Source organism: Schistocerca gregaria, chromosome 1 (genome assembly GCF_023897955.1).
Source record: "Schistocerca gregaria isolate iqSchGreg1 chromosome 1, iqSchGreg1.2, whole genome shotgun sequence".
Classification (NCBI taxonomy): domain Eukaryota; kingdom Metazoa; phylum Arthropoda; class Insecta; order Orthoptera; family Acrididae; genus Schistocerca; species Schistocerca gregaria.
In genome coordinates this window covers 968146778-968435135 of record NC_064920.1, presented here as the reverse complement: position 1 = coordinate 968435135, position 288358 = coordinate 968146778, and the positions used below count along the sequence as shown (strand labels likewise).

At 40.2% G+C, this 288358-nt stretch overlaps 1 protein-coding gene and 1 pseudogene across 1 annotated transcript; one reads left to right on the top strand and one right to left on the bottom strand.

The window, feature by feature from the left end:
- Nucleotides 1–7174: 7174 nt before the first annotated feature.
- On the bottom strand, nucleotides 7175–7293 carry LOC126289343 (5S ribosomal RNA; annotated as a pseudogene).
- Nucleotides 7294–52952: 45659 nt separating this feature from the next.
- On the top strand, nucleotides 52953–285004 carry LOC126276571 (uncharacterized). Its single transcript, XM_049977286.1, is given in 11 exon segments — nucleotides 52953–53311; nucleotides 103941–105523; nucleotides 140899–140979; nucleotides 147493–147511; nucleotides 147514–147607; nucleotides 156472–156559; nucleotides 171717–171895; nucleotides 221663–221773; nucleotides 238657–238806; nucleotides 282389–282615; nucleotides 282697–285004. Coding segments are annotated over 10 exon segments (3795 nt in total). The 5' UTR covers nucleotides 52953–53311; nucleotides 103941–103951; the 3' UTR covers nucleotides 283971–285004.
- The last annotated feature ends 3354 nt before the right edge of the window (nucleotides 285005–288358 follow it).

Genomic DNA, 288358 nt, shown 5'->3' with positions numbered 1-288358 from the left:
TGAATGTAGTCTAAGCAAATCAGGTGCAGCTAAAGAAATTAGATTAGTAAATTAAATAGTAAAAAATCATAGATGAAATTTATGTTTGACAGTAAAATAATTGACGATAGATGAAACAGGGAATATATAAAATCTAAACTGGAAATAACAAGAAGCACACTTCTGAAAACTATTAATTAGTTAACACAGAATATCAATTCAAGTGTTAGGATGAGTTTTCGAAGGTATTTGTATGGAACATAACATTGTACGAAAGCAAATGTGGACATTAAACAGATTAAACAAGAAGATAAAAAAAGCCTTTGAAATGTCGTGCTACGGAGGATGCTGAAGGTAAATTGGTAGGTTGGATAACTAGTGAAGAGTTTTTGAATAAAACTTGACCTAAAAGAAAGGATTGCTTGATAGAACACATCCTGAGACATCAAAGAACAATCAGTTTGGTAGTGGAGGTAAGAGTGACAGGTAAAAATTGTAGAGGGAGACTGAAGCTTGACTACAGCAAACAGGTTCAAATGGACGTAGGTTGCAGTCGATTAGTAAATTACACAGTACAAGTGATAGATAACTTTTATGTTTGACGACAAATAACTGAAGATAGATGAAATAGAGAGGATATAAAATGAAAACTGGCAACAACAACAAGAACATTTCTCACAAATATTAAAGAGGAAGACGCTTGCACAAGATAGACTAGCCGTGAGAGCTGCAAGCTGCCATTCCCTGAACCACTCTGAAATCCGAATATTTGCCCACCTTTTTAAGGCAGTATTTCATTATAATAACTGTACACCTGCAAAATATGTGAGGTTACTGTTGATATTATCTGTCAAGTATCTAATGTACAACACAAACAGCAGGGGCCCCACCATACTTCCCCGGGCACATCCGAACCGACATCTACATCAATCATTTATTCTCCAATCGAGAATAAATGCTGCGTCCTCTCTATCAGTAAATCCTCAGTCCAGTCACAGATTTCGTTTTGTATCATATATGAACGTACTTCCGTTAATAAGCATCGTTGTGGTACTGAGTCAAATGAATTTCGTAAATCAAGATGTACTGAATCTACCAACTGCCTCGGCCCTTGATTTTCAGGATAGCACGTGAGAAAAGCGTTATTGAGTTTCGATGACCGATGTTTCCCGAATCCATACATGTTACCATGTCGGATGTCGTTCTGTTCGAGATACCTCGTTATGTTTGAGTTTTCAGAATATGTTCAGGGACTCTACAATAGCTGGACAGCTATGACACTGGACAACAGTTTAGTTGATTATTTCTAATACGCTTCTTGTAGACGGGTGTGACATGTACTTTCTTTCAACCACTACGCAAAAATATCTAAGGTGTATCGAGGTTAAAAGAGGGACTAAGTTGTACATTCTGTGTAGAGCCTCACAGGAACTGCATCGGGCTCTGGAGTTTTGTTCAATTTCAGTCATTTCAACTGTTTCTCAGCTCCACTGACATTACTATATTTGTGAGTCACCTTCGCAGTGGTGCGATAATTAAACAGCTGAAGTACTCCTGACTTTTCCTTTGTAATGGAACAATTGAGAATGGAGTTCATTTCTGAATTAGTGTTGTACCATCGATTTCACTCCCTGTGTCATCCGTTAGTGTCTGGACGCTATCTTTGTGCCACTGATACTTTTGCATATGACCAGATGTTCTTCGGGATATGTGAGAAATCTTCCGATACAGTTCTGCTACAGTTATCAGTGAAACTTCGCAAATTGCTCTTTTCATGTCCAGGCGAGTTTCTTTTAGTATCTCTGTATCTATAGGCCTACCTAAACTTGAGCTTCGTTCTTCTACACTCTTCTGCACAGAGCTAAATCTATTAAGGGCCTCCCGCAGATATGACACTACTGATTCTTTCTCTAGTTAACAGAATATGCAGGTCTCTACTTGTTTTAGCTGCTTTTTGTAGTGAAGGGGGCCACACCCTGCCCATCTAACCCATGTTAATTTAGGCAAGTATTGGACCCATTTCTGAAAAAAAACTATTTGATGCACGATCTTAATATTTTTACTGTATGTTACATGACGCTAACAGAGTCAACTGTACTAAAATCTACTTTATCCATTTTATAGTTTTTAAGAAATACTTTTTTGAATTTATGAATAAAAAATATTAAGTTTTTTTTGCAGAAAATATTTTTTGTGAACTTCCTAATGGGGGAATAATAATGAATGTAGTACCAGAGGTGCCTTTTTATCTTATGCAGAGTCTCTGAAAATTTTATTTATTTATCTATGATAGTTTCTGATATAATGGGGCATATGTACTGAAAATTTTAGTTTGTGGGAAATTGACTTTAAAGAAAAAACTTTTGAAATTTGTCACTTACAGTTAATTTAAATTGTCCTGCCTCATATCATGGCCCTTCTTTGGCCTCTAGCAGGTTTTCCAGCTTCTTTTTCACCATCCTGGATGTTTGTCTTGCTTTCTCGGCCATATTAGATACAGGCCTGTCTGCATCGGCTTTCCTCATTTTATCGCAGTGTTGCAGCCCAGTGATCATATTTTCAACAGGATTAATTTCCAGCTTTTTCAGTACCAAACACTTTTCAATATTACCACAACTGAATGTAATAATAGCATCATGAACTCCTAGTTTCATTGTATGCTTGCCTATAAATACAGTTTTAGGAAGGCGGTTCCAAATTATGCTGTTGAAACATTCATTTGGGCTTTGCGTCTGCCCATACAGACATTTCCTTAGAAGGTCAGGATGAGCCAAGTCTCTGAAAATAGGTTTAATTGCTGTAATAAAAGCAGCAGGAAGAGAATGCTGGTGAGAATAAGATTCTCCAGTTCTCTGAGCCCTATGGTATTTGCACCACGAATTTTCTCCTGATGGACACAATCCATGACATGGCTTATCAACAGTAGAGGACTTATGGAAGAATGTGGCCCAAACATCTCTCTTCCATGCCTCGAGATTTTATTTATTTTTCCTAATCGCCTGCCCATAGTATACCTGCAAGTTTTCTGTTTCAGTTTTAGTTAACCGACCCTGTCCGGTCAACAATTTTCCATCTTCTAATTTTTTTCCTCTCATATCAACAGTTAATTTTCTCAGCCTTGTTCCTAAACGTTTTTGAACATTGCCTACACATTCTATTTTGCTGGTAATGGCATCTCCATATGGCTTGGAGTTGACAATGGGTGAGTTGTCAATGGGTGACAGAGAAGTGGTTGCGGCACATAAACACACGTGGTAGTAAAATGCTTTTTAATTGCTTGAAATAAATTTTTTCAGCAAAATCCTTTTCAGAGCATTTAAATAAAACTTTAATCTATCCAAATATGATGAAAACCGGAAATCGACTTTTTGGATCTGAACCGCGCTGTGGTCCCCTTAAGTAACCTTTATTGCTGCGATGATTACACGGAATAGCAGGATGAGTCAAGCAATTATGATTTCTGTTTGTGTTTGAAGTTCATTTCACTATCGATAACACTGAGCAAGAGGTCGATTATCTTTACTAAAGACCTCACTGCTTTCTGTGCCCCACTGAGAATGAGTGATGAATAGTTTAGGCCATTTCTCCTTCTAGTATGACTTACGAAAGTTACTTTTGTCTGCGACCTTTGGTTAACCATTGACAACGGACGTCATAAAGAAGTAAATGTACAGTGAGACTGTTGTCAGTGTGACCTATAAAATTCAAAAAAATTAATGAAGCTTGTCCATTATGGATACTATAGAATCCAGTGGCTCTATACTGAATGATATGTAAATACAGAGAACTGCGATCAGTCATTAATGAAATATTTCTTTATTTCCATTTTTCAGGCACATCTTCATATCAGGTATACAAAACTATAAACTTCTGCAAGCCTCAACTGATGATATCAATGCATAATCCCCGAGAAGCTAATGAGAATAGTGCAAGTTTGTATGGAAGGGTCAAAGGCAGCAGTACGTTTCCGAGGAGCCACATCAGAAACATTCGAGATTGAGACAGGTCTCAGACAAGGGGATGCTCTCTCATATGTTCTGTTCAATGTCATCTTAGAGAAAGTAATAAAAGAATCTAGGCAACAGGAGGGGGCTGGAGTAGAGATGGACGGTAACTTCAATTGTCTCGCATATATAGATGACATAGTACTATTAAGTGAATCAAAGCACGAGTTGAAAGAAATGTACCAGAAAATGGACAATAATGCACAGAAGGTAGGGCTCAAAGTGAATCGAGACAAAACAGAGTTCATGCAATTATAAAGAAGACAAGAGCAGGTAGAATTTCTTGAGATGGATGGCAGGAGATTCAAGAGAGTAGACCAGTTCAAATACTTGGGATCTTGGTTTACCACGGACGACAATATAAAAATGGACACCAAGGAAAAAATAGCAGTGGGAACGAAATGCATGCATTACCTCAAAGAGACGCTTGGTTCTAAATCGATCTCAGTGTACACTAAAATGAAAATCTACAACACAATGATATGCCCAGCAGTAATGTACGGTTCAGAAGAATGGAGCATGACTAAGCGAGAAATGGAAAAACTATTAATATTTGAAAGAAGAGTAATGAGGAAGATATGGGGACCAATTTTAGATAACGGATTTTGGAGGAGGAGGAAAAACGAGGAAATCTACCTTCTGATGCGACAGCCAACAATCTTACAGAAGATAGAGAGCAAAAGAATACAATGGTTGGACCATGTAGCCCGTATGCCAGATGGAAGACAGGCAGGGCAACCAAACACCAAACGCCTCATTGGACGACGAAGACAGCGCTGGACCTAGCAGGCCTGGAAACTGAAGACACCTGGAGGAACCGGGCATAAAACAGGAAGGATTGGAGGCAGTTTGTGGAAGCAGCGCGTGGTCTGCAGGGCCTGTGATCGCTGAATATCTATCTATCTATCATCTGATGATGTTGCCGAAAAGGCTCTGCAACTAGCCCATTGAAATAAAGAAATATTTCATAAGTGACTTGTCGCAGCTATCTGTGTTTACACTTCATGTGAAAATCTATGAGAACAGCTAGGAAACAAATACGTTGGAGTGTGCTCGAGCTATTTTCGGGTTGTACTAACCAGCGGGGACACCAGCCGTGACACCAGCCGTAAGCTGTACAGTGTTCGTTTTATGAGAGTGTGTTACTGTGCTACTGCGCTAGCGAACAATATTATCGCGAGGGGAAAGCTGCGGCGGAAGTCGTATATGAAGGTCACCGTCTCACATGCCACAGGCAGTGGATGAGTTCTCCGTCTGTAGCCTCGGCAACCGGTTCACACCTCCTGGCTCCCAGTACACATCTCGCGTATACTTGTCTGCTATGGGCTCCCAGAGGCGTTTGAACTGATAATGACGTCATGAGAATGCGTTATTTAATTGTCAGTTTCTACAAAAATCGGTACAACATGTTTTAATATGAGATTGTGGGTCCCCTTTGATGCAAAAGACTCTTTATTTTCTTCTCCAAACTAGTTTCAGCAAAATGCCGCCATCATCAGTGGGCTTTTTCATTCTACAACAAACAAAAAGTAGCACCGTTAACGAACATTACGAAAAAAAGTTAGTATATGTCTACAGTTTGATTCCATATACTGTGTTGTGTGATAGAGATACTGTATCGCTTTCAAAATCTTCTCGCGATGTCCATACATCTGAATTACTGCCTAGGTGACAAGTAAAGTTTTTCTGTGTTTTTAGAGGAACAAAAAGCAGACATACTAACGCGAGCACATGACTTGATTACTTTACAACCGAGCGTCGACAAAACTGTATTCACAACTCTACCGCAAATTCCAACAGTAATAACACTGGCATTTGTAAGTTCACATTTCGATATTCGTTATTAAGACCCGCTCCTGCCTTTCAGAAGTAAGCCGAAAAAAATGGCAACAAGCAGAGAAATTATGAAAAGGATCTAAAGTAAAAAATGTATTATAAAACTTTTTACACAATAGAAATCTGAAACTAAACAGTAAACATGTAATAACGTTTTTCGTAATGTTTTGTAACGATGCTAAATTTTGCGTGTCCTGGAATAAGTAACCCACTGATGATTGAGGTATCTCACTGAAACTAGTTTTGAGAAGAAAAAATAGTGTTTTGCATGAAGGTGGGTATACATTCCATCTTGTTTTACGCAAACAGGGACCGTCAGAAGAATTTCTCAAGTTAAAATGACGTTTCTTTTATTTATTTTTAAAGCATAATCGTCAGGGACAGTAATAATTTTTACCTACACTTTGACAGAAACACAAAGCAGTTCATCCGAGTAGTTTTAATATTTGGTGTCCTTACTGTTAACGATTTCTGATACACCACCTAGCATTAACGTCTTTTCATCTACATCTACATGATTACTCTGTAATTCACATTTAAGTGCCTGGCAGAGGGTTCATCGAATTACTTTCATGCTATTTCTTTCGCGTTCCACTCTTGAATGGCGCGCGGGAAAAACGGGCATTTAAATCTTTCCGTGTGAGCTCTGATTTCTGTTATTTTATTATAATGACCATTTCTCCCTATGCAGATGGGCATCCACCAAAAAATTATTATCGCAGTCTGAGGAGAAAGTTAGTGATTGAAATTTCATGAGAAGATCCTGCAGGAACGAAAAACGCCATTGTTTTTTAGTGGTTGCCCCCGCACTCCCTCAATTCGCTTATCGTATCCGCGGCCCTCTCGCCCCTATTTCGCGACAATACAAAACGAGCTGCCCTTCTTTGGACTTTTTCGAGTCCTTCATCCGTCCCATCTAATGCGGCTCCCACACCGCACAACAGTTCTGCAGAGGATAGACAAGCGTGGTGTAGAAGTCTCTTTCGTAGACCTGTTGCTAGTATATGACAAGTTTACAGGAAAACAAGCATATTCACAACAAGGCTTGTAGGCAACAGCAATAAAGCAAACAAGTTTCCAGTGATAAAGAAAGCAGAGCCCACATGCATTCACATTGCAAAGATAATTGAACTATAAGTTAATATTCTCTCTCTCTCGTTATCTCTCTCCGTCTGAAATGGTCTCGGAAGGCCCAACGGCACCGACCGACCGCCGTGTCAGCCTCAGCGACAAGCGTCACTGGATATGGTCACCATATCGCTCTCCCGGTCGTTGTCAGTTCTCGTGATCGGAACCGCTACCTACCAGTGAAGTTACTCCTCAGTTGGCTTCGCAAGGGCTGAGTGCACCCCGCTTGCCAACAGCGCTCGGCAGACCCCGACGGTCACCCATCAAAGTGCTAGCCAAGCCCGACAGTGCTTAACTTCGGTGGTCTGATGGGAACCGTTGTTACCACTGCGGCAAGACGGTTGGTATTAACATAAGTTTAGGACCCTTTCATTCCTGGTCAAAAGGGTGGTCAAGTACTTACGGCTTTATGTCGGTCATAAGCTTATGAAGTCACAACACATTAAGTATGTAAGTCAAAAATTCGAAGATGCCACAGATATCCTTTGGATACCGTTTGTTGGGGAGCAGACCTCAGGATCTACATTAACATATATCGCGCTTTAATAAGATTTTATATAGATTACGGTTGCGTCTTCTACGGTTCAGCCAAATAAATTAGCCTAGAGAAGACAGGTAAATGCCAATATAAAGCCTTCAGAGTCTGCACTGGTGCACTCAAAGAAACCCACTGATGATGGTGGTATTTCGCTGAAACTAGTTTGGGGAGGAAAATAAACAATAATGGTTTTGAATAAAGGAGGGCACACAGTTCCAAATTTTTTGCACAGGCAGGAACCAACAGAAGAGTTTCTCAAGTTACAGTTAACTGTTGGGGGTAGCAAATTAAATGGCATTAGAACTCCTCAGGACACACATTATCGCCCAAATTCGTTTCGACACGTTTGCATGAAAGTTGAAACGTCCCCTTTGACAAATTTAGAAATGACTGAGCTGGTAAACCCATTACGTTATTTGATTTTCAAACAGCTGAGCAAAACTGAACATACTCAGACATTTCTCTCTTTACTTATTCTGATCATCACTAAACTGACACACAATATTTTTAGCGCAACGCAATCTGACTTTCAACAATCCCTACAAAAGAATGGTCCTGACTAACAATAACCTATACCTTTCATGAATCACTTACCTCACAAAAATCTTCGTTACTCGAGCTACTGCAATACAGAGAGCGCCAGTATTGCCAGCTAAATAAAAGATTCTAACTACTGAAGGCGCTAACTACTGACACACCACATGGCATCCATCTTTACAAATTTCCTTTTTCTGGCGGACACACCACGTCAACAGCTGCTGGCGGCTCACCTCCAACTGCGCAACGCTACGCGCTGTTCACATCCAACTGCCCAACACTACAATAGCGAATATTCCAACAATGCCAACCAGCCACAGACTGCACACAGCACAGTCAGTGATTTTCATACAGAGCGCTACGTGGCGGTACCAACATAAACGTACATAGCTGTCTTTTAGCTGTCCAACATATGCGATTAGCAAATAAAATGTCTACAACTACATCTACATCCATACTCTGCAAACCACTGAAGATCACAGCAGAGTGTACTTCCTACTGCAACAGTTATTACGACTTCTTCCTGTTTCTTTCACTTACGAAGCGCGAAAAGAATGACTGTTTAAATGCCAGTGTGAGCGGCATAATTAATCTTATCTTGTCCTCACGTAACCGACTAGATCGATACGTAGCAGGTTGTAGCACACTCCTAGTTTCGCTATATAAATCTCATTGTCGAACTTTGCAAATAGGCTTTTTCAGGATAGTATGGCTCCATCTTCAAGTGTCTGCCGGTTGAGCTGCTTCAGCATCTCCGTGACCCTCTCACACGTGTCAAATATACCTGCGACCATTCGCGCTATCCTTCTCTGGATGTGTTCAACGTGCCCTGTATACGAAATTCGTAATGGTGTACCGATAGCTGAGGTAACCAGGTTTTGTATGAAATCGAGGTAAGGAATGCCACTCACATTGTTCCACAGAGAAATAGGTCCGCCCACGATCCTCCAATGTAATAGCAAGGGGGATATGGTACCCTGTATATTCTCCGGCACATACAATACACTGAATTTCGGAATACGTATGGCCGGCCACTGTGGCCGTAGGGTTCTAGGCGCTACAGTCAGGAACTGCAGGACCGATACGTTCGCAGGTTCGAATCCTGCCTCGGGGATGGATGTGTGTGATGTCCTTAGGCTAGTTAGGTTTAAGTAGTTCTAAGTTCTATGGAACTGATGACCTCAGAAGTTAAGTCCCATAGTGCTCAGAGCCATTTGAACCATATGAAAAAATGGTTCAAATGGCTCTGAGCACAATGAGACTTAACATCTATGGTCGTAAGTCCCCTAGAACTTAGAACTACTTAAACATAACTAACCTAAGGACATCACACAACACCCAGTCATCACGAGGCAGAGAAAACCAGTTTTTGAATACGTATGTTGCTGTAGATATGTGTGCTCCATATTGAGGGTTATGTATTTTGATGTCAATGTCGAAGGTGTTTATTATTTATTTGAATGATTTACGTTTCTAGATGGCATTACTCACTAGCGATGCGTCATTAAGATCACTCCGTAAATTCAGACATATTTCAACGGAACTGTATGATCTTTGCTACTGTCGCATTAAATTCAAATTATCAAACACATTATCGGTTTCAGTCACTGTTGTCATCAGAAATAGTTTGCCTCGAAGCATTTCGGCAGTACACTGTCATCTACAGAAATATTGTGGTACGTCATTCTCTGTGATACACACTACTCTGAACGTTGCCAACGGCTGTGTCGCGGTGGATGTAATACTTCCCATCGGATCACAGAAGTTAAGCTCTGTTGAGCGCGATCAATACTTGGATGAGTGGCCAGCCGGGTACGCCTTTATGACAGGAGGGACCGGAGGGGGGTTGACGTCAAGTACCTGATTACCAGTGTTGTCGCTAATGGTCAGGATTAAATTCCAACGCGTTCCGTAGTATCCCACGAAGTGAGGGCATGCGGCAACTTTGACTGCGACCCGTCAGTCGGATAGGGACGTAGAGAGGTGAAGGCTAGTTTAAAACGCAGACTAAAAAGTCCATGGTTCGAATGGGATTCGATCCTGGAAACTCTGTTTCCAGGAACGCGCTTTACGGCTTTTTACATGTCATCTTTCTTTCGCGCTACTTCTTCGTAGTTTCCTCCGTCAGTGGATCTGCCCAGGTATCGCATGACATACACTACTGGCCATTAAAATTGCTACACCACGAAGATGACGTGCTACAGACGCGAAATTTAACCTACAGGAAGAAGATGCTGCGATATGCAAATGATTAGCTTTTCAGAGCATTCACACAAGGTTGGCGCCGGTGGCGACACCTACAACGTGCTGACATGAGGAAAGTTTCCAACCGATTTCTCATACACAAACAGCAGTTGACCGGGGTTGCCTGGTGAAACGTTGTTGTGATGCCTCGTGTAAGGAGGAGAAATGCGTACTATCACGTTTCCGACTTCGATAGAGGTCTAATTGTAGCCTATCGCGATTGCAGTTTATCGTATCGCGACATTGCTGCTCGCGTTGGTCGAGGTCCAATGACAGTTAGCAGAATATGGAATCGGTGGACTCAGAAGGGTAATACGGAACGCCGTGCTGGATCCCAACGGCCTCGCATCACTAGCAGTCGAGATGAAAGGCATCTTATCCGCATGGCTGTAACGAATCGTGCAGCCACGTCACGATCCCTGAGTCATAAAAAGGGGACGTTTGCAAGACAAGAACCATCTAAACGAACAGTTCGACGACGTTTGCAGCAGCATGGACTATCAGCTCGGAGACCATGGCTGCGGTTACCCCTGACGCTGCATCACAGACTGGAGCGCCTGCGATGATGTACTCAACGATGCACCTGGCTGCACGAAAGGCAAAACCTCATTTTTTATGATGAATCCAGGTTCTGTTTGCAGCATCATGATGGAAGCATCCGTGTTTGGCGACGTCGCGGTGAACGCACATTGGAAGCGTGTATTCGTCATCGCCATACTGACGTATCATCTGGCGCGATGGTATGGGGTACCATTGGTTACACGTCTCGGTCACCTCTTGTTCGCATTGACGGCACTTTGAACAGTGGACGTTACATTTCAGATGTGTTACGACCCGTGGCTCTACCCTTCATTCGAACCCTGCGAAACCCTACATTTCAGCAGGATAATGCACGACCGCATGATGCAGGTCCTGTACGGGTGTTTCTGGATACAGAAAATATTCGACTGTTGCCCTGGCCAGCTCATTCTCCGGATCTCTCGCCAACTGAAAACGTCTGGTCAATGGTGGCCGAGCAACTGGCTCGTCACAATGCGCCAGTTACTACCCCTGATGAATTGCGGTATCGTGTTGAAGCTACATGGGCAGCTGTACCTATACACGCCATACAAGCTCTGTTTGACTCAATGCCCAGGCGTATCAAGGCCGTTATTACGGCCAGAGGTGGTTGTTCTGGGTACTGATTTCTCAGGATCCATGCACCCAAATTGCGTGAAAATGTAATCACATATCAGTTCTAGTATAATATATTCGTCCAATGAATACCCGTTCATCATCTGCATTTCTTCTTGGTGTAGCACTTTTAATGTCCGTAGTGTATTTCAGGTTCCGTCTTTGAGAACTTCTCTCAGTTATTAAAAGTGGCCAGTCCCCTGACTGAACACACTGAGCTGCCATGACGGCGCCTCTACACTACCAGACCGGCAAGCAATCACGATAATCACCACACATGGCTCTCATTCTGAAGAGTGAGATTCATACACACGTGGTGTTGGAGAGGAGCAGGCTACATGGCGGCAGCGGATTTCACGCTATCCCTTCTCTCATCATTATCCAATTCATACAGAACACCACACTAAACATACAGCCATTACATTAACCTAAACTTACTAGTTACACTCAAACAAAACACAACGCTCACACTTCGCGATGGAAAGATACCTACGTGTGCGAAGGATAGAAACACCTACCTTATTCCAGGCGGCTGTACATCTACATCTACATCTACATCTACATCTACATCTACATGTACATCTGTACTCCACAAGCCACCTGACGGTGTGTGGCGGAGGGTACCCTGAGTACCTCTAATGGTTCTCCCTTCTATTCCAGTCTCATATTGTTCGTGGAAAGAAGGATTGTCGGTATGCTTCTGTGTGGGCTCTAATCTCTCTGATTTTATCCCCATTGTCTCTTCGCGAGATATACGTAGGAGGGAGCAATACACTGCTTGACTCTTCGGTGAAGGTATGTTCTCGAGACTTTAACAAAAGCCCGTACCGAGCTACTGAGCGTCTCTCCTGCAAAGTCTTCCACTGGAGTTTATCTGTCATCTCCGTAACGCTTTAGCGATTACTAAATGATCCTGTAACGAAGCGCGCTGCTCTTCGTTGGATCTTCTCTATCTCTTCTACCAACCCTATCTGGTACGGATCCCACACTGGTGAGCAGTATTCAAGCAGTGGGCGAACAAGCGTACTATAACCTACTTCCTTTGATTTCGGATTGCATTTCCTTAGGATTCTTCCAATGAATCTCAGTCTGGCATCTGCTTTACCGACGACCAACTTTATATGATCATTCCATTTTAAATCACTCCTAATGCCTACTCCCAGATAATTTCTGGAATTAACTGGTTCCAGTTGCTGACCTGCTATTTTGTAGCCCTGCGGCACACCTGAAATCACTCTTACTTCGGAAGACTTCTCTCCATTGAGAATGACATGCTGCGTTCTGTTATCTAGGAACTCCTCAATACAATCACACAACTGATCTGATAGTCCGTATGCTCTTACTTTGTTCATTAAACGACTGTGGGGAACTGTATCGAACGCCTTGCGGAAGTTAAGAAACACGGCATCTACCTGTGAACCCATGTCTATGGCCCTCTGAGTCTCGTGGACGAATAGAGCCCTTTGGGGTTTTCCAGTCGACTTTAATTTATGACTCTGAATCGTTATATTCTAATCAGTGTGATAAATTATATTTCGAAAGATTGTAGTGAGGCAACTGTTTCGCCGTACAATCTACCGACGAAAATGCTAAAAAAAAATCGTCACTGAAAGAAGTTCGAGCTGCACAGCTTGATGTAGCAACACCACAATATGGCAGCGTGATACTGAAACGCGTCTTCCCGAACTCTTTTTTGCGATCAAATTGTCAAATGTGTGTAATTTTATAAATACTATCTACTGTTTTCTTGTTTTTATTTCTGTTTTCCTCGAACACTGAGCAGCGGCCGATAAGAGCATGGTGCTGAATATTAGAGGCCAACAAATAGGACGATTAGCCGAAGTTATTTCTGAGGACTGCGTGCCTAAGATTCCGCAACTGTAAGGCGGCATCCTGCGTCTCCAGAGCCGCACCAGGCTGCGTCATGGTTCTTGATAGCTGGAAGGCTTTATAGACTTACCATGACACTTATGTAGAATATCATACCCGAAGAGACAACTGAAACGTACTAAAAGGCAAATACACAAGCCACGAGAGAAGAAAAACATTGCTACCAGCGACACAGATAAGAAACGTGGTAGTAGCAAACATTTTGAAACATCATCAGGTCATGACCGTTTCCGCGATGCGTCAATACAAACCAGTCTTCAGGGGTTTCTTGCCATACAAGATCGCACTGTGAGTGCGACGTTTCTGGAAGGTGTAACTATGCAGATGTCGATACAGTTACTATGTATCACATCTATTCCTTACTCATCTCTGTCGGACCATCGCAGCACAGGTGACGCAGGGGTGCCCAAAACTGTCTGATGAAAACTATCTGCACATCTCTATGCAGCGTGAAATAGATGCCTAGATATCACAAGAGGCGGACCTACCAGTATGAAAGGCGGCGAGGTGTGGACTCTTATGAAACGGAATATCAGAATGGAGTGGTCGGGAGAGCTCAGTGACCTTGAAGTGGATTAGCCGTCGGACGTCACCTGAGCAACAAATCCACCAGGGACATTTCAGCTCTTTTAAAACTGCACTAGCCGACTGCTGGTGATGTGACTGTGAAATAGAAATGCCAAAGAACAACAATAGTTAAACCAAGACCAGACAGACCTCGTGTACAGACGGACAGGTGTTGTTTTGTGGAAACCTGATTGCTATTCGTCTGGAAGATGTTTTGTCGTTCAGCAGTTCGTTGGCTGGTCGTGGACTACATATTCTAAGGCCTTGAATGGTGCCATAATTTACTCCGAAATGGTTTAATATTCAATGGTATAAGTAGATTTTATTTGTTGTTGAAAGTGACTGATCACGATAATAATAATAACAGTTTCGTATGGCTCAATGGCCTTGTGGAACTCTTTCAACTGGACGCTACCTCAGTGACTTGTGGGTCCCTCACCTTCGCTGTTTTACCAGTGGGGTCAGGGGCTTAACAGTTTAACATGCAATCCAAACCACGGTTCGTTTCTGGTGACTCCTCATATCGTTGAGAGGTGAAGGCTAAGTTAAAACACAGACTGAAATATCCGTGGTTCGAATAGGATTCGATCCTCTATACCCTCAGTTTCTAGACACGCCTATACCGCTTATTTTATTTGTCATCTTTCTTTCGATCAATTTCTTCGTCGATTTCTTCGTCATTGGATCTGTGCGGATATTGCATGGCATCTTACAAGTTCCATTTTCGAGAACTTCGCTCAGTTTTTTTTCTTAGACAGGTGGCCAGTCCCCTGCCCCCACACACTAAGCTACCATGACGGCGCTTCTACGCCACCAGACTCGACACTCATCACGTTTATGATTACACATCGCTCGCATTCGGAAGAGTGGCGTTTCATATCGTGAGTTGTGTTTTCTATTGTTTCTTTGATGGAGCTCTCCATGATATTCTACCCTGTGCAAGCTTCTCCATCTCCAAGTAATTACTGCAACCTACATCCTTCTGAATCTGCTTAGTGTATTCATCTCTTGGTCTCCCTCTACGATTTTTACCCTCAACTCTGTCCTTCAATACTATATTGGTGATCCCTTGATGCCTCAGAACATGTCCTACCAATCGATCCCTTCTTCTAGTAAAGTTGTGCCACAAATTCCTCGTCTCCTCAATTCTGTTCAGTACCTCCACATTAGTTACCTGATCTACCCATCTAATCTTCAGCATTCTTCTGTAGCACCACATTTCGAAAGCTTCTCTTCTATTCTTGTCTAAACTATTTATCGTCCATGATTCACATACATGGCTACACTCCATACAAATGCTTTCAGTAAAGACTTCCTGACACTTAAATCTATACTCGATGTTAACAAACTTCACTTCTTCAGAAACTCTTTCCTTGGCATTCCCAGTCTACATTTTATGTCCCCCCTACTTCGGCCATCATCGGTTATTTTGCTCCCTATATAGAAACACGCATCTACTACTTTAAGTATTTCATTTCCTTACCTAATTCCCTCAGCATTACCTGGTTTAATTCTACTACATTCCATTATCCTCGCTTTGCTTTTGTTGATGTTCATCTTACATGCTCCTTTCAAGACACTGTCCATTCCGTTTAACTGCTCTTCCCGGTCCTTTTCTGTCACAGACAGAATTACAGTGTCATCGGCAAACCTCAAAGTTTTTATTTATTCTCCATGGATTTTAATTCCTACTCCAAGTTTTTCTTTGGTTTTATTTACTGCTTGCTCAATATACAGATTGAATGACATCGGGGATAGGCTACAACCCTGTCTCACTCACTTCCCAACCACTGCTTCCCTTTCATGCCACTCAACTCTTATAACTGCCATCTGGTTTCTGTACAAATCGTAAATAACCTTTCGCTCCTTGTATTTGACCCCGGCCACCTTCAGAATTTGACAGATGAGTATTCCAGTCAACAGTGTCAAAAGCTTTCTCTAAGTATACAAATGCTAGATGTTGTGGTTGGCAGGAGAGCCAAACGTGTTAGTAAAGGAGGCCGAAATGCACGCGTTTTAGCTCACGCAGGCTGGCGTGAGGTCTGGAACATGGCAAGGGAATTAGACTTGAGAAAAACGGACGTAGCTGGTGGAATACTTAACTTTAATCCATTAATGACGAACGTCGCTCTTGACATTACATGATTTCACAATATCAATAGTACTAATAATGGCGCCTTGCTAGGTCGTAGCAAATAACGTAGCTGAAGGCTATGCTGACTATCGTCTCGGCAAATGAGAGCGTAATTTGTCAGTGAACCATCGCTAGCAAAGTCGGCTGTACAAGTGGGGCGAGTGCTAGGAAGTCTCTCTAGACCTGCCGTGTGGCGGCGCTCGGTCTGCAATCATTGATAGTGCCGACACGCGGGTCCGACGTATACTACCGGACCGCGGCCGATTTAAAGGCTACCACCTAGCAAGTGTGGTGTCTGGCGGTGACACCACATTCCTCCCCCGCAAATCGGCGTACGGCGACTCCTTCAACTTCAACATCTGTGACTTGAAAGTCCGGACCAATAGTTCAGCGGCAGCGTTTGACTGTAGCGAAAACGGCGCCGACGTCAGATGTTTAATACCACTGGCCTTGCAGAATGACAAATTCTGCGGACATAAATTGTGGGCCATTGTCGGAAACAATAGTCTGTGGAAGACCTTCAATGCAAAAGATAGCGCATAACGCTTGGATGGTGGAGATGAAGTCGTGGAAGACATCCGGACAACAAAAGGAAAATTACTGAATGAATCTACCACAACCAACCATCGAGCATTCCAGAATGGACCAGCAAAATCGATGTGTAAGCGTTGGCAAGGGGAAGTGGCTTTTGGCCATGCAGAGAATGTCCGCGGTGGTGTTGATTGTTGTTCGGCACACACTATGCAAGAAGAGCACATATTCGTAATCGCGGCATCGATTCCGAACCAAGTACAGTGCTGACGAGCAAGTTGTTTCGTTCTCACTCTACCCCAATGTCCTTGGTGGAGAAGCTGTAAGACATAGGACTGTAATGAACGTGGTACCACGACCCTGGACTGATCATTATCAGATCGCAACAGCAAACCACCACGTCGTTCAAAAAGTCTCTCCTTGTGAACAAAAAATCGGCGAACCAACGGGTCCCCGATCCGAGACTGACAAGGACCATTGCGCAGCAACAAAACGCAGAACGGGAGCAAGGATAGGGTCGGCAGCTGTGGCTGTAGCAACACGATGAAAATCAATCGGAAACGATTCGTCCACATCATCGGTTTCCGCATCAATGAACATACAAGCAAGTTCGGAGGAATCGAATGCCCTATCCTCAGCAACAGGCAAGCGGAACAACGCATCGGCGTTTCCGTGCTTAGCAGTGGACCGATACAAGATATCGTAGCGGTACTGCAAAAGGAAAATAGACCAGCGAATGATTTTCTGTGCTGTACGTGGAGGTACAGGTTTGGTCGCATGAAAAAGCGATGTCAAAGGTTTGTGGTATGTGATTATGGTAAAGTGACGACCATACAAGAAATCATGAAACTTTGCAAAACCAAATACGAGAGCCAATGCTTCTTTCTCGATCTGTGAATAATTTCTTTGCGCAGACGAGAGCAATTTGGACGCAAAGGCAATAGGGCGATCGAGCGATCCATCTTTGTGCACAAGCACAGCTCCGATCCCGAAATCCGATGCGTCCACCATCAACAAAAGGGGCTTCTGGGGATCGAATGGCGTAAGGCAAGAATTGGAAAGCAACACCGATTTCAACTGGCGAAAGGCGCGTTCGCATTCCGTCGTCCAGACGAACGGAACACCTTTACGGCGTAAGCGATGAAGCGGAGCTGAAATGGAAGAGGCGTGTGAAACATATTTATGATAATAGTTGATTTTTCCCAGCACACTGTGTAGTTGCTTCAAATTCTGCGGCAAAGGCAAGTCGTGTATGGCACGAAGGTCGTGGGACTGGGATGTATGCCTTGGACGTTGAGTACATGTCCCAAGTATGGTAAGTCCCGAGCAAAAAACACACATTTGTCCTTCCGCAAGCGAAGACCATTTTGTCGCAAGACCTGAAATAATGTTCTGCGATTGGCCAAATGTTCTTCTTCCGTCTTTCCGGAGATCACAATATCGTCCAGATAATTTGCTGCAGTAAGGACCGACGCACAAACAGTTTGTAGATATTGCTGAAACAATGCAGGGGCGGATGCACACCCGAATGGCAGTCGTTTGAATCGATACAAACCAAGATGCGTGTTAACCACCAAAACGCGCTGGGATTCTTCGTCCACCGGTATTTGCAAGTACGCATGTGCTAGGTCCAACTTCGAAAAATATTTACCCGGGCACAGTTTGTCAAAAAGATCTTCCGGGCGGGGTAAAGGAAAAGTTGCACTCACTAGTCGTGGATTCACTGTTGCCTTGAAGTCCACACTAAGTCTCAACTTTCCGGAAGGTTTTGACAGAATTACTAAGTGTGATGCCCAGAGAGAAGCCTGCACACCTTCAATTACACCTTGCGCTTCCAAATCGTGTAATGTTTTTGCGACCTCAGCACGCAATGCGCGGGGAACATTCCGCGCTCTGAAAAATTTCGTTTGCCCGTTTACTTTCAGTTCCAAATGTGCTTTGTAGTTCTTAGCGCAACCGAGACCCGGTGCAAAAATGTCTGCAAATTCTTCACATAGACGAGAAACACTGTCTGAAGGCACAGTCTGGTTCACTGATAGGACCTTATTTACTATAGACCAGTTAAACAACTGAAATAAATCGAAACCAAACAAGTTCACTGCAAAAGAAGAACGAAGGACGTAAAATGACACAAGTTTTGTTTATCCTTTCTATCTTGCAAGAAGGCTGCACTGTCCTAACACAGGGATACATTGCCCTGAATAGCTTGTTAACTGAACATTTGCGGCACGCAACGGAGGTGTGCCCAGCAGTTTGTAAGTGTCTTGATTGATCAGTGAAACTGCAGCTCCGGTATCGAGCTGGAATGGTATCACTTTGTCCAAGTCTACAAAAAGTTTATTGTCCTGCTGACGACAAGACCGACTGTCTCGTGCAACGTGAACTGACACTGGTACATAATCACTTGCGGGCGGCCGCGGTGGCCGTGCGGTTCTGGCGCTGCAGTCCGGAACCGCGGGGCTGCCACGGCCGCAGGTTCGAATCCTGCCTCGGGCATGGGTGTGTGTGATGTCCTTAGATTAGTTAGGTTTAAGTAGTTCTAAGTTCTAGGGGACTTATGACCTAAGATGTTGAGTCCCATAGTGCTCAGAGCCATTTGAACCATAATCACATGCGACTTGACGGGAGGTCGGCGATGACGACGCACACTATTTTTGGGACGAACACAGTCACTGTTAGAGAGAGTGGCATGCGCGAGCCTGGTTCGATTCCTAATCCGGCGCGAAGCAAAGGGCCTGGAACGGTTTTGAGCTTCCGATCTGAACTTTTTCTGGCAAAAACTCTGAACATGTCCTTTTTTATTACAATAAAAGCAAATAGCTTGGCGTGACGGGCAATTCTCACTTGAATGTTTAGTAGCACACCGCGGGCATGATTTGACCACTGCATTTGCTTGCCGGCGCGGTACACGTGGCTGAGAGCCTGGCGGCAGCGGCGCGGCCGGGCGCGAGGGCTGTTTACTGCACCATGCAGCTCGCCCTGCGGGCCGGTTAACCTGACACACTGCTTGCGAAGTTCCAAATGATTCCTGAGCAAAGTCAAGTGTGTCCTGCCGATCCAATATGTCCATCACTTGTTGAAGGGAGAGATTGGCTAGTTTCAAAATCTGTCCCCTTATACGAACATCAGAAACGTTCTGTGCAATTGCATCACGTACTATACTATCTGAATAAGGGAGCCCACATTGACACTCAAAAGCACAATCCCTAGTAAGGCCTTGCAAGGTTGAACCCACTCCCGATTAGTCTGACCTGCCGTACGTTTTGTACGAAAGAAGGTATACCGTTTGGCAACTACATTGACTGATTCTTTGAAATATGCATCTAATACAGACAAAATTTCTTCGTAGGACAGAGTTGCTACGTCGCGGCGAGGAAATAATTTGACTATCACACGGTACGTACACACGCCGACGGATGAAAGGAGGAAAGGCTGCCGCTCGTTACCTTGAATTCTGTAGGCGGCGAGATTGAATCCAAATTGGCGTGACCACTCCGTCCAGCTTTCCAGTGCAGCATCAAAAGGGCGAAAAGTGGGTGCTACAGCGTGTTGTGGCTGCGTCAGCGGTGAAGCGGCTCCTGCCGCATCGTTTTGCATAGCACGTTGACCCTGGACGAGCTGTCCAATGGCATCCAGTAAGGCCTGCGTCTGCTGATTCTGTAAGCGATAAAATTCGGACAGTACATCTGGAGATTGTGGAGAAGCCATTACACAGGTAAATCAGGGAAATATCGATAAGAACACTTTCACTCTTGTCGCCAATGTTGTGGTTGGCAGGAGAGCCAACCGTGTTAGTAAAGGAGGCCGAAATGCACGCGTTTTAGCTCACGCACGCTGGCGTGAGGTCTGGAACATGGCAAGGGAATTAGACTTGAGAAAAACGGACGTAGCTGGTGGAATACTTAACTTTAATCTATTAATGACGAACGTCGCTCTTGACATTACATGATTTCACAATATCAATAGTACTAATAATGGCGCCTTGCTAGGATTTTAGCAAATAACGTAGCTGAAGGCTACGCTAACTATCGTCTCGGCAAATGAGAGCGTAATTTGTCAGTGAACCATCGCTAGCAAAGTCGGTTGTACAAGTGGGGCGAGTGCTAGGAAGTCTCTCTAGACCTGCCGTGTGGCGGCGCTCGGTCTGCAATCATTGATAGTGCCGACACGCGGGTCCGACGTATACTACCGGACCGCGGCCGATTTAAAGGCTACCACCTAGCAAGTGTGGTGTCTGGCAGTGACACCACACTAGAACTGTACGTATGCCTTTCCTTTATCTTCTAACATAAGTCGTTGGGTCAGTATTGCCTCACGTGTTTCAAAATTTCTACGGAATCCAAACTGATCTTTCCCGAGGTCAGCTTCTACCAGTTTTTCCATTCGTCTGTAAAATATTCGTGTTAGTATTTTGCAGCCGTGACTTATTATATTGATAGTTCGGTAATTTTCACACCTGTCAACACCTGCTTTCTTTGGGATTGGAATTATTATATCCTTCGTGAAGTCCGAGGGTATTTCGCCTGTTTCATACATCTTGTTCACCACATGGTAGAGTTTTGTCAGGACTGGCTCTCCCAAGGCCGTCGGTAGTTCCAATGGAATGTTGTCTACTCCGGGGGCCTTGTTTCGACTCAGGTCTTTCAGTGCTCTGTCAAATTCTTCACGCAGTATCGTATCTCCCATCTCATCTTCATCCACATTCTCTTCCATTTCCGCCCCCAGGGGCTCAGCATTCATTTGCTGGGTACGGGCTTGGCGACCCCGGGGGTCCTGAGCTGGGGACTGGTAAGCGCCGCCAGTCCCCTGTCACCGTAAGCTCTGGGCATGCTTCAACGACCACCGTTCGGCGCGGCGAAGGAATGTTGTGTGTCTCAGGGAGTGGGGATCTTGGCTTCGCCGCCCAGATCGCGAGGATGGTATAAACCTCTATAAACAACCCCTCAATCTCAATGTGTGCTGCGCGCCGATGAGATGCATGGCTGTTGAGGTGGAACAGTCATTATCGGGCAACTTCTGGGGAACCTGCCGCACCTCAGTTGTATAAGGCTTACCTAGGCACGCGGGGCTCTGTCTAGGTGGACTTCTAGTTCCCTAGCTGCTCGTGGGACCGAGATGGATCCTTCGAAATTCTCTTTTCCTCCTCCCAGCGGAAAGGGTGGGCCGCTGGAGGATTCTAACACCCAGTCTCTGAAGAGGGCTCGTGCAGTCAGTCCCCCTGACTGTAGCACATCTTTGACAAGTGAAGTCTTTAGTAACAGGATGCATTCTGGTGCTCAGAATGTGTTTATCATTGTGAAACGGAAGGAGGGTAGTTTCGAGAAGGTTTCGCCCTTCTATATACAAAAGGGATTGGAGGGCATCTGTGGCTCCTTGAAATCGGTGAAGTTCTTACGTAATGGGACCTTGCTAGTGGAAACTTCCATTTCCCAGCAAGCAACTAACCTCCAATCTGCTAAATGTCTTGGAGAGTATGCCATACACACTGAATTGCACAGCACCTTGAACTACAGCAAAGGTGTTGTGACATGCCGGGATCTAGTTGACATTCCCAAGGACGAACTGCAACGTGAGTGGGCTCCGGAAGGTATCGTTGATGTCCTACACATCATGAAGAGGGTTGATGGCAATCTTGTCAAATCCGACTCCTTTATTCTGAACTTCAGTAATAGAAAACTTCCTGAACATATTAAAGCTGGCTTCCTTCGCCTTAGTGTGAGGCCTTATTTCCCGACCCCAATGCGCTGTTTTAAATGCCAGCGTTTTGGGCATACCACCTTAGGATGTAAAGGCGAAGCGACTTGTGACAACTGTGGTAAGGCTGCTCATGAAGGAGTTGGTTGCTCGTCTCCGGCTAAATGTATTAATTGCTCTGGGAACCACCCTGTTTGGAGTAGGGACTGCCGAATATTTTTAGAGAAACGCAAAGTCCAGGAAATCAAATCAACCAAGCGAATCCCCTATAGCGAGGCCAAGAAGATCTTTAAGTCGATGCAACCTCCCACATTTGCTACATCTTTCGCATCCCTGGTTCAGAAGCCTACTCCAAAAGTCGATGCCTCAACGCAGACCGAGGTGGTGAGTGTTGGCACTAACACCTGCAGCTGTCAGTGCACTTGCAACACAGCCAGTGTTTCATAGCCGGTAGCCCCTACTCGAACGGCAGACAAGGGTATAGTGGCGAACTTGGGCCAGCCCCTGTCGCCTCCAACAGCTGAGGCTGTTCCCAAGCCCAGTGCGCCAATTACCACTCCCACATCAGCTCCCCCAAAGCCCACCAAACCACAGAAAGCTCCTGTACAGCAGCAACACCGGGTCAAATCCCGTGGTAAACCGTCTGACCATGCGGCTGTTGTTTTACGTGAGGCTTCATCTGACTCTTCCCCAAAGTTGTTGGAATCCGACGTATGTGTGCGGCAATCAGCTCACCCCACACCTGCCCCTCCACCTGCTGCGGTCTCACCGCCCCGTCGGGGAGACAGGATGAAGGTGCTACCCCCAACATAGATGGCTCCCATACTTCAGTGGAACTTGCAAGGGTTCAGGACGCATGTGGAGGTACTTCGTCTACTCTCTCAGGGTAGACCACTGTGTCTCTGTCTCCAGGAGACTTATTTCCATCCTTCATACTCCCCTGAGCTGCGAGGCTATACACTCCACAAAAAGGACGACCTGCTTGGAGAGAGCTAGAGGAGGTGTAGGTATTTTCGTCAGGACGGACTACCACTCCTCGCCTCTCTCGCTTATGACGACTTTACAGGCTGTCGCTGTGTCTGTGCAAGTACGTCATCCATTGACTGTCTGTTCACTTTACTTGCCCCCACATGAGGCACTTGATGAAGTGGCCCTCACCGACCTTCTTACACAGCTCCCCCAACCATTCATTATTTGTGGTGATTTTAATGCTCACAATGTACTTTGGGGCTCTGCAATTACCTGCCCCAGGGATACAGCAATTGAGAGGCTTCTCCTGTCATCCTGTGCCTACTTGCTCAATGGAGGACAGGGTACTCATTTCTGCACAGCGACTGGGTCGTTCTCTGCCATTGATCTCTCGCTTTGCTCTCCAGCTCTTGCCGCCAGTGCTCACTGGAAAGTGGTCGCTGACTTGAATGGCAGTGATCATTTCCCCATCTGGATTCACCTGCCAGATGGCGTGGGCCCCGAAAGGAGACCACCACGATGGGTGCTCAGTGGAGCTGACTGGACACTTTATAGCCACTTGGCCCAATTCGAACACAGTGCGACTGTTGAGGTGTGGGTGGATCATATTACCGAAACGGTCCAGCACGCCGCTGCAGCATCCATTCCACAGTCCATGGGCCCCCGGAAGAGGCCACCTGTGCCTTGGTGGAGTGCCGACTGCCGCTCTGCCATCAGGACCAATCGTGCGGCTCTGCGTCGGTTCAAGTCTCGGCCGACTGCTGAGAATCTTGCAGTATTTCGGGTGGCGAGGGCAAAGTGTCGCCGCATTATTTGTCAGAGCAAGAAGAGGTCATGGCAACAGTTCCTGAACACCATTAATCGTTCCACCAAAAGTTCCATTGTGTGGGAGACCATCGGGAGAATTTCTGGCAGAGGAGGGAGGTGTCCCATAGCTGCTGTAATGAATAACGGCACTCTCCACACGGATCCGCGAAACATTGCCCAGACTATGGCAGCGTATTTTGCCACAGTTACTGCAACAACCAGTCAGGATCCAGGTTTCCAGCGCCATAGGGCCGTTGCTGAGAGATGTAGTCTGAACTTCCAGTCCACATCTCATGAAGTTTACAACTGCCCATTTTCTATGTGGGAGCTGGATTCTGCATTGTCTGGAGCTAGTGACACCTCCCCTGGTCACGACAGGGTCCATTACAGTATGCTATGGCACCTCACAATGCGCAACAAAGAAATCCTCCTCGCACTTTTTAATGGAATTTGGGCGTCGGGTCACTTTCCTGACGCGTGGCGTGAGGCAGTTTTAATCCCTTTTTTAAAACCTGGGAAAGACCGCACGAGTAGCTACCGTAGTGTTGCTCTCACTAGTTGCATAGGGAAGACCTTGGAGCGGATGGTCAACCGCCGCCTTGTCTGGATGTTAGAATCCCGGCAACTCCTTAGTCGCTTTCAGTGTGGGTTCAGGAGGTTTCGTTCCACCTTCGATAACCTGGCCCTACTGGAGGCGGCTATACAACAAGCTTTCCTACGCCGTCATCACCTTCTAGGTGTATTTTTTGACATTGAGAAGGCCTACGATACCACTTGGAGACGTATCATCCTAGAGCAACTTCACGAATGGGGTTTTCGGGGTTGTCTTCCTCTTTTTATTCAGTCTTTCCTCTCGCCACGATATTTTAGATACCGAATTGGTGACGTCCTGTCTGATCACTTTGAGCAGGAGAACGGTGTCCCTCAGGGTAGCGTTGTAAGTGTGACTCTCTTTGCCATCGCTATTAATAGCATTACGTCCATAGTGAAAAGTCCTGTCCAGTGTTCTTTGTTTGTGGATGATTTCTCTTTGTTTTGCTCTTCTTCAAGCCGTGCAACGACAACTCGTCAGTTGCAACTTACGATCAGACGTTTGGATGACTGGGCGCGGAAGAGTGGTTTTAAGTTTTCCACCGAGAAGTCTGTATGCGTTCTTTTTAACCGTTCTCGTTCGATTTTAATCTTTCGTGAGTTGCGGATGAGGGACACTATTCTCACTTTTAAAGACACGGTGAGGTTTCTGGGGCTCATTTTTGACTCGAAGCTCAAGTGGTTACCTCATCTTAAAGACCTGAAACGGCGGTCACTTAAGGCTTTAAGTATTTTAAAATGTCTTAGCCACAGTACATGGGGAGCTGACAGGACTTGTCTGCTCCAGTTTTACAGGGCGTTTGTGCGATCTCGGCTCGATTATGGGTGCACGGTGTATGGGTCTGCGAGACCTTCTTAGTTAAAGATCCTGGACGTTGTGCACCGTGAAGGGCCTCGGTTGGCCACTGGGGCATTCCGAACTAGCCCCATACCAAGCCTCTGTGCAGAGTCTGGTGAACCGCCACTTCCTATGCGGCGACGGCTACTTACAGTGCGCCAGGCGTATAAAACTTTGCTCAGCCTCCTCTGGCACAGTTATTTCATAACCGGCAACGTGCGACGCAGCCCTATGGGATTCGCGCACAGGATTGCCTCGCTGCGATGTCTATGGCTGGTCTTCGTGTTTTACGTCGCGGTTGGAGCAGATCCCCACCTTGGCTCCTCCGGAGACCCAAACTTATTTTAGATTTGACTAATTTTAAGAAAGATCGCACACCAGATTTTACATTCCAATGTCTGTTTTTTAACATTTTAGATGTGCATCACAAATGTAAGGATGTAGAGGGTTATCTCACTAGAGATAAGACAGATACTGCCTACAGGAAAATTAAAGAGACCTTTGGAGATAAGAGAACCACTTGTATGAACATCAAGAGCTCAGATGGAAACCCAGTTCTAACCAAAGAAGGGAAACCAGAAAGGTGGAAGGAGTATATAGAGGGTCTGTACAAGGGCGATGTACTTGAGGACAATATTATGGAAATGGAAGAGGATGTGGATGAAGATGAAATGGGAGATACGATACTGCGTGAAGAGTTTGACAGAGCACTGAAAGACCTGAGTCGAAACAAGGCTCCCGGAGTAGACAACATTCCATTGGAACTACCGACGGCCTTGGGAGAGCCAGTCCTGACAAAACTCTACCATGTGGTGAACAAGATGTATGAAACAAGCGAAATACCCGCAGACTTCAAGAAGAATATAATAATTCAAATCCCAAAGAAAGCAGGTGTTGACAGATGTGAAAATTAGCGAACAATCAGTTTAATAAGCCACAGCTGCAAAATACTAACACTAATTCTTTACAGACGAATGGAAAAACTAGTAGAAGCCGACCTCGGGGAAGATCAGTTTGGATTCCGTAGAAATGTTGGAACACGTGAGGCAATACTGACCTTACGACTTATCTTATAACAAAAATTAAGGAAAGGCAAACCTACGTTTCTAGCATTCGTAGACTTAGAGAAAGCTTTTGACAATGTTGACTGGAATACCCTCTTTCAAATTCTAAAGGTGCCAGGGGTAAAATACAGGAAGCGAAAGGCTATTTACAATTTGTACAGAAACCAGATGGCCGTTATGAGAGTCGAGGGACATGAAAGGGAAGCAGTTGTTGGGAAGGGAGTAAGACAGGGTTGTAGCCTCTCCCCGATGTTATTCAATCTGTATATTGACAAAGCAGTAAAGGAAACAAAAGAAACATTCGGAGTAGGAATTAAAATCCATGGAGAAGAAATAAAAACTGTCAGAGACAGCAAAGGACTTGGAAGAGCAGTTGAATGGAATCGATAGTGTCTTGAAAGGATCAACAAAAGCAAAACGAGGATAATGGAATGTAGTCGAATTAAGTTGGGTGCTGCTGAGGGAATTAGATTAGGAAATGAGACACTTAAAGTAGTAAAGGAGTTTTGCTATTTGGGAAACAAAATAACTGATGATGGTCGAAGTAGAGAGGATATAAAATGTAGACTGGCAATGGCAAGGAAAGCGTTTCTGAAGAAGAGAAATTTGTTAACATCGAGTATAGATTTAAGTGTCAAGAAGTCATTTCTGAAAGTATTTGTATGGAGTGTAGCCATGTATGGAAGTGAAACATGGACGATAAATAGTTTGGACAAGAAGAGAATAGAAGCTTTCGAAATGTGGTGCTACAGAAGAATGCTGAAGATTAGATGGGTAGATCACATAACTAATGAGGAAGTATTGAATAGGATTGGGGAGAAGAGAAGTTTGTGGCACAACTTGACCAGAAGAAGGGATCGGTTGGTAGGACATGTTCTGAAGCATCAAGGGATCACCAATTTAGTATTGGAGGGCAGTGTGGAGGGTAAAAATCGTAGAGGGAGACCAAGAGATGAATACACTAAGCATTCTCAAAAATAATAGAAGCAATTATGAAAGACAGATTAATGAATTATCTGAATAAATACAATCTTTTAAGCAAATCACAGTTTGGTTTTCGAAGTGGCAAAAAATACGGAGTCAGCCATAGTAGAATTCACAAAAGTTGTACTTAATGCTCTTGATAAAGATGAGTGTGTCACAGGCATATTTTTAGATCTTTCTAAGGCTTTTGATACAGTTGACCACAAGATTCTATTAAATAAATTAGAAGCATTAGGAATAAGAGGGGTAGCTAATGACTGGTTTCGATCACACCTAACAGATAGGGTACAAAGAGTAGAGATAACACATACTTCAAATAGATCTAAACATTTAGTAAAATACTTATCAGAACCAAAACATATTAATATAGGGGTTCCACAAGGTAGCATATTAGGACCAATACTATTCCTGATATACATCAATGACTTTCCCATTAGTGTTACTCATGGTGAGAAAATTCTCTTCGCTGATGACAGCAATATTATAGTCACTGAGAGAACAAGAGAACTCCTTACCGAGAAAGCAAATGAAACTCTCAAGGAAGTTTACGATTGGTCAATAAGCAACAAATTGACATTAAACATAAAGAAAACTAATGCAATGAACTTCAGTTTGAAGAGGAAAAATGACAATGTTAAATTAAATGTAGATGGCACCTCTATAGACTGTGTAACAAATGCAAAATTTCTAGGAATGAATATTGACTCTCAGCTGAAGTGGTGCGAACACACAAAGGTACTTGCAAACAGAATGTCATCAGCATGTTATGCCCTTAGAATTCTATCATCTGTGTGTAACATTCAGTGTCTTTTAGTTACATATTATTCATATGTACACTCAATTCTTAGCTATGGCATTCTTTTTTGGGGAACAAATCCACAAAATATGAACACAATTTTCAAACTCCAGAAAAGAGCCATAAGAATAATAACCAGAAATAGTAGTCGAGCTCATTGTAAAGATCTGTTCAAAACACAGGGAATTTTAACTGCTCCATGTGAACACATTTACCAGTCAGTTGTACACATCAAAAGTAACATTGGCAATTACTACACAAACAGCTCTGTCCATGACCATGCAACAAGAGATAGACTCAACTTACATTTACCAAGAAAAAATAAACATAAAACTCAAAACAGCATTTTCTACCAAGGAATAAAACTGTACAATAAATTACCAAAAGAGATTAAAGAAATTTCAAAAATACACTTATTTAAGAAGGCAGCTAAAAAGTACCTGTTATGCAATACATTTTATACATTGAAGGATTACTTAGATAAAGCAGAGTAGGGGTTTGATAAAAACATGTTATACAAACAAATAATAATAATAATGATGATTATAAAACATCCAATATTCCACATAACACCTTCACTTTATTATTTTTCTTCTTTTTTCCTTTCTAGAGACACTCTCCCCTCAAGCTATGCATAGCACAATACTAACACCTCTTCCTCTTTCTGAGCTCAACATCTCACTCATTATGAAGGGATGCTGACTCAGTTTTTCAGGATAGCAAATGGGAACTTGCAGTACAGAAAATGGCCCAAGGATCACCTGTGTGTGTGTGTGTGTGTGTGTGTGTGTGTGTGTGTGTGTGTGTGTGTGTGTATGTAGTGAGTGAAGTGTTATGAAACAATGTGCGTATAGTGTGTGCAGTGACTGATAGTGAAATATGAGTGAATAGTGTGGCATTACATTATTTAATGAGTTATTTGTAAATAAATTATTGTATACCAGGAGTAAAATCTAATGATTGTCTCTAACTAGAAGTCTGTAAATATATGTGTATACGAATTAGCTTATTGTAAATTGATCTAAGCTTGTAAATACTTTGACATGTCCTATATCCTTGTAAAAAGAGATCTACGGATGAATAAAACTACTACTACTACTAGATTCAGAAGGATGTAGGCTGCAGTAGGTACTGGGAGATGAAGAAGCTTGCACAGGATAGAGTAGCATGGAGAGCTGCATCAAACCAGTCTCAGGACTGAAGACCACAACAACAACAACAAGTGCCTGATGTTTTACCAATTTAGTCTTACTGACTGTAGCAGTTTGCACCTTGCAATTTCCTACAGGAAATATTGGAAATTTGGCTCTCTTCTTCAGTTCACAGAAAAATGCATTTGACATTAGATTTGTAGTTGAACCTGTATCTAAAATTACCTGTGTGTCAATGTTAAATATTTTCACCTTAATGATTGCTTGTACTTCTTCTTCCTGGATATTACTTGTTGTGGCCAAGATAGATACGAAGCCCACACCTACTACAGTAGTACAAGTTTATATGCCAACTAGCTCTGCAGATGATGAAGAAATTGAAGAAATGTACGATGAAATAAAAGAAATTATTCAGATAGTGAAGGGAGACGAAAATTTAATAGTAATGGGTGACTGGAATTCGAGTGTAGGAAAAGGGAGAGAAGGAAACATAGTAGGTGAATATGGATTCGGGCTAAGAAATGAAAGAGGAAGCCGCCTAGTAGAATTTTGCAAAGAGCACAACTTAATCATAGCTAACACTTGGTTTAAGAATCATGAAAGAAGGTTGTATACGTGGAAGAACCCTGGACATACTAAAAGGTATCAGATAGATTATATAATGGTAAGACAGAGATTTAGGAACCAGGTTTTAAGTTGTAAGACATTTCCAGGGGCAGATGTGGACTCTGACCACAATCTATTGGTTATGACCTGTAGATTAAAACTGAAGAAACTGCAAAAATGTGGGAAATTAAGGAGATGGGACCTGGATAAACTGAAAGAACCAGAGGTTGTACAGAGTTTCAGAGAGAGCATAAGGGAACAATTGACAGGAAGAGGGGAAAGAAATACAGTAGAAGAAGAATGGGTAGCTCTGAGGGATGTAGTAGTGAAGGCAGCAGAGGATAAAGTAGGTAAAAAGACGAGGGCTGCTAGAAGTCCTTGGGTAACAGAAGAAATATTGAATTTAATTGATGAAAGGAGAAAATATAAAAATGCAGTAAATGAAGCAGGCAAAAAGGAATACAAACGTCTCAAAAATGAGATCGACAGGAAGTGCAAAATGGCTAAACAGGGATGGCTAGAGGACAAATGTAAGGATGTAGAAGCTTATCTCAGTAGGGGTAAGATAGATACTGCCTACAGGAAAATTAAAGAGACCTTTGGAGAGAAGAGAACCACGTGTATGAATATCAAGAGCTCAGATGGCAGCCCAGTTCTAAGCAAAGAAGGGAAGGCAGAAAGGTGGAAGGAGTATATAGAAGGTTTATACAAGGGCGATATACTTGAGGACAATATTATGGAAATGGAAGAGGATGTAGAGGAAGACGAAATGGGAGATACGATACTGCGTGAAGAGTTTGACAGAGCACTGAAAGACCTGAGTCGAAACAAGGCCCCCGGAGTAGACAACATTCCATTAGAACTACTGACAGCCTTGGGAGAGCCAGTCATGACAAAACTCTACCAGCTGGTGAGCAAGATGTATGAGACAGGCGAAATACCCTCAGACTTCAAAAAGAATATAATAATGCCAATCCCAAAGAAAGCAGGTGCTGACAGATGTGAAAATTACCGAACTATCACTTTAACAAGTCACAGCTGCAAAATACTAACGCGAATTCTTTACAGACGAATGGAAGAACTGGTAGATGCGGACCTCGGGGAGGATCAGTTTGGATTCCATCGAAATGTTGGAACATGTGAGGCAATACTGACCTTACGACTTATCTTAGAAGAAAGATTAAGAAAAGGCAAACCTACGTTTCTAGCATTTGTAGACTTAGAGAAAGCTTTTGACAATGTTGATTGGAATACTCTTTTTCAAATTCTAAAGGTGGCAGGGGTAAAATACAGGGAGCGAAAGGCTATTTATAATTTGTACAGAAACCAGATGGCAGTCATAAGAGTCGAGGGGCATGAAAGGGAAGCAGTGGTTGGGAAAGGAGTGAGACAGGGTTGTAGCCTCTCCCCGATGTTATTCAATCTGTATATTGAGCAAGCAGTAAAGGAAACAAAACAAAAATTTGGAGTAGGTATTAAAATTCATGGAGACGAAGTAAAAACTTTGAGGTTCGCCGATGACATTGTAATTCTGTCAGAGACAGCAAAGGACTTGGAAGAGCAGCTGAACGGAATGGACAGTGTCTTGAAAGGAGGATATAAGATGAACATTAACAAAAGCAAAACGTGGATAATGGAATGTAGTCAAATTAAATCGGGTGATGCTGAGGGAATTAGATTAGGAAATGAGACACTGAAAGTAGTAAAGGAGTTTTGCTATTTAGGAAGTAAAATAACTGATGATGGTCGAAGTAGAGAGGATATAAAATGTAGACTGGCAATGGCAAGGAAAGCGTTTCTGAAGAAGAGAAAATTTGTTAACATCGAATATAGATTTATGTATCAGGAAGTCGTTTCTGAAAGTATTTGTTTGGAGTGTAGCCATGTATGGAAGTGAAACATGGACGATAAATAGTTTGGACAAGAAGAGAATAGAAGCTTTCGAAATGTGGTGCTACAGAAGAATGCTGAAGACTAAATGGGTAGATCACATAACTAATGAGGAAGTATTGAATAGGATTGGGGAGAAGAGAAGTTTGTGGCAAAACTTGACTATAAGAAGGGATCGGTTGGTAGGACATGTTTTGAGGCATCAAGGGATCACAAATTTAGCATTGGAGGGCAGCGTGGAGGGTAAAAATCGTAGAGGGAGACCGAGAGATGAGTACACTAAGCAGATTCAGAAGGATGTAGGTTGCAGTAGGTATTGGGAGATGAAGCAGCTTGCACAGGATAGAGTAGCATGGAGAGCTGCATCAAACCAGTCTCAGGACTGAAGACAACAACAACAAACATCTAACTAATGCTGATAGAGATCATCCTTGATGTCACCTTGTTTGTCAAATCTTATGAAACACGTTTGTATGTTTGCTATGCCTCCACTCCTTGAGAAATCAATAGCCTGGGGATTAACTATGACCGTTTGGGGTTTTCCGACGGCGTAGTATGACTTAATTCATTACTTGGAGTAATTTCAGTTAGCTGCACGGTGTGAGTGCTTCGCCAATTTGTGTCGTTGGCTGCTCGCGACATTCCTTCGCGAGTGATCGTGTTGTTATCAATAAAAGCTGCCTTGCCGTTACTTTGCTGCCCAAAGGTTGGCGGCGGTACAGTGTAAGGCATGGCATTGTTACCGCTCGTCGGCTGTGGCTGACTGTTTCTGTTTATGTTCGGCATATGGCCTTGTGATGGTGGATTGTAATAGGCTCGTTCATTGAAATTTCTTCTGTGGTTTTGAAAATTTATTTTAAATCGTTTGCTTTTTTCGTTCCCGGTACCGTAACCTCTGGGTATGTAATTTTGTTGTTGTGTTTACCATACTTGCTATGTGTTTAAATCACATTTTACTGACTGATTTACATAACTATGCTGTTTTTGTGCCTGATTTTCTGTTGTTCTCTTCGGCACAGGTCTTTCCTCATAGATTAAATCGGTAGAATCAAGCACTGAGAGAAAGTATTCGGTGTCGTGCTCTGACGTTGTGACTAATTTTTCTCTTATGTGCGATGGTAAACGACTTTTCAACATTCTTAATACGTCTACCTGTGATATTGGGTTCGTCTAGTAGCGTGTCTTGTTCAGGTATTTCTCAAAGTATCTCTGTACACTACCATATTTGCCATTGAATGGTGCAGAGTTGAAAACCTCTCGTCTGGGTCTTTCTTGTACTACTCAGACCAGTATTTGTTCAAGAAAGCTCTTTAAGATTGTATATAAGTGCTGCAACGTTCGGCCACTTCACTTGCCCATAAAAGAACGTCACCTTGCGTATATCCCACGACAAATCTGATTTTCTGTGCTTCCGTCCAGTTGCGTGGAAATACATGACGAAAATCGTCGATAAATATTACTGGGTTTATTCTTTTATCTTCGGTAGTGAATGTAGGATACTGTCGATGTCACAGCAAACATTCGTCTACAAAAATAGTTGACAGACATGTGTCGTATTTATGTTGTTATTGTCGTTACCCGTAACTCTGGTTGGTAATTGCTACGGTGTTGGAGTCGTGGGTATGTTTACATTTTGCACTCTACAACTGTCACTGGTACCTGCTGTGGGACTCGTGACGATTTGTGTATAAATACCGACAGGTTGTGGTTTGTTCACTGCAGCGTGCGTATTGCTTACGTGCATATTTCGAGATCTGGTAATATTTTCTTCTAAAAGATTGCGGAACCTATATTCCGCGACTTGTGTGTTTATGTTTACCTTGTTCACTGCTTAATTTTTTTCTGAATAATTTTTTGTACTACATCTGTGTATAACTTACAATCGATTACTAACTTCTCTGCAATTGTATGACCCTTGTCTAACGTACCTGCTTCAGCTTGACTTATGATATCACTTAGATTTTCATTGATCTTCACTCTCTCCTTCTTAGCACATGCTGAGTCAACTTCTAGTGTTGCTACCCTTAAGGTAAACACTTCTACAGCTAGTACACCTTCATAGTCTTTGTTTAGTTTGTTAACGACTATGGTTACCTTTTTTACCGTCGAACACAATTGGTTCTGTATGGCTTCAATGTTTGTTTTCGCATCTGTGATTTTCGTTATCTGTTGCTCTACTAGATCAAGACGGTCGTTAAAAGAAACATTTAATCCTTTACTTTTTTTCATATCTTTCAATTTGTCATCGATTAAAAGTGCGAAATTTTTTGGCTGTCATTGAACCTCTGTGAGACCGTGTCTTGCAAATCCCTGAATACTTGTTTTTGTTCTTGTTTCATTGTATTTAGATCCTGTCTAACGGTGTTCAGATTCTGTGTCAAATTATCAATTTTGGTATTCATATCATGTTTCATATCACTGAAATTGGTGTTCATATTGTGTTTCATATCACTGCGACTGGTGTTCATATTATCAAATTTCGTCTTTAAGTTAGGTAATAACTGCCACAGCAGTCCTTTGGTTGTACTACCGTGGTTTCTGTCAGCATTAGTTTCCAAGTTAATGTTTGTGTTGTGAACAAGTGGTGTTTGTGCTTTGTTGTCTAGATTTATATTTGTATCGCTCTCCAATGGTCATTCATTTAGTGATGTATCTCTCTGGGAGATGCGTGACATTGTCTTGTCAATTGTAAACATTGAATCATCAAAGTTATTCTGCTGTGGAGTGTCGCTATAATTTGTCACACCTGCAACACTCATCTCTGACCTACTTAAACTTTCTGCGGGAGGCATGCATGGTGCCTGATTTCAATTGTTAGATTGCGCAGTTCTACACCATCTTGGCTGATTGTGCTTTCCCTGTTACTATCGACAATGGACATATATTTCTGTGCCATGCTGTATGCATATGTAAAAATAATAATTTCACAAAAAATGGAAAAATTTCGTATGTTACTTATTAAACTTTATAATTGTAATTTACGCGATGTCAAAGTCTTTTTTATGTCTATTATGATCCGCAAACTATTCTGTTGCAAGACTTAATGTTTTACTGACAATGTGTATCTCACAGAAAAATTCCTGAAATATTTTTACAAAGTTCATGGAAGGTATGATAAGGAAAAGGTTTCTATCTACATCAAAAGATGTGTTACCAAGAGTAGCCATGCAAGCAACTCACGTAGCCATCCTACCTTTGCTGCGCTGAACAAAGCAGTTTACTATGGAAAATTTTACGTAAGTTGGGACCAACTCTGATTTCTTTCCAAAATTTTTGCCTTTTTGCTTTACTTACTCCTCATTGTGATTCATGCGAACAGAAAATGCAGACAGTTAGTTTTTATGACTAGTAATGATGTCATAGAAATTTCTTACTATCACAATAGTTAACAAACCGTACTTACAACTGGTGTCCTGAAGTCCTGTCACGGTCACCAGTTGTATTATAATGATAAAGAAGTATAATTATTAAAATGGAAAAATGAAAGGATGGTACAATTGCATTATTATTAAAAGTTCTGTATGTACGAAATTGTGCTACTGTTCATTCTCTTTACCATGCATCGTTTCTCCTTTTTCTGTTTATATATATAAATTATAATTGCCGTCTTCTAAAAGCTTATAGTTCTTCTTAATCTTGCGAAAATAAGACTGTGGACTTTCTTTCCTACGTTTCAATTCTAGATGCAGGCAGCTGACTCCAGGGAACACCAGTGCCTCTCAAGATGATGTAGAACAAGAAGGAAATTCCTCCCAACTTGGCTCCACTTCACTTCAATAAAAATACTTAATACTGTTTTAAGTCTTCTCTTATCTAGAATCACATATAATACAACACACTTGTAGCATGTCATACTCCAAGCAATACATCTTATCCATCCTTCTACTTACGTGAAAGTGAAACAAAATCATGTAGAAAAAAGTGAATGATGTTTTTTGTTCATTTACCTGAGTCTGTGCCTTACTGCACATTCATAATTAATGTCTTTGCTGACGCTCATGGTCGGTCTAAGAGTCTGTCATTTTTTAAATTAATTTTAACTTTACCATATTCGGGGGGGGGGGGGGGGGTTATCTTTCACCATGTACCTACACAGTGGCTGACGGTGACGTTAGCAGTAGGAGCTACAAGGATCTGGAATTTTGCTACTGGAATTTCGGAGCAGGCACTGGGTGAAATCATACCTAACAAACGTGAAGCTACTTACACTGTCCTGGAGGACGATTTTGTGTAGACAAGTAAAGTACTGTACCTCAATCCTGACAAGCTACAGATAATATTTTTACAGTTTTAGCTGTGTCTGAGACACCGTATGTTCTTACAAGTTAAATACTTGACCAATGAGCTTAGTTCAATTTCTGACTAAGTCGAAATTTTCAATTCCATGCCTGAAGTTTACCAGCAACTTTTACACGAGCTTATAAAATTCCATTCTTAACTCTTGGCAGGGATTCATAGCATAGGGTGGGGCAAATAAAAGTGGCCCAGAGAACAGGTCCCGATGGAATATGCATCTGCATGATCGATGTGATATACTGGTCTCTTGCAACAGACGTCTTATTGATATGGTAGAACTCTGAAGCAATTCTGATGAACTACAGACACATTTTATGGTGTGTGGGCACTCTTTGGAATGTTGGAATATTTCTTGCCTCCTTCAAAACAGCTCCTGTCTCACGCCATTTTTGGAGTAAGTGTTGCATGGCACTCTTTGCTGGCACACTGACAACATTAAATTGCTCAGCAAACAACTGACCCTGCCGTTTTCACGACTCTGTTGTCACGTAACTTCCTCAACAAACATGTGCTGCTCCATTGTGAATACTATTGTCCTCTTGGCATTGCTCAACTCACACTCACACAGCCCTCACAACACTCTGCATCAGTGTAGATCACATGGCAGGTGTACATGTGGTGTGCACATCATGGGGTGTGGTTATTGTTGTGGTGAACTTAGGATATATTTTTATAGCAAGAACACAACACTTTTAGGAACAGTGATCTTGAAACTTTCTGGCAGATTAAAACTGTATGCCGGACCGAGACTCGAACTCGGGACCTTCGCCTTTCGCGGGCAAGCGCTCTACCGACTGAGCTACCGAAGCACGACTCACGCCCCATCCTCATAGCTTTAATTCCGCCAGTACCTCGTCTCCCACCTTCCCCAAACTTCACAGAAGCTCTCCTGCGAACCATGCAGAACTATCACTCCTAGAAGAAGGGATATTGCGGAGATATGGCTTAGTTACAGCCTGGGGGATGTTTCCAGAATGAAATTTTCACTCTGCAGTGGAGTGTGCACTGATATGAAACTCCTTTCTCCCAGTGCTAGTTCAGAGCTTCTGTGAAGTTTGGAAGGTGGGAGACGAGGTACTATCGGAATTAAAGCAGTGAGGACGGGGAGTGAGTCGTGCTTGGTTAGTCAGTCGGTAGAGCGCTTGCCCGAGAAAGGCAAAGGTCCCGAGTTCGAGTCTCGGTCCGGCACACAGTTTTAATTTGCCAGAAAGTTTCATATCAGCGCACACTCCGCTGTAGAGTGAAAATTTCATTCTAGAAACAGTGATCTTCTCACTTTAATATCTAGAAAGATGATATGTAGCAACAAAACTTCATAGCGTAAAAGCATGAAAACGAAACTCTTAGAAGAAAATAATTTCACGCGACATAAAACCAATCACCACCATAGGAGGGGACTGGAAACACACAGTTCTTATAGATTTATTTTAACACTTCTCCCTAATTCAAACTGTGGTGAGCAGAACAACTTTTAAATTAAAAATAAGGGATCAAAACACATTAGCTATGATGTCCTATCTTGGCACATCTGTTTGGTTTTAAAAGCTCTGTAAACATATAACCAATCTGATTCGGAGAACGTACATATTCTAAATTGATGTCCTCATTTTGATAGAGGTCCCGCACAAAATAATATCATAATTAAATGTGCTTAGAGCGTTTGTGGAACTCTGCATTTTTGACTAATTAAATGGCACTCGCTCGGTTGATGAGTATAGGCGTGTTTCTTTTTCCATTCATCACCAATAGCAGTCTGCTAAGCCATACTAATTCCTTGGCTCCTTCACTTGAAGCGACGAACTCCACTTTAGTGGTTTACAGTGCAACTAATTTCTGCAGCTGAGATGTCCACGATACAGCAATGTCGCAGATCATTGAAACAAAATCATTTGTTGATTGTTCTGTTTTAGTGTTGCCAGTTAAGTCAGCATCAGCTTAGGCACAAAGTTAACCGCCAGATTAAGTACAGAAAAGATACAACTCTGAAGTAGCACGAAAATACCTGAAAATGCGTTTTACAGAGTTCCAATCAGAACAAGTGGGTTTAGCATAGATAGAGCAACTTTTGAAACAGCATAAGCGAGATATGACGAGCAGAATATGCCAGTTACATTAATGATCCCACAGTCGAAAAATAAGGAATGTTGCTGTCCAGATTATTGCTATACTCATTATCATAGGGAGTTTTCAGTGTTTCGAATCAGTCATGTTAAAATTATGTAGAATCTTCTCTGTATATGATTTCTGTGAAATAAACAAGGCAGACACTAGTTGCTCTATTTGCATGCCTAAAGATGAGTTTAAAGATCCTACTGTTACTTTGAATTCTGCCTTTAACGTGTCTAGAAATGAATTGCCTAAAGATGAGTTTAAAGATCCTACTGTTACTTTTAATTCTGCCTTTAACGTGTCTAGAAATGAATTTAGAGCGCTTTGAGTTGTTCCTGCGATAAGCCCATCATCGACATAAAACGCATTCAACTATTTTTGTGCTTCGTTTCGTCGAATGTAGGCGCAAGGATCTGCTGTAGAACTAATAAAGCCATTATGTCATGAATGAGTGAAACTTGTTATTCCAGCAACGAGGTGATAGCTTAAGTTCATAGAATGATTTCTTGGGGCGACAAACATAACCTGACCCGTTTTTGAAACCCTCTGGTTGAGTTATGTGTGTTTCTGTATCCAAGTCACCGTACAAAATTGCAAATCTAACGTAGAGTTTCCAGTTGTACATAGCTTTTCTGGTTGAAAATCGACATTGCGTGATTTCATCAAGCGATGTTTTCATGTAATCCACACTTTCTAACCATCTTTGTCATTGACGTACCCAATAAATGGCCAGATATGTCTTTATCATCGAACTTAGAATGGAATTCGTTAGCAAATAAACACAGATTTTGATTAAAAAGTGCATAGATACCCGAAACTGTCAGAATACCCTGCCAGTCCACAATACGAAAGATTTTATACCTTCAACACTTGACTTCCAGTACGATTGTGTACAAAAACGGCTGTGTCACATGCATGAGTTCAAAATAATTTAGGTAACTAACTACATATTAATACTGAGAGAGTTAATTCAACTATATCTCGAGTTGCTTATTAAGCAACATCATTTTGCTCAGAAATGTCTGGACATGTAAGTCGAAACTCAGCACCACAGTTTCATAACAGCTACCATGTAACAATTAAACTCTAATCCACTGTCAGGCCGAAACACTTTCAACCTATGATCAACAGCATCACGCTCCTTCAATTTTTTTTTCAAGTTGTCAGCCACTTCAGATTTATTGCGCATGAAATATGTCCAAACGAAACAAGAATAATCAGCTTCGAAAATCGCATAGTAATGAAAATCATTTATAGAGTCCACAGACACTGGTCCATTAACATCTGTATTGATCAACATACTGACAGTTTGTGGACGATCTCTGCGACACCTAAATGGTTTACAGTGGTATCTGTCAATACCACATCCATCACAAATAGATGTGGTATAAGGCACTTACCTGATATACCAAAGTGAGGGAGCACATCTCATGCAGGACATTTATTTTGATGACTGAGTCTCTCATGCCAAGACTGTAGTTGCTCTTCTAAAGTTGCTAACTTCAGCATTGCTTGTGAATCTGGAGGACAATCTCACATGTTCATAACACACTGAACCAATTAGTCTTCCTGTTGTGACTATTTCACTATGTCGCCAAATGATAACACCTTTGTTATCATAAGTCACAACATTTCAACATTGTGTAGCTTGATGGAGAGAGAAAAGTTGACGTCGGGCATCAGGTACATACCAGCCATTTTCAAGCAAAATTTGTGTCCACCTTTCGTTTATGAATATTTCAGTATGAATACTGACAGTCCAAGGTATCAAAATAACTTCGTTGCCAGCTACATGAAACTTTTCAAAAGTAGCGATATGCCGGTTTTTTTTTTTTTGGTGAAATATGATGTGTTGTGCCACAACCCAAAATCCAAGAATCTGCACTATCAAAATTAACATGAAACAACAAGCTAATGGCTAGATATGTATTTGGCTGCCTGCTCACTTTTATACTGGAACTCGCTTTATTGTTTTTGTTGGCTGTTGTTTTTACTTCTTCTCCTGCCATGTGCTTCGACAGTTTGTGATATGTCCAGCTTTCTTGCAATTCAAATGTTTATGACTTTCTTTTTTTATTCGACTTGTATTCCGCTCTGTTATAAATTTCTTCTGTTTTTGATGTTGCTCATCCGATTTTAATTTTGTGTGGAAAGCTCCAACTGTCTGTGTAGTCAGTGAATTCTCAATTGGACACAAATTCTCAATAAGAGGCTTTGTTGTCTGCTGATATTCAGGAATATGATACCAGGTACACATGTAAAACTGTGGTTCAGGTCATAATGTTTTGAAAGTATGATAGAGAATCAGTGAAAGGGGGAAAGTTGCATTTGGATTTATTTTATTCAGCTCAGTGCATAATTCATCGAAAATATCCGCAAGTAGCGATGTGTTTTTTGTCATAGATTTGATGTCATCTTTTTATGTTGAAAAAAAAATCTAACAATGTATAAAGTCGCTTGAATGAAGACTGTTCATATACTGACGTAGGGTATCTCAAATTTTTCATCAGCCTTCTTTCCTACATGAAAAGCAAGTTCCTCTTCAAGTGCCATTGCAGTGACACGTGCTGCCCATTGGCGAACAAATATTATAATCCTCACGATCTTTAGCGTTGAAACCTGGACACATAATCTGTTGTGGTGAACTTAGGATATATATTTATAGCAAGAACGCAACGCTTTTGGGAATAGTTCGCTTTTCCCTTTATTACCTAAACAGACGATACACAGCGACCAAACTTTATAGAGTTGAAGCATGAAAATGAAACTCCTAGGAGAAAAGAATTTCACAAGACACAACAAGCACCACCGTGGGAGAGGTCAGGAAACACACACTTCTGATTTATTCACTTTAACCGTTATATGCATACGAGTACATTCACGTCCAATTATGTCCACTTGTCTGTGGTACTTTTTTTGCCCCACCCTGTATAACAGGTAAGTTTTACTTCTTGTATTGTGGTAGTGAATCCCACAGTTCACCTCTAAATCACTCTTGTCATGAAACACCTAATACGTTAGGAAGTAAATGAATTGTAATAATAACTATGTCCCTGAATGTACTGATCAAAGATCTTCCACTATCAGCTTAGCACTCTTCTTTAGAACGAATAGGACCTACTTTTCACTTTTCTACGCAGTCCCATAAGATTATAGCATAGGACAGCACTGAATGTAAGTATGCTAGCAACCCCCTGGCACCAGGTCGAACAGGTATCGTTACTTTGCTTAGCTCTTTGCGGTAAACATTCCACAACGAATTATTTTTATTACATACCATTTCCCTGTTTGCCAGAGGATCTCTGTATAAGAATTATAAGCAGCTGCCTTCTGTCCCTATAGCTGTATTCCAAGCTTTCAATTTTCCATGAAAATGTATAACTCCTACACATTTCGATAAATTCGCCAATGAATTCTCTGTAACACTGCTAGGTATCTGCCATTTTAAAATTTACTATGTACACACAGACGAAAACCCCCTGAGCTGACTCAAACATGTCTTAGCGCCAAATTTGTAGCAATCTCCTGGCCACATACTCCTACTTATCTGCACAGGTATGATTTTAATTCACAGATTTGAGCTATTTTGCTCAAGCCTCTAACTCTAGCTTCAAGGTTTGTACATATCTCATACCTGTGCAAATCTTCTGTTCATATGCAACGATCTGTCTATGCTGGTTTCATGTACACAGACATTTGCACAGATAGCTCATTGCGTGTAGATGGTCCTCTTCACTGTGTATAAATGAGAACATAAACTGATGAAACAATTTTTATTAGAAACCTTCTATTAAGCGAAAAAGTCAGCTTTATTGAAGGTGACAAATGAAGTTGTTTATGACGTTATTCGCTATGTTTGGAAAAAGCAGGTAAGTGTAACACAGTTTAATGTGTTTGTTAGTGCACATTTATGCTGGAAAATAAATGTCGATATTTTGAAATGTAGTTTCACTTCTTTGCAATTTTTCATACAAAACTGATCAGTACCATTCCTTACGTAACGCTTTAATATATTTTTCTTCTTTAATGTCTGGAGTGTTTGCAGTTTTTCAGTCTGCTGCTTAGTGCCATATTCATGATTTTCTGTATTATGACATGTATATTTCCTAGCTTCTACAGCTAGTACTGTTGTTTCAAACATTCATGTAGAATAGATAGTATCTTTCCTGCCTAATATTCTCAAAGCTCTTTTCTGCAGTTTAAATGCTTGATTACTTGAGTTTTGGAAGCCACACCCCATAGTACAGGACCAAATGCAAGAAAGGTATGCAGTATACCGAATTACATCTTCCTCACTGCTTGGGTGTTGATATATGGATCTATTCTTCCTGAAACATGTAAGTTAGATGTAACAATTTGTTGTACCCATGTTAGTTTGCTACTTATGCATATACCTAAGAATTTACACTCACTGCAGATTTTTCGCCGGCTGGGGTGGCCGAGCGGTTCTAGGTGCTACATTCTGGAGCCGCGCCACTGGTACGGTTGCAGGTTCGAATCCTGCCTCGGGCATGTATGTGTGTGACGTCATTAGGTTACTTAGGTTTAAGTAGATCTAAGTTCTAGGGGACTGATGACCTCAGAAGTTAAGTCCCATAGTGCTCAAAGCCATTTTTTGCAGATTTTTCCTAATGTGTTACTATCTTGAGAATCAATACAATGTTGCAAGTCATCAACATTGACAGAAATTATGTTTGATTTTTGTAAGTTGACCTTTAGACTGTCATTTTCAAATTTTGACTTTGTTATATTTACAATTTTTTACCTCTGTGCCTAGATTAAACATGTAATTTCCTCAACAAATGCCTGAAGTATCTTCTGAATACATTGTAATGAATGTATCATTTTTAAATTCATTTGGGAAGTCACTGGCATAGCATATAAACGGGAAGGGACCAATTATCGATACTTGAGGCACACTGAATTTAATATTCCTGACAATTGATGTCTAACTCTTTAAGGTTTCTCTATTATTGTGTGTGATTGTGTTACACTGTCTTTTTTAAAGAGGACGTTGTGTAAAAGTTTTCCACTGATGCTATCTCTGACCAGTTTTAACAGGGGTATCTCATGATCAACCCTAAAAAAGCCTGTGATAGATCTAGAAAAACTCTAGCTACGTGCATGCCTTCATCAATCTTGTCAAGAACTTCCAGCATAAATTGTAGTGTTGCTGTCATGGTGCTGCACCCACTCCTAAAACCATGCTAAACAATCTTCCAAGAGTCACTGCATATTATAATGTTCTAACACATATTTCAGAATTATTTTTTTCAACTAACTTACTAAAAACGGAAGTTAAAGCGATTGGTCTGTAATTTTCTGCTAGTTATTTATCACCTTTTTTTTTTTTAGAGAGGTTTAACAATGGGTAATTTTAGTATATCAGGGACCACTTCTTCTCTTAAGACACTATTTATCAGACGCATCAAATGATATGCTAGATTACGTTGCCATTGTTTAACTAGAAATCGAGAAATTTCATCCCAGTTAGGAGAGTTTTGTTTATACATTCTCTGGTGAGCTGCAAAATATCATTGAGTTCAACTTCTAAAAGTTGATCAGGATCAGAGTTGACCTCAGCATGATTTAAATGTACTTTATCTGTAGCACAAAAGTCAGACTCTAAAAATCTATGACAGAGTCATTAAAAAAGTTGCATATCTCCTGATGATTGGTGACACTATTGTTATTAGATTTCTGTATGTTGATATTATTTTTTAGTTTTGCTTTATTGTCTCTTACTATGGACCAGCGTGTCTTTGAGATACAGTCTGAGTATTGTACTTTCAAGTTATCTTTTCAGGCCTGTTGCAGAACGGATTCTTACATTGTTAGTATTTATCCTGTCCTCTTCATTTTCGTCTCTCTTTATATCATATGCATTTCTTCCATTTTCTCATTCAATTGTCTTGTAAAATTATCAAATTCTACAGGTCTTAACTGTAGTGCCTTATTTTTATTCATATTTCTCTTCCTGATGGGAATAGTCTGATTTAGATTGAAAGATAATGAATCTAGGAATGCATCCTTTTATTATTTATTCCTTGGGCTTGTAATACTAAATATTTCGATTCCTGACTAAGGCTATCTCCCAGCTTAGCAGTGTTAATAACAAAGAGAGTTCTTTTGCATTCAAATATTTTCTTTGGTTTTATACAAGTATCTCCCTTCAGTCTTTAAAGTTGGCCTAGGAGGTACAGATGTGATCATTTACAATAGTAGTTGAAATATATCAATGGCACACTAATTTACACAGAGAAACACTGTTGTTGAAACACCAGATTGTCAAATCGTAATTTCTTTCGATTGACACACTTCCCGGTATGTGTCGATGTATAAGTCAAGCTGTCAAAGTTTTTGTAAGCCCTTGACAGCAACCTGGGTCTACGGACAGAAGATCTTGGTGACATCAGGTGAGCCAGTCGGTAGCATCGGCTGACTGCAGGTCTGCAGCTTGTAGCGCTTTATGTTAGCAGACTGCGAAAGCTTACAGACATTAGTCTTCTGTGTTCTGTTGGCGTGATTTGATTATTGTGCGTTTTTCGGTGTTAAGATAGCTTGCATGTGGGAAAATACAGTTTCAGTCTGTGCCCCACAACATGTGGCATTAATAAAAGCTTATATCAACAAACTTCCCAAGGTAAAGGGATAATCAGAATTTTCATAATGAATTTTAATCTTGCTAACAGAAATGGAAATGAGTGTTTGGTGTCATTGGGCGGGAGGCCCCTTGCGGGGCAGGTCCGGCCGCCTTGGTGCAGGTCTTACTACATCGACGCCACATTGGGCGACCAGCGTGACGGATGGGGATGAAATGATGATGAAGATAGCATAACACCCAGTCCCTGAGCGGAGAAAATCCCCGACCCAGCTGGGAATCGAACGTGGGCCCATAGATGGCAATCCGTCACACTGACCACTCAGCTATTGGGGCGAACATCTTGCTAACAATAAAATTATGGAAAGTACGATATTGCGACGACGCCCTTCTACTGTCTTCCCAAATATTACGCTTCTCGCATGTGTAATTTATACCAAATTTCATCAAAATCGAAAAATGAAATACAAATAGTGTGCATTTATTTCAGAAATCTGATATAGAAGTCTCATTTGCCACATGTGCAGTTTAAATCTAATTTCTGAGACATTTGTAAGTTTACAAATTGTATCAAAGAAACATGTCGTCATGTACTTTGTCCTGGTTCTCACCTTAAAAGATTTGCTTTTACTGTTTGCTTTACCTTTTTGTCTCATTGTCATTAGCAGAGACAATTTTATTTGCTTTTTATCACCAGAAACACTAATCGCAATCAGACACAACAGGTAGTTTTTATTCAAAACTCACACTATTGTGCAGTACTAAAGTAGTCTTTATAATCAATAATCATGAACATCTGTAGCACAATTTGCACCTACTAGCAACGTCTTCATCCAAAACTTCTTTAGCGAGAAAATTTCCAAGATCAGTACCACTGTGGGAAACGCCATTGCTAGGTGTTTTGCCATCTCAAGCAAAAACTCAAAAATGAGACCCCTTCTTTTTTGATAACATTAGTTTTCTCAATTTCCCACATCTCTCCTCCATACCAGCAACATCCAGTGGCACAAAAATGCAAATATCCTATTATATTTCTAATCATTAAATTAAGGTGGCAAGACATCCTCGTTTTCTGGGGACAGCCCTCGATTCTCATGCTTTGTCCTTAATTCCCTTAAAACTGAAGTCCACATTTTTTTTTATTTCTTGTCCTCAATTTTTGATATTGCTCAAAATAGGAATAATGTACTGAACATTTTAAACTAGCATTCCACTAAATATACCAGTGCAACCAAATTGGCATCAATTACTAATTTTATTTTGTTTGATGAAAATGGAAAGATAACTATTTTCTGATGAAAATGACTTTTCCTTGGATTTAGGAATTATGCTATACTGATGGGAGACATGCTGAAGCATCAGACTAGGTCATCTGGATAATAGTGATGTTATTTCGTTTCTGTTTTACTTGAAATATTTGTAGAATGAGGTATAAATCTCAACTTTTTCAGCATCTACTTTCTTACGATTAAATAAAAACATGACAACTTGTTTGTATTTACTACTAAGTGTTCTACAACTATAAGAGGCGTTCAAAAAGAAACGAGCCAGATTCTGGAATGCGCAAACCGGTGACAGGAGGGTAATATCGTGGCATGTGGAACGAGGTGTGATTCCAACTAGGTCCTGGAAGTTCACAGCCCATCGCTAGAGGACACGCATGCATGTCATGTGACTACAGGGTGTTACAAAAAGGTACGGCGAAACTTTCAGGAAACATTCCTCACACACAAATAAAGAAAAGATATTATGTGGACATGTGTCCGGAAAAGCTTAATTTCCATGTTAGAGCTCATTTTAGTTTCGTCAGTATGTACTGTACTTCCTCGATTCACCGCCAGTTGGCCCAATTGAAGGAAGGTAATGTTGACTTCGGTGCTTGTGTTGACATGCGACTCATTGCTCTACAGTACTAGCATCAAGCACATCAGTATGTAGCATCAACAGGTTAGTGTTCTTCACGGACGTGGTTTTGCAGTCAATGCAATGTTTACAAATGCGGAGATGGCAGATGCATATTTGATGTATGGATTAGCACGGGGCAATAGCCGTGGCGCGATACATTTGTATCGAGGCAAATTTCCAGAACGAAGGTGTCCCGACAGGAAGACGTTCGAAGCAATTGATCGGCGTCTTAGGGAGCACGGAACATTCCAGCCTATGACTCGCGACTGGGGAACACCTAGAACGACGAGGACACCTGCAATGGACGAGACAATTCTCCGTGCAGTTGACGATAACCCTAGTGTCAGCGTCAGAGAAGTTGCTGCTGTACAAGGTAACGTTGACCACTCACTGTATGGAGAGTGCTACGGGAGAACCAGTTGTTTCCGTACCATGTACAGCGTGTGCAGGCACTATCAGCAGCTGATTGGCCTCCACGGGTACGTTTCTGCGAATGGTTCATCCAACAATGTGTCAATCCTCATTTCAGTGCAAATGTTCTCTTTACGGATGACGCTTCATTCCAACGTAATCAAATTGTAAATTTCCACAATCAACATGTGTGGGCTGACGAGAATCCGCAGGCAATTGTGCAAACACGTCATCAACACAGATTTTCTGGGAACGTTTGGGCAGGCATTGTTGGTGATGTCTTGATTGGGCCCCATGTTCTTCCACCTACGCTCAATGGAGCACGTTATCATGATTTCATACGGGATACTCTACCTGTGCTGCTAGAACATGTGCCTTTACAAGTACGACACAACATGTGATTCATGCACAATGGAGCTCCTGCACATTTCAGTTGAAGTGTTCGTACGCTTCTCAACAACAGATTCGGTGTCCGATGGATTGGTAGAGGCGGACCAATTCCATGGCCTCCACGCTCTCTTGACTTCAACCCTCTTGACTTTCATTTATGGGGGCATTTGAAAGCTCTTGTCTACGCAACCCCGGTACCAAATGTAGAGACTCTTCGTGCTCGTATTGTGGACGGCTGTGATACAATACGCCATTCTCCAGGGCTGCATCAGCGCATCAGGGATTCCATGCGACGAAGGGTGGATGCATGTATCCTCGCTAACGGAGGACATTTTGAACATTTCCGGTAACAAAGTGTGTGAAGTCATCCTGGTACGTTCTGTTGCCGTGTTTCCATTCCATGATTAATGTGATTTGAAGAGAAGTAATAAAATGAGCTCTAACATGGAAAGTAAGCGTTTCCGGACACAAGCCTACATAACATATTTTCTTTCTTTGTGTGTGAGGAATGTTTCCTGAAAGTTTGGCCGTACCTTTTTGTAACACCCTGTATACAGAGCGTTCGCAGCTCGTGGTCGTGCGGTAGCGTTCTCGCTTCCCGCGCCCGGGTTCGTTTCCCGGCGGGGTCAGGGATTTTCTCTGCCTCGTGATGACTGGGTGTTGTGTGGTGTCCTTAGGTTAGTTAGGTTTAAGCAGTTCTAAGTTTTAGGGGACTGATGACCATAGATGTTAAGTCCCATAGTGCTCAGAGCCATTAGAACCATTTTTTTTTTTTTTTTTTTTTCGTATACAGAGCTAGCAGCAGCGTGCATCAATCGTCAACGCTGCCAGTCAAATGGCCCACTCTCTTGCTCATCTGCAGCACTATGCTCAGTTTGGGAATGCGTTCCTGGCGCAAGTGGTGGTTGGAGATGAGTCATTGTGTCATCACTTCGAACCCGAATCAAAACGACAAAGTCTCCAGTGGAAGCCTCCAGTGTCCCCACCGTCAAAAATAGCCAAGGCCATCCACGCGAGTGCAGGAAAGTTTATGCTGTCGTTCTTCTTTGACCAAGATGGTACCCTTCTGATTCACTTCCTGCAGCACGGGACAACAGTGAATGCCCAGCGCTACTCACAAACCTTAACGACCCTTTGCCAAGCGATCAAATCAAAACGACCAGGCAGTCTTACTCATGGGGTCATTCTGCATAAGGCCAACACAGTCACGGCATTCCTGCAGAAATTCAAATGGGATGTTCTTGGCCACCCTCCATACAGTCCGGACCTCTCTCCCTGTGATTACGCCATTTTTGGTCACATTAAAGAGTCTCTGAGGGCAAACGATTCACCTCGGGCAACGACGTCCAGCTGTACGTGCGGAACATTGCAGCCCCGGTAATTTTATGAGACAGCCATTCACCACCTTGTGTCACAGTGGGACAAGTGTCACGAAAGCCAGGGTCAATACTTCTAACATACTATATTGGTCTCTGTAATTAAGCGTCCAATTCGTTTCTTTTTTAACACCCTTTATATTATTAGCCGCACTGGTGGCGCAGTTGTCTAAGCAATTTCTGTTTCATACTCAGTAGTGGCTGCTTTAGTTTAGAATTAGGTAGAAGCAACGTATTTAATTTCATCCAAGTAAGTAAAGACTTAAGTAACTGAAATCAATCGTTGCAGTTCCTTCGTAAGTTGCATTTTATTTCCTGATGTTGACTAGTTTCGGACACCTGTGTCCATTTTCAAACCACTCACATCGCAAGTGTGACAATGCAGGCGAAAGCCTATGTACAAAAATTGCCCCTGCACTGACGATCAAAGCGGAACTACGGCACCGGCCGCGGTGACCGAGCGGTTCTAGGCGCTTGAGTCCAGAACCGCGAGATTGCTACGGTCGCAGGTTCGAATCCTGCCTCGGGCATGGATCGGTGTGATGTCCTTGGGTTAGTTAGGTTTAAGTAGTTCTAAGTTCTAGGGGACTAATGACCTCAGATGCTAAGTCCCATAGTGCTCAGAGCTATTTTGGCAGTACGGCCGACTCAACAACAATAGACAGACCATACAGGACCGAAAGGCGAGATTTTTCATTTGCAGCATGCTGCAAGTTCATACTTAAGTAAATAATTTCGACAGTGTTTTAATTTTTCCTCGTTTCCTGTTTTCTCCTCATTTGCTCAGGTTCTTTCGCTGCCTGATTTAAAATTATTTCTTTCTGTCCTTTGCCGCCCCTAAAATTTTGCCGTCCTAGGCGGCTGCCTGGTCTTGCCTAACGTTAAAACGGCCCTGACTGAAGACACTACGGAGACAGTTCGACCAATTTTCAAAATGTTTTACACTCTGACAAATACTACATAAAACACTGGTATCGCATAGATCATCCTCTAGTAAAGCCTGTCAGCTGTTTGATTCTCCAGTCCAGTGCAATATAGCAATAAATACCTTTGCACCTCCATATTTGTGAAATATAATTACACGTCTTTGTGTTATTGGTAAATTCAATTCGCTGAAAGTAATGTTACATAAAAATACAAAGCTGCTCATAAACTGCTGTAGCTGGATACAAACTTTTCGCAAAAAGTTAATTAAAGGTCAAATTCAGCAAAAGGTTAACTAAATAAACACTTGTCCATGACCTTCGTGTAACCATCGGCTATAAACAGAGGGATTCGAACCAACCTATCTGTGCTGACATCTGTAGCCTGGAAGTATAGTGGTACTCAGTTAAGATAATAGGAACTGAAAACTTCTCCCGTGAAAAATTACTCATAGTATATTTTTATTTGTGGGGTATATTTTCGAGATTTTTTTTTATGAAGTCCTTCATTACCGTAAACTATAGGTCCTAAACACTGCGTAAATATTCTTGTGGGTATTTTTGTTCTGTCATTACATCTACAGAAATGCATGATTTTTTTTCACCAGACGCCTTTCGCTTTATTAAGGTAAAGCATCATCAGTGGTCTGTAACTGAGTTATTTACATTTTGATTTGCTTTAAGATCGAAAAACAGTTCGTTAAAAATATGTTGATTTGTACTTACGATGATTTTCACTTGATTTCTGTATTACATCGGAAAATGCCGTCTGCTAGCACTTTGTTGACGTTTTTCTGCGTTAGACACTGATAATTTTGGTCTAATTTTTAGCTATTCTGCAGCTCTATGCATCTCTTACGGTTTTCACAGCACACTGTTACACACTTTACTGTTTTCCGTTTCTTTAAGTACATCAACGATGTGCTAGCATACGGCATTTCCTGATGTAAGCGACAAATCAAGCGAAATCAGTGTCTAACGCAGGAAAACATCAACGATGTGCTAACATACGGCATTTCCCGATGTAAGCGAGAAATCAAGTGAAAATCACTGTAAGTACATATCAACATATTCTTAACGAACTGTTTTTCGATCTTACAGCAAATGAAAATGTGAATAACTTAATTACAGACCGCTGATGATGCTACCCCAATCAAGCGAAACGTGTGTGGTGAAAAAAATCACGCATTTTTGTAGTTTCAACGACAGAACAAATATACCCTCAAGAATTGTAAAGCAATCACTGAAAATATGGCCATACGAATGAAGAATTTAACTGCGTGAGTAACCTAGGCACCTCGACACATTGTGGTGTGAAGACTGTGATAACGTACATGAGATTAAAAACTTCAGTAACCAACATACAATTTCGAATTTCGCCCCTTGTCCTAAAGGCTATTCGTTTGAACAGTTGCCAGCAGGCTCGTGCGCATGCGCACAGCTGAATTCGCGTATGAGCAGTGCCTTCCACTGGGTTCTGGCTACCTGAAGCGTCGCTGTATGCCGTATGAACAGCAGCAGCAAATAGCCAGATGCTGTAGTCTGTCGGTAAACTGAAGAGCAATCGAGCGAGTCCCCACTCTGCCAACCCATCTACGTCACAAGGCACTTCTACAGGCTGTTTCACAACATAGTACCGGCCATGCCGCAGCGCGCGCTTCAAATCTGTGGCGAAGCAGTGTGCAGATACCTCTCGGCTTCGTTTATTTTTAGACAAATGCATTAAGACCATAAGGAATCACAAAAAACGATAGCTTCTTCCGAAACACAACATTATAGTGTAAATAATATTAACGTAAGAACGGAAGTCAGGATTCTACTACAAACCTACAACCAAATGCCTGTTCATGTGAATGTATGTTCCTCTATTGCTATTCGTAAAACGAACCCCATATAATGCAATCAGTCTGTAGAATTTAAGGCTTGTTCTTATTTTGTGTTTCTACTAAAAGGTAAACTGCATTGAACCTTAACAGTTTTTGCAACACAAAGAGTGTTCAAAAACTAAGCAGACATTTATAGTTTTTTGTGTTCTATTAGTCCGATTTGCACTACTTTTTTGTCAGTGTCTTCGTAAACATGCCTCAAAAGTATGTGTTCAATGTTATGCATATTGGATACTTACTGTGTTGTCAGCTGTCAGAAAGGTTACATGTATTTTGGTAGCATCTATCATTGTTTTGTATAAAAATAAATTAGAGGATCTGTATTAAATTTTGTTACAAGAATAGAATAAAGTGTATGAAATTTTTAGAAATGGTAAATATTACTTTTGGTGAGCCTGTTATGAGTAAACCAAGGACAGACAAGTGGTATAAACATTTGAAAGCAGGCCTTAAAGGATAGCGGTTTTACAAGCATGGATGAGATTAAAAATGCACAGTTAAAGAAACCTATAAACTATCCCGAAGAAACAGTTCCTAGAGTGTTTCGGGTATTGGAAAAAGCACTGGCACAAGTGTATAGTATGTAATGGGGAATATTTTGAAGAGGATAACATTGCTGTGTATTAAGAAATAAAGTTCTCGCCAAAAATTAAATATTTATATGTGAACGCACCTCATATCAAGGTTTTTGCTTAGAAGTCCAGAATCGCTGTAAATGTTGTTGTTGTGGTCTTCAGTCCTGAGACTGGTTTGATGCAGCTCTCCATGCTACTCTATCCTGTGCAAGCTTCTTCATCTCTCAGTACCTACTGCAACCTACATCCTTCTGAATCTGCTTGGTGTATTCATCTCTTGGTCCCCCTCTACGATTTAAAAAATCTGTCAAAGCAAACAAAATCTTAAGGTACTTTGACCTTTGAAGTCTAATTTTGAAATGATATTATGCCAAGAACTGCTTCCTTATTTGCATCCTTCATCTGGGTGGGATATGGTAAAACAAGTGCTCTAAGTACAACTCTGTATGTCCTCTCAACAACATGCCGCAGGTCTGCACATGGTCACGTGATGCCCCACCACGCAAGTCTCCCACCATGAAGTGCTACGAACTGAGCCGAAAGTCTCCCACCATGTAGCGCTACGAACTGACCCGAAAGTCTCCCACCATGAAACACTGCGAACTGACCCGAAGTCAGCCGAGTGCAACCGATCGGCACCAAGATTTGCTGTCTCGAGAGATAAGTAAGACAACATGCATCTTTGGTTTGATTTGAAAGTCGGGGGAAGGTTTGGAAGCACCAATCATTTTCCTTGTGGTGGTGTTTGAATGCGTGTGAACAATGTTGTGCTGTGAGTTTCTACTACTGGCTTATGAGGACAAAATCTGATGTAGAGGCGTTAAATATCTGGACCTCAGCGTGTTTCGCTTGTTATATTGTCAACAGGCATCCGGATAATCTGCAAAGGTAATCATGTAAGGAAATTCGTAAATTTTGTGGAATGTTTATTTTGAATAGTAAGTACAGCATTCGTGTAATTGCGTGTTTTTTTTCATTGTCTTTATACATAGTAGTCATGTTTAATATAAAGTAACTCAGCAGTTGTCGCTGTGTGTAGCTGTACACTATAAATACACTTTTAGCAGGCTATGTGTCTTGTGATTTCTGACGATGGAAATGCAAGGAGACAAACGATGGCTTATTTACTGACCATTAATTCCCGTGGTACATATTGTACTGAAGGCTGAATTGATAGCGTAAGCCGCAGGATTGTTCACGACGAAGGAAACGGAACATCTTGGCAGATCTAATTGTGAACAAATTGCGAAAACTTTATATATTGTAAAAGCAAGTGTGTCCCGTGTACGAGCCAGAATCCGGCGTTCAGTCTTATAGCTTCAGTCATCTGTTTGGTACTGCTGTTCATGCTGTGACGTAAATTTGCGGTAACTGCATCCGCGTGGAAACCGTAAAGCTGAAGATGATTGCCGCACACTTACCATTTTGTAGCTGTTGACGGATTTTGGAAGTCATTTCAGCTTAAGTAATCACCTTATTTTTCTATTTATCCTACAAGTCAATTCAGCAGTCGTAAAAATGTATATGTGGGTCAATTTATACTTTGCTTCATTCAATTGTGGTTGACAGTTGAGAACTGCAATGAGCTCCGTAGTGGTCAAGTTAGCTTCTGTTGAGAGTTGGAACACTTCTGTCCATTTCAGTTTGGAACCCCATTTTGTGTAATTTACTTGTTTGTTTTTCAATATGATGGGATAGCTTATTTTGTTTCAGGTAGAAAATATTTATATCATTAATCTGCATGCAAAATGACTTGTTTATAGTTGATAAAACAGTGTGTGCGTCATTAGCTAGCCTGTACTTATCACAGAAAGTGCATAAAGAATAATAAGGAAGGGGATAACAAACATTAAAAGGTGATATAATAGTGCCTCTTGTTGGTGTGTGCTGTGCTCAGAGTTTTTACCTATGTATAAATGATACTTTTATACCTAGAAGTGTGTCCTTAGACATAGTGACTATGTAACCTAGTACACCTACCCACAGAAGACTATACGACATGAAGTATTTCAAATTGTGACAAACGTTTGAGCAAAAAATCATTCTCTGTGATAAGCTGTTAGGGTATGCTATATATCGGCAACTTATTACCATTTTGTACATGGTACCTGAAAAGATATTCATTTAATTTCTTTTAATTGTATTGTTTGAAATGAATTTTGAAGGGCATAGTTGTCACACTGTTTCTTCTCAGAGTTCAAAATTGGGATCAGCTTGAACTGATTGGTGCAATTCATATGGGTTGAAACATTTGAACTTCCTCCACTGGAACACCAAACAATAAAACTTTCATAATATTCTGTATAGTAATACATTTACAGCTTTCCTCCATGAGCCACCGTATGATGTGTGGCAAATGGTATTTCATGTATTACTACCACTTCCCTCTTTTCAAATTACGTTCAGCAACAGTGTAGGAGGCTGCCTACTGGAATTGGATGAGCAGTTCAGTGACTCTCTTGTGCTCACTAATAATTGTCATTCATTTTTGGTGACCATGGTGACTGAATGTTAACATTCCAAACAAAAGTGTACATAATCATTTATTTACATATGGAATCAGAATATTTTGTAACCACAGCCGAATATTATAATCTAAAAATGTTACCTCATTTACTCCAATCATTTTATTAAACTGACCACCTCATTAGGCTTTTATAATGATTGAAGGCCTGCCCCTTTAATGAACAATTTAGGCCCATATGCCTTCCTCCACTTGACTGTTTCTGGAGGGCGTTCAGCATCTTTCAACCACTTACTTCCCCCTTGTAATGGCACTTACCATCACTTTAAAGCTGGTTTCATCCTTCCCTTCTACCTTTTTCATTCCAGACAAACATACTAATGGTGCCTTGGCTCTCTATTTCACTCTATTTAGATTTGTTATTGATTTGATGCTCCCAAGATGGAGAAGTTGATGACCTAATAGTTTTGTCCCTTCGAATCATTAGTCCAATCCAATGAGTGCCAATGAAGAAACTCATATTGTTTCATACTGGTGATAATGGCAGCCTCATCTGAAAGAACTGAATGACATATTGGATGTCCCCATCCCCTCCTTATGTTACAGGAGAAAAAGTGATTCACCAGAAAAGGGAGTCGGATAATCAGCATAGTTCTTGCATGTGTACCAGGACAGGCAGTGCACCTTTCATGCTTAATAAATCTTTATTCTTTGTAGAATAGATGGAGGTGAATTTAGAGCAGTTGCTTTGATAGATAAAACACGATGTAGATCTCTATTGACCAAAGCAGCATACTCCACTCAGTCATAGCTGCTATGCTCCTGCATTACACTGGATGACATTCCTCTTTTAATCACCACACCTCATTGGGGCCTTAATATTGCTGAAGAACTTTATTTCCTGCAGTTACATACTTCAGACATGCAGCTGTAGAAAGACGAGTTGTCCATTTTGTCAGCTGTATCCCGTATCTACCAAAAGTTATCCGGATCATTTATTTTGACCTTTAAAGGTGACTTGTTGTAAGAAAAAGTGAAAAATAATGCTATATGAATGTGAAGTGAACGCTTAAATACCGCTCTCATGAGATGATTCAGATGCATATGTTTTGGCTGTATGTCATGGATCCACAAATGATCCAATTTGTGGAGACTGCAGGTGGCCATTACATGAAAATACCCCTAACAAGCAGTCACCAATTTGCATAAATTGCAAGGATCATTTCTCCCATTGTCTTTTCCCTCTCAACACTAAGCCCTGTCAACCATTCAAGTGCCAGGAGACCTGTTCATGGGTTGCAGAATGATGGTAGCAGATTCCTACTCTGATATTTCTTAACTTGAGTTCAAACTGCACAAGGAGAAAAGCAAAACACAGGGCAAGAAAATACAATAGGTGAAGGTAGAGCCACTTGCTGTGATCACTGCCAGAGATATTATGCACACGAGGGCAAAAGAAATTGCAACCAGTATTTCCTTATGAATTTTGATTTTTGTTTGACACACTTGTAACAGATTTTGGCACACGACATCCACTTTCAGATACTGTAGACGTTTGGTGAGCAAGCGTTTACGTGTTTTTTTGACAAATCCAAGTTGGTTCTGCAATAGCATTGGACAGGGTTTGTCTTTTGGTTCTTGAGACCAATGTTTAGGGAACAGATGCTGTGTACTACAGTGCTGGAAGTAGTGCCCTTATGTGTGGGCACAGAAGTCACTCTTTGAAATTTCTGTTTTACTTATGAGGGGTAGCTGACATTGCTCTACATCTACATATAATCTCTACTAGCCACCAAGCGGTGTGTGGCGGAGGGCACAATTCACGCCAAAGTCATATCTCTCCCCCCCCCCCCCCCCCCCCCCCATTTTCCACTCACGGATCGTATGAGGGAAAAAAAGACTGTCTGAACACCTCAGTACGAGCTCTTATTTCCCTTTTCTTTGAATGGTGATCATCACGCGATTTGAAAGTTATTGGTAATAATATATGCTCTACATCCTTGGTGAAGACTGGATTTCGGAATTTAGTGAGCAGCCCATACTGTTTAGCGCGTCGTATCTCTGCAAGTGTGTCCCACTTCAAACTTTCTATGAGATTTGTAACGCTCTTGCGATGGCTAAATGTACCAGTCACGAATCTTGCCGCTCTTCTTTGGACCTTCTCAATCTCTTGAATCAGACCCAACTGGTAAGGGCCCCATACAGAGGAACAATACTCTAAGACTGGATGAACTAACGTATTGTAAGTTATTTCCTTTGTTGAAGAACTGCATTGCTTCAGGATTCTACCAATAAACTGCAATTTAGAGTTCGCCTTACCCATTACTTGTGTAATCTGATCATTCCATTTGAGATCATTTCGAATAGTCGCAGCCAGATAGTTGACTGATGTTACCACTTCCAAAGACTGAACATTTATTTTGTACTCTTACAATAATGGGGATTTTCACCTTGTTATGCACAGTAGGTTACACTTAATAATATTGAGAGATAACTGCCAGTCATTACACCATGCATTTATTTTCTGCAAATCCACGTTGATTTGTTCACAACTTTCGTGTGATACTACTTTTCTGTAGACTACAGCATCATCGCAAACAGTCTAAGGCCGCTGTCAGTACAATCAAACAGATCGTTTATGAAAATCATAAAAAGCAGAGGACCTATTATGCTGATGTGGGGCACACCTGATGTCACTCTTGTTTCTGTAACTACCCCATTCAGCATGACATACTACTCCCTTTCTGTTAGAAAACTTTCTATCCAACCACATATGTCATTGGATAGACTGTAAGCATGCACTTTCTGTAGCAAGCGACAGTGCGGAACTGAGTCAAACGTTTTTTGAAAGTCGAGAAATATGGCATCAACCTGGGAGCCGGTATCTAGAGCCTGTTGTGTATCGTGCACAAAGAGGGCCAGCTGTGTCTCGCATGACCACTGTTTCCTAAAACCATGCTGGTTTCTGCAGATGAGCAACTGAGGCTACTGACATGATTTCCCACCAACCTAACATTTCTGTCTTGAAAGAATTCATGAGACACTTCCTAGGCTACTAACAGTCAGTTCTCTCCAGTCGTCATCGTCCTGGACTGGAACGCATGTGACATCTTACATGTTAGTATTAATTTTCCAGTTGTGTTGTCCTTACTATACCGATATATGACTGGACATTTTCCAACTGGATTTTCAAGAATGCTGATTGACACACCTTTTGCACTTCTGCAGTGTTTGACATTCCTCTTCATGCAACAATTTACAGTGCTCTCTAGGACACAGCATTTCAGCATTAGATGTGGCAGAATCAGCAGCTCTTCTTTCCATGGGACTATTTCATTGAAACTGGTCCTTTGGTTGGACCAAGAAATCACAAAACACACAGTCATTTCAGTCACATAAGATTCACCTGTCCAAAACACACACACACACGTCCCAAAGGTGTGTTAGCTTGGGTCCGTTACTTCATTAAATTGTGCAAGAAGGGAAGGGTACAGAACTATCATAGAGGGCTCATGCCTCTTCTTCAAATGTATAGGCCTTTGTGGCCTCCAGTTGGTGACTGATGTCCTCTTTATCTGTCTGGATGGTGTAGTCCAACAAGACATGTAAGCCAGTCTGACACCACCATTATTGCTGAACAACTAATACTAGACATGCTCCAGGTCCCACAATAAAGAAACTAATACTGTATGTTGCCCAAGATTTGGCATGTGTCAGAAACCCTCCCACCTTCTAGCTACGCTAAGTGTGTCAATTTACCCTATGATATACAGTGTCTGCCCGTACCTCCTTCAGTATGTGGGAGTTTTCCTACGTACTATTTCTGTGGCAAGGCAGCACCAGGTCATGATATTAATGCATACAAAAGCGAAGGCATTACACAAGTGTCTGATTCCGCCCATGTGCTTCGTCCCATGACATCATCAGTACGGCAGAAACAGCTAGTTCCAGCATATACAATATGGCGACAGTCTCCTCACTACATACATACGCCAACAACCCCTAACATAAAAGTGACACAATAACGTCTCACTCCAAAAAGAAAATGAGGGTAATGGAACAGCTGCAGAAAATTAGAGATTTAATGTGGGGGAAGGGTAAATATGCAATAATAAAGAAACACCGCACCATCCTAAAACAATATCCAAAAAAGAAATGTAAATTACAACTTTCCGTGACAAAAAAAAAAAGCCACCACAGGAATCGGACAATTCCCTTGACCTATATAGCTCAGCTGCAACTATTGATACCAAAAACGCAACACCAAGAAGTGGTGGAATTGCATATTTCCCTTGACCTATATGGCTCAACCACAGCTATCGATACCAAAAAGCAACACCTACATCCCTGAAAGGTGGAATTTGACAATTCCCTTGACGTATGTCACTCAATCGCACTTGTCAATACAAAAAAAAAAAAAAAAAAAAAAAAAAAAAAAAAAAAAAAAAAAAAAAAAAACCCACACACACAGCACTTACAACTCCGAAAAGTGGAACCAAAACCTCATCAACTCAAAAACACAAATGCCCCATATTCACTACATGAATTGAAACACAGCCGACCTACCATAAATATACAACACACAAAGCATCACAGTTACAATAGAACAAAACCAAAACCAAAATTACTTACTAACAAAAGTCTCCGGCAATACCACCTAGGCTGGCCATCATGAGAGTGAGCGCACCCACCCACCTATACACACACGCGCGTATGCACCAAAAACAAAAAAAATCTCCTAGAACACCCACTCGTGAGCTTCAACTAAAGAGCAATAGAAAAAAATTAGTTGTCTTTCCACACAACAAACACCAAACATTAAACTCAGCATGTCCACATCAATCACAATTGGGCACCATCAAATACAGCACAACATCTACAAACACAACTAACTCAAAAACACTGTGCTGTAGTTATGTCACACACTACATCATCATTACATCACGAGATAAAGCAGATGAGTGGAATCAGACGCTTCCGTTGACTGAAAGCGAGTACGAAGAAGAGAGTCTTGCTGTGTGCTAGTAGCGATGGCAGGAATGTAGGTCAGATGGTACAGGAAAAACTAGCGACAGCGTACTAGGTCACAAATATTGTGAAGCCAAATGACACAAGGGAAAGGGAATTTGTTTAAAGATTTTTTACAGAGTATCAGTTTACCATAGTAGGTGGACCAGGGAACATCCTGGATAGAGGAAAAATTAGTGTGTTAGGGATGATGTGGTTGAAATAGGACTAATGGATACATACAAAAGTGTCAATTTTGTGGAGGTCCTGCAGAGCCGTGACTGGCCCTGCTGTGAGCCATGTAAACAATGATTTAAGCAGGCTGCTGCTGGCTAAACAGAAACCTTGTACGAGTGCAGTACCTGTCGGTACAATTGGGAGATGAGGATATATGAGATATGCTGTACACCTAAATAGGGGATAGAAAGAGAGGTTGGCCGAGCATTCTTGCAGAGAATGTATAGGGTATCACTGTCACACAAAGCAAGATATCTGTGATCGCTGCTGTCAGTGGGATATGTGTTTTATATTCAGGCATCCTGTTTTCAAAGAAGTTACAGTATCAGAAGAACATCATAAAATGTTTAAAAATTTGCAGGAAAGTAAGATTTGCGTATTTCATCAAATAGTTAGTGGACTGTGTAGTTACACAGAAAAGCTTCTTGTCCGGAAATTTTAGAGAGCTCTGGAAAGATAGACACCATGTGCCTATCTGAGTACCACATAATCACCGGGTTAGAGAAGTTCATATAAAAGATCACACTCCAGCAACATACTCGCATACAGCTAATGTGGGGAAAAAGAGGAGTTGTGACTTACATTAAGACAGAACAAGTTCAAAAACACTGAGGCAAATTAATTTTATAGTGGTCAGCACATAGAAGTGTGTGCTGGTGAATTGATGTTGAAGAATAGTTTAGTTTCAATTGTGTCTATAGTTCCCCACTGGGAAATTTTAAACTGTTTATGAGAAATATGTAGTCCTTACTATGGTGGCAAAACAGCAGCAAGCAGTCAGGACTTTTGATATTACCTAACCCTGTGGTCATTTCATTGTAGGTTTTAAGAAGGATTCTCATAGGAAAAATCATCTGGAAACTTTGGTTTGAGCTCGGTAATTAATTTTCCAGCCTAGGTTGATAAAGATGGTTGGACCTAATTGATATTTTCTTTGAAGTTCAAAGTAAGAAAGTAACTGCATACCCATTAACAAATGCTGTCTCTGATCATGATACAAAGTTAGTTAGGATAAATAAGATAGTGCCTTACAGTATAGACACTCTGCAGTGGAAATCAGTTAGAATAATTAATGGCTTCAAAACAAATTGTTTTAAGAATAGTTTACAAGAGATTACCTGGAGTGAAATTTATAATGAGCCAAATGCTAATATAAAATTTAATCTATTCCATGAAAGAAAAAGGGAAACATCTCTGTAGGCAAGAACAAGTAAAGATCCTGCAGTAGTTGCAATTCTCTAAATTATTAAGAATTTTTTTTTAGAAACATTGAGGAACATCCGCATTGTCAGTAATTCGGACAAGACCTACAGCTACAGGGAATGTAGTGAAACGAGACACAGGACAGCAGGCCACAGAAAAGGATAACATAACCATTGAATTAAATGGAAGGTCTATAAATGGTCAGTCATGTAATGGGTTCTACAACATTATCTCATCAGAGCCACAATAATATCTTTAGTAAATTGTAGTCTGAATTTAGGGAAAGTTTCTAAACTGAGAATGACATTTACACATTCATTCAAATTTTACAATCATTAAATAACAAAATAGCACTGGTCGGTATTTTCTGTGACGTGTCTTACGGCATTTGGCTGCTTGAAACACAATATTCTCCTAGGTAAATTGAGGTTTTATGCAATTGATGGTGTAAGCAGCCAATGGATAATGTGTTCTGAATCGCTCTCACTTCCTAATTATCAGGTCTTTTGATATTACCTACTCCAGAGATAGCATAATAAAATATGTAAGATTTAATTTGAGGACCAGCAGAAAATGGGCATATTTTAAATGCCACTCCATCTTGGTCATTGGTCTTTAGGGCCTTATATGCTCGCATTGCAAAGCCATGTAGTTTTTAGGTGGTTAAGAACATAGTATTTCCAATGAAAATGGTTTCAAAGGATTTTTAGAAGATTAATTTTCTGCAAAGTGTATTAATAATAACCATTTTTGGCATTTTTACAAAAATCCTCAACATTGTACTAAGTTTGTACACTATTGGATAGCAGTAGGACAATGAAATTTTATATTCTAAAACTTTATATTGATAAGTTACGACGTGCAAAGTTTCAGGTCTATCCTGCAGTTATGTCCAGAGGTACAAAAAGCTAAACTTCACAGTTCTCTCAAGTATTTATTGTTTTGGCTGATTTGCTTCAGATTATCCATATGAAGATTGACGAAGAGATCTTTATTATTTCACTTAATAGAGCATGAAAAGATGTAGTAGTTTTTCTTTTTTGAAGAAAATATTGGCGAGATATCATGACACAATTTTCCCGAAAACTCAGGTGCATTTTCGATAGTTGTACTATGGGGTCACACAAATGACTATTTCTGTGGAAGTATCGTATTGACGAAAGTAAAACATTTACCAGTGTTCATTGGGAACATGTACTAATGTGTACACTAAAATCCAGCACACTTCATGATGATCATGCGGGAACTTTTCCCAAAATTAGACAACTTGGCATGGAATGCCCTGCCATTGTCACATCTGTTCCATATTAGATGAGTCTTTCTTAATAGTTGTAGGCTAAACCCACTGCTGCCCTCAGTACCAATTGGTGCTGACTAGCCCTATCGCTCTTATCTCTTAGAAAGTCAATCATACTCGTCCTGAACTTAGGTCTCATTGGTATTCAGGTGAAACTACCAAGGACACTTTGAAAATATGAGACTCTACATGTGGATGATTCTGTATTATTGATTCCAGGGAACTAGGGGCTTAATTTTGGTGCTGTTTGGTAACCATGAAACTAGCTAGCAACAGCCAAGTGTTGAGAAAGATCCTGGGATTTAGTCAGTATGATTTGTAAACTTTTGAGTTATTTCCAGTGTGGTCATCTTAGCTATTGGATAGGGCAGTTGGGTGACTCCTGCCACATTATCGTACCAAGTGGGTTACAGACTGATGAACCAGTGTGACTGCTGACCTGTGCAGTCTTGTTAAGCCTTTGAATTTCTCATTATTTCAATATGTGGGTGTTTTTACTTCTTTCTTTACTTCATGTAATTGATTTGACTGTCTTATCCATGTTTCCCGTGATTGAGATGTAGGGGTACATGTTGGAGACGTGAAAGGTCTGCCTATCATCTTACAGCCTTGGGGTTCTCCACCTGCTTTCAGATATGTAACCTCATCCACTCCATGGTGTCTACAACATCTCTTTACAGTGTCAAAAATCTATTACAAAGGCAAATGACAAAATATCTTAGTAAGATTAGCGTTGTGGTCTGGGTGGTTATCAAAATTTAAAATGTCATTGCATTTGAGTGCTATATGTATCCTGTTGATGCACAGAATATTGTGAGGTTAACCCAATAGAAAGTGGCTTCTCCTCGAGAGAAATAGCAGTATCATGGTATATTGAAACAAAATTGGATGTGCAGACTTAGTGAAATTTCAGAAATAAGTAGGGAAGAGGTTCATCACCACGCCCATCAATTCTTCCATAGCACAAGAAATTTATGGAGATGGGGACAGTGTTCAGTAAAGCAACGAGTGGATGACTAAGAACTTCCGAGGAAAACATTGATTCAAGAAAAGCCTTTGATCTTTCTCCCAGAAAGTCTATCTGTACTGCTTACAGGCATTTACAATTACCACATTCAATAGTGCACAATGTCGTACACCACAAATCACAATTGTTACAGGCATAGGTTCAAATGTTAAGCAAAGCAGCTCACATTTTGTATTGAATATATCAGATGAAACATTCCTCACCCTAGTTTGTTTCAATAATGAAGCAACTTCTCATTTTTCAAGGAAACTGAACTCTCAAATGTGGGATAAGGGAATCCTGTGGGACTTGAGAACATCAATTAAATGGACCAAAGCTGGAAGTGTGGTGTTGTATCACATGTAGTAACGTTATTGGTCCTTTTCTGCTAAGTGAGACATCAGTAAGTACAAATGTGTGCCTTATAAAGGGGCATCTTCCTCTAGCATTACTTTTCCCCAACAGTAGTTGTCGATACAAGTATTATTTTCCAAATTTTGGACAGGTCAGTCTCATCTCGGCTGCTTTTTTGAAAACTTTCATATAATTTTATACACAGTATGTTATATTTCAAGCTAAAATTTATGATTAGAAACATTTGAAATTACGAGTTATGTGGCATACTTAAAATTTCTATTATTAATTACCCAATCTAGTACTGTTTACTGTGTTTATTACTGTATTCATTACGAAATAATAATTGAAGTTAATAGAAATTCATTTGTCAAGAAGAATTGTAAACCCTTTGGAATATGGTTATTACCACAGAGTGAAGTAGTAGTAAGCATGTCTCTGATGTGATCGGACATATTTTTGTATTTTGGGCCAACAATGTAATTTCGACTTTGTTAATGTGAAAATTCAAAAGATTGTATGATATACTAAAATGTGACAAAAATATATTAATGCAACAACCATATTCAAACTTGTTTACATCACTTCAAACATGAGAACCTAAAATGTGAGAATTTCAGTTTCAAGAATCGGGGCCCCTAGACAAGAACAACTGGAGCCAACTCTACATGAAAAACTAAGTAAACTAGGATGTTTATTGTAAGCTTGGTTCTTCTGAAATTTCTCGTGAAAGACTTTGCTTATTGTGGACTATAACTGGAATTAGGAAGGAAGGGGGAGATTAAAACATGGACCTTTTGATGGAATTAGTGGCACCTTTAACCAACCATCATTTTTCAGTTCAATGGTGCACCACCACATTTGGGACCAAATGTGTGTAAGTTTCTAAATGAAATGTTTCCAGACTATAGGATTGAAAAGGGGGATCAAATTTCCTGATAATCTTCTTCACCAGATGCCACTGCAACTTATTTCTATAGGGTTTTGTTAAAGATGTTATGTATCAGACAATTGTATGAGGCATCACTGATCTCAGGCAGAGGATTGTTGATGACACTACCATCATTGATAAGATTTTGCTGCATGTGAAACATATATTTGAATGTCGGGGGGGGGGGGGGGGTTGTTTTTCCCCTCACAAAGTCATCTATCAAGATGGTTATTTTATTGGTACAAACGACTGCGTGTCTCTTACATTTGGATTGTTCGTTGTGAGGTGCCTGGTTTGATCCACTTAATCCATAGTAGATTGTAATTTCAGAGCAGCTTCCCCCAGTTAACCCTTGCAATACCGGTGTGGGGGGAGGAGAGAGTAGTTTACGCCCACCTTTTGAAAATATTTGATCCATCATATAGATGTGGATGCATGACTGCAACTGGTCAGTAACTCAGAAAAAGGATATCAGCAGCCATAATTCTTCCTGTTTTTATTATTATTATTATTATTATTATTATTATTTAAGCAACCATTTATGGTATGTCAGTAGCATCAAGACTGGTTGCTTAAATAATATAATTTTTAGTAAGAATTATGGCTGTTTGTAACCTTTTCTACTGGTTTTGAAAATACTGTGTTTTAAATTTTTCAGTTAAACTTAACCCAAAAATTTAAGGCTTGGCACTAGCTGTCACTTTCCACAGTGAATATCATATTCTGGGTTTTAAAGTTCAGGGCTTCACTTACACATCAGTACCATTTTAAACACTTACACATCAGTACCATTTTAAAAATTTTGTTGTTAGATTTACGAAATTTGCATTTTTAAATTTTTTTGTGGTAGCCATAAAGTCACCCCAGCTTGGTAATACGTTCTTGAAAAAGCATTGATATTGCAAAAAGTGTGCTAAAAGATATTTTCAGGTTCAGGACCTTACATACAAATCAGTACACCTTTAAAAAGTTAATATGTTGACAACAGTTAATGATTTTTTTAGGGTGGGCGTAAGGCACTTCCTCCTGTAGCCTGTAATGCATGTTATGGAAAATGCATTGATATTGCTATGGTTAATGAAGTACTTACCCAAAAGTTTCTTCTCTGGGATGTGTGTTTAACTGATGATTTGGGGTATTCAGTTAGATATTCTAAGCACAAATGGAGTGTAAATGGTTAGAATTATTGTGATTCATAAAATAGCTTTTAGAAACAGTGTATTAGTTGCTTCTATTTATTAAAGCGTGCCTTGACTTGTTTGATGTTTTCGAAGATTCCCCATATTGATGAAGATTTGTAACATAATGTATGTGTGAGTTAATGAATGAGACACTGAGCCATAGCATTTCTGAGAACAACCTGCACGTGGATTCATGTTACATAGTTTACAACAATTGCTTCTAGAGAAGAATGATTACCAGAGAGAACCAGAAAGAGACAGTGTTAATAGGAACATCAGACTGGAACGAAAGCTAGACAGCTCAAGGTATAACAACCACTTCATATCAGAAACATATGAACTTATAAACAATGTAACACCACTATCAAACAACAAAAAGTGCTTCACAAAACACACACACACACACACACACACACACACACACCTGCAAACAACCAGTTACCATATTCAACACTGAAAGGAAATGTAAAGAGAAGTATTAAAAATGCAGTGTGGAGGGAAATTTTGTGCAGTGAGATTAACTGTAGCTGGCAGATTTTATCTAAGCTAATAAAACTTAAAATTGATAAACAGCATCTTTGGACCTTTGTGATCCAAAAAGTACCCTCTATGAATATTTTAATGATATTCCACTGTCAGGTGGAAAGTGTTTTTATTTCCTTGCATATCACTACTGGCTACTGTGCGTTGTTAGTTGATAAGAAAAAAAGGTAGAGTTGCACCATGGTTCAGAATCCACCTTAACTGGAGGTCCTCAGAAAACTGATTGGTTAAGTCAATTTATAGGAAGGCAACAGCATACAACCTCCAACAGGACCATGCCTGTTACAGCACTGTGGTGTTCAGAACACTTTTTTAAATTGATGTTTACTCTCCTTTTTGATATTGTCTAAGGTTGATACCATTGACTAGAAATTAAAAATCCTTGGATTTTTTATTAAAGAAACATTACCTAACAAGCCCAGAGACATGCGGAAGAGAGTGGAGAGCCGGATAGAAATTCAGGGCACTCTCTCCCTCTTGAGATGGGAAAGTATTACCAGAGGTTGGAAGAATCGGCAGTGATCAGTGGCATGAGGATGCAGAAGGCAGTGGAAATCACTGCAGTAAAGCCTAACGTATATCCACAGGAAATGTAGCCTGTAATTGGAAAAGTGTCATCCCCCCCCCCCAATCTCTCCCCTCTCCTTCCCCCTCTACCTCTCTCTGTAAAAGATTTTGGACTGATCCCATACATAGATTGCAGGGAGAAGCTAACCAAAGGGAGGTGGTGATGGAAAAAAGGTAATTAAAATCAGTGAAAGGGTAGCAGTGTATGAGTCAGGAGTGGCAGAAGTTTGAATGTAGTAGGGGAGCTAGAAAATCTGAAAAGGGAAATGCAAATGATTAATCTAGATATACTAGGAGTCACTGAAGTGAAATGGAAAGATTAGGATTTGTGGTCAGACAAATATAGGATAATATCAACAGCACCAGAAAATGAAATAGTGGAAGTAGGATTGGTTGTGTGTAGGAAGGTTTAGCAAAGAGGGGGTTGCTGCGAACAGTAATTAGCAAGAATCAAAAGAGGTGGTATCCTTGGAACATGCTTAAACACATGGAAAGTACCAGCTGTATTACATCATGGTGAGGCTGAAATTACGAAAGCAGGTATTGGATTGTTAGATGTAATTGAGAGTTGATGTCGACTCTGATCACAATTTAATATTTGTGAGGATTAGACTGAAGTTTTAAGAGAATTGTCAGGAAAAATCAGTGTGTAGAGGAATAGGATACTGAAGTAGTGAGCCATGATTATGTGCATTCGAAGTTTTCGTAAGCTGTAAGTATTCTGATAATGAATACCACTGTAGGCAGTCCAGTTTAAGAGGAATGGACATCCCTAAAAGGACAATCACTGATATTGGACGGCAATAACTGATGTGGGACAGAAAAATAAACAATACAGTATTGCAGTGCTTGTGTATTGATTCAAACTATGATGCAGTGTTCCTTTCTATGTGTACGCAAGTCCAAAGGAACACTGCATCTTCATTCGGAATAACACATGCATTGCAATATCGTATATGTCCGCCGACACTGGGCGAGCAACTTTCAAGTAAAATGTCTCCCCTGTATGGGAATATACATAATGGATGTAAGAGTACAAGTTACAGACAAATGATTGATGATGTATGGAAGTGTTTGAGTCATGCTTGGATGCCAAATTTTAAGGCGACTGTGCGTTGGGAAATCTGTGTTCGATTCCTAGTCGGGCACAAATTTTCATTGTTGTAATTCCATTATACAGCTTAAGGTCATCCATATTTGCAACTACAAATACATTTCATGTATAGAAAAATATTAGTTCCAGGAACAGAACTGAGAGAAACCTCAGGTAAAGAAGAAATACCCAAATTGCTTGACAAAAGAAGGAAAATACAGAGTGTTCATGAAGAGGAAATAATAGAGCAACTTGCATAATTTAAGGATAAAATCAGGTGGCAGTGCATTGGAGCCGATGTGAAATGGATACAGGAAGAAGGAGAAAAAATAAACAAGGAAATGTTCACCACAAAAACAGTTGTAGCATGTAGAGAATTTAAATAACATTGATGAAACTAAAAGCAAAGGAATCAATGTTAAGAGTACAAAATGGATACTATCTTTGCCTGTGCCAGTCTGCTTCTTCTTCGTTTTATCCATCAAGGATAGCAGAATTGTTCACTTTGTCTCTGATGTGGTCTTCAATTTATTGGTAGTCTTGTTTTTGCTGCTGCTTATTTCGTTCATCTTCCTTTGGTTTACTCTCAGTCCACATCCCATTCAACAGGCCCCACAATTATTCCTTAATTTCTATGAGTATAGCAGTGTCATGAGCAAATCTTACAGTTGATAACCTTTCACCGTGAATATTAATCCCACTCCTTAACCATTCTTTTTTATTGTTAAGTTCCATCATTGCTTTTCTGTTGTATAGGTTGAACAGTTGAGGAAAAAGATTGCTTCCATGCCTTATGCCCATTTTAATCCAAGCACCTTCAATTTTTTATTGTTCCCTTTTGGATCTTGAAAACATTCTGTATTGCACATCTTTCTCAGTTGCTTAGTCATGTTTTTCTGAGAGTTCTGAGCAATTTGCACCATTTTAGAGTGCTGAACATTTTCCTGGGCTGACAAATCGTATAAAGATGCCTTAACTTCCCTTCACTCTTGCCTCCATTGTGAAGTACAATGTCAGAACTGCCTCTCTGGTGCCTTTCCCATTCCTAAAAGCCAGACTGATAAACATCCAGTAGATTCTCAGTTCTCTTTTCCATTCTTTTGTTTGTCATTCTTGACAGCAGTTTGAATTCACGATCTGCTAACCTGATTGTGTGATAATTATCACAGTTATCTACCTTTGTATATTCAGGACTGTGTGACTAACATTTATCAGAAAGGCTGCTGATGGTATGTCTCCAGTCTTATGGAATCCACACACTAACGGAAGGCCATAACATACATAAATACTTGTTCCAAAGATCATGAATATGACATTTTGTAGTGATCTGGAACATGTCACTTTAACATAAGTTTTCTTTATACAAAATAATTAATTAAAATCTTTTTTACAGCTACTACTTCATATCTGAAAATGCATCTAATGAGTAGAATTAGTTGTCATTCAGAAATTCTTTTAATTTGCTTTTAAATGTTGCTTGGCTATCTTCAGACTTTTAATGCCATTTGGCAAAAGACCAAAGATCTTTGTGGCTGCATGATTCACTCCTTTCTGTGGCAAAGTCATATTTAATCCAGAATAGTGAAGATCATCCTTTCATCTAGTGTTGTAGCTATGCACTTCACTGTTATTTTTGAATTGGGATGGGTTTTTAATAACAAATTTCATAAGTGGATATATGTATTGCGAAGGTACTGTGAATATCCCAAGTTCCTTAAATAAATGGCATATAGGCAGTCATTTTCCCCTCGTTCCATTTGGGAGTGGAACGGACAGAAATGCTAGTTGTGATACGAGGTACCCTCCGCCACACACCGTATGGTGGATTGCGGAGTATATATGTAGATGTAGAAATGTCTGCAATGTGGTCTTGGGTGGGCTCCAGCTGTTATTGTACACTTTTGTGCAATGAATACTTTCTCTCTTAATGACTAATTGCCCCAAAATATGATGCCATGTGAAAGCAGTGAATGAAAATAGGCATAGTAGGCTAATTTACTGACATGTTTATCAACAAAATTTGCAATAGCCCTAATAGCATAAGTAGCTGAACCTAATCATTTCAGCAGATTATGGATGTGTTTCTTCCAATTAAATTTCTCATCAATACACACACCCAGAAATTTTGAATATTCTGCCTTAGCGACAGACTTGTGTTCATTGTCTATATTTATCTATAATGTTATGCCATTTACGGTACAGAATTGTATAAACTGTGTTTTCTCAAAATTTAGTGAAAGTCCACTTGCAGCGAACCACTTAATAATTTTCTGAAAGGCATTATTTAAAACTTCCTTTGCTGATTCTTGTTTGTTAGGGTGTGATTACTATACTTGTATCATCAGCAAAAAGAACTAGCTTTGCATCTTCATGAATATAGTGTGGCAAGTTATTAATATACATTAAGAACAATAAGGGATCCAAGATTGAACCCTGTAGGATAACATTCTTTGATGCCTTCCCAGTTAGAGGAATCTGCTGATTTTTGCAGGCTACCTGTACTGTTAATTTCAACCTTCTGCATTCTTCCAGTTAAATATGAATTAAACCGTTTGTGCAATGTCCCAGTCACCACAATACTTATCTAGAAGAATTTCATGATTCACACAATCGATAGCCTTTGAGAGATCACAAACTATACCAATGGGTGATGTACGGCTATTCATTGCTTTTAATATTTGATCAGTGAAAGCATATATAGCATTTTCTGTTGAAAAGCCTTTCTGAAAACCAAATTGACATTTTCTTAGTACTTCATTTTTACAAATATGTGACACTACTCTTGAATGCATTACTTTTTCAAGAATTTTGGGTAAAGCTGTCAGAAGTGAGATTGGGTGGTGTAGTTAGCATCAGACCTACCCCCTTTTTTATGCAACGGTTTAACAATATTGTACTTCAGTCTATCTGGAAAAATACCCTGCTTCAATGAGCTACTACATATGTGGCTGAGAATCCTACTTATTTGTTGGAAACAAGCTTTTAGTACTCTGTTGGAAATGCCATCAATTCTGTGTGAGCTTTTACGTTTGAGTGAATTTATTATTCATCTAATTTCTGTTGAAGATGTGGGTTGAATTTCAGTTTTATCAAATTGCATAGTTACCTCCCCTTCCATACACTGGCTCTCATTTTCTAATGAATAGTTGGATCCTATTTTCTCTACAACACTTGAAAAATGATTATTAAAAATGTTTTCTACTTCTGACTGTCTTAAGACATCAGGTAATAAGTCATTTTTGAGAACATTTCTTGTGGAGAACAGCAGTTTTTCTTACAAGGGAACCTCCCCATCGCACCCCCCCCCCCCCCCCCCCCTCAGATTTAGTTATAAGTTGGCACAGTAGATAGGCCTTGAAAAACTGAACACAGATCAATCGAGAAAACGGGAGGAAGTTGAGTGGAACTACGAAAAAAATAAGCAAAATATACAAACTGAGCAGTCCATGTGCAAGATAGGCAACATCAAAGATAGTGTGAGCTCAGGAGCACTATGGTCCTGTGGTTAGCGTGAGCAGCTGCGGAATGAGAGGTCCTTGGTTCAAGTCTTCCCTCGAGTGAAAAATTTACTTTATTTTCGCAAAGTTATGATCTGTCCGTTCATTCATTGACGTCTCTGTTCACTGTAAAGTTTACTGTCTGTGTTTTGTGACCGCACCGCAAAACCGTGTGATTAGTAGATGAAAGGACGTGCCTCTGCAATGGAAACCGAAAACAGTTGATCGCAAGGTCATAGGACAACCGATTTCTTCACAGGAAAACACGTCTGATATTTTCTATACGACACTGGTGACGGCCTGTGCGTCATATGATAGGAATATGTTGTCAACCCACCTAACTTGTACACTTGGCGAATGGGTAAAAAGATTCTTCTACTTTGCCCGATTTAGGTTTTCTTGTGGATGTGATAATCATTCCCAAAAAGGGATGAAAACATAAGAGCTTGTCACATAAACTCAACAAATGAGTGCAACAGTTTCACAGTTGCACAGTTTTCCCTGTGCTCTGTCAAAATGTATGATTTTAACGTTTTCAAATTTTTCCATGTGTAGACCGTCAATCCTGCATATGTCCAAGCAAATCTGAAAATGTCCTGGAATTTTGGAGAGTGAAGTTGATTATGTATGAGTGTCTGAACTTTGATAATGGTTCTGAAAATAAAAAATTAAACTTATGACTCAAGGGAAGATTTGAACCAAGGACCTCTCGTTCCATTGCTCCTCACGCTAACCATGGGACCACCAAAAAGATAAAAAGTAAAGTAGGGTTCATGATACCTAAAGAATAAAAAAATAGCAGTTGTATCAAAAGAACTACGGCACAAAATCTCATTGATCCATTGAGTTAGTCAAAGACGTAAAACAGCAAACATAAGAAAATCGAAGTTTAAAAGAACTGTGAACATAGTTGTTTACAGTTATTCCATGAAATAGATGTATACAATATGTGATGTCTAGGTATAATACACCAAGGATCCATCTAAGCAATAATAAGTGTAAAACAATGCATAAGTATTCAAAAGTTAAGACTGTAGTTGTCTGTAATCACAAAAAGTCTGTAAAATTGCAGTGAGCATGATATTACAATTACTATTTAGAGAAATAAAAGGAGTAAATGCTAACAGAAGTAAAATAGCATTCTTTAGTTAGCATAGATCAAATTCTTCATAATGCATGAAAGGAGGTGCTGCAAGCAAACTGATCCTATGCAGACAGTCACAAATAAAAAATAAGAAGATAAGCAGTTAAAAGTTTAAAATAAAGTGTGCAAAATTTTTTTTACAAACATTAGCCCACACCATAAAAATAAAAAAAGAATAAAGGAGAAATGGAACAGCAGGAACATTCTATGGGAAGTCTTCAAAAAGATCATAGAAATATTTGTGTCTGAAGTCTAATTGCTCATGGAGTATGCATAAGATTTTATTTTTGTAGTGAGGTAGACAATTCACTACTTGTTTTAAGGAGCACACCTTATAAATCTCGTAATAAATCAGTATTTGGTCAACACCAACACATCACAATCGCTCAGAGGAATGTATGAGGAGTAACTTATTAAGTTCTTTACAATGCACCTAAGGGATTGTTACTTAACACATTCGAAGAGAGAGAAAATTTATGCTCACTGCAAAAATGAGTTCAGAGGAATATATTCCTGAGATCTTTTGAAGACTTACTATAAAATATTCCCAGTCTTCCATTCCTCTGTTTATTCTCTCTTTTATATTTTATGGTATGGTTTCATGTTTGTAAAAAAACGGGGGGGGGGGGGGGGGGTGGGGGGGTGGGGCAACAACAACTTGTGCACTTTAGCTCTTGGATGCTGACATACTTATTTTTTTAAATTCATGACTGTCTTATTAGAACCAGTTTGTGTGCAGTGCCTCTCTTCATGCAGTGTGATTATTTTGCCTTAGGCTAGCTAAGTAATGCTATTTTACTTCTGTTTGCATTTATTCCTCTTTTATTTCTGCCACACAATGTATAAGTTTCCAATAAATCCCCACAAATGTTGATTGATGTTCTCACAACTGACCATTGGTTCTATCTGTTTTTGTATGCATATTTATCACAGGTTGACGAAATGTTGTTAATAGCAATTACTTTTACATAATATAAGGCAGCTATTTCTTCATTTGTTATTAGCTTTTGTGTAATCATTCAGTAGGTACATTATTGTAGCAACTGCCATGTATACCTGATTGCCTATCACTCTTGTAATGTGGTGTGTGGTGGGCAGAATTTTGTGTATTTAAGCAAAAGCTGCATTGCTCTCCTTAGCTGCTGACTTCATGCCGTTCTTAATGCCTGCTCTGCTCACTGTCTACCAACATGGGTATAATTTCTGCTTTTGTGATCTGTTATATAAGATGTATTTTGTATGTTATTATTATTTGTACACATCCCTCTTAATCCATTCTGTGTTCATATTTCAGTATGAGCTCTGCTAATGATCAGCAACTACGCAAATAATGGTTTCTTGTGGTCAAGACAGTTTATGTTCTGAGGGCAAAAATGCAAGGATATACATTGTGCGCGCACACGTGTGTGTGTGTGTGTGTGTGTGTGTGTGTGTGTGTGTGTGTGTGTGTGTGTGTGTGTGTGTGTGTGTGTCCTTTTCATAATATTGTTAAACAATTAATTAAGTTAGGTTTAAGTGCAACTGTGAGATGAAGAAGTGGGTACAAAATGTATAATTGTGGCAAGTTGCATCAAATCTGTCAGAATACTAATGGTGGTGGATGAGGGTCATTGTTGTTCGCTTTTAACTACCATTTTTTCCAAAAATAAATTAATATTGTAAAAGAGAATTCAAAAACCAACATTTACATTTAAAAGTGACCATGTAAATTAACACAGCACCATAGTAAAGACGCCTGCTAAAACATATAGTGTTTTTAGTATGGCATTGATGCTTTCATTGTAATCTGCAGTGAATGTTACTGCTTCATTTGATTTTGAACATGGTCTTCACGTTTTTCTGAAGATTGCAACATCAACTGAAGAAGGAAGCTGGGCACGAAATATGAACATGTTACCTGATACTCTTTTTATTTTTTATCTATCTTGCTCCCTTGTATTTTTAACCCTATTACAGTTTGTGGCACATATGTCCATTCGCAAATGGGAAAGGGCAGCTGACTGCTCTGTATGTGCTCATTTCTTTATGAGCACAGCATTATGTAACTTTAACAACAAAATTGAGATAAATACAAACCAAAATAATAAAATGTAGAATCGGATAATAATGTCACTTAATTGAACATTGAAACAAGCTCACATGCAGTAGTTAAAGATCCAGCAAATATTGGACAAATGCAACCAAGAAAAGACAGTGAAATATCTGTTAATTATAGTTATTATTTTTTAAATGCATTTTATCAAAAGTTTTGTGTGTGTGTGTGTGTGTGTGTGTTTGTTTTGATCTAAGTTGCAGTAGGCCTAATTCACATAGTGAACTTCATATAATTTCATTTTACTTTGTGCACTGTAGTGTAGTGGTTGTAGTCACAGCAATTTATCATTCAACATTGGTGATTCTTCAATTTCTCGTGGTGTGCTAGTTGACTGAACAGTTCGTGGTTATACTGCTGGATCATTATTCCAGTGGGCACATGGTTTTGGGGATCAGACACGTCTCCCTGGTGAAGTGTGCCCTTGACAATAGCATTCTGTCTGGTTGCTGACATATTGTGCCTGCTGAACAGTATGAACTGGTAGTACCACTATGTGCTGTTTGATTGTTCAGTAATGGTGATTTCTGAAAGTTGTTGTTGCTGTTGTTGTTTTATCATCATCATCATCATCATCATTCACAAGCTCCATTAAATAGAGTAAGTATTATTACATGATTTGGCTTACTAATTATGACAAAGATATTTTAAATACAGGGTGTCCCACATAAAATGAGTACACCTCGCTTCCGAGCTTCAGATAACAAAGAACTATCTTAAAAACACAGATAGTGGTTAAAAACATGTAGTTATCAATTTGAGATGCTGGAAGTGCTGACCATGGGCATCCACTTCCAGCATCTCTTATAAACAAGTGACTACATGTCTCTCTCTCTCTCTCTCTCTCTCTCTCTCTCTCTCTCTCTCTCTCTAAACATTATATGTTTTTTTTTTAGGTAGTTCATTGTTACTTGAAGCTTGGGTGTGAGGTGTACTGTTTGTGAGATGCCATTACCAGCAACACACTGTAATTTAGCAGGTGTCATGTTATTAATTTCTCTAGTAATGCTCCATTTAAGATCGCCAATTGTGTGAGAAATATCATCATGCAACCTCCTTACTGACTTGCAGGAATTTCTTACATTGTCCATGTGAATTCTGTCTATAGTTTCAGGGGTGCTCACTGTCAGTCATCTGGTCCTCTTCACATTCTGAACAGATCTTGAAAAATGCTGGTCATGGGAAGTTTCCTACCAGGATACTTTGCACGAAACATTTCTGTACATTCCTTGATTCAGCCTGTTCCTATGCGACACTGCACTACATCAATTCTTTGTTCTTATACAAACTGCTGTGTTTCTGTAACAACTCGCTATCATGAGCTCACAACAGCTGACACAAGAGCACACTGGTGCACTCAACTTTCCAATAAAAAGCAGGGTAGCCAACTCTCAGGACAGTGTTGCCACTTCACGAGCAATTCAACTAGAGATGATTAATTGGTACATGAGACAACCTGTATTACATAATTTCTCTTACAGTGGTTACTGCTTTAAAATTAACATAGATTTTGTTTTGCAGTTGGTGACTGAAATTCATACATTTGGAAATTTGACTGAAGTGCAAAATTTTGTACAAGTCCCTTTTAAGAATTGTATTTGTTCATTCTTGCTAGTTGACCAATTTCTGCTGTTCATTATTACAGTTTTCAGTAGGTTTTCCTTTTTTTTGTGTGTGTGTGTGTGTGTGTGTGTGTGTGTGTGTGTGTGTGTGTGTGTGTGTGTGTGTCTCTGTCCAAGTTGCTACATTCCAGTAGCATGCGGCCCTTGGTGTAGTTACCTCAAATGCTTGGACACAGGGCATCATTGCTTATTTTGAATTGAGGATAGTAAGCATTCATCAGTTTCCAGAGGCCCTTTAAAATCTCTGTGAAGTTAGGAGAGACTGGTAACCTTATTGCCAGTCTTTGGTGCACCACTGTCGATTTCTTTTGTTGTCTGTTGCCATTCTTTTTTCCAGTCTTCTAGAGTAGCCTTTCACAATGGTTGTTTCACACTAGTTTCAGGACATTTGGCACAAGTAACTTCCTCTTTTGGTCACAATACTTCTTTTGACATCTGGTCTGTAAGTTCATTCTTATCTTTCTTGTTTCTTCAATTTGGCTGTTGTGGTAGTTGGAATTCCTCAAAGATTGTAATGTTGTTTTACTATCTGTATTACTGTCTTGGTTATAAGCCATCTCGTGTCTTTAGTTTTTGAAGAGTATTTTAAAATGGCAAAGTGCTTTACTTGATGCATTCATTTTCCACTGTATATTCCCCCAGGTATGTTGGCTTTTTTGTTGATGAAAATTGCTGGGCATGATCCTACTCTTCCTCCAGTTTTATCCGTGTTAGTGAATAATTGTATCAAGTTCTGCATCTCATTATTTTTTTCATCAAGAAGCACAGTATGAGCTTCTTTCATCAAGAAGCACAGACAGATGAGGAACAACAACAGTGCTTTAATTTTTGTTTTTTAGTATCTCCAATTTTAATAATACTGGTGCTAGGCTTGACAGAATATGCAGTGCTGTGTTAGCTACTGTCCATATTCTTGGTCAGTTTTGAGGTTATTTAATATTTGTACTCATTTGCACTTATTGTAGTTCTACTGCCTTTTCAGAGCTTTAACCCACACTGAAGATGCATATGATAACAAAGGTATTATTGTTCCTCTATAGGTGATACTTAGAACTGAGTCGGCTGCCAGTGACATGCTGTATATAGTCACTAAATCTGAACATTTCATCAATAATTATTCAAAGTTATTTTAATTGGTCAACTTCCTGCAGCTGTTTATTGTTCAAGAAGATTGATTCTTGTTCTGTCGTCGTCCCCCTCCCCCCCCCCCCCTTTTCAAATTGAAACTTCTTTTTATTTTGAGCCCATTCTTAAATTTTTTGTATTTTGATATTAAAAACACTCTTAGCTGCATAGGTGTTGCTCTCTTTCATCAGTATTGTGAAATAGCAAATGCAAGTATTGTATTGTGTAATTTAAGTTGAGCAATGAGTTGTGTTGTATGTTCCAGAAATTTGGGCAACAATAAAAACCTTACGGCATCCTTTGCTTATTTGCCTCTCAGTCTTGATATTGTTGTCAGAAAAATGCCATTCCTAACTATATATACAAGTTTTTAGTACACTGAGGTTATTGTTGAGTAATGAGAATACCAAATACCATCTAAGGCTACTCGCTCAACCAAGGTGTGTAACATGTATTGGCCATACACCAAACTGTCTTCAACAAGTTTCTTAAGCATCTGAAGTGCTTTTCTGCATAGTAAAACCATATTGATTGTTGTTTAATAAGCCCTTTGAGGAAGTAAAGGGCATGATACTGTTCATTAGCAGCTTTTCCAGCACTTTGGCCTCTGTATAAAGAAACCCGACTGGGCAATATTAATAACTTCTGTACTCTTCTCCTTGCAGGTTCTACTATTGGTATTATTTTGACTTTATTCAATTTATTCAGACAACAATAATTTCTGAAGCAAATGATGTACATTGCTATCGCTTCATGTTGAAAAAGATTGTACATTAAAGGAATATTTTGCCATTGATTCCATTTTCACCAGGTCACCTATGTGTCTTTTTACTAATTTAAGAATTTCTTGTCCTGTACATTTTCAGTCATCATTCATTTAGATTCTGTGAATTGAGGGGGGATTATAATTTGCTACATCATACCATGGATGTATAAATTGGAGCTCTCTGTGTTGATGCAGGCAGTCATCTCCTGTTATACTTTCATTGTGTTCAGTAAATGTATTGTCAGTGTGAACTGATACTATCACAGACATCGACATCACCATGCACCCAGCAAGGCTACACAAAAGCCATCACTTTCATTCACAGGAACCCAAATACACGCATTACTTTCCTGATACAGATATATGTACATCAGTGAGTCAGATTTATATCATGCATCCAGCAGTGTTTTCAGAGACACTGGTCAGGGTCCAATGAAATGGCTATAAGTACGAGGCATGTTTTTTAAGTAAGTACCGTTTTGAAATTTAAAAAAAGATGTGCTAAGAAATGAAATCCTGTACCTTAATCTACTTTTCTACATAATTTCCATCAATATTGAGGCATTTGTCATAACATTGTACCAGTTTCTGAATATCCTCCTCATAGAAGTCTGCCGCCTGACTTGTTAACCGCTGCATCACCACTGTTTTGACTTTGTCACCGTCTTGAAGACACTGACGGCCCAGGTGTTTTTCAAGTGCGGGAACAGATGGTAGTCACTCGGTGCGAGATCGGGGCTGTACGGGGGATGATCTCATCGAAAAAATGTGATGAGATCTTTGGTCTGATTTGCCACATGCGGACGGGCATCGTCTTGCAGCAAAATGATGCCCTTGCTCAACTTCCATCGACTGTTGCTTTGATTCTGGTGTGATGTAGGCCACCCATATTTCATCGCCCATAACAATTTGGCTTAAGAAATCATCACCATTGTTGTTGTACTGCTCAAGGAAAGTCTGTCTAAATGTTTGGTTTTGTGCACATCCATCAACATTTTCGGTACCCAACATGCGCACAATTTTTGGTAATTAAAGTACCCGGCACAATGTCATACAAAACACAATGGGAAACATTAGGAAAGTCCTCCCGCAAGGAGGAAATCGTAAAGTGTTTTCTCTCACCATATTGCCACTTCCTGCACCAAACTTTCATTAACGACCGAAGGACGCCCACTCTGTTGTTCGTCTTGCACATTTGTGTGGCCATCTTTAAATGCCCTCACCCATGTTCTTACCATTCCATCACTCATAATGTTTTCTCTTTAAACTGCACAGATCTCATGATGAATATTAATCCCTTTTAGGCCTTTAGCACTAAGAAAGCTTATAACAGCCCTTACTTCACAGTCAGTGGGACTCACAATTATCAGAGGCATCTTAAGCACTGAGTACACAACGTAAACAAGGAAGAACCAGACTGTAATAGTGTCAGTGCGTAGATTAAGGTACAGGCTTTCATGTGAAAATAAAATTATTGAGTTATCTTAGCACGTCTTTTTTTTTTTTTAACAGTATTTACTTTAAAAAAACGTGCCTCGTATTCACTAAATGCAACAGATGAGATGATACAGTGCGTCTTGCCAAAGTCTTCTCTTACTTTGACCATACAACACAGCAAAGGTTTGAGAACTATGACAAAAATCCAAAGAGCTGAATAAATTTCAACTGGAAATGTAGAAAGTATTTACTAGGCAACAATCAGTAGTAGGTTCACTTAGCCATTGAACTACTGGAGAACAAACTGAACACAATACCAGTGGGAGATGACGTAGTAGTATATAAACAATGTTTTGCAACTCTTATCACGCAGTGAACCTGAATATGACAGAAGCTAAGTTTCCAACTTTTTGCATGACAGAGAATGCCTATGAAGCACTTCTTTTAAAGTATATCAGCACAGCTGAGGACTCAATCAAGTACTACGTTTGAATGGAGGTAAAGCTCTAGAAAAGAAATTAGACAGACCTGTGAAAGCTGTATTCATCATACACATAGAAGACCATCAGAACATTTTGTTGCTTATATGATAAGCAGTAAGAGAAGAAGTATGAGAGTTTATAACATCTTTTTAATGTCAGACACAGCCAGGAGGAGATATAATTGTTGATTCAGGAAGAGATTAATTGATCATTCACACCAGAAAACATCGGGAATGGAGTCAGGAACCTTAGATGTAGTTCACAACCATTGGACAATATCAAAGGTTATAGACAACACAGATACAACCAGATCCTTCACCCATTCAACATTCATGCAGAAAAATGTATATTTGTAGAATGAGGGACATGTTTCCAATGTGGATGCTTTAGGTGTGTGTAGTACTGTCATTTATAGTAAGAAGTGTGTTCAACAACTGTTGTGCTGTAAGATGGCAAACAATAGGGCAGTTCTGTGCAGGCCAGGCAACTACAAATAACTACAGGCAACCTGCAGGATGGAGCCCATTGGCTTACCCCCACTGACAATGCCCTTGGATGTTTCACAGCAATTTCCTAATGACATACAGAATTTTAAAATAAGGAAAACATTGCAATTCCAACACTTGCTACTTTATGTTGATGATGGTACCAAGTAATGTTTCAGATGTGTTGCCACCAGGGTAATAGATATCAGTGCAAGCTCACATTTGATGAGCGAAACTAGTCAAAACAAATTACATGGCATCTGTAGCTGTTTTCTCAGTACGTAAAATCAGGAAAAATTGAACGAGTCAACCATCTGTTGAGGTGAGGCCACCACAGTGTGTCATAAATTGGTGACGGTTGCCAAGAATCACAAAAACATCAGTGATCAGCCTGTCCATGCATTGGATTATCCTGGTGTTTCAAAGGTCAAGCCATCCTCATCAGAATTGTTATACAAGAAGCCTAAAAGTGGTAAAGATCAAATGTAAAGAAATACAGTAAAGTTATTTGATCACTTTCCTGGAAACTGTGTCCTTTTAAGATGTGCGTCTACATCACTGTCAACTGATAAAATAGACTAAAATGAAATTCTCATATAACAATTCTGATTATGAATGCTTGACATTTGTTACACATGAATTTTATTATTCTTTACACTGTAAATTGGTGGTTGAGGCAACATTTTGCCATTGACTGTAACATTACAGATGAAATAATTTTTTTTCTGTGTTATTTCTATCGTTACCAGCTGAAAATCAGGTTATGAGATTCAAGTGTCATTGTGCTAAAGGTTGCTAATGGAAAACATGTCCAGCTGACAGGAACCTGTATTGTGGTGATGTAGTATCTCTTCTTTCTTTCTTGCTTGTTTGCCAGATGAACAAGTATTAGACACCAATAAGCCCAGCGTTTCAGGATGCGCCTGTTTGCTAATATCATCAGTCTTCAGAGAGGGTCCTTCATCGTATCACCTCATGTGCAGTGCTAGCTATCTGTAATAAAGCTTCAGCAAGACACATACCTGCACTTTCCACTACCATGATAGCTGAGCATGACAAGAATTCAGTGCAGTATGATGTAACTGATTGTTGTGAACATAAGTTCTAACAGTTTTATCTGCCGCAGAGTATGCTGTTCTAAGGACAGGATCTGTTAGTTTGGAGAAGGCAGACCCAAGAGTGAATGAACGCAGATTGCAGTAGGGTACTTACACCAGTTCAGAAACTCTACCCACTCATTGGCATTTCACTCCCTTGTGTCTGCTGGGGCGTAAAATCAGATTTGGGACAACAACGATGTAATCACTCCCACCATCCAGTGCATGGATTTGCAGTCTGCTGAGACACTTGCAGTTCTAGGAAAGGTCTCGTACAAATAACACAGGTCCTCGTGGGTGCCATTCGGGAACTCTGAGTGGTAAGATGGAGAATAGAACCCAGACATCGAACCAAGATGAGCTAAGCTCTGGCAGTAGGATCCCACACACAGGGTGGTGAACTTGAGCAGGATGAAGATGGGATTGCTGCACTGCAAAGACCAATGCGCAGAGGGCGTGGCCTGCTTCTAGATGTAGCAGATGTTCTATGCATGAAGGCAAAGTACAAGATTTGAGCCATCTGATGCAGTGCTGCCAGCTTGATGCATCTTGTACACTAAAAGATCTTTTTAAAGTTAATTACAAAGCCACTGAATTACAAGTAAAAAAGGGGTTCTTTTGGAAAATATTCAGCTCAAAAGTTAACTTACATTTCAGAACACTTGCCTTAGATACTTGTAGCCACTGCATTAAAGTGTCTCTTAGATTGGCTACAGTATCTAAAATGAAAATAACAAATTATGTTAACTTGGGTACTCATAGATTAATGGCAAGAACTTTTCATCAGCTTTCGAGGGAGAAGCCCTAAAATTTAACAACACTGTGGTTTGATATGCAGTAGATATAGATCCTTCCAAAACTATCAATCAGTGAGGCATATTATCACATCAAATAAACTATCACACTCTATGTGTATAACAGATGTGGATTTAAAAAATCCACACCTGTATGCCTGGATAGGAAATGAATCTGGCAGAGGTTTTGTTGATGTTACTTCAGGTGTCTGCGATTTTCTGGAAATGTTTGAGTTCCTTATTGAGAATGATAGTGTGGGGCTTTTTGTGGATGGCTGTGGAGGGCAAAGTAAGAATGCTCATGTGGTACAAACTTTGACTTTCTTTCTACTTAAAAAAGCATCTTGGCGGGAACATAACACTGTTTTCTTCCAGTAAGAGGCAACTCTTTTCTTCCTTCTGACAAAATGTTTGGAGTTTCAGAAAAACATCTTCAAGAGAAATCTGAGATACTGGCACTCAAGGATTACCATATGATGTCTAAGTCTGTAGGTTCAGTTCATGTCTTAGGTAAGGATTGGAGTGTGAGCGACTGCAAATCTCTCAGTGAACATTTTAAAAAGATGGAAGATATCAGTGACATGAAATTAATTGCGTTATGGAGGTCAGTCAAAGATGAAAATGTCATTGTTAGAATACAAATGGAGCCAACTTATGGTTGTAATGATCCATCCAAGATGATCAGCTCGGTTCTAAAAAAAAGTGTGTGTGTGTGTGGGGGGGGGGGGGGGGGGAGGAAATATTATGCCGTGTTGCAGAACCATCATTAATTTCACCATACAGTAGAGTGAGTGAAGTTAAGAGTCTGATGTGAATAATTTACTATGTAAATGGTTTGGGAATGATTTGAGGAGCGTAGGAGATTTAGCTTTCTACACTAATATCATCAATGCAGTTGCTATGGGAACCAGCAGTGAGGAAGAAGTTAGCATGTTAGCTTGGGGTTGCTTGGAAGGAGGAGAGTGGGATTGTACCATATTATAATTATTAGTATTCTATTATTCTATAATAATAACCAAAATAAATGCTTAAATTTGTATTTACCTATTTTCACCCTTTTATGGATGAAGGCTGTGGCTGAAAGATGTATGTAAGTGTATTTTTAATTGTACCTGTCTGCAACTTGACATGTCTTCTTTACAGTAGGTAGCAATCTTTCTTTTGTTACATTGTTGATATTCCTACCTGGAGTTTCTGTAGTTTGATATTTACCTCATTAATCGTTTTTTTTGTTTGTATGTTTTACAAATTATTGGATCAAAGCATATTAAGTCAACACATTTTTCTTACATGTGAAGAATATATTTGCAAATTGATTGTAAAATCTATTTTTTGGCTGTAATACAATTCAAAGTGATGCGCCTCAAATATAGTCTAAAGTAAATTAAACTCCACCTGCACAGGCCCAACAGTACCAACCAGCCACTGTGTTGTCCTTAGTCCACAGGCGTCACTGGATGTGTAGATATGGAGGGGCATGTGGTCAGTGCATCACTCTCCTGGCCATATGTCAGTTTATGAGACTGGAACTGCTACTTCTCAGTCAAGTAGCTCCTCAGTTTGCCTCACATGGGCTGAGCGCAATCCACTTGCCAACAGCGCTCGGCAGGCCGGATGATTATCCATCTTAGTGCTAGCCCAACCCCTTAGTTCTTAATTTCGCTTATCTGACAGGAAGCGGTGTTACTACTGTGGCAAGGCTGTTGGCTCAGATATAGTCCGTGTCACAAAATAAATCTATTGGGGTGACAATCGTATCCATTTTAAGCAGGCAGGGGCATTCTGGGCCACCAGTTGCCATTAACAGCCATTACTCGTCCCAAAACGTAGCACATAATGACAGCGAAAATAGCTTAGCGCCATTGGTGGAGACTCATGCGAAGGTAGCTTTACTGACCAACCACCCGAGAATTGTACTATCCAGCTGCCAATAGGACCCATCTTGACCAAGGAACAATGTTGGTGAATGTTGCCCATTCCATGTTTCTCTTTTCTCTCTCTCTCTCTCTCTCTCTCTTTTAAAAAAAACTCTGTAGTGGAGATAAAGTTGACAGGTGACCACCCAATGTGGTGCAGCATATAAACATTGGGGATCAGTATCCCTTAAGTCATTAACAATAACCTATATGCTGTGACAAGAGAAGCACAGCATTAGACAGTATTACTATAGATACAGAGTAGTATGCTGTACTTGAATTTATGGAGAAAAAGCTACTGCCTCCATTCATTAGTCATAGAATAAACATAGCCATATGGCGTACTCATGTATGTCTCGTTCTTGTTCTTCTTCTTCTTCTTCTTCTTCTTCTTCTTCTTCTTCTTCCATCATGATCTAGGCCTTAAGCCTGTTCTGTCCTCTAGGTATCCAGCTCTCTCTTTCTTGGTCTTCTTACAGATTTTGTACCAAAAGCTGTAAAATGTGAGACTTATTTTGGCAGTCTCAAATCTGGCATTCTTTTTAGATGTTCTAGCAAGCTCTGTTGATTATACTTGATCTTCTCATTTATAATGTATACCCCACGCTCTGCCCTTATGTATTCTTTTCTTAATCTGTATAATCTTGTAGAACCCTTAACCCCTCTTAGAAATTTCATTACGGCTGCTTGTGTCGTACTTTCTTGCTTTTTAGTAGCAGTTCAGATTTTGCTTCCAAATAATAATGTTGGGGTGGACATTATGTTATAAAACTTGATTTTTGTGTTTTTTTCTCATTTTATTTCATGACACTCTATTAATTGTTCCGTGTATCATTTTATATCTCTGCAGTTTGTTGTCAGCGTCAAGTTCACTCTCCTAGCTTATAATATTTCCAAGGTAATTAAAGTGGCTAACTTGTCCACTGGTTTTGTTTCCTATTTCAATCTTAGTTCTCAGTGGTTTTGTTCCTTTTTGGAATTGATATTTTGATATTACATTCTTTATAAATTTGGTTCAGTCTATAGATGAATCTTTTTAGTGAAGTTTTGCTATACTGTACAATTGCAAGGTTGACTCTGAAAAGCATCTTATTCAAAAATATGTTGTGTGGTAATCTCAAACACAGATAAATTTGTTGTTTCCTATTTCAGTCATATCATCGATGTATATACTAAAAAGTGTAGGTGATAGCTACACCCTTGTCGGACCTCTTGGTTTATTGATGCATCTTCTGATATAGCATGGTCACTACTCATTCTTATCTTATATAGGCTTCCTATCACCTTTATTATTTGCTGAGGATATATATTCCTGTGTAATATGCTCCATAAGATTTTCCTATCTACACGGTCAAAGGCTTTGTCTATGTGATGTGTATTTCCCCTTTGAACTCTTTGTTTTTCTATAATTTTTTCAGTGAGAAAACAGATAAGATTTTTTTTCATTAATTTGTAGGCATTGATTAATTATCTTGGCGTAAAACTTATATGTTGTGTCTGCTAATGTTATGTTGTGAAATTTATTGCATTCCTTTCATTTACCTTTTTTAAAGATTGAAATGGTTTTTTCTGTTTGGGGTCTTTGCCTACACAAATTGTATAAATGAAGAAGTCATAAGTTTTAAAATCAATCCTGCATATTTAAATAACTCGGTGCTTATGCCACCGGAGCCTGTTGCTTTCCGATTTTTTGTTTTACTTGAGGCCTTGTTTTGTTCTTGGACCATTATGAGATCTGTGTTATGTGATTCATCCATTTCAGGGGGTCCTCCTCTAAGGCTTAATTTGCATTACACTAGAGATGTTTATAATGTGCAATCCATTTATATTCTGGTATTGTATTTTAAGTTTGTAAGTTTGTTGTCTCTTTTTCAGTTTCATTTCAATGCTTTATCATGTTCAATTGTGCTCACAAAATTATTCCATGACTCTTCCTTTGTGTCTGATATGCTGGTTTCAGTTCCTTGAATTTTTTTGCAATATCTTCATTCCATACTATTAGTCCCTTCTTACTTCTTTTCTCATTCTTTTTTCCTACTGACTCATTTACGGCCTGTTCAGTACAGTGCTTTTAATTTGCCCATTTGGTTTCTAAACTATCACTTGTGTCTGTCTGGCTTAGGCAAAGATTCAACCTGTTTTGGTATAGATGTTTTATGCTATCACACTGTGATAGTAAGACCTTAAAATCTTCTTCCCTTCTTGTCACAACTCTTTTTGTCTTCTTTCATGTAGTGAGCATAGCTAGTTTTGCTACTACTAGGTAGTGATCGGAGTAAATGTCAGTAGCTCTAAATACACACACATCCTGAACTTATTTGCTTATTTTACTGTTGGCGATCACATAATCTATTATTGACCTCTGTCCTTTCACACTACAAGTGTATTTATGTATATATTTATATCTTTCTCCATAAAAAATAGTATTTTTCAGTTGATTACTTGAGGCAAAATGTATAAGGCAGTATCCATTATCATTTGTGTGTTGTCACCAAAAGTTCCCACTGTTAGAGGCACTGGATTATTTCCTATTTTGGCATTTAAATCTCTGCAGATTAATAGGTGGTCCATTTTGTTGTATTTATCTACTTCTATTTATAGGGTTTCATAAAAATCCCCAGTCTTTTCTTTTGTTTTCCATCTTCGGGAGCGTACACCCCAGTCACTGTTGGATGCCCGCGGTCTGTTTCCAAGAACCCACCACTTGGACTAAACGTTGAGAAATGTCTCAATTTAACCAGTGAGTCCATAGATGGTGGTATAAGGGGCATACTGTATAACTGGCCACACTTTTCCACCCAAGTCTAGCAATAATTAAGCCAGTCCGTCCTTGAACTGACTTAGTGAGCTGCCAAGTAGGAATTCTTGCTACCCATTATGTGGAGATGCTCTGTAGTTTTATGTCCCCTTGCAGAGCCATAGCAGCACTGTTGGATTCTGAAAGTGCAATACTACTGTCTCTGTTTTACATCTCCATCTGTACTCTCCAAACCACTGTGAGGAGCATGTCAGAGGATACATCTCATTGTACCAGTTACTAGGGTTTCTTCCTGTTTCATTCACATATGAAGCATGGGAAAAATGGTTGTTTGAATGCCTCTGCACCTCCAGTAATTATTCTAATGCTATCCTCACAATCTCGGTGTAAGCGATACTCAGGGGGTTATAGTATATCCCTAGAGTAATCTTTCAAAGCTGGTTCTTGAAATTTTGTTATTAGACTTTCTCAGGATAGCTTACGTTTGTCTTCGAGTCTGCCAGTTCAGCTCCTTCAGTATCTCTGTTACACTGTCACATGAATTAAACAAAACTTGTGATCATTCGTGCTGCCCTTTTCTATATATGTTCAGAATCTCCCATCAGTCCTATATGGTATGGGTCCCACACACTTGAGCATTCTAGAACTGCTCGCGTGAGTGCTTTGTAAGCAATCTCTTTTGTAGACCAATTGCACAGCTCCAGTATTCTACCAATAAACCAAAGTCTACCACCTGCTTTATCCTTGACTGAACCTATATGATCATCCCATTTCATACCTGTACAGTGTTACACCCAGGTATTTGTATGAGTTGGCAGATTCCAACAGTGGCTGATTAATGTTATAGGATACTAAGTTTTTGTTTTGTTTTGTGAAGCGCAAAATTTTACATTTCTGAATGTTTAGAGCAAGTTGCTAATCTCTGCACTGCGTTGAAATCTTATCAATATCTGACAATATTTTTGCAGCTTCTCACAGATAGTACTTCATTGTAGATAACTGCATCATCTGCAAAGAGCCTGATTTTACTTTGAATGTTGTCTGCAATGTCTTTAATATACAATTTGAACAGCAAGGGTGCCAACACATTTCGCTCGGATACACCTGATGTTACTTCTAATCTGACAGTGACTCTCCAGCTAAGATAAAACGCTGTGTCCTCCTTTCCAAAAAGCCCTCAAGCCAGTCAAAAATTTCACTTGATACCCCATATGATCATATTTTTGACAATAAGTGTGGGTGTGGTACTGAGTCAAATGCTTTTCTGAAATCTAGAAAACTGCATCTAACTGACTGCGTTGATCCAAAGCTTTCAGTATGTTGTGTGAGAAAAGTGCAAGTTGGGTTTCACATGAGCAATGTTTTCGGAATCCATGCTAGTTGTCATTGAGGAGGTCATTCTGTTCAACATACCACATTATGTTTGAGCTCAAAATGTGTTCTAAGATTCTACAACAAATTAATGTCAATGATACTGACACTAATAGTTATTTCATTCATCTTAGTGGTACGACGATTAAATTGTGGCAATTCTCCTAGATTTTTCTTTGTAAAGGAACATTTCAACTTTTGCTTTGCTACTCTCAATTTCAGTTCCAATCTCATTCACTTGGGACTGGACATGAACTTTGCTGCCACTAACAGCCTTTACATACAACAAGAATCTATTGGGATTTTGTGAAATATCATTTGAGTATGTTCTGCTGCAGTAGTCATTGATGGCTTCAAACATTACTCTCTTGACAGCGAAACACGCTTCATTCAGCATCTCTTTATCTATAGTCCTGCACTTTGTTTTACACCTATTATCCTGTAGTCTCTGTTTCTTTAGAAGTTTCTTTACAGTGACTTTATACCATGGAGTTTCCCTCCCATTATGAACTGTTCCACTGGGTACATGTCTATTCTTGTAAACTTAAGCCGTAGTTTCTCTACATGCTCCTGACTTGTGCTGAAAGTTTAAAGTTCCTTATTGAGATATGACACTATTGTTTTTTATATAGCTTACTTTAGTTGCCAGTTGTACTTTGGTAATCATTGTTACCACAGTTGCATCATGGTCACTGATACTGGTTTCGATGTGGACACTGTCAAAGATGTCAGGTCTGTTTGTTGTCATTAGATCCAACATGTTTCCATCGTGAGTGGGTTTCTATCTATCTCTTCTAGGTAGTTTTCACAGGAGACATTTAGCAAAGTTCCACAGCATTTCTTGTCATGCCCACCATTAACAAAACTGTAATTTTCCCATTTAATGATTGGATGATTAAAGTATCCACCGAAGTTCTCGGTTGCCTCAGGAGATGAGTCTGATGGGCAATAGAAGGATCTAATTATCATATTATGCCCACCCCTCATACTGAGTCCTGCTCAAACAATCTCACATGCAGCATCAATTTCTATCTCGGTCGATTTGAGTTTCTTGTCTGCTGCGACAAATACACCACCTACATTTCCCATTAGCCTATACTTTTGACATACACTTAAATTTTCCCCAAAAATTTCACTGCTATCAATATTGGGTATCAACCACCTTTCTGTACCTAGTGTTACATGAACTTCACTGCTTTTCATGTGCACTTCAGACTCTGGCACTTTGTTGCAAATGCTTTGGCAGTTTACCATTAAGATTTTAATACTCCCATCTGTGAGAGGCACTTCTTTCAATTGTACACTGATACCCCTGGGTTTTCTACAGTTGTCATTATCTGGATTGATGGTAGAGTCGCCTAATCTAAAAAACCCTTGTATACACTTCACACACAGTCAGCTGCCTGAGTAGCAGCCTCTGACGTGTGGTGCACACCGGATCTATTTAGGGGGACCCTACAGTTCTCAACCCTGTGGCACAAATCCAGGAAGTTGCAGCCTAGCTTGTCACAGAACCTTTGAAGTCTCTGGTTCAGTCCTTCCACTCAACTCAGAACCAAAGGGCCTTGATCAGTTCTGGGAACAATGCTGCATATTGAGAGCTTCGCTGAAACTCCAAGAGCAAGGCTGGTCTTCTCAAACTTCTCTGCCAGTCACTGGGATGACCCAAGAATGACCTCGGAGCCCAGATGACAGGCATCATTTGTTCCAACATGTGCCACAATCCGCAGTTGGTTACACCCTGCTCCTTCAATTGCTGCCAGAATAGTTGCTTCAACATGTTGAATGAAGCCCCCAGGCATACACACTGAATGCACTTGGCGTCATTTGCTGTCCCCTGCTGCCTAAGGGGTGTCATCATTCACCATATGTCTGAACTGGTGACGGTTAATAGACCCTTTTGTGTTTGCCTCGACCTGACACCAGACGAAAGAGGTTTCCTAAAAACAGGTGAAGTAAGTTGCACTGGCTCAGTTTGTTTTAGTGAGAGTCAGCACCTCAAACTTGTTGATGGGGGGGGGGGGGGGGGGGGATCAGTACAACACCCTGAGTCCTCCCTGGTCCCTGCCCACTCTGTATAGAAAACCTACATCTACCAGTGACAATCCATTCAGTCAGCTCGATGCATCGTGACAGATCCTGTACATTCTGCAGAGGAGAAAGGATCCGCAAGAGAGGAATAGTACTTGAGGAGGTACCTTTGGTACAGGTGTCACAGGTACACTGCTCTCGGCAGCTCTTCGACACACTGATTTCCAGCAGTTGCCAATCATTTGACTGTAGTCAAGATGACTTCCAGCTGCTTACGAACATGAACCAGCTCAACCCGTGTTTGAGAACAGCATTCATAGTGGGGCTGCAGTTTGGCTGGTGCAATGCATTACAAGATAGTGAACAAATGACTTTAAATTAAACTCATTGATTATCTTTTAATATGTTGAGCTAAAAAGTTGCTAATTACCTATAAGGATTCAAGCAGATACACAAAACAAGTTTTCTATTAAGGCAACACAAAAACCTGCAGTAAAAATTAAAAGTTTGCTAAAAACATTTTGATGTTAACTATAGTTGTTAGCAAACTCAAAAACAGAGCTAATTTACAATAAATGCTGGCAATATATAGGGCTACTCCCCTTTAAAGAAAGACTAGATGTAACATAATAAGTGTATTGAAGTGGGAAGCAGCTTTCTGTGCAAATAATTTTTATGAGGAATGCCATTATGGTGCATTTATTTAAGGAACGCCGTAAAATGAATTTGTTCACACTGATTATAATTTACAGTATGAGAACATGGTCTTCCGCATGGCTAGATCAAGAGGCATCCTGTCGATGACTGCCGACTGTGGTGCACAGTCTGTAAGTTGAGAGTACAGTCGATATGTTTCGTATAAGATCGTACATCTTTGATTATGCCAAAGTTATTAATTTATTTATTAATATCAACTTTTCCTGGCATTGTAAAATTACTGAAAGACAGTATTTATGACACGTAGACTCCTCCTAATGTCTGCTTGCCAAAAGGCAACTTCTGTTAGCAAATATTCATTATAACAATTACTTGATTCATGCCAGAATAAATGTAATTTCCTTATGTATCCCTTCGCTGAAGTCACAAGCGATTTCTGCATCGGCACCTGGCTCCGAAAGCACCAAATTGCCAACTGCCTCTGCTAGCCAGTTTGGGAACCTACTGCTCTATCCTTACTTCGTGCATGCTGCAGTGCTGATACATTCAGTTCATGTATTTGAAGTAGCAAAACTGGAAATAAAGTAAAATGTGCTGTTATCGTCAAGTAAGGAGTACCTTACATGTTCTGAATCTTGATGTTATGATTCTATCATGGATCTAAGTATGATCTTCTATTAGAGATTCCTCTTTAGTATCACGAACATAACTACTTCACTACTTGGTCTTTTGTCACTTTCTACACTGCTGTAGACCATCAGGTGTCCATCTAAATTTTCTTTCCTTCTGTAATTGTGCCATTGGTAAAGTTTCTTTGTTTCAGTTCTTTACATAGCTCTGTTTCTTTTAAGTGTAGGTTTCTCACATTCTAAGTTGCAATGTTGAGCTTTTCCATTATTCCAATTTGTTTTTCCCTTTTTTGCTTGGGTCGTCTTCTATTTAATTCATTTGGCTGATTTCTTTTAAGGTTATGAGTAAATTTAAAGTCCCCAGTTACGGGATTCCACTCCATAACCAGTCTAGACATGTGGTGGGGCTGTCACATTTTGGCCACAGGACTTGCCAGTCCTTTTTGAATGAGGTTTACTTCATTTAAATGCAACGCAGCAGCTGTTTAATTTTGTTTTTCCTCTGGGCTTATTTTCCCTAGGAAGGTTGACTTCACCACATCTGAGAGCTCTTCATACCACTTGTCTGAGCCCTCCCAGAGGCCATGTAACATGAGGCCTTCTGAAGCTTCATTATGAACTGCTCTTCGTCTGATTCCAACGCCTGTCTAGCTTGGGTGACCCTCCCAGGAGCTTAAGCTCACACCATCATAGCTTGTAGGGTGTAACAGGACATTTAAACCACCTCACTGCAATAAGGTGGCAGTCTTTGAGGAGGCATGTATCTAGTCTCTAAATTATACACTAGCTTGTGGTTTAATCTTTTTGCCCACTGCAGAACACTTTCATACAATAATACTAGATCACAAGTCAAATCTCAAGTTGATAACATTAATGGTTGCCAGAAGATAGACATTTACTGAAACTAAAAAGTTTTCATTCTTGGGTAAAGAATAGTTTTCATGTACAGTAATATGGCATAGTGTACTTACAGAAGATATTTAGCTAAACACCTTATTTTTAAATAATGATAAAAGAATTTTGAACAACAAAAGTAAGATGTATGCTATCACAGATATTTCAGAACATTCATTTCCATTACAAATAATTGTTGGTTAAGAATAATGGTTTTCTGTACCAGTGTATTGTGGAGTAAATGAAGCTGATATGTGAAGAAACATTCTTAAAATTGCAAGTAAAAAAAGTATGTGTGCGCATGTGCATAATGTTGTGTAATAGTGTAGTGGAAGAGGTATTAGTAGACCACAAAATTATTCCACCTGGGAGTGAGAGCACTTTGGTTGGCTAATGCTGAGTTATCGTCATAATATATTACGAGGATACAATGAAACACCTGATGGTATATGCACAACTGTCTTGAAATTGTTCATAGTGGAGTGTGTTTACCTTAGTTACAACTGTACTTGTTTACTGTAACATCACCGAATGTTTCCGATAACGGTGGTGGGAGACTAAGTGCAATAACATCATCGTTCGATATTACACTATATCAGAGATATTTTATAAAACATTCTGTATTTATATTGAGAAAGCAAGAGCTGGTTGTTTAATGTTAGTCTGGCATTCTCTAAACTCTTAATTTGGCAATTATAAAAATTTAATTAAAGACATAATATTGGTTGAGTACGGGTCTCACGTCACTATTCTGGCACACATTGAGAGAACAGAGTGCAAAAACTGCAGATGGTGGTCCACATTGGAGCAAATGCTGCCAGTCATCTCAGATTCGAGGTCATACTTGAATCATTCCTGTGACTGGAAGAGAAGTTTGAGAAGACCAGACTTGTGCATGGAGCTGCAACAAAGCTCACAATTTGCAGCATTGCCCTCAGAACTGATGATGTCACCTTGGTTCTGAGTTGAGTGGAAGGACTGAACCAGAGATTTTGAAGGTTCTGTGACAAGCAACATTGCCACTTCCTGGACTTGCACCATAGGGTTGAGAACTGCAGGGCCACCCTACATGGGTCAGGTGTGCATTATCCATCAGAGGCTGTATGTAGGGTGCACACAAGAGTTTTTTAGATTGGCCATCTCTTCATCCACTCCAGAAATTGATAGCTGTAGAAAACCCAGAACTATTAGTATAAGGTCGAAAGAAATGCCTCCCATGGGTGAGAGTATTTAAATCATAGTGGTTAACAGCTGAAACATTATCAACAAAGTGCTAGAGTTTGAAATGCTCCTGAAAAACAGTGAAGCTCACGTAATACTCTGTACAGAAATTTGGTTGACCCCTCAAATTGATAGCAGTGAACACTTTTGGGGAAAATTTAAGTGTATATTGAACGGATAGGCTACTGGGAAATGGAGGTGGTGTATTTTTTGCAGTAGACAAGAAACTCAAATTCGCTGAGATATAAATTGAAGCTGCATGAGAGATTGTTTGGGCAAGACTCGGTATCAGAGGTAGGCATAAAATTGATAATTGGATCCTTATTCAAAAAGATTTCAGCTTGCAGCGGGTCGTCGTTAGCTTCCATCCATGATATTTCGACTGGACAACTGCCAGCCATCCTCAGGTGAGCCATCGAAGACTGACAAAGATGCCCTCCATTCTGCAATATATAGTGTTCAGCTAGTATTATGCGTATGCGTCAAAATCATATTGACAGACGAAGCACACCGACCACCAGCAGCGCCCTCACTGGTGGAACTACAGAACTCGGCTGTCTTCGGCATTGTCAATTGCCGCGGCCACCAGAGTACTCGGACGTCTTCATCTGGAGCAGATCTTAGAGATGACAGGGTTCCACGCATTATCTAGCTGGTAGCCATTGTCACGTTAATTAAGATTGTCTGTCATGCGAATTTCCACTGATTCTTTTATGACGGAGTCCCAAAAGGATGTTGCTGTGGCCAAAATTGTTGTCTTGTCATACTCCATTGAGTGTCCAGTGGAAATGCAATGCTCAGAAATTGAAGACTTGCTAGGTTGCAGAAGGCGAGTACTGCGTTGGTGTTCAGTGCAGTGTTCTTCTACCGTTCGCAGTGTTTGTCCTATATATGACATGCCACACAGACAAGGTATTTTATAAATTCCCACCTTCCGCAATACCAGATCGTCTTTCACTGATCCCAGCAGGTCGGAAATCTTAGATGGTGGATGGAAAATCACTTTCACTTCGAAGCCGTGGAGGATTCTTGCAATTTTGAAGAAAATGTTGCCAACAAAGGGAAGAAAAGCTAAAGATTTAGTAGGTGTGCTCTCTTCTTTCCCTGTTTCTTTGGCTTAATTGCAAGTGCCATGCTAATTTGCTGGGTAGAATATCCACTCTCTTTGAAAACCCTCTTCAGGTGAGGAAGCTCTTCAGGCAAACTATCTGCATCTGACACTATATGAACTCTGTGTACAAGTGTTTTGTACACTAATTGTTTGCGATGGGTGATGGCAGCTGGACGAATTTAAATACAAATCAGTACGTGTGGGCTTTCGATAAACTGAATGCCCCAGAGAGCTATCACTTTTCTGTCTAACTAGCACATACAAGAAAGGGAGGCAACCATTTTTTCTCTAATTCCATGGTAAACCGAATGTTCTCATGAATGGAGTTGAGGTGATCTAAAAACTCCATTAATTTATCTTCTCCATGAGGCCACACTACAAAAGTATCATCCATGTACCTCCAAGAAACAGTTGGTTTGAGGGCTGCTGATTCAAGTGCTCTCTCCTCAAAATCCTCCATAAAAAGTTTGGCCACCAAGGGAGACAAGGGGCTACCCATGGTGACACCGTCAATCTGTTCACAATATTCTTGGTTGAACATAAAATATGTTGAGGAGAGAGCGTGGCGAAACAAAGCAGTGATTCCCACCTGAAACTTATTGCCAGTCAGTGAGAAGGAGTCTGTGAGGGGTACCTTTTGTAAAAGACACCACGTCAAAACTAACTAAAAGATCAGAGCCCCCAGTCTGTTGATAAAACCGGCAGAGTTTCGTATGTGATGTGGACATTTGCCCACAAATGGCCTAAGCAAGGATGCAAGATGTTTAGCTAAATCGTAAGTGGGGGCCCCAGTATTGCCCACTATTGGCTGTAAGGGTAGTTCGTCTTTATGTACCTTCAGAAGGCCATACAGTCTTGGAGGTACGCTGCCGTGAGGTCTTAAGTGCTTGATTGTCTCTGGAGGCAATGAGGAAGAATTCGGGAGTCTAGATGTCTTCCGTTGCACACGTCCTGTGGGATCGTTATCAATCTTCCTGTTGGCTGAATCACTTAGTAGAGCATACATCTTCTCCACATACAAACTGCAAGGTAACAGCACAGTTAAATTGCCTTTATCGACCTTCAGTACCACGTCTGGATCTTCTTGGAGATTTCACAGTGCAGCCCTTTCTGCGGAGGTTATGTTACTGTGTAGAGGAGGAGCTTTCAGAAGAACATGCAAGTTTCCCTCCTTAATTCTTCTGCAGTTTCCATAGGAAGGTGTCGTACGGCTTCTTCAAAACCGCTCACAAAACTTATCAAAGGTGGTGCTCTAGGTGTAGGTGCAAAATTCAAACCCTTACTTAATACTGACAGCGTCACATTGTCCAAATTATTGTCTGATGGTTTAGACGCATGTATGGAATACTTGCTGAACTCTATATATTGCGGAACGGAGGGAGTCTTCGTCAGTCATCGATGGCTCACCTGAGGATGGCTGGCAGTTGTCCAGTCGAAATATTGTGGATGTAAGCTAACGACGACCAGCTGCAAGCCCGAAATCTTTTTGAATATTTAGTTCGCTGGGAAAATTTTAAATTTCACAATTGGATCCTTCTTTTATCCACCAGACTCATTTCCTGATGTAACTGAAAACTTTGGAGAGAACCTCAGTTCATTAATAGGTTTGTTTTCAAATCATACTGTAATCGTCAGTGGAGGCTGTAATCATCCAGCAATTAATTGGGAAAATTACAGTTTGTTAGTGGTGGCCATGATAAGACAACCTGTGAAACAATACTAAATGCCTTCTCTGAGAGCTACCTACAGCAGATAGTTTGGAACCCCACTAATGATCAGCTGTATTGGATCTAATGGCAACAAACGGACCTGATCTCTTTGAGGATGTTGATATTGAAACTGGTGTCACTAACCAAGGCACAGTTGGGACAGCAATGATTACCAAATTACAAAGGACAAGTAAACCAAGCAGAAAGATATATGTATTCAGTAAACTAGATAAAGAATCAGTAGTATCATATCTCAGTGAGGAACTTGGGAAACTTTCAGCACAGGGCAGGGGTGTGTAGAGGAACTATGTTTCATATTTAAAAGAATAGTTGACCATGCACTGGATAGATGTATACGCAGTAGAACAGTTCATAATGGGAAGGACCTTCCTTCGTATTCAGTCACTGTAAAGAAACTTCTAAAGAAACATAGATAACTGGATAATAGGTTTTAAAAAAATCCTAGGGCTGTAGATAGAGAAATGCCAAATGAAACATGTCTGACTGTCAAGAGAGCAACATGTGTAGCCTTCAGTAATTACCATAGCTGAATATTGTCAAATGGTGTTTTACAAAACTCAAAGAAATTCTGGGTGTGTGTAAAGGCTGTTAGTGTCACCAAAATTAGTGTCCAGTCCCTAGCGACTGAGATAGGAACTGACAGTGAGGGTAGCAAAGCAAAAGCTGAAATGTTTAACTCCATTTGCAAATGTTGCTTTACAAAGGAAGACCCAGGAGAATTGCCGCAGTTTAATCCTTGTAATACTGAAAATATGAGTGAAACCAGTTTTTGTGTCAGCATTTTGAGAAACAGCTGAAATTGTTAAATCAAATGAAGCTCCAGGTCCTGATGGAATCCCTGTCATAGTCTATACTGAAATTGCGGCTGAGTTAGCCCCTTTTATGGCTAAAGTCTATTGTAGATCCTTCGGACAAAACAAAAACTTTGCCTAGTTTTTGGAAGAAATCAGAGGTCACACCTGTCTACAAGAAGGGTAGTAGAAGTGAAGCACAAACCACTGTCTAATAACCTTGCCATCAGTTTATTGTAGAAACTTGAAACATATTCTGAACTCAAACATAATGAGATATCTTGAACAGAATGATCCCATCCAAGCCAACCAGCATGGCTTTTGAAAACATCCATCATGCAAAACCCAACTTAGACTTTTCTCACATGACGTACTGAAAACTTTTAGTCAAGCCCATCAGGTAGATGCAGTAATTCTTGGCTTACAAAAAGTACCACACCTATGCTCATCGCGAAAAGTATGATCATATGGGGTATCAAATGAGATTTGTGACTGGGTTGAGGACTTCAGTTAGGAAGGATGCAGCATATGATCTTGGATGGATCATTGTCAGATGTAGAAGTAACTTTGGGTGTGCCCCAGGAAAGTGTGTTGGGACCCTTTTAAATATTCAGTCAGATCTCTATAAGATTTCAACCTTTTTCAGAGATTGGCAACTTGCTCTAAATGTTCAGAAAGGTAAAATTGTCCACTTAACAATACGAAGAAAGGTAGTATCCTATGACTATAATATCAATGGTGTCACTGTTGGTATCAGCCAACTTATACAAATCCCCAGGTGAAACACTTCGTTGGGATATGAAATGGAATGTTCACCTAGGTTCAGTTGTGGGTAAAGCAGATGGTAGACTTCGGTTTGTTGGTAGAATACTGGGGAAGTGCAATCAGTCTACAATGGAGATTGCGTGTGAATCACCCTTGCGACCTGTTCTAGAATATTGTTAAAGTGTGTGGGACCTGTACCACATAGGTCTAATGAACTTGTACAGAGATGGGCAATACCAATGGTTGAACTGTAGTGGATTTTTTCACCACCTTGTTGACCTGCAACTTCCTTTACGGTTCTCCCCTGCTTTCTGCATTGCCCTTGAGGAAACGGTTTCCAGCAATGTAGACCCCTGTCCTTTGTGGCTGCTGGGGATATTTTAAGAATCATGCTGATTATGATGGGGTATGAGGTGGAGTTTACACATATGTTCTAAACTCTATATATAGTGAACTTGGGCCACTTGATGAAACTTTGGAGGCTGTGACGTTGGGGCAGGAGTATTTCAGGATCTTACCATTTGTAATGTTTATCTCCCTCCCGATGTCAGTGGTAAAGACATCGAAAACTTCCTGCCAGGTCTCTACTCTGTCTCTTGAATACTGGTGCCTCCATATACTTCAGTGTGGGATGTGGAACTTACTCGGCCATTGATCTTTCTATTTGCAGCTCTGGCCTTCTCTCATACAACCACTGGAGAGTCCTCTACAACCTGTGTGGTAGTGAGCACTTACCAACCTTCCTGTCCCTCCCTCACCACTGTTCCTTGACTCCCATCTATATAGGCTCTCCATAGTGCTGACTGGGATGCTTTGCCCTTCACTGTTGTACTGACACCCCCCCCACACACACACACACTAAATGGAGCCTTGGACAAGGCTCTCCAGAACTGAATGCAACAGCAGCCATTCTATTGGCAGCCGACTTAGCGACCCCATCTTATTTGGAATCCTCCGGTCAGTAAATAGTACCTTGGTGGATCTTGAAAAAGAGATCATGGCATAAGTGGCATTCATCGATTGAATACCTCATTGCCTTTAAACATGTCAGTGCCCAAGGCTGCCACTTAATAAAACAATGGAAACAAGAATGCTGGGAATGGTATGTTCCAACCATTGGGTCATGTATGCCTCCTTCACCAGGTTGGATGAAGATCAGACGCCTCTGTGGATGGATACCGGTCTTCTGCAGGTGTATTTGGTATTTTGTGACTTGTGCTGTTTTCAGATGTTGTAGCCAAAACATTTTTCTCTCCTTTATGCTCAAGCCTCCACACTGAGAACTATCAACCTGCCTTTTGTGTCCTTTTCAGTACACGCCACCTGGAGCCCTATAATGCTCCACCCAGTGAGTGGGAATTCTTCAGTGCCTTAGCCCTTCAAGCTGGTACAGCCTCAGGACCAGACCACATCCTCAACCAAATGCTCAAACACCAATCAATGGATTGTCAGCATCATCTCCTTACCATCTACAGCTGTATTTGGAGCAAGGGTGAGCTCCCATCTTAATGGTGCGAGAGCATCATTGTCCCAGTACTGAAATGGATAAGCACTCCCTAGAGATGGACAGCTATCACCCAATTAGTCTCACAAGTGTTTTCTGTAAATTGCTTGAACGCATGGTGAGCTGGTGGCTGTGGTGGCTTCTTGAGTCTTGGGGCCTTTTGGCTCCGTCCCAGGGTGGTTCTTACCAAGGCTGTTCCACTTCCAATAATCTCATTTGCCTGGAGTCTGTAATCGAGACAGGTTTTGACCAATGTCAAACACCTTATTACTGTCTTCTTCAACCTACAAATGACTTAAGACATCACTACCTTACATGAGTATCATCTCCAGGAGTCGCTTCTGATTTGTCTCCAGAACTTCTTGTTGCACCATACTTCGTACATTTGGGTTAGTGCTTTCCACAGGATCTCTAGTATCCAAGAGAATGGGGTCTTGCAGGGCTCTGTATTAAGTGCCCCTGTCTTCCTAGTGGGCATCGATACTCTAGCAGCAACTGTGGGTCTTCAGTATCACCTCCTTCTATGCCCACAATTTTTGCTTTCACTATTGCGCCATCAGTGTGGGTGTTGCTGAACAGTGACTGCAGGGCACCATGGAAATGTGCAGTCATGGGCTCTCACTCATGGTGTTCAGTTTTCCACTGCCAAAACACATGACTGCGCTTTTGTTGCCGTCATACTGTTTATCCACAACCACAACCTTACCTCGAAGGCCAATTACTCAATGTGGTAGAGATTTTTCAATGTTTGGAGTGGTCTTTAACACCTGGCTGACCTGACTTCAATATCTTTCTCAACTTAAGCAGAGGTACGGCTATACCGTAATACTCTTTGCTGCCTCAGTAACACCATCTGGGGTGCAGATCGCACTACTCTTCTGCAGCTTTATAAAGCTTTGATACTATCCCATCTTGATTATCAGAGTCTGGCGTATGGTTTGGCACCACCCTTAGCATTGTGGTCTCTGGACCGGATACATTACTGTGGAGTCCAACTTTAAAGAGGAGCCTTTTGATCTAACCCTGTGAACAGCTTACTCATGGATGCTGAGGTCCCTTCACTACAGATCAGGTGCCAACAACAGCTATTCAGTTATGCTATACATGTTTGCCGCTCACCTCAACATGCAAACAACTGTGACCTTTTTCATAGTAGGTAGGTCCACCTCCTACAGCAGAGACTTGGAACTGGAGTCACCATTGCAGTTTGACTACAGTATCTCTGCTGCGAACTCCAATGTCCTCCACGGCCTGTTGTCAGGGAGCAGTCGTGTACATCTCCATGGCGTGTACCCTGATCTTGATCTGTCTTGATTTATGCTTGGGACCGAAAGAGTCAGTTGACCCCATTGTGTTTCACAATCTGTTCCTGGCTGTCCTCAATGCATTCTAGGCTCAGAAGTGCTGTACACTGACGGCGCAATGATTAATTAATGAACATACACCAATCCAAGGGGCAGTGAACTGCATTCCTTTCTGAATGGATGCAGTGTCTCTGCTGAATTGGTGGCCGCCAAACGAGCCCTTAGCCATGCTCATTTTTGCACTTGCAGGGCGCTTGTAATCTGCAGCGACTCTCTGAGCAGCCTTCAGGCCATAGACCAGTGCTATCCTCATCACTCATTAGTCATGACTATCCAGTATCTACTTTGTAACCTCCATTGAGCTGGACGGCCAGTCTTTGTTGCTTGGATCCCTGGATATGTTGGGATCTCAGGGAATGAATATGCTGACCACTTGGCGCAAAGGTGGCTACCAGGATGCCGATTTTGGAAGTGGGGGCTCCCAGTACTGGACCTTTGGTCCACTAGACACCATCAGTTGTTGAATTTCTAGAACTCGGAATGGTTCGCCTTGGACTTCCCAAACAATCTGAGGGCAATGAAGGAGACCACAACCATGTGGCAGTCTTCCCTTTGTACGTCTCACAGTTTCTAATTGGAAGCTAGTTGATTTGATATGGCTGCTAGCTGTTAGAGAGATGTTTAACTAAAGATTAAGAGAGATTAACAATTGCATAGAGAACTGTAGGTTATAAAAGTATGTGTCTGTATTTCAGTATGAAAATATAATACAATTAATTTTCAAATTGCTTCTTCATGTAACTGGCGAATCTGGATGTGAAGGTAGAAACAAGCTTATAGTAGATTAACATTCTATAGAGGCCAGGTTAGGGACATGTGCAGTACATTGTTTTTATGGATTTTTGTGAATGAGTTATGTTGTATGTTTCCCTAGACCAGGTAATGAATTTTCATGCTTTTTGAGATACCTGAGCTACGAGAGAAACTAAACCACACTGCTGCAGTAGGATATGCAATTTCATAAGTTTTCAAACAGGTATAATCTTGATAGTGTTGAGCACCATAGCTGATACTAATTTTAAAGATTGATGAAGCTGTATTATGACACTTTTATTGTCCTACAACCAGTTTCATTCTTAGTGCATATTCAGGCTGCTGAGTTGTGTTACAGTAGTAATGTAGGTGGAGTTGTTGTTGTATGTAATATTACAGACCAAATCCAGCAACAATAATCACAAATATTTTGCCAGCCTCCTGGTGGAAGTACAGTGAACAGGAATGGCATGCAATGTATAGTTAAACTGCATACAGTTTACTATATGCATTGTGCCATACCTACTCACCACACTTCCTTAAGACAATTGGTGCATGTTTGTGATTTTTTACCCTCCACGCTGCCCGCCAATACTAAATTGCTGATCCCTTGATGCCTCAGAATATGTCTTACCAACCGATCCCTTCTTCTAGTCAAGTTGTGCCACAAATTTCTCTTCTCTCCAATTCTATTCAGTACCTCCTCATTAGTTATGTGATCTACCCATTTAATCTTCAGCATTCTTCTGTAGTACCACATTTTGAAAGCTTCTATTCTCTTCCTGTGTAAACTATTTATCATCCACGTTTCACTTCCATACATGGCTACACTCCATACAAATACTTTCAGAAAAGGCTCCCTAACACTTAAATCTATACTCGCTGTTAACAAATTTCTCTTCTTCAGAAACACTATTCTTGCCATTGCCAGTATACATTTTATATCCTCTCTACTTCGACCATAATCAGTTATTTTGCTCCCCAAATAGCAATACTCATTTACTACTTGAAATGTCTCATTTCCTAATCTAATTCCCGCAGCATCACCTGCTTTAATTCGACTACATTCCATTATTCTCGTTTTGCTTTTGTTGATGTTCATCTTATATCCTCCTTTCAAGATACTGTCCATTCCATTCAACTGCTCTTCCAGGTCCTTTGCTGTCTCTGACAGAATTACAATGTCATCGGCGAACCTCAACGTTTTTATTTCTTCTCCATGGATTTTAATTCCTGCTCCAAATTTTTCTTTTGTTTTCTTTACTGCATGCTCAATATACAGATTGAATAACATCGGGGAGAGGCTACAACCCTGTCTCAATGACAACAAAACCATTTACATCAAAAACAACACGGCAACCTGAAGGTGTTGTAAGAATTAAACCAGTTTTAGTACAATAAGTGTGTCATAATACAGCTGAGGTAGTTTTCATTAATCATTAACATTTTTGAAAAGCATTTGTTTTGTGTCAAGGAGTTCATTAGCTACGACAGACGAACTTCATAAGATATGAGGATAAACAGGCGGTGAGATGATTATTTACACAGTAAAAATACGTTTTGTGCAGATAAAATTTGTTTTGTTTTTTTTGTTGCAGAAATCAACAAAATGGCAGAAGCATTTTTACTTCAGCAAGGACACACAAGGGAAAAATTGATGGAAGAAGCCATGCATATTCAAAGAATCATTCCAGAGAGAAATATTGATGAAATATATTCATCACTTGAAACTTTCTTTGATGACCCAAAGAGGGTACAGAGAGTTGTGCTCAAATTTTTAGACCATGTAAGGGAAGACAAAGACACTGCTGGTGAGGCCACTGAAGAGTTACCTAAGAGAGCTAGGAAAAGAATCTATGATGCTGATCATAATCAACCATCTACATCAGGAATTCCACCAAAAAAGCCTTCTAAAATTAATGTTAAGAGTGATGCAAGTGAAGACAACAAGACTGAGAATGTTGGTGTGTCAACACACAGTGATTCTCGTCCAGCAGAGAGTGACAAAGTTACCATAGCAGATGGGCTGGATGTAGTTTTAGATCAGTGTAATTTGGTGAATAGAAGTGATTCAGTTAGTGATGTTAGTTCAGAAAGTGACAAGTTTAATGAAATTAAGGAATATTTGTGGGAAAATGAAGGATTTGCATTCTCATCTGAAGATGAACCTGAACTTTCTGATCCAGATGTGATGGATCCTAGTTCTGAACCAGTTAAGAATGTCGATTCAAGACAGAGGGATGAAGTAAGTAATGAACCATCAACCTCTTTTTGGGATCCTACAGTTCCAAGACATACTGGAAATGGAAATCATAAGAACACACTTGACAGGAACCTTCCAGTTGATTTGACACTGCCTGGGCCATCTACTGCAAACTATGATGATTTACTTGCTCCTCCTCAACTTGATGACAGCGATGTTGTATGTATTGACATTAATGGGGTGGATGATGAAAAGAAACAGGCATATTACAATTCTCTCATTGAAATTTTCCCTGATGCTCAGAAGGATTTTCTGAGAGCCATATGTGATAAATGTTCACAAGATGCCGACTGGTTAAGTAATGCTATATCAGGTTTATTGGAAAATGGTTACCCCAAAGCTGCAGATAGCAGTGAACGAGAAGGGGAGCAAGCAGCAAACCAGAAACTTTCTGGAAGAACAGAAGAAGAAAAGAAAATGATAATAGATGAAAATTATACTAATCTGCTTGCTATATTTCCAAATGCTGATCCAACTTATATAAGAGAGACCTGTGAACAGATTGCAGATGATGAAGACGCAATGAAAAAATTTGTTAGTGACACTTTAGAAAGTGGCAAGTATCCAACATTAGCAGAGTATGAGGAACGAATGAAAGTAATGGAAATTAGAGAGAAGTATCTCAAGAATTTCAAAATTGAAGAGTTTCTGGAAATTTTTCCTGATCCTTTTAAGTACTTCTTTGAAGAAAAAAAAAATGATGAAAAAGAGTCGGAGTTAAGTTTAAATTACCTAAAATCCCGTTACAGAAAAATACGTATAGTAGTTTTGCAAGAATATTTGATGAAAAATAAATACAGTCTCACTAAAGCATGTGCAGAGTTAGACAAATGCCGAAATTTTATGAAATCAAAGCGTGGTGAACATGAAATACAGTACAATGAAAAAGATATGAAGAATATTCCATTTATGCAGGAGGTAAGTGTTCTATATTATTATTAAAATATTATTAATTTTGATATTTCTGTGGATATAATTTTATGTAACAGTATTCTGGTGTATGTATTATTTTGTATGATAGAATTATTCCCTTATTGGCGCAGCTCGTAATTAAAGGCACTGAGGTGGAGCCGCCCCAAAATTTATGGTTAAGCAAATTTTACAAGAACGTATTACATAATTTAAATTATCAGGACGAATTTTGCATATTTCCCATTCAGATTCAAATAACGACATTTTTGGAACTGTTTGTATCGATAGATGTTTTCCAAACGGTTAGTAGTGTTTAGGCTGCACCTTGGAATGTCCGTAAGCTGCATGTAGTAGTGGTTTGGGGGCATGGCTTCTACATAGTACTGCTCTTTATGGGCAACCCAAAGGCTCAGATCTTGCAGCCTAAGGGTGTCATACCAACCACCACACTTTTCACATTCCACTATCTATGTAATAAAGGAATGTAGAATGGCCGAAACTTCGCTATCCAATTTCTCTCTCTGCACATCTCTACTATGCTTCAATGCATCATTAATTGACGTTTAGTATTATTGTTTTGATAATGTTTTACATAGTTGTTTTGTTTCTGCCATTGGCTATTTTATCCATATTTAGAAGAAGTTTGCAAATAACCCGCCGGAATGCACTAGACTACAGTAACACAACAGTACTACCATCTAGCAAGAGTTTCATAAGTGATTAGAGGACAAAGCACGCGAAATTTGACCCATTACTTTACTTTCCTTGCTTGCTGATGCTGACTACTTTTGTTGATACCGTGTGATATTAGCAAGTTTCTTTTTCGAAATGTATTTTGCAAGATTTTACTTGCTTGTGAATATTTGCGACATACTGCGAGTGTGAAACCAGCACAATATGAATTCAGTGTGCAATTTAATAGGTAAAAACTTGGGACACGGCCATAGGATGAAAGTGAAAGAACTTGGTGCACCCAGACCCGATCTAATGATCAATGAAGAACAGAAACAGTGCAAATCTAGGCAAGGATACAAACACAGTTTTAATAGAGCAATGTACGATGCAGCTGAGTGGTTGTGTGGTTGTGCATTTTTCTGTTTCACCTGTCTTCTTACAAATAGTACTGATAGTGCCTGGACTGAAACTGGTGTCACTGACTTAAAGAATTTTCACGCAAAGGTGAAAAAATATAATTCCAGCGAAAAATGTTTAAATGGTTTCATTGAGTTTTCAATGCTAGCGAAAGTGGACATTATGTGCCAATTAGACAGTGCTTACCGCCGTAATATAAAGATTATAATGAAAATGTGTCAAAAAATCGGTATATTCTGGGTAAACTGATAGACTGTATTAAATTTTGCAGCAATTTGGAGCTTGTCTTAAGGGGCCACGACAAAACAGAAGATTCCAAACACCCAGGAATTTTTTGAGGATTAGTCAGTCTTACGGCAGAACTGGACTGCGTCTTGAAGCAGCACATTGAGAAATCAGAAAACCGTGTTTTCTTAGGCTTATCGAAGACAATTCAAAATGAACTCCTGAGATCAACTTATGAGGTATGCCTCAATCTCATCAGGAGTGAACTGTCAAAGGCAAACTTTCTCGCAATAGAAGTTGATGAAACTACTGACTGTGCAAATTTGTCACATTTGGTCCTAATAATTTGCTATGAGCTACTGGGACAAATAAATGAAAGATTTATTTCCTTTGTACACCCAAAAAGTCACAGTACAAACGACAGCTGTTCTCTGCGAGCTAGAGAAAATGAATGTTCAAGAAATACTTGAAAAACTGATAGCTCAGTGTTACGACGGTGCTCCTGTTATGAGTGGCCATAAAAGTGGAGTTCAAACTAGAACTAGAGAAATGTACAGGAATGCTCACTTTGTTCGCTGTTACGCCCATCAGTTAAATTTAATTGTTGAACGTTGTGTGACGGGCAATAAACAAGTGCGGATCTTCCTTAGCAACTTGGAAGGAATTTCCACCTTTTTTTACCCGGTCTTCTAGCCGTACAGCCATTCTTGACAAAGTAGTGAAAAAGTGTATTCCTACCTGTCCTCAGTCCATCAGATGGAATTTTAAATCATGGAGCGTAACCACTGTGTACAAATACCAAAAGGAAATTGTGAAGTGCCTAGAAAAAATTAGTGATGATGATGCCAGTAATTACAAGACAATAAACAAGGCCACGGGACTGAAGGGTTTCCTGAAAGATGATTTCCTCTTCTGGATAAATTTTTTTAATGCAGTCATGTCTCATTGTGACACTCTTTAATCAACTGCAGCAGAGGAATATTGATGCAATGAAAACTGTTGAATATGTATCACACTTTGCAGATTATGTCCAGCAAATTAGAGCCTCACTTGAAACTGACGATCACTGGGAACAGGTAGTACCAACTGCAAAATGGGAACGTTCACAGAATCAAGATTAGTGTGTGCACGAAACGTTTGCGACCTCATCACAACTCAGATCAGAGAACTATTCAGTTTCAATGATCACTTATCGATTGCACAGCTGTTTGATCCATCGTTGTTTGCAAAACATGAAACAATTTTTTTAAAAAAAGAGCTTAAAATAGTTGTTAATTTGTTCAATTTACAGTCTTCAGATCTATGTCATGCACTGAACGTGTTGTACAGCTGAACAGATTTTATGAAGGTGTCAGGTGCTTTGACCTTGTTGAACTTTCTTTACGACAACAATCTGGCTAAAGCTTTTCCTCGAAGTGTAAAACTTCTGCAAATAATAGTAACCTTCCCTATGACAACCGGAGAGGCAGAAAGCTGCTTCTCTACGTTAAAGCGAGTGAAAACATTCATGCACAACACTATGAATTAGGACAGACTTAGTATGCTTGCAATGTGTTCCCTAGAAAAAGAATTACTGAATCAGCCAAATTTCAATGAAATGGTCATAGACTATTTTGCTGCGTAGAAGGGGAGACGAGCTGACTTCATCTATAAACAAATGAATTGAGGTAAGCAAAAGTGCATTCATAATTGATAAGAGTTAATTTCTTTATATTAAGTCCTACTTAGCCTATTAAGTGAAATGAGTAAAAAAGGGTAGTGTCATGTTTAGCCAGTCATAAACATGATGACATTTTCCGAAATGAATCACTTTTGGTACCGGTACAGTGTGTTGCACTACAGTGTCACATTTTGTGTACTTTAGCACAACAAACCGTACAAAAAATGACGTATTTTGGAGAGATCTTTAGTGCGCTATTTCACATAAATGCATATTTTCATAATACACAATAAATACGAACTGTTCGCTTCAAAACATTTGAATTAATATGGCAGTTGCACGGATTGCTCATGCCACCCAATCACAGCACAAGACCTGTAACATCACCAAAACATCACAATATTTTCATGCGAATTCGTAAACTTTGAGCTTTGGAGGTAAACCACAATAAACGCCTCAAGTTTGGAACTGATAACACCAAAAATATTAAGCAGCCTCAAAGTTAACATTCATTGCATTAAAGATCTCTCCAAAACGTGTCTTTTCTTATGATTGGCTGCAAAGTGTCAGAAAATGTAATGATGATGTATAAAAACACTAACCAAAGATTTTAACTTGAAGTTAGCTTCTAATGATATTTAATGCCTGATTATAGAAGATACAGTATGTAAAATTATGGGTAGAGAGTGATCTGCCCACCCCCCCTCCCCCTGAATTCTTAGTTGTTTATGTCGGACTAATCTGTAGCGTAACCTGAGGTCTATGTAGGCTCTGATCGATAAATACCGCAGTATATAAACCACGAGAGACACCTTTTCCCTTATGTAGTGCAATATAATGATCATGGATATTCCAGCATGGCAATAATACACAAAAATGAGGAAAGGCAACCGCTCACCCATTACTAATTGATGTGCAACATATAGATACATGTAACAGTGCAGGTTTTGCATCTTATGAGTTACTACTCTTTTTCTGGTTTAAATACACACATGAGTACACAGATACAAAACAATCCACTCACTTATGGTCATAACAACACTACTTATGAGTGAGAGGAAAGGGAACTAGTGTTTCTGGCAACTGGGGGGGGGGGGGGGGGGGGTTGATTTTCCTGGCAAGGGGATTGAGTAAATAGACAGGAGAAGAGAAGATAGCTGGCTCACGGTGGCAGTTTTAAAACGACTGCAATATGTGATGGTTGCCACTACAAAGGGGCTGCGGTGAGGAAATTGGAACACAGAGAAGACGATTTGGACATGAAGGGAATAGTGTGGGAAAGGTAAGGATAAAGAATGGAAAGTCGACTAGGGATAGTTTTGGCTAGAGGGATTTCAAGAATAAATGATATGTTAGTGAGTGAGATACAAATGGTTCAGTTACTGAAAAAAACTGCTGAAATCTTTGATGTTGTCGTTTTCCAAAGCCAAACCAATACAGTCCTAACACTCACTGCTGTGAAAATTGTTACTGTCTGACCATTGGAGCAACACTAGTGTACTTAGTGGTAAGAAAACAGTCTTAGGATTAACGTTCATTTCTTATTACTTTTCTACTTATTTAATGAAATAGTTATGGTAGTTTTGCCTTCTGAGCATTAGTAAATTATTGAAAGACATGAATGGTTGTGAAATAAATGTGAAACAGCCGAATCTCACTGAATCTGGATCATATTCTAAAACTTATTCATGAGGAAATTCTTTCATATATGTTTATAACTGCAGCTTGTACTACTGAAATTGAGAGATTATAAACACTTAGAACATAAGCAAACCTTTCTATTGTCTGTTCTTACAAGGCACATTCAGTAAGTAATGTTTTCTTCTGAAAGCAGATTCTTTTTATTCAAGATTCCAATACACCAATATTGTCTACAAAACCCCGTTTTTCAGCAAAGTCTGTTTTCAAAACAACATCCTTATGCTACCTTACTGAAGGGCCCATATGCGTGCATCGTACCACTCTACTGATCAACATTGAAGATGGAAGGTGAGAGATCTGGGTTGTAGGGCAGATGAAAAAGAACAATCCCGTGAATATTTGTGAGCTCCTCTGGGGTGCGCAAACTTGTGTGAGGCCTTGTGTTGTCATGAAGAAGGAGAAGTTTGTTTGTGTTTTTGTGGCAGCGAACACTCTGAAGTAATTTCTTCAATTTCCTGAGAGTGGCACAGTAAACTTCACAGTTCGTTGTTGCACCATGAGGGAGGATATCAAACAGAGTAACCCCTTCTGAGTTCCAGAAGACCGTTACCATGACTTTACTGCTGAGGATGCGACTGTAAACATTTTCTTTGGAGGCGAGGTGGTGTGGCACCACATCCTGGATTGCCATTTTGCTTCCTATTCAAGGTGGTGAACCCATGCTTCATTGCCTGTGACAATGTTCAACAAAAGATTGTCACAGTCAGCCTAGTAACTTGCAAGCAATTTCACACAGATAGCCCTTCATTGCTCTTCATGGTCTTCTGTTAGCCAGTGAGGAACCCCCTTTGAGTACCCCGTTCGGTGGACGAGTGTATCGGTACTACCAACATTGATGTCCAGTTGTGCAATAAGGTGTCTGAGTGTGATCTGCTGATCACCTCAAATGTGAGTGTCCGGACATTACAACATTGCAGGGGTCACTACTCTGTGCAACTGGCCAGCACACAGGAGATCGAACAAGTTTGCTCGACTTCGTTGCGATGATGACAGACACCTCACACAATGGGTCACCATGCTTTTTTTGTCATTGCCAGGCTTCTGCAGACATTCTACAATTGCTTATGAACATCAGTGATGCACTGGTTTTCCACCAAAACAAACTAAGTGATGGCTCTCTGCTTTAAATGCCTCTCCATAACAGACACCATTTTGAAGGCCACGTGTAGTGCCATCACCTGTTGGAACTTCATGAAACTGTAAGAGATAAAGCTGGAATATTCCACAATGTCTCACAACAAATTGTGCATTTTTAACCGAAATTGGACAAGGGAAAACAATGTTGCATTACTTATTGAACGTCCTTTGTATTATGGTAGGTACTTTCCTTGGCAGTTAATACTTCTGTCTTCTTCTTTAGTGTTCAACCCTGAGGTTGGTTTGCAGCAGAGCGCCATTCCTCTCTTCTGTCTGCTTTCCTCTTCATTTCCACATATGTGTTACATCCAACGTCATTCATGATCTGTTGCATGTATGATATCCTTGGTCGCCCCCGCCGATTCCTTCCCTCAATAACTCCTTCTGCTATTGTTCCAATGATATTGTTGTGTCGTAGGATGTGCCCTACAAGTTTGTCTCTTGTTTGGATGTGCCTCCACAGAGATCTGGTTTCCTGTACTCTTCTAAGCACCTCTTCATTTGTTACTTTGTCTGTCCAGCTGATCTTCATCATCCTTCTATAGCACCACATCTCCAGGGCCTCTAGCCGTCTTCTCTCTGCTCTTCCAACTGTCCAAGTTTCACATCCATATAGGGCCACACTCCAAACGAAACCTTTCATGATGTGTTTCCTTATTTTCAGACTGATGTTGTCTTCCGCTTACATCCAATACTTCTGTATGGAGTCAAATGATTTGCATGTCCTTACACTTGACTTTCCAGTACACAAGTGTTTATGTGAATGTAACTACATTTGATTGAAAAAAAAAAAAAAAAAAGTGTTGAAAAGTCTTGCCGTTTGTGGCTCAGATGTAGCAACAATAGTGGAATTGGTTTCTTTCATATTGGGAAACAGTTTTCTTATTTTGGACATTTTATCATCACATTTATGTGTGGTTGTCCCTTCGGGGTACAGTTGTGTCGGCGTATTTGATATGTTAAATAATGTAGATATTGTATTCCTTAAAAGTTTCCTTTGTCCACATTCACTGGTTTGACTGGAAAGTGTATTCAACAGAATGTCAGTTGTTGAGTAGGAGTAGGAAACATCTTTCTGCAAAAGGACAGGTCTTCTGCTATTTATCAGCCTTATTTTTATTCTGAACAGAAAAGTAATTCTTCAATAAATACATGTAGGTTACATGACAGTTGCATACAAGCAGGTCTGTAATGTACCATTTCATACCTCTTAGGGTCTTAAAGAAACTGAGGAAAGATAAATGGATGTCACTTTTTAGTTACTTCCCATTTTTATAGCACTATGTATTATTCCCATTGTGAACAGTATGTTAAAATAAATATAATTGATACTATTTGCACTCATCTGATATCATTTTCAAAAGTGTAACTTACTGGCCACTTGGAATGCCACTGGTACAGAGTATAATAAAAATGAGCAGGAGTGTCATGATCATAGGTGTTAGACTGTGTGTTTATGGTTTGCCATTGCATGGTGGTGGGCATTCATGCATGTTGATAGCTGGTTAGGTTTCATCCCCTCTTTGAATGCTGTGTAGTAATAGTAGCACAGCGGGTATATAATGTGGCTGTCTGCACACGACACTACCTAATAGAAAATGCCTGTGACTTCGACAGCACTATGTCCTTCGGTTGGACAGAATTGTTCACATGGAAATGACAGAGTTGTAAATTGAGACCATAATTGGTGTAAAGACGGCCTACAATATTTTGTAGGTTTGAGTGGATGATGGAATTCTGCTTTGGTTGATAGGACATGATTTTGGGAAAGATATATATCATCTCAAAGCATAGCAAAAAGTGGTGGAAGCCACAGTTGTAGATTGTATTGAGTTTCTTTAAGGTACAGTTGATAAGAAAGACACTGGTCACTGACTAGTTCACAATAGTAATGGAGTTGGTAGTATAAGTGGCACAAGAAATGTGTTACTGTACTAATTTAGAGAATTTTGTCAGCCTGTAAAGGCTTTGGTGAAGTTACTATCAGGTTTGGATTACTCCAGCTTGGCACTCAGGGTGGCAACAGTTCTATCAGGAGATAGTGGTAATACAGAATGACAGAAAGCTTCAAAATATAGGTACTGTTGGAGGTTGCTAGTTTTACTGCACAGAGTCAGCTGAGAGGTGGAAATCAATAAGTTGCTCCTTGAGTTGAGAAGATCCAGATAAACTGGATTCAAGTGCTGATGTTGAGATTCATTGAGATAGAGTGGAGGCGGTTGTTGCCATGAATCCAGATAATTAGACACATTTTATTGTAATTTTCCCTCTATTTAATGGAGAGATGGCTGTGAAAAAGGCGGCTTGCATTTTGCAGTGGTTAATTTTGCATATTGCTTTGTCATCAGTTCTGTGATTTTGTTCTGTCAGATATCATCATAAGAAAACAAAAATAAAGAACATAAAGACATTTCTACTTGATAAACAAATCAAAACCTTACAAAAGATTCAACTGCAAACACTACTGTTCCTTCCCACTGTCATCATGCATAACACACTGTTTTGTCAATTGCCAAACAATATCAAAAGTCTGACAGACAACCAATCGGCATTCAAAAGTAAGTTAAGGGAATTCCTGAATGACAACTCCTTCTACACCATAGATGAATTTTTAGACATAGGCCAAAGAAATACAGTAAGCATTAACAATTGTACCGTATATAAGACTAACAATGATTATTTGGGATAAATGAATCTTGTGTACTTTGACACGTTCCACATCATTACGAAAGAATCGTGTTCATGATTAACTAAATAACTAACTAACTATGAAATAATTTGCACTTCTCATAACTGGAGACACTTTTGAATGTGATTAAGCATACTCCTTACCAAACTGTCCAGATAAGCCTGTGGGATATTGTCAGATTCCTCCACAGTAGCCACAAAGATGCCCAGTAAGGTCTCTAGTGGGACAGGACGATTGCAGACTGCACGTTTTAATATGGCCCCTGCGTTCTCAATGCAAGTGGGAGCTGGAGAATGTGGAGGCCATTCAGTCTGACTGATTCTGTGCTCCACTAAAAGGTGTTCACAAGATTGTGGCACTGGATGCATCTGTTGTCATCCATCAGCATGAATCCTGCTCCAGTATGTTTGTCAAATGGAGAATCAATGCATGCTAGGTTGTCATCCTAGTACTTCACACTAGTCATTCTCCCATGTATTCACACAAGGGGTGTCCTGCAGTCACACACAATTCCAACTGAAAATGTGACTGAATCTCCTTGATAAGTAAGGGTGGGGTGTATGATACAGTCAGGATGTAAATGCCACCCTCGTTGCTGCCATGTGACAGGAGCCCCTCTGTGAGCCCAATTTAGAAGATAGACCTTGAGAGGTCTTCTGGCATGTAATTGCTGCTCTTGGAGACTAATTTGCACCAATTGTGTTGATACTTGCGCTCCTATAGCTGTTGGAACAGCTGCTGTAGGTGTGTACTGTTGCATTGAGGGTTTCTACTTGCTGCTATCCCCCAATATCAGTCATGCAGACCTGTTGTTTCTTCTTCCACACGCACTGCCGTGATCACCCTCAGCTAATCCTGTCACTAGAAACCTGTTCTAGATTCTAGAGACACCACTTTGGCTCACAGCGACATTCGCTGCAACATCCACCTACCTCTCCCTGCCCCGTTAGTAACTATAAGGAGCCTTTGATTGTATATGTTGTTGTTTGAACAATACTGAAGCAACGTAACTCTCATCATGACACACATCACAAGTTCTCCAATGTTTACAGGTGACGTGGTTGACGTAGACTCAACATAGTGCCCCCTCACAATACAAGTATGGACTGTTTGCCCTAGAATTTTGACTGATTCCATAGTCACGGGTTTGACACTGAACTTTGTAGATTAACTATAAAATAATTTTAAAATATCCTATATTAAAGATTTCTCTTTCAGTATATATAATTTAAAAGGAAATTGATTAGATTATGAAGTCTGAATATGATGATACAGATACTTAAGCTGTAGATACAACTATGTTGTAGGGTTTCATTCCAGATTACTGTTTATCATTCTTTAGAGGGGCAGCAGCTTTTTACTAGTTGTAGGGCAAAAATCTGGATGGTTGACTGATCCTTGTAACAACATTCAATACGACATTTCTGCGTTGCTAATGCGGTACAGATGAAATTGAGGGGAAACTACAGCTGTTGCTTACTTTGAGGACCTGCAGTTCAGTGTGTGGTGTATTGACTCGGGACATGCCAGGGGAAACCCATCTGAAGAAAAATCAGAGCTAGCAATCTAAGGATTGGAGCACAGAATGTTATAGTATGATTAAAATAGCTTGCAATTTCTGACAATTCTGTGTGGAGCGAATGAGGGGTACATTGTTTCCAGCACAAGCCAGTCATGCTTTGTGCTTTCAGCAGGTAATGGTTAATCAGTCATGAATAAGAACTTTGTTGAATAACAGACAACTGGCACAATATCATTGAATATTGTATAAATACTCAGAAATAAAGTGTAAGTGGTGTGACTCCAAAGGAAGAATTATACCTATCCTCTTCCTCGGAACTGTATGTAGTGCTGGAGCTGACAATTTACCAATCTCCGATTTGTGCATCCTGAAATCCTTCACTAATCTAATTTTCCTCAACTACCTCCTCAGTGTACTCACAACTTGCGACCAGTCCTGTGGTGTAAGTTTTGCAATAGTTTCTTCTGTTAGCATTTCCACCTCAGTGAGAATAAACTTTTTATTAATTTCTTGACACTTTTGAAGTGTCAGTTGGATTTAAATGAGCATGATATGGAGGTAGCCTGATAAAACTAGGCCCATTTGCCACAGACAATTCATCAACGATTAGCTTTGAGTATTTGATTTCCTGCAGCTTGAAAAATTCATTTAAATCCGTCTTATTCTTATCAGGTTCGGTTTTCTCTAATGGAATCTCTCTTTACTCGGAGAAAAATATCCACTTCCCTACACTGCACTGTCAGAGTGTTGTCTAACACAGTGGAGTGATATGGCTGATGTCAATGATTATCATTGAGTTCAGGGGGAATATTTTATAGCAGAATATTAGAAAACCATTCTGTGAAACTGTGATGTTTGTTTCCTCAGATAGTCATGTTGCTTCTTGGAATGCACAGTTACTCTATTACCCTTTATGATTGGTACTTCCTTATTCATTCTACTGTGGGGTCAGTCTTGCTATTTGTCAGTATGTCACAGTAACCCACCTCTTCTAAAGTTACACAGCTCTCCTGCGAACCTTGCAGAACTAGCACTCCTGAAAGAAAGCATATTGCGGAAGCATTGCTTAGCCACAGTCTGGGGGATGTTTCCAGAATGAGATTTTCACTCTGCAGTGGTGCTGGTTCTGCAAGGTTTGCAGGAGAGCTTCTGTAAAGTTTGGAAGGTAGGAGAAGAGGTGCTGGCAGAAGTAAAGCTGTGAGGACGGGGTGTGCATCGGGCTTGGGTACTCAGATGGTAGAGCACTTGCCCGTGAAAGGCAAAGGTCCCAAGTTCACTGCCAGGAAGTTTCATATCAGCACACTCTCTGCTGCAGAGTGAAAATCTCTTTCTACACATTGTTGTCAATTGTAATGCTCCTGGCAACATGCTGTTACTGCCATTTACAGGCAACTGTATCAATCCTGTGGGTGATAAACTTGCGAGAGAAAAACTTTTTGTGCAGGAAAGCAAGCTCCTGAGGGCAATTTTGAAGAAACTCCTCTTCTTTGAATCTGAAAAGAAACTAGTTTAATGTAGAGTTCTCCGAATGTTAATGATAACTGTACACATGTCTGCGTATTGCATGTTACTGGAATGCATCCATCCTGATTACCCTTCTGTTGTAATTTCTTTTCTTGACCAATGTTTCCTAAGTGACTGACTTCGAGGTGCCTCACCATTCTCATCTTCCTTTATTTCCTCCTGCCTTCCAATTCTCAGCTCTATAGATTTATGGTTGTTCTACTCACTACTCTTCAAATGTTTAAAATCAGATCCTCACTGTTGTACTCCCATTTACAGTATAGAGCACACAAATTTGCAGCATTATCCAGGGATTGAAATTCCTCGTCAGTACTTTGATACCATTGAAGTCAGTGAGTGTGCTCTTAGGTAACCTCTTTCATGACTAACCTCAGAGATTGGTAAAAATAATCAATTTTTGAAAACATAGTGTAATTGGATTGATACAAAATCTACTCAGGAAGCGGCAGCAGCAGCAACAGCAGCAGGAGATGATGTATACAAAGATTAAAGAAATTTGCAAGTTTTTGGAGCCAGTGGCTCTTTCTTCTGGCAGAAGGGTTGGAGAGGATGGGAGAGAGGTGAGGAAAAGGAACTAGTGTGGCTTAGAAAATGGGTAGTGTTTGGAAAAGTCACCCAGAACCATGGGTCAGGTTTTATTTCTCATCCCATCCAGTAAGTCTTCCCTGACACAGGGTTCTGAGTGACTTTGAACCTTTCCATTTTCTTCACCTGTATTCCTTCCCCTTCAACCCACTCCTGGAAGAAGGAGCAATTGACTTAAAGAGAATGCACTTTTCTTAAACTTTCCTGCAGTGCTTGGTGAGTAGATTTTTTATCTATCCAAGTACATTATAACCTCATTTTGAGGCACATCACTGTGCCATGAAAACAATGATAATACAATAACACTAGTTCACTGCAGCAGCTGATAAGTACATCACACAACACTCAGAAACACTAAACTTCACAATGAGAGCTGATGGACGTACAAAATAATGATGCTCATTATCACAAACTACTTTTTACCAGTCTTATGTCAACAACTTGTTGGTGGCACTTGAAGTCAAGCTGTGTGAAAGTATCAAGTCACTGCCACTGGGCTGACTTTCTGTTTCTTTCACACTTCGTGCTGTTTCTATTCTTGTGTTTTGTGTATTTCTTTGTGTGTGATTTTGTCCTTGTGTTGGTGACAGTTAGGTGTTTGTTCTTTTTTGGTTCTTGATTTTACTGTTGAGCTTTGTTACAAAGTTCTCTTTGTATCCATTGTTTGTAACTATTTGTATTATAGTATTCGTTTCTTTTTTGTAATAGTTTTTATCTAATGGTGCTGTGTTTAGTCTGTGGAGCACATATCTAAGTGTTGCCTGCTTTTGAGAATTGGGGTGTTGTGATCTCTCGTGTATAATTGTGTCTGTTGTTGTCAGTTTTCAGTTTACGGCAGATGTGTGTTGGTTGTTTTGAATCTTTATGGTGATGTCCCAGAAATTTAACTGTCTTATTTGGCTCTTTCTCTATTGTAAAATGTATCTTATCATGAACAAAATTTATGTCTCTGTGAAACTGGTCAATTTTATTCTTTGGTTCATCTATCGGGCACAAGATACGTCCATATATCTAATCCAGTATGGGATGTTGTACATATTTGGCACTATTTTGTTAAATATAATCTGTTCTACATAGTTCATAAGTATGTTTGCTATGGTTCCGAACACTGGAGATCCCATTGGTAATCCTTCACTTTGTAAATAGAATTCATTATTGAACTGAAAATAATTCTGTTCTGTTATTAGCTCTAGAAGCTTGACTGTTTCATTGATGTATTCATGTGGAAGTGTACTGTGTGTCTTTAAGATTTTGTTGTATAATGTTTACTGTTTCAGTTATTGGTATATTGGAATACATATTCTCTATGTCAAATGACAGGACGGTGGCTGTGTCTGGAACTTGTATGTCTTTTATGTATTGAATCAATGGTGTGTTGTTTCTAACAGTCCTGCCTTCTTGTAATTTGTAGTTTTCTGATAAGATTTTCAACATATATCTTGCAAGTTGGTAAGTGGGGGCATTTCTATAATTCATGATAGCTCTGACAGGGAGATCCTTATTTTGTAGCTTCAGTTGGCATCGGAGGGAAGGTGCACTGGGATGTTGGTATCAGTTTTCCTTTTTCATTGTTTTCTATTGTATGTTCAGTGTCTTTTAGAGTCTTTCCCAGCTTTGTTTGGAATATGTTGCATCTGATTTTAATTTTATAATTTTATTTTTTGTGATGAACTCTTGCGTCTGATGTATTGCTCTTTATCCAGGAGAACCACTGTTTCCTTTATTTGCCTTCATGATGGTGGTGTTGTGTTCCTGTAGTTTCTTTCAAAGTTTTTTTGGTGCTATAGAATCTGTATTGTTTAGTTTTCTTCTGTTTTCTTTCATCTGTGTTGTTATGTTTTTGATTTCATTACTGACTACCTCTCTCAGCAGACCAATGTTTTTACCTCACTTGTTTTGTTTCTGTTTTCCTGTGTGAGAATGCTTTATGATTCAACTATGAGATTTTCTATGTATTTTTCATCTCTCTCTGTGCTGACATTGTGTTTCAGACCTTTTTCGAGTAGTTTTATTTCTTCTGTATGGAAAATAGGGCCAGTGAGGTTGTCCAGTCTTGGATAGAACTGGTATTTTTCGTTAGTCTGGGTGTCATTTGTGGGATGTTTGTTTAGCTTTTAAATTTGCAATCTTTCTTTTGTGAGTTTTTTCATTTTTTTCTGTCACTGCATATGTACGATCATCAATCTTACTAACAAGATGGGAGAAAATGGCAGTATTATTCAGAACACTCATAAGATTAAGATGTACTTTATATAGTTCCCAATTTAGGGTTTGTTTTTTGGCATAAAGAGACTTGATTTCGTTGTTTAGCCAATTTTTTTGAGCCATTTGTTTCGTTTTTTGTGCACTGGCAGAACTGTTTTTAACCTGTACATTAAGATACGTAAGTATAATATTATTTGATGTGCAAGTATAGTTAAATTTTATATGTTGGATAGTTTTATGCATATTGAGATGTATCCTTCTGGACTTCATGTAGAGGGCGCTTGGAAATGCCTGACAAGGCATCCATAATACGTTTGTTTGCATGGCTATCTCCACAGCAGCTTGTTATTAGCAAGAGGGGAAGCTGCAGACTACGTAAAGAAACACCATAAGTAGCTTACAGAATAACTTCATAAAGAAAATGCGGTTTTTAACATAAAAGAATCAAAAAATAAATGTACAAACATATGTATCCAATTTACAGAATGCCACAGAAGATGCTTTATAAATAAAAGGGAAATGCATCTGGTGTAATTCTTTTTAATTACATTGCAGTCAGCTCAAGACAGATAACCTATAACAGCAGATATTAAGAGCTGTTGCGAAAGATGGCCATACAAACAAACGTATTACAATTTATTTTAATTGCACACTACATTTCATGGGTTAGTGAATAACCTGAAAAGAGAAAAACAATGCTTGAAGTGAGATATAAAGCAGTGTCAGGAACAAAAGGATTTCTGGTCAGATGAATGCAGAGCTATCAAATACTGTGCAGAAGCAGTTGTGTTAATGAATAAGAAAATAGGACTGTGGGTGAACTACTATGAACAGTGTACTGAATAGGATACAGATACAGATACAAATACACAACCCACCACAATAGTATATGTGCACATGCCTGCTAGGTCAGAAGATGATGACAAATTGAAATAGTGATAATGAGACGAAAGATATTACTTGGTATGTTAAGAGGGGGCCTGGAATTTATTAGTAAGAAGAGAGAGAGAAGGGAAAGAACATTGGCTGGGGGAGAGGAATGAAAGGGGACTGTCTGGTAAAATTTTGTACAGAACACCATTTAATCATTGCATACAACTCTGGAAGAGACCTGAAAACATAGAAAGGTTTAAGATAGATTATATAATATCAAGAAAGATATTTATAAATATTTTACTTAGGGTGTAAACGAACCGGGAAAAACCCAGGACTTTTTTATAATTCCAGGAATTTTTCATTGTGTTAGTTTTCAGTTACATTTTTGTGACATTGACTGGTAAGAACCAATACTCTAACAAAGGATATTACTGTATCTCGATACTGCAGAATAATACTGCAGCAATAAAACATGAAAGAGAGAAAAAACACGAAAAGAAAACTAAGTTACCAAGGAAATGCACCATATACAGCAACAAAACAGTGCTGACACAAGCGTATGGCAGCAGCAAAATGTGTCAATGGCTTTAGGAAGTCTATGTAAAGCTTCATAACAGCAAGTTGCCTGCGATGAGCATGGCATTGCGCAGTTGAGTCGCGTATGAGTAGCACCTTCTCCCGCTTCTGGCTACAGAAGTGTGGCAGTTAGCTGTATCAGCAATAGCAGCAAGCAGCCAGATGCTACCCGGGAAAAATTTTACTGGCGCGCGTAAGCTGTCAGATTCGTGAATGCAGAACAGGCCTGGATATAGGGGGCTGGGAGCAAACCTGGGTATCTGCACCTGCCGGCAATTTCTGGGGTGGGGAACCTTGTTTCAAAAGGCGCCTAGCATCCAGCGCATGTCGGCCTATCGATTATTTATATGATTTTGAAACGCATCCTTGTTGAATAACAGGTAAGAAAGATTATGTATTATCTTCTCGGTGTATTCAAGAAAATGAAATTTTCGCTGAAAATTTTTTGCTAGAATGCTACACTGGTAAGGGCCAGTTGCACATTCCCCGGCTAGCAGCCGCTAAAGTTCTATTCTGGGAGCAGCGCGGAAAACCCGTTGTATCAACACATAATAACATGTACCGTAACCGGAGAATAAATGTGGGATAACTAAAACGATGATTGTGGCAGGTGTAGTCAAGTTAACCGGGGAATAAATTTTAACACTGGCAGGATTAGTTACAGAATTAGTGATGACAAGCTTGTTAGAACCAGGAAGGAGAAGAAACGGGGACATTACACAAATTATGGAAGGATATGACAATTCCAAATTTGTATAAAAATTTTGTACTACTATTCGATATTGTGCATAAAAATGACCATTAGTGCCAAAACAATGTCGTTTATTCGCGCGTGTGTTAAAATTCCAGGTCTGACGAGGCTGAGCCATTTATGTTAGCGTAGTTTCCAGGCAGTGGCTAGTGTAGCAGAAAAATTACATGCCCCTATGCAGAAACTTCTTTATTTTCAATTTTTACATTACTTAGGCCGCACATAAACCATAATAAAGCTTAGTATGTTGTATTTCTTAATATGTTCATAAAGGTAAATGAAAATTTGGGATAGCATATAGTGGTTCATGGTGTGGGTTCCTGTAGTCATGTTTTAGTTCATGAACCACGGGCAACGTATGAGTGGTCAAGTAAGTGGTCCCGAAAGTCGGGATACCAGTTACTTTGGAATAAGGCAGGACATCTCGGACATATCCTGAGTAGTGGTCACCTTTGTGCTCATACGGCAAAGACTACCAAATCCATCGGTTAGTCCCTCAACCGTTAGGGGTAATACCCAATGGGACTCAGGGCAAGTAAGGCTAGCAACCTGCTTCCCTGGTACATTAAATATGATGCTGGCAACAATCAGAGCAAAATGCCTCAGACTTTTGGAGGTGACGGAGTCCCACCTCTAACTGACAAACCAGGGACTCCTGAGATAAGACTTGGCAAACAAATGGTAATGAGATGGGGAGCTATTAATATCAATGGGGGCTACTCTGGGAAGAAGGTAGAGCTGGCAGAGGCTGCAAGTAAGATGGAGCTGGGCGTTTTAGCTGTTAGTAACATTCGGGTAAGGGGTGAGAAAGAAGAGGAAGTGGGAAAATACAAGGTCTACCTGTCAGGAGTCAAAGCAGGAATAGCACAATGGGGTGTAGGGCTTTACATCAGGAAATAAATGGAACTCAGCACTAGTTGCAATAAGGTATGTAAACGAACGACTGATGTGGATAGATTTGACAGTGTCTAGCAAGAAAATTAGGACTGTGTCAGTATATTCGCATTGTGAAGGGACAGATCAAGATAAGATGGATAGTTTTTATGATGCACCCAGTGATGTAGTTGTTAGAGTAAAGGACAAGGACAGTGTTCTGCTCATGGGGGATTTTAATGCCAGGATTGGAAATCGAACAGAAGGGTGTGAAAAGGTTATGGGTAAATTTGGAGAGGATATGGAGGCCAACAGGAATGGGAAACAACTCTTGGTTTTCTGTGCCAGTATGGGCTTAGTAATCACAAACTCCTTTTTTAAACTTAAGAACATTCACTTGTATAATTGTGAAGGCAGGGGAACCAGATCTGTCATTGACTATATAATAACAGATCAGGAATTCAGGAATGCTGTGAGGGACACACGTGTATTCAGGGGATTCTTTGATGACACTGATCATTATTTAATCTGCAGTGAAATTGGGATTGTGAGGCCGAAAGAGCAGGAGGTCAGGTCCATACGTAGGAGGATGAGAGTGGAGAAACTTCAGGATAAGGAAATCGGGCACAAGTACATAACAGCGATCTCAGAAAGGTACCAGTTAGTTGAGTGTAGTCAATTACAATCATTGGAAAAGGAATGGACAAGGTACAGGGACACAGTACTAGAAGTGGCTAAAGAATGTCTTGGAACATTAGTGTGTAAAAGTAGGACGAAGCAAACAGCTTGGTGGAATGACACAGTCAAGGCAGCCTGTAAAAGGAAAAAGAAGGCGTATCAAAAATGGCTACATACTAGAAGTCAGGTAGACAGAGAAAGTTATGTTGAAGAAAGAAACAAAGCCAAACAGATAATTGCAGCATCCAAGAAGAAATTTTGGGAAGACTTTGGAAACAGGTTGGACACTATGGGTCAAGCTGCTGGAAAACCATTCTGGAGTGTAATTAGCAGTCTTCGAAAGGGAGGTAAGAAGGAAATGACAAGTATTTTGGACAGGTCAGGAAAACTGCTGGTGAATCCTGTGGATGCCTTGGGCAGATGGAGGGAATGTTTTGAAGAGTTGCTCAATGTAGGTAGAATGGGATAGGAATGATGATGGAAATAGGATCACATTTGAGGAAGTGGAGAAAATGGTCAATAGATTGCAGTGCAATAAAGCAGCTGGGGCGGATGAAATTAGGTCGGAACTCATCAAATACAGTGGAATGTCAGGTCTTAAATGGCTACACAGGATAATTGAAATGGCCTGGGAGTCGGGACAGGTTCCATCAGACTGGACAAAAGCAATAATCACACCAATCTTTAAACATGGAAACAGGAAAGATTGTAACAACTACAGAGGTATCTCTTTAATCAGCGTTGTGGGTAAAATCTTCTTAGGAATTGTTGAAAGGAAAGTGTGAGTATTAGTTGAGGACCAATTGGATGAAAATCAGTGTGGGTTTAGGTCCCTTAGAGGTTGTCAGGACCAGATCTTTGGCTTACTGCAAATAATGAAGTGTTAAGAGTGAAACAGGGAATTGTATCTATGCTTTATAGATATAGAAAAGGCATATGACCGGGTTCCTAGGAGGAAGTTATTGTCTGTTCTACGAGATATATGGAATAGGAGGCATGTAAAGGTCTTTACATGGATAGTCAGGCAGCAGTTAGAGTTGACAGTAAATTGAGTTCATGGTTCAGAGTAGTTTTAGGGGTAAGACAAGGCTGCAACCTGTCCCCACTGTTGTTTATATTATTTATGGACCATATGTTGAAAACAATACACTGGCTGGGTGAGATTAAGATATGTGAACACAAAATAAGCAGTCTCACATATGCGGATGACTTAGAAGTGATGGTAGATTCGATTGAAAGTTGGCAAAGTAATATTACAGAGATAGATCATAAATGTGAGGACTATGGTATGAAGATTAGCATCTCCAAAACGAAAGTAATGTCAGTGGGAAAGAAATGTAAACGGATTGAGTGCCAAATAGGAGGAACAAAGTTAGAACAGGTGGACGGTTTCAAGTACTTAGGATGCATATTCTCACAGGATGGCAACATAGTGAAAGAGCTGGAAGCGAGGTGTAGCAAAGCTAATGCAGTGAGCGCTCATCTACGATCTACTCTCTTCTGCAAGAAGGAAGTCAGTACCATGACTAAGTTATCTGTGCACCATTCAATCTTTCGACCAACTCAGTTGTATGGGAGCGAAAGCTGGGTGGATTCAGGTTACCTTATCAACAAGGTTGAGGTTACGGATATGAAAGTAGCTAGGATGATTGCAGGTGCAAGTAGATGGGAACAATGGCAGGAGGGTGTCCACAATGAGGAAATCAAAGAAAAACTGGGAATGGACTCTATAGATGTAACAGTCAGGGTGAACAGGCTTAGATGGTAGGATCATGTTACACGCATGGGAGAAGCAAGGTTACCGAAGAGACTCATGGGTTCAGCAGTAGAGGGTAGGAGTAGTCGGGGCAGACCAAGGAGAAGGTACCTGGATTCGGGTAAGAATGATTTTGAAGTTATAGGTTTAACATCAGAATAGGCACCAATGTTAGCACTGAATAGGAGATCGTGGAGGAATTCTATATGGGGGCTTTGCTCCAGACTGAATGCTGAAAGGCATAATCAGTCTTAAATGACGATGACGATGATGATGATGATGATGATGATAGCATATAAATTTCTGAGAAATGATTGTACTTACAGTATCCACGAGGACTCTGCAAATTCCTTTCCAAGAAAGGATAGTAATTGAAGCATACAGAACTTCATATTCCATTAGTTTGTTTGACCATCAAGTAGCATTAAACATGATTTGCTAACAAGCTGTGTCAATGAGAGAGAACGGTTTATGAATGTAAATGAAGTTTGTTTCTATGTAGAAACAGAAAAGTATAATTATAAAAAATGTGGCACTTAGAGTGTGTACAGGATGCTGAGAAAATTACTGCTTCTGCTATTTTTATGATGAATACATCCCTAGGAAGTGTAAATCATCAACTGAAAAACAATAAAAGGATCTAATTTAATATAAAAAACATTCTTGTGTATGCCTTACAATATTTTCCTGGAAATTTATTTGCAGAGTTCTTGTGAATGTCATATACGTACAATCCTTTCTTGGAAATTTATTTGCTATCTCAAAATTTCCTTTACCTTTCATTTTTCATTATTTTCATGAAATCATGATTATATTGAGAAGAAAACAAGTTTCTTCATAAGGCCATGACCCCACGACCCACATATAACCATTCTCTAATCTTTTTTGCTGTGCTAACCACTGCCCGTCCATCGTTTGACCTTCGTTCGACTTGCTGCTTTTTCTAAACGCATGGCCATTTGGAACTCTTGCTTCTGTCACTTTCATTTCAGGCTAAGCCCGGCATACGTGATAAATTTGGACGCAATCGGCACAGCCCCCTTTTTAAGGTAATCTCAGTACCTTAGAAGGAAGATGCAGACAGATTAAAGTATTACTGAACTGTCATATTTGAAATTAGTTTCAATAATTATCTACAGAAAAATGGAATAACTGATAGAAGCTGACCCAAGGAAGATTAGTTTGGATTTTAAAGAAATGTAGGAACAAACCAGGTAAAACTTATCTTAGAAGGTAGTCCAAGGAAAGACAATCCAACATTTAATGCATTCGTATATTTCATAAAATGTTTTGTTACTGTTGACAGGAAGTCATCTGGGATAAAATACGTTTTGGGGCGGGGGGGTGTTTAGAAGCTATCTATAACTTGCACAGAAACCAGACTGCATTTATAAGATTTATAGGATATGAAAAGAAGACTAGATCAGAGAGGAGCAAGATGTGGCAGCCTGTTCTCCGTTGTACTCAACTTGTCGACAGTGTGAGCAGAAAAAGAAACTAAAGAGAAATTTGGCTAAAAAGTTCAAGGAGAACATATAGCAACTTTGTTTCCTATTGACCTTGTAATTTCGCCAGATACGGCAAATTACTTGGATGAGCAGTAGAACATAATGGTTCATATTTTGGAAAGAGGTTAGTAGGTGAACGTCAGTAAAATTGAAAGAAGGGTAATGGAGTGTTCAGAGTTACACATGAGAAGCTGAAAGTAATCTTTTTCTGGTCAGAAAATGAAGAAAATATAAAATGTAGACTAGCAGTAGCAAGAAAAGCTTTTCTGGAAAAAAGAAAAATGTTAACATAAAATATATATCTAGTAGTTAATCTCTTCTGAAAATGTTTGACTGGATTGTCACCTTAAATGGATGTGAAGTGCGGGTGCTTAATGGAACAGACAAGAAGAGAATTGAGAATTTTGAAATATGGTGTATAGGTGAATCTGATCAGATTGGAAGATAAGGATAATTACTGAAGAGGTGCTGAATCAAACTGAGGCTAAAATAAACTTGAGACACAAGGATAAGTCGATAGGGCACATGCGGAGGCCTCAAGGAACAGTGAATTTGGTAATGAATGGAACTGAGGGTGAAAATTGTGATTGGACCAGGGCTTGACTACAGTGAGCAGGTTCAAATGGATGTAAGTTACAGTAGCTGTGCAGATAGCATGGAGAGCTCCATGAAACCAATAATGTGACTGAATCCATCAACAACAGGGTTGAGCCAATAATTTTTGCTGTTGCCATCTATCTTCTCCACAGTTTGCCTTGTGTGTTAATTCTACTGTAAATTGCTATGGGTCAGATACTGTTAGATACCTGATGGATGTGACTGATTCCTGTAAATTATCACTAACATTGCAGTCAAAATAATTTTGGTTCTTGTTTCTTCTTGCAAGCCTTACATTACATTTACTTATGGTAAGGGCAAGTTCCAAGTTTTTTTTTTTTTTTTTTTTTTTCTGAGTACTGGTGCTCTGTGTGGCTTCCTGCATTTTGTAACAATTTTCTTATTGGGTGTGAGAGGGAGGAGGGTTCCCAAAGCATCTCCGTACTACTTGCGTGTTCCATGAACCTGCCAGTAACAAGTCTAGCAGCTCGCCTCTGAACTGTTTTGATGTCTTAACCCTTTAGCTGCTCTGGACGTGTTAACGCGTGCGCCTTTGTACCTGTCCCTGTGGTGCTCTGAATGTGTTTATGTGCACCACCAGTCCTTCTACCTGGTACTCTGAACGTGTCTACATGCGCATAAACACATTCAGAGCACAAAGGAACAGGTACAAAGGTGTGCACATTAACATGTCCAGAGCAGTTAAAGGGTTAAGACATCAAAGCAGTTAAGAGGCGAGCTGATAGACTTGTTACTGGCAGGTTAAAAGAACATGCAAATAGAATTGGTTCCGTTCATGTACCCTTCTTGTATACAGGAGTCACATGCGCTGTTTTCCAGTGCCTTGGTACTTTGTGCTGAGCAAGAGATTTGTAATAAATTCAAGCTAATCTTTGTAAAACTGAAATGGGATTCCATCTGGATCAACAGACTTTTTTTTTTTTTTTTTTTTCTCAACTCTTTCAGTTGTTTCTTTGTGTCAGGGACTGTCTGTCTGATTGTCAAACAATGTGTATGTTTTTATGATTCTCCTGCGTGAACAATCTCTTAAACATGAAATTTAATACTTTGGCTTTTGTTTTGCTATCTTCACCTGCCATACCAAACTGGTCAAGGAGGGACTGGATGGAAACCTTAGATGTGCTTAGCAATTTTATGTAGGACCAGAATTCTCTCAGGTTCTCGACCGGATCTTTTGCTAAGGCATGACTGTGGTTATTGTCGTATGCTTCATGTGTAGATCTTTCACAGATGCCCAAATCTCTGCTATCCTTTAACTGTAGTGATTTGGGCATTCTGTTTTGAACCGAGATTGCTTCCTCAGTATTTTCTGAATTTTGCCGTCAAATCACAGTGGGTCTTTTCAGTCCTTAATGCACTTTCTACACACTTACTACACACATGCTTCTCCAGACCACAATGTACAATCTTTTTAAACTTTGTTCATAGTTCTTCTACATCCATCATAATGTAACTAGGCTATGTCAGTTCATCTTCTAAGTGAAATGTTAACAACTGCTTATCTGTGCTCTTTCTAACAGAAACACACTCCTAGCCTTCTTAACTGATTTATTAACAGTAACCATAGTTACTGTAGTTTATGACTTGGGAATCGAAGATGATATGGGCAGGAATAATTGTGGTACTCCATGGGCTGCTTGGTTACTCTGCAAGGTCGCATTACTGCCGAGGGTTGTGTGAGCATTTTGGCTTATAATGTCCATTGCAAGGTACAATGTGGTTTTCCTCAATGGTGATGCTGTGTTCCAAGACGAAAGGTCTCCTGCTCGGACAGCTTGCATCATCCAGGACTGGTTTTGTGAGCATGAGGATGAATTGTTGCGTCTCCCTTGGCCACCACAGTCTCCAGATCTCATTATTATTCAGTCTTTCTGGTCTACTTTGCAGAGAAGAGTGCATGATTGCTATCTGTGTCCATCATCGTTACCTAAATTGGCCACTATTTTGTGTGAAGAATAGTATTAGATTCCCTTGAAAACCACACAGGGCCTTCATTTATCCATTCCAAGAGGACTGGAAGGTGTTTTCAATGCCAACAGGTTTCCTACACCGTGTTAAGCAAGGTAATGTGCAGAACGGAAAACCCAAGAATACCTGAGCTTCACCCAGGATGAAGTTCCAGACGACTGAGAAAAAGTGCAGGTGATCCATATGTATAAAAAGGGTAAAAGTATGGACCTACAAAATTAAAGGTCAATATCGTTAACATAGATTGTTGCAGAATTCTTGAACATATTCTCTTTTTGAATATAATAAATTTCCTTGTCACAGAAAAGCTTTTGTTTGCATATCAGCAAGGATTTAGAAAGTATCGCTCCCGTGAAACTCAGCTTGCCCTTTTCTCATGTGATATCCGCAGACCATGACTGAAGGGCAACAGGCAAATTCCATATTCTTAGATTTCCGGAAATCATTTGACACAGTGCCCCACAGTCCAGTGTTAATGAAGGTACAAGGATATGGAATAGGTTCTCAGGTATGGGAATGACTTGGAGACTTCTTGGAACACAGTACTTTGTTCTCAATGCCTAGTGTTTATCATAGACAATGATACCATCAGGAAAGACCCAGAAAAGTGTGATAGGACTATTCTTATTCTCTAGATACATAGATGATGTGACAGACAGAGTGAGCAGCAATCTGGAGAGCTGTGTGCTGATGATGTCGTGGTGCACTGAAAGGTGTCATCCTTTAGTGATAGTAGTTGGATACAAGATGACTTTGACAAAATATCTAGTTGGTTTGTGAATAGCAGCTTGCTCTAAATGTAGAAAAATGTAAGTTAATACAGATGAGTCAGAAAAGCAATCCTGTAATGTTCTAATATAGCATTAGTTGAGTCCTGCTTGACACAGTCATATCGATTAAATGTGTAGGTGTAATGTTGCAAAGCGATATGAATGGAATGAGTGTGTAAGGATGGTGAGTGGTTTATGGGGAGAATTTTAGGAAAGTATGATTCATCTGTAAAGGAGACCACATATAGAACACTAGTACGACCCGTTCTTAAGTACTGCTCCAATATCTGGGATCCACACAAGGTTGGATTAAAGGAAGACATCAGAGCAATTTAGAGGCGAGTCACTAGATTTGTTGCCAGCTAGATTCGATCATCATGCGAATTTTGTGGGAATGCTTCATGAACTCAAGTGGAAATCCATGGGGGGAAGACCACGTCTTTTTTGCGGAACACTGTTGAGAAAATTTAGAGAATTGGCATTTGAAGTTAAGTGCAGAAAGCTTCTGCTGTGGCTAACATAAATTTCGTTTAAGAAAAATGAAGGTAGGATGAGAGAAATTGGGGCTTTTACAGAGCATACAGGCAGTCCTTTTTCCCTTTATCTATTTGCAAGTGGAACATGAAAGGATATGCCATGCACCATACAGTGGCTATGTGAGTACGTATTTAGATATATAATTATTTCAAAGTGTTTACTGCCGAGGTTATATCTTTGGTATGTACTTTCTTTGGTCATCCATCTTTAACACCTGTGTTGATTGTAGCTGAAGTATTAACATCCAGCTTTTCCCCTGGCAATGAATTGGCCTCGTTTTTCATTTGCAGAAATTTTGTTTTGTGGAGTTATAAGTCTGATTGTTCTCTTATGTGGAATCATACAAGACATTTGAAGCCTGTGTTATTGTTGTTTTTCTTTTTTTTTTTTAAGTAACACAAAATGAATAGTTGGTTAATGTGGTCTTGCTGTTTGTTGTTCCTGCATTGTGTTTTCTTTTTTTTTATGTTGATACAGTTATGTGGATCATAGTTGAAATCTGGAACTGGTTGTAATAAATGAGAAATACAGTTCAGAAATGTGTTACGCATTTCTCGAACTACAATATTTCTGATTTTCTGCCATTGATCTTTTCTTCTTCTCCGCAGAACTGGGTGTTGACGTTGCAACTTTGGGGATGTCTTGCCCAGGTTAGGCAGAATATGTTACTATCCTTCTCCCCCCCCCCTCCCCCCCGTCCCCCCTCCCCCCCTCCCCCCCTCCCCCCCCCCCCCCCCCCCATGGCTAGTGACCAGTGGTGCTGTAATATCCTAGCATCCTAGAGACTGTCAGTCGATACACAGCACAGCAAGTCAGACACTTTGACTGTTAAAATTTTATCACTAAATTGTCGAAGTATTCGTAACAAAGTTCCTGAATTTAATGCCCTCCAGGAAACTTCTCAAGCTCGAATTATTCTTTGAACCAAGAGCTGGCTGAAATTTGAAGTGGAGAGCTCTGAGATATTTGGCGAGTCATGGAGTGTATATCAGAAAGACATATTAGAGGCTGTGGCATGGGGTGTGTTCGTTGCAGTTGACAAAAATATTCTATCTATTGAGGTCAAAGTTGAGTGTATCAGTGAAGTTGTCTGGTTGCGTATAACAGATTTAGGTGAAACCAAGTTAATTGTTGGATGTTTTTACTGGCCATTGATTCCACTGTGACAGCTCTAGAGTCATTCAAAGTTAAGTCTACTGTCAGTAATGGGTAAATGCCTATCTCATCCAACAGTTGTTGGAGGGGACTTTAACCTACCAAGTACAGACTGGAATGTCATTTGATTCATTGCTGGGGATACATACAGACAATTGTGTGAAGCACTTTTGGAACTGAAAACTGTCTTGAGCAGCTAGCTCAGCAGCCCACACACAGTGGAAGTATTTTAGACCTTGTAGTTACAAATAAGCTGGACCTTATCAACAATGTCAGTATAGAAATGGGAATTAGTGATCATATCATCATCATAGCAACTATGGTTACGAAAGTTTATAAATCAATCAAGAAGGCTAGTAGAGTGTTTGTGCTAGAAATAGCAGATAATATGTTGTTAGCATCTCATTTAGTGAAATGGCATCACTTAATTTCAGTAAGATGGACATATATAGGAATTATGTGCAAATTTAAGCAGACTGTAAATTGTGGTCTGGGGAGTTATATGCATATTATGTGGATTAAGGATGGAAAAGACCTGCCATGATTTAATAATGAAATTTGAAAAATTCTGAGGAGCCAGAGGCTTGTTGCAGTCTCAATTCAAAAGAGAATGCACACAAATGACAACAAGCAAAGGCTGGTAGAGATTCGTGTGTATGTGACAAGATACATGCGCGAAGCATGCAGCTACTACCACTGTCATATCTTAGCAAAACATCTTTCAGAGGAACCCCCCCCCCCCCCCCCTGTGGGTTCGGGGGTAAGAATAGGCCCACGGTCTTCCTGCCTGTCGTAGGAGGCGACTAAAAGGAGTCTCAAACGTTTTGGCCTTGTGAGATGGTCCCCTAACGGGTTTGACCTCCATCCTTCTAAATTTTCCAAAGAGCGAGCCGATTGGGGAAGGGCGCCTTACAAGGAGCGATGTGTCCATCATGCATTACCATCTCTAGCCAGGTTTGTCGTCATCACTTAGCAGTCCCGCTCACCTACCATCTCTTGGGCGTGGATTTGTTCTTGGGTGCAGTTTATTGCAGTCTGCTATGCTGTGTCGCTTTATGCGCCAATGACGATATTGGACTACATCACCTGAAATCCAGCACGGTAGCCAGTCCGTTGTGGTGGGGCCGCCATGTACCCTGTTGGTTGTAGCCCTCTGACTACACAGGGATCGCTCTGCTGATGCCAGCGCCATTAACTCCCCACGTATGCCGAGGAGTAGATGCCTATCTCCTTGGGGCATTGGGACTCCCGGCAATGGCCATCCTGCCAGGTGGTTGTTGCTGAGGCTGGGTGGCGCCCGTGGAGAGGGCCCTTGGTCGGAGTAGGTGGCATCAGGGCGGATGACCCGCAATGAAGCGTGGTACATCATCTCTTGCTGGCGGCCAGCCGCCAGCAGTCTCTAAGCGTTCCAGGGCTCAATACTACGCAACTACTTATGACCCCAAATCGTTCCCCTCCCTGGCTACACCATGGGAGGAACGAAAGACTATGGATGCCAGCGAACCATACTCGCCCCACTACCTGGTGTGTACGAGAGCTGATGGTGAATCCTTTACATCCATGAAGCCTCAGTTCTTCGTCGAGCACTTAGAGGACAAGTTCGGGGAGGTGGAGGGCTTTTCCAAAATGCGCTCGGGCTCGGTTTTGATCAAATCGGTGTCCTCCGCCCAGTCCCGCCAGTTACTCGATTGTAACAAGCTGGCGTATGTTCCGGTTACAATCGCGCCCCATAAGAGTCTTAATATGGTCCAGGGCATAATATTCCATCGGGACCTTCTCTTGCAGTCCGATGACGAGCTTCGCGCCAATTTAGAGCGGCGAGGTGTTCACTTCGTCCGGCGCGTACATCGTGGTCTAAGGGATAAGCAGGTTGCCACCGGTGCCTTCATCTTGGCCTTCGAGGGTGATACCTTACCTGAGAAGGTCAAGGTGATGGTCTATCGTTGTGACGTCAAGCCATATATCCCTCCCCCGATGCGGTGCTTTAAGTGCTGGAAGTTCGGGCATATGTCTTCCCGCTGTACTTCCAGCCTCACATGTCGAGATTGTGGACGCCCATCACATCCCAATACTCCATGTGCTCCGCCTCCCATCTGTGTAAACTGCGGAGAGCACCACTCGCCTTGCTCGCAGGGCTGCTGGATCTTCCAGAAAGAGCGCAAAATCATGGAGTATAAGACCCTGGACCGCATGACATACACTGAGGCCAGGCAGAAGTTCGAACGCCTCCATCCTGTTCGAATGACTGCCTCTTACGCCGCGGCTACTACTGTTATGGCCCCATTAGCTCTCCCTCAGACTGCCACCTCTCAGAGCCAGAATGCTACACCTGCCCCCTTGATGGTGGGGGCACTTCACTCCCTGCTGCTCCTGCACTACCTGCCTCAGGAGCAGCAACCCCCCAACCCTCGGGGACATCAGTCCACACTTCTAAGCTGGGGAAGCCTCAAACTTCCCCGGCTCGAATAGCACGGAAAGGGTCCCTTGGGTCCCTTCCTTCCCAGGTTTCCGCCTCTGGGAAGGGCGACGTCAGCCAATGGAAGAAAAGCAGACCAGCGGCTGGTCGCAGGGCTTCCCGCTCCTCCTCCGTCCCGGAGACTGACTCGCTGGAGCCCTCCCAGCCAATGAAACCCAAGGACCAGAGAGACAAGACGAAGAAGAAGACCTCTAAGGCCAAGGACCACGCGGTGGCATCCACCCCACTGCTCCCTACAGGCGCTGCGTCCGAGGATAAGGTGGAGATCCGGGCGTCCGCTGAGGACCTGGATCTCGCCGGACCCTCAGACACCATGGAAGCAGATTGTACTGGTCCTCCATCGGTGGGAGCAGGTGACCCAGTGGCGTGATCTGCTTCCTCGATCCCATCACGCCTTTTTCGGACATGGACAAAGCGATACTCCAGTGGAACTGCAGCGCTTTTTTCCACCACCTTGCTGAGCTTCGCCAACTCATCAGCAGTCACCCTTTCCTCTGCATTGCCCTACAGGAAACTTGGTTTCCGGCAATGCGGACCCCTGCCCTACGTGGGTATCGGGGTTATTACAAGAATCGGACAGCTTATGAGAGGGTATCTGGTGGAGTCTGCGTCTACATCCTTAACTCTGTCTACAGCGAATGTGTACCTCTTCACACACCTTTAGAGGCTGTCGCTGTAAGGATGTGGACGCCTCAGCCTATTACTGTCTGCAGTTTGTATCTTCCGCCAGATGGTGATGTCTCACGTCATGTGTTGGCTGCATTGATAGCACAACTGCCTCCTCCTTTTGTGTTATGTCATGTGTTGGCTGCATTGATAGCACAACTGCCTCCTCCTTTTGTGTTACTGGGCGACTTTAACGCCCATAACCCCCTGTGGGGTAGCACCGCGATTACTGGCCGGGGTAGAGATGTCGAGACTCTTCTCTCGCAGCTTGACCTCTGCCTCTTAAACACGGGAGAGCCGACACATTTCAGCGTAGTCCATGGCACATTTTCGGCCATCGACCTTTCTATCTGCAGCCCCGGACTTTCACCATCCATCCACTGGAGTGTCCATGACGACTTATGTGGTAGTGACCATTTCCCCATCTTTCTGTCACTACAACAGCGTCACTCTTCTGAACGCCCCTCCAGATGGGCTCTGAATAAGGCTGATTGGGGCTTGTTCTCCTCTCTCGCCACTATCGCACCTCCTTCCCCTGACACCATTGATGCGGTGGTTCAGTCGGTCACCACCGGCATCGTTTCTGCGGCGGCATCTGCAATTCCCTGTTCATCCGGGTCCCCTCGGCGGAGGACTGTGCCTTGGTGGGCGCCCGAGATCGCAGAGGCGATTAGAGATCGCCGGCGGGCTCTTCAACGTCATAAGCGGCACCCGTCCTTGGAGAACCTCATCGTTTTTAAACAGCTCCGTGCCCGTGCCCGACGCCTTATTCGCCAAGTGAAGCAGGAGTGCTGGGAACGGTATGTTTCCACCATTGGCATCCGTACCTCTGCATCGCAGGTTTGGGCTAAGATTAGGCGACTCCATGGCTATCGGCCGCCTGTCTCTGTCCCTGGGCTTTCGCTGAATGGAGTGGTGTGTACTGACTCCGACACGATTGCGGACCAGTTAGCAGCGCATTTTGCTCAGTGTTCCGCATCTACAAATTACCCACTGGCCATCCGCTCCCGGAAAGAGCGGTTGGAAAGTTGGAGGCTTTCCTATCACACGCGCCACGCGGAGTCGTACAATGCTCCTTTCAGCGACTGGGAATTCCAGAGTGCACTATCTGCTTGCCCTGATACGGCTCCTGGGCCAGACCGCATCCACAGCCAGATGCTGAAACACCTCTCTGTGAATTGCCAGCGACGCCTCCTAGATGTTTTCAACCGCATCTGGGTAGAGGGTGTGTTCCCGTCTTAATGGCGAGAAAGCATCGTCCTCCCCGTGTTGAAACCTGGCAAGAACCCGCTGGAGGTGGACAGCTACCGCCCCATAAGCCTCACCAACGTTCTTTGCAAGTTGCTAGAACGTATGGTGAGCCGGAGGTTGAGTTGGCTCCTTGAGTCTCGAGGCCTTCTGGCTCCGTCTCAGGGTGGGTTCCGTAAAGGCCGCTCTGCCGTTGATAATCTGGTCTCCCTAGAGTCTGCCGTCCGTACAGTCTTTGCACGCCGCCAACATCGTGTTGCTGTCTTCTTCGACATGCGGAAGGCGTACGATACGACTTGGCGATATCACATCCTGGCCACACTTCATGGGTGGGGTCTTAGGGGCCCGCTCCCGATTTTTATTCAGAATTTTCTGTCGTCTCGTTCCTTCCGCGTGCAAGTTGCTGCGTCCCATAGTTCCTCCCGGGTCCAGGAGAACGGGGTCCCACAGGGGTCTGTCCTCAGTGTCTCCCCGTTTTTAATTGCGATCAATGGGCTCGCTGAGGCGGTGGGATCGTCCGTCGCAGCTTCGTTGTATGCAGACGACTTCTGCCTCTACTACAGCTCCGCTGGCATTGCAGTTGCTGAGCGCCAGCTGCAGGGCGCTATCCGCAAGGCGCAGTCGTGGGCTGTAGCGCACGGCTTCCAGTTTTCGGCCGCTAAGACCTGCGTTATGCATTTCTGCCGGCGTCGCACGGTTCACCCTGAGCCACGCCTTTACCTTGACGGTGAACCTCTTGCTGTGGTAGAGACGCATCGGTTCTTGGGACTGGTATTTGATGCCCTGTTGACTTGGCTGCCTCATATTAGGCAGCTTAAACAAACATGCTGGTGGCATTTAAACGCTCTCCGTTGCCTTAGCCACACCGGATGGGGTGCCGATCGGTCCACCCTTCTCCGGCTGTATCAAGCGCTGATCCAGTCCCGCCTTGATTATGGGTGTGTGGCTTATGGTTCGGCATCGCCATCAGCGTTGCAATTGCTGGATCCCATCCTTCACTGCGGGATCCGACTTGCCACAGGAGCATTTCGGACAAGCCCTGTTGACAGCTTACTTGTGGAGGCTGGTGTTCCTCCATTGCGGATCCGGCGCGACCGACTTCTGGCCGCTTATGCTGCCCACGTTTGTAGCTTGCCAGGGCATCCCAGCTACCGTCTCCTGTTCCCGCACTCGATCGTCCATCTTCCAGACAGGCGGCCCCGGTCAGGGTGTACGATCGCGGTTCGCATCCGGGCTCTACTGTGTGGGATTGAGTTTTTTCCTCTCCCGCCTGTTTTCCGGGCCAATCTCCGTCTGCCCCCTTGGTGTGTGCGCCGACCATGCATTCGGCTGGATTTGGCACAGGGTCCGAAAGACTCGGTCCCTCCTCCGGCCCTCCGCCGCCACTTTGTTTCTCTCCTTGCCGAGTATCCCGGATCTGCCGTGGCCTATACCGACGGTTCGATGGTCTCTGGTCGCACTGGTTACGCTCTTACTCTAGAGGATCATTGTGAGCAGCGGTCGCTGGCACCCGGGAACAGTGTATACACTGCCTAGTTGGTTGCCATCTATCGCGCCCTAGAGTTTATCCGCTCCCGCTCAGGTGAGTCCTTTGTCATCTGTAGTGCCTCCCTGAGTGGTTTACGAGCTCTTGACCAGTGCTTTCCTCGTTCCCGTCTGGTGATGGCCATCCACGAGTCGCTTCATGCTCTTGCCCGTTGCGGCCGCTCCGTGGTCTTTGTTTGGACCCCAGGTCATGTCGGCATCCCGGGCAATGAGCAGGTTGACACGCTGGCTAAACAGGCAGTGAGTTCACCGGCTCTGGAACTCGGCCTTATGGAGTGTGATCTCCTGTCGCTTTTGCGCCAGAAAGTGCTTGGTGCCTGGGGTGACGAGTGGCGCACCCTGCCCACGCCCAACAAACTTCGGGCGGTGAAGGAGACGACCGGTGTGTGGCGCTCCTCCATGCGGGCCTCTCGGAAGGACTCTGTCGTCCTCTGCCGGCTGCGCGTTGGCCACACGTGGCTGACGCACGGCCATTTGTTGCGCCGGGAGGACCCACCGCTATGTCGCTGCGGGGCAGCTCTGACGGAGGTCCACATTTTGGTGGACTGCCCGCTTTTAACAGGACTCAGGCAGACGTTTGCACTGCCTGATACCCTCCCTGCCCTTTAATGTGATGACGTTGCTATGGCGGACATCGTGTTGAGTTTTATTCGGGCAGGGGGTTTTTATCGTATGATTTGAGTGCTTGTCCTTTTATTTCCTGTATTGACTTGGGCCTTTGGCCTGTGGTTTTAAACTGTGGGTTTTAATGTCATTTGGTGGTTGGCTTTTCCTTATTTTCATGGTCGGCCAACCACCTTCACACTCGGTGTGATTTTAGTTCCGTTTGTCTGGTCTTTGTCTGTCTTTCTTGTATTGTGTCGTCCCTTGTCTCAGTTCTCCATTTTTAACGACTGACAGTTTTTATTTCGTGTGATTTTATTGTGGAACAAGGGACCGATGACCTTAGCAGTCTGGTCCCTTCAATCCCACACCCAACCTAACCCTCAGAGGAACCGAGAAAATTCCGGTCCTATGTAAAATCACTAAGCAGGCTTCCATCCAGTTCCTTGTTTACCAGTCTGGTGTGACAGTTGAAGACAGAAAAACAAAAGCCGAAGCTTTAAATTTCATATTCAAGAAATTGTTCATTGGACAGACTCCCGTATGGATGACACAGTAATAAGCATCCCTGGCATAGAGAAAAAAAACTGAAAGATTTGGCAGTAGATATGTCACCGGATTCAGATGAGTTCCCAGTTCACTTTTTCAAAGAGTACTCTACAGCGTTGGACTTTTACCTAACTTGGATTTATCGTGAATCTCTTGCCCAGCACAAGTGACTCCTGTATATAAGAAGAGTAAAAAAAAGGACCCGTAGGATTACAGACATAACTTTGGTTTGGTGCAGAATCCTTGAGCATATTCTCAGATCGAAAAAAATAAATTTTCTTGAGACCAAGAATGAATTTTAGAAAAGTGTGGCTAATGCAAAATTCAACTTGCCTTTTTCTCACATGATTTATTGTGAGCTATGGATGGAGTGCAATAGGCAGATCCCATATTTCTAGATTTCTATGAAGCATTTGACATGGTGCTCCATTGCAGGCTGTTAATGAAGGTAGGAGCATGTGGAATAGGCTCACAGATATGTGAGTATCTCGAAGACTTTCTAAGTCATAGAAGCCCGTGTGTTGCCTTCAAGGGGGAGTGTTCATTAGAGACAAGGGTATGATCAGGAATGCCCCAGGGAAGTATGATAGGACTGCTGTTTTTCTCTATATACATAAATTATTTTATGGCCAGGATGGGTAGCAGTCTAGTTATTTGCTGAGGATGCTGTGGTGTAGGGGATAAGGTGTCAAAGTTGAGTGACTGCAGGAGAGTACAGGATGACTTGGACAAAATTTCTAGTTGGTGAGATGAGTGGTGGTTAGCTCTAAATCTAGAAAAGTGGTAGGTAACACAGATGAGTAGGAAAAACAGACGTGCTATGTTTGGATACCGTATTAGTTGTGTCCTGCTTGATACAGCCATGTCATTTAAATATCTGGTCATAACAGTGCAAAGCGGTATGAAATAGAATGATCATATGAGGACTGTGATAGGGAGTGGAATGGTCAGCTTTGATTTATTCGGAAAATTTTTGGAAAGTGTTGTTCATCTGTAAAGAAGACTCCATATAGGATGCTGGTGTGACCTATTCTTGAGTATACTGGAGTGTTTGGAATCCATGCCATGTCGGGTTAAAAGAAAACATCTAAGTGATTCAGAGGCGGGCTGCTAGACTTGTAACTGGTAGGTTCGAACAACTCGTAAGTGTCACAGAGGTGCTTTGGGAACTCAAATTAAAACCCCTAAAGGGAAGACAATATTCTTTTTGAGGAGCACTAGTGAGAAAATTTAGAGAACCAGCATTTGAAACTGACTGTCGAACGATTCTACTGCCACCAACATACGTTGCCCGTAAGGACCATGAAGATAAGATACGAGAAATTAGGGCTCATACAGAAGCATCTAGACCATTTTTCCCTCGTTCTGTCTGTGAGTGGAAGAGGAAAGGAAGTGACTAGTAGTAGTAGTAGTAGTAGTAGTAGTAGTAGTAGTAGTAGCAGTAGCAGTAGCAGTACAGGGTACCCTGTGCCACGCACCATTTGGTGGGTTTTGGAGTACCCATGTAGATGTATACTTTCCTCTACCTTCTCACCTGCAGATCATGTTTGTAACATGTACTCTCTCATAAGAATCTTTGCTTCTGGCATTTGTTCTAAATGCATGTGCCTCCTTGTCTATTTCTCACAAACTGCAACTAACCATATGACTATAATATGAACAGGGTGTATCTGTGGATCTGATATTTTCTCAGCATTCTATGAAGTAGTAGCTTTATGCCCATGAAACTTAGGTTTTGGAAAATCAAAGATGATGCAAGTCAGTGTTGTCACCCCTTGCCTGTTTTCTCCAATTCAAGCAAAACAACTGAATTTAGTATTCTAATTGTTAGCATTCAGTATCAGATCTCTTACAAATGCAAAATAATAGAACTTACTTTTTGTTACAGGTAGCCTTTATTGAAAACAAAGAAAAGATAAGAAAATATCTAAATGAAAAGGAATTGAAGAGAGTTAAATCATTCAAAAAGGTAGGTAAAGTTTTCATAATGTACTGCATTAATAGGGCTATTGTTGCATTTACTTGATTTGAATCATTTTGTACAGTGGAAAGGGACATATCATTTTCTAAAGTGGTATGGGAGGTACTGCCCACATCTCACCTCTCCACCGTCCCACTCATTCCAATATCCCCCCCCCTCCCTCCATGTCTCCCTCCCTCCCTCCTTCTCCCTTCCACACTCGGCCCCTTCCCACCTTCTCTCTCCCTCCCCCCTCCCTCCCTCCCTCCCTCCCACGCACCCTCACCCTCCTATTCCTTCTCAACATTTGAGTCTCACAGAATTCTGTGCTCACATTGTAAGGAAGTACTCTGATTCATTCTTTTCTGCCTACTGATTTATGGCTGCTGCTTTAAATATGTTGTCAGTAAATTACACTTTCGAGGGGCATGAGTAGGGAGATGGGATGCACCACAAAGGAATGATTCAAATAAAGCTGCTCCTTTGTAGTTGGTGGGACATTGTAAGTAAATGAGCTTCCTAGATCTCTTAGAATAACTGGACGACAGAGAAAAAAATTACTTATTTGAAATGAACATGAAAAAATTTCACTAGGTTCATATACACTAAACTCTCATTAATCCGACCCACGTCAGCTTCTAGTTGCTCAAGAATAAGTGACACAAACAACAATGAATTACCATGTGCGACAGTGTTAAACTGTGCTCTACATATTTGTAGTTGTGGCTTTCTTTGCCGCTTAGGGTCATGGTTTTTAAAAGGAAACACATTGCGGTAACCTGAAGCAGAAACTTGAAATTATATTTATGTTGAACCTACATTCTCGGCAGAAAGCTTTTGCTGCTCAGTATACTGTTGGACGAGCAACTATCTATGAGATCAAAAAGAAAGGTGGTGATGCTTGACAGTTTGCAACCCAAATGGAGAGCAAGATAAAAATGCAAGGTTATGTGAAAGAGTGAGAATGAAGAAATGAGATAGCTGTTTGTAGATGGTTCATACACCAATGAGGTAAAGGAATTTGTGTCAGTAGCATGGTAATAAAGGAAAAAGAAGTTGCATTTAGGAACAACTTTGCTGCAGTATCTTGTTTGCAGCAAGCGAGAGTTGGCTATCAAACTAGAAAAATGACATGGAATGCTGACAGTCGTCGAGGAAAGTCGCTTGGCTAAAGCAAAAGATATACAAGTATTTGTTAACAACATATGGCAGGTAATAGAAAAAGATGATTTAACTACTGATGCCTTGTACAGTGCTGGTGAAACTGACCTCTTCCTTAAGGAAAACAAGAAATTAGCTGTTAAGTACGGAAAGGAAGCTCATAGGTACAAACAACAGAAGCAGCCCATAAAATTAGTGGCATATTGTAATGCAAATGGGTATCATAAACAACCCACTCAGTGACTGGGAATTCCCAACATCCCACCCCGCAGTGTCAGGGGCTAGAATGGATTCATGACCACTGCTTATCTGTCTGAAGAGGCAACTCATGGAAGTTTTTTTTTTTTTTTTCTCTCCAATTTTATGACTGTCGTGTCTCAGTCCACACCTCACATGATGACACGGTATCGCATGACACCACCTGACCCTGTTCATATTCCAGCCACAGTCTTAGCAGGATAAGGATAAGCAGAAAGATAATATTCTTTCTGAGGCTTCAGATGTTATGCTCCCCAGCTGTGCAGTGGTCCAACCTATGAACATGGACAATGGATCACACAGTCGTGTGGACCATGACATGGTTGCGAAGTAATCATACCCTTCTTTTCCATTCATCACTTTCTCAGACCTGACTCAAACACTCCTTCAATGGTTCAATGGAACTGTAATGGCTACTTACTCGGTAACTGGCGTAGCACTTCAGGAACCCCATACACTCTGATATTTTCAGTGAGCAGTTGCCCTTACGACTGCACTAGAGGCCATGGCCGTTAATGTCTAACTCTCAGTTCGAATGACAATAATCATGTTTATCTACCCCCCAGACAGACCTTTACCTTATCACAAGCTGTTAGAGTTAGTGGCACAGCTCCCTGGCCACTTCCTTTTATTTTGGGACTTCAATGACCATAATCCACTGTTAGATGGTGACACTATGTCTCACAGAGGCTGAGTACTAAAACTCTTCCTTTCAGAATTGGACTTATGTATACTCAATAAGGGAGCTGTAACCCATTTCATTGTGGCCCACAGAACATTTTCAGCTTTTGATCTCACTGTTTGCAGCTCGAGTATCTTACTCCTGATTCAGTGGCGAGCCCTAGGCGATTTTTGTGACATTTTTCCTAATGCTCTCTCCCTTTCCACTCACAGACATCTAGAATATGCCCCATGTTGGTCGCTTTGGAAAGCTGATTGGTAGGCTTTCTCCTCTGCGGCCACTTTTGCAGCCAGTTGTGTGTCAGATATTGACAAACTGGTGCAGAATACTATTGATACTATTACTCATGCTGCAGCAGCAATGATACCCTACTCCTCCGGCTCATCTTGATGACGGCCAATACCAGGGTGGTCTGAAGATATAGCCACAGCTATCAGGGAATGCCACAGTGTGCTTCAAAGGCACAAGTGATATAGTGGATAATTTAATAGCATTAAAAATATTTTGGACAAAAGTGCGGTTTTTATAAAGAAAAGGAATCAGGAGTGTTGGTAGCAATATGTTGCAACCATGCGATCCTACACCCCATAGTCCCAAGTATGGGCAAAACTGCCACATTTGCAGCCATCCACCACCCACAGCAGTTTCTAGCGTTCTTGTCAGTGGTCACATCTACACTGATCCCGCGGTACTTGCGGCTTTTTTTGTGGCACACCTCGCTGAAGTGTCCGCTTACAGTGATCACCATCCTCATTTCTTGACCCAGAAACACGTCATTCAGTGATGCCCAATATCTTTCCATGCATACGACTCTCTATCATATAATGTGCCTTTTAGTGATTGGGAGCCTCGCAGCACTTGGACAGAGAGCCAAGAATGGTCCCTGGACCTGACAAAATCCATAACCAAATGCTCAAACATTTTCGTGCCGACAGTTGGAATGTATCCTCAGGCTTCTTAATTGCGATTGGTGAGAGTGGCAGGAAGGTATTATTATTCCTGTCCTGAAACCAGGAATAGACCCACCTGTGCAGACCTTGGCCTACGTAAATTGGGTGTTTACAAAATTGCCGCAAATCATATATAGGGCAAACATGAACTGTGCAGGAACGCATTGTGGAACTCCAACGGCATACTTGCCTTCTCCAACTCACCAAGTCCGCAATCGCCGAACATTGTATTTCCACAGACCATTCCATGAATTACGACGACACAAAAATTTTGGCCCATACAGTAAACTTTTGAAGCTCGATTATCAATGAATTGTCTGACACTGAGACTCTCATCAAGCGAGACAGCAGTTATCAGCTAAACCCTGCTTGATATCCTGTTATAGAGAATCTTCGTAGTCGACGTAGTTATCTGCATAAAGATGAAAATCAACCTGATATTGATACTCCAAGCTTTCACCGTGGAGGGCGCGAGGCACAGCGCACGAAGTTGTTATGAACGCACATGCTGAGCAGCGAATGTGCAATGTCATCCGAGTATGGCTTTAAATAGCAGAGCTGAGCACGTACTCGCCAGTACTACTACAGTGGTAATCACCTGAAGATGGCCAGAAGACTCCGCGCCGAAATATCATGGCAAGACGTTTCTGATATCCGGCAGTTCTCCTGTTTTTTTATGGAACTTAGACCCACTTATTTAACTACCAGCCAATCTTTCTGACAAATGGGCTGTTAAGCTATTCGAACGAATGGTCAACCACCGTCTTTGTTGGTGCCTTGAAGCTGGAGGGCGTACATCAAGAATCCAAAGTGGCTTTTGGGCTTTCAGGGCCCACCATAGAATTTCCGGTTCATTTGGAATCCGCAGTGCACAATGCTTTCGCGCATTGCCAACATCTGATTGCTGTGTACTTTAACCTACAGAAGGTGTATGATACCAGCAGGTGACGTCACATCCTGCATGAGTGGGGTTTCTGGGGAAATTTACCCATTTTTTTGCAGAATTTCCTATCTCTCAGGTTTTTTCGGGTTTGGACAGGTTCGACTTTCAACTGCCAATATATACAGGAAACTGGAGTCCCTGAGAGATTGGTTCTGAACGTAGCACTGTTTGCTATTGCCATCAATGGTATCGTAAATGCAGTGGTCCCCACAGTCTCTCCGTCACTGTACGTGGAAGATCTTTGCCTGTACTTTGTCTCTGCATCACTACTCATTGCTGAGTATCAACTTCAGTGGCTGTCTGGTGAGTCCATGACTGGGCCTTGAATCACAGCTATCAGTTTTCTCCTGCAAAATCACGAGTTGCGCATTTTTATCGACTCCAGATTGTGCACCTGCAGCCAGAAATTTATCTTGGTGACCAGTTACTTGAAGTCGTTGAAACTTTCCAATTCTTAGGTATTTTATTTGACCAAAAGCTAACTTGGCTCCCCCATATCTGCTGGCTCAAGGAAACTTGCAAAAAGAAGCTGGATGCTCTCTGTTTTCTTAGCCTCTCTTCCTAGGGCGTGGACCTTACAGTTGTTCTGAGATTTTACAAAGTGCTGATTTTTCCCCGTTTGGACTATTGATCCACTGCCTATGGGTCGGCAGCACTAAAGACACAGGATCAACTTGACTTTGGGATACCAGGCACGGACTTACAATTACAACTTCAATGCAATATTTTGAGGTTCTGGGTATTGGAATATCAGGCTACAATGACCCAAAACATGTTGAAAGTGATTACAGGGCCCACTAAGTTGTGGTATACATCTTTCCAGGCATCTTGGAAAGATTCCATTGTGTTGTGCCAACTGCACATTGGCCATACAACTCACCTACAAGTTCCTTCTATGTCAGGAGGATCCTTCTCACTGCAGCTGCGGTAGTCTATCGATGATAATGCATGCTGTTTGTTGTTGGGTGCACCCTGCTGGCCAATCTGCAGTACACTCTCAGCTTGCCTACCTCACTATCTCAGATGCTTGCAGATGATGTGACAGCCAGTACCAAAGTGTTGCATGTCCTGAGATAGAGTGGATTTTACTTTAACCTATAATACTCTTCTGGTTGTGTGGGCAAGAGCTTTCCAGTGTGGCAGGTATCTCCAAGCAACCTGACGTTACTATCTTCCCCTGTCACCTTGTTATGCCTATTTGAGCAGCCAACAGCCAAGTTGCTTCCCCCCCAACCTCCCCAGGATAAGAAGGGACTGATGACCCAGTAGTTTAGTCCCTTTAAACACATAGTAATTGTCATCATCGAAAAATTTGTACCAGCTTCAACATAATAGCTGAAGAAGAAAAAGCTTCCACTGAAAGATATCCGTTAAACTGACAATGGTCCTAGTCATCCTTCCAGTGTGACTCTTTAGAGTTCAGTGGTATACAAGCACTCTTTCTTCCACCCATGTGACAGCCCCAATGTAGCCTGTGTACCAGGGAATTTTGGAATCAATTAAATGTCATTATTGACATGCACTTCTTGTCTCGTTGTTGAATGAATGTGAAAATGACTCTACTGAGGCTATGTTGAAGGTGTGGAAAGCAACCAATGTATGTGACATTTTCCCAAACAGCAGAAGCATGAGATAAAATGGAGAAACTACCATAATGAAGTGATGGAGAAAAGTTCACACTTTTCCATCCATTCACACACATTGGAGAGAATGCGCTAATCAATTAGGAATCATCAGTTGCTGCCAGATTGCACATTGATGTGTTCCAGAAGCTTCCAGGATGAGGAGTAATTGTGAAGGCGATGTTGCAAAGTGGCTGAATGAGTAAAACAGTGAGATAGACCAAATTTTAGCATATGAAGAAATAACTAAGAGGTGCAGGAAAGTAAGAATGAAATGATGAAGAGGACATAGGAGGAGAGTGCGCGAAGATTTCTCACGCTGCTAGTACATTACATAACCACCATGTATGTGCAGTACTGATGTTAATGCTTTTAAAACAGTTGTGTGATAAAGAATGCCACCATCACATACTGTCATTGCAACTACTAAAAATTCGGGACATGTTTCATTGTGAGTTATACTACTGTATATATACATTCTCAAGGACTAAGTGTCCTATGAAAATGAATGTTTCTGTGAATTTAATACAGAATAGTCCCTGTGGGTTTAAACTAAATTTTAAACACACTCAATAATTTAGAACTTTTGCTAATCTGGCACCCATTTGTGCAGGGAATGGCCAGATTAGCGAGTGTCTAGTGTATTCTTCTTCTTGTGGCCAGATAAAATATTGTTTTTGTACTGCAAAAGTACCCAAACAGGTACGGAGTGATCATGTAAGGTATTTAACCGCAGGCAAAGGTAGCAAAAGAATTTAAAGTATGAGACAGAGTGCAAGTTGCAATGTCTAAATCATAAAATTAAAGCTTGTAGCATTGGCATTTGGTACTACTTTTTACAATAAAGATGCTGTGAAGCTCTGTATTTATTCAATTTATTTCTTAATAGCTTTTTCTCCCCCATAGGCTAAGGAAAATAATGAGTTGCTGAGTGTGGTTGTTGCTACGATGATGAAGTTCTAGCAGAGGACACTGTCACATGTATTGAAGGTCATATATTCTGCAAAACCTGCTTGCAAAAGTAAGTACAGACTTGGTTAAGTTAGTTATAAAATGTATGTCTTTGTTTAAACCCTCTCCCACTATCACTACACATCCCTCCTCCATCCTTCTTCTTTTGCCTGAAACCCCCCCCCCCCCCCCAAAATCACTCAGTCATTCATTACCTCCCTTTCTTTCCTCTCTACACCAAGATCGCTCACATCCACTTCCCTTCCTAAGCCTTCCCCTCGCTGTCTTTTACCATCACTCCCCCCCCCTCTCTCTCTCTCTCTCTCTCTCTCTATGCCCCACCCCTCTCTCTATGCCCCACCCCTCTCTCTATGCCCCACCCCTCCCCCTCTCTCTCTCCTCTCTCTCTCTCTCTCTCTCTCTCTCTCTCTCTCTCCTCTCTCTCTCTCCCCCCCCCTCTCTCTCCTCCCCCCCTCTCCCCCCTCACACACACACACACAACACACACACACACACACACACACACACCATTTTGTCATCACTGTTTCCTTTGTTCTTTAAGCATCCATACTTCCATTCCACTGAAACATCATTTCCTTTGTTGTCATTCTGCAATTTTCCCTTACTTGCCTAACATAGTCCCTGTTAACCTGAGGGTCATGACCCCCCCCCCCCCCCCCCCCCCCCCCCAGGGGTTTGCAGAGTCTTGTTTGTGAGATTGCAGTCACAGGAGGAATCTGATAATGTATGTTTCATGACGATCTGGCGAGAGGTGACAGAGTGTCTATATAATTCTTCCAACATCTGCAGAACACAACTCTGGCAGCGAGTGTCAGTAATGAGGAGAACACTGAAAGTGCCGTAATCTAATTGCCCCAGCAGCTTGGTTCAGTGGAAGAGAAGTCAAAATAAATGAAAACTTGTCTTGGCTTATCAGAGAGACTAGACGACTAGACTTTTTCTGGGGAGGGGGGGACTATATATATAATCACACACACACTGGTCAAAGTTTCGAGATCTTTTCGAGGTACTTTATGTGCTTTTACCGTGCGTTAGCCATAGATGAAGTGGTTTTTCAGTGGTTGGTGTCCCAGTATCTTAATTTTGCGCAACGTGTTAAAAACCTGATTGTTGTTGTTGTTTTTTATTTATATATTCATCTCTGTAGAGGATTACAAAACAGGTGTTTTCCAGTGTATAGTAATATAAAGTTGTCATTCATCTACTAACTGTATTTCAGATGAGTGAATTGAGAGAGAGAGAGAGAGAGAGAGGAGAGAGAGAGAGAGAGAGAGAGAGAGAGAGAGAGAGTTATTTGAAATTGTTTTCGGTGAAATTCCCACAGTGCACCTTTGATTCATAATCAACCACAAGCAACAGTTTTCGAAAAAGCGATCCATTACGCATGTTTGCAGGGAAATTATTGCCAATGTGCAAAATCTACACCAACGTTAACACAGTTTCTTCCCAAGTGAGTTTAATGTGAAGAAAAGTCACTGTAGCAAATCTGTCTTTGCGTGGTGCTCATAGTGTTTGGAATACCTGTGTTTCGAATGGTTCTACAATCGACATCTTCTAATGCGAATGCACCAAATCTTCCTGAAGAATTAACATATGAATAAAATATGAGAATAAAATATCAGAATATGAGAATTTAAAATTTGTGTAACCCCCCAACATAAGAGACACACACACACACACACACACACACACACACACACACACACACACTCACACACACATTTTACATAATAAATTTGTGACACTTGTATTGAAACCCAGTTGTAATTTTACAACATCCTTGTGCCTCATAATTCGATATGAAACATTCATGTATTAACTTTCTGTGCAAATGTGTAGATTAATGAAAACATTAAAAATAATAATTGGATTTCAAACAGGGGGCACAGAATAAAGAAGTTGTGATGCTGATCACTGAACTCCCATTTAATCTGAGGGTATAGTGCAGTAAAAGGCACGTAAAGTATCTCAAAAAATCTGAAAAGTTTTGACTGCCAGTTTTTCAGAAATGGCTGAGTGTCTGTAGGTAAGCCAAGACACGTGTTTGACTTCTCTTCCAGTGAGCGAAGTTCCTGCGAAATTGAGCAATGATACGTGCTGTGTTCTCTTTGTAAGTACTGTACATATTGTATTCATGAGTTCACATTTAGGGGGTTTGCGGGGAGAGGACCAGGACCACATTTTTAACTTCCGCTGGGAACAGTGATGTGACAGTGTTTTGTGCAGTACTGACAACTTAGTTTTTGTGCCAATGATCTGCTGTTGTAAAATTATCACATGGAACTAAAACAACTGGTGAAAGTGCTTTTAAAAGATGATTACGTTGACATGTGATACAAAATGGCTTTAACACAACTCGTGTGCAAGTCTTTGCACCCTAGTTACTAGAATGCATTTCAGTTTAGTTATGTCATGTTCTGTAGACGATTTTCACAGTTATTTTACTGATAGGATGTGGAACAAGTCAGATACACACATGAGTAGTGCTAATATTAATGTTACTGAAATTTTACGTTCTACGCATGCAACTGGATATAGTGAGGTTTTTTTTCCATTCAAGATTAAAGGAGAGTCCATTTTCTGAGAACCAATTAATAATGTCTTTACATCCTAAACAATATCTTCAGCTGCTCTTTCTGGAATGGGATTTATTATAACACTCATGTCATCTGAAAAAAATACTAGTTCTTCTTGCTGAAAGTTAAGTGAGAGGTCACTCACATGAATGAGGAACAGCAAGGACCCAACATTGAACCCTGTGGGTCTCCGTGTGTGATAACTCCCCATTCACTAGAATTTACCACCCTTACAACATTATTTGTGTTATTCAGCACAACTTTTTGCTTTCTGTTTGTTAATTATGATTCAAACCAACTGTGTATATAGCCTTCAGTTCCATAAAACCTGAGTTTTTCTAAGAGTGTGACATGATCCACACAGTCAAATGCCTTGGGAAGATCACAGGAAATACCAACTGGTGATAATTTTTTATTTAGGGCTTGTACTATTTGATGGGTAAATGTGTAGATAACATTCTCAGTCAAATAATCCTTCCAAAATCTGAACTGTGGCATGCTGAGTAAATTACTTGTACTTAAATGGGAGACTACTCTTGAATACACAACTTATTCAAATATTTTAGAAAATGAAGTCAGCAGTGAGATTGGTCTACAATTATTTCAGTCACTCTTGTCCGCTTTCTTATAAAGAGGTTTGAGAATTGCGTATTTCAGTGTGTCTGGAAAAATTCCCTGTGCCAGTGAAGCATTACATATATCCCTAAGGTCTCCACTAATTAAATTAGAACACTTCAGAATTCTGTTAGAGACTCATCAACACCACATGAGCTCTTGTTTTTCAGTATATTTATAATTGGATGTTAGTGCTATTTCTAAAGGCCTAAAGTCCTGGCAATGACTCTTTTAATTTTTTTCCCCCCCAACTGAACCCTTTATCCCTGTTCTTGCTGCTACATTTAGAAAGTGATTGTTGAAAAGACTTGCAATTTTTGAATTATCACTCACTAAAACATCATCATTGAGCTTTATTCCTATGGTATGCAGTGCACTGTCAGGCTGCACCGTCTCCCTTTTGACAATATTCCATATAGTTTTAATCTTATTATCCACATTATTAATTTCTGTGAGAACACATAAGCTTTTCGACTTCTTAATGACTTTCCTTAAAATACTACAGTATCTTTTGTAGTAAGCAAGTAATGTCAGGTCCTGACTTATCTAGCCTGTCCATATATTTCCCTCTTCCTCTTAAACAAATCTTAATTCCGTTAGTAATCCAAGGCTTACTTGCCTTAATGGCTTTTTTGGATAATGTTTCACGAAAGCAACTCTCAAACATTGAGACAAATTTATAGTGGAATAAATTGAATTTGGCATCATCATCATTTTCTGTGTATACTTCATTCCATTCTACCTCTTCTAGGGTGCTCTCAAAACTGTGTACCCTGTTCGCACCAATAAACCTTCCTGCCTCGTATGAACCTGCCTGAAAGCTGTAAGGTGCTATATGTGTCATTTCCATTAACTGTGCATCATGATCAGATAGCCCATTAACAACTGGGTACACATTAACTGTTTCTGGACATTACAATCATCACCCAAGGAACCACCAGTCTTACACCATACATACACAGATTCTGAACTTTCAAGTTTACGACAAACACAACTTCTTATAACCAGTGGTTCATCACTAGACAGATAACTTTCTCCATAGGCTGAATTAGATTGGTGTACAATATTAAATGTCTTCCACGCAATTACATCACGAGTTGGAAAGGAATCCAAAGAACTCTTCTTAGCATCACTAGATCGAACAAAGGCAATAGTAATCCATCCATTACCCGTTCCTTGCACAGACATAGCCAAACTAAATCTTGCAACAAAACCTATCCACCTGTGGGCACCAGAAAGTATAGAAGCCTCGTCGGTGGATTTTGGAGAAAGATTGATACTGTGTATGAAAATGTTATCGATAAATGACCTACTCTCCTGCTGCACACGAGTTGGAAAATTTACAATAGATACTAGATTGAAACAACCAAACAAAGATTCTAGCTCATTTTTCCTGTCTGTATCTTTTAAGAAATCTACATTAACATCACTACAAACCACTAAGTCCTCCTTATTGTCTGACAGGTAGCTCAGTAATGCCTCTAGATTTTTCATGAATAGCTGAAGGTTACGTTGAGGGGATCTGTAGATTGTTACAATTTTTATAGAAGTATATTGCAGTAGCAACTCACAAGCACATACTTCAAGGATATGATCTACACAAAATCTATTTGTTTCAATATTTTTGACTTTGTGTCCAGTTTTTATATAAGTAGCAACTCCTCCTTTTTCCATGTTGACTCTACATGAATAAGATGCTGATCTGTAATCCCTTAAATTTAACTTCTCCATCCCTGCGGTTACGTGGTGTTCAGAGAGACACAAAACATCTATACCTTCAGAATTTACCCCATTTTCTAGGCACACAAGAAGCTCATCTGTCTTATTTTCTGATCCTCTAATGTTCTGATGAAACGCACAAATTTTATTTCTTTGGATACTGTCAAACAGGGTGATTTTGGACGGTTTTGTCGTTATTTTGATTGTAACTTTAATATACATTGTTAGATTAAATTGATTGTTATGGAAGTGGTATGGTATATGTGTAACATTCAAAATATCCTAGAACCAGAAAGTGTATGTGTAGGTATATTGCCGGCCAGAGTGGCCGAGCGGTTCCTGGTGCTTCAGTCTAAAACAGCGCGAACGCTACGGTCGCAGTTTCAAATCCTGCCTCAGGCATGGATGTGTGTGATGTCCTTAGGTTTAAGTAGTTCTAAGTTCTAGGGGACTGATGACCTAAGATGTTAAGTCTCATAGTGCTCAGAGCCATTTGAACCATTTTTGTAGGTATATTTATCTGAGGCAGTTAAGTATCCGAAGTCCCACATAGATTGGGGTGATTTTGGACACATGTGTTTTTTATATCTCTGTCTGAAGTTGCAGTTTATAGAGGACGAATTTGGACAGTTACTGTTTTTTTAATTCTGCGTGCTTTTTATTTGATTTTGGTTACATTTTACAAATTTTAAGGTAGCCCTTTGTTACAAATAAGTGATATGGAATGATATAATGAATTTTGTATATTACAGATAAGTTCTGCATGAGCTCATTTAATATTTTCGCTTAAGCGAACAGAAAGATCTTCTGACTGTCTTTCAGGGAATAAATGCACCTGTTCTTCTCCTGGCAAGTTATTACGAAATTGCTTATCTTTTCAAAGATTTATCAAGTTAGCCTTTAACTAAATATCTAATATCCAATTTAGTGACAGGAAATCCCCAATGTGCAGCCCTCAAGATACCTTACTTCAGCATTTCTTCTTCTTCTTCTTCTTCTTCTTCTTCTTCTTTATTTAGCACTGGCTGTCCTACCATTTTTTCTCCCCCCGCCCTCCCTCCCTTTCTCCCAGATGTGCTTTCTCCACTTTATTTTGTAGGGTTGATTTAGGTATACCATACAAATCTCACGCTTTACTGTCTGATAATTTACTACTTTGAATATCGCGAACAGCTTTACCTCCTGCTGTTATTCATTCTTGGCATTGTCCGAAATCACCCCACACAGTACACAGTTTTACAAAAAGCGTCATTATTTTATAACCTTGCACAAGAAACTCGAGAAACTTGTACAGAAATTGTCTCAATCCTGATAGCTACTGAGCGCATCAACAATTACAATAACTTCCCACTTGGCACAACAATAGGAAGTTTCCACTTTACGATAATGCATGGACTTTTAACACTGAGATTGTTTGTCAATTATTCCTCTCCCAGGCTGTGGCTAAGCCATGTCACTGCAATATCCTTTCTTTCAAGAGTGCTAGTCCTGCAAGGTTCGCAGGAGAGCTTTTGTAAAGTTTGGAAGGTAGAAGACGAGGTACTGGCGGAAGTGAAGCTATGAGGACGGGGCGTGAGTCGTGCTGGGGTAGCTCAGTTGGTGGAGGACTTGCCTACGAAAGGCAAAGGTCCCAAGTTCGAGTCTCGGTCCGGCACACAGTTTTCATCTGCCAGGAAGTTTCATATCAGCGCACACTCCGCAGCAGAGTGAAAATCTCATGCTGAAGTAACTCTTTGTTTCTATGCAGTGGCAAAGAGCAAATAAACCACACTGTTGGAATTCGACCTGGTGTCCAAAATCACCCCGTTTGACGGTACTGCTATAGACATCGTGGCACTATTCTGTTTTAATCTCTTTGAATACTCTGTCTGTAACCTGACTCTAACCTAAAAAATGTGTCCCTCTGACTCCAGTAATCACAGGTATTTTGTCTTGTGTACAAGTGGCCCCTTTTACATTTTAACATACGGTAACAGTGTTTTGAAGCAAACAATAGATGACTAGAATTGGCAGCAGTGAGAGAAGGCGTAAAGTAGAGCAGTCTTTCCCAAGTGGATCTAGGATGCTTGACTTGATCAGGATTCCGTCAAAATCATCATTGCTTGTCACCTGGTTTGAATCACTGTTATTTTGATAGTGCTTTATAAAAGAGTTGAAAATATCTTCTAAAAAAACCTAGTACAATAATTTGTAACAAAGAATACCAAATATTTGTGATTAAAGAGAAATGTTCTCTTCTTCTGAAACTGGATAAAAGTAAATGAAACAGCCAGCTCAGTGCCTGTCTGAATACTAGGGGCGTATACAGAACCCTTGGAGTATGAGTCTTAGTCTCACTTTTCTAGGTTTTTTGTACTTTTATTTCACTGTGACGATCAGTGCCCTTTTCTTTACTTGTGTAGTATGGTAAATTTTCTTGGAGTGTACCATTGAAGGCAATGGACATAGTAAATACAACTAATTGTGTAACAGAAAAATCTCTGTATTTTTAAAGCTGAAAGAGCCTGTGATGGTTCACCTTCTTTATCTCTTCGTTGATTGTCCTTGGTTTTGATGTGCTTCATTGGCTGAAAAATGGAGTGTGGAAGTATAACACTGATTACTTTAAATGATGTAGCTGACAGGTGCACAGTTGCGTTTCACAATTCTATACTTTCACTGTTCACAACCCCCAATAATACACAGTTATATGGTCAGTGCACTATTGTTTAACTTTCGATAATCCTCATTAATAGGTTGCAGGCAAACCTCCACATACTGCTACAATAGTTTACCATTAAACATCTACAAGCAGTAAAACCTAACCACAAAGTTCACAGGTCTTGAAGAATAGAAAGATACGTATGGAGCAGACACTGTCATTTTTTTAACACATGGCCTAATTGTGTAACACTTATTTCACAGTTAAGTTGAAGCATTGTTGTTGTTCTAACCAACACAGGTTTCTTTTCTGAAACTTGGCCATGGACTGTCTCGTGACCAAAAACCGGGCCCTTATATATCCTCACAATAATAGGTGCTGAAACCACACATTGTTCGAAGTTAAATTTACAAAAATTACAATTAAAACTTAACTCATTCGATTAACTGAATACATCAAAAAATTGGTTCTTTTTTACAGCTTCTCCTACTACAAGAGTTAAGGCGAATTATTTGTTTAAATCATGAAATTAACATATATAGTTATGCAAACAATACTTCTGACAAAAGTGTTAATTCCTTTGGAATTAATCGAGGGCTGGCTTTGCTAACATGTTTTCGAATAGAGCCAAATATATACTTTAAGATTACAATTAGTACAGAATTTATATCTGTTTATAAGTCAACAATAGAATTTAAGTTATGAATCAATCACTGAGTTCACCCTAAAATGAAATTATTAACTATGAATAGTCAAAATAAATTAGGAAATCAATTACATACATAAAAGTAAGCACAAAATTAGATCTTGTTTTATATTCTTTCAAACTGAGGGCCAATCTTTCTCTTTTATGGAAATGCAGATTATAGTCACGTATGTCAAAAGTAATTAGGGAAGAGTGAACAAACTAATTTTAGGAGGCAGATGGCAAAACAACAGGGGAAGTAAAAATATCCCAGCTTGCATTGTCACAAGCCACATGAGATTTATAGAGTGTTCAGAATACCGTTATGCAGGAGCTATTTTATTTAACCTTACTAACTCTTGAATACCACTAAAATAAACTGAAACTGTTCTTCCAAAAAGTTATATAGGCCTACAGTTTGTTGTAATAAGTGACTGTGTTACAAATAAATGAAACTTTATAGTCAGTCTATCACTGTCTCCTCAAATGAAATGTCATTTTTTTTCAAAGTATATACACTCTGGTGCTCGGTCTCAACAGATACTTTTATAATCAATTGCCTGTAACTGTTAAGTTGTATTATTCTGTTATTAAAACTGTAGTAAAATCATCAGTAAGGTACTAATACAGCTAATAAATACTGTTGCAAAACTCTCATGATTTAAATTTGTTTACAGATACGCTGAAACCCAAATTGGAGATGGAAAAACTATCTTTACATGTTTAAGCAATTGTGATGCAGAGTTCAGTCTCAAGATGTTGCAGGTGATTGATCATTAATGCATGATTGAATAATATTACAGTGATTCAGACCTGTTCCTTAGTTAAAAGTCTAATAATTTTGCTTGTAGTTAATGCCACACAACCATTTCTTTGTTGAAATTATTTGAGATATGGCGAGATTGAGTAGTGTGTTTCCAATATGAGAGATCCTGTCTTTTGTTGTGTGAAACAGCTACCAACTTTGTCTATGATGTGAGTTCAAAAAGTAAGCTGACCTTAAATTTTTATAAAAAAAATTTATTTATTCGTCAATATTCATGTTGTAAGTAAGTAATCCCCCTCAGATAAAATTCACTTGTGCCAATGCTTTCCAATCATTGAAGCACTTCTGAAAAGCACTTTTTGGCACAGCCTTGAATACTTCCAGCAATGCAGGTTTTTATTTCCTCAGTCATTGAAACTTTCATCCTTTTATAGGTCTCTTCAGTTTTGGGATCAGGAAAAAGTCACAAGGGGCCAAATCTGGTGAGTCATGATTGTCAGGTTGGTTTTGGCCAAAAAAATCTCTCAGAAATAACGATGAATGGGAAGTTGCATTGTCGTGTTGCAAAAGCTATGAATTGCTTTTCCACAAATCCGCATGTTTTTTGCGTATTGCTTCTCACAAATGTTGCATAATGTCAAGGTAATACTCCTTACTGACCATACAACCTTGAGGCAGAAATTCATGATGCACAATGTCATGGTCATTTGAAGGGGGAGGGGGGGGGGGGGGGGGAAGTGAGCAAAACTCTGATATTTGAGCGAACTTGGCATGCTTTCTTGGTCTTGGCTGTCCGGGATGGTTCCATTGGTACAATTGGGATCTGGTTTCAGTGTCATAACTGTAAATCCATGTTTCGTCACCAGTTATGACCCTTTTGAGCAAATCAGGATCTCCATTGATGTCATTCAAGAGCTCCTGAGCGATACTTATGCAATGTTTCTTCTGATCAAAATTGAAACGTTTTGGAACAAAACATCACGAGCCCAAGGCATCCGAAAAAATTGCATGACACCAGCCGACCGATATGTCAACATCCTCAGCAACTTCCCTTAAGGTAATTCGACAATTTCCAAAACAATTTTTTTACAGCTTTGATGTTATGATTTGTTGTTGATGTGCTGGGGCTTCCAGAGTGAGATTGTACCACTTGTAAACTTTTTTTTTTTTTAGAGCTGACTCAATGTATGCCACTGTCAACATTTCAAGTTTTTTAGAGCGCTTGATTCCATTTGCCACACAAAGTTTGATGCAAATTCTTTGCTCTTTTTTTTATAATAATCGAAAATTGCGAAGCACACTAAAAGATGTCTATCCTGTCTGTCAAAAACAAATGAAGTATGCTGTACACTTGAAACTGTGAACATACGTTCATAGGTGTAAACACGCGCGCACACACACACACACACACACACACACACACACACACACACACACACACACAAAAGCAGACATATTTAAAGGCAAAGAGTCTTTGCCTTTAAATATGTCTGCTTGTGTCTGTGTATGTGCGGATGGATATATCTGTGTGTGTGTGTGTGTGTGTGTGTGTGTGTGTGTGTGTGTGCGCGAGTGTACACCTGTCCTTCTTTTCCCCCTAAGGGAAGTCTTTCCACTCCCGGGATTGGAATGACTCCTTACCCTCTCCCTTAAAACCCACATCCTTTCGTCTTTCCCTCTCCTTCCTGAAGAAGCAACCATCGGTTGCGTAAGCTAGTAATTCTGTGTGTGTGTTTGTGTGTTTTGTTCATTGTGCCTGTCTGCCGGCACTTTCCCGCTTGGTAAGTTTTGGAATCTTAAGCGCCAGTAGACAGGCACAATAAATAAAACACACACACACACACACACACACACACACACACACACACACACACACACACACACACAGAATTTCTAGCTTTCGCAACCGACGGTTGCGGTTGCTTCTTCAGGAAAGAGGGAAGGAGAGGGAAAGACGAAAGGATGGGTTTTAAGGGAGAGGGTAAGGAGTCATTCCAATCCCGGGAGCAGAAAGACTTACCTTAGGGGGAAAAAAGGACAGGTGTACACACACACACACACACACATATATCCATCCGCACATACACAGACACAAGCAGACATTTGTAAAGGCAAAGAGTTCGGGCAGAGATGTCAGTCAAGGCGGAAGTACAGAGGCAAAGAAGTTGTTGAAAGACAGGTGAGGTATGAGCGGCGGCAACTTGAAATTAGCAGAGGTTGAGGCTTGGCGGATTTCGAGAAGAGAGGATATACTGAAGGGCAAGTTCCCATCTCCGGAGTTCGGATAGGTTGGTGTTGGTTGGAAGTATCCAGATAACCCGGACGGTGTAACACTGCCAAGATGTGCTGGCCGTGCACCAAGGCATGTTTAGCCACAGGGTGATCCTCATTACCAACAAACACTGTCTGCCTGTCTACCGGCACTTTCCCGCTTGGTAAGTCTTGGAATCTTTGTTTTTTAATATATTTTTCCCATGTGGAAGTTTATATATTAAAAACAAAGATTCCAAGACTTACCAAGCGGGAAAGCGCCGGCAGACAGGCACAATGAACAAAACACACACACAGAATTACTAGCTTTCGCAACCGATGGTTGCTTCTTCAGGAATGAGGGAAGGAGAGGGAAAGACGAAAGGATGTGGGTTTTAAGGGAGAGGGTAAGGAGTCATTCCAATCCCGGGAGCGGAAAGACTTCCCTTAGGGGGAAAAAAAGGACAGGTGTACACACACACACACACACACACACACACACACACACACACACACACACACACACACACACACCCATTCGCACATACACAGACACAAGCAGACATATTTAAAGGCAAAGAGTAAGGGCAGAGATCTCGATTTGAAGTGGAATGATCAGTGGGAGAGTCCTTAGAAAATGTAGTCCATCAACAAAGGAGGTGGCTTACAAAACACTCGTTTGACCTATACTTGAGTATTGCTCATCAGTGTGGGATTCGTATCAGGTCGGGTTGACAGAGGAGATAGAGAAGATCCAAAGAAGACCGGCACGTTTTGTCACAGGGTCATTTGGTAAGCGTGATAGCGTTACGGAGATGTTGGCAAACTCAGGTGGCAGACTCTGCAAGAGAGGCACTGTGCATCACGGTGTAGCTTGATCGCCAGGTTTTGAGAGGGTGCGTTTCTGGATGAGGTATTGAATATATTGCTTCCCCCTACTTATACCTCCTGAGGAGATCACGAATGTAAAATTAGAGATATTTGAGCACCCATGGAGGCTTTCTGGCAATCTTTCTTCCTGCAAACCATACGAGACTGGAACAGGAAAGGGAGGTAATGGCAGTGGCACGTAGATAAATGTAGATGTAGATGTAGAAGTTGACCCAACGTCATCTGTAGTTAAGGCTGCAGTGGGCACAGGAGCAAGACTGAAGCCGTGGATCAGTGGAATTATGTTGACTGTAGAATGAGTCATGTTTTTTGGTTAACCATGTTGATGATACTTGTTCAGATAAACCATCATTCAAAACAGCAGCTGTTCAAAACTTGCATCTCACCATGGATCCAGGCCATTGAGGGCAGTATTATGCTGTGAGGGCGTTTGCCTGGGATTACATGGAACCTGTGCTAGTATAATCAAATGCACCATGACAACTGTAGGGCCCCTGGGGGCTCAGCATTGATTTGCTGGGTATGGGCTTGGCGACCTTGGGGTTCCTGAGCTGGGGACTGGTAAGCACCGCCAGTCCCGTCACCGTAAGCTCCGGGCATGCTTTGGCGACCACTGTGCGGCGCGGCGGTGGACCTTTGTGTCTCTGGGAATAGGGGTCTTGGCTTGACAGCCCAAATCATGAGGAAGGAATAAACATCTTTAAAAAAAACCTCAATCTCAAGGTGTGCTGCATGCTGATGAGATGCATGGCTGTGTTGAGATGGAACAGTCGTTAGCAGGCAACCTCTGGGGAACCTGCCTCACCTCGGTTGTATAAGGCTTACCTAGGCACACAGGGCTCTGTCTAGGTGGACTTTTAATTACCTAGCTGCTCGTGGGACCACGCTAGAGCCTTCAAAGTCTTCTTTGCTTCCTCCCAGCAGAAGGGTGGGCTGCAGGTGAGTTCCAACACTCAATCCAACAAGAGGGCACATATAGTCAATCCTCCTGACTCAGGAGCGAAATATGTATTGTGCCAAGTAACAGAACACAAACTGACAGTCAGAATGTGTTTTTAATCGTTAAAAGAAAAGAGGGCAACTTCGAGAGAGTTTACCCTTTCTGTATTCAAAAAGGGCTCAAAGACATTGCTGGCGGTTTGAAATTAGTGAAGCGATTGCGTAATGGGATGCTGTTGGTAGAAACCCCTAGTTCCCAGTACGCTAAGAATCTCCAGAATGCACACTCCCTTGGGGAATATACCATTGAAAATGAGCTGCACACCACCTTGAATTACAGCAAAGTTGTTGTGACATGCAGAGATCTGGTGGACATTCCCCAAGAGTAACTGAAAGATGAGTGGGCTCCAGCAGGAGTAGTTGACGTTGCAAAATATCGTGAAGAGGGTGGATGGGGTTCTTGTGAAGTCCGACTCCTTTATACTGACATTTAATAGCACAAAACTCCCTGAACATTTTAAGGCAGGTTTCCTTTGCTTAAGTGTGCGACCTTATGTACCCAACCCAATGCAGTGTTTCAAATGCCAAAACTTTGGGCATACTACTTTTGGATGTCGTGGAGAAGCTACTTGTGGCAAGTGTGGTCAGGCCACCCATGAAGGTGTCCATTGTTTGCCTCCAATGAAGTGTGTGAATTGCTCTGGGCCTCACCCCATCTGGAGGTGGGACTGCAGCGTGTATCTTGAAGAACGGATGATACAGGAGCTTAAACTATTAAGCGCATCCCCTATACTGAGGCAAAAAACCTCTATAAAGCAATGCTGCCCCCGTGTTTTGCTATCTCCTTCACTTCAGTTGTTAAACAGCCCGCGCGGAAAGCTGACACTGCTACACAAATGGAGACTGCTAATGTTGGCATTAATACCTGCGTGTGTCCATGCACTTTTGCTGCTACAGTCATTTCTAGGCCTGTCCCTCCCCCCAAGAACTTCAGAAAAAGCTGTGGTTGCTGACATTGTAGAGCTCCCTGCCCCTCCAAAGGTTCTATCTGGTACAGTGTCCAATTTTGTCACACCTGCAACCACCGTTGTGGCTGCAAAGTCTACCCAGGGGGAAAAATCCAAGGCAATACGTTGCTGGAATGAAGGTCATCAATGACCTCCCAGTGAACAATCAGTGAGGGCTGGAGAGCAAAAAGATAGGTCAGTGGCTGAGAAATATCCGGTAGCAGTGCAGAAATGAGTCAGAGCACCAGTGTTTAGGATGCACAGCTCTCGAGATGTCGGGAGGCTCTCAAATACTCAGTGCTCAACACTGGTGGAATCGGGCAGAAAACAGCCTGACAATGTCGACATCGACCTCTCTGATATCTATTGATTTTTCTTTAGAGGCTATGGAACTTAATGTCAAATTGGGGCAAAACTGAGCCTTCACCCATTGTGTGCTCCCCTCGATGTCAGAAAGTCCGGTTGAAAGTACTATCCCCCTGATAGATGGCCTCCATTATACAGTGGAACACGAATGGATTCAGGACGCACATGGAGGAACTGAAACTCCTAGTGCCGCAACGCCCTCTGCACTTGTGTTTGCAGGAAACACATTTCAAAGCATACGATGCATCTGCACTATGGGGCTAAACTCTATATCGCAAGGGTGACGTGACTGGGGAATGAGCCAAAGTGGGGGTTGCTGTGTTTGTCAGTAATGGGCATCACTCCTCTGCTCTTCCTCTGGATACTGACCTGCAAGCAGTTGCAGTTACAATTTCTGCACGTCAGAGGCTTATAGTTTCTCTTTATTTGCCTCCATTGGATGCAGTAGACTTGGAGGCTCTCACTAATCTTATCGCACAACTCCCCCAACCATTTCTCATCCTGGGAGACTTCGATGCCCACCATGTCCTGTGAGGTTCAACCTTTACTTTCCCTCAGGGTTAAGTTTTTGAGAGCCTCCTGACATCTTGAGAGCTGTTGCATCCTAAATGCCGGTGCTCCGACTCATTTCTGCACTGCTACCAGGTCTTTGTCAGCCATTGACCTATCTTCTTGCTCTCCAGCCCTCGCTACTGTTCACTGGGAGGTCATTGATGACCTTCATTCGAGTGACCACTTCCCCATCCACCTTCAGCTACTTGATGGTGTGTTGCTGGAACAGAAGCCACAAACATGGATGATTGTCAAGGCTAAGTGGACGCTGTTCGGCCAGTTGGCTGTGTTTGAACACCGTGCCAGCATCCATCAATGGTTTGATCACATCATGTATGTGATCCATCATGCTGCTGATCTCTCCATCCCAAACTTCTTCGGCCCTCTCCAGAGGCGATCTGTCACTTGGTGGACAGAAGAATGCCATGTAACTATCCAGGACAGGCGTGCGACTCTTCGGCAGTTTAAATGCCGCCCGACAGTGGACAATCTCTCAACCTTTTGAATCGCAAGAGCCAAGGCTCGCTGTGTCATTAAAGAGAGCAAAAAGCAGTCATGGCATGAGTTCCTGAACTCCATTAATCATTCTTCAAAAGTATGGGAAGCCATCTGCAGGATTTCCGGTAAACATAGCCGTTTACCGATAGCTACTGTCTTGAACCAGGGGTGCCTCCTAACGACGCCCAGAGAGATTGATCAGACGCTGACAGAGCTTTTTTGCACAAACTACTGCCTATGCAAGCTTTCGTGGCCATCTTCCCATTTTCATTCGGTCTTTCATGTCTCAGCGGTTTTCTCAGACCCGAGATGGTGACACACTGTCTGATCAATTTGAGCAGGAGTATGGTGTCCACCATGGCAGTGTTTTAAGTGTTACCCTCTTTGCCATAGCCATCAACAGTATAACTTTTATGGCAGGGAGTCCAGTACAGTGCTCCTTGTTTGTGGATGACTTTGCTGTTCCTCCTCCAGTGTTGCAACGGTGAGCCAGTGATGGAAGAATGTATATCTGATAACTGTCATTCGAGTTACAAAAATGCATAGCTGAGATAGGTGTTGGACCTGATGATAGTCTGCTTCTAGACTGAAATTGATCATATCTAGTCGGATGTTCTCTTGTAGCTGCGTATTGCATAAAGCAGTTCTGAACTTTCGTTAAAGCTATACCCCACCATCTTTATAAACTACGTATGTCTCACTCGCCAGTATTACGAAAAGAAAGATTGCTACTCACCATATAGTGGAAATGTTGAGCCACAGACAGGCACAACAGAAAGACTGCTAAAAAGAGAGCTTTTTGGCACACACATTCACACTTTCTCTCTCTCTCTCTCTCTCTCTCTCTCTCTCTCTCTCTCTCTCTCTCTCACACACACACACACACACACACACACACAGATATATATATATATATATATATATGCAAGTACAACTCACATGTACGACCACTGTAGGGTGTCAACATCTCCTCTGTATTCTGTACTCATTAGACTGTTCATCCCATTCACCATCAACTCTTGTAATTCTTCTTCACTTTCACTGAGAATAGCAGTGTCAACGAATCTTATCATTGGTATGCTTTCATCCTGAATTTTAATTCACTCTGGGACCTTTTTTTAATTTTTTTTTATTTATTTATTTTCTTCTGGTATTGCTTCTTCGATGATTAAGACTCAACAGTAGGGGCAAAAGACTGTATTTCTGTCGTACACCCTTTTTAATCCACTTCGGTCTTGGTTTCCCATTCTTATTGTTCCCTCTTCTTTTTGCACATTGTCCATATCACCCACACCTCCAGAGCTTACTCCTATTCTTAAAATTTTGAACATTTTGCATCATTTCACATTTCAAAGGCTTTTTCTAACTCACTATGTTTATAAATATGTCTTCATTTTTCTTAAGTTTTGTTTCCATTATCAGTTACAGCATCAGAACTGCATCTTTGGTGTCTTTACCTTTCCTAAAGACAAATTAACCATCGAATTAACAGGTCCTTCCATTCTCCGGTGTATTATTGTCAGCAGCTTGAGTGAACAAGCTGTTAAGCCGATTGTGAAATAGTTCTCGCACTTGTCTGCCCTTGTTATCTTGGGGATTGTGTGGATATCTGTCCGAAAATGTCATGATATATTTCCAGTCTCATAGATTCTACACACCAACTTTCGAATAGTAATGTGATTTATAAAGTCTGAAGACATATTATTTATCCCTTCTGCCTTATTTGATTGCTAGTCTTCCAAAGCCCTCTTAAACTGTAACTCTAATACTGGACCTCCTATATCTATCATATTGAGCCCTATGTCTTAATCTTTTTTGTCCCCCCTCATAGAGTTCTTCAGTGTATTCTTTTCACTTATCCACCCCCTTACTCATTATTCAACAGTGGAATTCCATTGCACTCTTAATACTGAAGCCCTTGATTTTAATTTTGCCAAAGGTTGTTTTGACGTTTCTATACACTGTCTTTCCAATGACCATTTCTTATTCAATTTGTTCACATTTTTCCTGCAGCCATTTCACCATGGTTTCCATGCACTTCCTATTAATTTCATTCCTAATGACTTATGTCATTGTATTCCTGTCATTCCCAGATGTTTTCGTATTTTCTACTTTCTTCTTTATTCATTCAGTTAAAGTATCTCTTCTGTTACCCAGGAATTCTTAACAGCTCCCTTCCTTGTATCTGTGTTTGCCCCCTTTCCGTGTTTGTCCTTTTAGAGATGTCCATTCCTCTTCAATCGACCTGCATACTGTGGTATTTATTAAGCCAATATCAACAGCCTCGTAGAACTTCAAATGCCTCTCATCATTCCTCAGCACTTCAGTATCCCACTGTCTTTCACATTGATTGTTCCGGACAATTCTCTTTAACTTCAGTCTTCTCTTCAGCATTACTAAATTGCTATCTGCTTCTGTATCTGTTGCTGACAGTGCCTTACAATCCAGAAACCGATTTTTGGAGTCTCTTTCTGACCATTATATAAACCAGCTGAAATCTGCCTTTCCCGAGCGTACCTCGTCTTGTGATTGAGTATTCACTATGACCATCTGAAATGTATTGCCGAACTCAATTAGTGTATCTCCTCTTTTATCCCTGTTACCAAGCCCGTGTTCTCCCACAACACTATTCCATTACCACATTTCAATCCCCCATAATAATATAATTATCATCCCTGTTCCTTCCTGAATTACATGTCCATTATTAATTATCATCTCTCTTTTCATACTGAATTGTGTGTTCATTATTCTCATATACTTTCTCTCCTCCTTGTGACATAGACATGCATATTGGAACTATTGTTGTTGGCATTGGTTATCTGTCGATTCTGATGAGAATAACCCTTTCACTGAACTGTTCACAGTGATCATCTCAGCCATATATTTCTATTCATAATTAATCCTACTCTTGTTATATAATTTTTTTACTGCTGTTTCTCTTACTCTATATTCATCTGACTAGAAATACTTACCTTCTTGCCATTTCACTTCACTGATCCCTTCTGTATCTGTTCTGGACTTTCTCATTTCCCATTTCAGGTTTTTTTGGCTTCCCTGCCACATTCAGACTTATGACATCCGACACTCAGACCCGTAGAATGTTACAAATTCATTGATTATTCTGTCTTTGTTTCATGATTATCTCCTGCATGGCAGTCTGAATGGAGGACTAATCTAGAATCTTTTGCCATTGGAAAATCCATCATGACACTTTTTTCAGGTACAGTCACACGTCCTGTAGATACATGGTGTGTGTCTCAAATGCAGTGGTTTTTGTTGTCTTGTGCATCCTTATACAGTTCATCATTGCTGATTCTTCTGTGTTCTAAATGCAGTTCATCTCACCAAGGGTAATAAGTTACTGTAAAAGTCTGTCTGCTCCTCCACCCTATTTGATAAGGCTATTGGCAGAACAAGGGGGGCTCCTTATACTGTATATCTTCGGCCGCTATTCCTGATGATTTTATTCAAAATTAAGGCAGTGGCTGGGTTCAAATCTGGGACCCACAACATTTTAATTACTGGACCTTAATATACTGTCTGATCAGTAGAAAAGGCTTACTTTTTTCAGTAAAAGATAGCTTCCCCCCCCCCCCCCCCCCCCCCAAAAGCCAAACTGTTGTGCTGCCGGTAAGGAGTTTCTTTTATCTTACAGCTTACAGGGAAAGATTTTGTTGATGCAGACTAGCCAGCTGAAATACTTCTAATTAAACCTGAAAAATGATTATTAAATTTATCAAAAATGTCTGTCCTATTTGTTTTTAGTTGACAATTGGAGAAGTGTGTTTTTGTCAATTTGTTTGTAGTGCTGACAGTATGCCACATAGCTTTAAATTTGTTATTTTGATCTTTTATGTTGGATTTATTTTTAAGTTGTTTTGTCTTGGATATTATTTTAGAAAGGATTTTGTGGTACAATTCAAATAACTGGGGAAGTTGGGAGCACCTGTTGTTACACTTTGCCCATAGGGAAAACTCTTGCTCATACATTATACTCTTATATTTTTTATGATCCAGTTATCCTACATTGATGATGTACCTTGCCGCATTTTTCTGGGAAGGCATATTGAAATAATAATATCTCAAGGAATGTTTTCTTGTCTATGTCATCTTCCTTGTAAACATTGTGCCAGGACTGGGATTGAAGTAGATTTTTAAACATACTAATATGCTAAGTTCTTTGATTCTCTTTACGTACATGGAAGAAGGTGTAAGTGTGTCCTTTCTGTGTGTTAAAGTATGCCGAAACACAATACCCTGGTTTGTAGAGTGCCCATTTGACCAGTTCTGTACTACATTCACTGTACAGCTGCTCAGTTTCTGTTCTTGATAAGTGTTGTCCGGGTTGGATCCTTAACTTTGTTTTGGACATTGCAAGCTGCCAGGAGGTTTGTGACATGCCCTACTGTGCAAAAAATGTTTGCAAAATTTAGAAAGACAATGACCTCTTTGCCTTTATGTTTGTAGGGATACATGACACTTCAAAGGCTGTTCATAAACTTGGACGTGTTGCTACCAGGCTGCTTAATTTCAACAGCTCTAGGTTTGTTTGTATGTAAATTATCAGTTTTGTTAAATGTGCTGAATTTGGTACCCCCCTCTACAAGTATTGGATAACTGTATACCCTGCTGCTTGATCTGCAGAAAAAGCCACCAGTTGAATAATTTTGATTTCTTTTCACTCTATATCAAATTGTACGTTTCAGATTTATTTAATGGGTGTCGTAACTTTTGCAGTCATATTAACCGTCTCTCAAAAATCTGTTATTTTTGATGATTTGTTGTTCTAAATGCCAAAAAAATGTATATCGATGTTTAATGTGAATTTCTTGTTGAAAATCTGATTTCTCAAGTGGCAATAAATATCACCATCAGTGTTTCACAGAATTGTTAGTATCTGCCCTAATAACAACATGTCTATAAGACCAGGAAAGAAAAAAGAGATGGTATTATGTTCGTTGACAGGATACTCACACTGTTTGTAAACAGTAAGGATATGTACTGAATTGCATTTTCCAACTGTCTGTCACTGTACAGACAACTTCTAGTTTGAATTTGGTGAATTCACTGCTCGAAAGCTGTTTTTGATGTAACTGAATGCCTTAAAACACTATGGTTATCCAACTGAAGGAGATGGCACACTTAAAACTTCCTTGGTTCAAAAAGTTCCTTGCCGTCATCATTTTTAGTTGCCACCTTTGTAGATATTCATCTGGCTGGAAATTGACACATTAGTCAGATGCTGTTTGCCTTTCCACCTAGAAAAAGTGAATGCCAATGGATGCCCTGCACATAACAGGAGAGTCAGAAATACCAGGCATATGGCCACATCAGTTTTGCCACAAATGTTATGCTTGTGTGTTCCATTAGAGATGTGGTTGGGAGGGGGAAGTACATAGTTAAAAATACAGTAACTAGTTGCAGTTTTGCACTTGGCTCATGCAAGCGGGCCAGTTAATCTTGGAGGGAGAAATAAAATATCCTTTATTTAAATGAAAATGTGGAAAGGTTTGTTTCACAACCTGGTACCTATACATTTGTTGTGTACATTAGATTCACTGTAAAAAATCTAATGTAAATAAAGGGAATGTTTGTACTTGCCAAACTTACAAATATGTAAACTTTGTTGGCCGGAAGCATATTTTGTGACAGTTTTTTTTGTTGTGCCTATATGCGATTCAGCATCTCCACTGTGTGGTGAGTAGCAATTATCATTTTCATAATATTGTTTAAATATGTAAATACTTGTTATTGGAGCCAAGACTGGAATGTGAAACAGGTGAAGAAGACAATTCGGCTCTCAGAGTAAAAGATATTGTCATCAGCAGTGAAAAACAAGATACAATAAAAAAAATTCATTTGTGAAGATGCATCATCTAGTAACAAAGTAGTACACGATCCAAGTAACACAAATTTGGCTTTATTCATAAATGGCTGAACAATAACTGAAATAAGCCTCTGGTGAATCCATACATTACAAGACTCAGAACAACTGGTGTGAATGGTATGTACGACTGAATGAACTTAGAGAGGGTCAGTCAGTGCTGCTCCACACTGAAGCACCAAAGAAACTGTTACTGGCATGCGCATTCAAATACAGAGATATGTAAACAGGCAGTACATAGCGCTGCGGTCGGAAACACCTATATAAGACAACAAGTGACTGGTGTAGTTGTTAGATCGGCTACTGCTGCTACAATGGCACGTTATCAAGATGTAAGTGATTTTGAACATGCTGTTATAGTTGGCACATGAGTGAAGGGACACAGCACCTCTGAGGTAGCGAGGTGGTGAGGATTTTCCCATATGACCATTTCACAAGTGTACTGTGAATATCAGGAATCGGTTAAAACATCAAATCTCCACCATCTCTGTTGTTGGAAGAAGATCCTGCTAGAATGGGACCAGTGAAGACTGAAGAGAATTGTTCAACATGACAGAAGTGCTACCTTTCCGCAAATTTCTGCAGATTTCAACGCTGGACCATCAACAAACGTCAGTGTACTAACCATTCAACGAAACATCTATGATATGGGCTTTTGGTGCTGAAGGCCCACTCGTGTACCCTTGATGACTGTACGACAAAAAGCTTTACACCTCCCCTGGGCCTGTCAACACCAACATTGGCTGTTGATGACTGGAAACATGTTGCTTGGTCAGACGAGTGTCATTTCAAATAGTATCAAGTGGATGGACGTGTACAGGTATGGAGACAACCTCATGAATCCATGGACCCTGCACGTCTGGAGAGGACTGTTCAAACTGATGGAGGCTTTGTAATGGTGGGGAGCATGTGCAGTTGGAGTTAACATGGGAGTTACACGGGACACTTTATACATCTAGACGTGACTCGGACAGGTGACACATACATAAGCATCCTGTCTGATCACCTGCATCCATTCATGTCCGTTGTGTATTCCGATGGACTTGGGCAATTCCAGCAGGAACTGTGACACCCCACACATCCACAATTGCTACAGAGTGTCTCTAGGAACACTCTTCTGAGTTTAAACACTTCCAGTGGCCACCAAACTCCCTAGAAATGAACATTATTGAGCAAATCTGGGACGCCTTTCAATGTGCTGCTCAGAAGAGATCTCCACCCCCTCGTACTCTTACAAATTTATGGACTGCCCTGCAGGATTCATGGTGTCAGTTCCCTCCAGCACTACTTCAGACATTAGCCGAGTCCATGCCACATCATGTTGCGGTATTTCAGTGTGCTCAGGGGGAGAGTGAAACTGGGGGTGAAAGTATTTATGAAAATATTTCATTGTGCAAGCATTTATGAAGCTAAATTCTATGAAAATTTGTATTTGGCTTCTCTGCTAGACATAAAACATACGCATGTTACTGTCTTTGGAAATTCAACCACTAAGGAGGTAAAGTAGTAGGTGAAAGTTTTTTTGAAAATAAATAATTGTGAAATAACTACTAAAGAATTTTTAAGACTTTGTATATTACAATTTGTATGTAATTTCTTGGTTAGAAATAAAAAAAATACTTGTTTCAATATTTCTGGAAATTCAACCTCTAAGGGAGTGCAATAGGGGATGAACATTTTAAAGAAAGTATTTCATTACTGCAAAAAAATTTTAAAGCTAAATTTATGAAAATTGGTACCTCATTTGTCAGATTCATATAAAGAAATATTTGTTAGGGGATAAAAGCTGTTATGGAAATATCTTCACAACAATGCAAAAGGCGTGATTAACAAAAACTTTGGGATTCAGCTAACAGAATCATTTTTTGGTCAGAAGTACATGTGGAAAAGAGCATGCTTGCATGCCCTTAATTAGCATGAAAAGCTTAGATGATGTTCCAGTTTGTGAACATCATAAAAATTCAATTAAATAAAAACAAAAGCAAAATCTGCAGGCCATACAGTCTATGCGAGTGAAACATCAAGCGCTAAGCTAGTTCAAAATATTTGCCATAAAAGTTAATTATGTCAATTATAACAGCACGCAATAATGATTGATCATCTATTATAAGTTCGCTCTCTCAGCTTGGATAGCAGCAGGTATGGAGTGTATATTAATTTTTTAACTAACGAATAGTGCTGAAAGGGCTGTGACAATTGCATTTGTGTTGATGAATGAAACTTACGCAGGCTTAAATACGTTCTGACATGCTTTGGTGTATTCATCAGGTGCCAGCTGGCCAGTTTTGTGTACTCTGTGCTTTATTTGTAAAAAGACTTCATAGGTTGACACCATCAACTTGAAAAACAATATTCATAAATGTGCAGCATTGTATGTATACAGCAGTTGTGTAAAATGGATCACAGGTGTCAGAGGGGTTGTGATAAAGCTTTAATTATAACCTGAAAAAATAAAGTTGTATAATAATCTTTTGTTTGTTTGTAGACGCGTCTGCAGTCCTGGTACAGATTGAAATCCCCTTGACGCACTATTGTAGCACACTTGTTTGTTTGCAGGCATGTCTGGAGTCCTGGTACAAATTGAAATCCACTTGAGGCATTATTTTAACACACCCTTAAGCCAAAGAAAATGATATAGCTCACTGATAAGATGGAAATGGGCTGTGCCATTTTGTAGGCTTTGTACAACGAGTACAGTGGTAACTCTGTACTTAAAAGAAGAGTCAATTTCATTCACCTAAGAGACAAAAAAAATTCTTTTTGTTGCAGGGTGTTCTCAGACCTTCAGTTTTTTCAAAAATGTTACAAAGGAAGCAGATAGAAGAGGTTAAATCAGCAGCTATTCCTGGCTTAGAAGTATGCCCATTCTGTGATTTTGCTTCCATTCCCCCAGAAGAAGATAAAATATTTCGCTGTCTAAATCCTGAATGCATGAAAGAATCTTGCAGGTGAGTGATAGTTCTTCATCAGAGTATTGAGAAGACAGAACTACTACGTAGGTTATTGTAATTTTGCCTTGCACAAACATGCAGAGATTAAGATATATTATAAGAAGACACAAAACTTTACTACTAGTGAAACGTGGATATTAACTAGAGATATTGTGCATAGTAACTAAGTAATTACAAGACAGAATAGAACTTTCATTGGACATCTCTACAGTGGAATACTCAATTCCCAGAGGATTCCTGGTTCAGCTGTAGGTAACATTGAGGAATTTATGATTATTATTTAGTAAAATATGGAATAGTTTATATTGCTGCCCCTGCAGATATTCGCACTGTGCAACTTTAAACACAGCCTTTAATTATGACAGCATACGGTTGATTGCACATAACCATTCAACTGTGTAGGTATCTAGTAGGATCAGTTCCAATGAGGGGCTTGGTAAACATAAGGGCAACCTAAAAACTCAGTCACAGCTATATCTGCCTTAAGCCTACTCATTTCTGATGATTCTGATATGGAACTCCTGATTTCTGCAATATACATTAAAAATAAATATTATCGATGTAGAAACCCTTTGTTGGAGTTTCCATATTTCCGTGTAACAACAACAACAACAACAACAACAACAACAACAATAATTATTATTATTATTATTATTTTATTTTATTTTTTTCTAGCATGGCTGCATTGTCAGCAGCAGTTACAAGGCAAAATTAAAACCATTACAGCCCTTGGTCACAAGATAAAGTATTCATCTTTATTATTATTATCATCATCTATACATATTATAAAAGAGGTGTGTTTGTCTTTGTTTCCACATCTCCTCCTAAACCACTGGACTGATTTAATCCAAAAGTCATTGTCGTATATCTTACTGTTAGGTAATAATTGCTATGGGGGTAGGAAACACCTACCTATCATAGTTCAGGAAATATGTTGCCAAAAACAATGAGATGCATGAAAAACAGCTGCGTCATGCATGGGGTTCAAATGTGTTATTTCTGTGGTGCTAACTATGTTCGTAATAAACTCGCAGGTAGTATCCAAATATGCTGCTAAATGCACCTACAAAAATATGTCATTATGCCACACACAGTTCAGGAGATATGACATCATTAACACTGAGATGCATGAAAAACTAACCCATTGTGGATAACATTTAAATTTTTTACTTCTTTGGCACTAAATCTATTTGCAACACATTTTGTAGACAGTATCCACATATACTGCTGAACCATTGAATGTACCTGCAAAATTGTACCATTGTATGACTCATAGATCAAGAGGTATGGCGTAATTAAACACTGACCTCCTCCTCCTTCTTCTTCTTCTTCTTCTTCTTCTTCTCCTCCTCCTCCTCCTCCTCCTCCTCCTCCTCCTCCTCCTCCTCCTTCTCCTTCCCCCTTCTTTTTTCCTCCCCCCCCCCCACCCCACCCTATAGTGGAGATTTTGAGTCCCAGACAGATACAACAAAAATACTGCTAAACAAGTAAGGTTTTTGCCAAAAAGCTTTCTTCTCAATTAGACAACATACATGCACATTCATGCAAATACAACTCATAGACACATGACCACTCTCTCTGGCTGCCGAGGCTAATCTGAGGGCAACAGAGCATGATGAGAGAAGTAATCTTGGGTAGTGGGGTAAGGAGGGCAGAGAGGGAGAGGGCGGATAGCAGTGTAGTGGTGGGGCATGGTAAAGTGCTGCTTCTGGGGACATACATACGAGGCTTTGTATGCTGAAGTGGGAACTGGGAGGGGAATAGTTTTTGTATGCCCATCCTTCTACTTGGAGTTTTGAGGTCCTTTGGCTGTTCACTTCTGTAATAAAATGGAACACCTACAGCCGTCCTTACATTTTATTATATGGCTGCCAGTTTCAGTGCTTCAGTACACCATATTCAGGCCTTAACTGACACCTGGAGGGTTACCTCTACTCTTATACCTGATTCTGTCAGCGGCCAATGTCTGTGAACTGGTTTTGGCAGACTACCCGCAAAAAAGGTGTTTTGTTGCCACCATAAACTGCCGACTGACTGAAGAAACATTTAAAACAGAAGGAGTGAAGGACAGTGACTAACAAAGGTTGAAGCCAGGCAGGTTACTGAAATGCTTAAAAAAATGCAATACCTTCCATGAAGATATAATACATTTTTACTTTACTACTAAGATACTACTACAGTTAAGTCAACTTAAGGAAATCCCTGACACCTGGTAGTGCTTTTGACAGCATTCAGCTCTGAAGCACAAACAGCTGTAGGCAGAAATAGTTGCCGTGTATAGAACTATGAAGAGACATTGCCTTGGAGGTGTTTAAAAAATCATGTTATAAACATGTTAAGCAGCTGTGTCCAGCATACAGAAACTATCCAGAAACATGATTTGTAATGTGGATATTGTACATTTGTACATGAAGCGTATTTCTTTGTACGACTGTTTCATAACTTCAAAAGTGTCTTCATGAATACACTACAATTGCAGTTCAATTTTTGTTTGTTTCTAATAGGAAATTGACATAATGAAACCTGGGCAAAGCAATGTTTGTCAGCTAATAATAATAATAATAATAATAATAATAATAATATACTGAGCAACTTAGCACAATGGTTAGTATACTTGACTTTTATTTGAGCAAGCAGGGTTCAACCCTCGATTTAGCCATCCAGGTTTTTGTTTTCCATGGTTTCTCTAAATCGATTAAAGCAAATACCATGGTATTTCCTTTGAAAAGGACATAGCAAAATGCTTCCCCTGTCTGGGTATACGCTCTGTTTCTGTTGACTTCTTCATTAATAGGATGTTCAGTCATATTCTTCTTTAATAAATTTGTATTAGAATTAATTGTTGCAGTTGGGAGAACAGTCTGTATAAATATTAGACAATTACTTTGGTTGGCAAAAAAGTTCCTTTTTGTTCCTTTTTGTTTTCAGTATTTTAAAAAAAAAGTACACACTGTTTCTAGAAGATAATTTGCACCTGAATCCAGATCTGATTTCAGAATTTCTGTACCAACTAGTTTTCATGTAATAGTAGATTTTGTAAATGCTTCCAGCAACCAATGTATTATATGAGCATTGTAAGTCGGCACTTTCACTAACATGTTGAAATCTTACTGAAGTCCACATAACTATATGACCATAGATTTTATAAATATTTGCTGCCAACACACATAGGTATCATGAGCCCATAGCTCATACTCCTAAAATTTCTAAACGCAACAGAAAAGCAAGCCAATCACTGCTCATACATATCTCTTTACTGCTCCAGCTCTTGCAAACAAATGACCGTAGCCAAGGTGGTCACCACCCTTTTGTGCCTTTGTACTGCCATTTGCAAAATTTGTATACTTGCATTTTCCATACATACTAAAAGCTATTGATCTTATTCTACACATATGAATCATGTATTGAAGAAATTGAAATTTTCTCAGCTTTCTGCTCCTGTCCGTTTTTTGGTGAGTTCACTAGTTTGCTCAATAATCAAGGTTTTGTAGTTATTAAAAGCAAAATATTTATAAGTCAGAAACAAATACAGTTAATACAACTAAATACATATATACGTAAGTACCTAAGCTGAAATTTATCTGCTGCTACTTCTTTCATTATATTGTTAATCATTTAGTGTAAAATTAAAAATTTTTATGCCAGGAATTTATATTTCAGCATTAAAGTTCATTGTAATTTTAAAACCTTTTTATTGAATAACTTAATATAATCTCAGCTGAATGAGGCTGCATTTCACACGCACACTCATCCCCTTTTCTTCTGAAACATTCTTGGATCAGCTGCTTATTGAATTCATCTCTCTTTAATTGTCACTGTGGTCATTCATTTCCATCATGGCACATCACCCCTTACATACTCCTTGCCAACAACTAAACACACCGGATTTCTGCAGCTGCTCAGCTAAATGGGATTTCTTGTACTCTGTCTGCCAGTCACTGAGTCTGAATGCTACAATCTCCCACTGGACCTTGCTCTCACTCGTGGTAAAGCCCCATCCCTGTTGTGGTTAACCTTTTGATTCCAGCCCAGTGCGGCCAGCACGTCCCTTCAGCTATAAAATACTTGTGCACTGTTGCACTCCTTTTTCTATAACAAAAAGAGGCATGCCTAGGGACAAGGGTATCATTGGGCGTGGCCAGGGAAGTATAATACAGCCATCTTGTTCTCTGTTTAGATAAATGATCTGAGAGACAGGGTAAGCAGCAGTCTGCAACTATCTGCTGATGAAACTGTAGTATAGAGAAAAATGTCATCGTCGAGTGACTGTAGGAGGATACAGGATGACATAAACAGAACTACTGTTTGTTGTGATGGATGGTAACTTCCTCCAGACATCTAGTTTGCTTAAGGACTGTGAAGACAAGGTGAGAGAAATTATGGCCTGTGTAAAGCTGTGTAGACAGGAATTTTTGCCTCACACCATTTACTAGGGGAACAGGGTAGGGAATGACTATAGTCTGAATAAAATCATTTGTAAGTTGTCTGTCTGACTCACCACTACAATGCTACCACATTGGCTGCTGGCTGCCTCTCGGTTGTAGGCGACACACAAACGCATTTAGTCACTTCACAGACGCTGTCACTTACATCTAATATGGAGCAATGTTGGCAGTGGCCACCATGAGGTACGAGAGGAATGTGAGATGCTCTGTTTGCAGCTGATTTTAAATGACCAATGACTAAACTGCACCAGATGACGGGTTTTGTAGCCCTGAATTTAAACTCGTGTCCTAATCTTACCACCACCTTGTGATGTGCTGTGTATCCGAGAAATCAGTCGTCAACAAGTATCAGTCTCATTTGCTTTGTTCATAGCAGTTCTTGCAAACCTCTATGAGAAAGCTCAAGGCAGAAAAATTTCACTGTCAGCACTAAAAGCAAACTGTAATTTCTCTTTTATTCCATACCGGAGATTATCCTCATACTGACTGCACAAGCTGACTTGTACCAACAGCAGTTCTGGTTGGCACTTTGTTACACGTTATTGGTGACAGACAGATTCTAAACAAAAACTGAATGATAAAAAAAAAGATTAAATAAAAAGTTGATAAGTTGATGAAAATGAAGTGGCAAAGGATTAGAAATTTTAGAAAATACATCTAAACCAATTAATTGATAAAGATTTAAAAATAAAAAATTTCAGAGCATCCGAAAAGGTTCGAACCCAAGACCTTCTATACATCAGTAATGTATCTTAAGCAGTCTGCTGTGCCAGCATTCTGCATTAAACCACTATGTTTGACTCTGCAGAACCAGTCGCAACAATGATTTGTTACCCTGAAACATTTCAGCCTCACACAATATCTTATGAAGCTTATCTTGTGTAGGCCAATCCCTTTGATGATGACAATTGTGTATGTGATGCCATATCATGTCTTGTGCAAAAGGATCCATATAGCAAGACAAGGAACTGAAAGTGAAGTGAATATTTGCTGTAGCACTTTGGCAGCATCAAATGGTTTGGATGTGACATTGAGCATTCTGATCAGAGGAAGTGTCAACCAACAAGTAATTTTAATCAGACTGTAATAGTGCTACAAAGCACCCTCTGCCATGCACTGAGTGGTTGCTTGCGGAGTATGTATGCTACTGTAGATACAGATGTGTGAGTAGCAGTTTAAAGTTCTCATACATCTTTGGATTAATGACATGAGCACTCGGAACAGGAGAAAATTTATTCTTATTGTTGAGAAGTGCTGATTTTAGTGTAACTTTGCTGGAATCTGTGAACAAGTGCCACTCATTTACATGGAAATGGTGGACACAGTATCATTAAAAAAGTCATCCTCAGTCAAGAAATATTCAGAAAAAAATACAATAAACAGTTGCTTTCTTATGCCAAAGAAGAACATTCCGTCCTTTTCATCGTGAAACTAAAAGCCCAACCTGTTACTTCTATAAATTTAAAGATTGTTGAGATCCCCTTGAGACAAAAAGTATTATTCATGTGATCCACAGTGATGATGTAGTGTTTGGTCAGCATGCATCTCTCTTTCACTCTCTTCTTCATGTTCCTCACTTTATTTGTCTTGAATCAGTCAGATCCTCAGGAGGCAGTGGTATTGGCAGTTTTTCACCATGACACACAGGGCATATAGCAGATGGTAAATTAGGAATTTGGCAAGTGTGAGCGCGGGGTGGGGAGGCAGCAGGCAGCAATTCTTGTACTGTTTGCCAACCTTGCACCCGAAAAAATTTCAAAACATTTGTTCACAAGAGGTATCAGTTTCAATTTTTGTAATTCAGTGTCATGTATAATTTGTGCTACATACACAGATATGTGGTGTTTCCTTTTTCTGGATTAACACTAAACATAAACATCGTGGCTTGAATGATTGCAAGAATTGTTGATTGAAAATGGGCCAGCAATTGTAAAACTAGTTAGAGATAAGTAAATCAAATAATAGCAGTGCAATGTCTGTTTCCAAAGCAAAACAAAAATTATAATATGTCTTTATTACCTGCTCACGAGTTATAAAATAATGGTAGTTAATACTGGTAGCTGTGTGCGACTGTTCCTGTATAGCACTGTGTGTAATGAAGTTCTGATGCCAAGAAATTGTAGTATTGTATACAGGCCTACAGAGAATCTGTGCTTCATGCAGGGACTGGAAGTTGACTGTCAACGTAGGCAAAGATACCTTATACTTCATCGAAGATCAAAATTTAACATGGACTTTGATGCATGAGTCTTTTAGTAGTTGTCACAATGAAACTGTGTCTCAAAATCTGGCAGAAATCACAAGGAGGTTCTGGTCATTTGTAAAGTACAGCAGTGGCAAGACATGGTCAGTACCATCACTAAGCAATAATAATGTTGATGTTATTGAACACAGTGCTACTAAAGCAGAGTTAACTAAACAGTTTTCCTTCACAAAAGGAGATGAAGTAAATATTCCAGAATTCGAATCAAGAATAACTGCCAAATAGAGCAACTTAGAAGTAGATATCCTCGGCATAGCAAAGCAGCTTAAAACACTTGAGAAAGGCAAGGTCCCTCAACTAGTTAAGTTCCTTTCAGAATAAGCTGATGCAGCACCCCTATACTTTGCAATCATATACAACTGCAGACTTGTAGAAAGATCCGTAGCCAAAGACTGGGAAGTTTCCCAAGTCACATCCTTACCCTACAGTGTTTTCTTTTTGTGTGTATGTTTGTATGGTTATTTGACTGTAACACCATGAGTAGTGAACATAGCATGGCAAATCTGTCAGTTTGATGTGGTCTTAAGTTACCTTTCATTGTTTTTCTTCACATACAGCTGCCTTTTTGTTTTGTTCTCATGGTCCGGCAACTTTGTACTGCAGCCATATGTAAACTTACTCTTCTTGACTTCGCCTCCAGCTACAATGATACTGTAAGAGGGTCTCTCTATTCTCAGCTACTGAATGATGAACATGTCTTCAACAATAATCTGTTGTGTTATTTCAACTATTGACACAGTTGTGAAGACAGATCCAATTAGCAATAACTCATTACTTAGAGTATGTCATTCAGTACATCCGACCACACCAAACTGAACTTAAGGTCTAAGATTTTACAATCTTTATTTGTCTTGAGCTGTTAGGTTGTAGTATATCTGTTTTCACTGAGGTGTTCATGACTCCTCCAAGGAGTGTCATCAAGAAATAAATGTTGATGTGCAGGAAGTGTTTCCATGCTCCCCATGCCTTGCCCCTGTTGTGTTGTGTCACCGCATATACACCATCTGCACATATCACAGATTGGGGCATACTCTTTATATTTTTCACACTATATAGAATGTTTATAAAAGACACGACGATCTTTCGCCAGCATGAGTGTCTTCAGTGGAACATAGGCCACTCTCATGAATATCTTTGCTATGCTACAGATGCCCCACAAAGAGGAAAGATGTAGTGTAAAACTCCTTTAACATTGTTGTGGTTGTGGTCTTCAGTCCTGAGACTGGTTTGATGCAGCTCTCCATGCTACTCTATCCTGTGCAAGCTTCATCTCCCAGTACCTACTGCAACCTACATCATTCTGAATCTGCCTAGTGTATTCATCTCTTGGTCTCCCTCTAGCATTTGTACCCTCCACGCTGCCCTCCAATACTAAATTTGTGATCCCTTAATGCCTCAGAACATGTCCTACCAACCGATCCCTTCTTCTAGTCAAGTTGTGCCACAAACTTCTCTTCTCCCCAATCCTATTCAATACGTCCTCATTAGTTATGTGATCTGTCCATCTAATCTTCAGCATTCTTCTGTAGCACCACATTTCGAAAGCTTCTATTCTCTTCTTGTCCAAACTATTTATCGTCCATGTTTCACTTCCATACATGGCTACACTCCATACAAATACTTTCAGAAATGACCTCCCGACACTTAAATCTGTACTCGATGTTAACAAAATTCTCTTCTTCAGAAACACTTTCCTTGCCGTTGCCAGTCTACATTTTATATCCTCTCTACTTCGACCATTATCAGTTATTTTACTCCCCAAATAGTAAAACTCCTTTACTACTTTAAGTGTCTCATTTCCTAATCTGATTCCCTCAGCATCACCCGACTTAATTCGACTACATTCCATTATACTCGTTTTGCTTTTGTTGATGTTCATCTATTATCCTCCTGTCAAGACTGTCCATTCCGTTCAACTGCTCTTTCAAGTCCTCTGCTGTCTCTGACTGAATTACAATGTCATCGGCGAACCTCAAAGTTATTATTTCTTCTCCATGGATTTTAATGCCTACTCCGAATTTTGTCTTTTGTCTCTTTTGTTTCCTTTACTGCTTGCTCAACATACAGATTGAATAACATCGGGGAGAGGCTACAACCCTGTCTCACTCCCTTCCCAACCACTGCTTCCCTTTCATGTCCCTCGACTCTTATAACTTCAAATACTCTTTGCAATTAAATGTCACATATTTGATACCCTTTACAATTTGTTATCCATTTCATGCATTGAATATTTCCTTGTAATGTTCATACATGATTATTTATTTGGTCTCAGAGTTAGCATGGCATATTTCTATAGCAATTGACTATACCATGGTGTTCAAGCTTGATCATTACGCACTATTGTAATAACTCTGTAATAATTATTGTGCTTCTAGCTTATAAGAGCATGGGATGTGTTTTCTTCATTTTAAATCGAAATACACAATTTCATCCTTAACTGTCAAAATCTTAGTTTTTAAAATGTCTAGATACTCAGAGTGCAAATCACCATACAGTGGTTCTGGAGTAAATTTGTTTGTGCTTAAGTAATTTGGATACCCTCTTCGACAAAGTGACCAATTTTCACTCAAAACATCTTTCCCAACCTTAATAAGTGAGTGCAACCCTTTCAGTTGGCAGACACTGTACAACCATTCTTCCTTTCAGATGAATGTCCCTTATTCATTCCCTACCAGAAACAGTTTAGGTTATCTCTTTGTAGGTTCACATAACCAAAGAACTAGGTGTCTTTATTGGGTATACCTATCCCCAGATACTTTGCAGAAAATATGGTACAGACCACTTGTTTCTTGAATTCACTTGACCCTAGGCATAGGACACCCACTCTGAAGGTCAGCCTACCCATTTCAACTCCCTTAATTCACCTAAAGCAAGATACATTTCATACTAAAAAATCTGTCTGCACAGTACCTCAATTTCATTCCTGACGTCCTGACAGGGAGACGTTCCTCCACTTCTGGTGTGGCTTTATTGGTGTTTTAAAGCCTACTGCACCATAATCCTTATACAAAATTGCTTTTACTTAAATGTTTGTACTGTACAAAAACACATCTGTGTTAGTGTATAACTTCAGATAACGATGATCTCGTGTTTGTTTCTTTTTCTCTGGGTCATTTAGATCCACTATGTTTGCATTTAATATTATCCAAGCTAACACATGAATCATTAAAAATTTCACAAGACTTACAAAGCAAGGACTGAAACTGCTATTTTCATCCTGTGAAGAATCAACAAAGTTCATGTTTATGACAAAACCTGCTAGGTTAGTGGAGATAACTCTATTTTCTTTCACTTATGAAAACAAGCATATGTTATTCAGAAGTCAAACAATATTTAATCGACCCATATGGGTGATTAAATATGTCTTCTGAAACTGATAAAACATTGCATTACTTAAACATAGCCTAATTTTCATGTCTGCTACTAAAATGATGTTGTTTTAAGTGTTGTTGCGCATCTGCACTATGAATTAATTGATTTGTCGCTAGATAGATGGCACAATTATCGTCTACTCATTACACTCATATTATCATGTCATTTTTCAGACATTGGCTTTCCCCCCGGTATCTTTCCCCACAACATATGGCATGCCTAACATGCAGCACACGGTTTCATATACAATAGGTTGTATGGCGGGAAAATTACATCAAAGTCATAACATCACATGTGTTGCTCTCCCTTCCTGTGACAACAGGTTACAATAGAAAAATGCAGAAAAGAAAAGGGTTTCACTGCTGGAAACTCATGATTATGGATAGAGGGAAAGATAGAACTGATACTCCTGGTGGAGAAGGAAGAAAGTAAAGTGAAGAATAGATTTGTTATGGTTGAAGACAGTAAAAAGATAGCCTCAAAAGAGAGATGGTCAGTATACAGGGTGAGGTGAAAGTTTGGACACACTCCTACAAAAGTTGAATGATGTGAGGAATAATAATAGCTTCTGGTATGTGGTGTCTGTAGGTAGGGGTGCAACATATAGGAACTATGGCGACAGCGGTGGCCATCTTGAAATCCGCCATCCTGGATTTGGGTTATGGGTTTGATGGGAAGGAGATCATGTGATTCATCATTTTGAACCATTTCTTTCACAGGAATTCATGTGTGAAATCTGTTAGAAGATATATTTATTTGTGTAGGAGTTATGATTTGTTAAAGTTGAGGACACATGTCAGTCGGCATTACAGCATATGCCCAATGAGACCTCCATTGCACTGGGCACACAGTCTTTTTTTGTCAGACATGCTGCACATATCGCAAGATACGTGGGTCAATAGAGGCACATGACTCCTGAATATGCCGGCAAAGATGGACTGTATTGTTGATTTTTACCCCTTAAACCATTGGTTTAAATGTCCCCACAGATAAAAGTCAAGACATGTAAGGGCAGGGGACCGTGGTGACTATTCGATAAGACCCTTCCTATATATCCAGTGATTCTGAACTGTTCGTCCAGAAACAGACTGACTTTGGTAGCATAGTGGAGTGGTCCAGCATCTTGTTGGAATGAGGTTGGGAAATCACTCTCTGGATTAAACGGTGTTGGAAGCAGGTAATTGTGGAGCTTGTTAAGATACCTCTCCCCATCAGTAAACACCAGACCCACAATTCTTGTGTCCCAAATCCCACACCAAACCATCACTTTTTCACCAACAACATCTTCAGTGATCCAACCTGCATCTGACCAGTAAACATAATTTGGTTTGTTTACTTCTCCTTGCACGGAGAAATTAGCTTCAGCACAGAAAAACACCTGCTGTATGAAGATTCCTGTTACACTGATCCAGATCCCATTCTGCAAACTGCATCCACTGATCAGAATTATCATCAGAGAGATGATGTTGCAGCTGTAACTTGTGACAACCCAAAGTGATAGACACTGCATATTCCTGATAACTGGCGTGTGCTGCAATGTGGACTTTCAGAAACGATACATTATTGCCGTTGAAGTCTTTTCGTCGGTGGCTGTTCTTGGACATGCATTGCATGGCTTGTTCAGCGCAGAACCTGTTGCGTGAAATTTGTCCAATAACTTGGATACTCTCATATATGAAATTTCCTGTGTCTCAGGATGCCAAACATTGAAGTCGGCAACAGTCACTCTGGTACTTCGTCCACCATTCATTAACACAGTTCCAGTGAATTCCTGCTGTGTAAGTGCCATTGTGGTCACATGCAACAATAAACAGAATTGATCACCTCCTAGTAATTTCAAACTTTAACAGCTCATAACATCTACACAAATAAAGATATCTTAAAACAAATTTCACATACGCATTCCCGAGAAAGATTCCCATTTGAAACAAGTAATCTAAATTCAGAATGGCAGATTTCAAGATGGCCGCAACTGCCACCATGGCACCTAAAAGTTGTGCCCCCCTACGTGCATCCCATACCGGACACCGTTATGACTCCTCACACCATTTAAGTTTTAGAGGGGTGTATCCAAACTTTTTCCTCACCCTCAATATAACTATTTTTGAACCCCAAATCAAAGTTTGAAGTTTCTTTATGCTCCAGAGTGTGGCAAGAAGTTTCTTCTCTGTGGCTGTGTAATTCATTTCGTGTTTCTTAAACTACAATTTGTAAATGCAGTTGTTCTGTTTCATGGTCACATTTTCCTTGGAATAATTCTGGAAGGTTTATGCATCACAGGATGCTTCAAAATAGGTGTACTCACAAACACGTTTGGTATTACAAAATGCTTCTGCTGTACCTTCATTCCACAATTATTTTGCTTTCTGTTTCAACAAGCTTAACGTGAGTGGGTCATTCATAACCTTCCACAAATATAAGTGATAAAACCCTGCTAGTCCTAGGAAAGAACGTAACTGCCTAACATCCTGTGGCTCTGGAAATCATTACAGTTCTTATCCTATTGGGGTCTGGCTTTACACCATTTACTCCCACTAAATGTCCCAAAAATTTGTTATTCTCTACCAAATGAGATTTTGCTAACCTAATCATGATACCTTTTTCATAAAACTTTTGCAGGGTTTTAATCAACAGTGTACAATGTGCTTCCCATGTTTTCAACACCAACAGAATGTCTTCAGTATGTCTAAGTAACTCCTGAAGTACTTTTCTTCCTAATCCTTGAGCTAGAGCTGAAATAAAACTCGGAGAGATATTCAAACCAAAAAGTAAGATCCAGAAGTGATAATATTTTCAATCAGATAAGAAAGCATCGTATTTCTTGGAGTTTTCGTGCAGTCTTACATGCCAATAACTTGCCACTAAATCCACTGAGCTAAAATACTGGACTGCTCAAATTTTCCTAACAGTTCATCGATTGTTACAAATCTAACCCTTTCCATTTCTGTGTGCTTATTAAGTGTACATGCATCTAAAACTAAATTAACATCTGTGGCTTTTTTAACCACTAACAGTGGTTTATTATATTCACTAATACTCCATTCAATCACCTGATGATCAACCACCTTGTTAATTTTGTCCTTTACCACAAATCTTAAACTTAAAGACACAGGCTAAGATTTACAAAAAATGGGTTACTGTGTTTGATCTTAAATTGGCAAATGTAATCTCCTATAACTCCTAGCTTATCGGAGTACACAATTTGTCATTTGATGGAATATGATAGAGTGCCATTTTCTGATTGTCCTTTAAAGCTTAGACTCATAAGCTTATATATATGAATGCAACTTACAGGCACTACGACGATAGTTTGTGTGGGGATAGTGTGTTTGTTTCTTCCTTGCTTAGTACTTTGACACTTGCTACTAACCTTATTACTATATTATGTGTAACACATGATTTATTTTGAAAGGTACTAATACACGCTTAGCATCAACTTCACACGACAGATTAGCCATATGAAAGTCTAAAACCACTTTGTAGTTTAGTAGTCAGTCTATCCCTAACAATAAATGTAAATAAACATTTGAAACAACTAATGAAGATTGCATACATTGAAACTGATCCAATTTCATGGAGACTCTCATCTCAGACTTAACTGGCTTACCTTCTGTTCCAGTCATACTTACAATATACACTCCAGTAACTGGTAGTATAGGAACTAATTGTTTCTGTTTCATGGTTGGAACTAATTCTCCCAATATCACTAACTGAATAATGTGTATATTTACTGTATGGCCATACAGTTCTCTTAACACAAGAAGTTTTGGTGATATACCTTGGGTTTCACCTTCCTCCTCCTCTAATATCCATGGGTATAGGCCGTTAATTGTTGTGTATATGAGCCAACTGTGGACTGGTTGCATCCTGCATTCTGGCCTGCAATCCTGGATGTTCTGCATTTTCTGTTATTATTACCAGAGAAAAGTGTGCTATTAGATCTTTATTTAACTCCAAAGTGTTACCTGCATTATCATTCACATTATTATTTTGGGTAGGTACTAATACATGAGACTGTATATTATTATTGTTAATTGTTCTCAGCTTATTACATCTATTGTTGATGCGAGAATATCATCTCTCTTTCCCTTAAAAATGAATTCAGAAAATCATAACGTTGGTTGGGGGGAGCGATATGTGCAGTAATTATAGGTAAGCCACATCAAAAATTGTCTTCCCAGAAAACCACGCAGGCATAGATGCATTCTACAACATTAGATAAATGTTAATCTCGTAGTTTTAATGTGCGGCTTGGTAACTTACCTTTTCTCCCCAAGGATGTACAACAGTGCCTGTGTTGCTGCAACGGCTATTCTCTCTTTGTTAATTACTTCGTCTCCGAATGTGTCCGTTCAAAGATGCAAGTTGCTGTCGCATCAGAAGAAGGAATTTAGGACATAACTCGGTAGTAGAATGAAAAGTTGCAACTTCCACATATTAGAACTTTTACTTAACAAAATACTGAGCTGGCCACTGTGGCCAAGCAGTTCTAGGAGCTTCAGTCTGGAACCACGCGACTGCTACGGTCACAGGTTCTAATCCTGCCTCGGACATGGATGTGTGTGCTGTCCTTAGGTTAGTTAGGTTTAAGTAGTTCTAAGTTCTAGGGGATTGATGACCTCAGATGTTAAGTCCCATAGTGCTCAGAGCTATTTGAACTTAACAAAATACTGAGAATGAATGACATGTGTCTGTCTCACACCAACTCAGAAGACTGGCAGACACAGAGATTGGTGGAAAAAATACAAATGAACTACATGAATTAATTGCTGTTTTTGTTCTTCAATTTTCTGTCAGCATAGATATAATCATACATCCCTACCATATCTTTGCCGTACGGATATGGTGCGAATATTTATGGGAGGGTCATTTAGTTGTTGTTGTTGTTATACTTTTTTTTAGTTTACGTTGTTGGCCTGTCAGTGCTGAGACTTTTATTTGTGGCCAAGTTTACCTCGTTTACTCCTGGAAAGTGTCATTACATAATACATATATGTACTTTTTGTTTAATTTGCACTATGCTATTTACAAAAAATTTTAAAGGTTGCATCAACGGGCACATTTGAATTCAGAGTCTGTAGTTCGATTACTGGAATTTAACAGCTGCTGTTGCGGCATTGTCCAGCAGGCAATCTGAGTTTGTTAACATATCAGTTAAGTGGCACTGTACTAGTGTGTGCTACAGTTTTACTTGTTAACCAAAGTCGATAAAGATGTTCATCCCATTGCTGTAACATATTGTGCTGAGGCTTGAACAAACCCTCGTATACCATTGCGAGGAAGTTCATTGTTTATGCCCCAGGCATTTGTTCCTGTTGTAATCTACATATTTCATGGTTGAACCAGGCTCATGCCATTCAACATCCCGGACACACTTAAAAGGGTTCAAGGTGTCTCCAATGCCTTCATTTGTCTCCGTATGCTCTGTGGTAAAATATCTTGTCGATACCAGAGTCCACCAATGATATAAACGTTCATTATTGCTCCGCACTTGCATACGTTTTTCACTAGAATGCAGGGAATTAACTGGTTTCAAACATTCACAAAATATTCGTAGCACATTTACAAATATTGTTTCACACATGCAGTCCTGGAAAACATAATCAGCTTTATAAAGTCCTTACATTTCATCATTGTTATGATAACATAAGTATTTACATTTTAAAATATAATGGCACGCCGGGTTTGCGTATTTCTTGCTCCAGACATATATATTTTCATAATGCGTTTATATTTTTTTACATAAATGTTATGCAAAAATTAAATAAACACTACATAAATTACACATACCAGACAGTTAATATTTTGTACATTTCTTGTGATTTTATATCACGTAACATCTTTCAGTTTGTACATTTTCATTTTTATCACATTTTGCTCTTTTGCATTAACTTTTTGAATGTTTGTTTGTGGCAACATATATTTGTAGTCTCATCTCACTTTTAATATTACAGAGGTTGTCATTTTTTCAATCTCATTTTCCGGTATTAACAAAATATTCACATGCAACATTATCACATGATGTGCATAAGTTTTGCACCAAAACATCATATTGTACGTGAGTATCCATCGTTACAGGGGCAGAGGAAGGAAAAGCTTCATAACATGAAATCATGATAAGCCTACATAACGAGGCTTATCTATGCCTCTGACAAGTTTATGGGGATGTGTCCACTGATCTACAGAAAATATTATGGGCAGGAATAAGCATTTAGTTTTCACCCTACTATTGCAATCCTTCGTTCATCACTGGAAAACTATTGAGTACATCATTTCATGACTCTCATACAAAATAAAGTTAATCCACTTACTTCCTGTTCATTGTCTACTGATACATGCTGACCATACAGTATTGTGTTAGAGAAGTGTCATCTCAACTGTAAACAGTCTGCTTCATTGTTGATGATTTACATTTCATGTTCTACCGGATATGACTCTATGTGTACTCTGTGCTGAAGCAACTTGTGTTCATGTGCTAATGTATTGTAATAACTCTTCTTGGCACTCTAATCAGTCACATGGGCTTATAATGCATGATCAGACCAGTTTTCATTCGGTAGCAGAAGACCTTAAGTTCAGTCCTTTTATTCATCTGATGTACTGTAGCTTTTTTTTCACACACACACACACACACACACACACACACTCTATCACACATTTGTCTACATATAATTGTTATCAGTGTGTCTTTTGTGCTTTGGTACCAAACACCTAACTATTATGTTCCCTATTTTACCCAGGGCATAACTCTGCATCATTTGCTGGAATGACACCTAAATATTAACTTAAAATTAAGTGTATAATTGCTCGCTGGCTACTAATATATCGTACTTCCAGTATTCGTATTGTCAACTACGGTTGTCATTTTGACCTACCTTTATGCACGTAGATAGAAAAGTGTTGTTTCAGGCAGGACACAATCCTACCTCCCATAGTATATTCAAGATTTAATTTATATTCCTTCATACCTCACATAGATATCCCCTTTCACGTAGCATATAAATAGCCACTTGTATAAATGTAAATAACTTGTATGTAATATCATAGTGTGTAACAAGTTTTCTGTAGACAGAGTTTACTTTGTCCTCTCTCTCTCTCTCTCTCTCTCTCTCTCTCTCTCTCTCTCTCTCTCTCTGTGTGTGTGTGTGTGTGTGTGTGTGTGTGTGTGTGTGTGTGTGTGTGTAGTGTAGTGTAGTGTAGTGTAGTGTAGTGTAGTGTACTAATTATTTCTTAATCTTAGTTTAGTTCTGTAGTGTAGAGATTTTATTTCCTTAATAGTCAACTCATATTCTAAGGTTCCCCTGAATGTAGATTGCTTGGCGTTTCTTTTAAGCTAGCTATACTCTGTTCGTAAAAAGACGAGGGCTAGTAGAAATCCTTGGGTAACTGAAGAAATATTGAATCTAATTGATGAAAGGAGAAAATATAAATATGCAGTAAATGAAGCAGGCAAAGAGGAATGCAAACATCTCAAAAATGAGATCAACAGGAAGTGCAAAATAGCTAAGCAGGGATGGCTAGAGGATAAATGTAAGGATGTAGAGGCTTATCTCACTAGAGGTAAGATAGATACTGCCTACAGGAAAATTAAAGAGACATTTGGAGATAAGAGAACCACTTGTATGAACATCAAGAGTTCAGATGGAAACCCAGTTCTAAGCAAAGAAGGGAAAGCAGAAAGGTGGAAGGAGTATATAGAGGGTCTATACAAGGGCGATGTACTTGAAGACAATATTATGGAAATGGAAGAGGATGTAGATGAAGATGAAGTGGGAGATATGATACTGCGTGAAGAGTTTGACAGAGCACTGAAAGACCTGAGTCGAAACAAGGCCCCCGGAGTAGATAACATTCCATTGGAACTACTGACGGCCTTGGGAGAGCCAGTCCTGACAAAACTCTACCATCTGGTGAGCAAGATGTATGAAACAGGCGAAATACCCTCAGACTTCAAGAAGAGTACAATAATTCCAATCCCAAAGAAAGCAGATATTGACAGATGTGAAAGTTACTGAACAATCAGTTTAATAAGCCACAGCTGCAAAATACTAACATGAATTCTTTACAGACGAATGGAAAAACTAGTAGAAGCCGACCTCGGGGAAGATCAGTTTGGATTCCGTAGAAATGTTGGAACACGTGAGGCAATACTGACCTTACGACTTATCTTAGAAGAAAGATCAAGGACAGGCAAACCTACGTTTCTAGCATTTGTATACTTAGAGAAAGCTTTTGACAATGTTGACTGGAATACTCTTTTTCAAATTCTAAAGGTGGCAGGGGTAAAATACAGGGAGCGAAAGGCTATTTACAATTTGTACAGAAACCAGATGGCAGTTATAAGGATCGAGGGACGTGTAAGGGAAGCAGTGGTTGGGAAGGGAGTGAGACAGGGTTGTAGCCTCTCCCCAATGTTATTCAATCTGTATATTGAGCAAGCAGTAAAGGAAACAAAAGAAAAAATTTGAAGTAGGTATTAAAATCCATGGACAAGAAATAAAAACTTTGACAGAATTACAATGTCATCGGTGAACCTCAGAGACATCAAAGGACTTGAAAGAACAGTTGAATGGAATGGACAGTGTCTTGAAAGGAGGATATAAGATGAACGTCAACATAAGCAAAACGAGGATAATGGAATGTAGTCGAATTAAGTCAGGTGGTGCTGAGGGAATTAGATTAGGAAATGAGATACTTACTTGGAGAGCAAAATAACTGATGATGGTCGAAGTAGAGAGAATAGAAAATGTAGACTGGCAATGGCAAGGAAAGCGTTTCTGAAGAAGAGAAATTCGTTAACATCGAGTATAGATTTAAGTGTCACGAAGTCGTTTCTGAAAGTATTTGTATAGAGTGTAGCCATGTATGGAAGTGAAACATGGACGATAAATAGTTTAAACAAGAAGAGAATAGAAGCTTTCGAAATGTGATGCTATAGAAGAATACTGAAGATTAGATGGGTAGATCACATAACTAACGAGGAAGTATTGAATAGGATTGGGGAGAAGAGAAGCTTGTAGAAGCTTGTGGCACAACTTGACCAGAAGAAGGGATCGGTTGGTAGGACATGTTCTGAGGCATCAAGGGATCACCAATCTAGTATTGGAGGGCAGTGTGGAGGGGAGAAATCGTAGAGGGAGACCAAGAGATAAATACACTAAGCAGATTCTATAGGATGTAGGTTGTAGTAGGTACTGGGAGATGAAGCAGCTTGCACAGGATAGAGTAGCATGGAGAGCTGCATCAAACCAGTCTCAGGACTGAAGACCACAACAACAACATACTCTGTTCATCATAAGAATAAATCTTATACAAACACTACAACATGCATTCTTTCACATTTGATTGAATCTCATTGGCTTTCATTTCATGTGGAGCGGAAGCGAAGCCGCATCCAGTACAGTCAGGTACAATCACACGTTTTATGCTGTGTTACACAAATGTAGATTGAGCTATAATGCCGGACAACAGCTTTTGTGGCACATTTAACAGGGACAGCACTGGCCAGTCAGCTGGTCCAACTAACCTAAAATGATGTGAGCAGTTGCAACTCAGACGTAAAAAGAGATGAGCAGACAAACAATATAGCTTTGAATGTTATGTAATTTTTCAAGAGAGTGAAGTAATATTCGACTAAACATCAATACCACTGCACGCATCTTAGGTGACCATACAGAAAGCATAAAATACTATCTTTCTCACCTAACATAGTATTCTAATTACAAAGAGTGACGAAAATTTCTAACTTAAAAAAGGGTGATTTTTCTGAGTGATCTGTGTGTATCTAAATGTGTACTGCAGGGATTTCACCATACTGTTGAATACTGAAGCCACTGAAAGTATTAATTACAGTCAGTCAGTCAGTCAGTTTGTTACTCTCTTAGCTTCTTCCTTATCTGAACCCCAAAAATACAGTTCAGTTCTGGAACTGTCATCTGCTACGTTGATCAAAAACAGAATCCATGAAGCCACTGAGGCACTGTATTTTCTCCTCTTCTTTTATGACATGTCATTCTACATCCCTTGACGTGTCATTCTATATCCTGCCAGTGTTCGGCAGTGACATGTGAAAACCCTGCATGTGTTAGTTCCAGTATGTCTGGCAGCTTAATCATCTTGTTATTTCTTGCAACAAATCTCTTAACTTGACTCTTCATCAGTTCTGTTGGGTTCATATTGTAATGGTACAGTGGCGAATGTAAAAATACAGCATTTGTATGGAGTGCTCAACGCTGTGAAAAATTTTTTTTTTTCCCCCCATGTTTCTATGCCTCTTATTACACTGGTTCGTGTGAGACTACATATGTGGTATAAAATAATGGACATAGTCCAAATTAAGAGTACTTGGGCTTTCATTTTTGTACTAAAAAATTAAACTGTTATGTTTTCTTAATTTAAGCAACCTTTGTTAACAATCTTCCATAAAATATTGATAATTAAGAATTTATATTTGAATTGAAAATGGGAATTTTGCGTGCAATATTTAACTATAAACAAGAAGACATGCATTATTCTTTAAGAAAATTAAGATGAATTTTACAGTTATGAAATACAGGTATTACAAATTGCATGAAAAAAAAGTTGACCAAGCTGAAGTGCACCTGATCATCAGTCTAGTATGCTATTGATTTCGCTATATATCTAGTGCACATTTATATTCCAACTGTATCAAATACAGTCCCTTGAAAAACTTTAAACCTGATTTTTTTGTGTAAATTTATGAAAAACATTAAGAACAACCTATTTCTTGTCACTTTTCAACCGTGTTCCGCATGTGTGTTTCACCATGGAGCAGGAAGCAGCGTCAGTCATTTTCATACTGCGTATTATCAGCACCCAGGTCGGAGCACAACAGTACAGAGACTGGGACTGTACAAGATTTTTTAGTTAAAAACTACATACCTAAAGTGTGATTAAGAGAAAAGTTGATGGCTGTTAATACATTAGAATATCTTAAAGCAATAATGTAAAGAAAATTTTGTTTGAGAATAATGAATTAATTAGGAATGAAGGAAACGACTCACTGAAAGGCATAACTGCTGTGTCATTGACAGGTGCAAAAACAAATAGTACAGAGCTTTGCTTTACTAGCTTTTGGAATAAAATTCCTTTCTCAATCTGTTGGAGAAAAGGGGAGCTATCCATGCAGCACATCCTTCACTCCTGTAACCTCCCTGGCCTAAACCTAAGGTAATTCGCTGTCCCCCCCCCCCCCCCCCCAAATAGTGTGTGTGTGTGTGTGTGTGTGTGTGTGTGTGTGTGTGTGTGTGTGTGTGTGTGTGTGTACACCATTCCAGTACCCCTGCATAATACGTGCTAGCTAGTTGTGTGCTGCCCTCTCACATCCTAGTCTGTGAAATCATGTGCACAGCCACCTACCCCGTCCACCTACACCCCTAACTAGCCCACAGATGGCTCCCCACTCTCATATGAGCCACGAGACACTTCCCCCTGACCCCCTCCCTATCTCCCACCCTCTCAATCCCTCACACTGCACCACCACATCAGCCCAGTACACTCACTGTGGCCCAGGAAAGAGCTGGCAGTCGACTGAGCACTAGAGGTGAGCCAGACAGTTATTTTGGAGTAATCGTTATGAGGGTTACAGTTATTTTTTGATAATCGTTATTTTTAATTGTTACAAACAACTGTCATTACCGAATAGGATTATGGTGAAATAACAAAGTAGGTGGAATCCATCAGTTTAGTTATCATCATAATTATAACTGCAAGTAGTGCCAAGTGGCAGGAATGTTTTATGAATCGTGTGACGACCTTAGCTAATTAACTGTCCGGTACATTTCAGTTGCTGTTTGGACTGTTATTGGTGTTTCATATTGTACGTATGTAGGTTATCGGTCACTATCCTCGTAGCTGCAACAGAAAGTAAGCGGAACTTCACCACAGCACTGTCCAAGTGAAATGTTAAAAATGTGCTTTTAAGTTTGAAGTAATACGTAAGCTGAAGTAATACGTAAGTTGAGGTTGGACAGGAAATTCTGGAGTTCTTCTTCACTGAGTCCAGATCATGAAGATGTCATCAATAAATCTGTACCAAACTTTGGGTTGGAAGGCCTGGGTAACCAAGCCTTCAAAAGTGAAGTTGTGGGTCAGGATGAAGCTGGCTAAGGTAATGAGGAAAGAGGTTTTAGGTAGGGTGGCAGGTGATCGGCATGAAAGGAAGTGCTCCATCCCAGCGAAATATTTGTGTATAAGGAAGTGGGGGGGGGGACTCAAACTGCCTGTGTTGTAATAAGCCTTCACCCACAAGCAAAGTAGAAAGTCGTGCAGCACTGTCAGTTGGCGGCATGTCATTGTTTTGATGTATTGGATCATATTCCAGATACCTCTGTGTGACAAGGACAGAAGTTGGCAAAGTGTGCTGCATGTTATAATTGAGATTTATTTCACCTGACTGGTTAAGGGTTCAACTGTTGCTAGATGTTAGGATTATCTATCTTGTCTATTGACACCTGACAGCTTATGGTTAAATGTTCCCTTTCCTTTTCAGTGTTACTAATGATGTTAGTGCGCAATTTTTCCTCCACTGCTTTCAACCTCTGATCTATCTCAACTCTTAGTTCTGCCTTATCTACCTTCATTTCTGCCTCGATTACGTCTACATCTACATCTGGACTACCTTCTGTGCCGGGATACTGCCTTGGTCAAGGATACCAGCCTCAGCTCTATCCTTTATTTCCTTATTGTCTTTATCTGCCCTTTCTTGCCCCCTTTCTCATTAAATGCGTATTTAAACTTATGCTACATAGTAGCAGTAACAGGTCTTGCACCTGTTCAGGTATACCTTTGTGCGCTGTTTGTAACCCATCATCGGTACCTGAGAGTGTGTTTATATTCTGGCACAATTGTGACTGCTCCTGCTGCATTTTTTTTGTCTGAGCCTCAGACTTTTCCTTCACCTTTTCCAGAAACTGTTCTTATGTCTAGCCTACTGATGACACTTTCTGTTGTAAATTATCTATATCTTGCATCAAATAACTGAACAGTTGTGCTTTTAGGTCTTTCCACATACTAACAAGCTTATCCCACAATTCATTTGAAAGATCAGCAAGCAAATCTTTTGCCAAGTCATTGATCTGTTGTGTTATGTCGGTTTTTAAAAATCATTAAAAGATTTCGTTTTGTTGTTTTGCTAAATAATTAAATTTTTCATCAGTACTTTGTTTGAGTTTTTGCTCTTCCTTAAACTCGTCCTTAAAATTATTGAAGCTTTGTTTAAATAACTGTTGTAACATTTGCAGCATGATCAGGGGTTCCGGTGTGCACAATGCGCTGTGTCCAATCACATTTGCATTAGGTGTAAGTGTGGCAGGCAAAGAATGATTTAACAAGTCCGCACTTTCACACGTTAAGTTTCCACCAGGGGGAAAGAATACTCCTTGGGGAAAATTGTGACCCTATTTCATCTATTGTCATCATTGTATCATTACGAATGATAGTATTACTATCGTCTGTGCCCATGTTAATTGAAAAATATAATTGATCATTGTCAATGCAACCGACATTTTCAGTTTTGATTTCATTTGTTGCCACGTCCATTTTGGCAACATGTTGTGCCATGGCCGTGGATTGGCAACAATGTGCCTATTGTGTGTACTCTCTTTTTTATATATTTACAAAGTGGCAAAGTAAATGAATACTTTTGAAAATGAAATATTGTGTTCGTAATAGTGATGACACCACCGAAAACTATTCAGTGGTGCCTCGTTACAATGTATCAAAATACTTTGTCAACGTAACTCAGTTGTATGTGCACATTTTTCTCCCTACATTTAATTTTCTGTCCAAATGTCTATGTATTTTACAAGAATGCTTCAATTTTGGAATTGGATTAGGAAAGGTACTACGATTACTATCGACAGAGACACTACTAAGCGCAGTCATGCCCACAATGAATCATGAATTTTCCTACCTTTTTGTTTGGTTTCTCGCCCCTTCCAGAATAATTCTCCAATTGACTGTGTTTAATCCTTTGCACATCATGTGATCTCCATCCTCATTCCAAGGCCAGCCGCGGTGGCTGTGCGGTTCTAGGTGCTGCAGTCCGGAACCGCGGGACTGCTACGGTCGCAGGTTCGAATCCTGCCTCGGGCATGGATGTGTGTGATGTCCTTAGGTTAGTTAGGTTTAAGTAGTTCTAAGTTCTAGGGGATTGGTGACCTAAGATGTTAAGTCCCATAGTGCTCAGAGTCATTTCAACCACTTTTTTCCCTCATTCCAATAACAAGTTATCCCATTCATGAAACAGAGAAAGACAATGATTGGTATAATAGAAAATTTTCAAAATTATATGATTATTTTAAATTATTGCAAATGTGGCACTCTCTCATAAGTTTTGATGTTGATTCTTGAGTTTCCCTGGCAGCTGAGTATTTCTTCCATGTAATCATCAAAAAAATTTTGCATAAATTCACCTTTCCAGCATCACACAATTTTCTCATCCTTCAGTAAGGTCACCAAATGTGCACGGTCCAGCTACTCCATACCATGGCTGTGTACAACTTATTCTTCTCAACTTTGTCTCCAGGCAAGTTGAAACTGTGTCTCATTATTTCTAGCTACTAAATGATGAACACATCTTCAATGATAATCTGTCGTATTTTTTCACCTATTTACATCAGATGACAGAGGACAAATCCACTTATCAGTAATTCATAGCTTTGAATACATTATTCAGTATATCTTACCACATCCAACTCAATTTCTAAGATTTTACAATCTCCATTGTCTCGAGTGTTCACATTGTAGTATTTCCATTTTCTTATGTTGTAGGTGTTTTGACACCTTTGATGGTATCGCCAAGGAATAAATGTGTGTGTCCAGCTAGTGTTACCATGCTCACTGTGACTTGCCCCTGCTGTGTTAAACTACAGTATACGCACCATCTGCACAGATCACAGATCAAAGTGTGCACAGTATAATTTTTACACTATATAAGATGTTTATAAAAGCCACAACCATCTTTCACCAGCGTGGGCTTCGTTAGTGGAACATAGTTCATTCTCACGTTTAACATCATGTTGTGCTACAACCTAAGAAAGGAAACAAGAGTAATCCAATGAATTACAGACCCATATTACTAATGTCAATTTGCAGTAGGATTTTTGGAACATATACTGTGCATGAACATTATGAATTATCTCAAACAAAACGATTTATTTAACAAATACCCAACAGTGATTCAGAATATTTCGTTTTTGTGAAACAGAACTAGCTTTATTCTCATTAAGTAATGAGTGCTGTAGACATGAAATGTCAAATTGATTCTGTGTTTTTAGATTTCCAGAAGACTTTTTGACACCGTTCCTCACAAGATACTTCTAATCAAATTGTTTGGCTATGGAACACGGTTTCTGTATTGTGTGACTGGATTCATGATTACCTGTCAGAAAGGTCACAGTTCGTAATAATTGATGGAAAGTCACAGAATAAAACAGAAGTATTGCCTGGTGTTCCCTGGGAAGTGTTACAGGCCCTCTGCTGTTCCTGATCTATAGAAACGATTTAGTGGACAATCTGAGCAACTCTCTTGGGTTACTATCTTGTAAAGTCATCAGGTGATTGGAACCAATTGCAAAATGGTTTAGACAAGACATCTGTATGGTGCAAAAAGTGGCGATTGACTCTAAATAATAAAAAGTGTGAGTCACCCACATGAGTAATAAAAGGAATCTGCTAAATTTCGGGTACACTTTAAATCCCACAAATCTGAAGGCTGTAAACTCAACTAAATATGTGAGATTGAAGTGAACATAAAGATAATGTTGTGAGAAAAGCAAACCAAAGACTGTGGGTTATTGGCAAACACTTAGGAAATGTAACAGGTCTACAACTAAAGAGACTGTGTACACTATGCTTATCTGCCCTATTCCGCAGTATTGCTGTCAGTGTGGGATCTACATCAGATAGGATTAATGGAAGACACGTAAATATCTCAGAGAATGGCAGCTCATTTTGTAATATCACATATTAAGGGAGAGAGTGCCATGGGTGTGATACAGGAATTAGAGTGGCAATCACTAAAACAGGCGTTTCTCGTTGTGGCATGATCTTCTCATGAAATTTCAATCAGCTACTTTCTCCTCAGAGTGCGAAAATATTTTTTCGGTGCCCACCTGCATAGGGAGAAATGATTGTGATAGTAAAATAAGATATATCAGAGCTCACACAGAAAAGTTTGTGTTTGTTTTTCCCACACACTGTTAGAGAGTGGAACAGTAGAGTAGCAGTTTGATTTGCTGAACCCTCTGCCAGGCACTTAATTGTGAATTGCAGAGTAATCATGTAGATGTAGATGTAATCACACACAAATAGGTGAAATGGCCATTATTCTTTGGTTACACTATTGGCGAGCAAACACTAAAAATGTTACCAATCATTAAAAATCTAGGTGTGTGGAACCAGAGCAGTTTGTAAAGTGGAATCGCTACATAAAACTAACTGTTGGAAAATATTTGCCAGACGGACATTAATTGGAACCATAAAGGGTTCCACTTGAAAAACTGGCTCCGAGTTGGGACTGCTCGCCAATTACTCACGAACTGTTGCACGTCACCAGCGATACAACAAAAAATAGGTAAACATGTTATAATTTGATGATGATGATGATGATGATGATGATGATGATGATGATGATGATAATCCCCGTGGAGGTATGGGAAAAGAATAGGCCCCCGGTATGTTCTGCCAGTCGTAAAAGGCGACGAAAAGAACAAACCACTAATAGGGCTAATCCCCCTTTTAGTGTGATTAGTTGGTTCAGGACACAACTAAAGAAGCATCGGACAAGCGCCGTCATGGTCAGGGACGACGCTTGAACCCTATGCCCGCCCACAATGGTAACGACACTGCTAGCCAACTGGAAAATGATTTAAATCCAAATAGAGGTGTTTTGCAGGATATGCTTCCTGCAACCACCCTAGAAGGAAAACAAAGACAAAGGATGAGATGGTCAGATGAAGTTAATCGACACCTCATGTTCTGTTATTACCAAGCAACAAACCTAGGAACCAACACAACTGGATACAGATCACAAGTATGTTGTTGTTGTTGTTGTCTTCAGTCCTGAGACTGGTTTGATGCAGCTCTCCATGCTACTCTATCCTGTGCAAGCTGCTTCATCTCCCAGTACCTACTGCAACCTACATCCTTCTGAATCTGCTTAGTGTACTCATCTCTCGGTCTCCCTCTACGATTTTTACCCTCCACGCTGCCCTCCAATGCTAAATTTGTGATCCCTTGATGCCTCAAAACATGTCCTACCAACCGATCCCTTCTTCTAGTCAAGTTGTGCCACAAACTTCTCTTCTCCCCAATCCTATTCAATACCTCCTCATTAGTTACGTGATCTATCCACCTTATCTTCAGTATTCTTCTGTAGCACCACATTTCGAAAGCTTCTATTCTCTTCTTGTCCAAACTAGTAATCGTCCCTGTTTCACTTCCATACATGGCTACACTCCAAACAAATACTTTCAGAAACGACTTCCTGATACATAAATCTATATTCGATGTTAACAAATTTCTCTTCTTCAGAAACGCTTTCCTTGCCATTGCCAGTCTACATTTTATATCCTCTCTACTTCGACCATCATCAGTTATTTTACTTCCTAAATAGCAAAACTCCTTTACTACTTTGTGTCTCATTTCCTAATCTAATTCCCTCAGCATCACCCGATTTAATTTGACTACATTCCATTATCCTCGTTTTGCTTTTGTTAATGTTCATCTTATATCCTCCTCTCAAGACACTGTCCATTCCGTTCAACTGCTCTTCCAAGTCCTTTGCCGTCTCTGACAGAATTACAATGTCATCGGCGAACCTCAAAGTTTTTACTTCGTCTCCATGAATTTTAATACCTACTCCAAATTTTTCTTTTGTTTCCTTTACTGCTTGCTCAATATACAGATTGAATAACATCGGGGAGAGGCTACAACCCTGTCTCACTCCTTTCCCAACCACTGCTTCCCTTTCATGCCCCTCGACTCTTATGACTGCCATCTGGTTTCTGTACAAATTATAAATAGCCTTTCGCTCCCTGTATTTTACCCCTGCCACCTTTAGAATTTGAAAAAGAGTATTCCAGTCAACATTGTCAAAAGCTTTCTCTAAGTCTACAAATGCTAGAAACGTAGGTTTGCCTTTCCTTAATCTTTCTTCTAAGATAAGTCGTAAGGTCAGTATTGCCTCAAGTGTTCCAACATTTCGACGGAATCCAAACTGATCCTCCCCGAGGTCTGCATCTACCAGTTTTTCCATTCGTCTGTAAAGAATTCGCGTTAGTATTTTGCAGCCGTGGCTTATTAAACTGATAGTTCGGTAATTTTCACATCTGTCAGCACCTGCTTTCTTTGGGATTGGAATTATTATATTCTTCTTGAAGTCTGAGGGTATTTCGCCTGTTTCATACATCTTGCTCACCAGCTGGTAGAGTTTTGTCATGACTGGCTCTCCCAAGGCCGTCAGTAGTTCTAATGGAATGTTGTCTACTCCGGGGGCCTTGTTTCGACTCAGGTCTTTCAGTGCTCTGTCAAACTCTTCGCGCAGTATCGTATCTTCCATTTCATCTTCATCTACATCCTCTTCCATTTCCAAAATATTGTCGTGAAGTACATCGCCCTTGTAGAGACCCTCTACATACTCCTTCCACCTTTCTGCCTTCCCTTCTTTGCTTAGAACTGGGCTGCCATCTAAACTCTTGATATTCATACACTTGGTTCTCTTCTCTCCAAAGGTCTCTTTGATTTTCCTGTAGGCAGTATCTATCTTACCCCTAGTGAGATAAGCTTCTACATCCTTACATTTGTCCTCTAGCCATCCCTGTTTAGCCATTTTGCACGTCCTGTCGATCTCATTTTTGAGACGTTTGTATTCCTTTTTGCCTGCTTCATTTACTGCATTTTTATATTTTCTCCTTTTATCAATTAAATTCTATATTTCTTCTGTTACCCAAGGATTTCTAGCAGCCCTCGTCTTTGTACCTACTTTATCCTCTGCTGCCTTCACTACTACATCCCTCAGAGCTACCCATTCTTCTTCTACTGTATTTCTTTCCCCTATTCCTGTCAATTGTTCCCTTATGCTCTCTCTGAAACTCTGTACAACCTCTGGTTCTTTCAGTTTATCCAGGTCCCATCTCCTTAATTTCTCACATTTTTGCAGTTTCTTCAGTTTTAATCTACACAACATTTATTACCAGATCTCCAGAATTAAAATTTTTAACAGAACATCGACTAGCTGATCAGATCCGTGTAATAATAAAAAATTACAGTATACCCCAGTCAGAATTAGAAAACATCAAACAACAAGTACAACAAATACTGGAACAAAATAATGTGCAATCAGAAGAAGAAGAAAATACAGTGGTGGACTCACACATCCCAGAGCAAACAAACAAAGAACAACACACATCTATTAAACAATCAAAGGAAAACGAAATCTTAAGACTGCCAGCAGAACAAGTACAAATAGAACACGAAGTGACACACATGTTAGATAAAGAAGAAAAATTTCAGCTGACATATATAGAATACAAAGACACAAATACAGACATTAGACCATTCTTGCATAGACCGCCAAATAACCCACAAGTCGAAACAACGGTAAAAACTATCAACACAATCATACACAACAAAATAAATGAAAACACAACTATGGAAGAGTTACAACTACTGGTTTATATAGGAGCACTCACTACTCTAAATATACACACCAGGCAGAGATCAGAACCAACCAACACACAGAAGAAACCCACAAAACCAGCATGGCAACACAGGCTACAGATCAGAATAGAAAAACTGAGACTTTGGACAGCTAACACAATTTATAAGACATCAAATGTCAGAAAAAAAAACAAAAAAGGTTAGGTAAAATCTCACAACAAGAAGCGATAGAGCAATTAGATGAAAAGAAGCAGAAATTACAAGCATTGGCCAAACGACTTAGAAGATACAAAAAAAGTGAAAATAGAAGGAAACAAAACCAAACATTCAACACAAACCAAAAGAAATTTTACCAGACAATAGATAACACACACATTAACTGATAATAGATGCAGGGGTGACATATCAAGCTAAAACTAAACAAAGGTCGCTACGCTACGCATACATTGATTACCGAAAAGCTTTTGATAGTGTACCCCACTCGTGGTTACTACAAATATTGGAAATATACAAAGTAGATCCTAAATTTGTACAGTTCCTAAACATAGTAATGAAAAATTGGAAAACCACACTTAATATCCAAACAAATTCAAATAATATCACATCACAGCCAATACAGATTAAGTGTGGAATATACCAAGGAGACTCACTAAGTCCTTTCTGGTTCTGCCTTGCTCTGAACCCACTATCCAACATGCTCAATAATACAAATTATGGATACAATATTACTGGAACATACCCACACAAAATCACACATTTGCTATACATGGATGATCTAAAACTTCTGGCAGCAACAAATCAACAACTCAACCAATGACTAAAGATAACAGAAGTATTCAGCAATGATATAAATATGGCTTTTGGAACAGACAAATGTAAGAAAAATAGCATAGTCAAGGGAAAACACACTAAAGAAGAAGATTACATATTGGATAACCACAGCGACTGCATAGAAGCGATGGAAAAAACAGATGCCTATAAATATCTAGGATACAGACAAAAAATAGGAATAGATAATGCAAATACTAAAGAAGAACTAAAAGAAAAATATAGACAAAGACTAACAAAAATACTGAAAACAGAATTGACAGCAAGAAACAAAACAAAAGCTATAAATACCTATGCTATACCAATATTGACCTACTCATTTGGAGTAGTGAAATGGAGTAACACATACCTAGAAGCACTCAATACACTTACACGATCACAATGCCACAAATATAGAATACATTCAGCAACAGAAAGATTCACATTAGGCAGAAAGGAAGGAGGAAGGGGATTTATCGACATAAAAAACCTACATTATGACAAGTAGACAATTTAAGAAAATTCTTTCCAGAACGAGCAGAAACTAGCAAAATACACAAAGCAATCACTCATATAAATACATCGGCTACACCACTGCAATTTCATAACCACTTCTACAACGCTTTCGATCACATAACATCAACAGATACGAAGAAAGTAAATTGGAAAAAGAAAACACTACATGGCAAGCACCCGTATCATCTAACACAGCCACACATTGATCAAGACACATCCAATACATGTCTAAGAAAAGGCAATATATACAGTGAGACGGAAGGATTCATGATTGCAATACAGGATCAAACAATAAACACGAGATATTACAGCAAGCATATTATTAAAGATCCCAATACCACAACAGATAATTGCAGACTTTGCAAACAACAAATAGAAACAGTAGAACACATCACAAGCGGATGTACAATACTAGCAAATACAGAATACCCCAGAAGACATGACAATGTAGCAAAAATAATACAGCAACAGCTTGCCTTACAACATAAACTTATAAAACAACACGTTCCCACATACAAGTATGCACCACAAAATGTACTGGAGAATAATGAATACAAATTATACTGGAATAGAACCATTATAACAGATAAAACAACAGCACATAACAAACCTGGCATCATACTCACCAATAAAAAGAAGAAATTAACACAACTAATCGAAATATCCATACCCAATACAACAAATATACAAAAGAAAATAGGAGAAAAAATTGAAAAATACATCCAACTGGCTGAGGAAGTCAAGGATATTTGGCATGAAGATAAAGTTGACATTATACCAATTATACTATCAACTACAGGAGTCATACCACACAATATCCACCAGTACATCAATGCAATACAGCTACATCCAAACTTATATATACAACTACAGAAATCCGTAATTATTGATACATGTTCAATTACCCGAAAGTTCCTAAATGCAATATAGCGTATACCGTACAGTTAAAAGGAAGTCACGCTTGATCAAGGTCCGCGTCATTTCCCATTTTTCACCAGACATAACGTCTGAGACAGAAGAGAGAAATAGTGATAATAATAATAATAAATAATAGTAATGAACAAGTAAGCTGATGCAAAGATTTATATTTACTTATTTGATTTTGGCTTTTACATTACATTTTGTGTTGAAAATGCCCACCTCATGCTTCAATGCACATATGCGTTTGACCTAACATCTTAATATAAATTTTGTGCAATTCTCCACGTAAAGTCTCAAAATTTCATTACGAATATTGTCCTTCAAGTTTTCTAATTTTATTGGATTATATGTGTACACTTTTCCCTGGTGAACGCAGCAGTGACAATTCTTTGCTGACAATCCTTTCTTCCGTAAATCTTCCATGAATTCATGAGACTGACATGCCTGAAGCATGGCAAGCTGCCCCAACCTGTTGAAAGACAGCATACTTACATTCATAGAGCATTCAACTGTATGTGAAATTCATCAAAGATTTGCGTATACACAGCAGTGTCTACTGTTGCTTCAAGAAATATGGGATCCACACAGCGATTTGTTCCCCATGAAGAGGTTCCTCATTAATTATATAGTAATTGTTTGTTGACCAGTATCTGGTGTTCTCGGAGTTCACAAGTCCTGTTAGGTGGAACAAGGCTTCATCACTCAAGAAATGCAGCAACAGATCCAACATTCCACTCTCAGTTGCTTGACATAACCAAGTACTGTAATTCCTGTGTTTTGCATTATCTCCCTCCACCAGTTCTTGGACAAATGTCATTTTGTAGGCCTTAATGCCTGTATGGCGTAAAATTTGTTGATGAGAACTACGTGAAACATTCACTTATTGCAACAGTGTATGTGTTGACTTCTTTGGACTTCGGATCATTCCTACTCGAAGATCCACGATCACAGCAGTTGTACAGACTGGCAGGGCTCAATTCCTTTTTGTGTTTGCAACTGACCCTCTAGTATACCACTTTGTCAACCAATCCTGCTCTTTGCTGATATGGAAACACCAGGAAACATCTTTTTCAAAAATGTCTCGCATTTCCTTAAGTGAACCAGCAGACACGTACATCTCTACCATTGCTATTCTTTCTTGAAGAGGATACATCTCACTGAGAGATTTATTTCACACGTCTTAACCAAGTCGAAACAGCTTTGAAATAATATAGACGACAATTGGTGGGCGACAATGAGCAATCTGGTACTTGGGATTGTTTTTTTTGTGCATCGTGCTATGCTAAGATAATGTAAAGCTGTGGAGGAGGTAGCTTAAGATACCCTCTTTTAATAAATTCTTGAATATGACTTGTTAATTTGCATATCTTACCTGATAAGATTAATAGAGGGTGTAGAGAGGATTCCAAGAAGAGCTATGCATTTTGTTACAAGTGTGATTAGTAGACAAAAGTGTTTCACAGGCATGCTCATAAAGACATTTCAAAAGAGGCATTATACGTCACAGTGTGGTTTACTGTTTTTGGGTGTTCATTTCAAGAAGAATTGAGCAGCTTATTACTACTTCTTACTTCAAGTTGCAAAATGATCAGGTCAATAAGATTTTCTGTAATTTTCCTGTCAGTTACCATTCCCCTGCACCATTTGCAATTTGGAGAGGTGGGAGGGCTTATAGAGAAATTCTGCTTATGAATAGCAGCACATCAGGTTGAATCACCAGACTCTTGTACAATTTTGTAGTTAGGGCACATGGGATAACCATGAGAGTGCTGCTGTCATATTCAATCGTACTAGACCATAACTCCAGGTGTAGGTCCACACAGGCAGTTGGTTGCAGGTACTCAACTGGCCTCCTCCTAACCAACACATGGCCATTACTGGCATTGAGACAGCACCAGCTTTCATCAGATAATCAGAAAATACAATAGACCTGCACCCTTCCCTCCAGTGAGCTTCCACTTGACATCATTGAAATCACGAATGGTGGTGATTTGGGATCAGTGGAATACTTGCTACAGTGTGTCTGGCTCAGAGCTGTCCTTATAACAGTTCTTTGTGACACTATGGTGCCAATTGCAACTCTAATTGCTGCTGTGGATGGATTACAATGTGCCAGAGCCATATGCTGAACTTGATGGTCTTTCCTCTCGGTTGTGTAACATAGCTGTCCAGAGCCCGGTCTTCTTGCAACCACGCATTCTCGTGACCACCGCTGCCAGCAGTCGTACAGTGGCTACAGTCCTGCCGAATCTATCTGCAATATCACAGAAGCAACATCCAACTTCTCGTAGCCCTGTTGCACAACCAAACTTGGTGAGGTGAGGTGTTGATAATGTTGTCTTTGTCACTTTAAAGGCTTTCTTGACTAACACATCTTACCACATCCACTCTCAAAGTTAACTAGTGCTCATAACCATTAAAGCGTGTATTTAAAGCAAACCTGATTTGCATTCACATAACGGTCCTACTAATGCCTCTCTTAAGTGACTGGTGTGAAATTTGAATAGATGTCACATTTCAGCTGTAAAAACACACTTATAAAAACATACTTACCAGCTATCATTTATGTCCCACAACTCCTTCTGTGGGTTGTGCTATTACTTTTCTTCTTCTTTTTCTGCCGTTAGTATAAATAAACTATCAGTTACAAAGATTCCAAGACTTACCAAGCGGGAAAGCGCCGGTAGACAGGCACAATAAATAAAACACACACACAGAATTTCTAGCTTTCGCAACCGACGGTTGCTTCTTCAGGAAAGAGGGAAGGAGAGGGAAAGACAAAAAGATGTGGGTTTTAAGGGAGAGGGTAAGGAGTCATTCCAATCCCGTGAGCGGAAAGACTTACCTTGGGGGGAAAAAAATGCAGGTGTACACTCTCGCGCGCGCGCCCACACACACACACACACACACACACACACACACACACACACACACACACACACACACACAAGCAGACATTTGTAAAGGCAAAGAGTTTGGGCAGAGATGTCAGTCAAGGCGGAAGTACAGAGGCAAAGAAGTTGTTGAAAGACAGGTGAGGTATGAGCGGCGGCAACTGAAATTAGCGGAGGTTGAGGCCTGGCGGATATCGAGAAGAGAGGATATACTGAAGGGCGACTTCCTATCTCCGGAGTTCGGATAGGTTGGTGTTGGTGGGAAGTATCCAGATAACCCGGACGGCGTAACACTGTGCCAAGATGTGCTGGCCGTGCACCAAGGTATGTTAAGCCACAGGGTGATCCTCATTACCAACAAACACTGTCTGCCTGTGTCCATTCATGCGAATGGACAGTTTGTTGCTGGTCATTCCCACATAGAAAACGTCACAGTGTAGGCAGGTCAGTTGGTAAATCACGTGGGTGCTTTCACACGTGGCTCTGCCTTTGATCGTGTACACCTTCCGGGTTACAGGACTGGAGTAGGTGGTGGTGGGAGGGTGCATAGGACAGGTTTTATACCGGGGGTGGTTACAAGGGTAGGAGCCAGAGGGTAGGGAAGGTGGTTTGGGGATTTCATAGGGATGAACCAAGAGGTTACGAAGGTTAGGTGGACGGCGGAAAGCAACTCTTGGTGGAGTGGGGAGGATTTCATGAAGGATGGATCTCATTTCGGGGCAGGATTTTAGGAAGTTGTATCCCTGCTGGGGAGCCACATTCAGAGTCTGATCCAGTCCCGGGAAGTATCCTGTCACAAGTGGGGCACTTTTAGGGTTCTTCTGTGAGAGGTTCTGGGTTTGAGGGGATGAGGAAGTGGCTCTGGTTATTTGCTTCTGTACCAGGTCGGGAGGGTAGTTGCGGGATGCGAAAGCTGTTTTCAGGTTGTTGCTGTAATGGCTCAGGGATTCAGGACTGGAGCAGATTCGTTTGCCACGAAGGCCTAGGCTGCAGGGAAGGGACCGTTTGATATGGAATGGGTGGCAGCTGTCATAATGGAGGTACTGTTGCTTGGTGGGTTTGATGTGGACGGTTCAGTTAAGGGACCCAGAGGTCACAATTCATGAAGAAAATGATTCAAGCACTCCGACAATTTATAGAATACAACATTTCCTCTTTGGAAAACTGTAATTGTGTGATTGGTAACTTGTATCTGAGTGCTTTCAAATGAATTCAAAACAAAGTGATGATGGTCTGTTTATTTACATGTCCATCTTCCGCAGCAGATATTATGCATCAGTTCCAAACCCCCACCTCCCTCATATCCTAAGCTTAGTGCAATTTAAGAGAAGCTTGTCAGCAATCGCGTTTCACATATATTTATAAAGTATCTTTTGTGATCATTGCTATCTTTTCCTCTTGTTTACATGTTTTAAAGTCCACTGTTTTTCTCCTTCATTGTTAGTGGAGCTTGGAGTCGGGAAAAAAGAAATATGTTTGCACAAGTGCTGAGTGTGAAGCTTATGAAATTACAGTTCAGTTTCTGTGAAAACAATTTTTGTGAAATTTACATAGGTGAAGTGTGAAAATTGCCAAAGCCACGAAACAAAAAACAAGTTCGTAAAAGCTGAGAAATTGTGAAAGTTAAATATGCTAATATGTCTTTCTCCAACTCCAACTCCTGATAACAATGCATGTAAAAGCAGTGAACTTCAAAACATAAACAGGAGGAAAAATGCCAGTGAACATAGAAGATGCTCTGTAAATGTAAGAAAAACACATCTGATGAAAACCTTTTAAATTGCAACCAGTTTAAGATGGGAAAGAACAATAAATTGCAAATGATGAAGCTATTATTCTTCATAGTTCATACAGCCTCCTCTACAAAACACATTTCCATTCAAATATCCCACTTGTTCAAGATGGGTATGTCCATTGTGACAGATTTCATAAATTTCATCAAATTAGCTTTTGTCTGTAAGTTAACTGTATAACAGTCAATACCATACCTTCAAATGTTGTTATCATGCATCAGATTACTAGTAATCAATGAAATTTTTACTGCTCTAGCTCATATAGCTATGAAGAGAGAATGCGTTTTTGTTCTTGATGTCCAAACTGCGAAAGGAATGTAAATAATCAATACATTTGCATTGTCTTAATTTTATTTGTAATGTATGGTTACCTTACATCTAATATTTGGAGCAGACAATTTTTCATTCATTGTCTTCTTCATTATTGAAACATCTTTCACACTAGAGGTGGGCATGTAATCATGTTTCTGTTACAAATCAGTCTCGGTTTTCATTATAACAACTTTCTAGCATCTGGCTGTGATTTCAGTCACAACTAAGTCATAGGTATCCACTAAAAGTAGCATTTAAGCATTATAATATTCAGTGCTGTGTGCCATTTGTTGCCCAACATTCGTATTCCATTATAAGAACTTTGTGTCTTATGTTGTGAATGTACATCCTACCTATGGTCAAAGAAATTAACCAAGAAGCAAATTTGCAGCAAGAAAATTTTTACTCTTGGTGTTTTACCTGCCTGTATGACTCATGATCATTTTTTGTAAGCCAGTGCAAAATGAAAGTCTGCCTGTTGATATGTATGTAGACAGGAAACATTGCAATTGCAAATTACTGGTTTATTTCTCACTCTGTACCAAATACATACAGGAAATTTCTGAAATAGAATGTGTTTCATTGCTACACATTTAATTAAGATAAATAGAAACTAAAAGTTTCATATATAACTGGAACCTTAAACTGAAAAATTATGTTGAAATATTTACAGTTTTCACTGAGTATTCTTCAAATTTTGCAATATGGTGGACTCTCATCATTTTTCAGGACTGGTCTTTGATGTCCAGTTGACATGATTTCCACATATTTGTCAACTAAAGCAGGCATATTGGTCACTTCGATGCCTCGGCAATACCACTGGGGCCTGCACTGCTCTACTCTGCTACAGCTCTACAAAACATTGGTTCAGTCCAGCATAGATTACGGGAGTTTCACATACGGCTTGGCAGCACAGTCTATGTTACAGATGGTGGATCTGATACATCATTGTGGGGTGCGACTGGCAACTAGCACATTTTAGAGTAAACCCCATCTTCAGCCTCCTAGTGGAGGCAGGTTTCCCACCATCACACGCTCTGTGCCAAAAACAGATGATATCCCTTATGCATTACGCATCCGCTGCTCTCCACAGCACCGAACTACCATCTCTTCTTTCCAGATGGCAGCACAGGTCTGGGGTTACAAACACCATGCCGTCAGGGTCTCAGCATTAATTTGCTGGGTAAGGGCTTGGCGACCCCCCAAGTTACTGAACTGGGGACTGGTAAGCGCCACCAGTCCTTTGTCACCGTAAGCTCTGGGCATGTTTCAGCAATCACTATGCGGTGTGGCAGTGGAATGTTGCATGTTGCAGGAATGGAGATCTTGGCTTGACCGCCTGGATTGTGAAGATGGTAAAAACCTCTGCAAAAAGCTCCTCAATCCCAACATGTGCTTGTGTGCCATGGCTCTCTCCTTGTTTACTGACCTACAAGCAATAGCTGTTGCAGTTCCTGTTGGTCAGATCACTAACTGGTCCCTGCACTTACCTCTGCAGGATTTAATAGATTCTGAAGCTCTTGCAGGGCTAATTTAACAACTCCCCACACATTTCCCCTACAATGTGATTTCAATGCCCATAATGTATTATGAGGCTCAAATTATTCTTGCACCATGGGTTGGGTCTTGGTGAAGAACCTCATAATGTAACAGGAGCTGTGCATCCTGAATGCGAGCATTCCCGCTGAATTCTTGGCGGCTGCTGCTGGTTTTTCGTCAGCCATTGACGTCTCTTCCTGCTCTCCAGTCCCTGCAGTCTCAGCACAGTTGGAAACAACTGGTGACCTTCATTCCAGTGACCACTTCCCACTGTGGGTCCACTACTCGATGGAGGATTGGTTGAACAGAAGTCACCGAAATGGATGGTCAGCAGGGCTAACCAGATGCTGTTTAGCCAGCTAGTTGTGTTTGAACACTACAACAGCTTACAGAAATGAGTGAATCACCTGAGTGATCCATCATGCTACAGACCTATTGGTACCAAAGTCCTTAGGTCGTCTTAGGAGGTGACCTATACCTTGATGGACCGCTGAGTGCTGTTTAGCATTCCAAGGCAGGCGGCGTCTCTTCGGAAATCTAAATGCCCCCCAACAGCAGTCTGCTCGAGGCATAATTAAAGAGAGAGAGAGCAAGAAAAGGTCATGGCAAATGTTCCTGTACTCTGATGTCCTACATATGCTACTAAAAAATGGGAAACCAGCCAGAGGATTACCAGTAAACACAGTGAGTCTTCAAACTACCCTTTCTCCATTTGCGAGCTGAAATTGACAGTCTGAGACTGATTGATACTGCACCTAGACACAACCAAATCCGATATGACATGCTTAGACATTTACTAGAAGTGTCAAGGAAATCCTCCTCTAATGTTTTAAACTTATATGGCAAATAGGCCATTTTCCCACCTCATGTAGAGACTCAATTCTAATACTGCTTCTCATACCAAGATATTTACCGGAGCATCATATTAATGTTCTATGTAGGAAAGGCCCTGGAGCGCATCGTTTACCATCACCTTGTCTGGTTGTTGAGACCAGACAATTCTCTAGCCACTCTGTGTGGATTCTGGAGATTTCGGTCCTCTGTCGACAACTTGACCCTACTAGGGGCAGCTATTCAGCAGCCTTTCCTACATAAACATCATCATCTTGCTATATTCTTCTATATCAGTAAGACATACGACACTATTTGGAGACACAATATTCTTGTGTAACTCCATTAGTGTTGTCTTGCCACCTCACCATTTTCGCAGAATCCGTCCTGTCTACTTGGTTTACTTGTTTTTTTTTTTTTTTTTTTTTTTTTTTTTTTTTTTTTTTTTTTTTTTTTTTTTTTAAAAGTTCTCAAGTTGGTGATGTGCTGTCAGATCGCTTTGAGGAAGTGAATGATGTTTCTCAGGGCAATGTATTAAGTGGTACTCTCTATTGCATAGCCATAGAAATGTTCACATCTACAGTAAGGAGGGTATACAATGCTCCTTATTTGTGGATGATTTTGCTTTTTTCTGTTCCACCTCCAGTGTTAGACAGCAACCAGTCAGTTGCAACTTATAGTGCGGAGGTGAAGGACTGGGCTGCAAAGATGGGTTTTCAGTTTTTTGCAGGGGTGTGTGTGTGTGTGTGTGTGTGTGTGTGTGTGTGTGTGTGTGTGCGCGCGTGCGCGCGCACGCATTTTAATCATTCTCATCATATTTTTAATTTACCTTACTTGCATATGAGAAAAACCATTCCACGTTTTAAAGACTTAGTGTCGTTTCTATGCTTAATTTTTGACCCCAAACTATTGTGGTTGTCACACCTAAGGCACCTGAGAAGATTACTGACACTACCCACCATGAGGGGATTAGGCTAGGCTGGGCACAGGTGCTTGCACAACCAGCTGCACACCCAGTCTCTGTGCTGAGGGTGGGGAACCACCACTCGCCATCCAGCGGCAGCTCCTCATATAACATGAGGCACATAAGTTACTCACAGCTCTGATTTAACCTTCACACCATACTGTTGCTCACCTGCCTCTGGAATGTCTTTTCTCCTATCATCAAAGAGCAACAATACCATTTGGGATGCGCATGCAGTGTGTGCTGGAGTCAAGTGGTGTGGAGCATGTACAACCCCAAATCCAGGATTTCAGCTGCCAGCCACCATGGTTACTGCAGCAGCCCAGTGTCATTTTGGATTTGGTGCAATATTTTCTGCCATTTCAAGTGAGCACCACGACTATGTAGCTGTCTTTAATGATTGGTCCAAACAGGGAAACTCAATTGGTCGCTCTGTTGGTTTCCCCAATCATGATCTGAAGGTCCGACTGCCCCTAGGCTGTACTGTCTTCAATGTGGAGCACATGAGATGTTCTTAAAGTGCTAAATTCTGTGTATTCAGATTCTCCGAGTGCCAGTCACTCTCTACAATGCTTGTACCCAGAATATAAAGTAGTTCAGAATATCAAGCATGCTCTCCTCCAATGACAACAGCTGTTGAAGATGTTATCTTTCTGCTTGGTACCAGGGCACACATATATTGCGGTGAACTAAAAGGTGGATCTAGCAGCCAAGGAGACAGGCATGTGATCCTTAGTTATTTCAGTGTGCCATCCCCCTGCACGCTATTAGCCTCGCTGTTGAAGTACAGTGTCTTGCATCAAAAGGAAGATGAATGGGTGGAAGTGACAAGACAATAAGCTCTGTCTAGTAAAGTTCACTACGCATCTGTGGCATTCCTCCTTCCAGCCACGTTCACAGGATGAGGTCCTCCTTACTAGTCTTTGCACGGGCCACAGCCCTATGACAGATGACTTCCTGCTCCATTGTATGGTACTTGTGTACAGATCACTGTATGCCATATTTTATTTGACTCTTTTATTCTACAATCAGAAGGCAGTGGAAGGTTTGTCAAAAGATATGCCCCCTACTTTGTCAGGTTCAAACGAATGTAGTGAGAGTTTTAAGGTCCTGCAGTATGTCCAACTTGTTTCCTAGAGTTGTATGGCTATGTTCTTAATGTGTTCACAGGGTGACTGTGACTGCTCACCCTTTCTTTTGTAAGTGGTCTGCCAGTCACATTGCCCTGTGCCTTTCTTGTAGCTCTTCTGCAGTTTTACTTGTGTTTCAACACCATGTATAGGACCTTTCACCCCATCTCCATTGTCTTAAGGCATGTGAGATACAGTGAGTGTGTAGGTTTCTTTTAGTATTTGTAAAGTTTTTTGAGCACACGCACGCCCCCCCCCCCCCCCCTTACACACACACACACACACACACACACACACACACACACACACACACACACACAAAGATCGCCAACAATAACAAGGCCCCCCCTTTTTTTTTCCCCTCAGAAATCCCACTTTCCCCATATATCACATCTTCTCTGGGGCTGCTCCTGTCCAACTCCGTGGTGCACACCCCCTCCCCTCCCTCTCCCATCCACAGCTCTGTCTTGACCTACCACTAGGTCCGAAAGACTTGGCACTGCCTGAGGCCTTTAGCCACCAATTCTTCTCCATTCTCATCGTGTTCAAGATTCACTAGTAGTCTGTACTGATGGCTCGATTGTTGCCAGTCACACTGGCCTCGCTTACGTCATGTGGAATATAATGAACTCTATGCCTTGCTGAATGGCTACAGTGTTTTCTCTGTGGAGTTGGTAGCCATCTCATGTGCTCTTGAGCATATCCATTCCTGCACTAGTGAGTCTTTCTTCACCGATAGAGACTCTTTGAATAGTTTACAAGCTCTTCACGTATTACCCTCGCCATCCCTTGGTCCTGACTATCCAGGATTCCATTTTTGCCCTTGAACAGCATGGAAGCTCAGTGGTCTTTGTCTGGACCCCTGGTCACATCGGGATTCCGGGGAATGAACTCATTGACAGGCTGGCCAAATTGGCTACTGGCAAGCTGCCCATTGAGGTTGGTATTCCAGCGCTGGACCTTTGATCAGTATCCCGCCATCAAGTGCTAAGGATTTAGAATACAGAATGGCATACCATTGACTTCTCTGAACAAACTATGTATGATAAAGGAGAACATGAATTTGTGGAGGTACTCTATGCAGTCCTCTTGCAAGGAGTCCATTGTCCTTCACCAGCTCTTCATTGGCTATACCTGGCTAACTAATGGTAATCTCCTCCATTGCAAGGATCTGCCCCAGTGTCGTTGTGATGCCCATTTGACAGTGGTCCACATTTGGCTGGACTGTCCTAACCTCACCACCCTACAGTGGACTCTTTAATCTTCCTGACTCGCTACCCTTGTGTTAGCAGACAATGCCTGAGTGACTGACCTGGTTTTAAGGTTTATTCATGAAAGGTGTTTATAATCACTCCCTGTAAGGGAGAATGTCTCGGCCTTGACAGCCCACTTAGTGGTTGGCAGGTTACCCTGTTGAATTCTCTGCTCCAATCAGACAATGACTGACTGGGTTGGTGGTCTGCCCTAGTCCTCACCCTGCTCATTCTTGTGTTCCTCTTCCCTTTCTTGCTTCTTCTGTGTGACTTGGTGTTCTTTGACTGTTTTCTTGTGCTTTCCTTGCCCTGTCCTTACTGCTTTACAGTGTATTGTTTGGTGAGGTGCCTCTGGTGGAGGAGGAGGAGCAGGGGGGGGGGGGGGGGGGTCATCCTCCATTGCAGTTTCTGCCATTGAGGGCTTCCTGCTGCTCCCTGGACGAAGCACCTGGCCCGCCTATCTTCCTTTTCCCCTTTTCTTCTTCCTTGTACCTTTGTCTAGGCTCTGTTGAACTTTGATAGACCTTGAGGGTTTCTTCTATTGGGTTTTGCCCACTAGGATCTTCTCTGGTGTATAGTTTTGTTGCCTTGCCTGTTCCAAGTAGAATTGTATAGTATTGTATATTTATTCGTCCTTTGAATCATATGTTACACATGGGTACATAACGATATAGGACAAGTCAAATAATTGAAAGAAATTTTGAACAGAAACTGTTGTACGATTTACAGTATATAGCAATATCAGCCTAACATAAAAGAAAAACAGTCCACGAATGTATATCTATTAGTCCACACATACATAGAATACAAAGATAAATTTATACATACACATTTCCTACTTTGACCTTAACTGTATAAACTATTTAAATTTTCTCACCTATTTACATGGTAGATAAAATCCATCAACACTATAGTAACAGTTCTGTAGTAGGTAGTCACTCACTGCAGTTTTGAATTTATGCAAGCCAGTTATAGCCTTAATTTATTTTTGGGTGGTATGCTATATATGGAAACTGCACATGTAAATCTTGATTATTCCATGTTTGTATGAATGGATATTTTGATTTTTTGGAACAGTCTTGCTGTTGTTATCTATGATTTTCCTTTTTTTGTCTTGCTGTTGTTATCTAAGATTTTCCTTTTGTTTCAAGACTTTTTCCCAATAGTTCTATGGTTGCAGAGGCTGTTTATTCTGCAGTGTGTATACGGTAGATGCATAGTGTTCGTTTTCTGTGTGTTTATTGTTAAGTTGTTCATAGGGAACCATTCTGATATATGTGAAGTGCTCTATTGTATTTCATTTTGAAGCTCTTCGGGGGTCTTTCCTTTGATAAGAATATTTGTATTATCAGCATATTTAATGTACTTATAGGTAGGGCTGGATGGTTCCAAGTCATTTACAAACAGCAAGAACAAGATTGATCCCAGTACAGAATCCCTTGGCCACACCGTATTTAACATAGGGTTTTTATGAGTGATAGGGAATTAAATTTTTGCCTTCTTTGTACAAGACTTCAATTATTTGTTGTCTGTTGTGTAGGTATGACTCCACCCACTCATACGCTGGGCCTCTTGACACCAACATTTTCTAGATTTCTACATAGAAGATCATGAAAAATGATGTCAAATGCTTTTGAAAGATCCAGGAATATTGCTGCCATGATTTTTTTTATTTTTTATTATTTATATTTTTTATTTGTGTGTGTGTGTGTGTGTGTGTGTGTGTGTGTGTGTGTGTGTTCAAAGCTTCATTTAGTAAATCGATAATAGCAGACTTGTTGGATATGTTGTTGTTGTGGTATTCAGTCCGGAGACTGGTTTGATGCAGCTCTCCATGCTACTCTATCCTGTGCATGCTTCTTCATCTCCCAGTACCTACTGCAACCTACATCCTTCTGAATCTGCTTAGTGTATTCATCTCTTGGTCTCCCTCTACGATTTTTACCCTCCACGCTGCCGTCCAATACTAAATTTGTGATCCCTTGATGCCTCAAAACATGTCCTACCAACCGATCCCTTCTTCTAGTCAAGTTGTGCCACAAACTTCTCTTCTCCCCAATCCTATTCAATACCTCCTCATTAGTTACGTGATCTATCCACCTTATCTTCAGTATTCTTCTGTAGCACCACATTTCGAAAGCTTCTATTCTCTTCTTGTCCAAACTAGTTATCGTCCATGTTTCACTTCCATACATGGCTACACTCCATACAAATACTTTCAGAAACGACTTCCTGACACTTAAGTCTATACTCGATGTTAACAAATTTCTCTTCTTCAGCAATGCTTTCCTTGCCATTGCCAATCTACATTTTATATTCTCTCTACTTCGACCATCATCAGTTATTTTGCTCCCCAAATAGTAAAACTCCTTTACTACTGTAAGTGCCTCATTTCCTAATCTGATTCCCTCAGCATCACCCGACTTAATTCGACTACATCCCCTTATCCTCTCTTTGCTTTTGTTGATGTTAATCTTATATCCTCCTTTCAAGACACTGTCCATTCCGTTCAACTGCTCTTCCAAGTCCTTTGCTGCCTCTGACAGAATTACAATCTCATTGGCGAACCTCAAAGTTTTTATTTCTTCTCCATGGATTTTAATACCTACTCTGAATCTTTCTATTGTTTCCTTTATTGCTTGCTCAATATACAGATTGAATAGCATCGGGGAGAGGTTACAACCCTGTCTCACTCCTTTCCCAACCACTGCTTCCCTTTCATGCCCCTCGACTCTCATAACTGCCATCTGGTTTCTGTACAAATTGTAAATAGCATTTTGCTCCTTGTATTATACCCCTGCCACCTTCAGAATTTGAAAGAGAGTATTCCAGTCAACATTCTCGAAAACTTTCTCTAAGTCTACAAATGCTAGATACGTAGGTTTGCCTTTCCTTGATCTTTCTTCTAAGATAAAGCGTAAGGTCAGTATTGCCTCACATGTTCCAACATTTCTACGGAATCCAACCTGATCTTCCCCGAGGTCAGCTTCTACCAGTTTTTCCATTTGTCTGTAAAGAACATGCGTTAGTATTTTGCAGCTGTGACTTATTAAAATGATAGTTCGCTAATTTTCACATCTGTCAACACCTACTTTCTTTGGGATTGGAATAATTATATTCTTCTTGAAGTCTGAGGGTATTTCGCCTGTTTCATACATCTTGCTCACCAGATGGTAGAGTCTTGTCAGGACTGGCTCTCCCAAGGCTGTCAGTAGTTCTAATGGAATGTTGTCTACTTCCGGGGCCTTGTTTCGACTCAGGTCTTTCAGTGCTCTGTCAAACTCTTCATGCAGTATCGTATCTCCCACTTCATCTTCATCTACATCCTCTTCCATTTCCATAATATTGTCCTCAAGTACATCACCCTTGTATAGACCCTCTATATACTGCTTCCACCTTTCTGCTTTCCCTTCTTTGCTTAGAATTGGGTTTCCATCAGAGATTTTAATATTTGAGGATATACCTCTTTGTAAACCATGCTGTGTGGTTGAGAAAAGTTCATTTTATTCAGTGAAACCTATAGGTCTTTTTTGTAAAAGGTTTTTCAGTTACTTTAGAAAGAAACAGACAGTAGAGAGACTGGCCTATAATTTGTCATCTGTTTTTTCACATTTTTTGTACAATGGCTTCACTTTAGCTATTTTAACTTTTCTGGGAATATTCCATTAAAAGTGAGCTATTACATATGTCAATAATGGGCCTAACTACTAAGGGTGCACATTTTTTAAAGATATGGCCTACTACGTTGTCAGTACCAAAGGAAGATTCCGATTTTAGCTCTCTTCCTGTTTTTGGGAATTTCCCGTTCGTGTGTTGGGTATAGGAAGAGAGACTTGTTACTAGGGATAGTTTTAATCTGATTTGCAGTGGGAGCGTATTGAAAGTTTTGCTTCCAGAATCACAGCTGCTTCGGTGAAATATGAATTAAAATTATTTGCTATCTGCTTGGAACCAGATATTACAGATGAATTTTCTTTCCGTTTGATGTTGTACTATTTCTTCTGATTTTCTCCTGTTTCCTGTCTTAGTGTCCCATGTGGTTTTCATTTTATTTGATGTGTTTGGTATGAAGACAGTATTTGCTTCTTTTATGGCTTTAGTTTTTTGTAATTCTTAAAATAGGAATAAAATTCTGGAGATGCGGTCTGCTGTCTAGATATTTCATGAAGTAAACTTTTTTTTCTTTGCAGATATTTTTTTGTATCCCTGCTGTGATCCATTTTATTTTCAAATCCTATTTGTGATTATCTTTTTATGAAGTGGAAAGCAAAGTTCAAAATAATAGCTAGAACTGTTCAAGAATTTGTTGAACTTACCCTTCGTATTTTTACATTCATGGATCTCTTTCCAAGTTCCTTTACTCTGACAGTGAAGGAAATTTATGTTTTGCTCATTATACTTCCTAGATGTAGTTTTAGGCATTTGGCTGAAACAAACTGTTTTCCTAGTCTTATATTAATTTCTTGGGCTGTGTGATCCCCAAAACCTATATTGAAGGTTTGTGTTGAATATTTCAAGTGCCCATTTACGATTATTTAATCAACTATTGTGGCTGAGGTTTTAGTAATGTGTGTTGGTGTTTCTGTATTAGTCTTTAAAGGTGCTAAGAATCCCAGTAAAACAGCTTTTTGCTTGAACTCACTTGCAAACTCAATATTGAAATCCCCACATATAATTACTTTTCTATTATTTGTGTAGTCTTGAGTAAAATATTTTAGAGGCCCTTTAACATGATGTTAATATTGCCCATTGGTGCCATGTATAGACAAATAATAGCTATTTTTTCATCAGTGATTTCAAATACATTACCCTCAAACTATTTCTCTATGGATAATTTTTCTATATCAGGTATACATTTAAAATTTATGCCATTTTTAAAATAAATACAATTACCACCATGTTTATACAGTTTCCCACCAAAATAACTACCCAATACAAAATCTGGAACGGATACCATGTGAAGTTTCTCTCAGTCAAGTCAATGTCCAGTAAAATGTAATACTGGAATGTTTTTCCTGTCATTTTCTTACAAAATATGATATTGATTTAATTCGTTGGATAGCAATTGTACATTTTGATAAAATACCATCAGATTTGGAGTTGAGTTCTGAAGCACACTGTCCTTAATACTTACATTAATATTGGAATTTCTGCCTGGGAGATATTTTTATTTTCATTGTCACTTTTGAAATTTCACCCCCTTCACATGGTATCAGTTTCCCCTGTTCTCAATGATTTTACAGATGTCTCTAATCTTTTACTAAAATTCATTGAGCCTAGTTTGTTTAAATCCACACCATCCTTTCACAGGCATTTGTCACTTAAAATTTGTTAAGATCAGTGCTGGTTTTCTGGGGGGAACGCTAGGGGATGTGTAACCCAAAGATTTATTTCACGCACACACATTTTTTATTTCATTTTCTCGTGTTGGTAATTGCAATATGAACAATACCAGTGCAGTTTTTGGTGGGAAAAGCAATGTCATTGACTGTTTCAAGCATTCGAAGCTGCGGCAACCTTTCTCGACAACTGAATTATTGGCAGCCAGTTCGACAAGCATGTAATGCCCTCTCCCGCTAATAGTGGGCGATAGTAGTGCTAAACGGATATGCATACACTCAAACGCCGAGCTACCGAAAGATGTATCTACATTCCTGCCACCGCTACCCTTCACGATTCATTGTTGCCCTTGTTTTGTTGTTCTTTATTCATTTGTGTTTGCTGTTCCGTTCTTGTCGGTTGTGCAAAGTTTTACAGTGTGTTCTGTCTTTCATTGCAACTTTTAAGTTAAGTTGGAGGTGAGAGATGAGCAGAAAACTAACAAATTATTTTACTTGTTCTTCTGCATCTAAAAAACCAAAAACTGTCAACAATTCGTGTGCGAGTGAAAATCCAGGAAGTTCAATATTAGTGGATGACAAAAGTGAGACTGTAAACCTTCATTTGAGCTGTAGTAGAGTGAACTGAAGAGTGTGAAACTACTTTTTTAAATTTTTTTACTTTTTTTTAATTTTTAAGTTGAGACTTGGTGATTGTCATGGCTAAAAGCAGACTGTTATAAGTTCAGTTATAAGTAATTTTTGCTGCATTATATCCAATCCCGGAGCACCCTTAAACTTTTGGAGAAAAAACTGGTTAAGATGAATGAAAATTGTTCAGTTTGCCACACTGTTCTCTGATTTTGTTTATGGAAGAACTGCTTACTGACGTTCTGTGCAGAATTCCACTTTTAACCAGTCTTGAGTTTGTGAACAATGCTTTGGCTGAGCGAATAATGTTTGGAGGGACTGATGACCTCAGTTTGTTCCCTTTAATCCTTAAACCAACCTACCTACCCACCTTTGTGGAATTCAAAACAATCTTTTATTGAAAAATATTTTTCTTTATACCATGACCTGTTTCGGACTATGAGATACATCATCGAATCAGTAAGTAGTTAATCATAATCAAAAGAAGTAAAAACATAATACATGTGTTTTTTTTTTTTTTTACATCCATTTGACTGTGCATATCTTGGCTACATGCTTTTTTTGTCTCTTGTTTACTAGTTTAGGAAGATAGAGGCTTATGATGTTGATCTTATTGATTGAAACCAGTTACAAAATAAGGAAAAAGTTTTACGCCCAAGGAATGTTTTGAATTCGACTAACTTTAAACCTGTTGTCGCAATCTACTTCAACTATTTTGATACTAATGAAAATATTGTGAGCAATTTGAAGCCTGCGCCTCCTCATTTAGTAAAGAACATAAATACATCTCATAATACATTGGAAGTGTTTATTTTAAATGTCAAATTATGATTCAGGTACATCATATTTTGGAAGGTCCTTGACAGTACATTATCTGTCGCATCCAGAATTTCTTCATTGATTAACACCATAAAAAATACAATTTGATGTTGCTGAATGTCTCCCAAAAAAGTAGAGAGGTTCTAATCTTAACTGGATTGGTGTCACAGTACTTGACATAGCTACTCATAGATATTCTAATAACTTTTTGATGATATAAACAATAGTAAGGCAGCATGTTTCATATTTACAGGAAATGTAAAGAGCTCAGTCACATACCTCTGAGATGTGAAGAAGTTGAGAAGCCTGAAGAAGTGAAGATAAGAACTTACATTGAAGACAGGATGACACAGGCATTAATAAGGTATGGCTGTTAACATTCAGAGTTAGTTTTGTGTATTCTTCTTCTCTCATCGTCATCATTTTTAGCTTGAGGAACCTGCCTAATCAGTTCTTCATTGAGAACAGTATATGTAATGTTTCTTTTAAGGAATTTTTTTCTTATTTCCTTTGGTTTTGGTCTAATACCTATTATTAATGGACCAGATGTCAGTAGTAGCCCGTTTATTATGTCCACATTGCATTCTTCTTGTAAGAATTACCTGGCAAACATTTGTCTGTACAGATGAAAGTACTTACCTTTGGCCACAGCTGCTTTTTCTGGTAAACTACATATGGGTAAGAGGGCATGTTCAATGACAGTTGAACCATGCAGCAAAATCTTGCATTCAGTGGGAGACATACGGTGCCATGGATAAAAATCAATATACAGTCTTACTGTTTCAACAGTACAAGCAGAAAAGTCGTCTATGCCTGTCTTACATCCGTTGGAAATAGCTTCTAGAATAGCCCTGAATCTGTATGTGTTGCAGCTATACACATATTATTTTAGCTTGTGTTTTCAAGGTCTGCAAAAAATCTTCTACTGATATTTCCAACATTGCTATTTCTATAGCCTTGCTTGGGAACATAGACAATTAATCACAATCGATTTCTAAACTTTTCTTGTGTGACTTTTTTTTCTCTGTGGAGCAAGTACCTTTTTCTCTTTTGAATGAATTCGCCATGTCTTGAATTTTATTTTATAGGACAAATGCAACAAAAATTTGGAAAATCTAATTCGGCATTCCGTACAGATGGGCCAAACTGAATAGTTCTTGCATTTGTTACGTTGGGTTTTGACAAGTCATTGAAGTCCTTTGAGGTAGCCTTGCAAACGTAGCGTCTCATTGTCGATGCTGGGCCTGTTGCTGCATTGCAGACCTATGTATATATCATAGTCATCAGCAGTGTGTGTTTCACACTCTCTGTTCTTGCAATTTTTGTTTCGTGTAATTTTTCGCCTGGTGCTGTACCAATTTTTTTCAGCTGTTTCATGAATACATCTTATTCTTATTGTTCTGTGATGATGCTAGAAAATGATAATAATTTTAATTACATATCAGATCATAACATAAGAAGTGAGCCATGTTTCGTATGTGAGATGGCCCGTGTGTGTGATGAGGGGAAATTAAACTGGATATCAGGGGCATATAATGCGTCTCAAAGCAGCTGGATACTATTTACTTCTTTGAGGCTGTCCAATCAAGCCAGCAAGCGTACACTTAACACCTCACCAGCAGGGCCGAGGGACAAGATCAGCGGAATGATAGGGAACTTTCCAATGCATGGAGGAAACTCGAGCATAAATTTGAGTGAGTGTCAAACATTTCAATGATCAAATGTTGAAGAAAGCTTTCAAGAGAGTATTCCCAACAGATACCACAAAAGGCTGTATGCACCAAGAATCAGTGTAGAATGAAGTAAAAGCTCAGAGGGGGGCACATTAAACAAGAGAGATATCAGGAATAGCAACAGTGGTAGCAGAGAGGAGATTTGGCAAAAAATCCTAGCAGCCGAAGTGCAGTGATGCTTTGTAGCAGCACGTGATGGAGCTGTGGACACTTCAGCTATGACGATCATAGAATCTGGTGGTCAAACAGCAACTGCAAGCAAGTAGTAGTTTTCAGTGTTCATTGGAATAGCATTGAATAGTGACTGCCTATCAATGTCTCAAAGAATCAAGGTAGAGGAATTTCAGTGAATATTAGAAACAAGCTATTGTTTGATACTTGTCTCTTATACTATATGGCAAGAGGCTCTTGACTAATAGTGAGTTACTTCAAAGTGTTGTTGATTTGTGATTTAGGTCAAGTGGCTAATAATTAGCAGAATGAATGGCACTGAAAGCACTCATTTCTGATAAAAGTACTTCCTATTGGTTATTGAAGGCATTTGACTTTCTGTTAAGGGGTTTTGATCTGACACTTCAATAAACAAATTGACTAAATGTAATAACTTGCTACTTCAGTAGATCACTCCTGCCAATTCCTTGAAAATTACCAGCCTGTTGTAACTGAATACCCATTCCAACCAAGGAGATTTCGTCCTTCTCATGTGCATTATAAAGGTTGACAAAGAAGCTAACTAAAGCCATATTGTTGTTGGCGGCCTGATTACACCATGCAGATAACACCAAAAACTGAAAGGGGAAAAAAAGGTTTAGGGAAAGGGTGCCAGGCAGCAACAGGTCTGTGACAAGATGATGGTTTAGGATTTTTCCAAACAATTAGGTCTTTACTTGTGCTATTAAAAGTAGAGGGGCACTAAGGATGACTGAAATATGTTCACATCACAATCATAGTTCTTTTAAAATTTTTGTTTGAACTGAATTTTCTGTGAACTATCACAGCCTCATTTATAGACAAGTCCCAATGCATTTATGTCATCATTTGGAATTTAAAACCCCTTCAAAATACAATATTAATTGCTTGCATCTATGATTAAGCAAGATGTGAAGTTGAATCTCTGTCCATGTGGCAGTCATCCGAGAGGATTCAGTTACGGTTTAGCACAGCTTTTTAGCTCTTTGAAGGATACTGTAACAGGGATAGACCTTCTTATTAGCTGTTCAGATTATTGTGTGCTGTTTCCTAGCCTTTCCTTCGAGAAAGTTGATAAGGTTTGGATATGTGAAAGTTGACTTTATGCTTGTAAGTCTTTACAACTTCAATCTAGTGCGTGTTTGTATTTAGGTATCTTTAACCATTTTGGGACCCTAACATTTCCAGATTCTCAGAACATTATTTGACTGGTGTATGGTGACTATGTGGCTCCAGAACCGTTTCATAGTAGCTGCGCAGTACGCTTTTTACTGTCTACGAACTAGAGTTTTGCAACATGAAAATTCAATAGTACTTTGCAGCCAGTTATTAGTTTTTGAGGAGGTACTTTCAGCTTTGTGTGAAGCAATCCATCGTTTCTTTAATTGTGACTTTATATATGACAGCTAATGTTTAAGACCTTTTTTTCCCCATCACAGAAGTTAGGCTCTTGATAATATGCAATTTTCCTTAAGTCCAATCTTTTTACTAACTCCTTTTCAGAAAATCTCTTTGTAAGATGTTAGAGGCCTTTCCTTGTCATGATTTTGGCTTTGGAAGGACGTAGGATAAAAACAGAAAGCTTTCAAAATTGATTTCAGAGATGATGTTTTTTATAGCTAACAACTAATTAATATAAAACAGCTCTACAAAATCAAACTGCAGTATTCAGCAGGTACTGTCTTAAATTTCCAGTAGAGAAATGATATTTCTATAACACTGCAGTAACAAGTATGCAGGGAAATGCCCAGAACTATGACAAAAAGGACGATTACTAATATAAGTAGTAAATAATATGAATGAAAATAATTATAAATGACGACACATACCTGGATCTTTGGACAAGTAAAAACACACTTTTAACACATTCAGCAGTGCCCCATCAGACTATCACAAGAAGTTACACATTCCAGGAATTACTTGTATTTGAAAAGTGGACTTTTGGCCAGCTGTTAGGGCAAAATACACCTACATAGTGCTTTTGAGTAACTTAAACATACTTGCAGTGCACCTTAGCAGTTAAAATTTTGACTGAGAATTTCTTTCGGTGTATTCCTCGTGTGAGAAAATTTTCAGGGTAGGTGTTGAAATGTTGGATTGGACCGTTCCCGTGTTAGTAAATCCATATACAAGTAATTACAGTGAAACTTATGTGTTTGTGATCCTGGATACTGTAACCAAGAGCACAGAAGGAATATACTTGTGGAAATTATTATTTTAAAATGTTTGTAGGAGCTTGTACAGATACACCAGCATAACAAGCAGTGCATAGACAAACTAGTTTCACTGTATGATTAAAATTTCTTGCCTTGCTTCTTGATCACATGGTTTTATAATATTTCTTACAATTTCACTACCTTCACGACGACTTGTCTGTCCCTTCTTGCAATCTAAAGATATTCTAGAGGCAGAAGATATAATCCCAGTGGCTAAAGGCTCACCAGTCATTAATCTGTGCTTTGTTCTTGCCAATATAAAAGCAATAATGAAACAAAAAAAGTAGTTACAGAAATTGTGCTGCCATGCCGTGCCATGTTACACGTTCGGTTGCGTCTGTTTGTGCCTAACCTTGTATTTTGGTCCATGTTATTGCAGTCATTATTGTTGTTCCTAAATCTTAATCTGCATTATTTAGTCCATAGTGAATTAAGAATTGGTTTTAAATGTTTGTATGACAATTACCACCCAAACAACAAGCATCTTGCGACAAAAAATAAGTTGTTTACACAATTTCACAGCTAATATGTATAAATTGTTTTGTCTTTTGTTTTTCCCTCCTACCTTTTGCTTCATCTCTAATGATCTAACTGTCAGTCATTCGTTAAATCGTGATAACTCTTTCCATTTTTGCTTTATATGTAATTTTTTTTTAAGTATTAACATACAGCAAAACTGTCTGAAAATGTCATGAAATTTCACAGTACCTTCATCATCTCATTGTACAAGGTTGTCTGTAGCAAGACTTGCATCATTGATGCCATTCATTATGCACATCAGTTTGGTCAGCTTTAAATTTTCGCCATCATTCACACACTGCAACATCACTCATAAAATTTTCTCCATGTACTTTGCTCATTCTTCGATAAATGTGTGCTGCATTATTCCCTTTGACTTGCTAGAAGCAAATAATTCTTTGCAATTTGCACACGGTAGCAAAATCAGTTGAGGTGGCTCTTTTTATGTGACTGCAGCTCCACAGAGTCTGGTCTTGAACTCGGCAGTGACAGATAGTGGTGCAGGAGATGCACAATCACTTTCTGTGAACACAACCTGCTTGTTGCATGTCTGGCATTTATGCTGTGCTATGAGGGCTTTAAAAAAATTACCCTCATACACATGCATCATGTATATAAAAAATATCACCACCACGTAGTGTGTTATACAGGATGGCAAAGTGGTCATTTTTCAGGAGGGAATCCCCGTCCAGAAATGTAAATTTTGGCCCTGCAGTGCACCTGAGTTTGAGAAATGTGGCATGAAAATTTCTTCTAATGTGTTTCATATCCAATTAGTTATACATTCCATTAACCACCAGTCTGAGGTAAAGCAATGTCTGTGCCTCATAGCCTTCCTGCACATGCACCGCAGCTTTCCAAAGTCCTTTGTTCTCGTCCTAGTGTTGTTCAGATATGTGATATAATCACATCAACAGCTCTACTGCACTGATACACAAATATAGTATTAAAATGACCAGTATGCTGCTTGTATGCAGAAAGGTTTCTCAGCAGAAATACTCCACATAATTCATCATTCAGATCAGTTGAGAAAGTTTATTTGGAGCAAAAACACGCCCTTGGACAGCTTCCGGTGATGCTTTGTTAAAGCTTCCCAGTAAACCTGCATTTCTCCATGATGGTTAGGCAGCTTAGGATGTCATCTGGAATGACTCAACATGGCTGCAACATTTCTGTTGTCAAAGATGTTGGATACTGAGCTATGACAGACTTCCACTTTTTACACTATTGCCTCAGTTGTGACACACAGGTCTTCAAACACTAGGTCCTCCATGTTTCTTGAATTACCAGTGCTTTGCAGGGAGATGATTTCCTATTTCATTTTTTGTCATTTAGACTTGTTCGTCTTCATTGGAAGCATCTTTGCCACCTAACCACTCTGTCGTATGATGGTGCATTGTTGCCATACACTTCCATCAACCCAGCATGGATTGTTGCAGCACTGTTCCCCTACAAATGAAGAAAATAAGTTACCGTGTGATAATCCACAAGAGGCTACATCGTTTTGTTTTGCCTCTTCAAGTGTCGTGGTGCAGTACTGTGGTGTGGGGATTTCAGTGTTTATCATACTGCAGACATGTATGTACAAACAGAAGTGGTGATTAAATATTTGACCACCCCTCCCAGTTGTGATCCAACATTAGTTGTAAATGTGGCAAAGCCTTCTCCTTCTGTGCAAATCTTGCCCCTCTACATGTTCATGTTCCATAATGGTCACAATAAATGACAGTGACTCAATATTCATTCCAACAAATCTTTATTTTATGTAATAAAATGGTACACCTGCAGCTGTTCTTCTGATGTTATTTATTATGTAGCTATCAGTTTCGGTGACTGAATACACTATCTTCAGGCCTCAGTTGACACTGAGGAGTAAACTCCAATCATGTACATGATCCCATCAGTGGCCAACATCTGTGAACTGATTGCTGTAGACTACTGTAACAGTGACGTTGTGTCTGCAACCATCAACTAACAAATGACCCACTTGGTAGTTGATGGTTGCAAACACAACATTGCTGTTACAGTAATCTATGGAAATCAGTTCGTAGATGTTGGCAACAAATGGGATCTTATATACAACTGGAGTTTACCCCATCACGTCAGTGAAGGACTGTAGATGGTGTATTCAGTCACCAAAACTGGTAGCTATATAATAAATATCATCATCCTGTAAACAATCGGTTCATCTTCCTGTTGGGTTTTCATGTTGCCTGTCCCTTGACTCCCTGATGGTAGATACTGGTTTAGACAACAAAAGCAATCTTGATGAAAATTTGACTAAATACCTACCGCACAAAGGCCACAAAACTCCAGTCTGTGGGCAGTAGCTGAAAGTTAGTTAAACTATCGAGTTTACTGGATTCTTGCATGATTCATTTGAAAAAAGTCTAAACTTTCCTTTAAGTTAGTTTATTGTTTTTAAAACATGGAAAATGGCTATCAAGTCCATATGTAATATCTCAATATGAATTATGCTATGTTACTTACTGTCTCTGTTAAAAGTTCACACCCGAAAGCAGGCAGAAGATCTTTCATCGAACCCAATATTCTGAATGTTCTAAACAATCACTGACCAACAGCTGCATGCGAGTTAAAACATGCAGTTGTTCAGGAAGCTTCTTATAAAAAAAGTGCTCACCATAACGTCTCATAAACTGCAAGAAACAGCACGCAGAGTTTATGTACAACATGAACTGTTCACAAGCAAATATCTCCTAAAACTAAAATAAACCACTCACAAAGCCCAAACTTTCACAAAATATTCAGTTCTGTCATTGCTTTTCAACAACAACACGAGAACCGATCAAAGGTGCGAATGACTTCATTTTGGTACAAATTTGATCAGTGCAGTTTATAATAGGTGTTCACCAGAAAACAGCTCCTGTGAGACTATCTCAACTCGTAGAGCTGAGGCACAATGTCCTACTCAAATGCATGGGAAATGCTGAATTCCTATTCGCTAGTATGTTAAGCAACCAGTTGGATCATCTTGAGCACTTGTATATTCGTGGTATTTCTAATGTCAGCCAATCTGATTACCACAAGTAACTTAGACTAGAAATCTCATAATTTCAAAACTAAATAAAATTTAATGAAAACAAAATAAGATTCCTTTCCACAGATTAAAATACTAATAAATTTAATACTCAGCACCCCTTCTGGCTGCCTTTCACAAAATCATTTTACTAAAATATTACATTCTCACTTTATGTATGTCCCATTTTCTCTCTCTCTCTCTCTCTCTCTCTCTCTCCAAAACTCTCACACAACCAAAATAAATGAAATACTTTAATTTTCCACATTACTTTTAATTGTCAGAAATCTTTGGTGATGAAACTACAGAAAATTCTAGAAAATTAGGTTATATTGACCTATCCTCTTGGTTGTAGTTTCAAGTGATACTATAGATGAATGCATTACACTGCCTAACTCAGTTTCACAATGACAGAACGGTTATTATGTGTTTTAGGTAAAAATTTATATCTCTGAAAGTATTGAAGTTATTGATTTTAAAATGTAACAGTATTGGTTGTTTTATCCATAGAATTTCATATACTAAGTATGAAAAAATCGAGTAATATTATAACAGTACTTCTTCAGATTCCTAGAGTGTATGTGTAACGTATTGCATGCAGCATGGGAAAAATATTTTAAAAACAAAGATTCCAAGACTTACCAAGCGGGAAAGCGCCGGCAGACAGGCACATGAACAAAACACACAAACACACACACACAGAATTATGAGCTTTCGCAACTGGCAGTTGCTTCGTCAGGAAAGAGGGAAGGAGAGGGAAAAATGAAAGGATGTGGGTTTTAAGGGAGAGGGTAAGGAGTCACTCCAATCCCGGGAGCGGAAAGACTTCCCTTAGGGGGAAAAAAAGGACAGGTGTAGACTCGCGCACACACACACACACACACACACATATCCATCCGCACATGGCTCACTCGGCCCTGTAGCCAGTGTCAGCTCTGACAGCTTGAGAACCAAAATCTCCTCTCCTCCCGGCTCAATGGCAAGCTGCGCTTTCAGTGCAAGATGAGAACTCATAACAACTTGCTGCATTACAAAGTGTACCATTTTAGTAAATAAGTGAATGGCCAAAGTCCCTCAAACCTTCAATCAGAAAGAAAATATGCAAAAAAATCTATATTTTGGCCCCAGTAGGTTCAGATATTGTTTCCTAAGTATTAAAACAGCTTCATGTGCATTATCAAACATTTGTTCTGATTCAGCACAGGTATTTATCTTAAATCATCAAACCAACTGATGTCAAATCAGGCAAAAGGGATGACAGTGCTTTATCTTAAAATTACTTAAGATTGTTTGCCAGTACTTAATTACTTCACATTTTGCTACTATTAACGTGTTGACAATTCTTCCTGTACATTATGCCAGACACCGATGCCAGGAAGCTATCACACTCAACATTGACGCCTTTGTTGTGGTCCCCATCTGATGCACTCATACACACATCACTGTAGCCACAGAACATATCAGAGCAATGCAACAGTACAAATTAACAAGTACAGGGTATATACATACATACATACATACATACATACATCAATCTTTGTTCCATAGATCATGAATACGACATTTCTTATTTATACAATCAAAAGCTTTTGAGAGACCACAAAATATCCCAATGAGTGATGTTTGGTTATTCAATGCATTTAATATTTGATCAGTGAAAGCATATATAGCATTTTCTGTTGGAAAGCCTTTCTGAAAAACAAATTGACTTTTTGTTAGTACTTCGTTTTTACAAATATTTAATGCTAACCTTGAATACATTACTTTTTCAAGAATTTTGGATGAAGCTCTCGGAAGTAGATTGGGCAGTAGTTCTTAGCATCAGACCTATCCCCTTTTTTATGCAATGGTTTAAAAATAGCATATTTCAGTCTACCTGGAAGAATACCCTGTTTCAGTGAGCTACTACATATGTGGCTGAGAATCCTACTTATTTGTTGGGAAAAAGCTTTTAGTACTCTATTGGAAATGCCATCAATTCCATGTGAGCTTTTACTTTTGAATGAATTTATTATTTTCTTAGTTTCAGTAGGAGAGGAAATTTGAATTTCAGTTTTATCAAATTGCATAGGTACTGTCTTTTCAATATATTGCCTTGCATTTTCTAATGAATAACTAGATACTATTTTCTCTACAGCACTTAAAAAATGATTATTAAAAATGTTTTCAACTTTTGACTTCTTGTTAACAAACTTTTCATTGTTTGATAGAAATAGTCTTCCTGTGCTCTGTTGCCCTGTTTCCCTTTTAACAGTATTCCAAATTGTTTTAATTTAATTATCAGATGTGCTAATCTCAGACATAATGCACATATGTCTGAACTTTTTAATAACATTTCTTAACACAGTGCACTAGTTTTTATAATGCTTCATTGTTTCGGGATCATAACTCCTCCTAGCGGTAAGATACATTTCCCTGTTCTGTTTACAAGATATTTTTATCCCTTTAGTTAGCCATGGCTTTTTACGTGGTTTCTTACAATTATATTTCACTGTTTTCTTAGGGGAAACTATTTTCAAATACACTCGCAAAGGTACCATGAAATAGGTTAAATTTTAAATTAGCAACATGTTCCCTGTTCACCTTGCCCATTCTAATTGTTGCAAGCTTTCCCTAAAATTTTGAATTGTTAAATCGTTAATTGAACGCACTATTTTGAAGGACTGTTTTGCATTATTGTATGGAGCTACATTCCTGGAAATGGAAAAAAGAACACATTGACACCGGTGTGTCAGACCCACCATACTTGCTCCGGACAGTGCGAGAGGGCTGTACAAGCAATGATCACACGCATGGCACAGCAGACACACCAGGAACCGCGGTGTTGGCCGTCGAATGGCGCTAGCTGCGCAGCATTTGTGCACCGCCGCCGTCAGTGTCAGCCAGTTTGCCGTGGCATACGGAGCTCCATCGCAGTCTTTAACACTGGTAGCATGCCGCGACAGCGTGGACGTGAACCGTATGTGCAGTTGACGGACTTTGAGCGAGGGCGTATAGTGGGCATGCGGGAGGCCGGTTGGACGTACCGCCGAATTGCTCAACACGTGGGGCGTGAGGTCTCCACAGTACATCGATGTTGTCGCCAGTGGTCGGTGGAAGGTGCACATGCCCGTCGACCTGGGACCGGACCGCAGCGACGCACAGATGCACGCCAAGACCGTAGGATCCTACGCAGTGACGTAGGGGACCGCACCGCCACTTCCCAGCAAATTAGGGACACTGTTGCTCCTGGGGTATCGGCGAGGACCATTCGCAACCGTCACCATGAAGCTGGGCTACGGTCCTGCACGCCGTTAGGCCGTCTTCCGCTCACGCCCCAACATCGTGCAGCCCGCTTCCAGTGGTGTCGCAACAGGCGTGAATGGAGGGACAAATGGAGACGTGTCGTCTTCAGCAATGAGAGTCGCTTCTGCCTTGGTGCCAATGATGGTCGTATGCGTGTTTGGCGCCGTGCAGGTGAGCGCCACAATCAGGACTGCATACGACCAAGGCACACAGGGCCAACACCCGGCATCATGGTGTGGGGAGCAATCTCCTACAATGGCCGTACACCTCTGGTGATCATCGAGGGGACACTGAATAGTGCACGGTACATCCAAACTGTCATCGAACCCATCGTTCTACCATTCCTAGACCGGCAAGGGAACTTGCTGTTCCAACAGGACAATGCACGTCCGCATGTTTCCCGTGCCACCCAACGTGCTCTAGAAGGTGTAAGTCAGCTACCCTGGCCAGCAAGATCTCCGGATCTGTCCCCCATTGAGCATGTTTGGGACTGGATGAAGCGTCGTCTCACGCGGTCTGCACGTCCAGCACGAACGCTGCTCCAACTGAGGCGCCAGGTGGAAATGTCATGGCAAGCCGTCCCACAGGACTACATCCAGCATCTCTACGATCGTCTCCATGGGAGAATAGCAGCCTGCATTGCTGCGAAAGGTGGATATACACTGTACTAGTGCCGACATTGTGCATGCTCTGTTGCCTGTGTCTATGTGCATGTGGTTCTGTCAGTGTGATCATGTGATGTATCTGACCCCAGGAATGTGTCAATAAAGTTTCCCCTTCCTGGGACAATGAATTCACGGTGTTCTTATTTCAATTTCCAGGAGTGTATATCATATACTGTAACTAGTTATGCATTATGGTCAGACAGACTATTCTTAACAGGAAAAGTTTTTATTTGATTATATTTATTTTTGTCTTTGAAAACATTATCTATCTGTGTGCTGCTTTCCTGTACCACCTGAGTAGGAAAATCAATAACTGATGTCAAATTGAGAGACCCAAGTTATACTTAAAGATCAAGCTTTCTATCAGACTCTTTCAGAAAAATCTACATTGAAATGTCCACAAACAATAATTTGCTTTCCTCTGCCTGGGAGCTAGCACAACAAAGAATCCAAGTTTTTTAAAAATAGTTGAAAATTTCCCAAAGGGGACTTATACATGGCTACAATTATAAAAGTGCCATTATTTAGTTCAAGCTCATACGCACATGCTTCTACAGGGTGGTCCATCTGAAGTTTCAGATGAGATTATCTCAAAAACAATATATTGGGTAAAAATAGTGGGTAAGAAAAGTTCATAAGCTAAAATGGGGACATCAAATGATACTACACATGACCTCCAGCCCCCACCCCCCTTGGGTGGCGTTCACATAACATTAACATCATGTCAACATTCTCTGTAGAAGGATAGTGAGCCATGTTTCATTAAAGAATAATTTACTTTTGTCATTTGATGTTTACGGTTCACAATCTGAAAGTGAACTGACGTCTAATCACATTGCACCGACCTTTTTACTGAACCATAGTTCGCAGTTTGGCCACGGTAGCACCAGTCAGGTGAGTAAAGCAATTGTGAAGAGTTCCCTAACGAGATTTTAATGCCATTCCACCTCCCTCCATCAAAAATTGTTGTGGGTAGGATACATTTTGTAGAAAAAAAAAAGATAGCTTAATTTGGTGTAATGAAAGAATTGGTGCACATTTTGTATCGATTTTATGTGTCCTCCTTGGATCATTCTAAATAAATCGGAGTTCTTCCCCAGTTTTAATTTTTCTCGGTTTCTGTGCCATCTGTCAGTGGTTTTAAAAAAAAAATGTTTCAGACAAAACTTGATTGCATTTTTATGGAGAATCCTAATCTGCAATAAAAAATGGGAGTTTCTATTTGAGATTTAAAAGTTGCCCCATCCAAGTGGGCGGGGGCTGGAGGTCACTTGTAGTATCATTTGATCTCCCCCTTTGAGCTTATGAACTTTTCTTACCCACTACTTTTACCCGATGTATAGTTTTCGAGATAATCTCATCCGAAACTTCAGATGGTCCACCCTGTATATGTTGCTCTAAGCAAAATTTTTTAGTTGCCAGATTTTTCACACTGCGACAGATTTTAACGTATATGGCTACTCCTCCTCTCTCCATAGTGTTTCTTCAGGTGCTGAAAGCATATATCCACCTACATTTACCATTTCCATAGCTGTGACTATGACATTGTTCATGGCTAGTTGGCTTTCATGATGTTACGATGCAAGTTACTAGATATGGGAGTAACATAATTACGGCATACCTAAATGTGTGGTATGGGGAATGTGTAAACCAAGAAATTCTGCAAAGTGATACAGAGATGCTTAAAACATCTGAACAAGTGCAGATTGGTAGCGGAGTGACAATTGGTCAGCGATGGACAGTATAACGGCTCTGTCCCTCCAGAAGGTCAGTCACTTCTATTTACAAGCTCAAATTGTCCTTAATTTGGTGATGTAATTTTAGCTATTTATTCTTTATTTGACCGCCTCTTATAATTCATCATCTATCAACATGCTCATTGCAAAAGTGCTAAAACATTGAAACCATGTTTATTATGGTAACGTGCTTTAAAATAAATTTTATACACAACACACTATTTTCTTGGTTACCCTAGCACTGCCTCTTCTGATTGAGTCAATTCATCCAAACAGCATATTTTCTCACATTTTCTATAGTGAGCCTTCATCCTACCAGAACTTGTTCAACAAGAGCTTTCTAGAAGCCTCCACATCATGATTACATATCACCCAAAACTTCCTTGCTTTGTGCCTTGTGCTACAAAATGCCTTCATGTTTCTTCAGTACTTATAATAAATTAGCTGTAAAATTGAGCGTTAATTAACAATCAGTAGTTGGCATTCAAGATTAAATTTAAACTTGGTGGGCTTAATTAATGGCACAGATTAATGGTGTGCTTTCAGATGTTCTGCCGAGTTGTTTCCATTTTATGAAAAATACCCAGACGCACACCATTAATCAGTCAAGCTGAGAAAGGCTGAGAGATCTAATAACACAGACCATTGTATACAAATAATCACTTTGAGAAAGTGGGTATTGCTTACATAGATCTGTTAAAAGTGCTTATTTTCAGTTGTACCATTGTAAAATAGAATTCTGTGTGTCTTTAATCTGCTTGGAGAATCCACAAGTATTAACTGAGGATATGTGCTTAAACTGTAGAGCTAGTGTCTTCAGTACTAAAAATGGTACTGTGGAGAATAAGTGACAGCCACTGACATTAAACAGCTTATTTTTACTGAGCCTCCTTGTTGCAAACAGGTGCTCTAAACACCCAACCACAAATAAGAATTTTATTGTAATGTCCAGCTTATGATGAATTCTGTTGACTGCAGTTTGGTTCTGTGTGTCCACTTTGATATATACCAAGGAAATGCTGTACCAAGTTACTGACAACTTTTCCACTAAATATAACAAAACACATTTTAGTTGACAGGTAACTGAACATTTACCCAAATATGTAAACACTTTTCTTTTGTCTGTGCATTCCTTTGGTGTTGTCAGTGTCACGCAAAATGTCCATAAATCCTTTTGGATTTTATTGCAGGCAGTTCTGTGAAAATTTTTATTGTGGTTTCATTAATGTTCTATTGATCATTAGTTTGATCCGATTTTAACGTACTTTGTCCCAAGCACAGAATTAGTGACTCGGTGTGTCTGAAAACATTCTGTTTTTAGTGTAAACAGACATGCTTTGAACAATCTGCTTTTTGAAAGGAAAAAAAAAATGTATGGGACATAAGTTTCTTTGGCAGATCAACTAATGAAGAAATTGATTTTTAAAAGTGAATTTTTTTTCTTTTCTTTCATTTCCGGTCAGACTTTTAGCTATTACAGGTAAGTTAAGGTGAAAAGAAAAAAAAACTTTTTATCGTACTACATATACAGCTATAAATCAAACCATGTCATCAGATTACAGTGTGTCCAAGCTGGAAGACAGTGAAGTTGGATGCACAAAGTGCTGTTGGATGTAATTCCTATTTTGACCCACCATTTTCAAGAAAAATATTGATTTACCAGATGTTACTGATTTTTAATTGTTGGAAAACAATGAGGCAGACTTGTTGACCTTCACAGATATTTAAATCCACACGGGAGGCAATTATTAAAACGTTTTCTTTAGTGGGTCTCATGGCTCTCTTGGTGAGAATGAGTCGACAGGACAGCACTGCATGCCTGTCAAGAAGGTAAGACCTAAATTTTTTGGCCATTCAGACTCCACACTGGCTCTGAAAAATTTCCATTGAAGTCCATGATAGTGGTCTGGAGTTGATGTCTGATATTTGATTAAACTATCAGGGAGTGGTTCAGATAACAAATTTTTGAAATATACAACTTGTAAAATTAAGATTCCAAAATGGTATATTATTTACAAGCTATGCTGTATTTTTGACTGCACTGTACAGAACAGTAATTCCAAAAGTGTGTCCCAGCAAAACATACTTACCTGCAAGTGTTTCCTAGCAAAGCACACTAAACCTCCGTGAAAACAGTAAAATATAAAAAAGTTTTTGATGTTGCTGAGTCTCAGTCATACAATATTTTTTGGAAGAATACACCACCATGTGATTGTGTATTACAGTATTTTTATTCTCTACAATCTAGATTTCAGATTTTATCCCATTATTGAGTACAGTGTACTTAGTCCATCAACACACTATATCTGGTAAAGTCAGCCCAAAGCTGATTTGATGTGCTACCGTCTTTAATCTTATCGCCATTGCTTGCAACATGTTTTAGTCTACCCACACTTCTAATATTGTAACCTGACATCACTGTTCATTGCTTTTTAGATCTATGACCTGCTTGTTAACGTCCATTTCAGCACAGTTTGTAATTTTTTTTATGTATGTATTTTTTGCTGGTTGATATTTTTTATATTTGTTCGCATTTAATACTGTGCCCACATACACTATGTGATCAAACATATCCAGACACGTGGCTGAAAATGACTTAAAAGTTCTTGGTGCCCTCCATCGGTAATTGGTGGGATTCAATGTGGTGTTGGACCAGCCTTAGCCTTGACGACAGCTTCCACTCCCGCAGGCATACATTCAGTCAGGTGTTGGAAGGTTTCTTGGAGAATGGCAGCCCATTCTTCACGGAGTGTGGCACTGATGAGAGAGATCAATGTCAGTCAGTGAGGCCTGGCATGAAGTCGATGTTTCAAAACATCCCAAAGGTGTTCTATAGGACTCAGGTCAGGACTCTGTGCAGGCCAGTCCATTACAGAGATGTTATTGTTGTGTAACCACTCTGCACAAACTGTGCATTATGAACAGGTGCTCGATCATGTTGAAAGATGCAATCGCCATCCCTGAATTGCTCTTCAAGACTGGGAAACAAGAAGGTGCTTAAAACATCAATGTAGGCCTGTGCTGTGCCACGCAAAACAAGAAGGGGAGCAAGCCCCCTCCATGAAAAACACGACCACACCATAACACCACCGCCTCCAAATTTTAGTGTTGGCACTACAGATGCTGGCAGATGACATTCACTGGGCATTCACCATACCCATGCTCTGCCATTGGATCGCCACATTGTGTACCATGATTCGTCACTCCATACAGCGTTTTTCCACTGTTCAGTTGTTCAATGTTTACACTCTTTACACCAAGTTAGGCGCCGTTTGCCGTTTACTGGCGTGATGTGTGGCTTATGAGCAACTGCTCGACCATGAAATCCAAGTTTTCTCACCTCCCCCCTAACTGTCATAGTACTTGCAGTGGATACTGATGCAGTTTGGAATTCCTGTGTGATGGTCTGGATAGATGTCTGCCTATTGCGCATTATGACCCTCTTCAACTGTTGGCAGTGTCTCAGTCAACAGACAAGGTTGTCCTGTACACCTTCTAGTTTCCACTTCACTATCACATTAGAAACAGAGGACATAAGAATGTTTAGGAGTGCGGAAATCTCGCGTACGGATTTATGACCACGTTCGAGGTCCATAACGTCCACAGAGCGCCCCCAATTTGCTCTCTCATGTTATCTAAGGACTAATGAGGTGACTTGACATGGAATACCTGGCAGTAGGTGACATCATAAAGGACCTAATATAAAAAACGTATGTGTCTGGGGGTGTCTGGATACTTTTGATCACATAGTGTAAGTGTCGTTGTTGACAAGAACATGTCATGAAAAAAATTCTAGTACTATGGCAGAAAAAAATTTGAGTTTCAAGAAGTCAAAATATAATACACTGTAAAAATATTCATTTACAGAACATGTTGGCGATGTGAAAAAAAATTTATCAAGATTGATGGTTGCAATAAGATGACATGCACCTGTGGGGCTCTAATGTGCTACATTTGCCGCAAACCTGTAAAAGATTACACACATTTCAATGGAGAAGGCGGTACAGAGTATCATAAGTAAGTATATCCTGTCAGTTTGAATTCCTTGTCATAAAAGGGGAAAAATATCTGTGTAGTTTATTAAATTACTTAAACATATGTATGAATTATTTTTTAGTATTTTTTATATAGATTCATATTGCATGTATGTTCTGTCAACAACCTTTCTTGGGTGGCTTCTGTAATTCCAGCTTTTCAGTACTTTCTAATGGACCCTCTTCTATCTTCCATTCTCACACTATCATAGATATTAACTACTCTCCAATATCCTTGACATCCACTTGTTGTACGATCCTAGAATATATTGTGGAGTCAAATGTAATGAGGTATCTCGAACAGAATGACCTTCTATACGCGAACCAGCATGGATTCCAAAAACATTGATCATATGAAATCAAACTCGTGCTTTTCCAATATGACATCCTGTAAACCGCATATCAAAGCAGTCAAGCAGATACAGTATTTCTTCACTTTTGAAAAGCATTTGACTCATTATCTCACATATGCTTGTAAACGATAGTACAGTCATTTGGGTTATTAAGTGAAATTTGTAACTTGATTGGTTAATTGGTGGAGAGGCTGCAGCCAGCATGATACGAGGGCTATTCAGAAAGTAGGGATTTTGACATTAAGAACAATTAAATGCAACATATGTATGTTATTATATACATCTGAAAGAGCGATTGACATACTACCTTCCACATAGTCACCAGATACATTGAGGCACTTATCGTAGCCGTGGACAAACTTTGAAAGACCTTTGTCGTAAAATTCTGCCACCTGAGACTTCAGCCAGTGAGTCACGCCCACCAGGAGTTCCGCGTTGTCATCAAAACACTGCGTTGCAAGCCAGTTTATCATCTTGAAAAACAAATGGAAATTGCTTGGTTCCAGATTGGGGCTGTAGGGCAAATGAGGGAAAATTTACCTTTTAAATGAATTAAGGAGTTCTTTAGTGCAGTTTGCTGTGTGAGGTTGGGCTTTGTCATGTAAAAACAAAATTTTGGAAGTCAGCTTTCTTCGGCGTTTGTTTCGAATTACTCTTCTGAGGCTGTGCAAAGTTTGGCAGTACCAGGCAGAATTTATGGTTGCTCCACATTCGAGAAAATCATTAAGAATCACACTTTGCCTATCTCAAAGTACTGTCACCATCAACTTGTTGATGAGGTTTTCATACTTTTTTTTTTTTGGGGGGGGGGGGGGGGGGAGAGGCTATAATTTTGTCTTGCAGTTAACGTGTTTCACCCAACTCTCGTCACCTGTTAAGATTCGATCCAGTAATGAATCACCATGTTTGTGGTAGGGCTCCAGAAATGTCAACATTGCCCCCATTTGCTGTTCTTTATGGTGCTCTGTAAGCATCTTGCGCACCCATCGTGCACAAAATTTCTGGTAGCGTATCTTTCGAGTGACAATTTCAAACAACAAAGTCCATGAAACTTGTGGAAAAGAAAGTAACAGCTCTGTTATTGTGAAGCGATGGTTTTCACTAATCGTTTCCTCAACTTTAGCGACGAGATTGACAGTCACAATGCTCGGGCATCCACTCTTTTCTTCTTCATGAACGTTGATTTGGCCATTTTCAAACAGAAAGCCTCATTTGCATACGGTACATTCACTCATTACATTGTTTCCATACACTTCGCATAGTTCATGATAAATTTCTGTGTGTTTTAGGTTTTTTGACAACAAAAACCATATCACATATTGCACCTCACAACTGGCAGTATTTTCGATTGCAATGCACATTTCAAATTCAAAAATCGAAAAAACCAGGTACGCAGGGACTTTTCCGCTGACACGCATGGATGCCTCCTGAGCTGCTGAGACTACTAGAGAAAAGCAATCAGTCTGCATACAAAGCACTCGTGCAACCCACCTTAGAATGTTGCTCAAGTTTGTGGGGTTCATGCTGAATAGGACTTACTGGAAAGAACAGTGCAAATGGTCACAGGTTTGTTTGACCCATGGGAGTGCATTTGTTGAAAAATCTAAACTGGGAAAACTCTGGAAGACAGACACAAACTATCCCATGGAAGCCTTTCTAGTAAGTTTGAATAACCAACTTGTCGTGAATCTTGGATTATACTACAACCTCCTGCATGTTGTTCCAGTAGGGATCATGAAGAAAAGATCAGGCATTTAAGCAATCATTCCTCCTGCACTCTGTATGTGAATTGAATGGGGAAAAAGCCCTAATAACTGGTGCAGTGGGAAATACCCTCTACCATGTACTTCACAGTGATTTTGCAGTGTGTGGTTGTATACATTATTTTTGTTTCCATAGTTTGCTTAATTGGGTTGCAGTAGATGCCCAATGGTGCTGTAAGACAGTGGCTGCAATGTACAAGGGGTACTCAAAAGAAAACAAACTTTTTTAACTTATAGTTTCATATTTTAAGCACAAACCTTCAATTCCTTTCAAAGTACTCTCCACTTGCACTAATACACTTGCCTAATTTTACATTCCATTTTTGAAAACATTGTTTAAATTCATCTTTTGTGTACTTTACAGTGCCTTCATTGATTTTTTTTTTCTTCACCTCATCAAAATCAGCAAAAATTTTCCTTTCTTGTTACTTCCCATTCTAGGAAACAAAACAAGTCACTTGGGCCAAGGTCAGGTGAGTATGGGAGGGTTTGATTTCGCATGATGTACTTTCTTGGTGCGAGGCAAACTTGAAGATTCCTCCACTAATTTGGTTATTGCCTTGACTCAGGATCATAAGCAACATCACCTGTGATAATTTTTGAAAAAAAGTTTGGATCCTTTTGGGATCTTTCTTTCAAAGCACAACATGCTTCCAGATGACCTTGTTTTTGTTCAGCATCAATCTTCGTTGATGATTGCATGAATGCTTTCAACATTTTCAGGTTTTGGTCCATGGAAGGCTGACCAGAATGAGGTTTGTTGTCAACTGACATTTCACCATTTTTGAAATGGGGAAAATCACTATAGCACTTGTAGCACTTGAGATTTCTCCATAGCATTGTCCTTGTATGCTGTTTTTTAACATTTCAAGAATTTTTTTCTCCACTTTTTCATAGCAAAAAGCATAATTTCCCTAATGCATGCACTTCATGAAAATCAGCCATTGTAAAAATGACGGTCGTACAGAACAGTTGTCACTATAAACACTGCTGAAACTAGTCCTTCACCACCTTTGGTGACTGCAGTTGGCTTGCTGGTCCTAGAATGTTTGCTCTATGTGCTCCTAGTGACAAAACACAGTACTAAAAAAGCTCTGACCACCAAAAAATTAGTTTTGGTACCCCCTCATCTGTAGCAAATTTGTGTGAGAATAACTTTCTCTCATACTTTTAGTGGTATTTATGTAAGTTGCTTCTGTAATAATTCCATATTAGCTGGATTGGCCAATTTTTACTATGTCAACAGTTCTGATTTCATCGTATTTATTATAGTTTGATTTGTTGTGCTAGGCTCTGAAGGCACCACTATTGGGTACTAAATAATTAACTTCTGCTTATCGTGTGGGAGGTAGCACCTTGTGTGAGAGAAGGGTGAAAAATTGTTGACTCAGTAGAGAGATGGTGCTGATATCAACAAAATGTTATTTTTGTTATGTTGGCATACTCCGTGCAGTAATGTATATCAACTGTTGACTTCATCAGCAGAACTGTTTTGTTCATGCTAATTTTTAAAGTAATAAAGTTATGTCTGATTTTGCTTGCCTTTTTCTGTCAGATTTGTAAGCTGGAAAACTGTGCCTAGGTAAAAAAAATTCTTTGTTTTCAATGGTTTGTAACATCTGGAACAAATGGAAATTCATTCAAAGTTGGATAAGGTTTGGAAGGAGTCCCTTCATTTTCAACAGTAGATAGATGCGTATCTTGTGTGAGATGTGGCTCCACCTTTCTTGAAGATAATACAAATGAAGTACTTCCCAAAGCTGCAACCACAGATGAAGTCTTGCAAAAAGTTAACTGTTGGATTTGTTGGAAGCTGGCCAGAAGCCAGTTTGAAAACAGCTGTATTTGGACCACTTTATAGCCACAAACAGGTTTTGCGCTCAGATTTGTTGCTGTAGGTCCAACACTTCATATTGGAAACAAAACAGAAGGTGAATACCACTATTCTCGTACCAAAAGAGGCAAAGTTTATTATGGACTGTGTGCTGTAGTATGCTAACAGGGTGTATATTACCTGGGGCAACTGGGAGATCCAGGAAAAACCCGGGAATTTTTTAGTATTCCGGGAATTTTTCATTGTGTTAGTTTTCTGTTAAATTTTTGTCATTTCGACTGTTAAGAACCGATACTCTAACAAAGGATATTACTGTATCCCGCTACTGGAAGATAATACTTCAACAATAAAACTAGAGGTAAAAAATGAAAATAACTTAAATTGCAGAGGAAATGTGCCATGTATGACGACGACACACAGTGCTCATGCGAGCCTCTGCCAACAGCAAAATGTGTCAAAGGCTTTTGGAAGACAATGCAATGCTTCATAGCAACAAATTGCCTCTGATGAGCGTGACGTCACAAATGTTTACATTAGAATTGCTTTTGCAGTTATGACCGGACTCATGCATGCGCAGTTGAATCGCGTTTGAGTAATAGATTCTCCCGCTTCTGGCTACAGTAATGTGGCTGTTGCCTGTGCAAGCAGTCGCAGAAAGCAGCTAGATGCAGGGGAAAGGGGGCACCAAATTCATATTCTTGACCAAAAAAAAAAAAAAACTTGTTTCACAAAGCTCTAGCATAAAGTGCACGTTGGTCTATAGATTGTTCATATGATTTTGAAACGCATCCATGTTGGTTCCTGAAAATTTTTGAACATATTTTAAGTTGATTTCTGAGTGAATCATAAGTTGATTTTTGAATGTGGGCATAGTGTACATGATGTCTCTGTCAAGAGAATCCTCGTCGCGTCTAGACGTAAACTTCCCTCAGCCAAAAGGGGACGGGGCTATACGAGCTGAGTGGAGTAAAGCCGAACGGATGAATGCCAATCACGGTCTGATTATGTGGTTGATTGAGTTTGCAAGTGATAAGTGCTGTTATAATTACCAGAGAAATCCATAGATTCAGACTACCAGAATGGAAATAAATGACTAACAGGAATAACAGGTGAGAAAGATTACGTATTATCATCTCGGTGTATCCAAGAAATGAAATTTTGACAGAAAATTTTCGGCCCAATCACTTCACTAGTAAGGACCAATTGCACAGTCCCCGGCTAGCAGCCTTTTAAGTTCTATTCTGGAAGTAATGCGGAAAACATGTTGTATGAACATGTAACAACGCCTAACCGGAGAATAATCGCAGGATAACTGAACCTGTGATTCTGGCGGGGTTAGTGAAGTTAATCGGCGAACAAATTTTGACAATGGCAGGAATAGCTACAGAATTAGTGATGACAAGATTGTTTGTTGGAACAAGGATGGAGAAGCAACGAGGACATCACACAAATTATGGAAGAGTAAGGTGATTCCAAATTTATAAAAATTTGGTAATACTACTTTTCAATCTCATGCTTGAGAAACTGGTGCATATGAATGAAATGTGAAATTATTTCCTATAAAGCTTTTTGCTTGTAGTAGGCCTTATAGCCATTTGCTATTGGTACTTTGTAAATTATATGGTCATATAAAAATGACCATTTGTGCCAAAACAGTCTTGATTATTTGGTGTGTGTCACAAAATGACAAAACAGACGTAATCAGATTGAGAAATCACACCAGTCGTGGGTCTTATTTGTGTTTACAGCTTTTTCAGTATTATGGATCAACATTTCGATTTTTCATGTAGCAAAACGTTTGACGAACTCTGATGAGGTAATAGATTCTTCCGCACAAAGGAAAGCATGCCATGGAAAGCTGTAACAAGATTAGAGAGAAGAAAATGCTAGGAGCTAAGGATTGAAGAAATGTGTACTTTATTGCATGTCTCTTGTCTTTATTGGTTTGATGTATCGTATATTTAATTTTATGTCGCACAAAACAGCAAGTTATTAGCTAATAGGCAATAAAGAGTGCAGATTTTATGAAGAGTCCTTGTTCTCCTGATTACAAATAATCCCATCCGCTATTAATTGCGAGATTTTTTTGTAAGAGGGGGCAGGCTGTCAAACCGGCCGACTAGGAGCAGGAGAGGCACCACGGGTCATTTCAATTTCCACTGGCCTGAATATAGTTTGATGGCCACCATTACAAAATACACACGTTTCAATTCCACTGAGCGAAATACAGTGACATGCGATAGAAGAATGCTGTATGAAGAGGTGTGGCACTGCACTTTGGCACACTTATGACCAAGTGACATGTCTTACATTCCCTCGAACACATATGTTTTATGTGTCAGACTTTTCAGAAAGATGTGCGCTACAAGATGACCATTTTTTTGAAATTTCGATTTCATTATTATTATTATTATTATTATTATTATTATTGACCCAGATAGCAAATATCATAGATCCGGGGCTTATGCGCAGAGCAGTCTGAGTTACAGTGGGTAGTCTCCATGTGACCCGTGTTTACATTTAGTGATTTTACTGTTTCCCCTTCGTTTACTCTCGCGTCAAATGAAAACGAAATGGATATCTGTGGCCAGGAGCTATCAAGTGACTTAAAATACATTCACATAATTACGGAGGGATAACTAAATTTTATTTTATTTCTACCTTTCTGACAGTCATAATCGCCTTGCAGAACATTGAAGTTATTTTTGTCTGTTTGCGAAAGAAATTTGACTTTTATTAACCTTTTCCACAGAGGCAGTCAATGTATTTGAAACAAAATGTTTAATTCCATAGTACTAGCTAGTTTCAACTGTTCGCTGCATTTCAGGTGCACATTTTCATCCTCTAGCATGTATGGCATTATTCCGTAATAAAGAACCAAACATTATGTAATACAGTACTGGTACTCCAAGAAAATTTACATCCTGAAAACCACACTGAGAAGCTTAATATCAGGTCGAGGTCTACTCCATTGGGAATCTGGACATAAGAATGTGCACATTTTAGTATGGTTCACGAAATTCCAATGCTCTCGAAGTAACCTCTGATTTCTTGTTTCTTTTATGACATAATGTATGAACTTTCAATAATTTACAGCAGTTGAACTATGTGCGAGAATGTACCATGAATTTCATAGATCACAGATCATTTGACTTCTATTTAAAAATCGACTCTTTGGTGATGAGCCATTTAGAAGAATTTTGAACCCTGAAGATCAGACATTTATGTCATTATTAAAAATTTTACTGGCACAGTTGTGTGATATATCTTAAAGTGTAACACATGCAGAAAAGATCAACATTGTAAGCGAAAGCTTAGCTTCTCTTGCAGCTTATTAACCTTAGCGACCAAAATTATATATGAAGGCTTTTCTTTTCTTGTAGAAACACTATGTATATTAATCTAAACTAACTTTCCCTGTTTGTGTGTTCATGCTACTTAACAGTGATGTTGCTGTTCGCTGACTACATCACGTGTCCTATGCTCAGAATATTTGCTGTCATTGGTGGGCGAGATCACATGACATGAGCTATAACTGGCTTACAAAAGTGCATCGCAATCTCGATTTCAATGATTCGGAAAGTAACATACGGCGTTTGGCAGAATTCCAGTGTATACTTTTGTAATACGAAAATATGCAGCGCACATGTTGTTGCACATCAAAGATATTTCCAAAACGTGTCTCTTTCCCTAAGTTTCATTTTCTAAAGTGCCAGGAAATTCTACGCCCATGTATAAAACCATAACCATTCAAAGAATTGATAAGTTTTGCAGTTTCGAGGGAAAATATACTCTCACTTAACACAGAAAAAGTGTGTTTTCGCCCGGGAGAAAGTGTATTTTTAACCTGGAAAAATCCGGGATTCCCCCCCCCCCTCCCCCCTACATACCCTGGCTAAAGAAATTATTCGTATTGATAATCTTGCAATGAGGGAGGTATCTGTATGGCAAAGGGGGGCAAAAATCGTCGCCAATCAGGACAGTGAAAAATATTTTGATCTCATATAGGTCCTACACAGCACAGCTGTTCGTGTACCTGTGTGCTGTTACGTGTAACTATATACACAGTGGGATGAGGAACAGTAACACCCTGTACAGGGGAGACCTTGAGCAGTGAGCAAGCATATAAATGCATGAACAAAATAGCTCGGTTTACAAACTTAATTTGTTGTTCAGTTTTCTGTAACATTGCTCAAATTCTCAGAACAGCATGCAAATTAATCAAATGTAATGTATAAAAAAAAATCTACTCACCAAGCAGCAGCAGCAGTGGAACACACACACACACACACACACACACACACACACACACACACACACACACAGGTTTAACTTTTACAAGCTTTCAGAGCCAGTGGCTCCTTTGTCCGGCAGAAGAGTTGAAGGGGAAGAAAGAGTGGTGAAGGGAAAAGACTGGTGAGAGTTAGGGAAAGTGGTACAGTTCAGAAAAGCCACCCAGAACCCCAGGTCAGGAGAGACTTACCGAATGGGCTGAGAAGGAAAAAAATCATTAAAATACAAATTAATGAGTATTTGTACCCAACAGAAGGATTTCTATCGAATCCTGTAAAACAGGAAAATGAAGTTCATTTTTATAGTGGCAGCAAACAAAAGGATTCAGCAGTATGAGATAGGTCTGCTTGTTGCTGAGAAATGCCAGTGTAAATATATTTTAAACTTAAAGGCTTATTGAGTACAATCATAGTAAGAAAGTAGGCCCTGTCATAGTGACAGAGAGATGATTATGGAACAAGCTGTGAAAAAAAAGTGCCAAATATTGCTTGACATATGGCCTTGCGGAGTTACTACTTAGTATATTTGTTCAATAACAATTTAGTATAGTTGCCAGTGAGGAGAACTGTCCTTTACCTGAAGCTGCAAAGTTTATCCAGTTTGATACAGTGCCACATCTGCTGCAGAAACAGAATGCTACATTAGTGCTGCAGAAACAGAATGCTAGATTAGCTGCAGTGGCCGTATTCTTAATCATTAGTTAAATCCCAAATGTTTGTCCATTTGCACAGGTGTTCAGGGAATGTTTAAAAATACTGATGTTGGACCATCTACGTCTTGCAGGTGTTAAATGTGTCATGTAGCATGTCTACAACTTTGATGACTGCTAATGCAGTTCACTTTTATGTCACTGTGTTATGGACAGCTGTGAAAGAAACAGGAATGGAGAGAATGAGGCCTGGCACTACCACATAGCCTACTTCTCCAAAATAAAGCCATAGACTTTATTTGACAGACAAATTGTCATGGAAAGTGCCATGTGCCTTGGCTCAATGAAATATTTCAGAGATGATATTAGTGTAAAGTTTGGTGATAATAAGCTGTTACTCTTTGAACCATGCCAGTGTAATTATGGTAGACTTCATTGCCGATGCAGTCTTTGTTATGTTGGAATCTACAAGTTTCAACCAATACAGAGTATCTGTTAATGAATACAAAGTGTTTCTTCTCTAACTAACTTCATATATTATCTCCCAAGCCACAGTGACTTCTAATATACAAATTTTACAATATATGGAACATTAATTGAATGAACATCTGAAGTTCATTTATAAGACTGATATTATCTCAAATTCTCTCTTCTGTCTGGCCTGGACATTATACTGTGTGTTATGTCACATGCTTTTATTTGGTGGTACACTGTGCTGCTCCAGCCTGGGGTGTCAACTCCAGGAGAATATGCAAAGCCCGTGCAAGTACTGCAACTTGTGGTCGTACTGCAATCGACATGACTGCCTTGTGAAGACTCACTGCGTCACTTCGGACACCCGCCACATGCGAAACACGTAACAAAAACCTCCAAATAAATTAACTAATAGACTGTTATATCATTAAATGATAATGGCCACATTTTGTCAACTGGCTGGAGATAGTGCTACACATCACTCTGCCGGAGTGATTGTGGCACCGCACTTGGTGTTATAATATTCTTTATTTTGAGCAGTTTATCACCATCAAAAATTCACTCAAAGCTTACACATTTTCAAATGTTATGAAATTTATAGCTATACTACTCTTGTAAAAAATGTACATGAATTTTGTCCCAAAGCTTCGAGCACAGAAAGTGTACAGTAGCATACTGAACAGTTTTCAAGCAATGCTGTATGGAGTAGTTGATGATGTCATATTGGAAGAAACAATATGGTGCATACTAATTAAAGAATTAACTGTGAGAAAGCTTTGCTTTGGACAGTAGGAACTACAGTATGAAATAACTAAAAGCATGAATTGCTACTCACCACATTGAGGAGACGTTAATTTGCAGACAGGCACAAGAAGAAGACTGCTGTACACTTAAGCTTTCAGCCAAAGATCCACTTCTGAATTAGAACACACACACACACACACACACACACACACACACACACACACACAAACTGTGGGGTGCATCAGCAGGGGGAGATGTAGTGCTGCTTGTGGGAGCGTGTGGGCACGTGATGGGGACAGGGATGCTAGGTGCAGTCATGATGTTGGGGGGATGGGGGGGTGCAAAAGAGGAAAAAGACTGGTGGGTGCATTGGTGGAATAGAAAGTTGTGCCGTACTGGAGTGAGAGAGCAAGTAAGAGGATAAATAGGTAAAGGACAAGAACTAGTAAAGGTAGAGGCCAGGTGGAGCTATGAGAATGAAGGATGTATTACAGGGAGAGTTCCCATCTGTGCAGTTCAGAAAAGCTGGTGTTGGTAGAAAGGATCCAGATGCTGCAGGCTGTGAAGCAGTCATTGAAGTGAAGCATATTGTGTTGGGCAGCATGATCAGCAACTGGGTGGTCCAGCTATATTTTGGCCACAGTTTGTCAGTGATCATTCAACTGGACAGATGCCTTGTGGGTTGCCATGATCACATAGAAAGCAGCACATTGGTTACAACTTAGTTCGTAGATCATCTGACTGGTTTCACCGGTAGCCCTGTCTTTGATGGGATAGAAGATGCCTGTGATCAGATTGAAGTAGGTGGTGGTGGGATGATATATGGGACAACTTCAGCATCTAGGTCCATCGCAAGGGTACGAGCCACGAGACAAGGAATTGGCTGCCGGGGTGGAGTAGCGATGGACAGGGATGCTGCGTAATTTCAGTGTGTTGCAGAATGCCACTGTGGGAGAGGTGGGAAGGATGTGGGTAGGAAGTTGTATTAGGTTGATATTGTGTTTTGTGATTTCCAAAGCCAATTACAAACAAGAATTTCTTAGCAATGTTTGGGTTGTCTTAAAAAGAATTCAACTGATTTTATGCATTGATTAGTTGCTATGAATGAGGCGATGGTTCACTACTTCATGTCGGGCATGAGACGGTGATGAAACTAGTGACAGTAGGCAGGCATCAAAAAGGCTAAGTCAGTATGATATGCCCAAACAGTTACAATCACCTTTTCTTTTCTTTAAGTCAAGAGGGATTCTTCTTCTAGATTATCTTATAAAAGTTAAACCATTAAATGTAGAATATTGTGGGGTTGAGCACAATGCACCTGCCAACAAAGGTGCTTTGGCAGTAGGTAAGTTGTGAGGAATTTGAGTCTTTTCTGTGACACATAAAATTAGCACAACATGTGGAATAGCTTTACACTGAATTTATGTGATGTTAGCCGAGTGGTCAGCACATCTGACTGCCATGCAGTGGGCCCGGGTTTGTTTCCCAGCCAGATAAGAGACAGGGACTGGGTGTTGTCATCGTCGTTGTCGTCATCATCATCATCATCAACAACAACAACAACAACATGCAAGTCAGTCAATGTGGCATCAGCTGAAAGACTTGCAACTTGGCAACCAAACTACCCAGAGGGAGACGCTTGACCATCAGTGCCATAGGGTCTTTTCATTTGATGTCATATTAATTCTAGTGGTAATGATGGGTTCATAAAAAAATGCGCTGTTAATATTGCAGTCTGTGATGATATCATTTGACTATGTCAATGGTTCCCTGATGCGAAATTTGAAAAATTGGAGAAGTTGCTGAGGATGAAATTAATCCCAAATGTCTTCCCAAACTCAGAATTAGTGACTGATTATTCTTCTTGTGGTCAAATTAATTATTCTCTCGCTGGCTTTTTATTTTCAAAAAGAGGAAATGATTAACGACCTTTCATGAAGCCATATTCTGTTTTGCAATGTTATGTGCACACCAGAACTTTGCTTCCTTAATCAACGTTCAAAACTTTAGTAACTAGTACTCACCTTTCCAGAAATGGGCACTGGAATTGTTAAATCAACTCCTTCCCATCCAAATTTAAGCACAGTTGAACTCATTTGAGATCCAGTGACAGTAAATTGATGAAAGAAGAATATTACATTTATATTGAATGATGCAATTAATATATAGGAGGAAAATTCCATACAATATGTAAAGTAGACGATATTACAATCATGTTCACAAATATAGAGATCTTCCAATGGAACAAATTACTGGTACAAGAAGCTTTATCAGTTGTGACACTGATAAGAGTGAAATAGTCCCATGTGACAGGTACCACTTAATACACTAATATTGTTTAAGTGGGCAATAATGGGGAGGGGGGTCACCTTACCCCATGTGTGCAGTTCCCTTTATGCTGCTTTCATTCCCTGATATTCAACTATTAACACTCTAGCTACACACATTATTGAAATACTGACATGTTAACCCCCATCTAAAGAGAGATGTGGCTAGAGTCCAATGATGAGGTTATAGCAGTGTTGGATGGGTATTTAGCTGAATCGTGTATTGGAATGGAATCCATTCATTGGAACAACATTGGACATCATTACATTGTTGTAAAAGGAGACTACCTCAAAAAATAAAACTATTTTCATGCATAAAACAGAGTTTCATTCCTACATCAAGAAATTTTTGTATTACCACATCCGGATAAAACTCTACATGAATTTTAACCTTATGCTAACTTGCTGGGCAATGCATTCTGTAGCAAGTTGAAGAGATAAATTTTTTTGATGCAGTCCATTATGAATTTATAGGGTTTAGTTAATGTTTTTATCGATATGTGTTCTGAATGTCTGATCTGCTTGTATAACAGTTTCATGCACTCATTTAGGCAAATGTTCATCTCATAAAATACAAGTAAATAAAATAGAAAGAAACTTCCACATGGGAAAAATATATTAAAAACAAAGATTCCAAGACTTACCAAGCGGGAAAGCGCCGGCAGACAGGCACAATGAACAAAACACACAAACACACACACAGAATTACTAGCTTTCGCAACCGATGGTTGCTTCTTCAGGAAGGAGAGGGAAATACGAAAGGATGTGGGTTTTAAGGGAGAGGGTAAGGAGTCATTCCAATCCCGGGAGCGGAAAGACTTCCCTTAGGGGGAAAAAAAGGACAGGTGTACACTCGCGCGCACACACACACACACACACACACACACACACACACACACACACACACACACACACATATCCATCCACACATACACAGACACAAGCAGACATATTTAAAGGCAAAGAGTAAGGGCAGAGATGTCAGTCAAGGCGGAAGTACAGAGGCAAAGAAGTTGTTGAAAGACAGGTGAGGTATGAGCGGCAGCAACTTGAAATTAGCGGAGGTTGAGGCCTGGCGGATATCGAGAAGAGAGGATATACTGAAGGGCGAGTTCCCATCTCCGGAGTTCAGATAGGTTGGTGTTGGTGGGAAGTATCCAGATAACTCGGACGGCGTAACACTGTGCCAAGATGTGCTGGCCGTGCACGAAGGCATGTTTAGCCACAGGGTGATCCTCATTACCAACAAACACTGTCTGCCTGTGTCCATTCATGCGAATGGACAATTTGTTGCTGGTCATTCCCACATAGAAAGCGTCACAGTGCAGACAGGTTAGTTGGTAAATCACGTGGGTGCTTTCACACGTGGCTCTCCCTTTGATCGTGTACACCTTCCGGGTTACAGGACTGGAGTAGGTGGTGGTGGGAGGGTGCATAGGGACAGGTTTTACACCGGGGTCGGTTGCAAGGGTAGGAGCCAGAGGGTAGGGAAAGTGGTTTGGGGATTTCATAGGGATGAACCAAGAGGTTATGAAGGTTAGGTGGACGGCGGAAAGACACTCTTGGTGGAGTGGGGAGGATTTCATGAAGGATGGTTCTCATTTCGGGGCAGGATTTTAGGAAGTCGTATCCCTGCTGGAGAGCCACATTCAAGGTCAGATCCAGTCCCGGGAAGTACTCTGTCACAAGTGGGGCACTTTTGGGGTTCTTCTGTGAGAGGTTCTGGGTTATTTAGCACCATGGTCTAGCATATGCCTAAACTGTGTCTTCTGAAAATACCTTACAGGTAGAAATCACAATGCAGTTTTCAGTACTAACCGTCACACAGATGCAGAAATGACAAATATGGAAATAATTAAATCCCTAAATAGAGGAACAGCTAATGACCTAGTTGGGTGCCTGTTAGATGCTATAATGAAACAAAAGTATGTTTTGACCACTATATTTATTGTTGTGATTACCAGTATCAATTACATTGTGATAAACAGATCACCTTCAGATCAAAAGCTAGTGTTGTAAATCAGTTAGTTTGAGAGGCAGGGAATAGAATATTAAATTACAACACTAGATGCATATGTTGAATATGAAGAAAAATGCCTCCCAGCAACAACAATAGTTGACTGTAACAATGAAATTTGCAACAAAATTGGAAGAAACTGATCGTCGTTCTGATCTATAAAAGGCGACAGGACCAACACACAGAAACAGAAACCTACCTCACTGGTACCAGAGTCATGGGTTTCAGCCCAAAGACATATGATGCAGCTCTCCATGCTAGTGTATCTTGTGTAGGCCTTTTCATCCCCTTACAACTGCTGCAGCTGAGGTCCATTTGAACTTACATGCTATAGTCAAGCCTTGGTATCTCTCTGCAATTTGTGCCCCTCATCATTCCCTCTGTTACAAACAGATGATTATTTGATGCCTAAGAATGTGCCCCCCCCCCCCCCCCCCCCCCCCATGAACCATGGACTTGCTGCTGGTGGGGAGGCTTGCGTGCCTCGGCGATACAGATGGCCGTACCGTAGGTGTAACCACAACGGAGGAGTATCTGTTGAGAGGCCAAACAAACGTGTGGTTCCTGAAGAGGGGCAGCAGCCTTTTCGGTAGTTGCAGGGGCAACAGTCTGGATGATTGACTGATCTGGCCTTGTAACACTAACCAAAACGGCCTTGCTGTGCTGGTACTGCAAACGGCTAAAAGCTAGGGGAAACTACAGCCGTAATTTTTCCCGAGGGCATGCAGCTTTACTGTATGGTTACATGATGATGGCGTCCTCTTGGGTAAAATATTCCGGAGGTAAAATAGTCCCCCATTCGGATCTCCGGGCGAGGACTACTCAGGAGGATGTTGTTATCAGGAGAAAGAAAACTGGCGTTCTACGGATCGGAGCGTGGAATGTCAGATCCCTTAATCGAGCAGGTAGATTAGAAAATTTAAAAAGGAAAATGGATAGGTTAAAGTTAGATATAGTGGGAATTAGTGAAGTTCGGTGGCAGGAGGAACAAGACTTTTGGTCAGGTGAATACAGGGTTATAAATACAAAATCAAATAGGGGTAATGCAGGAGTAGCTTTAATAATGAATAAAAAACAGGAGTGCGGGTAAGCTACTACAAACAGCATAGACACAAAGTCCACACCTACTACAGTAGTACAAGTTTATATGCCAACTAGCTCTGTAGATGATGAAGAAATTGATGAAATGTATGATGAGATAAAAGAAATTATTCAGATAGTGAAGGGAGATGAAAATTTAATAGTCATGGGTGACTGGAATTCGAGTGCAGGAAAAGGGAGAGAAGGAAACATAGGTGGTGAATATGGATTGGGGGTAAGAAATGAAGGATTAAGCTGCCTGTTAGAATTTTGCACAGAGCACAACTTAATCATAGCTAACACTTGGTTCAAGAATCATAAAAGAAGGTTGTATACATCGAAGAATCCCGGAGATACTAAAAGGTATCAGATAGATTATATAATGGTAAGACAGAGATTTAGGAATCAGGTTTTAAATTGTAAGATTTTCCAGGGGCAGATGTGGACCCTGACCACAATCTATTGGTTATGAACTGTAGATTAAAACTGACTGAAGAAACTGCAAAAAGGTGGGAATTTAAGGAGATGGGACCTGTACAAACTGACTAAACCAGAGGTTGTGCAGAGTTTCAGCGAGAGCATAAGGGAACAACTGACAGCAGTGGGGGAAAGAAGTACAGTAGAAGAAGAATGGGTAGCTCTGAGGGATGAAGTAGTGAAGGCAGCATAGGATCAAGTAGGTAAAAAGACGAGGGCTTGTAGAAATCCTTGGGTAACAGAAGAAATATTGAATTTAATTGATGAAAGGAGGAAACATAAAAACGCAGTAAATAAAGCAGGCAAAAAGGAATACAAACGTCTCAAAAATGAGATTGACAGGAAGTGCAAAATGGCTAAGCAGGGATGGCTAGAGGACAAATGTAAGGATGTAGAGGCTTATCTCACTAGGGGCAAGATAGATACTGCCTACAGGAAAATTAGAGAGACCTTTGGAGGACAGAGAAGCACTTGTATGAATATCAAGAGCTCAGGTGGAAACCCAGTCCTAACCAAAGAAGGGAAAGCAGAAAGATGGAAGGAGTATATAGAGGGGTCTATACAAGGGCGATGTAGTTGAGGACAATATTATGGAATTGGAAGAGGATGTACATGAAGATGAAATGGGAGATACGATACTGCGTGTAGAGTTTGACAGAGCACTGAAAGACCTGAGCCGAAACAAGGCCCTGGGAGTAGACAACATTCCATTAGAACTACTGACGGCCTTGGGAGAGCCAGACCTGACAAAACTCTACCATCTGGTGAGCAAGATATATGAAACAGGCGAAATACCCTCAGACTTCAAGAAGAATATAATTATTCCAATCCCAAAGAAAGCAGGTGTTGACAGATGTGGAAATTACTGAACTATCAGTTTAATAAGTCACAGCTGCAAAATACTAAAGCGAAATCTTTACAGACGAATGGAAAAACTGGTAGTAGCAGATCTTGGGGAAGATCTGTTTGGATTCCGTAGAATAAATGGAACACGTAAGGCAATACTGACCTTATGACTTATCTTAGAAGAAAGATGAAGGAAAGGCAAACCTACATTTCTAGCATTTGTAGACTTGGAGAAAACTTTCGACAATGTCGACTGGAATACTCTGTTTCAAATTCTAAAGGTGGCAGGGGTAAAATACAGGGAGCGAAAGGCTATTTACTATTTGTACAGAAAGCAGACGGCAGATATAAGAGTCGAGGGGTATGAAAGGGAAGTAGGGGTTGGGAAGGGAGGGAGACAGGGTTCTAGCCTCTCCCCAATGTTATTCAATCTGTATGTTGAGCAAGCAGTAAAGGAAACAAAAGAAAAATTCGGAGTAGGCATTATAATCCATGGAGAAGAAATAAAAACTTTGAGGTTCGCCGATGACATTGTAATTCTATCAGACAGCAAAGGACTTGGAAGAGGAGTTGAATGGATTGGACAGTGTCTTGATAGGTGGATATAAGATGAATATCAACAAAAGCAAAACAAGAATAACGGAATCTAGTCGAATTAAGTCAGGTGATGCTGAGGGAATTATATTAGGAAATGAGACACTTAAAGTAGTAAAGGAGTTTTGCTATTTGGGGAGCAAAATAACTGATGATGGTCGCAGTAGAGAAGATATAAAATGTAGACTGGCAATGGGAAGGAAAGAGTTTCAGAAGAAGAGAAATTTGTTAACATCGAGTATAGATTTAAGTGTCACGACGTCGTTTCTGAAAGTATTTGTGGGGAGTGTAGCCATGTATTGAAGTGAAACATGGACGATAAATAGTTTGAACAAGAAGAGAATAGAAGCTTTCGAATTGTGTTGCTACAGAAGAATGCTGAAGATTAGATGGGTAGATCACATGACTAAAGAGGAGGTATTGAATGGGATTGGGGAGAAGAGAAGTTTGTGGCACAACTTGACCAGAAGAAGGGTTCGGTTGGTAGGACATGTTCTGAGGCATCAAGGGATCACCAATTTAGTATTGGAGGGCAGCGTGGAGGGTAAAAATCGTAGAGGGAGACCAAGAGATGAATACACTAAGCAGATTCAGAAGGATATAGGTTGCAGTAGGTACTGGGAGATGAAGAAACCTGCACAGGATAGGGTAGCACGGAGAGCTGTATCAAACCAGTCTCAGGACTGAAGACCACAACAACAACAACAACAACAACAACAACAACAAGAATGTGTTGCATCAACTTGTCCTTTCATTTAGTCAAGTTTCACCATAAATATATTTTCTCGCTGATTTGATTAAGTACCTCATCATCAGTTATGCGATCTACACATCAAATCTTCAACATTCTTCACCACATTTCAAGAGTTTCTACTCTCTCTGTATCTGAAATGCTCACTGTGCACATTTCACTTTTGTACAAGGCAATTCTCAAGACAAACGCCTTCTGAAAATTCTTCCTAATATGTAAATTTATTTATTCTTCACACTTACAGCCTATTGTCTATGAAGGTAACATAGGCCAACCAGTTACATTTTTTGATGGTAATAAATGTATGTGTTAATTATTTATTCCTAGTACTTAAAACATTATGAAGGAAAAAGAAGAGTAAAAAAGTTAATTCTACAAAAATACTAATGTGACAGCTACTTTTTACCACTAAAAAACTACAATAAAAAGTTTTAACCATTTCCCCAACTACCGCAATAATATATATATTATACTAAAGATTATGTTTTGTTTATGTTCATTTATTGGTGTGAAGTGCAGATTGTTGTTTTTGCTACAAAATCCACCATCATACTGCCCCGATCAACAGGCATTGCCTGTTGGATTTCTTTGGTATAGGGCTGGATATAGGCTGCATTTCCACTGTAGCAAGTGATTCCACTATTCACTGTACCACCTTAAAATCCACACTTCTGTCATCACTTGCACCAGCACAATGTAAATTCGTGAAAAATTGTTTCATTTGTTGGTCGCCAATCTCAGTTGCCTTCTCTCCCTATATAGAGTATATTTCTGGCTGGGTTGGCAGCAGGCTGTCATATGGGTGAATGCCTTGTGAAGTCTTCATTGGCCATCCTGGATACTGCGGCTGCTGCCATATTGTCCATGATGCATCCAGGTTGACTCGTTTCTAAATGCTATTTTAGGGTCTAGCATCCTTAGTGCCTGAGAGCTGTTACTCGCTGTCTCTTCAGAGATCACAGTCTCAGAGTGTGTGCTCTGGAGTGCCCACACTTTCACAGAAACAACCTGCATTCATCTGTTGTTTTATTTTGTGTAGTTAAGTAATGTATGGGCCATGACTGGTCAGGTATGTATCAGTACACTTGACGGATGAAGAAATCTCGTTTTTAGTCCAATATTAGAATGAAAGTCATACGTTCTCCTGGCTGGTCCCCTAAAAATCCCGTTTCTTTTCACCACAGCTGTAATATGTGATAGTGTATTAACTTTATTAAAAACAAAGATTCCAAGACTTACCAAGCGGGAAAGCGCCGGCAGACAGGCACATGAACAAAACACACAAACACACACACAGAATTGCTAGCTTTCGCAACCGATGGTTGCTTCTTCAGGAAGGAGAGGGAAAGATGAAAGGATGTAGGTTTTAAGGGAGAGGGTAAGGAGTCATTCCAATCCCGGGAGCGGAAAGACTTCCCTTAGGGGAAAAAAAGGACAGATGTACACTCGCGTGTGTGTGTGTGTGTGTGCGCGAGTGTGCATCTGTCCTTTTTTTCCCCTAAGGGAAGTCTTTCCGCTCCCGGGATTGGAATGACTCCTTACCCTCTCCCTTAAAACCTACATCCTTTCGTCTTTCCCTCTCCTTCCTGAAGAAGCAACCATCGGTTGTGAAAGCTAGCAATTCTGTGTGTGTGTTTGTGTGTTTTGTTCATGTGCCTGTCTGCCGGCGCTTTCCCGCTTGGTAAGTCTTGGAATCTTTGTTTTTAATATATTTTTCCCATGTGGAAGTTTCTTTCTATTTTATTTACAGTGTATTAACTTTATCGTATTGGTCTCAGTTCCAAGTATTCTTATACTTCCATTTCATTGTCTTTCTTTAAATTATAATCTAAGGAAGCTGACTTCATAATCTGCAGTCAGTAAACCGAAATGCTCACATCACATCCTGCAAATGATGCTAATATATATTGATGATATGCTCTGATTGTTTTGAAAGGGTCAGAATTGCCTATTTGCAATGGTTATGATTTTGTGCATCACATTTTTTTTATCTTTATTGTGTGCCTTCTTATATGACAAGCAAAATTGTGATGGTTGTTCAGGAATGCTCAGTGATATCTCATCACTGCGCTCCTACTGATTCTCACATTATTTAATTGTATCTTAGGATTTCTTGCTAGGTTCCCTTTCAGCTGGAAGTACATAGTTTTGTATAGTGTTAGTAACAATTTGACACTTAGGTAAAGTCCTTCAAGTTCATGCAGCACTGCATTCCATTTAACTTTTTTAATTCTCTGGAGTCACCATGTTCAATAAACAAAACGTCGTCTGCAAATCCTACCAGTGCACTCATGTTACTGCTGTCATGTAACTTTATAGCATGTGTTCAATGCTACAACTCAAAACTCTGTACCACACAATGAACCCTGTTGACAGATTTTTGTTATGGTCTTCATTATTTCAGAATGAGTATCAGTCACTGGGATGATCACCTCATTGCGTCTTCAGTTGACTTGTCTCTTCTAAACCATACTGTTGGGGCCGCATCCTTTGTGTGTGTGTGTGTGTGTGTGTGTGTGTGTGTGTGTGTAATATTGTGATTGATTGATTGGAGTCTGACCTATTGATTTTTAGCTTATCTTCCATACTTACTCAATGAAAGTGTTTTTTAACAAACAGTCTACTTTATTCATTTTAAAATCATTCTAAGAATACACAAGTTTCAACCACACAACTCCAAAATATGGGACACTACTAATAAATGTCTACATGTGCTGTGTTTGAAACATTTCCCATTGACGAATGGTAGGGGGCATTGGAGGGAGGGGGGGTATGGAAGAAATGCAGGACCGAACCTGCTTCATTCGGGTTGTGTGTTGGCAGTGTGCCTAACTCATACTGCAGCCGTCTACACAGTGGGTCAGTTACGGCAAATCTCTGTGGCTCAGGATCATCTCAATACCGGGTGTATACGACCCGGGAGATCCAGGAAAAACCCGGGAATTGTTTAGAATTCCGGGAAGTTTTCATTGTTTTAGTTTTCAGTTAAATTTTTGTGATTTTGACTGGTAAGAACCAATACTCTAACAAAGGATATTACTGTATCCCACTACTGCAGAATAATACTGCAACAACAAGAGGGGGGGAAAAAAACGAAAATAAAACTAAAGTTTCAAAGGTAATGCACCGTATGCAACAACACAACAGTGCTCATACAAGCGTCTGCCAACAGCAAAATGTGTCAAAGGCTTTAGGAAGACTATGCAATGCTTTGTAACAACAAATTGCCTCTGATAAGTGTGGTGTGATAACTGTTTAAATTAGATTCGTTTTAGCAGTTGCGGGCGGGCTCTTGCGCATGCGCAGTTGAGTCGCGTATGAGTAGTACCTTCTCCCGCTTCTGGTTAGAGAAGTATGGCTGGGCGCCACTACTTAATATTGCCCCGGTTCAGAAATTAGTAAAGCTGGGGCTGATGCACGGAGCAGTTTGCGTGACCTGTGTTGACATTTAGTGATTTTGTTGTTTTCTCTTCGTGTATTGCTCTCACGTTAAATGATAACAAAACAGATTTTTGTGGCTGGGAGCTATCAAATGAATTAAAATATGTTTGGATTATTACGGAAGGCTAAAATATGTTATTAGCTTCAGATTTTATTTTCACCTTTCTGACACTCAAACATTAATCGCCTTACAGAACAATGAAGTTATTTTTGCCTGTTTGCTAAAGAGATTTGGCTTTTATTAATCTATTCTGTTGAGACAGTAAATTTATTTGAAACTAAGTGTTTAATTTCACACTATTGACTAGTTTCAACTGTTCACTGCATTTCAAGTGCACGTATAGCATTATGCCTTAATAAAGAACCAAACATGAGATAATACAGTACTGGTACTCCAAAAAAATTTACATATGAATGTGCATTTCAAGCCGAATTATGCATTTTAGTTTGGTTCACGAAATTCTGATGCTCTTGAAGTATCCTTTGGTGTCTTGTTTCTTTTATGACATAATGTAACATCTTTTAATTTTTTACACGTACGAACATATGGGCTTCCTGTGTCATCGTAGCTGCGCAAGCACGGTGACGCTTGTTATCTGGTGCTCTCTTGCAACTGCAGAAACAAATCTATTTGTAACAGGTCGCAGGAAAATATTAGGAATGGTGGTTTGAAAAGCATTACATTCAAAGCAGATTTTCTTTTACCTAAGATGAGCTATGTGCGTGAATGTGTGATGAATTTCTTAAATCACAAAGCGTTTGACTCTCATTTAAAAATCAACTCTTTGAGGACGACCATTTAGAAGAATTTAGAGTCCAGAAGATCAGACATTTACGTAGTTTTTAAAAATTTTACTGGCACATTTGTGTGATGTATCTTGAAGTGTAACAAGAGCAAAAAAATCAACATTATATGTAGAAGCTTAGCTTCTCTTCCAGCATCTTAATCTTCGAGACCAATATTATATGTGAATGCTATGTATATTAATTTATACCAGTAACTCTTCTTGTTTGTGTGTTCGCACTAGTTAAGAGTGATCTTGCTATTTGCTGACTACATCACGTGTCCTATGCTGTCATCAGTTGGCGAGATCACGTGACATTAACTATGACGGGCTTACAAAAGCGCATAGCAATCTCGATTTCAGTGCTTCGGAAAGTGACATGCAGTGTTTAGTGAATCTGAATTTATACCTTTGTAATACGAAAATATACAGCGTACATGTTGCTACACATCAAAGGTCTTTCAAAACGTGTGTTTTCCCCCCCTGAGCTTCATTTTGTAAAGTGGCGGGAAATTCTACTCCGGTATATAAAACCATAAACATTCAAAGGATTGATGAGTTTTACAGTGCCGAATAAGAGTATACTGTCACTTAACACGAAAAAAGTGTATCCTCACCTGGGTGAAAGTGTATTTTTAACCGGGAAATATGGGAATTTTTTTCCCTTGTCCACGTATACACCCTGCAATATGGCTCTGGTTGAAAGTGCCCAAGCCAGCGGACTCAAACAATGTGTTGAAGAGCAGGAGGGGAGACAGGCAGCAGAGTTCACTGGGGTGCGGGACAAGGGGTTGGACCCGCAAGAACAGGTCTTACCCTATGCTAAGGTGAGGGTTGAAGCAGAGTAAGGGAAACTGCTTTGTCATGTCACTGCAGCAGTAGTTTTCCGAACCAGGGGTGTGGAGGGTATACAGGTGCTGGTCACTTGTACTAGACAAATTGGGGTGGGGAAAGGAAAACAGGTTCGGCACTACGGAAGGAGGGGGAGGGATAACAGAGGGGTAATGGTGAGGCCTCAGTCAGCTACCTACAGCTCAGAGTAACGTCGTGTCACTGCAATGGAGCAGTGGATATGGGGTCTGATTATCTTTGGTCTCTGTCACTTTACCACATCAAAGCCATGACATATTCATGTTGTTAGATAAAACAGTGGAAAATCCAGGATGGAATGTAACAATATTAAGAAAGGGAAAGTTGTTACTCACCATATAGCAGAGACGCTGAGTCACTAACATGCGCAACAAAAAGACTATCACAAATAAAGCTTTCAGCCATTAACTTTGTGTCAACATTGAACCCCCCCCCCACAAACACACACACACACACACACACACACACACACACACACACACACACACACACGACTTATTCATACGACTGCAGTCACAGGCATCTGAAACCACACTACAAGCAGCAGCATCAGTGTGTGGTGGGACCAGCGACTGGGTGATAAGGAGGAAGCTGAGGGGGAGGAATAGTATGGTGGGGGTGGTGGACAGTGAAGTGCTGCAGGTTAGACCTGGGAGGGGGGGGGGGGGGGGAGTGGCGGAAAAAAAGAGTAGTAAAAAGTCTTGGTGCAATGGTAGAATGACGGCTATGTACTGCTGGAATGGGAACAGGGAGGGGCTGGATGGGTAAGGATAGTGACTAACAAAGGTTGAGGCCAGGAGGGTTACAGAAATGTAGGATGTATGACAGGGAAAGTTCCCACCTGCTGGTCTTGGTGGGAAAGATCCATATGGCACACGCTGTGCAGCAGTCATTGAAATGTACGATCTCATGTTTGGCAGCATGTTCAGGAACATGGTGGTCCACTTGTTCTTGACCACAGGTTGTCGGTGGCCATTCATGTGGGCAGAAAGCTTGTTGGTTGTCATGCCCACATAGAATGGCCGGATGGTGGGACGTTGGGAGGTGGTGGGAGACTGGAAAGATATGGCAAGGGATATTTGTTATTGTACAAGGTTGGGAGGATAGTTGTGGTCTGTGAAGGCTTCCGTGAGACCCTCGGTATATGTTGAGAGGGAATTGTGAATCGTGTTTTATTCATTTCATAACGTATATTTACAATCCAAGAATATTTCTTGGAATATGTAACACCTTGTATCTGGCTCAAATTTCCAGTTTGTCCTGCATGAATTCATCCTCTGAGTGGTAACACTTCAGTGTCAGTACCCCATATAGCTTTCTATTAAGTGAAACTAAATTCATCTGCATAAACTTGTTCCTTTTTAATTTATAACAAATTTTCATTCCCATGTATTGAGGTCCTTGGGCATACAGTCTGAGGTGGTGGGTGGGGGTCATAAAATTTTCTTTGTTTCTAGTATCATGTGAATGGACAGAATGGTTTCCCTCAAATAATTCATGTCTGGTTTACAAAAATATAATAATCCCATATATGCATAAGGATGGCAGAGTTAATATTTTATGTTTTCTAATTATGGTCGATATGGTTCCTTCTGATTTGCAGTACACATATTTCGAACTATTTTTTTCTGTATTTTTAGTATCTGCACTATGTTTGTTGAGTTACACCAAAAACAATACCATACCTAATAATGGATTCCAAGTAGCTTGTATGTGCTACTTTTCATGTTTCCATATCAGTTGAAGTTGATAATATTTGCAATGCAAATGCAAAGCGGCTCAGCTTTTTGCCAGGTATTCAATGTGTGCCTGCCACCTCAAATTTTTATCTATATTTAAACCTAATAATTTGACTGAGTCAACTTCTTATATATCTTGGTTGTTGTGTACAATCTTAATGTGCTCACATTTTGACTGTTTGATTTTGAACTGCATCACATGAGTCCTAGATATGTTTAGATTCAACCCATTTAGCTGAAACCAAGTTTCTAAGGTACTGAGGGTACTGATCACAGATTTGGGAATTTATTCCGAATCCTGATCTTCAACTAAGACAGAAGTATCAGCTGCAAACAGAACTGATGGGGAGCTGATATTTAATGGTAAGTCATTAACATAGAAGAGAAATAGAACTGGGCCGAATTTTTTCCCAGTCAGAAAAATAATATGCACCGTTTGAAGAGATGCTAACTCTTTGCTTTTTGTTGGATAAGTAGGATTTAAGCCACTGTAGGGCACTGCCGTACTTTCCAAGTAGGTAAACAAGCAAAGGCACGGTTTACAGAATGAAACGCCTTTGTGTGGTCGCAGAAAACTCCTGCCATCTTATTTCTCTTGTCTAATGATGTACTTATTTTCTCAATGAAGCTGTTTACTGCATCTATGGTGTTTTTCCCTGCTGAAAACCAAATTGATTGTTTAGAGTAACACGATACCACAGTTCATCAAGAGTGGCGACTGGCATATTGTGACGAGCCAGTTGCTCGGCCACCATTGACCAGATGTTTTCAACTGGTGAGAGATCTGGAGAATGTGCTGGCCAGGGCAGCAGATGAACACTTTCTGTATCCAGAAAGGCCCGTACAGGACCTGCAACATGCGGTCATGCATTAACCTGCTGAAATGTAGGGTTTCGCAGGGATCAAATGAAGGGTAGAGCCACGCGTCGTAACACATCTGAAATGTAATGTCCACTGTTCAAAGTGCCGTCAATGCGAACAAGAGGTGACCGAGGCGTGCAAACAATGGCACCCCATACCATCACGCAGGGTCATACGCTAGTATGGCGATGACGAATACGCGCTTCCAATGTGCGTTCACTGCGATGTCACCAAACACGGATGCGACCATGATGATACTGTAAACAGAACCTGGATTCATCCGAAAAAATGACGTTTTGTAATTTGTGCACCCATGTTCGTCGTTGAGTACACCATGGCAGGCACTCCAGTCTGTGATGCAGCATCGAGGGTAACCGCAGCCATGGCCTACGAGCTGATAGTCCATACTGCTGCGAATGTCGTTGAACTGTTCGTGCAGACGGTTGTTGTCTTGCAAACATGCCTATCTGTTGATTCAGGGATCGAGATGTGGCTACGCGATCCATTACAGCCTTGCAGATAAGGTGCCTGTCATCACGACTGCTAGTGATACGAGGCCATTGGGATCCAGCATGGCGTTCCGTATTACCCTCCTGAACCCACCGATTAATATTCTGCTAACAGACATTGGATCTAGACCAACGCGAACAGCACTGTCTTGATACGATAAACCCCAATTGCGATAGGCTACAATCCGACCTTTATCAAAGTCGGAAACATGATGGTATGCATTTTTCCTCCTTACGAGAGGCATCACGTTTCACCAGGCAATACCGGTCAACTGCTCTTTGTGTGTGAGAAATTGGTTGTAAACTTTCCTCATGTCAGCACGTTGAAGGTGTGTGTGTGCTGTGTGTGCTGTGTGTGTGTGTGCTGTGTGTGTGCTGTGTGTGTGTGTGTGTGTGTGTGTGTGTGTGTGTGTGTGTGTGTGTGTGTGTGTGTGTGTGTGCTGTGCGTGCGTGCTGTGCGTGCGTGCTGTGCGTTCGTGCGTGTGCGTGCGTTGGTGCGTGCGTGTGCGCGCCCGCGCGCGTGTGTTGGTGCGTGCGTGTGCGCGCCCGCGCGCGTGTGCGCCCCCGCGCGCGTTGGTGCGCCCGCGCGTTGGTGCGTGCGCGCCCGCGCGTTGGTGCGTGCGCGCCCGCGCCCGCGCGTTGGTGCGTGCGAGCCCGCGCGTTAGATTAAACAGTGTGTAAGCTTAGAGACCGATGACCTCAGTAGTTTTGTTCCATAAGACCTTACGACAAATTTCCAATTTGGGGAATTGAGGAAGGTAGTGTTCTATAGAGGTAAGGCCATGGGCATTAGGAATGTTTGTGCAAAGGCAAGTGGCATCAATAATGACGAGCAGGGCACTGTGCGGTAGAGGGACAAGAACTGTGGAAAGTCAGTGGAGCAAATGGTTGGTATCTTTTATATGGGAGGGTAGGTTCCAGTTAAACCCCTCCCCTGGTTCAGATTCAGTGATGACATCTTTGTGATCTGTGTTAAGGGTGAGGGCTCCGTATCCACATTCCTCCTGAACCTCCACAACTTCTCCCCCATTTGCTTCACCTGGTCCTACTCAGCCCAAGAAGCCTCCATCCTAGATTTCGATTTCCACCTCAAAAATGGCTACATTAGTACCTCTGTCCATATAAAACGTACTAACCGCCAGCAATACATCCACTTAGACAGCTACCACCAGTTCCATATCAAGAAGTCCCTTCCATACAGCCTAGTCACCAAAGGCCGTCACATCTGCAGTGACGAGTGGTCTCTCTCGAAATATACCGAGGGTCTCACGCAAGACTTCACAGACCGTAATTATTCTCCCATGCCGTATCTTTCCAGTCTCCCACCACCTCCCAAAGTCCCACTGTCCGGCCACAGAGGAGTATTCCTCTCGTAACTCTGTACCACCTAGGACTGGAGCAACTGAATTACATTCTCTGCCAAGCTTTCGACTACATCTCGACGTGCCCTGAAATGAGAAATGTCCTGCCCACTTTCCTTCCCACCCCACCTACAGTGGCATTCTGCCGTCCACCGAACCTACACAATATACCCGTCCATCCTTACACAACCTGTGCTCCCAGTCCCTCACCTCATGGCTCATACCCCTGCAATAGACCTAGATGCAAGACTTGTCCCTTACATCCTCCCACCACCACCTACTCCAGTCCAGTTACTAACATCACCTACCCCATCAACGCCAGGGCTGTCTGTGAAACCAGTCATGCGATCTACAAGCTGAGCTGCAACCACTGTGCTGCATTCTATGTGGTCATGACAACCAACAAGATGTCTGTACGCATGAATGGCCACCGATAAACTGTGGCCAAGAAACAAGTGGACCACAATGTTCCTGAACGTGCTGCCAAACATGAGATCGTTCATTTCAATGACTGCTGCACAGCCTGTGCCATATGGATCCTTCCCACTAACACCGGCTTTTTTGAACTGCACAGGTGGGAACTTTCCATTTAATACATCCTATGTTCCCATAACCCTCTTGGCCTCAACCTTCATTTGTCACTGTTTTCACCCGTCCAGCCCCTTTCCTGTTCCCATTCCAGCACTACACAGCCATCACACAGTCTTTTTACTTCTCTCCTATTCTGCTACTCCCCTCCCTGCCCCGCCTCACCCCTGCGTTCTGCTTAACCTGCAGGACCTCACTGTCCACCACCCCCATCATACTATCCCTCCCTCTCCCCACCCCAGCCACCTCCTTACCCCCTACACTGTCACCACTCCCATCATGCTCTGGTGCTGCTGCCCACAGTGCGGTTTCATTACCTGCGACTGCAGGTGTGTGTGTCTGTGTTCTGTGTCTGTGTTGTGTGTGTGTGTGTGTGTGTGTGTGTGTGTTTTAATGGCTGAAAGCTTTAATTGTGGTAATCTTTTTGTTGTGCCTATCTGCAACTGAGCATCTCCGCTATATGGTGATTAGCAACATTTCTTTTCATTATATCAAGTTTTTAGATATAATTTTGGAAAAATACACCAAATGAAATTATATCACACAATTTCTGGTGGAAATCAAATATTGAAAATCCAGGATGGAATGTAAGAATATAATGAAAAGGAATAATGAAAAGGAAAGTTGCTTCTCACCACACAGCAGATAGGCGCAACAAAAAGACTGTCACAATATAAGCTTTGTCAAATATAGATCACGCACACGCAACTTGCACTCACATGACTGCAGCCACTGGCAGCTGAAGCCACACTCACGAGTCGCTCTTGTTAAATATTATTATTGCTGCCATAAGACATAAGACGGTTGGTAGGACATGTTCTGAGGCATCAAGGGATCACCAATTTAATATTGGAGGGCAGCGTGGAGGGTAAAAATCATAGAGGGAGACCAAGAGATAAATACAGTAAGGAGATTCAGAAGGATGTAGATTGCAGTAGGTACTGGGAGATGAAGAAGCTTGCACAGGATAGAGTAGCATGGAGAGTTGCATCAAACCAGTCTCAGGACTGAAGACAACAACAACAACAACAACAACAACAACAACAACATAAGACATTACCCTTCGTTAGCTGTCGGGGCCATTATTGGCACATTAGGGACTGTTCCTACCTTAGTGTATGATTCTCAGAGATACAATATATCTAACTTCAGCTCTTCTTCCATTATTCTTGCGTCATGTAATATGCTGGTGCTTCTCATTGCATTAAGCTGTACTGTTTTTATCTCCAGTTGAGATGATGGGTATATATTAGACTGTCTGGCTATTCTCCAATTTTTCCACTTCCTTTGGGAGATTGCTCACTTTGAGGTGGATTGTACCTACAAAACCAGATGCAGGAAAAGTGGAATACTCTCCCTGTAGGTGCATATTCCTTACCAGATATCTTAATGCAGTAGTGATTGCCATTGACTCTCCAGCCTAGTGAGGTCTATCATACTTTCATAAATCTTAGTATCTCGAGGGTGGTACCGACATTAGCCATGGTCAAAGTTACAAATTTATGCAGGACTGGGAAATTAGCTTGGATTTCTCACTTTATGTGAGTGGTCTCCTTAACTGCTTTGGCTGACGAGCATGCTTTCCATCTGACCCAAATTCTCAACTTATTGCACACTGTTAAGTAACATCCCTGTCTATTTACTTCATTTGCTACCAATGTTTCCTATATTCCCGCAAGACGTTTAGACCCTATTGTACATCCACACTGAGGATATCACAGCGGTCAAGCTTACAGATAAACTATATTTGTTTGGTGTCTGTTGTGTTGGACATGTAATATTGCATCTGATGTTGGTACCACCCTTGAAATATTGATATTTATGGCTGTCTGTTCTATCAGACATGTCCGACAGAACGGACATGACACACATATAGTACTTCATAAATCTAACACAGATCTGCTCCCATCTGTGTTCTGTTGTATACTTGGCTGCAGTTGGTGTTTTGTTTTCTGTGCAAAGTGGTTCTTAGTCTCTCACTGTTTATTACAAATTTGTATTTATTTATTTACTAGTTTCTTTTCCTCAACTATATAGGAAAAAAAACTGATCAAATGTTGCACATGAATTGTCATGAATATAGCACATAAAATTTTAATGTAATTTCAGATGTGTTGTATAGCTAAGCATTATGGTGTGTAAAAGGGAAAAAAAATATACATGTAATATATACATAAAAAGAAAAATAATAAAATGATAATTAAGAAATGAAGTCTACATATTACCATATCACCATCTGGTGTGCTCATATATGTTCATCTAGAATCCAGAAAGACATGCTACTGGTCTGCTACAACATGCAGCATTTGTAGATGGCAAATTGTGTAATTTATAACTGTGTACTACACTACACTAAACTACAGCACATCACTACACTTCTGTACTTCACTTCAGAACCAAGCTGGAGTTCTCATTTGTCTGGATAGTTAGCCCCATGTGTGCTCAGGATTCATAGGGGCTGTGGCGCATGAGGTGTAGAAATTTGGAGATGGCTATTCGGGGCTCAGAAAATTCTTCATGGTATTTTCCCTGAGGCTCATCTCCTCACTGCTTTCAGAAGGTTGTTGTAGGTGGATGTTTCACTGAGGTGTGTCTCGTTGTCATGATGTATGGTCTCTTCTTGGTTGTCTCTCAACCATGTAGGCTTGCAGTTTATAAGCTGATATTTTATCTGTCAGCAAGTTCAGTTTATGCCCCTGTTCCTCATTCATTATTATAGTAGTATTACCAAAGATGTTCCTATGCTGGTCTGTAACATCTTTTTGAATGGCACGTTCCCAAAGGTTGTTATCCAGGGTGCTGATTGCTCCACAGTCATAAGTGTCTGTAGTGCATTGTCGCATTTTTAGTAAATAGCTGGGATATGGACCATGTCCCGACAGGTAGGTCTCCCTTGGTCAGAAGGAACTGTGTCATTCTTGTCCTTCCTTTTATTTTAGGAAGGAGCTGATAGCTTCTCTTTGCTGTTTCTGCCCTGCCCCAGATTTCTTGTGATGCTCTATCAATGCATGCCTTGACTATTCATTCAATGTGGCTGTTATGCCTAACACATCTACATCTGCGAAGATACTCCGCAAGCCACCATACAGTGCATGGCAGAAGCTATCCTGTACCACCAATTGTCATTTCCTTTCTTGTTCCATCCACAAATAGAGCAAGGAAAACCGACTGTCTATATGCCTCCATATGAAACTTAATTTGTCGTATCTTATTTTCATGGTGCTTACGCGCAATGTATTTTGGTGGTGGTAGAATCGTTTGGCAATCAGCTTCAAATACCAGTTCTCTAAATTTTATCAATAGTGTTTCTCGAAATGAATGTCGCCTTCCCTCCCGGGATTCCCATACAAGTTCCTGAAGCATCTCCGTAACATGTCGTTTGAACCTACCAGTAACAAGTCTAGCAGCTCACCTCTGAATTGTTTCAGTGTCTATCTTTAATCTGACCTGGTATGGATCTCAAACATTCGAGCAGTACTCAAGAATAGGTTGCACCAGCATCCTATATGCAGTCTTCTTTACAGGTGAACCACTCTTTCCTAAAATTCTCTCAATAAATTGAAGTCGACCATTCGCCTTACCTACCAAAGTTCTCACATGCTCATTCCACCTCCTAACGCTTTGCAATGTTACGCCGGCTGTGTCAAACAGGACACTAGTAATACTATATCTGAATGTTACAGGTTTGATCTTCCTACTCATCAGCATTCACTTACATTTAGGGCTGCACATGCCCTTACATTTAGGGCTTGATGCCAATCATCACACCAACTGGAAAGTCTGTCTAATTTGCCTTGTATCTTCCTACAGTCACTCAGTTGTGACACCTTACCATACACCACGGCATCATCAGGAAATAATCGTATATTGCTGCCCGCCCTGTGCGCCATATCATTTGTATGTGTAGAAAAAAACAGCGGTTCTATCATACTTCCCTGGGGCACTCCTGATGATACCCTTGTCTCTCATGAAAACTAGTCATCTAAGACAACATAATGGATTCTATTATTCAATAAGTCTTCAAGCCCCTCGCATATCTGTGAACGTATTCCATATACTTGTACCTTCGTTAAAAGCCTGCAATGGGGCACCGTGTCAAATTCTTTCTAGAAAACTAGGAATATGGAAACTGTCTGTCTGCTTTTCTCATTTTACCATGTGAGAAGGGGACAAGCTGAGTTTCACACGAGCGATGCTTTCTAAAACCATGCTGTGGACATAAGTTTCTCAGTCTCAAGAAAGTTTATTTTATTTGAATTGAGACTATGTTCAAGGATTCTGCATCAAATAGAAGTTAGGGACATTGGCCTATAATTTTACAGGTCCGTTCTTTTACCCCTCTTGTAAATCTCCTTTACTGTGTCGTATTCACACTTTTTGACCCAATATTAAGCACCTCTCTTTATTACGGCATGGTGTACAGGTAGCAAGTTTAATATCACCAGCAGCGCCTCAGTCAGTTTGTTCTCTATGCCGATGTCTGGTGCACGAATACACTTTTCTGTGATCACCATTAGTCCCGTACTGTCCTTACCTGTCTGGCTCTATGATCCTAAATGCTGAACCCATAGTCCACAGTAGTGAAGTAAAATTGTAATGTGGTAGATTCTTATTGCAATTAATGCCAGATGAAAACTTCTTTGGCCAGATATTGCTATTTTGTTTCGGATTTTAATGCCTTTTTCTACATGTCAGATGGCTGACAAAAGTGCATCATAATCTCATTTTGAGTTCTTCGAAACCAACATACTGTGTTTGGTGGCATTCATATTTATACTTTTGTAATATAAAAATATGCAGTGTATGTGTTGGTGCGTATTGAAGTGAAGCAAAGCAAGCGCTGTATCATGTATAAGATACAGAGGCGAGCGAGTGCACGGGACTTACCCTAGTTCACTGCTAGTAGCGTCACGTCATCGTAACGCGCCTGCATATAGTATTGCACCACATTTAACATAAAAGTAAAAATTAAGATTTGTGTGTAAAACTTTGTTAAAGTATAGTTCTATGTAATAATGTTTCAGGTAACAAATCTTAATGTTATAAAATTAGTAGTTTACGTAAAATTCACGTTTTGAAAGAAAAATAGGAGGCGCTAAATAATGACGCTAGGAAGCCAAAATTTGGTGAGAAGGTGCAGTAAGAAGTCATTAATGAGTGGTGCTGGTTTCCAAAACCATAAAACTAAAATTGACTCCAGAATCCGCGTTTTTCGGAAAAATCAAAGGCGCGAAATAATAGAGCTACAATATTGAAAATTGGTAGGATGCTTCAGTTCACCCTAATAATAATAATGGAAATACCACAATCAGTTACCTCTTCTAGTTTTTTAGTAATTTAGTAAAAACTACTTTTGTGAGTAAAATGTACATAAGCATTATAGATTAAGTACTTTAAATTTTAATGATAAAACAAATTCTTTAAGACCAATGATCAGATAGGACAATTAACAAAGCTACACCAAGTTTTAGTCTTGTAGCATAATTAACAGCTGATACAAGTCTTGATAAAGCTATGGTTCAGAGGTAACAATCTACCGTTGGTTCCATTGTAAAAATTCTAGAGAGTAAAGTTTTAATTTTAGCGGGCTGAGATTTTCTACGTGCTTCTGTACTGCTCAGATGTATGTATACAAAAATTGAGAAGTTTGTAAAGCTATTATTAAATGTGATATTTAAGATTATGTGCCTGAGATAGCGATCATTTGGAGGCTGCAGGCATCTGCATAGGAATGGAAAGAACAGATACTCTCTTGGCGGTACGCGCCGGAGCTATATAAAAAGAGCGGCAGAGGCAGTAGGAAGCTCACTCCGCATTAGACCAACGCCTAGTCCACGCGAGCTTAACGTCCGATCGCGCCTCGCCTCGGGTGACGTCATAGCGGGCTGTGACATGCGCGTACTTAGCAATGTAAACGGACATTGAAAATCGCGAGGACTGTACACCGTCCTGGATCGTTTAGACTTCGGTAACAAACTGTTATTGTGCCGTCCGTGTGAAGTATAATTCCGCGTGGCAAGTGGTGACTAACTCCACTTTTAAGGCGAGCATTAATCTTTTTTTTTAACATTATTGCGAACTATTAATAGAGCACCGTTAGTTAGAGTAATGAACTATTCGGGAGGAACTTGCTGTAGAAGTCGCCTCTGAACTATTAAACGATTGGCTGAATTAACAATATTTAATGTCTTTAGCATTTCAGAAGTTTCGAGTAATTTGTGTGAGCCTTTAAGATAATAAAATCTTGTTTGGAACTTTAAATTTTATTGAAGCAGCCCTAATCCCGTGAAGAACTATGGATATTTTTCGTTTAGCTGGGCTGTACAGGAATGTGGCCGTGCAGACTGGGAACTAAGGTCAGTAAGTTTCCCTTCGCTTTCTGACTGGCCACCAAATTAGTTGCCAGGCTCGCGTGATTTAAGGTGGCAATGTTCAACTTTCATTCAACATTAATCAACGACTTCTTCGCCGTCCCACATATGTTGCATCGGCAATAGTCTGTTACGTGAAATGAACATTCAAACAACACCATTCGACAACTTCTTCGCCGCCCCACAGAAGATCTTCCCAAAACATGTTTTTTCACTATCTAAGGTGCCAATAATTTCTACGTGTGTGGTGTAAAACATGTACCATTCAAAGGATTGACAATTTTTACAGTTCAGAGTGAAAGTATACTGTCACATAACATGGAGAAAGTGTATTTTCACCTGGGAAAAGGGGTCAAGAGGAATGTTCGATCAAGTCGTAGCCTTTGACCAATGACATAAGTTAATGGCTGCCATCACAGCACCTTTTGGTGCATATACTCCCATTTTTACTGTTAGCTGGTGAAAAGACAAATTTGAAAAAAAAATAAATAAACTGGTTGTGGCGATACACTGCTCTGTGGCTTAGCCCGAGGTATAGGTTAAGTTCGAAGGCAACAGTTTAGTTACGAGTTGGCAAAACCAATGAATGTATTACTAAAAAAACCTGGTTGTGGTTATGGACTGATCTGTATCTTTGTCCATTCTAAAAAAATTGCCAATAAAATCATGTTATAGTCGCCATATTATTTACGCTGTTTGTCGTGTTTTTTCCAATGTGACTGGTGGTAGCCGACGACTAGTATCAAACATTCGTCTATATTGCAAAAATGTGTATTTTCACCCTGGATTTTTTTTTTAAACCGAGAATTTTATTTCCTTGCCTGCATGCGCACCCTGTCATATTGCATAAAAATTTTGCTTTTCGTCGCTGTTAACTCCAAGCTACCTATGTACATCATTTCTTTTCGTGGATTGGTCATTTGTTCTGATGTGGGGTTTCTCGTTCTTGATAACATTTATTTTAGTAACATGTAAAAGGTTTTGTGTGCTGCTATTGTTAGTTTGTGTTCTGCGAACCATTAACTTAGTGCTTCAAGAACTGTTATACTATTTTCCTCTAATTCAGCTCTTGGGAAGAAATCTACTATAATTAGCTCATCAGTTGCATAGGTGATGCAGCCTCTAGTTTTAAACATGGCTGACAGCAGCTACTGTAAATAAATTTTCAGTATATAAGCTATATAGCCAATAGTTGCATTAGACCATTTGACTATATACTTTATATATTGCAGCCTCTAGTGTTGTTATACTCTGCAGCTGATTCAGTAATAGCTCTGTGCCAACATCTCAGAAATCTGGACCACAAACAGTGGCCTGTGGGCAGCCTTGGTGATGCCTTTCTCAGTTTTGTTTCCAGGGCATTCTAATTGCACCTGTCTGTCTGTACAGTAACCTCATGGACTGTTGTACAGACACCTGGGACAATCCATCCGTTTCAGTCTATTGAAGAAAAGGGGAGGTAACTACCACAAATTATCAAACACCCCACCTATATCACTCATTACGCCTATAACATATATGCCATCTGTAGTGTTTGCAGTATCCGTTGTGTGATTTATTTCTTGAAACCGTACTACAGGGTGTTCATGCCTCTACCTGTCTCTGGTCCCTCAGGCAGTGGCACAGCTTTTCTTGTATTTTGGCAAGAGCATTTATCAAACAGATCGGCCTGTAAGATTTTGGTTCCCTTGGGTCTTTTTCTTCCCGGTGTTTTTAGTATATTGATTTTCGAGATTTTCAGTTTCTGGGCACCTGTACCCGCAAAAAGCATTTGTTTAACAACTCTGTTATACATGATAAAATTTGGTCCACTATCTAATGCAACCTTGTGCCAGTATTCTATCAGATCCTGGTGCTTTCTTTTTCTTTAAGTTTATTGTTACTGGCCTCACTTATTCCTAGGTAAATGAAATCGTAACACTATTATTCACATCCTGCTCTAGTAATAGAGCAAGATGCTGATAGTACTCTGTGTGTTCCATCATCGTGTTACCTGGCAATAATTCTTTGAGTAGGTACTGCACTGATGTCTCCCAGTCTGTCATCATTGTGCCATCACGTCATCTCAGGGTTGATAATGAAGTGTGCAGTTTCATACCCTGCATTGGAACAAATCTTTTAACCTTTGCTCTGTATTTTATTCCTGCTACCTTCAAAATTTAAAAGAATGTATTCCAGTCAGTATTGTCAAAGGCTTTTTCTAAAACTAAAACTAAAACTAAAAACAAAACATAGATTCACATTTCTTTAACCTATCTTCTAAGATAAGTTGCATGGTGAATATGGCCTTGTATGTTCTTATATCTCTTTTTCACCCAAATTGGTCTTCCCCCAGATTCAGTTCTACCTATTTTAACATTCTTCTAGAAATAAGCTGTGTATGTTGCAACCATGATTTTTAAATATTCACACCTGTCTTCCTTGGAACTGGAATTAAGATTAGTACCCTGTTGAAGTTTGCAAGCAATTCGCCTGTCTCATGTATCTTGCGTAACAGGTGGAATAGTTTTGTCATTGTAGGGAGTACTAAGGATCTCAATAATATTGAAGGAATATCTACTCCAGGTGTCTTGTTTCAGCTTGTAGCTTTCAGTGCTTTATCAAATTCTTCTTACAGTATCAAATCTCCCATCACATTTTCATCTGTTTGTTCTTCCATTTCCATAACACTGCCTTCCAAGTTCAGTATCTTGTAGAATTAAGGTCAATTCACAGTTTGTGTCATGCCAAGTCATAATATTCCACAATGCAGTTCAAATAGTGTCATTCATACAGGCTGTCAATGGGCCATCATGTTAATCATGTTATGTAATGTCACATCACCATTTCTGGGGTAGAAAGTTTTGATAGACTAGTCCTCTACTAATATCGGAAGCTGGCCTCTCTTTCACCACACTTACTCATGTTATAATAGTGGAGTTATCGCTTTTGTGTCTTCTTAACCTCTTTCTTTATTATTTTGATTTGTTGTCATGGCAAACTGCAAATGTTCCTTGACAACTTGGATACATTCCCACTGAGTGTTCTTCCATAAGTGAGGTCAGGTATCTGAAGACAAAAAAATGATGTAGGTTTGCAATAATTGAACAGTGCTGATGCTTATGCTATGTATAAAGGAGAAAATAATTTGATGAAGCAGTGTACATTAAATAACATTTTAAAGTGAAAACAATCAGCTATAATGAGGGAGGAAAAATAAATTGTTAATGACATAATTTGCTGTGAAGGAAGGAAAAAAATAACGGATGAGGTAAACAGGCCCACATATTCCCTTGTAAATATTATTTGAGATATATATTCTGGCAAATAAATGTCAGTGTTTTGAAATGATGTTTCACTTTCAGCACTTTGCCACACAAAACTGATCAAGAACATATGTCACAAAGTTCACTATGGCCTAATAAACTACATAATGTTGTTGCCTCACTTCTGATACTATACTCCAACCTTTTATATCATAGATGGCATCTCATAACCTCACTTTTATCATTCAGCACTGGTCTTCAGCACATTGACAGACTTGATGTCCAGTGCGAATTAGCCTTTAAGGACCATATGGTTCATGTTTATAGTAATAATTCTGGAGGGTGATTAACATTAGGAATTGACAGGGATGTTTTTGTTCCAAGAGAGAATTAGGCATTCCTTAGCTTTTAATATTAGTTTCAATCAGGGAGTGAAGCAGAAAACACAGGTCAACTACTTCCCATTGGTAACACTGGTACACATGCACAGCTCAGGCATTGTATGCCTATTGGCTGTTCTGCCTCATATTGAAATATTATTAAGAAGGGAGAGGAAAGGGATTAGAGAGAGATGGAACAGCAGGTATAGCAATTTATTGCTGTTTAATTGTCCTATTCTGAGGACTGACTAACAGAGAGTCAGTAAATGTGATGACAGTGCTTACAAGAAACTTCACAGCAGCTCAAAATTGAAATCAATTTCTCTTATAGCAATTTATTCCTACTTTTTATTTGGATTAGGAATTTACTCCTTTTTTATTATCCATGTTGTTTTTGTGGTCTTCAGTCCTGAGACTGGTTTGATACAGCTCTCCATGCTACTCTATCCTGGGCAAGCTTCATCATCTCCCAGTACCTACTGCAACCTACATCCTTCTGACTCTGCTTACTGTATTCATCTCTTGGTCTCCCTCTATGTATTTACCCTCCATGCTGCCCTCCAATACTAAATTGGTGATCCCTTGATGCCTCAGAACATGTCCTACCAACCGATCCCTTCTTCTAGTCAAGTTGTGCCACAAATTTCTCTTCTCCCCAATCCTATTCAATACTTCCTCATTAGTTATGTGATCTACCCATCTAATCTTCAGCATTCTTCTGTAGCAACACAATTCGAAAGCTTCTATTCTCTTCTTGTTCAAACTATTTATCGTCCATGTTTCACTTCCATACATGGCTACACTCTCACAAATACTTTCATAAACGACTTCCTGACACTTAAATCTGTACTCAATGTAAACAAATTTCTCTTCTTCAGAAACTCTTTCCTTGCCATTGCCACTCTACATATTATATCCTCTCTACTGCGACCATCATCAGTTATTTTGCTCCCCAAATAGCAAAACTCCTTTACTACTTTAACTGTCTCATTTCCTAATATAATTCCCTCAGCATCACCTGACTTAATTCGACTACATTCCGTTATTCTTGTTTTGCTTTTGTTGATATTCATCTTATATCCACCTATCAAGACACTGTCCATTCCATTCAACTCCTCTTCCAAGTCCTTTGCTGTCTCTGACAGAATTACAATGGCATCGGCAAACCTCAAAGTTTTTGTATCTTCTCCATGGTTTTTAATACCTTCTCCAAATTTTTCTTTTGTTTCCTTTACTGCTTGCTCAATATACAGATTGAATAACATCGGGGAGAGGCTACAACCCTGTCTCACTCCCTTCCCAACCACTGCTTCCCTTTCGTGTCCCTCGACTCTTATAACTGCCATCTGGTTTCTGTACAAATTGTAAATAGCCTTTCGCTCCCTTTATTTTACCCCTGCCACCTTCAGAATTTGAAAGAGAGTATTCCAGTCAATATTGTCAAAATCTTTCTCTAAGTCTACAAATGCTAGAAACGTAGGTTTGCTTGTCCTCAATCTAGCTTTTAAGATAAGTCGTAGAGTCAGTATTGCCTCATGTGTTCCAATATTTCTACGGAATCCAAACTGATCTTCCCCAAGGTCGGCTTCTACCAGTTTTTCCATTCGTCTGTAAAGAATTCGTGTTAGTATTTTGCAGCCGTGACTTATTAAACTGATAGTTCGGTAATTTTCACATCTGTCAACACCATCTTTCTTTGCGATTGGAATTATTATATTCTTCTTGAAGTCTGAGGTTATTTCGCCTGTTTCATACATCTTGCTCACCAGATGGTAGAGTTTTGTCAGGTCTAGCTCTCCCAAGGCTGTCAGTAGTTCTAATGGAATGTTGTCTATTTCCGGGGCCTTGTTTCGACTCGGGTCTTTCAGTGCTCTGTCAAACTCTTCACGCAGTATCATATCTCCCATTTCATCTTCATCTACATCCTCTTCCATTTCCATAATATTGTCCTCAAGTACATCGCCCTTGTATAGACCCTCTATATACTCCTTCCACCTTTCTGCTTTCCCTTCTTTGCTTACAACTGGGTTTCCATCTGAGCTCTTAATATTCATACAAGTGGTTCTCTTTTCTCCAAAGGTCTCTCTAATTTTCCTGTAGGCAGTATCTATCTTGCCCTAGTGAGATAAGCCTCTACATCCTTACATTTATCCTCTAGCCATCCCTGCTTAGCCATTTTGCACTTCCTGTCAATCTCATTTTTGAAACGTTTGTATTCCTTTTTGCCTGCTTCATTTACTGGATTTTTATATTTTCTCCTTTCATCAAATAAATTCAGTATCTCTTCCATTACACAAGGATTTCTACTAGTCCTCGTCTTTTTACCTACTTTATCCTCTGCTGCCTTCACTACTTCATCCCTCAGAGCTACCCATTCTTCTTCTACTGTACTTCTTTCCCCCACTGCTGTCAGTTGTTCCCTTATGCTCTCGCTGAAACTCTGCACAACCTCTGGTTTAGTCAGTTTATACAGGTCCCATCTCCTTAAATGCCCACCTTTTTGCAGTTTCTTCAGTCAGTTTTAATCTACAGTTCATAACCAATAGATTGTGGTCAGAGTCCACATCTGCCCCTGGAAAAGTCTTACAATTTAAAACCTGGTTTGCTAAATCTCTGTCTTACCATTATATAATCTATCTGATACCTTTTAGTGTGTCCGGGATTCTTCCATGTATACAACCTTCTTTTATGATTCTTCAACCATGTGTTAGCTCTGATTAAGTTATGCTCTGTGCAAAATTCTACCAGACGGCTTGCTCTTTCATTTATCTCCCCCAATCCATATTCACCTACTATGTTTCCTTCTCTCCCTTTTCCTACTCTCGAATTCCAGTCACCCATAACTATTAAAGTTTCGTCCCCCTTCACTACCTGAATACTTTCTTCTATATCATCATACATTTCATCAATTTCTTCATCTGCTGAGCTAGTTGGAATATTTACTTGTACTACTGTAGTAGGCATGGGCTTCGTGTCTATCTTGGCCACAATAATGTATTCACTATGCTGTTGGTAGTAGCTCACCCGCACTCCTATTGTTTATTCATTATTAAACCTACTACTGCATTACCCCTATTTGATTTTGTGTTTATAACCCTGTATTCGCCTGACGAAAAGTCGTGTTCCTCCTGCCACCGAACTTCACTAATTCCCACTATATGTAACTTTAACCTATCCATTTCTCTTTTGAAATTTTCTAACCTACCTGCCAGGTTAAGGTATCTGACTTTCCACGCTCCGATCCGTAGAACGCCAGTTTTCTTTCTCCTGATAACGACATCCTCTTGAGTGGTCCCCGCCCGGAGATACGAATGGGGGACTATTTTACCTCCGGAATATTTTACCCAAGAGGACGCCATCATCATTTAATCATACAGTAAAGCTGCATGCCCTCAGGAAAAATTACGGCCATAGTTTCCTCTTGCTTTCAGCCGTTCACAGTACCAGCACAGCAAGGCCGTTTTGGTTATGTTACAAGGCCAGATCAGTCAATCATCCGGACTGTTGCCTCTGCAACTACTGAAAAGGCTGCTGCCCCTCTTCAGCAACCACACGTTTGTTTTCTCTCTCAATAGATACCCCTCCGTTGTGGTTGCACCTACGGTACGGCTATCTGTGTCATTGAGGCACGCAAGCCTCCCCACAAACGACAAGGTCCATGGTTCATTTGGGGGGGCGGGGGGGGGGGGGGGGCGGCATTATCCATAACAGAAACAAAAGCTCTTCTGAACTATGTAATAAATCTAAAACCAATGATTAAATACATCACTCTTCATCTCTTCATGACCGTCACTGGATTTGCAGGATGTATATTGGCCATCAAACCAGTCTCAGGACTGAAGACCACAAGAACAACATATATTGGCTTTGCAATTCTGATAAAGCAATGCTCAGATGATCTTTTTTTGACAGAAAGTAAGTCTGCTTACGTTGCCATCTGCCCTTCGAATAGTGCCACATGTGCTTTCTGGAGTGTTTTTGATTCAGCCAGGTCTCACTAAGGTAAATAACAGGACACCAATGATTTTCCTTTCCGATATTTTGCATTTTTCTCAGAAAAGTTGCCTTAACTGTTACAGCATTAGGTCTTTCAATCAGTCTGTGTTTTCCATTGTTCCATTTTCTGTAACTGAAATCCAAAGACTAGAATTCTTCCACTCAAATGGCAACCCCCTGCGAAAACAGTTTTGTAGTGTAAAACATTTGCTACCTTTTGGCTTGTATGATATTCACCATGGTCATAAATTTCCTATACGGTACAATGAACAAGTCTTGATGGAAATAGTCTATATTAGTGACAGTTATTCTTCCACTATCATCTTTCCTTGGAGAATAAAACTTCTGACCACAGGTTCCCATTGCCTAGACTACTGCATATATTCTCTGTGTAGTTCCTAATCAAATACTACCACATGCTTTTGCTGTATCAAGCTGCAGTGCTAATAAAATTGTGATTTTCTGTCATTGTCTTAAAGATCACAAAGAAATTTGTATATGTCGTATATGACTCCCTTTGGCTCCTCGTGTTTCGAAATTTGGTCATCTCACTTTGTAAACAAAAATAGAAATAAACCTTGATGAAAATCACGTCTCTCTTGGCAGATATGTGGCATTTTCGTACAGGAAACACATAAGTGAATGCGGGGTAGAATGGTCCCTGCTATAAACTTAATCCTATCAAATGGTGCATCCATTGCAATGTGTATTGTGTGAAGTAGCAGAAATGGTGTTTGTAATCTTTAAGGAAGTGCAAAGAACTTACTTATTACATTTTTCCCTTGACCATCTTTTCTTTTATATTGCATTACAATGTGAAAAAATGGAAGAAAAGGGCCCCAACTGATGGTCCATGATTGACTTAGAGTTTAGTATTACAGAAACGTGTACAGTTTATTGTCGTGATAAATCAGGGATAATGGAGTGCATGTTTGCAAATTATTGTAGTAACATATTCTACTTGTAGGGCTATTATTGCTTCTTAGAAACAGTATACAATAGAAACCTGAACTGTACATGAGAGGAAATTTTAAAATATCAAGAGAAAAAAGTGCTAATGCGATTTATTTCAATTCAAGGTGTTTTCTAATTGAAATAATATTTAAAAAGTGTCAGTCCTTAGAGTATTATCTGCTGTGTTTTACAGTTAGTTGTCACCAAAAATGCTCTGATGTTTCCAGTTAATTTATTTACTTTCTTCATTTTTCTCCCTTAAGGTGCCCACTGTTCAGTAAAAACGATGACCTACATGTCAAGGCTGTGGAAGAAGAAGCAGCAAAGGCTAGAAATGAGGCTCTAGCTAAGAATCCTAATATACAATTGAAACATGATCCAACACACATACTTCCAGAACGGACTCAGCCAGATGTTCCTGATCGACATAATGTTCATTTTGTGCCATATAATGGAAGATATCCAGTTCATGTGAATTTACACTTGCCAGGTTTGCTTCATTTGCAAGTAAATATTAATCCTTTTTACAATGAAAATCCAGACCACATTGCTCAATTGCCTAACTATGCAGCAGGTGCAGCGGAAATTTTGCCAGCCCGCCGTCACCACAACGTACACCCTCCGCCAGGTGGTGCAGCTGAGCTGAATTGGCTGAATCCAGTAATTGCTGTAGGTCAGCAACGTTTCATGGTAGCCCAGGGGCCTCATATTGTGGTGGAAGGACCCAGGCACGGTGCCAGGCTAATAGTTCCCCCTGGAATCGACAATGGGCCAGAAGCGCAAGGACAACAGGACAGGCCTGCTGTGAGGCTAATAGTTCCCCCCAGATTCGACAACGGGCCAGAAGCACAAGGACAACGGGACAGGCCTGTGGAACGGGTTCCGCTGGCCAGACCGCCAGTGGGACAGGGTCAGCAGGTCGTGGCAATGGCACAGGCGGTAGTGGCAGCAGCAGTGCACCAGCAGCATGCCAGGATGATAGAATTGACGCACGGTCACCGTGCGAGGGCGGCAGAAGCGGCGCACGGTCAGCGTGCGAGGGCGGCAGAAGCGGCGCACGTTCAGCGTGCGAGGGCGGCAGAAGCGGCGCACGGTCAGCGTGCGAGGGTGGCAGAAGCGGCACACAGTCAGCGGGCCAGGGCAGTAGAAGCGGCACACGGTCAGCGGGCCAGGGTGGCAGAAGCGGCGCACGGTCAACGAGACAGGGCGGCAGAAGCGGCGCACGGTCAACGAGACAGGGTGGTAGAAGCGGCACACGCTCAGCGACCCAAAGGAGCAACACAGCGTCATCAGGTTATGCTGGTGGCATCAGCAGGAGGGGCTCAGGCTCTGCAGGCCTGGCAAGGTGCTCAGGGACAGCAGGTGAGGTTGGCAGCAGCACAGGGACAGCAGGCAATGCCAGCAGCAGCACAGGGACAGCAGGCAATGCCAGCAGCAGCACAGGGACAGCAGGCAATGCCAGCAGCAGCACAGAGGCAACAGGCAATGCCAGCAGCAGCACAGGGGCAACAGGCAATGCCAACAGCAGCACAGGAGCAGCAGGCAGTGCCGGCGGCAGCACAGGGACAGCAGGCCCGACCTGTGGTGCCGCACCGTCTGGTTAGGCGAGCAGCGGAGGCTCAGAGAGGCAGTCCCGTGGCACACCTCCTGTTAGCAAGAGTTCAGCGGCAGCTGCCACCACCTGCAGAAGGTCAGCCTGCAGCTCAGCTGGAAGTTCCTCTAGTCAACCATCCTCCACTGGCAGCTGATGACTTTGTTGCCCAGTGGTTAGCTGCAATTCCACCCCAGCTGGAAATACCAGTCGCTCAGGATCAACAAAGACCACAGGAACCTTTGCCACATTAGAGAGGACAAATTGTCTTCTTAAAAAACTACAATTTTAGTATCTGATAGGTGAATAATTTTAGACAATTTGTGCCAATTGTGTTTTAAGTTTTCATCACATGTTCTTGTTGTTCAGAATCCTATTACTTTATTATCTGTGTCCCCCTAAAGGTTATGTGCTGTAAACCTGGAATAACATCACGTTATTCGATGAGTGTTACTGAATAAACCAGTATGTTACTTACATAGTGTGTTTCCTGTGTGGAACCAGTGCAACCTATACGGGCTGAAATGGACCCTAGTCGACTGTAAAAATATTGTATACCGTCAGTAGCAGCTGTTTACACAACCCATTTAAGCACAAAAATTTAACATTTTTCTGTGAATTCTCTCTCTTACATATACAGCAAAGAATGTTAAATTATGTGCTGTGTGATTCTCTCTCTCTCTCTCTCTCTCTCTCTCTCTGTGTGTGTGTGTGTGTGTGTGTGTGTGTGTGTGTGTGTGTGTGTGTGTGTGTGAGAGAGAGAGAGAGAGAGAGAGAGAGAGATTAGCTGAAAGAGCTAAACACATTAATATGTTTTACTGAGAATGTATAAAAATATTGTAAATCGGCGGGGGTCTCTCAGTTTCTCGAATAATAAAAAAAAAAAAAGAACTTTGTGTCTCTTTTTAAATAAACACCCTGTAAAGCTTTTACTGAGTGACTTCACTGTTACCAATTCACATATATGTATATCCCTTATTACTAAGTTGAAAGTTAAAAGATACTGAGCAAAAGTCTATAGAAATCATACAGTATGATTTTGTATATAATATTCCATAATTTAATGCTTATTTGAAAATGGTTCATTCTGAAATTTAAATTGTCATTTTAAGAATGATTTAGCAGAGTTAACTGGGGATCCTCTGGTATATATTTTTCATATGTAGCACAACATGTGAAGGTGTCTTGCCAAAGAAAAACTTGTACAGTGTATATTTAAGGAAAAAATACGCTTAGATTGTATTTTATGTCCTGTGTATGTGCGTCTCTTCCCCCCCCCCCCCCCCCCCTTATCAAACTGTTACAGAGAGCATAGACTGAATAGACTGATAAAAACAGGCTCCATGGTGTGCAAAAATAGCCAGCTAGTTATCACAACAAACGCTTCTTAAGAATTGAAGACACCTCAAAACAGTACTCCACATATTATGCTGAATAATTTATGTAACATTCATTCTATCTTTTGGTGTGTTCTCTACTCATGTGAAGCAATTTTTAATATTCTGAACACTTTACAATTTGCAATCTAAAACCGATACTGAGTAAAAATGATTCAGTGGTAAACTGTCAATCCCGAGCAAGTAGAGGCCAGTTAAATGATAGTGTCTTGATGAGACAGGAAAAAACTGAAATACACACACTCAGGAGGAACAAGGAAATAGTGGGAGATGTTTTTAAGCTTTGTTTCATAGTGGTAAGAAAATTTGAGGTAATGACATATCACTCTCAAATTCAGAAGCAGCTGTGCTAACATATGAAGTTGGTTGTATGCAGATACTTTGTAATCTATAGAATGTATACTGTTTCAGGATTGTCATATACTTACCTTGTTTGTTTATATCATGGACTCATTTCTATTTATGTAACCTCTATATTTTCATTATATCATAAAAGGCAAAGGCTAATCAATGGTTCTGACCATTGTTGCATGCATTTGAATCTGTTAAATACTTTTAATGGACTATCAGTAGCATCGAGGATTTCATAACTTTCTTTAAAATCGTTGTAATGACCTTATGAGGGATGTTGCTCTGTAATCTAGTAGTATGTGACACAACTACTGTGGTGGATCTTTGGCACAAGCAAAAGAATTTTAAGAGTGAAGGTCTTATATTGATCAGGAGATTCCGTTGTTGTTGTAGAAGTGAGATAGTGATGAGAAGTGTAAGCAAAAAACATGGTGTCAGCAGCTGTGCTTGAAGTGAGTTACTAGGTCGAAGCAAACACCATTTGTCCTTTGTCTAACATGCAATTTGCACATTAAATGATCAATAAAAGTTTGCTTAGAGAGAATGGGGATTAAGCTGCAGAGGAAGATAAAACATTGCAAATTTTAATTTACTGACATTGAACTATCTCTAACCTACAGGGAAAAAAAGAATGCATTTACTATGGAAGTCTAAAAACCAGGTCATGGTTCTCCCTTTCCACTCACATTCTTTTGCCACAATCATCTTGTCCCCTTCCATCACTCAACTACCAATTATTTTTGTTCTACCCCATTACAGTTTTGTAGCAGTTTTTGCTTTAAACTGTAATTTACACAAGGAGCCTGACAGCTGATTTTCTGCATTTGCAGTATTGTTTATTTATATACTTACTCATTACTCCTAGTACTGTAGCAACCAAATTACAACTAAGCCGTAGAGTGAGAACTACATAAGACATTATTTGGCAATTTACACATACGTGTTTTGCATGCACAGAGTGCAATGGTACTTCATCTGTTCCCCTCATGAGTATCCCTTTTGCTTTCTCTCTTCAGCACTGTAAAAGTGTGTGTTGTGCTTGTATTATTTCATTTTGTATATGTTTATGAGTTTGGACCTCCAAGTGTGTGATTTTTATATTTCTGCTGTTGTATTTATTTATAAGAGTTTTTAACATAATCTTTTATAATTTTATACATTATTGTAAATAATCATATGGTTCCTTTTAATTATATTCCATAGTGTTATATCTCAAAAATCAATGTTGAGCAGTTTGAATGTGATGACATTGAATATGAATGTATTGTTGTGATTTTATGACAGTATTTTACACGAACTGAAATTATAGTTTTGTATATTCTTGTGTTAAATTCTATTTTCAATAAAATTATTTTATTAAGAAGAAATTTGAAGTATCTTTCTCAGCCTCAGTTCTGTCAAGATTTCAGGGGAACAGTGTTATAACTAGATGAAGGACCTACAGATTAAAATCTATTATTCTCCTGAATTCCTAGTTGCAAATAAACATCTACTTCCACGTTTCATACCTAATTAAACTTGAAATTGTTAATTTTACAACATCTAACACAGCCTATTTTTATGTTAATGCCTATTATATTTAAAATCCTAAAATTTACCAATATCCTTTAAAGTGAAATTTTTTGTTTTCAAAGGATTACAGTTGCTTACAAGAATTGGAGGTTGGAAGATGGAAGGTGGTATTTGGAAATCTGTAGCTGATAAAATCCTGCAAGGTTTGAGTTGTAACAAAAATCTGTTCAGTGACAGGATGGTTGGAAAACCAATTGCTAAACTTTATTGTACTTTTTTTTAATTACAAGTATCCCGTAAAAATATGAAGTACTTGTTATATGCATTTGTGTAGCATCTTGTTTCTTTCTTGTGTTGGGTTTCAAGCAAGAAAAGTCCCACTTAGATCGACATGCAGATGGAGTGCTACATAAGCAGGGTGTGTACGACCCGGAACAAGTGGGAGATCCAAGAAAAACCCGGGAATTTTTTGTTTGGGAAAAACCGGGAATTTTTTAGAATTCCAGAAATTTTTCATTGTTTTAGTTTCCAGTTAATTTTTTGTAATTTTGGTTGGTAAGAACTGATATTCTAACAAAGGATATTACTGTATCCTGCTACAGCAGAATAATACTGCAGCAATAAAACATTAACGAGGGGGAAAAAACAAAAATAAAACTTCATTTGCAAACAAAATGCGCCACAGACAACAAAACACAGTGCTCATACAAGTGTCTGCAAACAGCAAAATGTGTCAAAGGCTTTAGGAAGACTATGCAATGCTTCATAACAACAAATTGCCACCAATGAGCGTGATGTCATAACTATTTACATTAAATTCATTCAAGCAGTTGCGAGCGAGCTCTTGCGCAAGTGAATCAAGTATGAGTAGTACCTTCTCCCACTTCTGGCTACAGATGTGTGGCTGTTAGCTGTATAAGCAGTAGCAGAAAGCAGCCAAACGCTACATAGAAAACTTTACTGGCGCACCCAAGCTGCCAGATTCACTCATGCCCAGCAGGCGCAGATCTGTGGGCCGTGGATGGAGGGGCGGAGGGAACTGGAGTGTCTGCCCCGGGCGGCTTTTTCATGAGAGGAGGTGCCAGATTTGTATTCTTGAGGAGAAAACCTCGTTTCACAAAGCGCCTAGCATCCAGCGCACGTTAGTCTAGCGATTATTCATATGATTTTGAAATGCATCCATGTTGATTTTTAACATTTTTGAACACATTCCTTGTTGATTTCTGAATAAATCATAAGTTGATTTTTGAATAGGAGGCTCTGGCAGAGGAATCACGGTCCCATATAGAAATAAACTTTCGAGCAGACGAGGGGACGTGGCTGTACAAGCTAAACTGAGTGCAGCCGATGGGTGAATGCAAATCGCTGTTTGTTATGTGGCT